This window comes from Podarcis cretensis, assembly GCF_951804945.1.
Source record: "Podarcis cretensis genome assembly, chromosome: 12".
NCBI classification, from domain to species: Eukaryota; Metazoa; Chordata; class Lepidosauria; order Squamata; family Lacertidae; genus Podarcis; species Podarcis cretensis.
The window spans coordinates 41,653,411-41,874,768 of record NC_137181.1 but is presented as its reverse complement, the minus strand read 5'-3'; the positions used below and the strand labels follow the sequence as shown (position 1 = coordinate 41,874,768).

The window sequence follows — 221,358 nt, the reverse complement described above, 5'->3', positions numbered from 1 at the left end:
GCGACGCAAGCTGAACGTCACGGTGCTCATTGAAGGAGCTCCATGTGACATGGAGATTGACACCGGGTCTGCCCTGTCCATCGTGTCATGGAGCACCATCAAAAGACTGGTACCCAGAGTGTCCAAAAGGCAACTCGACTCTCACCGCGTACACCTGAGAGACTACCAGGGAAACAACATTCCCGTGGTAGGCGTTGGCCGGTTCCGGATTGCCTTCAAGGATTTTTCGGGCCTGCTCCGGTTGGTGGTGGTCGAAGGTCAGCGGCCAAGCCTCCTAGGGCTAGACTGGTTTGATGCCCTCGGCCTGGAAGTCACCGGCATCAACTGCATCTCTAACGCAGAGACTGAGGGTCTGGTCAAAGACTTTGCCGAGGTTTTCAACGGCACCTTGGGGCAATATACAGGTACGCCCATCTCCTTTAGCCTTGATCCACAAGTCGCCCCCATCAAGCTAAAGCCACGCCGGGTTCCCTTTGCTCTCAAGGCTAAGGTGGACGAACAACTGGACAAACTGATCGCCCAAGGAGTTTTGGAGCCGGTTGACCACGCCAAGTGGGAAACCCCCATCGTCATGCCTGTCAAGCCAGATGGGTCAGTGAGAATCTGCGCTGACTACAAGTGCACGATCAACAAGGCACTTCAGCAGCACGCTTATCCGGTTCCTGTTGTCCAACACCTGCTGCATTCCCTGGGTGAGGGTAAGGTCTTCGCTAAGCTGGACCTTGCCCAAGCCTATCAACAACTGCCCGTCGATGATGCCACTGCTGAAGCCCAGACGATCGTCACCCACCGGGGGGCATTCCGTTGCCGCCGGTTGCAGTTCGGGGTGAGTGTGGCTCCTGGCATCTTCCAAAGCCTTATGGAGCGTCTCCTGCAAGGGCTTCCGGGCGTGGTACCATATTTTGATGACGTCTTGGTGTCTGCAGACTCACACCAGCAGCTGTTCGAGCGCCTCCGTGCCGTGCTGACCAGGTTCCAAGAGGCTGGGCTCAAGGTAAAGAGGGAAAAGTGCCAGATCGCCGTTCCACAGGTAGAGTTCCTGGGCTATCTTATCAATGCCTCCGGCCTTCACCCGACCACATCCAAGATCCGCGCTATCCAGCAGGCCCCCACCCCAAAGAACAAGACGGAGTTGCAGGCGTTCCTGGGGCTGCTGAACTTTTATAACATGTTCCTGCCCCACAAAGCCACAGTGGCTGAGCCTCTTCACCGACTCCTTAGCACAAAGACGCCTTGGGCCTGGGGTCATCGGGAGACGGCGGCCTTCAACGCGGTCAAGGCTCTCCTTTCATCAGACAGTGTGCTGGTACAGTACAGTGAATCCAGGCCGCTGGTCCTTGCCTGCGACGCCTCACCTTTTGGCATCGGTGCTGTCCTTAGTCACCGTTTTCCAGACGGAAGAGAAGCACCGCTCGCCTACTTTTCCAGGACGCTATCTCCGACGGAACGGAATTACAGCCAGCTCGACAAGGAGGCACTGGCACTTGTGGCTGGAGTGAAGAGGTTCCATGAATACCTCTATGGCAGGGCTTTTGACCTCATCACTGACCACAAGCCACTCCTGGGCCTCCTCGCCGGTGATCGTCCAACTCCACCGGTCCTCTCGCCACGCATGCTGCGATGGACTGTTTTCCTGGCTGCCTACCACTACCGGCTCATCCATCGCCCCGGGAAATCGATGGGCCATGCCGACGCCCTCAGCCGTTGCCCTCTTCCAGCATTTGTGGAAGACCCGGCTCCAGCTTCATCGCTCCTTCTGATTGAGGATCTTCCAGCAGCGCCTGTATCGGCTGCCACTGTGGCCTCCGCGTCTGCCCAGGATCGCACCATCAGCCGGGTGCTCAACTGGGTGTGGAGGGGGTGGCCACAAGGGCCTTTTGCATCGGAGTTCCAGCCCTTCGCAACCAGACAACATGAACTCTCAGCTCATCGCGGCTGTCTGCTGTGGGGAGACCGCGTCGTGATTCCCCAGGGACTCCGTCAGCGCGTCCTGGAGGCTCTGCACGTTGGCCACCCGGGAATTGTCAAAATGAAGGCGTTGGCTCGGTGTTACGTCTGGTGGCCTAATATGGACGATGCCATCACTGCCTGGGTGTCCGCCTGTCAAGCGTGCCAAGAGTCGAGGCCTGCACCACCGGCAGCTAAGGGACACACCTGGGAGACGCCAAAGACACCCTGGTCGAGGGTGCACATCGATCTGGCTGGCCCCTTTCACGGCCGGACCTTTATGGTAGTGGTGGACGCCTATTCCAAATGGCTGGAGGTCGCCCTGATGCCCTCCACCACTACCGAAGCTGTCATCCGGGTGCTGCGAGGCCATTTGCAACGCATGGGTGTCCTGATGTACTTGTCTCTGACAACGGACCGCAGTTCACGTCAGGCACGTTTGAGCGGTATCTTTTGGGACTGGGCATCCGCCATGCCCTAACGGCACCCTTTCATCCATCCAGCAACGGGCAAGCGGAAAGAATGGTGCGCTCGGCAAAAGAGGCACTGGCGCGCCTGGACCGGGGAGACTGGCATGAGCGGGTCGCCGAATACTTATTCGTGCAACACATCACCCCTCATGTGGCCACAGGGCGGAGTCCTGCTGAACTGCTTATGGACCGCCGCCTCAGGTCACCACTCGACCGGCTACACCCGGACTTTGCCGTGGCTGAACCCCCAGGCTGTGCCAACGCGCCACGGTCATTTGTCCCAGGAAACCAGGTCTTTGCCCGGAACTATGTGGGGGACATTCCTTGGGTGCCAGCCACAGTAGTGGGAGTCACTGGACCTCGCTCGTACCAGGTGGCACTCGAAGACGGACGCTTGTGGCGACGGCACATAGACCAGCTTAGGCGCAGGGCTGGGGACTTGGACACTACCGTGGTGCCCCCAACTGCGCTTGCGGCTCAAGAAGAGACACGTACAGATGGCGAGGCCCCACCTACACCTCCCTCGCAAACTGCCAGCGTGGAGCCGAACCAAGCCGCTTCAGAGGGTCTGCCAGACTTACCACAGACTCAGACCACTCCACTTGCGGAGGCTCCACCCACAGCAGCGGATCCAGGGGAGTGGGTTCCAACGCCACCTAGGGTCGCACCACAGCCTCAGCATGAACTGTGTGGCCCTCTGGACTTGGCTACCAGTCCCCGGCGGTCTGGCAGAGTTTCCAAGCACCCAACTTATTTAAAGGACTATGTTGTTGAACATGTATCACTGTTGGTCTAAGTATGGGAAATGTAACCGATATGCTTTTGTGCCTAATTGAACCATTACGCGTAGTGCTGTATATAAGGAAACCATTACGATTGTAACTAACGCCTTATCTCGGTAGGGAGGGGTGTTATGTAGTGAAGTTTCACCCTGGGCCAGCAGGGGGATACTGTATATAGTTTTCACTCAGGTCTGTAGATAGTTTTCACTCAGGTCCACGTCAGTTATTTTAGGCGGGAAACGCTGGGCTGTTGTTGCTACAATGTTGACAGCCGGCTGCCTATAAAAGCAGGCCGGCTGAGCTGTTTGCAGTCAGTTCTATTCCAGCTTACAAAATAAAGAGCTACTTGGAGAAATCGCTGTGTCGTCTGCTATGTCAACCCACAACTTAACACTAATTATCCACATGGAGTGGTACGGCATTTTATAAAAGATGCCATTTGTGTTGCAGCAAGCATGCATTCTGGAGTTTGATTCATCCCAGGGTGTCTGGCTTGTAACATGTAATCTTTCAGGTCTAAGAAGCATGCATTTAAGAAGTTATTTTAGGAAATCTGCACCAATATGTAAGGTATATATTATAATTCACATTTCATAAAATAAAATAAAAATAACCCCACTGAACTCTGCTCAAAGGCTTTGTGGTAGCGTATGCCCTGTCCTGTTCAGGACTCTAGCCAGCCTGGAACAATATAGCCTTGGAGTCCTCTTGGAGCCTCATCTAGGAGTTGGGATGGGGAGTTTTAAGAGAGAGCCCAAGGGAAAACAACACTTTCCCTCACCCTCATTCATGCCAGCCTTCGCCTGCTAAGTAGTAAAGCATTAGACAGCTTCTAGCCTGGAACCTGAGAATATATGCATTAGATATACTGGGGTAGGAAGAATAGCTGGCTGGGCAAGGGGCGGTCTGGTGAGCAGAGAAAGGTTAAGTTTCTCTGATAGCACGGTTGTGTTTTTTCTTGTTTTTTTTAAATCACAGTGCACATTCCCACCCTCATCTCTAATAATGATAATAATAATACGATGGGTAAAAATGCAAAGCACCCCTGGACGGTTAAGTCCAATCAAAGGTGACTATGAGGTTGCGGTGCTCATCTCGCTTTCAGGCTGAGGGAGCCAGTGTTTGTCCACAGACAGCTTTCTGGATCATGTGGCCAGCATGACTAAACCGCTTCTGGCGCAACAGAACACTGTGAGGGAAACCAGAGCGCACGGAAACACCATTTACCTTCCTGCCATGGCGGTACCTATTTATCTACTTGCACTGGTGTGCTTTAAAACTGCTAGGTTGGCAGGAGCTATGCCACCCATCTGACGGGTTAGCCCCAGCCACTCTGGGCGGCTCCCAACAAAATATTTAAAATACAGTCCAATAAAACAATAAAATCTAAACTTTTTTTGGTCCAGAATACCCACTGTAAACTGTTAGGAACTTGAGAAAGTCAATTTCCGCTCTCCCCTGCAGTCTATTTTCTCTCTGCTGTCCAACATTCATGCCTTAAGTGCTCCCAACCATGGACATAATTGATAGACTCATTGAGTCTTCCTGGTTTCTTGTACCAAGACTCTTGTTTTCTCTATATTTTCGATTGCCATCCATGTTATTTAAGTCTTCGGACCTTACAAGTGCTGGTAAGTTTGCTTTTGCTTTAATTTACAAACTTCTATATCTTGATACTTCTATGTCCCAGGGGAGTTTCCCAACTAGAAATAAACCACTTCCTTATTTTGGAGGTCACACTTAACCACTTGAGCTCACTATAGAGGGACTAGTGAAACTTCTGCATTTCATACCACACCACATTTATTTATTTAAGATGCTTCTTTTTCTTTTTCTTTTTCTTTTTTGGCTGGGATATTCCCAGAAGATATATCTCAGAAAATCTTTGAGACTAGGCACTATTTTCTCTAATATATTGAGGGTAGCAATGAGGAAGCGACAGGGCGGAAACAAAAATTTACAGAAGGACTAATTATGGGCTCCATCAAGGAACCTATTTCCAGTTTTAGGATTCAGCCCTGAAACTGATGAATAAAAAAGAATAGAGTTCTGTGGAGCTCTGCAGAGTAGCTGTCCCTGGCCAGTAAAGAAACACAGCTCACTCACTCCCCGTGCATCTAGAATTAAGGGCATTGCTACTAGGTCAATGGGCATAGGAATAAAGGTTCTTTTTCAGCCACAGTCAATACTGAATACCAAGGATCCTTAAACAGAAGAGAAAACAGAGCAGTAATCAACACTAGATCACTTCCAGTTGCCGAGGATAATCACTGCATGCCAGGGGTTTGCTTTCATGCTCTGGATTTCATCCATGGCTCTGATACCTCACATTATTTCCTAAAATTTTATATCCATATTGCAAGCACCTTTTATTTGAGCACCTGGATGTGCAGTCAGTTTGCATAAGAATGCAATTTTGCAATATCACAGTATTTCGATGTAAGTAGGGAAATAAGAGTACCCCTAAACATTTTTTTAAAAGAAAAAAAGCACTGCATATAGGTATTCAGAAGTCAACGAGAATTAAGTACAGTACACATTACAGTGGTACCTTGGGTTACATATGCTTCAGGTTACATACGCTTCAGGTGACAGACTCCGCTAACCCAGAAATAGTGCTTCAGGTTAAGAACTTTGCCTCAGGATAAGAACAGAAATCGGGCTCCGGCGGTGCGGCAGCAGGAGAAGGCCCCATTAGCTAAAGTGGTGCTTCAGGTTAAGAATAGTTTCAGGTTAAGAACGGATCTCTGGAACGAATTAAGTACTTAACCTGAGGTACCACTGTACTGATAGCATTACAGCTCTGGGGCGCAACTGGGGCGCAATTGCAACTTTGACGCTCTGCCCCATATATTAGAGCCAGCTGCTGGCTCCAGCAAACCTCACATACACTCAAGAGGTGCAGACCGAGGTGGAAGAGGAAAAACACTCTGGCCCTCCACAAAGCACAAAGTTAGGGATCACCAAAGTAATGTAATCTGATACAGCTATAATCAGATGCAGATGAAGAAGCCATTTGTGAGCTTTGCTCTATTACTCAGTGGAAAATATCCAACAGATCTGGATTATGGACTATTGGGCAAAGAGCTCTGGCATTTTGCAAAATGTAAAAAGCACACAGGAATGTGTGGCAACCTTGGGATATATTGTATGTTGATTGCCTTGAACAGGTTTTTTTGGGGTGGGGTGGGGAAGACTTTGGAAAATCTATTTCCACAAATGCGCGTCACTTTAGGATGGCACAGTTTCACCAGGTGGTCATATTATGGTAAACTAAAAAATGACAGGTTGGGAAACCTTTTTTTTTCCCTATAGAAGACCCCTGACCCACAGGGAAAAGAAGTCAATGGTGGGGCTGATCGCTGGCAGAACCAGAGCCAAAACTGGCGGAAAGCCTCCCTCTGTCTCTCCCCCCCACCTCTTGACAGGACATGCCGGTGACCCAGAAGGCAGTATCTTGACCTCATACTGCATCTCAGAAATCCAGCAGAGTCAAGAACAGGGGTCAGCAATTTTTTTTCAGCAGGTGGCCGGTCCACTGTCCCTCAGACCTTGTGGGGGGCCGGACTATATTTTTTTGTGGGGGAGGAAGAAATGAATTCCGATGCCCCACAAATAACCCAGAGATGCGTTTTCAATAAAAGCACATATTCTTACCATTGTTTTAAACCATGATTTATGTTTTAAGCGATATCACCATTGATATCCGTGATTAATTTATGAGCAGAGGGCGATGTATAGGTTACAAATTTATTGTAATGTATGACGGTCGTCCTTGTTTTTGTTTTGCTTCGGTTCCTGTTTGTCTTTTGTAAGTTTAGGCGATTTTAAATCTGGAGGTCTAAGTATAACATGTTGGTATGGGAAACTGTCGTGTAACGGGCCAATGGCCGTAATAAAGATCAATCCAATCCAATCCTACTCATGTAAAAACACGCTGATTCCCATGGGCCGGATTTAGAAGGTGATTGGGCTGGATCCGGCCCCTGGGCCTTAGTTTGCCTACCCATGGTCAAGAACAAAAGGAAGCACTTCTGCAATTCCCCCACATTGCAGCACAGAGGGTGGCACAGGAACGCCTGCTTTCTTTGCTCCTGTCCCTGCTGGATGATACAAACTCTAAGAGGGAAAAACAACAGCCCATCTGGCTGGGTTTCCCCAGGCACTCTGGGCAGCTCTCAACAGAATATTAAAAACACAATAAAACATTAAAAACTTCCCTAAACAAGGCTGCCTTCAGATGTCTTCTAAAAGTCAGATAGTTCTTTATTTCCTTGACAGCTAATGAGAGGGTGTTCCACAGGGTGGGCGCTGCTCCCGAGAAGGCCCTCTGCCTGGTTCCCTGTAACCTCACTTCTTGCAGGGAGGGAACTGATATTGTGGCAATATTAAAAATCTACCCAGACAGAAATTTTACCCCTAAAAAAGAGGGCGTGTCCTGGAAAAAGAGGACACATGGCAACCCCAAATGACAGTTCCTCTAAATGAAAACAAGACCAGATTCAAATAGGACACCTGTTTAAGGATCAAATGATTCACTAATAAATTATGCCTTGTTTGAATTACGTGAAGTTTGGGAGTACCTGCTCTTATTGCTAGTAATTCTAAATAATGTTTACAGATACCATGATGTCAGGGGCTCAGGAGCAGAGGCACAGGGAAGAGAGGAGATGGAGAGCGAAGGGGAAGAATCCGAGGGGAGCGTAGGAGAAGAGGACAGTGGACCGAGGGATTCCATGAGCCTATCCAGCGAATCGGAAGATTCACAGAAGGGGGCGCCAGTGGCCAGGGGTAGGGGGTTCCCAAGGGGAACGCCCCAGGAGCAAGGGGGCAGCAGGGACTCCCAGAGCAGTAGCTGGAAATCAGGACCAGCTTCCCCACCAGAGCAGAGTGGGGGGGAAGAGTCCCAAGGATCGGGGCCAGTGCATTCCCCACCAGGGAGAGAAGATAAGGCAGGGCTGACCACGCCTCCATCAGAAAGTCGGACAACGGAGGAGAGGTCAGATCCGGCCAGTGTCCCGGAAGAGGGAAGCAGTGACCGAAGTAGTGTAACGGTTAGGAGAAAGGTCACTGGGCTGGCGCGAGAGGCAAGTTCAAATGTACAAGAGCGCGGGACAGCAGAGAATGAGGATTGGGAACCGGGTCCTAAAGCCCGCCGGAGGGAGGGGGAGGAGCTAAGCGACTCAGCGTCGGAAGAGTCCAGAAAGGGCAATGCCCCAGCGGGCAGGAGGACCCAGAGGAGGAGAGAGCAGCGTAAAAGGTGGAGCAGGGCTAGGATCTTAAACTGGTGTCATAGGGGAGGAGACTCAGACGGGACTTCGCCGATCTAGGGTTTAAGACGTAGGGCTGCACGCTGTGGCTTTGAAATGGAAACTGAACTTCAATAAAGACTTTTGTACATTACTACAGCCTAGCGTTGGTCCTCTGTGAGCTGGGACCTAGAGGCAGCTCTGACACATGATGTTTTGTAATTTCCCGAGATTACTACAGAAATGTTTTGCAAAGCAAGTTAGATCAGTTCATTAATAACCACAAATGTGAATTCACCAGATAGGAAAATGGCAAAGATCACCGAGATAATTGCTTTGGAAACTACCTGAAGACTTGAAGTGTGCTATGCCAAAGAGACATAAACAGTACTCAAGCAATACAGTGGTACCTCGGGTTACATACGCTTCAGGTTACATACGCTTCAGGTTACACACTCTGCTAACCCAGAAATAGTACCTCGGGTTAAGAACTTTGCTTCAGGATGAGAAAAGAAATTGTGCTCCGGCGGCGCAGCAGCAGCAGCGGGAGGCCCTATTAGCTAAAGTGGTGCTTCAGGTTAAGAACAGTTTCAGGTTATGAATGGACCTCCGGAACGAATTAAGTACTTAACCCGAGGTAACACTGTACTAAACTGTAGCAGGTGTCCGCAACCCCCCTCCCCCCAAAAATCACATTTGGAAAATACCTAACACAGCGCCACCTGCTGATGCCTGTCTAGGTTGCATGTTACTGAAATAGGTGGCAGCACACAGCAGTGATAGGAACCATAAAACTGCAGAGTTGGAAGGGGCAATGAGGGTTGTCTAGCCAGCGGTCGGCAAGGTTTACCTTGCTTGGGCTGGTTCACTCCAGCGGAGATCCCTCTGCGGGCCGGGTTGTGCACACGCGTGAGAATGCGAGGCCACGATTTCCGGCATCTGAACAGACACGATTTCTGGTGTCTGCGTCTGTGCAGAAGCAATGTTCAGCATCTGAGCATGCACAGACACGATTTCCGGCACTGTGGAAGTGAGTCCCTGCACCACGCTGCACTGCTTTAGCACAGCGTGCAGGGACTTGCCGAGCGGACAGCTCAGTTCGGGGGCAGCTCATGGGGCGGTAAAACAATCCCCGTGGGCCACTTGTGGCCCATGGGCCTTAGGTTGCGTACCCCTGGTCTAGGCCAGTTGGTGTCTGCCCACTGTGGGACTCTGAGATTAAGAGTCTCATGCTCTACTGACTGAGTTCTCTCGCTGAAAGGCTTTTCCCAGAATCAAAATGAGCATCTACTAAAACAATTTTCTTAAAACTGTGAGCCAAACTATTTACCATCTCATAATGGCGCTGTGGGTTAAAGCCTCAGCGCCTAGGACTTGCCGATCGAAAGGTCGGCGGTTCGAATCCCTGCGGCGGGGTGCGCTCCCGCTGCTCGGTCCCAGCGCCTGCCAACCTAGCAGTTCGAAAGCACCTCCGGGTGCAAGTAGATAAATAGGGACCGCTTACCAGCGGGAAGGTAAACGGCGTTTCCGTGTGCGGCTCTGGCTCGCCAGAGCAGCGATGTCACGCTGGCCACGTGACCCGGAAGTGTCTCCGGACAGCGCTGGCCCCTGGCCTCTTAAGTGAGATGGGCGCACAACCCCAGAGTCTGTCAAGACTGGCCCGTACGGGCAGGGGTACCTTTACCTTTACCTTTTACCTCTGGTTGCAAACAGGATCCGTTCTGGAGGCCTGTTCGCAACATGAGCAGAACACAACCTGCGTCTGCACGTCTGTGCATGCGCGGGTTGCGATTCGCCGCTTCTGCGCATGCGCGTGACATCATTTTGCGCAGCTGCGCATGCGCAAGCGGCAAAACCCGGAAGTAACCCTTTCTGGTACTTCCGGGTCGCCGCGAGATACAACCTGAAAATGCTTAACCTGAAGCAAACGTAACATGAAGTATGACTGTACTTCATTTGCCAACTTGGTTAAAATATGCAAGGCTCACTGCATTATTTCAGTTGGTGGAGCATGAAACTCTTAATCTGAGGGCTGCGGGTGTGAGACCATACTGGGCAAAAGGAGCCTGCATTGCAGGGGGCTGACCTCGAAGACCCTCGTGGTCCCTCCCAGGTCTACAATTCCATTATTCTATTACAGAATAACATGCTTAAAGTGTCCAAACCGTGAGCGCGCAGCAGCCAAAGTTAAAACACCCATCCTATAAAAATAAAGTCTAATTGATTTCCAGAGGCGAGTAGTGGCCAAAATTGTGGAAACCTTTTGGGAAAAGTGTATTTCTGAGGTTTGATGGCTCATAACACCACCTTTTTTTGGAGCAATACCATAAATTTATATATCAATGGAAATTGAAATATACTCAGAGTCGCAAAGTGATTTCATGCTCTTTATTCAGCTCATGGTGGTGAGGAGGAATGAATGAATGTCCCCTCAAAGTATCTGCTTTATATACATTATTTACACAATGGGCTGCACATGATTGGCTAATTCCGGAATTCTACTGTAAGCCAATCAGGTTGTGGATTCAATTCAATCTGGAGCATGATTGGGTGGTTCCTGCCAACCAATCATACTGCTGCATTGTTCTAGGACCAATCAGACTGCTGCATTCTGAATCCTATTGTTCTAGGACCAATCAGACTGCTGCCTTTTGGATCCTATTGTTCTCAGTACATAACAGAAATATAATTTAATGAAGAATGTAATGCAACAAAGTTTGTTCAATTATCTGTATTCTATCAAAAATTATAGCCAAATCACCAGAAAAAGGAAGCACAACTTGCTTCGGTTGATATGCAGTAGCTTTCCTAGGCATGTTTACTCTGAAGTAAATCCCATTGAATTCAGTGGGGCTTACGACCAGGTAAGTATGTAAAAAGTTGCAGCAGTAAAGTCTAAAATGGAAGAAGAGAAATTCTTACCCAGAATTGGGGCCATTCTTTCATTTCAATAAACACAGGACATTAATTTCTTCATTCCTAAAACAAACTGAAATAAAATAAAAACAGTCTTAGTAAATTATTTAGCCATTTCAAGGTGTTAAGATGAAATACATTCGTTGCTTTATCTCTCTTTGTTTGTATTTGACATAGCTCCTCTCTAGGAATGAAGATAAAGAAATTAGGGGAAAAGACAATATAAATCAGTGGACAGCTAGAAGCAGAGAGCCTGGCAAACCTTCAGATCTCACATGCTTAACAAACTTGTATAGCATGTTCTCTGGTTTAACCTAGTGGCTATTTTTCCGAGTGCTGTCATAATCATTTTGGAAAATCCAACCAGTTAAAATGTCAGCGTAAAATCAAGCCGATGGCATGCCTCTGCGTGTCTACTCAGAAGTAAATCCCATTGGATTCAATGGAACTTACTCTCAAGTATTGGGATTGTAGCTTGAAGCATAAATCAGGCAAAATTTGTTGCCAGATACTGTATAACATATTTTACTCACTTAAATTTCTTTTGATTAGAAGAGGTGTCAGAAATGTTGCTTTAGACTAACATGCAAGATATCTTACCTTCATGCTAACAGTTGTGTGCTTTTGCAACCTTGAAGGCAATTCTTTTCTAGGCTCAAGTTCATGCCAAAATAATACCCCAATCTGAGCCTAAATGCCTGCAGAAGGCTGCTTTCCGTGTTAATATATTCCTAGCTAGAAGAGGAACCGTGGGAAAATCCTTCCCTCCCCAAGCCAACTGCTGGGTATGTGCATGCTTTTTTTTATTGTTTATCATTTATCAGTTATAAACATTTAGGTAAAAGATAAAGGACCACTGGATGGTTAAGTCCAGTCAAAGGTGACTACGGGGTTGCGGGGCTCATCTCGCTTTCAGACGGAGGGAGCCAGTGTTTGTCCACAGACAGCTTCCAGGTCATGTGGCCAGCATGACTAAACCACTTCTGGTGCAACGGAACACCGTGACAGAAACCAGAGCACACGGAAATGCCGTTTACCTTCCCGCTGCAGTGGTACCTATTTATCTACTCGCACTGGTGTGCTTTCAAACTGCTAGGTTGGCAGGAGCTGGGACAGAGCACTGGGAGATCACCCCGTTGCGGGGATTCGAACCGCCAACCTTCCTATTAGCAAGCCAAAGAGAGGCTTAGTGGTTCAGACCACAGTGCCACCCGTGGCCCATGCGGGGTGTATAAATGTACAATGTTTAAATGTATAAATATTTATTTCCTGCCTTTTCCACACAATGAACCCAAAGTAGCTTACAGCAGATCTAAAACACACACACTAAAAACATCAAATAGGGATCAAATTCGGCAGCTTAGAGGATACAGCTGAATAGAAACTACCAGCAAGCTAAAAGCCTGCAATAATAATAATAATAAAAACAAAGGATTATGCAGCTGGTAATGAACAAGGCCATAGCTTGACGAGATAGCATCTATTGGCCTGCAAAAAATAAAAATAAAAATCCAAGTTGAATCCCCAACACCTCCAGGTAGAGGACGGAAAATTCCACTCAGTGTCAGCAGTATTGAACTAGGTGGACTCAGTAGATGGCAGACTCCTGTGTTTCTGTGCCATCAAAAAGGAGGCAAAACCAACCTTTTTTTCCCTAAAAAGCACAAATCCCACCAACCAGCTATTTGAGAGAGGGAATGAGGGGTCGGATTCAGCCTTGCCTGCTCTCCTGCCAAACAGCTGAAATGTGTGTTGTTGTTTTTTTAAAAAAAATGTGTTTGGCACACTCAGCCCCAGCTGTTCAATGCATGCTGTGCTGGATGCAAGCCTGTTTTTTTCAGCCCTTAAGGTGCTGGAGGAGTCTTTGCTGGGGTTTCTCCCCTCCCTTACAGGCAGACAAGCATGGCTGCTCTTCCAGAGGTCATGTAAATTTGCCCTTCGCTGCTCCCCATCAACAGAAGCTGCCAGAGGAACATAAACAAGCTGAGAGGAAAGAGCACATTTGTTCTGCGTGGCGGTGGGGTTCCCCCAAGTATCCTGCACATAAAAATGTGTGACATGCGCTGACAGAATTAAAGCAAATAAGGGTTTCCATGTAAGGCTCACAGTCTAGAGTCTGCATGTGTACGCTGGTAGCTTTTGTGTATGGTGAACAGGTCCCTGCGACAGAGAAATCTGCCCAGTTTGGAAAATAACCCTCCAAATTACAGTGGTACCTCGGGTTAAGTACTTTATTCGTTCCGGAGGTCCGTTCTTAACCTGAAACTGTTCTTAACCTGAAGCACCACTTTAGCTAATGGGGCCTCCCGCTGCTGCCACGCTGCCGGAGCACGATTTCTGTTCTCATCCTGAAGCAAAGTTCTTAACCCGAGGTACTATTTCTGGGTTAGTGGAGTCTGCAACCTGAAGCATATGTAACCTGAGGTACCACTGTAGTGATGAGATATGGCTGTGTCTTCCACTCTTAGATGCCAGTTTTGGCAGATGTTTTTGTTTCATAGGTGAGGGAAGACTAATGTATTTCATCTATGGCACATCGCATTTCCTTCAAAATGCTTTTTTTTGGGGGGGGCACTGGACTAACAGGGACTGGGAATCTTATCCTAGATACTCTTGAACTGCAATTCCCAGCAGTCCAGATAGCATGGCTGTGGATTATGGGGGTGGTAATCTAATAACATTTGCAATGTCAGTGGTTTTGATGAATTTACATACAGGCTGCAGCCCCGGGCCTCAAAATCTAGAAAGGCCTCTCTGCCTCTTGTCATTTTTTTAAAAAAATTAAAAGTTTATTGGTTTTCAAAAAAACAAAACAGGCAGATTTTACTATCCACCTCTCAGACAGGTGCCATTGCCATTTTAAGAGAACAAGGGAGGTGTTTGTGATGAGTTCCAGCAGCTCTTTATCTAGAAAAAATAGCCATTATTATTATTCGTATTCGTATTCGTATTCGTATTCGTATTCCCTGCCCATCTGACTGAGTTGCCCCAGCTACTCTGGGCGGCTTTCAACAAAATGAAAACGCCAAACAAAAACATCAGTAGAACTTCCTAAACCTAAGTAAAAGAGTGAAAACTACATATCACAGAGTTAAAATGTAAAAGTCCTGAAAAGCATGGGTAAACCTTGACATTCTAAAGAACTTTTTGAAGGTACTTCTTGCTTCCACCTCACAAATTAACCAAGGGAGGATATTCCATAGGGTGGGTCCTACTGCAGCGAAGGCCCACTTCCTTCTCAGTCACCAAGTGATAATCCGTTGGCTGTAGAATGGTTGGTCCAACATCATCTGGATGGCACTGTGTTGGCTGCTCTTCAAATGGAGTCAAAATAGGGGGTACTGAGAAACTAGAGGAAGGTATTAGCATGATTAGAGGAAACCCCAAGGTTTGCAGAAGTGTGTGTGTGTGTGTGTGTGTGTGTGTGTGTGTGTGTGTGTGTATGTATACAGGTAAAAAAAGGGCAAAGGACTCCTGGACAGTTAAGTCCAGTCAAAGCCGAATATGGGGTTGTGGCACTCATCTTGCTTTCAGGCCAAGGGAGCCGGCGTTTGTCCACAGACAGCTTTCCAGGTCATATGGCCAGCGTGACTAAACCGTTTCTGGTGCAACAGAACACCGTGATGGAAACCAGAGCTCACGAAAATGCCGTTTACCTTCCCACCACAGCAGTACCTAGTTATCTACTTGCACTGGCGTGCTTTCGAACTGCTAGGTTGGCAGGAGCTAGGACAGAGCAAAGGGAGCTCACTCCATTGCGGGGATTCGAGCCACCGACTTTCTGATTGGCAAGTCCAAGAGGCGTACTTACTGTTTAGAAAAGTTTGTGAAGGCTTTAAAACTACTCAGAATCCAATGATAAAGTCAGCTACAAAGCAGTACAAATGTTCATATCACTGTCCATTATTATAGTGTGCGTTTGAGAACAAGTAAGGATTCTTTTATATCATTGTGAATCACAATAATATTTAACTTTGACTTTTTGTGAAAATAATAATGAGTAAGTGATCTGAAAGTGGTGGTATTAAACGAAAGCGACAAAAAGAACAGAAGGAAATACTCAAATGTCTAAAGCCAACCATGTCATATGGCTTTGTGCAGCAGGCAGATGCGGTCCTCAATAATCCTTCCGATACAGAACATTAGTGTTTACAAACAGAAGCAAAATCAAGTGGACTTCACTGAGCAGACTGAAGAGCGACCAGTTTGTACAGAACTCAACCTCCCAAGGATCAATGTGGTCAGTAGCTAACACCACGATGACAGAAAACTCTGGGGAATGTGGCAATGAAACGACAGGACCTACAGTCAAAGAATTAACACAAGACACTGGAGGAAATTGCCATATGATGGTTACACCAGAAGAAGCAGTTCAAGCACATAACTGTCTTAAAGAATTGGAAAACAAAGCAAATGATCTCAGTGAAAACCCTAGTGTCGTAGACACAAAAATACCAACTGTTCACACCACTAGTGATTTCAGAGACAATAATGATGTAGGTTTATGGACATCATATTATTATTATTATTTATTACGCCCAGCTTGCTGGGTTTTTCCAGCCACTCTGGGTGGCTTACATCATATATTATTAAAAAAATCAAACATTAAAAAAACAGAATATCTTATACAAACTATAAGGTAAAGGTAAAGGGACCGCTGACCATTAGGTCCAGTCGTGACCCACTCTGGGGTTGCGGCGCTCATCTCGCTTTATTGGCCAAGGGAGCCGGAGTACAGCTTCCAGGTCATGTGGCTAGCATGACTAAGCCACTTCTGGCGAACCAGAGCAGCACACGGAAATGCCGTTTACCTTCCCGCCGGAGTGGTACCTATTTATCTACTTGCACTTTGAAGTACTTTTGAACTGCTAGGTTAGCAGGAGCTGGGACCGAGCAACGGGAGCTCACCCCGTCGCGGGGATTCGAACCGCTGACCTTCTGATCAGCAAGTCCTAGGCTCTGTGGTTTAACCCACAGATAAACTACCGGCAATAACAATAACAACATTTTACAGTTATACCCAAATTTAAAATAAACGCCAACCCAAACTAAACATTTAACCCAATAGAAACAAAACAGAGGAACCAAAATTAAAACCATTTAAAACATTTTAGCCAGTTGCCCCAACCCAAGAGTTGTTCCAGCATTGTCCCTCCGGCCTCCCAAGTGCCTCTTTTAGCTGTTCAGGGGGAGTCTGGGCTCTGCCCCCTAAGACCAGATGGAAATGGCCTTGCAGCATGGAGCAGGTCTTTCTTCCAGCACTCATGGCACATTGAATAACAAGAAAATTATCATTCTGGATTGATAAAAATGCATTTGATTGGACTGTCAGCAATGGGATGGAACTTTTACCACTTTGAAGTGAACATAGAAAAACCAAGCCTACTCAAAGAATTTGTTCTATTGTGCTAAAGTAAATGGAGAAACTTACCCTTGAGAATGGCTAGTTTCTTCTCCTACAAAAGGAAAAAAAATCTACTGTTTTAATGTGCAAACTTTTCCCTAACCAAGCTACGTCAACTACAGCTCTAGCTTCTACTGGATTTGATGACTGGCACCACATTTACCTTGTTCAAACCCACAGAAACTCTAAAAATCACAAGAACTCTATGCTAACATACTTAACAAGAAAGCATGGTCAAGTACTCACACCCTGCAGACCAGGATTACTGGAGGCACGTATTTCGGCGACTAATTGCAGTGATTTCCCTTTGGGAAGAACATGGCTTGGCATTTAGGGGAGATGATGAAACATTTGCTTCACCCAACAATGGCAACTTCCTTGGATTGCTTGAATTAGTTCCCAGATTTGATCTCTTCCCATGTGCTCACATAAATCAGTATGGAGCTAAAAGCTCTGGTCAGCCATCATATTTATCCAAAACCATATGTGAAGAGGTTATTCAGTTGATAGCTAATACGGTTCGAGAAGCAATACTGAGCAACATCAAACAGGCACGTTATTTTAGTTGATCAGTTGATTCAACCCCTGATGTTTCCCATGTTGATCAACTTACTGTCATTGTTAGATCTGTTTCTCCTTGTGATGGATTAGCAGTTGAATTCAGGTTTTTTTGAACTGAAAAATCACATCGGTGAGCTGATACTGAACTACTTCAGTGAACTTGAAATAGATTTCAGAAAAAGTAGAAGACAATCAGATGACAATGCAGCCAATACAGCTGGAAAGTATAATGGTGTTCAACAAAAAATTATGGAAAGCAACAAGTTTGCAAAGTTTTTCCCGTGTGCTGAACATTTCCTAAATCTAGTTGGATGAACCACAGTTGACTTGTGCCTGGAAGAGAAACAGTATAGCCAAAACGCTTCTGATTCAATCAATCAATCTCTTTATTTTGGTCAATGACCAGTATTCACTTCTGATTTAAGTGCTCTCAATATTTCTGCAATTGTGTGTGTGATTTTTGAGGGGAGAGGGAATACCTCTGGAGCAGACTTATGGATGACCCATGGTATAATGGTAAATGCTAAGTTTGGAAGATAATTTGGGCAGCTTCCATAGGAGGAGAGTCAAAAAATCCAACAGAGGTGTGCTAATCCACTTTAGGTGGGTGGGTGGGTGTAGTTGAGCTTTAAATCGTGTTTTAATTGTGTTTTGGATTTCTTAAAAATCAACATGTCAAAGTTTTTATTGTTTTATGCTGAATGTTAATATTCTCTTCTTGGTCTCTTTCTTCTTTGCAAGCTGCCCAGAGAAATTATGTTCCGAGGCACCCACATAAATCAGATACATAGATATAGATAGGTGATAGATAGATGATAGATAGATAGATAGATAGATAGATGATAAATAGATAGATAGACAGATAGATAGATAGATGATAGATAGATATAGATCCCTTAATTTATTTGGATCAGCACAGCTCTAATGTTTATTGGAAATAAACTCCAGTGAATTTGGTGGTGATGTGTAAGTTCAAGTTGTAAAACACATAGAGCTTTTAAGTAGAAATGCCAACAATCTTGCAAAGAAGCATTACACTTTAATGCACTGGGGTGAAGTAAGAACCCTATCTAAGAAAAGGGGAGAAATATCCAGCCTCTGCTTCATTATTTTCCTCCTACTCTCACTTCCCTCTGCTAAGCTGTCACAAAGGACAGGAAAACTTGAAAGCCTTGTTGCCTCCTCAACCATTTGCCAGAGCAAGGAGAGCTGTCCTTCAGCAAAGGATGTAATCTCTCCTGCTCTGAAAAGACTCCTGCATGCCCCTGCCGCTACACCACTGGGTACGACTCACGTTCTGCTTCCCTCCAAGGCAGGCAGGCCTGAAGACACACTTACCGTGCAACCCTAGGCACGTTTACTCCAAAGAAACTTCCAGCTTGTTTGGTGGGGCTTTGTTGTTGTTGTTGTTTAGTCATTTAGTCATGTCCAACTATTCGTGACCCCATGGACCAGAGCACGCCAAGCACTCCTGTCTTCCACTGCCTCCCACAGTTTGGTCAAACTCATCCTGGTAGCTTCGAGAACACTATCCAACCATCTCGTCCTCTGTCGTCCCCTTCTCCTTGTGCCCTCCATCTTTCCCAACATCAGGGTCTTTTCCAGGGAGTCTTCTCTTCTCATGAGGTGGCCAAAGTACTGGAGCCTCAGCTTCAGGATCTGTCCTTCCAGTGAGCACTCAGGGCTGATTTCCTTCAGAATGGATCGGTTTGATCTTCTTGCAGTCCATGGGACTCTCAAGAGTCTCCTCCAGCACCATAATTCAAAAGCATCAATTCTTCGGCGATCAGCCTTCTTTATGGTCCAGCTCTCACTTCCATACATCACTACTGGGAAAACCATAGCTTTAACTATACGGACCTTTGTTGACAAGGTGATGTCTCTGCTTTTTAAGATGCTGTCTAGGTTTGGTGGGGCTTATTCCCGAGTAAATGTGCCCAGGACTGGCTTGCGAGAAACTGTGCTAAACAGATGCCTAGATAGGAAAACACTTCGCTGCGGTTGTTACTGTTTGGGCATTCATTCGTTCATTCTCGGAGAAGCAGCTCTTTCAGAAGACGGCTGTGGCTTGGCAAATTCTGTCACTGGGTGGTGCCAGCCAGCTTTATCATCTCAGACCATGAGAGCTCCAGCGTACTATCTAAGCCGCTTTGCTTTCCTATGGGACGGCATCCTCAATGACAGATTACCTCTATGCCTACAAAATAGGATGCAAACTGTAGAGAATCAGTGGGGCTACTTGTGGCACGGAGTGGGCTCAGCGGGGATGTTTTCATTGCACTGTCCACTCGATGAGCAAGCTCTCTAGCCTCCCTGGTTTTCTTTAAGCCTGTCTGCTTGACCAGAGATAATTAACCTGTGCGGTGGCTGCTGCCGCCGAACTAAACTGCCATCCCCATGGCAGTTCATGATAGCTCAAAGGCTGCTTATGGATGGAAGGAAGGAAGGAAGGGAGGAAGGATATTTGCAGGCAGCCCCCTCTAATGAAGTGGAGCATATTCTCAGCCGCCTGAGCGGAAAAGCCAAGCAGTGGACAGCGGCAGTCGGGATCTCGCCGGGAGATGGCGGAGGAACAAAAACAGCCGTTCTTATTCATCAGGGCAGGAGGAGTGCCAAGAACCGGGGCTGGAAACTATTTTGTAGGCAAGCCTGTCAACTTTGTTTTTGCATCTGTCTGTGATTTCCTGCTGTCTAGTCTGCAAATGGAGGCTGCAGAGGCTGTAGCTGTGTGCTTTGCAAAGGCCCAGATTCCCAGGTAGCGAGGCCGAGAAGGAGCCCTGCCTGAGACCTCAGAAAACTCGTAGCAGCTTTGAGGTCAAAGGACCAACAAGTCTGGACCAATGCTAGGCAGCTGTTTATATGGAGAGATGGAGAGACAGTACTTTCTAGTGTGAGGTGTGCAGGAGAATATTCTTCCATTTGGAGGGAGGGTGAGAGGGGGGTATGATTTGCATGAAGCTGGCTATTTTAGGCCTTAGGTGTTTCACTCACCAGCTGATTTCTGATGCGTGTTTGCTTTCCCAGAGTCTTCTCCATCGCCTGCAACCTGAACCTTTTCCCTGGAGACACCAAGGACGGAATCTGCGACTTCTAACATACAAAACATTTAACTCTAAACTGGTCCCCTCCCCAAAATCTTGTGTGTGAATGAGCAGGGCTCAGCAACCTTGTTTGGGGCACACAAGGTCCTTCTTCAGAGGGAGTGTAATCCCATAAGAGCAAGCCATCCCGTCTAGGGAACCAATTGCCTGCTAGCAGTGTCTCAGGCTCATCTGGACTGAGCTTCAGTTTATTGGCTCTCAGCCAGCATCTGGAGGTGGTTGGAGGGTGGGTGGCGACTAACAGATTGAGGTTGAATCCTGACAAGACAGAAGCACTGTTTTTTGGGGACAGGGGATGGGTAGGTGTGGAGGACTCCCTGGTCCTGAATGGGGTAACTGTGCCCCTGAAGGACCAGGTGCGCAGCCTGGGAGTCATTCTGGACTCACAGCTGTCCATGGAGTCACAGGTCAATTCTGTGTCCAGGGCAGCTGTCTACCAGCTCCATCTAGTATGCAGGCTGAGACCCTACCTGCCAGCAGACCACTCAACAGAGTGGTGCATGCTCCAGTTATCTCCCGCTTGGACTACTGCAATGCGCTCTACGTGGGGCTACCTTTGAAGGTGACCTGGAAACTACAACTAATCCAGAATGCAGCAGCTGGACTGGTGACTGGGAGTGGCCGCTGAGATCACATTGAAAGACCTACGTTGGCTCCCAGTACATTTCCGAGCACAATTCAAAGTGCTGACCTTTAAAACCCTAAGCGGCCTGGGCCCAGTATACCTGAAGGAGCGTCTCCACCCCCATCGTTCAGCCCGGACACTGAGGTCCAACGACGAGGGCCCTCTGGGGGTTCCCTCACTGTGAGAAGGGGGTTACAAAGGGCCTTCTCGGTAGTGGTGCCTGCCCTGTGGAACACCCTCCCATTAGATGTCAAGGAAATAAACAAATATCTGACTTTTAGAAGACATCTGAAGGCAGCCCTGTTTAGGGAAGTTTTTAATGTTTGATATTTTATTGTGTTTTTAATATTCTGTTGGGAGCTGCCCAGAGTGGTTTGGGAAGCCTAGCCAGATGGGCGGGGTATAAGGATGTTGTTGTTGTTGTTGTTGTTGTTGTTGTTGTTGTTGTTGGGGTATAAGTATGTTGTTGTTGTTGTTGTTGTTGTTGTTGTTGTTGTTGTTGTTGTTGTATAAGTATGTTGTTGTTGTTGTTGTTGTTGTTGTTGTTGTTGTTGTTGTTGTTACCTAGTCAATTAAGGAGGCAAGGCATGAGTCCTGCATATCTACTGCCACACCTGCAGGTGTAAAAGAGAAACAGTGCTATAAAAAGCAAGGACACTGCAGACAACTCATGTTCCCATGTGGTTGCATGCACTTGTGGTAAGCTTTCAAGACCGCGCCACAGAATAGCAGTCATCTCGTCCAGGGAATACTTAGAATTCAGGAGTCGATAAATTTTAAACCACTGTAAATCCAGAGGAAAACTGTAGGATAACAAAGCTAACACCTAGCATGTCATCCTGGGACTGGTGTTAACTGATTAATCAGCATTGATCAAATAAGCCGAGCCACTTGCCCGACGAAGCCTTGCTTTCATTTGAAGTGGTAGCCCAATTTCATGCCCTTCTACCTTTAAGGAGTTGCTCCACTTGATGACAGAGCCCAGGAAACAATCCCAAATTGCAAAGGCGTCCTTTAAATGTTTGCTCTCTCGGAAATGGTGGTTCTCTCGGACTGCGTTTGAGGAGACAAGAAATACCCGACTGCATGAAAGCTACCACTGATTTTTCAACAACAGGACAGCTCCTCAAAGGAGGGTAAAGGTAAAGGGAGCCCTGACCGTTAAGTCCAGTTGTGGATGACTCTGGGGTTGCGGCGCTCATCTCACTTTACTGGCCAAGGGAGCCGGCATTTGTCCGCAGACAGCTTCCGGGTCGTGTGGCCAGCATGACGAAGCCGCTTCTGGCGAACCAGAGGAGCGCACGGACACGCCGTTTAGCTTCCTGCCGGAACGGTACTTATTTATCTACTTGCACTGGTGTGCTTTCAAACTGCTAGGTTGGCAGGAGCAGGGGCCAAGCAACGGGAGCTCACCCTGTTGCGGGGATTTGAACCGCTGACCTTCTGATCGGCAAGTCCTAGGCTCAGTGGTTTAGACTACAGCGCCACCCGCGTCCCAAAGGAGGGTACTGAGGCACAAAAATAGAGAAGATTAGGACCTGTGACACCAGTAAAAAAACAGGCACCTAGGTAGGAACTGCTAGTGGCTTCACAGAATCATAGAATTGTAGAAGGGACCCAGAGGGTCATCTAATTCAACCCCCTACAATGCAGGAATCTCAACACATGGTCTCCAAGTCTTCAAGCGATTATGTGGCAAGCTATCGTCTCTCAGCTGCTGTCTCTGGAAATATGGAACTAATGCAAGGTGCTTCAAAAAAGCATCTCCCTCTCTTTCTCTTTCTTTCTAAAAGAAAAAAAAGGGGAAAACTAAGTATGATTAGCAGAGTAATGGCTATGGAAGGCAAGTATTTTGTATCTAATTCATTCCACCATTTAGGTCACATTAAAATCCCCCCAAATGTAATGTGTTCGCATTACTCAATAGGTAATGAATGTGTGCTCATAAAAAAAATATTAGCCATTATGTAATTAGGAGGAACAGAGGGCATTTCTGTCTTAGGGCAAAGGAAATAAAGAAAAGATCAGAGCCCAATTCTTCACGCTAACTAGCTAGGAGTCATTTGGGAAATGCTGTTGCATGGAGTTATTGGGACTAAGCAAAGGTGCCACTGGCGGTCAAGGAGCTGCTGAGGTTTTGAGCCATGTGGAAGGTCACTGGTAGAACGTCATAGAATTGTAGGTTTGGAACAGTCACCAAAGGTCATCTAGTCTAACCCCATGCCTTCCCTGGGTGGTCTTGAACCACCAACCTTCTGGTTAACAGCCAGATGCACTGACACAGTCTGCTCTGCACAGCTCTCCCATGCAAGTTTTGTTCATTTCAACTTTAAGGTCTTACATAAAAAGCTCTCAGGCTTTAAGCGATGCTTGAATACATGGAACTAGCACACATGACAGAAAAGATCAGAGATCGACCGACCCAAAAGTTTAAAAGTTTAAAAGTTTAAATGGGAGATTTATAGACAATATTCAAAAGAACAGTGTCCCCATATAAAAACTTTAGAATGCTTTGAAGAACTCTCGGAACTGAATAAGGTATAAAGAACACAAATAAGATTTAATAAAGATCATGTTTGTTGAGGAAACGAACCCATATCAAGGAAGTCAGAAGTTGATGGCTGGAATATTTTTGTGTATTCGCGATTTGTGTATTCTATTTTCATTTTGTTTGTAAGAGATGTACTGTGGTTTTCTTTTCTTTCTTTTTTTCTTCTCTCCCCCCCCTTTTCCTAAGTTTTCTTTTGTGTCTATGATGATTTTAAACTAATAAAGATTGAATTAAACAAACAAACAAGCAAACAAACAAGATCTCTCAGGCTTTTTGTCATACGGAGCTTCCCTAAATGAGAACAAAAACAACAGACAGATGGATTGACTAGCAGGAATCATGTTTGTTGAGGAAACGAACCCATATCAAGGAAGTCAAAAGTTGATGGCAGGAATATTTTTGTGTATTCGCAATTTGTGTATTCTATTTTCTTTTTGTTTGTAAGAGGGGAAGTAACAAACTAAAATATAAGAGGTTGATCAGGGCTTCCAGGGTCCATCTCAAATCTTTGAGGAAGAATCCTGGAGAAGCAAAACGTCAGTACAAAACAGCACACCTGTTGCTTTTATCGCCCTATTTCTGGCCTAATAATAATAATAATCTCCAATCACTAATTTAACTGGGACTGCCAAAGCACGAACATTGATCCTTGATAAGCATCACAAAACTGTGCACATTGCAGTGGTTATGATGATGATGATGATGATGAAGAAGAAGAAGAAGAAGAGTTTGAATTTGCTATCCCACTTTATCACTATCCGAAGGAATCTCAAAGCGGCTAACATTCTCCTTTCCCTTCCTCCCCCAGAACAAACACTCTCTGAGGTGAGTGAGGCTGAGAGACTTCAGAGAAGGGTGACTAGCGCAAGGTCTGCATGTGGAGGAGCGGAGACACGAAGCCGGTTCACCAGATTACGAGTCTACCTCTCTTAACCACGACACCACGCTGGCTCTCTTATGAAGAAAGAGCTAAGTTCATTTCCTGCACCACTGAAAGTAAAACCCATTTGTGCCACACAGAAGTCAGAAAAGCGGGGAGGGGCGGGGAAGGCAGATCAAATATTTTCAAGCTCTTCTGTGGAATATTGTGAACAACGGGAGATTGAGCGGGGGGAGGGGGGAAGGTGCATAAAAACGATGCAAGGCCTCTTGAAGCAAGACCCCTTCATTCCAGTCCTTTCTTTAGCCTTTCCCGCTTAATGCCGTGCACTAAAGATTGCCAAGTTGCCAGCAACGCTCAACTGGGTAATTTGAGAATCGCTCAAAAAGAATGAACAGAATGAAGATCCTGTCCAGCTCATTCTAGCGCTACTTTTCTTGAAAGTAGAAGCTCTTCAAAGCAGTGGAAGCCTCCCACATGTTTTAATTGATCCCAGGTGGTCTTGATTTCTTGCTTGTCGCTGTTAGGAGACTCCAACAGGTCGGGACACACCAAAAAGAGTTTGCATTTGATAACTGGCGTGTCCTGCTCATTGAGCTAAAGGGCAAAAGGGAGCAGCTCTCGCCAGTGCTGTTGACTTTGTGCTGTAGCTAAGGAATTTCAGCGGACCTTAGGCTGAATAAAGGCACAGCCCTTTCCCTCTTAGAAAGGAATTCAGGATTCACACATTTAAGAACCGACCGGGCAACATCAACTTGTTGCCTTATTTGCCAGGTTTGTATCCTGCCTCTCTCCTAAGGGCCTCAAGGTGGCATACGTAACAACAATCCTGCGATGTAGGTCAGGGTGCATGACTCGCAAGGTATTTGAATGCAGTCTCCTTCGTTCAATTCCAGCATTCCTTCTACTCCACCATAGTAGCTCCGCAATCCAGGAAGTTTGGCTTCTAGTACAGTGGTACCTCGGGTTAAGTACTTAATTCGTTCCGGAGGTCCGTTCTTAACCTGAAACTGTTCTTAACCTGAAGTACCACTTTAGCTAATGGGGCCTCCCGCTGCCGCCGCGCTGCCGGAACACGATTTCTGTTCTCATCCTGAAGCAAAGTTCTTAACCCGAGGTACGATTTCTGGGTTAGCGGAGTCTATTAGCTGAAGTGTATGTAACCTGAAGCATATGTAACCTGAGATACCACTGTACAGTGGTACCTCAGTTCTCAAACGTCTCCATCAACAAATGTTTTGGAATCCAAACGCTGAAAACCCGGAAGTATATACTTTGGTTTTCAAACGCGCCTCAGAAGTCGAACGGCTTCCGCTGCGTGTTTTTCAGTTTTCTCAATTGAATTTGCAGGCCGCCCTTTGCGCCTCGGTTTTGGAACTCGAACGGTCTCCCGGAATGGATTATGTTCAAGAACCGAAGTACCACTGTATTCTATTGCTCTCCTTGGTACTTTATCTAAAAAAGAGAGAACCTAGAACCTAAGATGGGAAACAGTAACAAATATTTGTGTGTGCCTGCTGGCTAAAGATGCAGTTTACAAGCATTTCTCCCTTCTCCTTGAAGTGAGGAGTGGCAAAAATATATCTTTGGTGGGAGAGGGGAAGACGGCTTGTAACAAATGCTGGAATTGTGCAGCCCCCCCTCCACAAAAAATACTTATCCCTAGACAGACATAATATTGATGGTTGAAACTGGTAATAAAGACACCCCCCAGCAATGCCTGACTCCACATGCTTCCCGGTTTATTATTCTGAGTGTTTTTTAACGTGAGGGGAATGGGGGAGATGTAAAAACGGCCCGAGGCTTCATGTCAACAGGATCTAAAGTGCTTGACATTCTGAGGCTGAAATGCCAATGCACAGATTAGCCAGAGCTCATTTTCTTACTGGGCTCCTGCGTCCCGTCCCCCCCCCCCCCACTGTGCAGACTTTTTTATCAGCGCAGCAGACGTTGGGGGCAGGGCTCTCATGTGTGGCCAATTCTATCCAATAACTATAAAGCAATTGGCGAGTGACCTGGTAGACCATGGGATGCTGTTTCTGAACCCGAGAGATTCCCATAAAAGTTGAGGGAGGCCACATCTGAACCACATTTCTAAAGGACTCTCCTCAGAGCCATAGCTAGGTGCTCTTGCGCCCCCTAGCCACAGACAAATTAGCTTTTCTTTCCACCTCACCTCCAGCCCGCCCACTCCACCCATTCAATTCCTCACACGCTTCAATTCCTCACACACTAATCAGTATTTTTTTTAATACACATATTTATGGACAATTTTTTTAGCCAATTTTGCGGGGGGGGGGGCACCTCACCACCCCCTAGCTACGGCCCTGACTCTCCTACCACTTAGCAGTCATGGCTTGCTGTTTAGTCGTTTAGTCGTGTTTGACTCTTCGTGACCCCATGGACCAGAGCACACCAGGCACTCCTGTCTTCCACTGCCTCCCGCAGTTTGGTCAAACTCATGCTGGTAGCTTCGAGAACACTGTCCAACCATCTCGTCCTCTGTCGTCCCCTTCTCCTTGTGCCCTCCATCTTTCCCACCATTAGGGTCTTTTCCAGGGAGTCTTCTCTTCTCATGAGGTGGCCAAAGCACTGGAGTCTCAGCTTCACGATCTGTCCTTCCAGTGAACACTCAGGTCTGATTTCCTTAAGAATGGATAGGTTTGATCTTCTTGCAGTCCATGGGACTCTCAAGAGTCTCCTCCAGCACCATAATTCAAAAGCATCAATTCTTTGGCGATCAGCCTTCTTTACGGTCCAGCTCTCACTTCCATACATCACTACTGGGAAAACCATAACTTTAACTATACAGTCATGGCTTAGCACCAAAGAATCCTGGGAGCTGTAGTTTGTGGAGGACGTTGACTCCCAAGGAGCTACAATTCCCTGCACCCTTAACAAACAACTCTTCCCAGGATTCCCTCTGACTTTCAAAGTGTTGTTAGAGTGCTTTAAATGTATGAGGGTGGATGTGACCAAAAAGATAACACTGTTAGGGCCATGGGGTTTACATTTACAGTCGTACCTTGGAAGTCGAACAGTTACTTCTGGGTTTGTGGCGTTCGGGAACCAAAACGTTTGAGAACTAAGCTGTTCAAAACCAAGGTATGACTAAGTTTACTCAGTAACTTGCCTGCATAAATAGTAATAATAATATAAGATAGCCAGATTTAATTTCAATGGGCATAGTCCCAGAACTTGTTTTTCAGTAACTGTTTACAGCGGCAGGGAAATGTATTCCATACAGACGGGAGAATTCAAACTCTGAGGGTGGCACTGTCAATGGGTCCAGACTTTTGTGTTGCTCCTTAGCTCCCCAATATTCTAGGAATGGATTCCAAAATTCTTTGCAAAGAAGACAGGTTATTTTTTTAAAAAAATTAAAATGTCTTTGAAAAAAATCCTCTTATAAATAGGGTTGCATTCTAGCACTGGCGTATCTGAGCTCAGCGCAATACTAGAATTAAGTGCCTCTGAGCACAGAGTTTATTTCTTCTTCAGTCAAATATAATGTGGGCATCTGGGATCATGGATTTGATTTTCCCAGGTCACAACTTAACTTGCTTCCCAACACCTGCCTTTTTAGAAATTAAGAAGAAAAATATATTTTTGACATATTGCTAGCAGATATTCTACAAACTCAATACAGTGGACGCTCGGGTTGTGAACGTGATCCGTGCGGGAGGCAAGTTCGTAACCCGCAGCGTTCACAATCCGCAGCGCCGGGTCTGTGCAGGCACAGGTTGTGATTTGGCGCTTCTGTGCATGCGCAAACTGCGACTTTAGTGCTTCTGTACATGCACGAGCTCCGAAATCCAGAAGTACGGTAACCCATTCTGGTACTTCCAGGTTTGGAGCGGTGCACAACCCGAAAACATGCAACTTGAAGGGTCTGTAACCTGAGGTATGACTGTAATAAGTAAGTCATAGAACATAGAGCAGCACCATCTAGTGGTTGGAGGTGTTGTATCTACGGTGGTACCGGTTTTCAAATGTTTTTTGGAAGCCAAATGTCCAATGCGGCTGTCAGCTATTGTTTCTGGGGCGCTTGCACCAATCAGAAGCTGTGCCTTGGTTTTCAAACATTTTGGAAGTCAAACAAACTTCTGGAACGGATTAAGTTTGGTGCTTTTGTTTTGGCAATTTATTTTGCGTTTTTGTTTTTGAGTTAATTTTTTGGTTTATTTGTTTTTGTGACTGTGTGGAACCCAGTTCAGCTACTGATTGATTGATTGATTGATTGATTGATTGATTGATGTTGTGATTGTGGAAATGGATAAAAGCCCCCCATCCAAACAATGACTATCATCAGTGCAGGTAGGAATTTCCCCCCTGATTTTTATCATCTACAATACTGTCTTATTTATTTTATAATACAGTCCATTGATCATTGCTTTCATTTTATGGTTCAGTGGTCTCGTTAGATAGTAAAATCCATGTTAAATTGCTGCTTTAGGGGTTGTTTTTAAAAGTCTGGAACGGATTAATCCGTTTTGAATTACTTTCTATGGGAAAGCGCGCCTTGATTTTGGAACGCTTTGGTTTTGGAACGGACTTTCGAAATGGATTAAGTTTGAGAACCAAGGTACCACTGTATAATCATTACTGTAGTCCTTTTCACCTCCGTTTCTAGGGAGAAACCTACAAACTTCCTCCATTAAATATTTTATAAAACCAGTGTTCACTGTGGTCTAGAAGTATCTCAACCAAGTGGGGGAGAGGTTAACATTTTATTTCCTATTTTGAGGCTGAAGTGTGGGAATGCCCCACTTCTCTACAGTGGTACCTCAGGTTACATACACTTCAGGTTACATACGCTTCAGGTTACAGACTCCACTAACCCAGAAATAGAGCTTCAGGTTAAGAACTTTGCTTCAGGATGAGAACAGAAATCGTGCTCTGGCGGCGCGGCGGCAGCAGGAGGCCGCATTAGCTAAAGTGGTGAGGCATCTAATCATAAGCCTGCATTTTTATTAAAGCTTATATGTTTAATCAGGGCTTGTATTTTAAGAAAAACTTAATGATTTTCAAATATTTTATGCCAGGAGACCAGTTGCCTAAAAAAACCTTGGCAAGATATTTTTACTCCTAGACAAGGGCCCCCCCTGATTTATAGCAGAAAACAATTCTCAAAGTCGTAAAAAGGGAATTACAGGCTGACAGCCAAGGTTACACTGACCCTACAAATTAAGGGTGGATAAATAGTAAAATGAGCCATATCTTCTTCCTAAGGTTAAGAAGGTCAAGAGCAGTGAAAAAGCATCTAGCTGGCAGAAACAGAACATTTTCTGGGAAGACTTTTCAAAAGCTGTTTGTTTCTTAAACTAAGATCCTTTTAAGATTTCTTTTCCTTTTAAAAGGTTGTTTATGTATTAAATATATTAGTTTAAATATAATTATGCAAAGGATTTAAGAAATGCTAGATTCTTATTTCATATAGTTGGAAGAGATCACAGGGGCCATCAGGCACCAGCCCCCCCTTGCCAGACAGAAGACGCCAATCGAGCGCTCTTGATATATGGTTGTCAGGCCTTTTGTTTAGAAACCTTCAAATGAAGGAGATCTCAATGTTGATGTGAACTCAATCTTTGACATATGCATAAGATAAAAATTCAAGATTAATTATCTGTTTTGGAAGGCAATAGGGCAAGGAGGGCAAGAGGTGAGCTGGTAATTAAGATTCCTTGTTGAGACACATGTAAGATATATTACTACTTATTTGTCATTTATAGATAGAAGAATATATAGCTTTTTGATTTCCATAAAAGGGCAAGAAGGAAATGGGTGTATCTTTTGTGATTGGCTCTAGCAAACAGCCAATAGGAATTTCAACCAGGCTGATTGGACAGAGGCAGCCACAGGAGGAGCAAGGGGGCTGGATTAAGGAAATATAAGTGCTGGCCAGAATGGCAAGAGGCCAGGCCAGAGCTTGGTAACCATATACCACTGTGCCTCATATTTATTTGTCTGACAAATAAATTACTATTTTAATTTCTCTATTGCTGCGTTGAATATTTCATTCCAGCTAAGCGTTAACCACAAGCAGGGTGCTACAGTGGTGCTTCAGGTTAAGAACAGTTTCAGGTTAAGTACGGACCTCCGGAACGAATTAAGTACTTAACCTGAGGTACCACTGTATTTTCTCCTGGCGGAGGGATTTCGGACTATAAGTGAACACAATTCCAGGGCTGTGATTTATTTGAAAGTGTTAATCTGGCCCCTGCCAGGCCTGCAAAGCCAGCAACCACGGGAGGATTAAAGCACACAGCAGAGCTGCCATGACAGATGGAAATGGATGAGACTCTGTGCTTTCTGCGCAGGCTGCCTGGAACTTTGTGCTAGATTTCTCTGCCTGTTATCCTGAGGGATGATAAGGCCGGGAAGCAGGAAACAACCGCAAAGCCAAAACAAAAATGAGCGCATAACACATTTGGGCAAGCCAGGGCTGCAGTGTGTCAAAGTTCCCCACGTGGGATCTCGCCTACACTGTCCCTCCCTTCCGAGATAGATTGTGATAATTTAGTCTACGGCCTAATGTGCGTCTGCCCACAGGAATAATGAAATTAAGGCAAAAGCGGGGGGAGTGTATTCCCCCAAGTTAGCTTCTTCACCATATTAAAAAGGTGCACAGATAATCATCGTTCTGCCCGGACACTGAGGTCCAGCACCGAGGGCCTTCTGGTGGTTCCCTCGCTGCGAGAAGCCAAGTTACAGGGAACCAGGCAGAGGGCCTTCTCGGTAGTGACACCCGCCCTGTGGAATGCTTTCCTACCAGATGTCAAAGAGAACAACAACTACCAGACTTTTAGAAGACATCTGAAGGCGGCCCTGTTTAGGGAAGCTTTTAATGTTTTACAGACCATTGTACAGTGGTACCTTGGGTTAAGTACTTATTTCGTTCCGGAGGTCTGTTCTTAACCTGAAACTGTTCTTAACCTGAAGCACCACTTTAGCTAATGGGGCCTCCTGCTGCTGCCACGCCACCAGAGCACGATTTCTGTTCTCATCCTGAAGCAAAGTTCTTAACCCGAGGTACTATTTCTAGGTTAGCGGAGTCTGTAACCTGAAGCGTATGTAACCTGAAGCGTATGTAACCCGAGGTACCACTGTATTTTGTTGGAAGCTGCCCAGAGTGGCTGGGGAAACCCAGCCAGATGGCCAGGATATAAATAAATTATTATTATTATTATTATTATTAGGATTATCCAGGGGTCGGTACCTTCAGACCCCCCCTAAAATATCTGCCCCACAAAGGTTGATGAGTATTGCCATTCAAAAGGTGTGTGAGCACCGCATCATGTGATCAATTTTGTGGGTTGGGGCTTACCACCCCCATATTTTATTCAAGTTGGCATCCCCCGGGGGGGGGGGCGGTATTTCCTTTCCAGATGCCTCATACCTGGCCTGCTTCAAAAGGCCACAAGGTCCTGGCCAACTGCTTTTGATTGGCAGCTGTGAACTTTATTCCAGTTTAAGATGCTTGTGATTTACAAGTGGATGGGCTGGATGAAGTTAGGCGACGACTCTGTTAGCAACGTTACTCATTTTAATTGATTGCTCTGTCAATGCAATTATGAGTTCATACCGTTACTAAATCACGAGTTCATTTATGTAATTTATATCACATTGCTGTGCTTTCCTGCCTGCAAGTTGCTTTATTTTATTTTATTTAAATTTAAATTTAAAAGCCAGTGCTTTTTTTGGGGGGGGTGCGGGTACGCAGGGGTATGCATACCCCTAAACATTTTGTGAAATCTTTGTACTTTTGTCCATTTACTGTATTTTTCCCTATTTGAACTATAAAATGGTGATTTTCTGGAGTCAAAACGAGAGTGCCCCTAAACAATTTTATTTTACAGTGGTACCTCGGGTTAAGTACTTAATTCGTTCCAGAGGTCCGTTCTTAACCTGAAACTATTCTTAACCTGAAGCTAATGGGGCCTCCCGCTGCCGCCGCGCCGGTAAAGCATGATTTCTGAAGCAAAGTTCTTAACCTGAAGCACTATTTCTGGGTTAGCGGAGTCTGTAACCTGAAGCGTATGTAACCTGAAGCGTATGTAACCTGAGGTACCACTGTATTTTATTTTATTTTTACAAAAAAAAGCACTGGGCAATGCCATTAATCTTTGTTCACCAAATAAACAGATTGATTCGTTTCGGTTACGGCCTTGAGTCTGTCGTTTTCACTGTTTATGCTTCTACACTCTGTTCCTCCTGGTTGCTGCTAAGAATAATCCAAACGCAGGTAGCATTACTGCAATGGGCAGGACTGCACAGCAGTCTTGCTCAAAGTTCTGAATTAATAGGATGCACCCGTAACAACGTTACGCAAATCAACCAGCCCGTGAAAAAAGGGAAGCCTGAGCATCTTATATTAAACATAGACTGCCTCATTTGCAAACCTTCAATATTGTAAAGCAAGGAAACCAATCATAAAGGTGATGAAAAGAAAATCGCATACTGATCACATAAGCAAACACATTACCACCAGCTCTGTTCCATCACCAAGCAGCTAAACTCAGACAGATGAGCTGTTGGTTCAGAAAATGGATTGTTTGTTAAAAAACCCATAATCTTTTACTGTTGTGAATACTGTAAAGATGGAATGCTAAACGTTACGCCAGCTAATGCGGTTCCATTTATAGAGTATTAGTACCACCGTGCTGGCATGGCTGATCTGCATATGAAACACGCTAAGGAAACTTACTGCAGAAGGCAGCTGAAAAGTGTTTTAAATCCACAAAGAGTGAGTCATCAGCAATTACTGACAAAGGGTTCCTCTATCACTACAAAGGCTGGTCCTTGCCACTCACGTATAATATCTATCACTTTGGACTCTAAATTTGGTAAAGTTTTTATTTCTTTATTGTGATTTTCTGATTACAGTGGTACCTCGGGTTAAGCATTTAATTCGTTCTGGAGGTCCGTTCTTAACCTGAAACTGTTCTTAACCTGAAGCACCACTTTAGCTAATGGGGCCTCCTGCTGCTGCCGCCGTGCGATTTCTGTTCTCATCCTGAAGCAAAGTTCTTAACCCAAGGTACTATTTCTGGGTTAGCGGAGTCTGTAACCTGAAGCGTATGTAACCTGAAGCGTATGTAACCCGAGGTACCACTGTACTGGCTATTAGAACACAAGCACAGAGGCTGGGTGCCTCAATGGCGCCCCTCAGGAGGTTTCACCCGGGTCAAAAAACCTGGCTAGTCCGCCCCCCCCCCCAGCTACGGCTCTGCTACAGGGCTGTCTTAAGCATATCTGGTGCTGTGGTGCAAAGCTCGCTCTGACATGTGCCCCTCCCCCCCCGTTTCCCAGAGTTGTCCACTTTTTTTAGGGAGGACAGTGCTGCCGGCGGGGCTGGAAGAGGCGGGCAGTGGCTGGAGGGCAGCTCCTCCGGTGGGGAAGAGTGGGAGGCTGGACACAGTGTCTTCTGGCTCAGCTGGCCGCTTCGTGCCGCGGTGGCCACGGCAGAAGGAGGCTCCGGGCGCGGTGCTGCTTCGGCGTGGCATGGCGGAGGCAGGAGAGGGTGGCGAGCTGATGCCGGGAGGCACTGCATCCAGCCTCTGCCTCTTCCCTGGCGCCCTCCAGAACTTGGCGCCCAGGAGCCCTGCGCCACTAGCCTCTATGGGTAAGATGCCCCTGCTCTGCTACTGTCTAATATAGCTCTGGGAAAGTTGCTTGTCTGCTTGCAATTCTTTTGAACACCTTTTAAAACAAACTGTGTGTCACGACACGTTAGAGTGTCGGCTGCAATGTGTAGGTGTGTTGCGCGAACGCCTGGAATGGGGTTAGTTTAACCTCCGGTTTGCAAGTAAAACTGGATTTCTGTGTCACAAATTGATGCATGTCTAAAAAGGGTGTCACCAACATGAAAAGTTTGGAAAGCTCTGTCTTAAGATATCATAACCATATTTTGTGGGATGGATCCAGAGATCAAGGAGCAGGATTTCACACATTTTGAATCAAGATGGTAGACCAAACTTTTCAAAACAGCACTGATTTTAAGCTCTGGTTTCAAAACTGCACTGGGTTGTTTTGTTCCTCTTCAAATTCTTGAATAACGGCAGGTACAAGTTGACTAGTACTGTACAAAATAAAAGATGCGCAAACATGCACAGATTCAACACTTTGGTTGCAATGCCAGGACACGTTTTACGTTTTGTTACAGAATCACAGGTTTCCACATGGAGAAGTCAAATGTGTCTTTCTCTTTGAAGAGGTCAAGTTTCTAGCAAGACCATCATGTAATGGCAACAGGTTCCTGAACCCTGCAAACCACTCCGACAAGTCCAAAGGGAGACAGCCATGTATCAAAGACACCCTTGCTCTGGAACATAAGGTGATCTAGAGACTGGGTTTTCTTGAACATATGTCAGTGACGACATGCAAGATCTTATCAGCAGGGGAATGCAATCAGATTCCCAGCGTCAGAGATGTGGATGTTATCAGCAATTAATGCTCAGCTTTTACAAGCATGCAAGACAGGAGACGATTTGCATTTCAAAGAAATTATTTGATGGTGTCAGCTCCACCAAGCTATGAATGAAAGTGGGATAGTTGGGCTGTCTGTTTTGCTAACTTTGGAAGAGAAGCAATGGATGAGGTGCTTATAGCAGAGATAGTTGTTATTCCCATTTCGCAGAGCAAATCTTGCCCCAAATAGCACTCTGTGATCAGGACAACAGGTGTCTCTCGTGACATCTTCTCCACTGCTAGCTCCTACTGCGCCAGGGAGTATTTTTTTTTTTTTTTAGTGTGGTTTCTAAGCTGTTTATTTATATTTATTGGCATGCTGCCTAAGGTTACCAATTGCTTAGGAGCAAAACAGATGCTGCCAGCTAATAATCTGGAAACCTCTTCTGTTCCACAGAGTGACTTGCGAGTACAGTTCATGCCCTAAAGTTTAACATTTGTAATTCTGACACATTACCTTGTCCAGGCAGTTAACTACCAATGGTTTATATACACTGCCATGTTCTCGGATGGCTTTATGCCTTTGATGAAGTTCGCTCCCGAAAGCTTAATGTGTAATAAACCAGGGAATTTTCCTTCCTATTTGAGACTGGTGCCGCCAACCTCCTTGGATTGCTTTATAGGTCATGAAGATGTGGTCTAAACTACTGAGCCTCCTGGGCTTGCCGATTGGAAGGTCGGCGGTTTGAATCCCCATGATGGTTGCTCTGTCCCAGCTCCTGCCAACCTAGCAGTTCGAAAGCATGCCAGCACAAGTAGATAAATAGATACTGCTGTAGCGGGAAGGTAAATGGCGTTTCCGTGCTCTCTGGTTTCCCTCATGGTGTCCCATTGCACTAGAAGTGGTTTAGTCATGCTGGCCACATGACCCGGAAAGCTGTCTGTGGACAAACACTGGCTCCCTCGGCCTGAAAGTGAGTTGAGCGCCACAACCCCATAGTCACCTTTGACTGGACTTAACCATCCAGGGGTCCTTTAGCTTTTTACCTTACCTTTACCCAAGGCCTTTCTGATTATCCAAGCAAAATAGAATTACTTCCCACTACAAAAGCAGAAGGGGGACCAATGCATAAGATTGAACTTAAAAGCCTGAGTTTTCCTCTTCCCTGCTCATCCCTTTTTCGTCTTGTGCCATGGCAGGTTTGCAGGCAGAGGCTGTCCTGACTGATCTTATGCAAGCCGTTCTGAAAGCCTTTGTAGTTTAATAGCAGGAAAGAAATGATTTTAATAAATAAAGGCACGGATAGTGAATGAACTGAGGACACCAAAAGGTCTTTGGCAAGGCACTGCCTTGGTGAGGAGAGCTGAGCTTGCAGTACTGTATATAAAGGAAAGCAGCTGCAGGGAGCCTGCTTTCACCCAGCCCTGTTTGAACGGACAGTCTGCTCCACCTGCCCACAATCCTATGACTTCAGAGCTGAAAGTTTACACACTCTGTCTGGCCTTCCTCACTGGCCAGGGGAGCAAGGGCCAGGAACAACAGCATGGCAAAGGGGAGACCAGGCTGCCCTCATTCACTGAATGGTGAAGGAACAGCTGCTGCAGTGGTTGCTTTCCTCTTCCATTCCCATTCCCATTCCTTTTTCCTTTTATGACCGTGTCTGCTCTATCACGAGTCTGCAGGGAGTAATTGTATTAGCTTTTTAACATCTGTACTGGGCTTAGAAGAGTTTAGAATCATAGAATAGAATCATAGAATCATAGAATCATAGAATCATAGAGTTGGAAGAGACCACAAGGGCCATCGAGTCCAACCCCCTGCCAAGCAGGAAACACCATCAGAGCACTCCTGACATATGGTTGTCAAGCCTCTGCTTAAAGACCTCCAAAGAAGGAGACTCCACCACACTCCTTGGCAGCAAATTCCACTGTCGAACAGCTCTTACTGTCAGGAAGTTCTTCCTAATGTTTAGGTGGAATCTTCTTTCTTGTAGTTTGGATCCATTGCTCTGTGTCCGCTTCTCTGGAGCAGCAGAAAACAACCTTTCTCCCTCCTCTATGTGACATCATTTAATATATTTGAACATGGCTATCATATCACCCCTTAACCTCCTCTTCTCCAGGCTAAACATGCCCAGCTCCCTTAGCCGTTCCTCATAAGGCATCGTTTCCAGGCCTTTGACCATTTTGGTTGCCCTCCTCTGGACACGTTCCAGTTTGTCCGTGTCCTTCTTGAACTGTGGTGCCCAGAACTGGACACAGTACTCCAGGTGAGGTCTGACCAGAGCAGAATACAGTGGCACTATTACTTCCCTTGATCTAGATGCTATACTCCTATTGATGCAGCCCAGAATTGCATTGGCTTTTTTAGCTGCTGCGTCACGCTGTTGGCTCATGTCAAGTTTGTGGTCAACCAAGACTCCTAGATCCTTTTCACATGTACTGCTCTCAAGCCAGGTGTCACCCATCTTGTATTTGTGCCTCTCATTTTTTTTTGCCCAAGTGCAATACTTTACATTTTTCCCTGTTAAAATTCATCTTGTTTGTTTTGGCCCAGTTCTCTAATCTGTCAAGGTCGTTTTGAAGTGTGATCCTGTCCTCTGGGGTGTTAGCCACCCCTCCCAGTTTGGTGTCATCTGCAAATTTGATCAGGATGCCCTTGAGTCCATCATCCACGTTGTTGATAAAGATGTTGAATAAGACCGGGCCCAAGACAGAACCCTGTGGCACCCCACTAGTCACTCTTCTCCAGGATGAAGAGGAACCATTGATGAGCACCCTTTGGGTTCGGTCAGTCAGCCAGTTACAAATCCACTGAGTGGTAGCATAGTCAAGACCGCATTTTACCAGCTTCTTTACAAGAATATCATGGGGCACCTTGTCAAATGCCTTGCTGAAATCAAGGTAGGCTACATCCACTGCGTTCCCTTCATCTACCAGGCTTGTAATTCTGTCAAAAAATGAGATCAGGTTAGTCTGACATGACTTATTTTTCAGAAATCCATGCTGACTATTGGTGATCACAGCATTCCTTTCTAGGTGCTCACAGACTGTTTGCTTAATGATCTGCTCCAGAATCTTCCCTGGTACTGATGTCAGACTGACTGGGCGGTAATTATTTGGGTCCTCTTTTTCCCCCTTTTTGATCAGCTTTTGTAAATGTTTATTTAGCAGCTTTTGTAAATGTTAATTACTACTACTAGCACTTTGTAAGCACAAGGGGTCTTGACTTTGTGTGCCTGTGTCTAAACTTGCCCCTAAATTTATTTATTGGTGTGTGGTTTTGTTTTTGTAAAGCTACCAAAGAATAAAATGAAATCAGGATTAAGGTGGTTTTTTTTTACCGAGACGATGGAGTGTGTGTATGTTGTGTACCGTTGGTGTGTTTGTGGCGGCACTCGTGCCTTTTTGGGATACGAAATGCTCTGTGGGGGGACGGAAAAAAATGGGGGGTTGAGGAGGGTCAGTTGAGGAAATGTCCCTATCTGAGGAATGTTGGAGGGTATGCATTTTTACTGTCAGGGAGGGGGAGAGGCGCTTGTGGCATTTTCTGCCACAGGTGTCAAAATAACTTGACACACCTTGGTTACTGCACACTTTGACTAAGGGGCGCGGCTGCCATTTGCTGCATCGCCTCAGGCAGCAAAATGCCTAGGGACGGCTCTGGGCTGAGCACTCGTTTCTCTGGACTTGTGCCTCAGACCCAACTGACCTTGGCGTTCACCTTCCAGGGTCTTGCTGTCAGAATCTTTCAACATTTGGCTCAACTTCCCCCATGCTATTTGAGGAGGAAACCGGAACGGAGGCAGAAAGATTGGCCATGGAAGAGGGAGGAGGAATTGTTAGAGGGCGGATACACACACACACACAAATATTTCTTTTAATGGCTAACGCACAATTTATTCTCCAGCACACACCCACAAATCGCAGCTTCGCGGAATCCAGCTTGCCGTTCAGAGATGCCAGTTTACACAAGACGGGAAGGCTGGCAGTGCCGTTATTTATTTTTGTGTTTTCTCCCTTGGCAACAGCCGTTCCTTTGCAATTCAAGACTTTCCGAGCGGGCCGCTTCCACAAGATACTGAGCACCTCCCGCGATTCCCCGAGCCGGATCGGACCCTTTGCCAGCTCAGCGGCTGCGCACAGACCAAACCCACTAATTTTGGGGTAATGATAATGATTAGGCTTGCACGGAGTGTTGACACATATTTATTAATTGCAAGGTGGGGCTGGTTAAGCCGTCTGCTAAGACAAACACTTGCGGAACAATGAGAGCACACAGTAGGCTGGCAACTAGCCAGCCGTGGATCAGCCGCAGCTGCAGAAGCAGTAAATTACTGTCCTGCCAAGGAGATGAAAATCCTACCTAGCGACCTGCTTATTTTTCCCTCCCTTGTTCTGGAAACTCTTTCTTCCTCCATCAAGAGCAGCCCTCCATCTCCAGTTGCAAGGGAAACGAATGCCGCTCCACACAGTAGGGCTTGGGGGCCTGCCAGGATTCCCAGTGATTTAGCTGTGAAATTCCTAGATTGCAAATGCCCCCCCAGCTGCTGCTGCTGCAGGCCAAGGTTAACAGTGCCTGACAGTACATTAAAGCGGATGATAATGCAAGCCAAAGGTTACTAGAAAGTAAAAAAAGAAGAAGAAGAAGAGGGGGGGGGGGATATGTTGCCTCGTTGGGAATTAATTGAATGATCAAAGATCAGCAATTGACAATCCATTTGGATGGTTACCAGTTTCCCTGGACGTTTGGGGAAGGGCAAAACAAGAGTGCAGCTCATTTGCATAAGGTACATCATTTAAAATACGTGCATATTTCATATTGCAATAAAAAAAATACTAATAAAATAAAATTTGTACAGTCGTACCTTGGTTTGCGAACAGCCTAGTTCTCAAACGTTTTGGCTCCTGAATGCCGCAAACCTGGAAGTGAGTGTTCTGGTTTGCGAACTATTTTTGGAAGCCGAATGTCCGAGGGGGCTTCCGATTGGCTTCAGGAGCTTCCTGCAGCCAATCAGAAGCTGCGCTTTGGTTTCCGAATGTTTTGGAAGTCGAACGGACTTCCGGAACTGATTCCGTTTGACTTCCAAGGTATGACTGTATCAGGGTACTCCCTTGGGGGGGGGGGGGACGACCCTGCAGGGCACTTTCCTGGCTTGCATCTACAGTGGTACCTCGGGTTACATACGCTTGAGGTTACATATGCTTCAGGTTACAGACTCTGCTAACCCAGAAATAGTACCTCAGGTTAAGAACTTTGCTTCAGGATGAGAACAGAAATTGTGCTCCGGCAGCGTGGCAGCAGCAGGAGGCCCCATTAGCTAAAGTGGTGCTTCAGGTTAAGAACAGTTTCAGGTTAAAAACGGACCTCCGGAACAAATTAAGTTCTTAAGGTACCACTGTATATAATTATTTTTACCCAGTACTAGGCTACTTTCTTTCCTACTTTTAAAACCATTGGCTTCAAAACAATGTTTCCAAAGAGGTCCAATGTACACTAAGAGTGATGTGCATGAACCAGGGCGCATTTTGTGCGTGGAAAACATTGCATTCAGAAAACATTCCTTGATTCAGAGAAGAAAACGTGCTGAACATTCTGAAGGCTCTGGAGAACAAGGAAAGATATTCTGGGTCAGTGTCTCGGAAAGACAGCCCCAGAGAGACGTTAACATTAATCTGGACAGCTCCTGATTGCAGTGGCGTAGCGTGGTGGGCGCAGGGGGGGCCGGCGGCACCGGGCGCAACATCTGGGGGGGGCGCGCTCGCACTCGAGTGCTAAAATCCACAGGTTAGGGGGCGCAGATTACTTGCCTTGCCCCGGGTTCTGTCAACCCACGCTACGCCACTGCCTGATTGTGTTAGAAAAATCTTGAGATAGCTGCTGGAAGGCTGCAATGCTCAAAGATAATGGTGCCCAATTAGCTAAGTACTGCAGACCCCTGGTTTTCAAAAGCCAAGCCACTGATCACCCACTTTTGAATATTTTGATATCTCTATGCATGGACGTAGCCAGGATTTTTGTTTGGGGGGGGCAGGCCTTTTGGTTTTTTTTGGGGGGGTAGAACCTCAGTTTGCTGTTGATTTTTATTGTTTGGGGGTGGGGTGGCAGCTGCCCCCCCCTGCTGCCCTTTGGCTATGCCCATGTCTCTGTGGTAGTTTTGTTAGGTGAACGGTGCCACGGACTCCTGGCTGGGCCACACACACCCTCTGGGTCCACAGACCACCAATTGGGAACCGCTGCTCTAAGACTTAATCCTCATTTAAACCAATGGAACTTACTTCTCAGTAGACATCCAAGGATGGTGCTGTTAAAGTGTTGATTATGTATATTTCACTCTTTCTGCGTGTGTGCGTGCACTTTAAATGATTAGATTCTGGTATAATGGTGGTTCTATGTATGTTTATCTACCAAGGCCCAATTCAGGCATTCAGGTTACGTACATACATAATTTTATTTCCACGGTTCAAATCATGCTCAAGGCAGCTTATGACATGAAAAATTATAACAACTGCAACATAACAAAAGTAAAGGTAAAGGGACCCCTGACCAATAGGGTCCAGTCACGGACGACTCTGAGGTTGCGGTGCTCATCTCGCTTTATTGGCCGAGGGAGCCGGCGTACAGCTTCAGGTCTTGTGGCCAGCATGACTAAGCCGCTTCTGGTGAACCAGAGCAGCGCAAGGAAACGCTGTTTACCTTCCCACTGGCGTGGTACCTACTGTATTTATCTACTTGCACTTCGTGCTTTCGAACTGCTAGGCTGGCAGGAGCAGGAACCGAGCAACGGGAGCTCACCTCCTCGCGGGGATTTGAACTACCGACCTTCTGACTGGCAAGCCCTAGGCTCAGTGGTTTAACCCACAGCACCACCCGCGTCCCATAACAAAAGTAGTCGTAAACAATAAATAAAACATCAAAAAATACAAATAAAACAACCAAGCTGAGCAATTGCCACATAAACCACAAGATATAAAATAAAGAAACAAAAAACCAACAGCAACAACAGCACCCCTGCCAACCCAAGAGTCTGTTCAGCAGCCTCAGCTTTTGTAGCTGGAGTCAGTCAGAGCCCTGCTCACCCAAGCCTGGGGGAAAAAGGCCTGCAAGGCAGGGAGCAGGCCTTCCAGGACTCACATCCAAGACAGTTGCAGTTCATTTGTACATGTGTGTGCGAGATTCAGAGATCCTTTTGTATCTATACTATTTACTCTGGTAGTCACTACTAAAATTCAAAGAGATTTGTAGGAGACTGCCAACTGTGGGGGTTTTTGTGTGTGTGTTTTTTTACCTCCACTGCCTGATTTAGTAAACAGCTGACATTCTAGAGCTGTAACTAAGTTAGCTGCTATTGATACCCTCTTTTAAAGAGAAGGGAATTGTTGCTCTGTTTAATAGGAAAGAAACTGATTTGTCAACAAAGGATTTGTTGGAGTGTGCAGGCCAGCAAGTTTGGAAAACTCAGCAGTGGCCAGACGATTGGAGAAGATCAGTCTACATCCCAATCCCAAAGAAGGGCAGTGCCAAAGAATGCTCCAACTATCGCACAATTGCACTAATTTCTCACGCTAGCAAGGTTATGCTTAAAATTCTACAAGGAAGGCTCAAGCAGTATGTGGACCGAGAACTCCCAGAAGTGCAAGCTGGATTTAGAAGAGGCAGAGGAACCAGAGACCAAATTGCAAACATGCGCTGGATTATGGAGAGAGAGTTCCAGAAAGTTCCAGAAAGACATTTACTTCTGCTTCATTGACTATGCAAAAGCCTTTGACTGTGTCGACCATGGCAAACTATGGCAAGTTCTTAAAGAAATGGGAGTGCCTGATCACCTCATCTATCTCCAGAGAAATCTCTATGTGGGACAAGAAGCTACAGTTAGAACTGGATATGGAACAACTGACTGGTTCAAAATTGGGAAAGGAGTACGACAAGGCTGCATTTTGTCTCCCTGCTTATTTAACTTATATGCAGAATTCATCATGCGAAAGGCTGGGCTGGATGAATCCCTAGCCGGAATTAAGATTGCCGGAAGAAATATCAACAACCTCAGATATGCAGATGACACAACCTTGATGGCAGAAAGTGAGGAGGAATTAAAGAACCTTTTATTGAGGGTGAAAGAGGAGAGTGCAAAATATGGTCTGAAGCTCAACATCAAAAAAACGAAGATCATGGCTACTGGTCCCATCACCTCCTGGCAAATAGAAGGGGAAGAAATGGAGGCAGTGAGAGATTTTACTTTCTTGGGCTCCATGATCACTGCAGATGGTGACAGCAGCCACGAAATTAAAAGACGCCTGCTTCTTGGGAGAAGGGCAATGACAGGCCTAGACAGCATCTTGAGAAGTAGAGACATCACCTTGCCAACAAAGGTCCGTATAGTTAAAGCTATGGTTTTCCCAGTAGTGATGTATGGAAGTGAGAGCTGGACCATAAAGAAGGCTGATCGCCGAAGAATTGATGCTTTTGAATTATGGTGCTGGAGGAGACTCTTGAGAGTCTCATGGACTGCAAGAAGATCAAACCTCTCCATTCTGAAGGAAATCAGCCCTGAGTGCTCACTGGAAGGACAGATTGTGAAGCTGAGGCTCCAGTACTTTGGTCACCTCATGAGAAGAGAAGACTCCCTGGAGAAGACCCTGATGTTGGGAAAGATGGAGGGCACAAGGAGAAGGGGGCGACAGAGGACGAGATGGTTGGATAGTGTTTTCGAGGTTACCAGCATGAGTCTGACCAAGCTGCGGGGGGCAGTGGAGGACAGGAGTGCCTGGCGTTCTCTGGGGTCATGAAGAGTCGGACACGACTAAACGACTAAACAACAACAACAACAGCAGGCAACCCCCTGCCCCTTTCAAATCAGAATGTAGTTAAGTAGAAATAGTAAGGGAATTGTCAGATGTGAAATCTTCCACAACAACTCTCTCTCTCTCTCTCTCTCTCTCTCTCTCTCTCTCTCTCTCTCTGTGTGTGTGTGTGAGAGAGAGAGAGAGAGAGAGAGAGAATAGGGTATCAAACATGGCTAGTGAGAGTTTGCAGTAAACATGCCAGTTTTTTTGTTTTTGTTTGCATGCTTAATGACAACACAACTAGATGATTCCAACTGCTAAGTGGTTGTTTTTAAAAGTTCTTACCTGTGATGCCATCCATCATCTAAGTGAGGATAACAGAGGGATTGTTCTTAGTCCAATGCCAAAAACTGTAGGAAGGGAAGGGGGGGGGGAGCAATCAGAGACAGCCTGGTCCAGCTCTTCCTAGGCAAGAAGGCATCTTCTTGCATCTACAGCTATGTGCAAATTAATTATTAGGATTGCAACTGCTATGGAGGGAAGTTTAAGGCTTCCTTTCCCTTCACTGGGCCTGAGGATAATCCCTCTTCTAAAGTTAGAATTTGCATTGCAAGGAAAAACCCCGCCCAATTGATGCGAACAGAGCTGCCTTTTCTTCTCCCTATCCTGCAAGGCAGCAAAGGTTTAGGATCAGAATTTGAGACTCATCGGTTTAGCCAGTCGTTCGAAGCTGTTTCCCAGGGTGTGGCTGCTGTAACATGCAGACAGGTGAGAACTTAGTGCAAGGTGGGGACCAAAGGTGAAGAAATTGCAGCAGAAGGAGCATGATGTGTCCCCCACCAGAAGCAACACCCCATTGATTCCTTAGGTATTGTGCTTGTAGGGAGAACCATATAGCTGGCCTATGGGAGAAGCCATTGCTTGGGGTAGATAGAGCACATGGCTTGCATGCAGAAAATCACAGATACAAACCTGGGCATAACCAGTTTAATGGATCAGGTAGCAGCTAAGAAGAAGGACCTTGGACTCAGACCCTTGACAGTGGCTGCCAGCAGTTACAGTAGACAGTTTCAGTGGTACCTTGGTTCTCAAACTTAATCCGTTCCGGAAGTCCGTTCCAATACCAAAGCGTTCCAAAACCAAGGTGCGCTTTCCCATAGAAAGTAATGCAAAATGGATTAATATGTTCCAGACTTTTAAAAACAACCCCTGAAACAGCAAATCAACATGGATTTTACTATCTAACGAGACCATTGATCCACAAACTGAAAGCAATAATTAATGTACTGTACTATAAAATAAATAAGACCGTATTGTAGATGATGAAAATTGAAAGAAAAAAAAATCTTACCTGCACTGATTATAGTCATTGTTTGGATGGGGGGCTTTTATCCATTTCCGCAGTCACGCAATCAATCAGTCAATAGCTGAACTGGGTTCCACACAGTCATAAAAACAAATTCACCGAAAAGGCCTCAAAAACAAAAATGCAAAATAAATAGCAAAAACAAAAGCGCCAAACTTAATCTGTTCCAGAAGTCTGTTTGACTTCTGAAATGTTTGAAAACCAAGGCACAGCTTCTGATCAGTGCAGGCGCCCCAGGAACAATAGCCGACAGCTGCATCGGATGTTCGGCTTCCGAAAAACGTTCAAAAACTGGAACACTTACTTCCGGATTTTTGGCGTTTGGGAACCAAGGTACCACTGCCTAGGCTGAAAAGGCATCTGACTTATTAAAAGGCAGTCCCATGCAGACTGGAACACTCAGTGTAGGAGTCTCCTGAAGCGGGGTAGCTGTTGAGGGGCTGGGAGGCGGGAACTACAGAGACAGCAATAAGGAATGGCAGATTAGCTTCAATACCAGTGGCAAAGAGGCAACGTTAGGATGTCTACCCAGAGGTTAATTAATCCTGCAGTGGAGCCGGAGGATATTTCAAAATGATTCCCATGCAGGTGGGTTATTCTGGCCCAGTGGGTAGATTTCCCAAAGCCAATGGAGGAAGATGGAGGGAAATGTTGCTAATATCTATTAGAGGTTTGTGAAAGGGGTCTTTCCCCGTGGGACCATTTCCATGTCTCGCAGAACTGATGATTTAGAGCTGCAAAGAATCCCCCTCCCCAGGGGATTTTGTGAACCACGCAGTGCTAATTAACTCTATTGTTATGTTTTGTTTTGAACATTAGGGTCCCTCTGGGATTATGGCACTTCTGTCTCCAGCAGGGGATTACATTTTGCACCACTGTATAAAATCCCCTCCGCATCATACCAGCAAAAGAGACTAACAACAGGGGAAAGCATATGGCTATAATTTGGTGATGAGGCTGGTGGGGAAAAAATATATTTCCCTCTGTCCAGCCCTTGTCTCTCTCGGGGTCCCTTTCTCTCCCTGCACCCTGCCAATTTGGTGATGATGTGGGAATGCAGTTAAAATACGCACGCAAGCATTTATTTTGTAGAAAGCACCAGGAACGCATTTTTATGCCTTTTCTGTTTCTCCATGTGTTTCTTAAGAAAGCAAGTCTGAAAGGGTAAGCACAGGAAGCAGCGGTCAAATTTCACATCCTATCTCTCACCTCTGCTCTGATTTGTTGTGGTCAAATGAGGAAACAAAGAGGCATTTGGCCTTGGGTCTTAAATCTCCTTCAGGGCGCATTATCTAAGATTAGGATTTCCTGCACTGAGCCTTGGGAACTGGGGTGCTTTAATAATGGAATAGCATTAGCAAAGGAAGGATCTTTGCAGTGTGCTTGGCACACAGACCCTACGGAAGGCTGCCATGGCAGATCTGTAATGTATGGACAACTTGAGCATGTGTTTGCATTGTAGTATAAAGACACTTGACACCAGAATTTAGGTTAATGGGCTGAAAAAGGCCACAACTTTATTGATTACAGAATGTGAGTGGTATTAGTTTATGCACTGGAACCAATGACTATATCTGACTCCTGCCCGTCCGCCGGCAGTCTAGTAAGGGTTAAACGCCAATAGGGGGAGCCCTGTTGCTGCACATCAACTAGGAATTCCCCCCAGGGTCACCAAAAGGGGTCGTGCTATGGCCCTGGCCCCTGTCTGGGCTTTGGACAGAGGACACGCCCCCCGGATTCCTTTAACGGAATACCTTTGAAATAGGAGGGGTAGGTGATGGCCGCCACCTCCCCTCCCCTCCAACTGAATACTCCAATGCCTAACCGCCAAACCTTACAAAGTTGTGACAATTTGCTACGAGGTAGGCCAAAAACCAAGTGGCTGGTGCCAATTTGCCAAGTGGAAAAAATTCCCACCAGGCCCCCTGGACAACCAAGGCGACCAACCAAAGTCCATAGCAAGGTCAAAGGATAAGGACCTAACATTAGGGAGGGAGGGCTCCTGTTTTCATTCATGAACCATGGCAGACACATACCCTCCAACATTTCTCCTATTTAATAATAATAATAATAATAATAATAATAATAATAATAATATTTATGCCTTGCCCATCTGATCGGGTTGCCCCAGCCACTCTGGGTGGCTTCCAACACATATAAAAAACATAACAAAACAATAAACATTTAAAAACTTCTATATGCAGGGCTGCCTTCAGATGTCTTCTAAAGGTTGTAGAATTACTTATTTCCTTGGCTTGGGGCGGGGGGGTTTGCATAATTCCATACCCTCCAATGTTTCTCTGATGAAAATCGGGAGTCCTAAGAAAATCAGGCCATTCTGGGATCAAATCAGAAACGGGGACAGCTTCTGTAAACCTGGGACTGTCCCTGGAAAATAGGGACACTTGGAGGGTCTGCAAACATGGGTGACAGAGGAAGCCAAAGAAATACAGTGGTACCTCGGGTTACATACGCTTCAGGTTACATACGCTTCAGGTTACAGACTCCGCAAACCCAGAAATAGTGCTTCAGGTTAAGAACTTTGCTTCAGGATGAGAACAGAAATCATGCTCTGGCGGCGCGGCAGCAGCAGGAGGCCCCATTAGCTAAAGTGGTGCTTCAGGTTAAGAACAGTTTCAGGTTAAGTACGGACCTCCAGAATGAATTAAGTACTTAACCTGAGGTACCACTGTATTGGAATTCTTTGAGCTTCCTCAGCAGGTGCACCCCATGCAAAACACATCCTATTCTCCACTCCCTGAGAGCCCCTGAGGCCACATCCCTGAGGCCACTAGAAAAGCCGTCTAGAGACGTCATAACTCATGTCCAAGTAATCATTTGGAAGAGTGATGCCATCGTTTGACTGCCACGCCTGTCTTCAATAAAGTGGAACAGAAGATTAGACATACTTAACTGGTTGGCTTTGTCAGGGATCCGGTGGGGATGTTTATCAAGGCGACAGCTCCAGATTTAGTGGTGGAAACTGGGGGTGGGGAGGGAATAAAAGCTGCCATCAAAAGCTCCCCCCCCCCGGCCTACGCTAGGGTTCTCAACCGCAGAAAAGCTGACGTGACTTTGTAGACAATACAAAGGTGCCGATGGTCTTTTCCACATACTGCACCAGTTGACAGTAATAATTATGTTCCATTGTGCTGCACACACTTTAAATACCCTTGAATGGCTATGAGTAGGAAGCTTTTCTGAGGCAGTGTATCCGGGTCTCAACCTGAACAGCTGATAGACCTATGCCAGTTCCCAGGCTGTCAGGAAAATAATGGATACGCTTCGCAAGGCACCTGGATCCTTACTAAGAATGCATGAATAGGAATGGAAGAGGAGCAAGGAGGATAAACACATATCCTCCAACATTCCTCAGAAAACAGGGACATACTACTGATGTAGAATAGACTGTTCCTATTTTTTTAGGGAGGAGGAGGAGGAGGAGTTTGGATTTGATATCCTGCTCGCTTTATCACTACCCGAAGGAGTCTCAAAGCGGCTAACATTCTCCTTTCCCTTCCTCCCCCACAACAAACACTCTGTGAGGTGAGTGGGGCTGAGAGACTTCAGAGAAGTGTGACTGGCCCAAGGTCACCCAGAAGCTGCATGTGGAGGAGCGGAGACGCAAACCCGGTTCACCAGATTACGAATCTTCCGCTCTTAACCACTACACCACACTGGCTCTTGCCACACTAGGGATCTAAATACATCCAATAATGGGCTTTGTCGCTTTCAGGAAGATGACCCAGGAACAGGAAGGCGTGGTGATTGTAATGGGAAGGGTTGGAGCATACAGAAGGGCTGGCAAAGTTAGCTGAGCCAAGAGATTCGCTGTACACAACAGAAGAGCAGTGGTTTCAAGGTCTGGATTCTATCTCAGCTTGGCTTACTGTCTTGCCAAATGCAAGGCGGTTCTTTTAAAATGAGATTCAGAAGCACTACAAAACACAAGGGAGTGAGAAGATTAAAGATTTTATTCTAAACAGCAAGCAATATATACACACCAAGCAAGCACTTCCATTTGCTACTTGGAAGCCCTCAAGAAGCGGCAAAGTGACTCCCCCAGGTAGCCTTTAGTTTGCACGGCCGATCAGTCTGTACACGAGCTTCTCAAAAAACTGTGCCCACAACCATCCGATTTATAGATAGCTAGATAGCTAGCCTGTGTGGCTTGCCTGACTGGCTATGTGCAGGTCATTCATTAGCCCCCCCCCCCAATGCCTCACTCTCTCGAAAGGATGTCCAACATCAAAGAAGGTACTCATCACTATCACTTCCACCTAACTGATTAGGACATTATAGGCTGTGCTCATGTCATCAAAAAACTTAAGAGACAAGGAGAAGGAACAGAGGCAGGAAGAGGGCAACCATGTCAGGTCACTAACTCCTCGATATACAATTTATCTTCCGGATAGATTGCCCATATACTTTGCTCCCAGAAAAGGAATGAGAAATCAGCAGCCCTCCCAGATGTTGTTGAATTCCAGCCCCAGATGGCAGAGCCAATGCTTGGGGGTGATGGGAGATTTAGTTCAGCAAGGAGTGCAACTTCCTTATCCCTATTCTAGAAAGTCTGGGGAGAGGTCAGGTCTATCAGTCCTAAGACTTGGCGCCAAAAACGGTGTAATTTTGTAGCACAACCGGAGGTAAGATTTTGCAGCGCTTGGGAGGAGCTAGTGTTATATATTATTATTATATATTTTGTATTCTCATTCTGTATATTTCTGTTGTGAACCACCCTCGGATCTTTGGATGAAGGGCAGTGTAAAACAACAACAACAATTTCAGTCTAGATTTTCTACAGAAAGTGTCTCAGCATCAAGATGGATTCAAAATTGCATCTCCACCCCTTTCAGGCAATTATCTGTCTGTCAATCAAACAATCAATCAATCAATCAATCAATCAATCATCTCCTCGCAGAAAACACATACAGATCTACCTTTTATTGAAATTAGTTCTGAAATATCACACACAAATTTTGGATAAATTCATCAACGGTCTTTCTTTGCATACTCGAAACTAAGATTTGCAAATTTGTTCATGAGTTCACTGTGCCAAATTCTGTGAAGCCGGCCTCTAAGGAATGGTGTATTTTCTAAAAGTACCCTATCCTTGCAGCACTTGGCAAACGAGGCAGTGAATGCAGTGGGGCTTATTTATGAGTCAGTGTGACTGGGATTGCACTGTTAGTTGTGTCCACTTTCCCCATCTCCCGTCTTTCAGCTGCTGAATCAAGTTTGGCTCAAATCGGAGTTTGCTGCAATGCAAACTCTGGGAAGAACAAGTGTTAGGTGGTGATAAGGCAAGCAAAGGAGGAATTGGAGCAGCAAATTGCTAAAGGCATAAAAACAAACAACTAACATTTAAGTACACAGGAAGCAGGGAAAAGAGCCAGGGAAGAGCTGGTAAGATCTTTAGAGGACAAAGGTGTGAAAAGACTAGTCCTGATGCAGCAGGTGCTGAGGGACCATATTGTGATGAGTCCTGTAAGACGAGATTCCTGGTTCTTTATCTGGTTCACTTCTGCCTGACCTGAGAGGCCAGAACCCAGATGGACTCCAGCTACAAAGGCGGCTGCTACTGGTGGTAGTGGAGCCTTGGTTTGGGCCTTACTGCCATGCTGCCGTTTGGATAGAAACCTCTGAATTTAAACTGGTTTGAAAGCTAATGTTTTGACACCGCTGCACTTTTTTTTGCTACAGATTTATTATTAATTATTATTATTATTATTATTATTATTCAGTTTTACACTATACATTTGAATTCAAACAGTAATCATAATCATCAACATTTAGGATTCCCTGAATACTCCCTTCCTGCCCTCCATGGTTTCCATTATCAAACTTCGTCAACTGCATCATCTAATTTCTCCATTATTCTTAAAATACAGATTTTTTGTGTGTGATGAGTTTGTGAAAAGGGTTTGATACCTACCAGTGAATACTTGTGATTGTTCTTATTTACAAAAACAATACTTTTAGGGACATTTTAAAACAGTAGCGTTGTTGGGTTTCTTTTGCTTGCCTGTGTAACTTTAGGTAAAGGTAAAGGTACCCCTGCCCGTACGGGCCAGTCTTGACAGACTCTGGGGTTGTGCGCCCATCTCACTTAAGAGGCCAGGGGCCAGCGCTGTCCGGAGACACTTCCGGGTCACGTGGCCAGCGTGACATCGCTGCTTTGGCGAGCCAGAGCCGCACACGGAAACGCCGTTTACCTTCCCGCTGGTAAGCGGTCCCTATTTATCTACTTGCACCCAGAGGTGCTTTCGAACTGCTAGGTTGGCAGGCGCTGGGACCGAGCAGCGGGAGTGCACCCCGCCGCAGGGATTCGAACCGCCGACCTTTCGATCGGCAAGCCCTAGGCGCTGAGGCTTTAACCCACAGCGCCACCTATCATATTTTGAAATATATATCATAGGTATTCATGATTCTCCATTGGACCTACATTTGTTGTGAGGGTCTTTGAGCATAATCGGGGGGGGGGGGGGGGGAGAAACAGCTTATACATAAACTGATGATGAATTTTGCAGGAGGGCAGGAAAATAGCAGAAACTCTAAGCTGGAATCTTTGTAAGAGTTTCTGCTATGGAAGACAAGGGATGAGGGAGACTCATTCTCTTGGGGGAAGGCTATGGTTTAGAGCAGGGTTTCCCAAACTGGGGTCTCCAGCTGTTTTTGGACTACAACCCCCACGGGGTCCCTGCCATGGGAGCATATTCACCCAGTGCTTTACCAGTTGCACTGGCTCCTGGTGGAGTATAAGGTCAGGTTCAAGGTGCTGGTTTGTGGCTTAGGGCCCTCGTATTTACGGGACTGCCTCTCCTGGTATGCCCCACAGAGGACCTTAAGGTCCATGAATAACCATAGTTTAGAGGTCCCGGGCTCTAAGGAAGTCAGACTATTCTCCACCAGGGCCAGGGCCTTTTTAGTGATGGCTCCGACCTGGTGGAATGCTCTGTCCCATGAGACTAGGGCCCTTCAGGATTCAACCTCTTTCCATCGGGCCTGTAAGGCAGAGCTATTTCACCTTGCCTTTAATTTGAATTCAGCCTGATCTTTTATTTCCCTTCTCTTCCCTCCCCCTCCCCTTTTATGAAGATTACCCACTCTGAGACCCCACAGCTAATTCTCCCCTGGCCTCCTCGCTGGCCCAAGTAGGACTAATTCAGCCAGCTAGCCCTGGTGACTATCTAATGCTAATTAGATGGATTTCCCCCAAATTGATTTCTGAACTTTGAATTTTATTGTTATTCATGTTTTTATACTGTATTTTATGCTGCTTCTAGAATTATGTGTTTTAAATTTGTTGTTAGCCGCCCTGAGCCCAGTTTTCTGAACCGGGAAGGGTGGGGTATAAATAAAAATCCATTTATTTATTTATATCATCCCTAGCTAGCAGGACCAGTGGCCATGGATGATGGGAATTGTAGTCCAATTTCAGCTGGAGACCCAAGTTTGAGAAACCCTGGTGTAGTGGAACCACTTTCATCCAGTGGGCTGGATAAAAAAAGAGGCCAGCCTTCCAGAGGCCACATCTGACAGGTGGATGGGACTGCTCATCTGTCAGTCACCTGATATGCTGTCAGCTGGCTTAAAGCAGCAGGGTTTGCATCCGGTGTACAAAGGGGCAGTGAGGACCCACATCTAAGTTGTGCACTAAAGCACAGCTGTGCTTGTATGAACTATTTCAGTTTTGCGTCAAATGTCATCCCCACTGTTTTTGACAAGGATCAGGTCACCTTGGGCGCTTCAGTTGCAACCGAGAGTTTCTGAGGCTGTGTACATACTATACATTGAAAGCACATGGCTCCCCCCCCAAAAGAACGCTGGGAATTGTAGTTTACCCCTCATGAAGCTGCAATTCCCAGCACCCTCAGCAAACTGCAGTTCCCAGAATTATTATTTTTTTGGGGGGGAGTCGTGTTTGTTAAAGTTCATTCAAAAGTATGGCACATATGCTGCCTGAGTGGAACAGATCCTACCTCAAAGCAGCGCAGGGGTTGATTTCTGGAAAGCTCAGAAATCAAGACGAGAAGAAATTTTTTTAAAGAATGGGAAATGTTTATTATGTATTTGCAAAAGTATTGCAAACAAGTTAATACCTTGGCAGGATTTTAAAAACACTTGTAATTTCAGAAATAGTACAGGAAATCTGAAGTAAAAATAAAATTTGGAGTAGAAGTGATATGCAGCTGAAAAGAAAATTTAAGGAACGGGGGGTGGAGTTACGGGGTTTGGAGAATCCCATTTTATGGATTCCATATTGTTTTTGTGTATATTTTTCTTTCTTTGTGGTTGTTATTGTATTAGTGTGTTAGTGTGTGTTAGTGTTAGTGTGTGTGTGTTTTACTATTTTAGTTGAAAATGTAATAAAAATATTTTTTTTAAAAAAAACAACAGCAGGGGGTTGTTGTATTTGATGCTGTTTAAATATTGCCAGGAGTTTTGAAGTGGATCTAATGCTTGCTGAAAGAAATGGGGCTTGCACCTGGGGCATTCTTGAAAGCCGCTGTTTTCATTGCAAGAGTGCTTGCCATGAAAAAGCAATAGCAAAATAAAATAAATTCTGCTATGCTTCTCCAGAGCCGGCTTTTGCCTGGTTCTGAATACAATGATCTCTTGCGAATCGGCTCCGCTTAATTCTAAAGGTGGCATCTCTGGCTGACCCAAAAATAATCAGCCAGATCTAATTCAAGTGCATGGGGCTTATCTGATGAGACAATATAGTGCTTACATAAAGAAAATGGCCACAAGAGGTCATAGCTATGATCTGGGTCTCTCGCAAGATAGGATACAAAAAGGGAATGCACTCTGGGACTGGCAAAAGCAGTCGGGTATTCTTTTTTTTTTTTTTTTGCATTAAAGTGCTTGTGGAAGAGTACTTGTGATTGTTGCCTGAAAAATAATGTGCTGTGAAGTGTATCTATTTCCGGCTAAAGTCGCTGCTGAATTAGAAAAAGTTTGCCCAGAAAAACACAATAGCTGCTTGGCAGAAGGCTGTAAAAGAGTGTGGTTTTAAAAGAGAGAGGGAGGGACGAAGAGAGACAAGAGGTCACTGTTGAATATATTATATGGACTAGACCAGGGGTCACCAACCTAAGGCCCATGGGCTGGAAGTGGCTCATGCAGGTCGCTTGACCGGCCCGAACTGAGCTGCGCGCTGCGCTAACCCGGCGCGGCACGGCAGGGATACTCGCTTCCGTGGTGCTGGAAATCGCATCTGCGCAGGTGCCGAAAATCACAGGGGGGCGTGCTCACACGTGTGTGTGATCCAGCCTATGGAGGGATCTCTACGGGACCAATCCGGCCCAGGCAAGATAAACCTTGCCAACCCCTGGACTAGACACTTCGCAATTGATGGCACACAGGATGCCTTGGTCATTTATTATCTTTTAATATCAGAAAACTGAGATCAGAGCTGGTTTGGTATAATGGGTCCAGCACTGGAAAGATGCAGGTTCAAATCCCCATGCAGTCATGAAGCGCACTGGGTGACCTTGGTCCAGTTTCTCTCTCTGCTGCAAATAAAACGTTTTAAGTGTGTTGTAATGTGCGTTATACAAATGTGACACTAGATGACGATGGTGAGCTATGGCAAATTCAATATATTTTTCAAAACTTTTTAAAAAAAGCATTTTCACAATGTTTTTTGATATGTGTCTAGATTTCACCCAGCTCTACAGCACATGTTTGTTGTTAGGTTAAAATGTGGGTCGGGGGCTGTGCTTTCTGGCCTGAGCTGCATTGATGTAAGGGTCGGAAATTCAGTAACAAATAAAAACCTGGTGCTAAGTTTACTTTGGCCACCTCATGAGAAGAGAAGACCCTGATGTTGGGAAAGATGGAGGGCACAAGGAGAAGGGGACGACAGAGGACAGGATGGTTGGACAGTGTTCTTGAAGCTACCAGCATGAGTTTGACCAAACTGCGGGAGGCAGTGGAAGGACAGAAGTGCCTGGCGTTCTCTGGTCCATGGGGTCACGAAGAGTTGGACACGACTAAACGACTAAACAACAACAAGTTTCAAATAATTACTCAGTAGAGAGATTGCTTTAATCTTGTATTATAGCACGTTTAATAAACGAAAGAAAGAAGGCAAAAAGGGCAAAAAGGGAAATGCCAGTTCTTGATAACAATACAATATACCCCAATACATCCATCTCACTTTAAACATTTAAGCCAGTAAGTACCATCTAAATGTCCTTATATGATATGTATTCCTGTGGTGTGGGGTAAGACAGCAAAAGTAGATTTTTATAAAAGAATGGAAATGGTCTATTGAATATTTACAGATAAACAGATAAAAACCACTGGCAGGATTACTGAAATAATCTGCAGTTTCTTAAGAGTATATATTTAAAGTAGATAATTAAATGAGCAAATTAAATGAATTTGGATATGCAGAAGATATTAAAAAATAAATTTAAGGAACTACAGAAAGAGGGGAAAGGAAGTTAAGCTTTGAAATGTTAAAATGATTGTAAAATTAATGAAATGTATAAACCTGTAAAGATAAAGATATATATATGTTTGTGTGTGTGTATATATATATATATATATATATATGGGACAACAGAAGTAGATATTAAAGTTTGCAATGTCGTAAATCGCCCTGAGATCTAGGGCAAGAAAGATCTGGAAGAACCACCTGGATAAAATTGCAGTAAACTGTAGGGAGATTCAGAGTTCTAAATAGGAAAATATTGGATGTGGAGTCCCCAGTCTACATGTGCATCTGCAGGTTCGATCCCCGTGTGGGAGAGCTGTGTATTCCTGCAGAAGGTTGGACCAGATGATCCTCAGGATCCAACTCTACAATTCTGTGCTTCTGTTATACCAGCAACAGTGACTGATTTATCCAGTACAAAATTAACTCGGAAAATAACTTCAGGCCCATCAGGCCTGAAGCTGAGTGAAGCAACATTGGGAACAAGGCAGGAGCCAAGCTCTACATCGAGGGTGGTCCAATGGATTGATTCGGTGTAGGGCAGTATTTTGTCCCTTTGGACAGGTTTATATTGAGACAGACTAAGGATCCAGTAATCAGGTATTGTCTACGCTGACTAGGAACAACGAACTTGTTGAGGGACTGTTCCTCGCAGCAGCCATTTTTTCAGGCTGCATATCAGATGGAAATACATGAAGCAAGGCTTATCCGAGAAAAGATTGGCCCCTCTCCTCTCCCCAGACTGTTTCCATTCAAGGTGATCTCTGTAACTTTAAAGATCTCGTGGCTAGCTTTGAGGTTTCCCCCCTCCCTCACAAAATTTTGCTTTCATGTTATATGTCTTTTAGATTTTAAGCCTGAGACTGACTGGGTGCTTCAGTGATCCGTGAAGCTGCTCCGGGAGTCTTTTTTATAATGCATTTTAAAAATGCTTCAAAACAAACCACTCTCCAGGGTGTCCTGGGAAGAGATCTTTGCCAGCCTTGCCACCTGATTTTTTTCCAGATAGAAATACTGTACCAACGTCTGGACTCAGGGCCTTATGTAAACTCACCCTTCCTACCATCTATGAAATCATCAGTTCCTGTGTGAGAATTCCAGCTTCACATTGAAGCAAGTTATTATAATCAAATGTATAATATATGTGTTCTCCCATGCAAGAACTTTGTTCCGATCTGGTGGCCATTCATTCTCTATTCAAATATACACAAGCAAGCTTCTTTGATACAGTGGTATCTCGGGTTACTTACGCTTCAGGTTACATATGCTTCAGGTTACATATGCTTCAGGTTACACACTCCGCTAACCCAGAAATAGTGCTTCAGGTGAAGAACTTTGTTCAGGATAAGAACAGAAATCGGGCTCCGGCAGCACGGCAGCAGCAGGAGGCCCCATTAGCTAAAGTGGTGCTTCAGGTTAAGAACAGTTTCAGGTTAAGAACGGACCTCTGGAACGAATTAAGTACTTAACCCGAGGTACCACTGTATTCTGATACCAAAGGTCGGTGATCAGTTTTTAGAGCTGGTGGATTTGCCAGAAGAGCTAGCCTCTTTCAACGTTTTCCTCCCCTGACTCGAACAAAAATTAAATCTTGCAGCAGAAGTATCTCATCTCCTTAGAGAGTTCAACGTAAATACAAATAACGTTACATTTCTGCGACTTACCAATCCCCTTGGGTCTTTGAACGGTACCTGCGCTGTGGAAATGTTATGCAGCTTGCAGTGTTCAGCTGCTGGAGCAATTGGACAGAAAAAAGGGAGAGCTAACCCAGAAATAGTGCTTCAGGTGAAGAACTTTGTTCAGGATAAGAACAGAAATCGGGCTCCGGCAGCACGGCAGCAGCAGGAGGCCCCATTAGCTAAAGTGGTGCTTCAGGTTAAGAACAGTTTCAGGTTAAGAACGGACCTCTGGAACGAATTAAGTACTTAACCCGAGGTACCACTGTATTCTGATACCAAAGGTCGGTGATCAGTTTTTAGAGCTGGTGGATTTGCCAGAAGAGCTAGCCTCTTTCAACGTTTTCTTCCCCTGACTCGAACAAAAATTAAATCTTGCAGCAGAAGTATCTCATCTCCTTAGAGAGTTCAGCGTAAATACAAATAACGTTACATTTCTGCGACTTACCAATCCCCTTGGGTCTTTGAACGGTACCTGCGCTGTGGAAATGTTATGCAGCTTGCAGTGTTCAGCTGCTGGAGCAATTGGACAGAAAAAAGGGAGAGCTAAATTCTGCTCAGTTTCCTTGTGCAAATCCAGAGTAATATGGCTGTAACCAATGGAATTATTCCAGATATGAAGCAGCATGACTGAGAGCCAAATTCAGCCCAAGATACCTAGCTAACCAAGCGTATCTTAGCTGTTGCAGGTAACGTGGATAAAGCTGAATCGCTGGAGTCAGCTGCGCCTGCAGCTATCCAGATCAATTTAAGGTAGATTACAACAGCAACTCTCAAAAAAAGAAAAGAGCTTTAGAGTATTGACCCAAAGATCTTCCAGTAGTTTCCCACCCTTCCTCCTCTCCTGCCAAAAAAGGAGGGAGGGGAGAGAAATAAAATTAAGGCTTGGTAAACAGTAGGGAATCTATGGAAGTGTATACTAGGGAGCTTATCCCAAAAGCTGCTTATGATACAGTGGTGCCCTGCAAGACGAATGCCTCGCAAGACGAAAAACCCGCTAGACGAAAGGGTTTTCCATTTTTCGAGGCACTTCACAAGACAAATTTCCCTATGGGTTTGCGAGTCTTGCGATTTTTTTCGCTCCCCCCTTTTTCTAAGCCGCTAATAGCCGCTTTGCCGCTAAGCCGCTAATAGCCGCTAATCCGCTAATAGGGTTGCTTCGCAAGATGAAAAAACCGCAAGATGAAGAGACTCGCGGAACGGATTCTTTTTGTCTTGCGAGGCACCACTGTATTGGTTCTGGTTTTAGCTTTGTGCTGAATGATAGAATACCTAGGATTTTACCAGTTCCCTGTGTAAAAGAAAAGATGAAGGGTTGGGACAGGGTTAAATGATGCTTCCCAACCCCACAAATAGTTCTGAGTCAATTTGGGCCTCCTAAAGCTGCTTTTGATTTTTTAAAAAACTGTTACAAGTTTCTGATTTCAGATCTCCTGTTTGCTAAATGTGCCTTCCTCTTAGCTAGTTTTTCCTGAGTTCGAGCATCTTCAAAGTCCATGACATCTTTGGTAAAGGCTGTTCTCCAATTGAAGCAATTGCAGGCCAGTTTTTCCCAGTTATCAGTGCTTATATTACCTTTTTTTAGTTTTGCCTTGAGAGCGTCTTTAAACCTCTTTTGTTGTCCACTGATATTTCGCTTTCCATTGCTAGGTTGGGAATAGAGTACAGTGGTACCTCGGTTTTTGAACGTAATCCATTCCAGAAGACAGTTCAACTTCCAAAACATTCGAAAACTGAAGCATATTTTTCCAGAAGCATTTACTTACGAGAAACTCAACACAGAAGTCATGTGGCCCGTTTGACTTCCAAAAAGCGTTCGGAAACCAAAGCAGTGACTTACAGGTTTTCAGCATTCAAAAACCGAAAAGTTCGACTTCCAGGATGTTCAAAAACCGAGGTACCACTGTAGTTGCTTTGGAAGATGATAATCCTTGGATATAATTAGGAAACAGTTTGCTAAGATCCTTGCAATAATTTTGCTGGCCGCAGCTAATAAAGAGATGCCTCAATAATTTCCACATTTTTCATACAACTCGTTCCTACAGAATGAGTTTCCAGAGATACAGAACGAGTTTCCAGAGGGGTAGCTGTGTTAGCCTGTTGCAGTGAAATCAGCAGTCCTGTGGCACCTTAAAAACTAACATGTTTATTGTGGCATAAACGTTTGCAGATCAGATTTCACATAATCAGATGCATGAAGTGTTGGCTGAGTTTGCAGGTATATATAAACATGATTTTTGGGTGGTGGGGATTATACACAGCGAGGTCAGAGAAAAATACAGAAAGTACACATAATTATGTAGTGAACAGTGGCAATTCACGAAACAGAACCAAAACACCCAAATCCTTGATTAAAAAAGAAAAGGGGAAAAAATGCATGTTGTGCAAATCAGTCCACCCATGTCTAGCTTCCTAAAATATACCTGTTGCTATTTATTCTTTGGTTTACTTGCATCTGTGCTGCAGTTTCCTTTATTTTCCTCATTGTGATAAAAGTACAGTGGTACCTCGGGTTACAAACACTTTGGGTTACAAACACAGCGGCGTAGCGTGGGTTGTCAGCACCCGGGGCAAGGCAAGTAATTTGCGCCCCCTAACCCGTGGATTTGCGCCCCCTAACCCTAACCCCCAGATGTTGCACCCGGTGCGGCTGGCCCCCCCTGCACCCCCCACGCTACGCCACTGTACAAACACTTCAGGTTACAGACTCCGCTAACCCGGAAGTAGCACCTCGGGTTAAGAACTTTACCTCAGGATGAGAACAGAAATCGTGCGGTGGCAGCGGGAGGCCCCATTAGCTAAAGTGGTACCTCAGGTTAAGAACAGTTTCAGGTTAAGAACGGACCTCCGGAACGAATTAAGTTCTTAACCAGAGGTACCACTGTAATTTGTCACAGATCAGCCTGTATCTTCCAAACTGTATTTGCCATAAACAGAGGTCAGCATCAAGATCTACCCCTCAAATACCCCAAAGGTCGAACACAGCCAATGTCCTCAAAAACATTTTGGTACCTGAGGTGAACCACAAAATGGTGCCCCCTCCCTGCCAGGGAAGATGGGGTGAGCGAAGATCTACATAAGAAACAAGGGGCTGATAAAGATCTCGTTTGGGATCTGCTGTCCCTATTGAATCAGCAGCCCAAGGCAGTCGGCTCATCTTGCCTCACAGGTGGACCAGCCCTGCCTCAACGCATTCAGCAGCCTATTTGTTTATTTGCAACACTTATTCCTCTGATCTTCCTCTGAGGAGCTCACAGGGACTCACTGAGGCTTCCCCAGGTGATTCGAACCAAGCAACTTACAGACACTCCTCCCTGGTGACAATTCAGACTCTAGATTTTCAGAAGCAATTTGTGCCTTTAGACATCTGACTGATGCCTTTATCTAGTGTGCACTTTCTGAAAAACAAAAACCTGAACACTGTAGTGAAAATGCTCCAAAACTGAGAGTAGGGGGAACAAAAACAGGGATGAACAAAGACATCACAAAAGCGTGTCACACCTTCAAGTTTTCCAGAGCTGCAGTCCAGACTGGACCTTTTGCACATAGAATTGGAAGGGACCCCAAGCAAGAAGAATTACCGACGAAAGAAGAATGGAGGATGAAGTTGATGGATTATACAGAATTAGATAAATTAACAGGAAGGATTCGAAACCTGCGGGATCAGAGATTCTTAGAAGACTGGAGTAAATATATGAAATATTTGAAAAGTAATTGTGATGAACAGATTACGCTAGTAGGACTGCAAGAAGTTTTGTAAGGTGGATTATTTGAAATATTGCAAGAAAGGCTATGAAGAGAATTATTAGTTAAGGATAATTAAATGTAATACAGAAACTAAGAAATGCAGAATAAGTGATAAAGCACGGAAAATCATCAGAGGTGTTGATGGAAGTCCCAAAATATTGTATAAGATGAGAAGTTATGTTGTATGACTGTTGGAACTGATATGTTAAAAAATTAATAAAAATGTATTTTTTAAAAAAATAATAATTCAAAGGGACCCCAAAGGTCATCTAGTCCAGCCCCCTGCAATGCAGGAATCTCAGCTAAAGCAACCATGACAGATGGCCATGCTGTTAGGCCATTGTGAGAACAGAATACTGGGCAAGATGGGCCTTTGGTCTGATCAAGCAGGGCTCTTCTTATGCCCCTATATGCTTTGCAAAAAGCTCCAATTCCCTCTAATGGTATAATCACCATATCTAAGGTTGTGCGCCTTAGATATTATAGCAGAACAAACAACAGACGCCCCACCCCCTTTAAAAGAAGGTAGGTGGGCCCAAGCTGGTGTGTGCAATGGATCACAAATGGAAAGAGCTACTCAAGACCAGCGGATAACATTTTGAGTGCAATCATTTGATAGAAAGAAAGGATACAATTTTATGTGCCCTCTTTCTTTCTTTCTTTCTTTCTTTCTTTCTTTCTTTCTTTCTTTCTTGTTGTCAAGTTACATTTTAGGACAAGGCAACTCACAACAGAAATGTCTTTAAAACCAACAACCCCCTCAATAATAATAATTTCCCATAGCACTGCAAATACCCCAAATGGTATTCAATGCTAATCCTACTCAGAGTAGCCCCATTGGCATTAAGAGACACGACTAACTTAGGTTCATTAACTTTAATGGGTGAACTCTGAATAGGGCTTAATTAAGTACCCCCTCCAATTTGTTTGATAGCATTAACTTACATTTTTACCCTCATTTACCCAAAATGGAAGATTAAGAATGAGATTGCTGGAGTTTTTTTCTTTTCTTGAGAAACTGAGAGCTAAAATGACTGGGATCACTGCAAATGGAAAATATCTGAGAGGCCAAATAAGAAGTTACTGGCAAGAGCTAACGCGCCAAAACGAGCTCCTCCTTTTTTCTGCAAACACAAAATCCCCATTAATGTAATTCTATTATTTCAGTCCCAAGGCGTCACATTTAAATTACAGAACTGCCTCATTATACAAAGGCTCAAGGGGAGATCCAAAACACTCTGACTGAAGTTCAGAAAATATGAATGACATTTACATAGGGCTACACAAGGCCGCTTGGTGGAAACAGTGTCTGCAATTCTGTGTGCTGTTCGGCTAGCCGAAATCCCGTTAAAGACAACGGCATTTAAAAACCCGCGTGCGGAACTGCAGCCCTCGTTAATTTGGGCAATCAGGAGATTTTAATGACTCAGGTGTTTAATAACTGACAACAAACTGTCTCGTTTTGTAATGACCTGTCTCATCCTCCTCTCTGTGTTGAGATAAGCTTGTGGATGAAATGATCAGTTTTTGCCGTGAGTGGAAAGGAAAATGGCTTGCTTTCTCTGATTCTAGGATTAAAGATAATGTGCACTCCAGAATCATGCTTAGCTCTGGCAAGACCAATATATATATATATATATATATATATATATATATATATATCTCGAGTTTATTGTCAGGAGATCTCCTGCTGGAAATATTTTGTCTGAAGCGAGAGCTGGCAGTGACTGACTTTTCACAGTGGGCACAATATGATGGCGAACATTGCTGAACTGTCAGAGCTTCTGTAACAAGACCAAATCCCTTCTGATAGGAAGACTCGAGAGCAATGAGCTTCCCATGACCTACTCATAATACCCCTTTGACCCTGCTGGTAGGTTACAAATCTAATACATGGTTTGAAAAACCACATTTGGGCCACATGCTGTTTTGGCTTCCCAGCAATACCTTTTGTCTTCTCCAGCGAAAAGTTGCCTCAGAAATCCGAAGCTAAAAAGTTCCACGGAGTTTTGCCTCCTTTCTCTTCGTCGCAACGAGGAAATGTGACTGGAAATGGAAGTTAACATGAGCTGTCCAAAGGGCCTTGTCATTATTTAGATTGGCAAATCGCTTGTGACAGATGCATAAATAATGCTGTCCTCTCTAGCTTCCCAGCCTGCTGTTAAATGCGTGGCAATATTGAGAGTCAAGCTGAATTTACATACGCAATGTTACACTGTGGCTGAGGTTCCTGTTTCTACATGGTTGGGTGTTTCTCGGTTTTGTTTAAAAAGGGTTGTATACCTAATGGTGCCAAGTCACCCTGGTCGAGCCAAGCAGGACTGGTCCCAGATCTTGTGGATGTCAGCAAAATAACAGGTTGGGAAGTGAAGCTACCGGGACAGAGCATTAGGGCTGTGCTGGCGCAGGACAGAGGTTTAATTTTTAATTTTTAGCCCAGTCAGTGTGCCAGTGCAATTGTGTTAGTGCAGCTCCCCAAACAGGTGAAGATATGGGAATGGTGTTAAAGGAATGGAGGAGCCTACACTATCCAGGAATAGGACTGCTCCTCATGCCGGTTGTGTGTTCAAATTACCAGGGGTTAGCAGGCAGAATGTGGGACGTGGGTGGCGCTGTGGGTTAAACCACAGAGCCTAGGACTTGCCGATCAGAAGGTCGGTGGTTCGAATCCCCACGATGGGGTGAGCTCCCATTGCTCAGTCCCTGCTCCTGCCAATCTAGCAGTTTGAAAGCACGTCAAAGTGCAAGTAGATAAATAGGTACCACTCTGGTGGGAAGGTAAATGGTGTTTCCGTGTGCTGCTCTGGTTCGCCAGAAGTGGCTTAGTCATGCTGGCCACGTGACCCAGAAGCTGTACGCCGGCTCCCTCGGCCAATAAAGTGAGATGAGCGCCGCAACCCCAGAGTCGGTCACGACTGGACCTAATGGTCGGGGGTCCCTTTACCTAGCAGGCGCAATGCTGTTTTTCTAGAAAAAGAGGTGCCAGAACTCATCATGAACGCCTCCCTTGTTTACTTGGAATGGCAATGGCAGGCACTTAAGAGGTGCTGGGACTGAGTTCGGCTGGAAAAAAAAGCCCCGTAGTGGGGGAATCCTTAATTTTTGTGTTCGCAGCCCTACTGTTTTTCAGAAGGTTGTGATTTGGCTAAGTTTTGCGGGAAGTCAGGGAACAAGAGTTGTGGATTTCATCAGGGGCTTTTGTACCTATCTCCCTGGTAACTCAAGGACTGATGCTGAGCCTAGTCAAATATGTGGTAATTAAAACACCCTGGCTATATCTTTGGGCAGCTCCTTCTGGCCACATCAAACAATATACAAGCTTTCTGTATAGGTTAAACAATCCTTAGGGCCTTAGCAGCAACAAAGATAACACCATGAGGGCTTTCCTGCCGGCTCATTGTCAGAGCAATGGTTCTTTAAAGTTCTTTAAATAGGTTCTTCTTTCCCAGTAGTGATGTATGGAAGTGAGAGCTGGACCATAAAGAAGGCTGATCGCCGAAGAATTGATGCTTTTGAATTATGGTGCTGGAGGAGACTCTTGAGAGTCCCATGGACTGCAAGAAGATCAAACCTCTCCATTCTGAAGGAAATCAGCCCTGAGTGCTCACTGGAAGGACAGATTGTGAAGCTGAGGCTCCAGTACTTTGGCCACCTCATGAGAAGAGAAGACTCCCTGGAGAAGACCCTGATGTTGGGAAAGATGGAGGGCACAAGGAGAAGGGGGCGACAGAGGACGAGATGGTTGGATAGTGTTTTCGAGGTTACCAGCATGAGTCTGACCAAGCTGCGGGGGGCAGTGGAGGACAGGAGTGCCTGGCGTTCTCTGGTCCATGGGGTCACGAAGAGTCGGACACGACTAAACGACTAAACAACAACAAAATAGGTTCTTCAAAGGTTTGCAATCTGGAAAAACGAAGGACGTATCTATTGTGATTCTGTCTCCCTCTCTTACTTTTTACAGTTAGTAAATGATGTTATTACACAGAGCAACCTGAACTGATGTAGGACTTGGTGACAACTGGAAGATTATTTGGTTCCGCTGTGGTGCACAGAAAGGCTTTCTCGACTCAGCCAAAATGTAGCAGCTTTAGCTCGGCAGAGCAAAGGGTATAATTGTTTGTTTGGATAATGTTGGGAATATTCTGTTAAAAAAGAAACCAATAAAAATTACACACACATACAAAGATGTAGCAGCTTTGAGTAACTGAACATGAGGCGTGTTGTTTTTTTGATAGATTCCCCTGCTTTTTAGTTGCTCTGGATTGTTTATTTGTAATTCTTTTCTTTATGGTAACATTTTTGGGGGGATGGAATTATTTGGTTGTGTTATGCGTCTGGGGATTTCTGGGGTGGGATGGGAAGGCAGGCATCCTGCTTCCTTGTGCTATGGCCGTGAAACAACTGGTGGTGGGATGCAAATTGGTCATGGAAGGAGAAGATGGGTTTAGCAGTTAAGGACTACCTCCCTTGCCCAGAGACACTTCAGTAACCATGCCAACAGCCTGCTGAGACTGAAGATACTGCTACCTGGATGCTCGGTTGGTCTCGAAAACACCAGCAACCCAAAACCTGATTTTAGATTAAGCATCTAACTTGTATGTATTATTGAGATCTAACAAGGGGTGTGTGTGTGTGTGTGTGTGTGTGTGTGTGTGAGAGAGAGAGAGAGAGAGAGAGAGAGAGAGAGAGAGAGAGAGAGAAATATTATGCTTAACCAGATTCTCAATATAGTATATTAGCCTGGTGTGGTGGAATTATTGTGTTCTTTCACTACCATCCAGGTGCTTTTTCTGGCCAGCTTCCAGTTCCAAGTCTATGTATCTGTTGTTACATGTGATATAGCAGGTGTGGGATCTAACGTATTTAAAAACACACACACATGCATGCACACATGCACACACACAGACACACATATATATATTTAGCCCACACTGTTACTTATGACTGTGTGGTTAAGAAAGGGAAGTGGAACACAGGAAGTGGGATTCTCTATGCATGAAAATAAGCATAGCAATGCCCAGCATGGTAATTTTAATTCACAAAGAGACTCAGAAAAGGGTGGTGTTTCTGGCAGAGAGGAAACTCACAACAATTACTTCAGCCACTGTAAAATAGGAACTAGGTTGGATTGGGGTTGACTGGAGTCCAGCTTGGTATGTTTTTACTGTAATTTTACTGGTGTTAGCCACCCTGAGCCTGGCTCTGGCCAGGGAGTAAAGGTAAAGGTAAAGGTACCCCTGCCCGTACGGGCCAGTCTTGACAGACTCTGGGGTTGTGCGCCCATCTCACTCAAGAGGCCAGGGGCCAGCGCTGTCCAGAAACACTTCCAGGTCACGTGGCCAGCGTGACAAAGCTGCATCTGGCGAGCCAGAGCCGCACACGGAAACACCGTTTACCTTCCCGCTGGTAAGCGGTCCCTATTTATCTATTTGCACCCGGAGGTGCTTTCGAACTGCTAGGTTGGCAGGCGCTGGGACCGAGCAGCGGGAGCGCACCCCGCCGCAGGGATTCGAACCGCCGACCTTTCGATCGGCAAGTCCTAGGCGCTGAGGCTTTAACCCACAGCGCCACCTGCGTCCCTAGCCAGGGAGGGCAGAGTATAAATAAAATTTATTATTATTATATTATTATTATTATTATTATTATTATCATCCACTAGTCCCATTGATGCAGACTCACCTTTCTTGCTTCAGCAAGGTTGTTGCATCGTGTGCCTTGGAGCATCATATGAACAGGTGGTTTTTGTTCTATAACTGTTCCAAAACCTGCCAAAGCACTTCCTAATTTATTGCTTTGATCCAATGCATTCTTTTGTGGTCATGATTTTCACCAAGTCCCCCTTTCGCCTGCATTCCTTGCAGTTCCCCTTCCTCCTATCTGCTCCAGATGGTGGGGAACCCTTTGGAGCTATGGTAAGTGGGAAGTGGTAATCAGGGGGTGGGGGGCTGCAGGAGAAAGTGGGGATTTGTGAAAACCACCACACCCCTTTTTGATTTACAGACCCTTCAATCAACAGAGGACTACCACTGGACCCAACTCTCTGTATATTGCAGTGATTAATTATTGGTATTTATGCCCTGGTGTCAGAGAAGTCCTGGGACTTCAGGAGGCTGATGCAACCAGAATGTGGCTGAAAACATGCAAACCTTAACAGCAAAGGACAGTGCAATAAGTATTGGCATGATCAAGGTTAAAGCACCGATGTCAGAAAATGAATAAAAGATTTCTTACAACTGAATTTCCATTGGTAGACAGGATAGTAGGCAGTCAAACTCTGTTCTCTTTTTTTTCTTTCTCTCTCTCATCTGCAGGCTGAAGAATTTTATGGCTTAAGGCCCTTCCTTTAATTGTCTCTCATTAACAACCCAGCTGGAATTAGCCAATTTCCCATCTTTGGCTCACAAACTCAGGCCTAGATCAGAAGCCAATTGATGGTTGGGAGGCTAATAAAGAGATTTTCATGCTGTTTTTGACATCTATGGTCCTGCCAGAATCTAATTGTCCACAGAACCACAATTGGTTCCAGTGATGAACAGCTATCCCGGTACTCAGTTCATATATATAATATGGATACAAATTATTGGACGGTGGGAGAAAGTTGCTGATAGTAGTAATATATGTCTAATAATTACAACAGGGAAATAAGTTTTCTTTCTGTTACCAGTTCAGTCTTCTCATTCTTTACTCCGCTTCAGTCATGGAAAACTCAAGCCAGAATATTTTACTTTTCTTGTTTGTTCTTATCATACTAGCTATAACTAATTAAAGTTTTCTAAGTGGCTTTTTTATACTTGTTAAATGTTTAGCTTTGACACTGACATAGTAATTATACAGTTTACAGTCACATTGAACTCATTGAGTCAAGAAATGCTTGTGGATTCTTCACAACAATAGTCAACAGGCTTACATGGGCTACAGGTCCAATTAAAACCTAATTACAATCCATTTCAAGCTGAAATCAACAAATTACAACAATTAATTGTAGTAATCAACTAGCAGTTTTTGCCTTGTTCTGTTCTCATTCTGACCTTAGGAGCTGAATTGTGTATTGCAAAAGCAGCAGCACATTTTTCATCTTTCCAGAGTATTGCTAACATATACAAAATGAAACCATTGAAAGTGGCGGAGAAGTAAAAACATTGATACTGCAGTCAGATATTTCGTTTATGCTGACACAAAGCTTCGTTAATTGTGTAAGAAGGCATATGGACTGATATTATGCTTCTAGATTGGGACTTTCATCAAAGCCAAGCAAAACACTGCAATAGCAACAGACTGCAGCCCTGACTATAGCAACTGGAATTAAATTCAGCCTCAAGCTATGTATATACACATATTTCAGGTGTATTGTAAATGTATCTGCAAGCAAGGTAAACTAAAAGAGTTCTAATATAATTTGAACTGCCAGCTGTTAAGGCACATTGATACTGGGATAAATTCTGCAACTAATCTTTGTCGATGTCATAATAATAATAATAATAATAATAATAATAATAATAATTTATTATTTATACCCCGCCCATCTGGTTTCCCCAGCCACTCTGGGCAGCTTCCAATAAAATATTAAAAATACAATAAAACATCAAACATTAAAAACTTCCCTAAACAGGGCTGCCTTCAGATGTCTTCTAAAAGTCAGATACTGTAGTTTATTTGCTTGACATCTGATGGGACGGTGTTCCACAGGGTGGGCGTCACTACCGAGAAGGCCCTCTGCAAACTTCTTATTCAAGCAAATTGTCCCCTGCAAATGTCTTATTCTAGCAATATTTTCACAAATATCTAGGCATTCATGATGGTCACATAGAGAAGTTACTGGAAAATGCAACTTTAAATAGTACTAAAGGAAATAGTCCTTTAGTAATATATGTATATTCAAGAACTTTCAAAAGCTGTTCTTATGTAGATAGTAGATACGCATTTCCTACAAGACAAAACCATATTTGTTGCCATCATCTTGTCCTTCAAATGAAGAAAGATTTCCCCTTTAACTTATTCAAAACAGTGTATTTATCTCTCATTAAAAAAAAAAAAACAATTTAGGCCCAAACGAGACAGCATGATAAAATACCGGCTGGCACTAAAAAATACAGTACACGCCTAGTTTCACATCCTTTTCCATAAAAATTATACTTTCATCATATTGTGACGCCACAGTCTTCTAAGGTACACAACATTCTTGTTACTCTACAATACATCATTGGTTGCAGATGGCGAAGAATGGGGAAACATGGAATGTCATGATGTGATGATTGTACTTAAATTCTGCTAAATATTATGGAAGGAGAGGGCAGAATTAGGCATATGGTGGCTGATTTCAGCAACATCTGCACATTTACCATCATCTCTAGCTTGGCCCTCTCTGAATGGTTTGAGAGACTAGAAAATGAGAAGCATCTTACTGCAAGCCTTTGCAAACAATTAGGAAAAGATAGAGTCAACACTGTTTCCAAATCCAGGCCCAAACAAATTGCATGTAGAAGTGCTAATTATAGTGGGCAGATGAGAAACCTCGTTGCAAAACTGCCACTGTTATTTGTTGCTGGCTGCAAACTTTCAGCAGTTAGTTAAATATGTTTCCAAATCATAAATCAATCAGTTTTGGCCACAACCAAGAAAAATAAAATAAAGAGGTTTAAAGAGAAAGAAATGGGAAACTTCATTTGTCCTTGGACACTACAGAACCGGTAAGGAGCCAAACGACACATTAATATGGCCCAATTTGTACATTATATTGTACATTATGTAGTTTTAGAGCGTTTGGTACTCCCAATCTCCAGCCCCAAAATCTCCCAGAGTAGCTTATATACAATCAATTAAAACAAAATAGCAGGTTTACAGTCTGAAAAACACAACACACAAGGGAAAAGGAATAGGGAGAAAAATGTGGGAATGTTCAGGGATACAGGAGAGGATATATTGTTTGATTATAGCCTTTCCAACTAGTGTTAATAAGTTCACAATTTAGCAGAGTAACAGTCCCCTTTTTAAACTTACAGCGGATGCGTTTGCTCAGGCTCACTAAAGCCTCTATAATAACTGTTCTGGTATTTTCCCCTTATTCCCTCATGAAAGATAAGACATGACACAGTCTTCTATAAAAGTATAAGAAGAGTTTACTCACATTCTGTTCACAATTGGGTCCCAGAAGGCAGGCTTAGTTTAGAAAAGTTACTTACACCTGGAAACTATCTCATATGGAGACAGTCCTTTGTCCTCTCTTGACTGGAAGCCAACAGAGCATCTTTGGCTAAGCAGATGTTGCTTCTTCGATGCATGTAGTCAAAGAGAGAAAGATGGCTGCCCTGCCCTGTGCTTTTGTCATTACCTGCACAGGTGAGGCCACGCCCACCTCTAGTCACATGCAGAGGAAGTCTGTCCCAGCTCAGAAGGAAACAGGAAGTTTACTTGCGGGCTGGACAAACATTCCTCCCCATGTGTAAACATGTTCACTCTAGGAATGTTGTACTTGACTGCTCTTGTGTTTCACATCCCACAAAAAATAACTCAGGCATCAATTCCTAAACAGTTGCTATTTCAGTGATCAGCTGGCACAGTTTAAGGTAAGGAGGTAATTGATGGCGCTGGTTTGTGAGTGGTGTGAATTAGTTGCTGCTGTGTTTTGAACACAGCAAGTCAAAGTCTTCTTGGCTCATGGTTTCCAGGTGGGGTCTACTAGGAGTCTTGGTATGGGCAGGGCCAGATTTAGGTTTGATGAGGCCCTACGCTACTGAAGGTAATGAGGCCCTTTATATGCCCAGCTGTCCTTTGTTAACAATAAATTGTCGCTGTTTTTTGTGTTGAATATATGCTATATTTTAGGGAACAGGCTAGCAGGTGGGGCCCATTACTTACATCATAGGAGCCTACACAACACAAAACAAAACACTGTTGCTGTATGTAGGTGTGCTGGTCACGGGGGCTAACCGAGAGGCGAGGTCCAAGTCCAGTCCAAGGTCGATGGTGCAGTATGGAGGCTGTCTGTCAAAGCTGTAGCTGGGTCCAAGGCGGGGAGTCGGGTGGGATCAGGAACTCTGGCAGAAGAGCAGGACAGGGTGCAGGCAGGAACAGGCTAGCAGCAACATTGCTCCCACAACCTGGGACTAGGGCTGGCTGGCTTTTATCTGCCCCGAGGCATAGGGCGGCCCCGGTCCACAGGTGACTCGCCTCTCGTGGCCTGGAGGCGAGCACTCCTCCTGCAGGAACTTAGTTCCCTCCACCTCTCTGCCGTAAGCCTCTGCAGCTCAGGAGAGGCTGGAGGGTTACCGGACCCAGAGGCTTCCCCTGACGGGGCTACGAGTGGAGCACCTGCAGGCAATGGGTCCTCCATCACTTCAGGGGCCAGAGCAGACTCAGCTGGTGCCTGCACCTGAGGATCCAGCACAGGTGAGGACCCTTCAGGCTCAGGCCCCAGCCCCGGCTCAGCTGTTCTAGAGGCGGGGACTCCTGTGCAGGCTGGGATTCCTTAGGTTCAGCCTCTGAGTCCAAATCCCAGGCCATCACAGTAGGGCAGCAGCAGGAGCAGGTGAGGAATCACAGAGTTGGAAGGGACCCTGAGGGTCATCTAATCCAACCCCTGCAATGCAGGAATCTTTTGCCCAATGTGGGGCCCAAACTCATGGCTTTTGGATTAAGAGTCTCGTGCTCTACCGACTAAGCTAGCACTGTGGGTACTTTTGAGCAGCATGAAACTGTTCACCCACATTAAACCATAGTTTGTTTTGAGCTAGGGTTTAATGTAATGTGCGTACCGGGCCATTATTCACATTCACACAGCAACATGACTGAACATGTAACTTCTATTTTTAAGTGAAAAGCAGTTATGTGGCTCCAATCCAATACGTACTCCATATTTGCTCCCAAACATGCCTCTTGCCATTACGGTTTGCAGGAAACTGGCTCCCCGGCTGACATAGCGAGCATGTTCTAAACTGAGGTCCTTCAAGTTATTTCTTCAAAGTAAAAATGGCCACTTTTATGCACACTTCTAAAAGGGTGAAACAGTAACATGTAGCTTGGCTTTGGAATGCATATGAATGACACCTTCATATACGTGACATTTTGCTATAAAAACCACCCCTGCTTAAAAATGCCGTTTGGCATTCAAGAGATTTTGTTTCTCTCTCAATTAAAAGCATTCATTTTCACACAAGTCTCATTCATATTTTTCTGGCTCTTAAAATTTAAGATGCAAGACCTGTGTTAATGACATTGTATGCTTGATTAGGGACACAGGTGGCGCTGTGGGTTAAACCACAAAGCCTAGGACTTGTTGATCAGAAGGTCGGCGGTTTGAATCCCTGTGTCGGGGTGAGCTCCCGTTGCTCGGTCCCTGCTCCTGCCAACCTAGCAGTTCGAAAGCACGTCAGAGTGCAAGTAGATAAATAGGTACCGCTCTGGCGGGAAGGATATCGGCATTTCCGTGTGCTGCTCTGGTTCACCAGAAGCGGCTTAGTCATGCTGGCCACATGACCCGGAAGCTGTACGCCGGCTCCCTCGGCCAGTAAAGTGAGATGAGCGCCGCAACCCCAGAGTCGGTCACGACTGGACCTAATGGTCAGGGGTCCCTTTACCTTTACCCTTTATGCTTGATTTAAATGACTCTCTTCTCCTTTGTATCCCACATAAGCAACATTCACACAGGCACAGAAAACTGCAAGGGAAGCTCAAAGGAGTGTTTAGGATCATGTGTGAAAAGGCCACTAAAGACATTAGGCTGCAAAGTGTGGCATTTGTACTCTCAGGTCCCAGTGCTTACCAAATTCTCTCTTTTCATACAACGGTACCTACACTGTATCCTCATTAATCTGCAAGAGCTAATTCTATTTATTTTGTAATGCTCAATGCAATTTGCCAGCAATTCTTTCTCCTTTGTAAATTGAGGGAAATGCATTTTCAGAAAAGGGTCCAACGTTACTCTGAAAAAGAAGCGGTGCTTTAAACAGGCAGCAAACCAAAAACCATGGATTGAATGATGTGTGAAAACACTGGCCTTTTCTTTAGCTCTAGAAACCGAAGGCGCACACTTGTTTACAGGCTAGCATTCCTCCGAGTCACCTCAGAGAGATTGTAAGTGGTTGGCAGCAACATCAAAGGCAAGGATTTTGGCATGAAGTGTTTCGGTACAGGACGTCCTTAGCTGTCTTTTAACTAAGATTACTAGACCCTTTCAGCAGAGTTTAAATGTGTGGTTTAGTTTACTGTTTATATGTAGTGGAATAATGTTTGAGAATTACTTCTAAGCATGTCTTATTTCCATCGCTTAATATTGTTCCCTCAGTGACTCTGCTCTAGGGCATAAAGGTTCCATATATTAATACACAGCTAAACATGTCAGCTCTACAAAGTTGATTACTATGAATTCACAAGCAGATTTGAAAAGCGCCCATTAATTTCCTCAAGAGATATACTCCCCCCCCCCTTCTGTTGATTTATTGCTTCAAGATGTTTCCTGCTTTTTATTGTATGGCTAAGTCAGGGTTCACTGGATCAAAATGGAATTTATATGAGAACATTTGTCACGTTGAATCAGCCGAAAGCTTTATATAGGGCTAATTCATATACGCGGTGATCGTGTGTGAGAAACTCTTTTCCCATAGCAGCCGTCTGTCTGAGGCAGTTTACCACCAGGACATGAGGGTGGTAGCTATCTGAGAAAGTCAATTTGGGCCTCTGCTTGAATCATAGAGTTGTGATGGACCACAAGCATCATCTAGTCCAACCCCCAGCAATCTCATGCTCTACCATACGAAAGGTGGCAATCACATACCATCGGCACTTGAAATGTTTAAAGCTAAACCCCTAACAGAGTTATTATATGGGGCTCAGATCTGGACAGGCACTCGCCTTGGAACTACAGAAGCTGTTCAATCTAAGTTCCTAAGGCAATTTTTTCCTGCTCCATCCCGTATTCCAAATGCTTCATTGCACTTGGAGGCTATTCTCCCCTCTGTTAAATTACAGATTTTGTGTAGGACACTTAATTATTGGCTTCGCCTAAATTCAAACCCCACTCGTCTACTACCCTTAGTATCGCAAGATTGTCATGAGAGCGCGCTTGGACTAAAATTGTCAACCAAAAGCTTTACTTTTCTGGTTTATCACTGCAACGGTTATGGGCTTCAGCAAATAATTTAATTAGACAGCACCTATAGGATATTGAGCAACAGAATAATTTGGCCACGCTAAGGAAATTTTGTCCATGGTATGATTATTTCCCACCTAGTCATTTTGACACTTTGGCACCCTATTTGCAAAATTTAACAATTCCAAAATACAGGCGCGCTTTCACTTTTGCAAGATTGAATATACTGCCTTCAGCTATGCTTGAGGGTCGATTTCAAAAAATTCCGCTGGGAGAACGGTTATGTCCATGTGGAGACGACAGTATTGAGTCAGTGGCTCTTTCTAAAGATTTGAGGAGTGAGGTTATTAGCCCTCTATTATTGTCCATGCCAGGTCACTCAACATTGCTACTGTGTCCTTTCTTCTAGCACATGGGTAGGCAAATTAAGGCCAGGGGGCAGAATCTGGCCCAATCGCCTACTAAATCCGGCCTGTGGATGGTCCGGGAATCAGTGTGTTTTTACATGAATAGAATGTGTCCTTTTATTCAAAATAGAGTGGTACCTCGGGTTAAGAACTTAATTCGTTCCGGAGGTCTCTTCTTAACCTGAAACTGTTCTTAACCTGAAGCACCACTTTAGCTAATGGGGCCTCCTGCTGCTGCTGCGCCACTGCTGCACGTTTTCTGTTCTCATCCTGAAGCAGTTCTTAACCTGAGGTAATATTTCTGGGTTAGCGGAGTCTGTAATCTGAAGCATATGTAACCTGAAGCGTATGTAACCCGGGGTACCACTGTACATCTATGGGTTATTTGTGGGGCATAGGAATTCGTTCACCCCCCCCAATATAGTCTGGCCCCCACAAGGTCTAAGGGATAGTGGACCAGCCCCCTGCTGAAAAAGTTTGCTGACCCCTGTTTAGCAGATCAAGATGATCAGGTGACAGCAAAAACTGCAAGGTTTTTAGCAGGAGCAGTAAGATCTTCTTATTTGATTATTGATGGAAACCTCCAAAATGTATTTTGTACAGTCAAGTTTTTACCTCTACCTTCAGTACATTTATTTTATTGCTATTGCTAGTGGCTGATGCAAATATTCTTCTGATCTGGATCTTAAAATTCTCATGCTCTTCCATCTGAGAAAGCCAGGCGTTTCAAGATGTCAGAATGATGGCATAATCATATAAATGTGAAATACACTGAGAAACAAGATCTAATTTGCCATAGACTTGTTATTCTAAAGCAGCAATGCAGCAGCAAGCAAAGGCTCTAGCAGCCAAGTCAGCTGCTTGTGGCTGGAAAGCCAAACAGGATGTGTGTGACTGTCGCCATGGAAACAAAGGGGCAGTCCATTCTGTACTGAGCACCAGATGTTAGCTCAGTGTGTGTGTCATATGACCTGTACAGGATGTACATGGGTGGAGTTTGGAGTTTCTCTCTGTTTGTTGAACAGAGCAGACATGTTTTCTCTGTACTGAAGTGAAAGACAGGAATAAAGACAATGTAGATACATTTCTGTCTGAGTCTGATTCCCCTCCCTGGGGATATGCTGGAGAGCAGGGAGGAGGAGAAGCAGTTTGGTGTGTTTTTCTCACAGCCTGAGGAAAATCGCCGGAACGGACCTCGTGTGTTTTTCCTACCGGGAGTCGCCGGAGGGAGGTCGAAAGAATTCAGCCGGTGCCTGGAGAGATAGGCACATACCTCTGACCGGCCCTGAATTCTGACATTGGTAGCAGAGGATGGTTGCTACGATCCATGGGAGTCTGCATCAAGGAGACTGTATTCATCCCTCTCCATGGAAGCCTGAGATGGATGCTGATTCTCTGCAGCTAGAAGCTGACCAGAAGAAGCTGAAAGCCAAGCTACGGAGCCCAGGTATGAGATTTTCGGGCTTAAAAGTGTGAATGCAGATTGATTAATTCTCTGCTTTATGGGAGCAACGTTTGGGAAAAACAGCTCCGAGAGAGAAGAGTCTGCATTCCAAACATTCCTGTGGTTTTTCCTGTCCAGGGAAAGGAATGTGGTTGCTTAGCAACGCAGGCCAGTTTCAAGATAAGGGCTGGAAGGCAGACTAGGCCTTACAAAGGAACTGTGAAAGGGGACTTTCCAAGCAGCCAGTGTTATTGCTGCCAGGTGCACAGAGTGTAAACAAGCCAGCTATTGGATTTTAGAGGCTTGTGTTTGAGAGTCAATGCAAGGACTCAAAATGGATGTCAAGAAGGGAAGCCTGCCTTCTCCACCCCTTTTGACCAGTGACAATTATGCATCTTGGTCTATTAAGATGAAGGCTTTGCTGCAGAATCAGAGACTGTTTAGGGTGATTGAGAACCCCATCCCTGCAGCACCAACGCCTGTTTGGGAGTCACAGGATATGAAGGCCAGAACTGCTATAATTCTGTGCTTGTCAGACTCTCAGCTTATTCATATACAAGATTTACCGCACGCGAAAGATGTTTGGGACACGCTGAGAAGGATACATCAGAGAGATGCAGGTTCTTCAGCGTTGCTGTATTTTGAAAAGCTGACTAACCTGAGGCTTGCGCCTGATGGAGATGTTCAAGCGCACCTGACGGAAATGAAATTTCTGCGTCAGCAGATGGTGGAACGCAATTTCCGTCTGCAGGAGGAAGTGTTTTGCTTCATGGTGATCAACAGCCTGAATCGGACTTACAAAACGGTTGCCAGTCAGCTGGGGTCCCTCCCAGCGCAAGATCTAACGTCGGACAGGGTCTTTGCCGTGGTCCTGAACGAACATGACAGACTTGCCGCCCTGGAAGTCAAGGACAGGGGGAGACAAGAACGGAGTTCAGACACCCCCACTGCTATAGCTACTGGAGGAGACGCCGTAGCTTTGAACGTTGTCCGATGCCACAATTGTGGACAGACTGGGCATCTTCAGCGGAACTGCAGGAAGCCACGTCAGAACAAAGGAGCCAAGGGAAGCTCCACGAAGTCTGAGGCGTCAGGCAGAAGTCATGCCAAGTCACAGGCGAAGCCTGCAAAGGCTTTGATGTCCCTAAAAGCCACACCACAAGTGGGGAATTCCTTCGTTTTAGACACGGGAGCGACGGTTCACATGACCCATCGCAGGGATTTGTTTTCGTCGTTTAAGAAGCAAAGCTTCGTTGTACAACAAGCCAACGGTCAAGAGCTGGAAGCCACCGGAATTGGGACTGTGTATCTTAAAAGTCAGAACTTGACTATAAACAATGTTTATTTGGTTCCAAAATTGAAGTACAATCTGCTCAGCGTTTCGCAGATTGCCAAGAAGGGACTAAAACTGTCCTATGATGATCAACACTGCGAGATCTACAAAGATGGAGAGCTGTATCTTTCTGCCAAAGAGAAAGATGGACTGTATTTGTTGACTTTTGATCAAAGTGATTACATGGAATGTAATTCTTGTGATTCTAACATGATTTCTTTTGCAGGTGTAGCTGAAAAGAACGCCAAGCAGGTCACCTCGAGGGTCGACAAGGCATTTCAGCGGGTGTATGCTGATGTGATTGGTCCTTTAGCACCATCTAGAGGCAATGCAAAGTATTACCTAATATGTGTTGATTCTTTTACAGGTTTTGTCTGGATTTATCTTTTGGAGAGACCGAAAGAAGCCTTAGAAAGGTTTAAAGAGTTTTGTGACAAGGTTAAAAATATGCATGATGCTGACATAGATTGTCTTTGCACAGATGAGAAGCCAATTTTTCTCTTACAGGATTTCCAGAGGTTCCTGAAGAAGAAAGGGATAAGACACAAAATTGCAGCTTCCGAAGAAGCTTGGAAGAGATGTGTCTGTGTTAGGGTGAACAAAGAATTGCAAAAGGGAATGCATGCGCAATTGCTTAGTTCACATCTGCCACATGAGTACTGGGCTGAGTCGCTAATGTCATATTGTTACACGTGGTTGAGAAAGGTTTCAAAAGACGTGGGATGTTCTCCTTTTGAGAAACTGTTCCACAGAAAACCTTCTGTTGCCCATTTCAAGGTTTTTGGGTCTCATGTGAGAACAGAAGCTCCAGGTGGAGTAAAGAATGCCAGAGGCATTTTTGTGGGTTATGAAAAGGGTCTCTACAGAGTAATTTTGTCTGAATCTGGTAAGGTGATTCTCACAAAACTTCTAGAGAGTGCTCCTGAACAGGAGAGAGTGATTGTTCACACATTTCCCACAGGTGATGATGATGATGATGATGATGATGATGATGAGTTTGATCTTATTGAGTTCAGTAGTACTGATGATGACAGCGATAGCTCAGACAGCTCAGTTGTCACAGTCATTGAGAAGAAATCTCACACAATGACTAGACCCTCAGAAGAGGAGGATGAACCACTGATTAAGCTTAGTACTGGTTCTCCAGAGAGTTCAGAGGCTGAACCAGAAAGCAAGGAAGAGCAGCACCTCTTACGTAGGTCTGAGAGAGCAACGAAGGGTGTACCACCAAAGAGGTATTCACAAGAGTTTGCTAACCTAGCTATTGCATGTGTTGCTGTTGTAAACGACCAAGGTCAAATTGAAGCTGTGTCTGAGTCAGAGACAAAGACACAACAGAGAGTTGTTAACCAAGGTAATGCAGAAGCACTCATTCCTTGGAAGTCACACAACCAGAGAGGTACATTGGTAAAACCAGTGGCGGGTAGTTCCAAGGGTGGAACTGAAACAACAGGGGAGTGTTATAAGTATAACAACTGTTTGTTTTCTTCTCTGGATGACGCTTTGCTCGCTGCACGCATTGATACTTTAGGGGGAGTATGTTATTCTAAAGCAGCAATGCAGCAGCAAGCAAAGGCTCTAGCAGCCAAGTCAGCTGCTTGTGGCTGGAAAGCCAAACAGGATGTGTGTGACTGTCGCCATGGAAACAAAGGGGCAGTCCATTCTGTACTGAGCACCGGATGTTAGCTCAGTGTGTGTGTCATATGACCTGTACAGGATGTACATGGGTGGAGTTTGGAGTTTCTCTCTGTTTGTTGAACAGAGCAGACATGTTTTCTCTGTACTGAAGTGAAAGACAGGAATAAAGACAATGTAGATACATTTCTGTCTGAGTCTGATTCCCCTCCCTGGGGATATGCTGGAGAGCAGGGAGGAGGAGAAGCAGTTTGGTGTGTTTTTCTCACAGCCTGAGGAAAATCGCCGGAACGGACCTCGTGTGTTTTTCCTACCGGGAGTCGCCGGAGGGAGGTCGAAAGAATTCAGCCGGTGCCTGGAGAGATAGGCACATACCTCTGACCGGCCCTGAATTCTGACAAGACTTACAGTGTGAAGAGGATTGAGAAGTGGTTTATTCTGAGGTTTAAACGAAATAATTGACTGACTTCATAAAGTCTCATACAAAACATATGGACAAACTTTATCATGTTAACCTGATTATGTTTGCCAAAGGCTAGCGACAAGTCTGCAGCAAATGTGACTGGAGGCATTGCAAGAGTGGAGGACTAGAAACTATGAGGCAATGCATTGCTTCCAATAATTGCTTCCCTTAGCATCCTGCCTCCTGGTGCTTGTTTGAACATTTTGCCTTGACACCATTTTTAAATGCAGACATAATCCTTATTGATTGTAATTTACCTTCACCTGAAGTACCAAACAGCAGAGCTGGTGAGCGAATGCAAGATTCTTGCCTGTGAACATGTTGTTTGTCTTCATTATAATTAGGAAAAGACTGTTTTTTTTTTTTTAAAAAAAAGCAAGCATAGCTAATGGGAATGAATGCAGATGGATCGTTTAGCCATCTTTTCCAGTGTTTTTTTCAGAGAGCACATTTAAGCCAAATGGCCATGAAATGACAAACAGACTGACATTAGTCCCCAAATATTTCCAATCATCTTTCTTGTACAAGGATTCCTGTAGCCCTACTTAGTAGATCTTGCTTAAATTTTCTAGAGCTACCTATCAAACTGAATGAAGAAGTCCCCCCCCCTTTGAATTTACATTTACCAATGTAATTTACCAAGAGACATATAAAATGCAATCAGTATTAGAACAAGATTAAAACATGATTTACATTTTAAGGAAGTAACAAGATAAATACTGCATGTATATACTTAAAATTCCTGCAAAAACTGTATTACTTAACAATATTTTATTCAAAGTTCCTTCTCTCATTCTTCCTCGTCCTGAATAAGACTAGAGTTAGTATGATACAAGATTCTGATATATTAGGCTCTTATTCTTGTCTCACTGAGCTTACTTTCACAGAGGTAGGTACAGGACTGCCTTAACATATGTATCAAGATTTACTGTACATCTACAGGACTGGTTTTTATTGTTTTAGAGTTTTTAGGAATGATTGTTTTATAGTTTGCAGAAATGGTTTTTGAATTTGTATTTTTTGGTACTTCATTTCACTTTTGTCTTGTATATTTATTTTAAATTAAGTAAAATTATAAGATTGTGAAATTATAAGAGGCAACAAACTTGCATCTGAAAAACAAATACAATTTAAATATCAATACTGGAGCTTATACTTTCCAAATCACAACACCCACTTAGCTGAGTATTTTCTTCCATACTGACATGTCTAAAATTAGCTTGAAGGTCAATTCTGAGTAGAAATAGCCTTGCCACAAGTACCCTTGCTGGAAGTGTTTAGTGCAGTAGACTTGTTTTTTGAACAGTACAACAAGGATTTAATAAGGACGAGTGTTGCTTTTAAAGTTTAAAACACAATCCATGGGGCAACGGGCGAGACGGCGTAGACAATGCACACTTAGTGCAGGTTTAGCATGCAGCGCACAGGAGTAAAAACCTCCTGCATCCAAGGATGGAGAAGACCAAACGTACACAGCTGCATATGTGGGTTGAACATAAATAGTGCTGTGCCCTGTGCTTGCATGGACAAAGATTTCCCAGCTATGTCTGAACTTGGGTTTCTTTCCTTTTATCCAGCTTGTAGGCAGCATGTCATTGACAACAGACAATATTTTGTTTGGTCCCGTTCCTTCTAGTGCTCTGGAATTAGAACTGCAACGTTTCCACTAAAGGGCTGAGCTGTCCCTCCACAGTTCCTGCAGATGCTTGGCAGTGCTCCTTTTTCATCTTCCTTCAAGTCTCCCTTGTTGCACATTTGTGATCACCCCTTTTTATATTTGCTTCTTCAGACTTTTTTTTCCCTGTTACTGTTCTTCATGGCATCATCTATACTAAAAGTTGTGATCACAGGACACCTGTTCTCACAAACATTTCCGCTGCAAAATAGGTTGAAGTTGAGGAATTTGCATTTTTTGAACCAGTAAAAAATTTAAGCATGGTAACACTGTGTGTTCATGGACCTACAAGGATTGCAATATGATTTCAGTGCTGAGGATGCAAGTCAGATATGGATTACAAGTCACTTGCTTCTTACACTTGGCTTACGTTGTGGGAAATATGCAGAAATGCCTATACAGTCGTAGCTTGGAAGTCAAACGGAATCCGTTCCGGAAGTCTGTTTGACTTCCAAGGCACAGCTTCCGATTGGCTGCAGGAGCATCCTGCAGTCAACTGGAAGCTGTGCCGGGTGTTCAGCTTCTGAAAATCATTCAAAAACCGGAACAATCACTTCTGGTTTTCGATTGTTCGGGAGCCAAAACGTTCCGAGTTTACAAGCGTTCGGCTTCTGAGGTTCCACTGTACTCAAACCACCACCTTAGAACCAGCCCGCTATGAGCAATCTTACCTTCTGGAGCACTGCACTGAATGAGTCTTCCCCCAAAAGTTATTTCTACTGGGAAAACCTTGTGCAAAATGAGCTTTTAAACTGGCTTGCTGTGAACTGTGTAAAGTTGAAAGCGCATGTTAAACGTGGATCATTTGCAAGTGACCTGTATACACACACACACACACACACACACACACACACACTTTAGATGAGCCTAGAGACAAGGTGAAACAGTGCCAAGTTAAAGAGCTGCGTTTTAGGAGAGCTGCTGATTCTATATAAGTGATAAGCATAAAATGACACAACAAATTACAGTATGCTCTTCGATGTGAGCATATTTTGTTTGATATAAGGTGAATGATATAACCTATATAGTGTTAAGATATTGCTACCTACAAAAAACGACTGATCATTTTTTTTAAGATCCAATGTAAGCTGCCATGTGTTGTAAACCTTGATAATGTTGTGACACATACTGTATGACAAGAGATTTGCTTTGTTGTGAAAAGTGGAACAGTATGAACAAATTTTATTACAACATATTTTACGCATCCCATTGCAGATCGAGAGATGTTTGCAAGTGCTAATCAAGTAGACGCCATCCCAGATAAAATCAGGGAGTATGTCAACAGCGATTGCCTTTTACATAGCTATTGGAATTGCTTCTTGTGAACTGGGTATTGTAGGGCAGTGGAGACACCTCGGATTTTAACCCTGCCAATGTCACCCTGGAGATGATGATCTTTAACAAAGGACATTAACACTGAATGTGTTAACAGTATCATTGTGCTTCCCTTTTCCCGTGGCAATTGATCCACAAATAGCATACTGGAGCTGGCCCTTAGGGGAAAAAGAACAACTCGGAACTAAAAGCAACTGTAGATTCTTTAGTTTTATGCAAGTTCAGAAACATGCGGAGCTGACCTGGGTCCACTGCACAAGGAGCATTACAAGAAGTGCATGTTATCAGCCACAGTGTTTTGTTTTTTTATTGAGTGCTTTAATAATACAAGTGTACATCAACTGATCCACAGTCAAAAGTGGCAGGTCCCTAAGAAATTTACAAGCACTTTTCTTTTAAGTAAATCAAAATACGTATCATCTGGTTCAACCCAGCAGCCTAGAGTTTGGGAAAAGAGCAGGCTGGTGTTAAAACACAGTCTTAGTAATGCACAGTGATTCTTAAGTTTTATGCTTTTTTTTTTAATACAAAACCGGTTCCCAGTAACATGCACCCACCATTAAAGACTTCCGTACAAAAAAATAACCCTAAACACTACATTTAAGTAGAAACAATATATAGTTCTGAGTTTTGTTTGCTTGTTTCCCCCCCCCAAAGACACAACAAAGAAAAAAAAAAATACATTAATACAAAGCTTTGTGACAAAGCTCTATACTATTACAGCTCCAACATTCCTTGCACTGTAACCCCAAATTCCCAATCTATATTTTAAAGATACAGTTTTCAAGTTGAACAGAAAAAAATAAAATAAAAGAATAAAAATAAAGGGGGAAAGGGCAATCAACTTTGTCACAAAATGCTTCCAAACATAATAAAAATAAGAAGGGGAGGGCTATTGATGCACTTGGTGAATGTGCTTGCACAGGTCCAGCATATTCCACAGCAGATTCCTATGTAGCGTATCTCTTGGTCCACTGTCTGGCCATTCTGTCATGCTCTGCTCTGTTTGTCATATATTGAGTAGCAATACTTCCAACCAGGGGGTCAGCTGCAAAGGGAGAAAACCAGTCAACCAATTGCCATGCTCTAAGTGAACTGTTCACTCTGGCCACAGTGCAAAAGCAACAGCACCCATGATGCCAGATCTGAATGTTAGAATAAAGGAATAACACTGACTGAGAAGGACTGTGCCCTATCATCTGTGCCACAGACAGAAACAAAACTGACCCCCCTGATTCTGAAGGCTGTCTAATTACAATACTCCATGTTACATGTAGTTTGCAACAAAGTTTTCTGAAGCAGGAACTATCATCTTCTACGTTACTTTGCAAAGTGCTATGCACACTTATGGTACACTGTCTACGATAGTAATAAGTATCTGATATGACCCAACCCTACTTGCATTTCTGATGGGCAGATAAATGAGACAGCCTTCATTTGGATGCAGGAGTGACTCGTGGTTTCATGGAGACCTCAGTGCCTCGCCTCTTTACTCTACCTGTCCTAATGCAAATCCAGTGTTTCCCCCCACCCCAAGGCTCCCTTACCCTTTTTGCCATTTTCGACAATGCAAAATTTGAAGGTGGAAATACCAGCAAGCTTCATGCATGCACCATTCACTCCCATGCAAAACTGTAAATGGGACCGGAGACAAGGTATCTCATTCTCATGGCATCACTTTTTTCAAATTAACAACAACATTAATAACAATAATTGATAATAATAATAATAATAATAATGCAGATGCTATCATTTTATAATTTCTTATTCCTCTATCACAATTATTGTTTTGCTGTTTTGTTTTACTTATTTCCTTGTTTTTATCCTGTATTTTATTCTGTGAACCGCCCTGATATCTTATGATGAAGGGCTGTATATAAAGCTAATAAAATAAATGAATAAACCAACACACAGCAATAAATCCACCGAGTTGCTAGCAAGAATCAGAAAGCAGTTAACTACAATTTGCTCCCTGATGGTGCTGACACAGTTTACAAGTCAAATCTCACGACGCTTGTTTAAAAGGGACAAGCACGTGCCTGCCTTGAGTGTTCAGAAATAAAAGGCTGGCGATGTAAAGCCAGAGAGGGAAGATCTTCTCCTCGACATCTTTTGCAGATTACCGCAAGAACGTCAGAAGTTTCAGGAGCAAATACCTCTTTTTCATTTCCTCGGCACGGCTTGCTTGAGAAGAACAGTGGTGCTTGCCAATGAAGCTGCAGCTGTGCGTCAAACTCAGTTTAATCACTGCGTATGGCTGGAGGTTAATTAGCTGCCATTCTTATTACTATTTGTTGTTCTGATGAAGATTTGCATAAATCCAAGCCTACTGGGTAACTGATACATGTCGTCCCCCTCCCCTTTGCGAGGGAAAACCTGCATGTTTTGTATTTATATTTTTGTGGAAGCACTCGCTGCTGCCTTTCCATTTGACCTGATCTGCTTCTGCCCATTAGATGAGCAGTGAACAAAGAGCACAAGGTTGCTTATCATTGCAGGTTTCTGCCTTTAAAGTGGGCTGGGGCAGGCTAAGATGAAGGGAAGGCAGAGGACACTGAAAATTGCTTCCAGCTGACAGAGAACAGAGAACGCTCTGTGTGTGTGTGTGTTTCTCTGAGATGTGCCTGGGGTATTCTCAAAGCAATTCCCCCACTGAAAGAAAAAAGGTAGTCAATTTGCTTCTCCATGTTCAAAATCAGATTACAAAGCATGACTAATCTGACAATTTGTTAAAATTGCACCAGACCTATACTGGGTCTAAAAGAAATGGGCCTAAAGCCAGAAAACAGCACTGCCAGAAAAAAATATTTTTTTAAAAAATAAATAAATTCCATCATGCCAATGTGAGTTCTCCCTTAAAAGTCCCTGTATGAATCTGTTTTGGTTTTAAAGAGGAAACACCATCCCACAAATGCACAATTGTTATAAACAAAGAAATGATCCAGGCAAGAAAGGAAAAATTCGAAGAAAGCATTTCGTATGAACTTGGCATTAAGTAGTCGGATAAACCCAGCTCACACCAGCCGTAGAGTATTAATTCCATCACTTCCTATGAGCAGTTTAAACATTAATTAAGGATTGAGAAACTGGGTTAGTTCACATTACATGGAGGCTGCATTTTTATCATTTTAATATTTTACTGTTTCAATATTTTAATGTTGTTTTTTAATCTTGTTTTTAAGTTGTATTCATTCAACTTGTTTTATTATTGCTTGTTAGCCGCCCTGAGCCCGGCCTTGGCTGGGGAAGGCGGGGTATTAATAATAATAATAATAATAATAATAATAATAATAATAATAATTACTACGGTGGAACCCCTGGCTTGGATGCTCACTCCTCCCTGCATGAGCTCTGTTTAGTTAGTAACTTTCTCATTTGCAGCAAACCACAACTTGACCTTTTACCCCAAAACAATAAACTATGGTTTGCGCTCACGCTGCTAAACCAGGATTGTAAACCAGGGTTGATTCTGGTGTGCTGAGGATCATCAATGCATCATTAAACTATGTTTTGCTGCAAATCAGAAATTAACTATTTAAGTAGAATGCACAAAGAGAGGAAGAAATTAAGGAGAGTGTGAGCTTGTTCCCTAGTGCCAAACCATGTTTGAGCCATGGTATTAAATTAAGAGAAAAACTCCAGGGTGGCTGAATCAGCAGAAAATCTTTTCAGTGCAAAAAGCAATTCAATTGATTTGTCGGTGATTTTCCCCCAACTCTAGATAGAAAAATCAATAGCTGCTATCTTTACCATCGAAACATTTGAAGTACTTATTATTGCAAATAAAAATATGTTACTGACTTAAATAGATTTCAGTATTGATAGCAAAACAGACAAACTACTCCATCTATTAATATTTTTGACAGCTGACACTGAATGAATAGGGATGCCACTCCCCGCCCCCCTGCACTTTAACAGAAGCCTGAAATGTAACAATTAAGCAGGAAAAGTTTTCCCCAGCATGCTCAATTTCTGCATGCCAGATTTCTGTTAAAATCACAGTAGCAGGGCTAGGCAAAAGGCTCAACTCTATGAATGCACTCAGCCTAAATTGCATTCATTACCTGCAACACAGGTACTTTTGGTTAACCATTTGCTAATCTAAATCACTGTAGTAGCTTTTCATGGATAACTGAAGATGTAAATCTGTTATATCGCCATCCAGCTATATACAATACAGCGCAGAAGTCTTACCAGGGTTGCAGTCTGTAAGAAGTGAGCAGATGGAAAGAAGGACTTTAGATATGGTTAATGCTGGACTCCAGTTGTCTTTTAAAATATCCAAGCAAATCACTCCTTGACTGTTAATATTACAATGATAAATTCTTGTCCGGAATGTGACCTGGGGAAAACCAAGAACAACTGAGTAGATATCAAATATATCCTACTATTTATAATAAATCAAATATATACTGCGATTCGTAATAAATACAACTTGCATCAAACTGTTTTTTTCGTTTTGTTTTAATGTTGTAACCCAGCCTGGGATCTTCGGGTGAAAGGCAGGGACTAAACAAACCAACAATTATCCATGCTAATAAGGATTTCCACTCCATCCCATCATATAAACAAAAAGCTATCTAATTTGTCCAAGTTCTGGCCCTTACATAGTCAAAACAGCACCATTCTCATACAAGAGGGAGGTATCAGCAGGCTTAGGGGGACCTAATGTTTGTAGAAGTAGAAGCAATTTTTAGAAGACCCCCCCCCCCCCGTTCTCTCTCTCTCCCTGTGTGTGTTTGTGTGTTGAGGGAGGAGTCAAAGCAGCCCAATACAGTGGTACCTCGGGTTAAGAACTTATTTCGTTCCGGAGGTCCGTACTTAACCTGAAACTGTTCTTAACCTGAAGCACCTCTTTAGCTAATGGGGCCTCCTCCTGCTGCTGCGCCGCCAGAGCACAATTTCTGTTCTCATCCTGATGCAAAGTTCTTAACCTGAAGCACTATTTCTGGGTTAGCAGAGTCTGTAACCTGAAGTGTATGTAACCCGAGGTACCACTGTATGTCCTGAGTGTGCTTAGCATGGACTGCTGACTGACTGTTGACAGGAAAAAGCATAAAAACAGGTGGGTGGAATGGAAGAGAGCATGGCTCTCTGCACTGTGGCTGGTCCCACACGGTATCACAGAGACCTGATTGGCTTGAACAAGTTGGGCCATTTTGTATCACTGGACCCAAGCATTGGAATTCTCTTTCAGCAGACATATATGCTGACTTTCATGTGTCTCCTGAAGACCTTTTGATGCTAACAGGCCTGTGCAGCTATTTAAAATTTATTGATTAGCCAGGTATCTTAATAATTATTTTGTATTGTTTTTATGGTGCTTCCATAGAATCACAGAATTGTAGGGACCCCGAGGGTCATCTAGTCCAACCCCTGCAATGCAGGAATCCTGCCCACAGCTATCCCTGGGTGGGCTCAAACCACCAGCCTTCTGGTTAACAGCCATTGTGCCAGTTGCATACATTATTGTACACCACCATGATGTTTCATGGGAGCTGGTTGAATATAAACATTTTATAAAGAAGGAAATATAATATAAATATTATAATCCTATATGTTTTTTTATTTCTGTATTGTTGCTTGCTTTCTATGTCAGTATATATATGTCTGGGTCTCGTGGTGTAGGCATGTGAGCGGGTCGTTGGTTGAGGATATGAGACTGAATTATGGGGGTAGTTGCAGAACAGGGGTTGTGTTAGAAGAGTGATGTTTGAGTATCTTATGTAAGAGCATGCTTGAGAGGAACTGAGTGGAATGCACTTTTAGATGTAGTTACATTAAGTTGCATTTATGGTTGCAAAGGGGGCTGGGAATTTAATTGGATTGCCTTGCTTAACTTTATGATGAATTGCACATATGGTGGGTTGGAAAGAGTGGTTTTATTTTTCATTCAATTGGTTGCTAATTATGTTGTTTCAAAATGTGGCATCTTTATTTTATTTTTTTATAGATGACTTTCATTTGTGATGTTTCATAAGATATTTTGAGGAGTTGTTAATTATGTTGTCCTGAAATGTGAAATGTTTATTGTATTTTTATAGTGAATGTTGTTTTAGGGGATGCCCTACTTACCTGTTAATTGTGGTGTGCTATAATGCGCATTTTTAAAAATTATTTTTTAGTATTTGATGTTTATTATGTCTTAACATATGCAGGAAATTGCTTTTATTCTGTCTGAATAAATATTTACATAATTTAATATAAATAATACAATGCAATATGAATAGTGCAAAATTGAATGTAGATTAAATTAAAACAGGTTGGGGGGGAGGGAGAGATAGTTTTAACTATCCTCAAAGGCATAGTTTTGTATATCCTAGAACCTTTAGGTTCTTGCATGACATGGTATAGGACAGACTTACACTTTTCCACAAATCCTCAGCTCGACAGTCTCTCTATAGAATCAAGAGATGACATTGTCAACTCAGACTTTGTGAACTCTAGTTGCATGAAACACCACGAGGTCTTCAAATGGGATTTGACATAGCAGGCTTTTAAAACAACAAAGAAGTAAAGTCTAATACATAACAACCCTAACATCGCAAATACTTTTGTTTTTTTTCATAAATGTTTATTAAGATTTTTTAAATACAAATGCAAAAATAATCAACAATATAGCATATATCATAACATATTTTCAAAACCTCTTTGGACTCCCTCACATCTCCCGCTCCCACTTACATCGTCTTAAGTTTTAACCAGCAAATTATCATCTTGTTTATATTCTTAGGTCCCATTCTTTTAAACATAATCTAATCGTTCTCCAAATGGTTTATATTTTCCTCGATCTACTTATCGTCCTAATTCCATCTAATTTAATGGTGGTCAATTATTTATGATCTAGCATCCTTCTTAACATTCAACCAAATTACAATGCTTTTTAAAATAAATCTTAAATTTCTTCCAGTCTTCTTCAACCTTCTCTTCTCCCAGGTCTCGGATTCTGCCAGTCATCTCGGCTAATTCCATATAGTCTATCAGCTGCATCTGCCACTCTTCCAGTGTGGGTAGATCTTGGGTTTTCCAGTGCTTAGCAATATGTATCCTTGCTGCTGTTGTTGCATACATAAAAAATGTTCGGTCCTTCCTTAACACCTTCTGGCCGACAATACCCAAAAGGAAGGCCTCTGGTTTCTTAGTGAAGGTATACTTAAATACCTTTTTCAGCTCATTATATATCATTTCCCAGAAAGCCTTCACTCTAGGGCAAGTCCACCAGAGGTGAAAGAATGTTCCTTCATTTTCTTTACATTTCCAACATTTATTATCAGACAAATGGTATATTTTGGCAAGTTTAACTGGGGTCATGTACCATCTATATATCATTTTCATTACATTTTCCTTCAAAGCATTACATGCAGTGAAGTTCAACCCAATGGTCCACAACCTTTCCCAGTCCTCAAACATAATGTTGTGCCCAATGTCCTGTGCCCACTTTATCATAGCCGATTTAACCATTTCATCTTGTGTGTTCCATTTTAACAGCAAGTTGTACATTCTTGAAAGTATCTTAGTCTTAGGTTCTAACAGTTCTGTTTCCAATTTCGATTTCTCCACCCGGAACCCTAAACATCGCAAATACTTTTGAAAGCCGTTGTTTTATTTCCCTCCACCCCAATTTTGGAAAAATGCCAGAATCTAACCAAATTTTAAAACTTTCCCCATCTTTGATCACTTGCACAAACCCACAGTTTTTTGACTTTATTTCTTGGAGAACTTCCTTAAACTATATACACAGTACAGTGAACTCTTATATATGTCTATTTGTAAGTAATTCCACTGTGTTCATTGGGTCTTGCTCCCAGGGATGCATAGGACTGCAGCCTTAATATTTTAAAAATAGTTATAATGAAGGAAAGAAAGGCAAACCATGAGCGATAACCAAGGTTTGTTCTTGAAATATTTGTCAATTCTGTCTAATGAGATTGGATTCTGGGTCTTTGACATCACCTGACAGACATCAGATCATAATGGTCATTTTTTCTTCGTATAATTTTAAAAGCAGCCATGCACCTTTATAAGTATTTTGTTCATTTTCTTTTATACATAATACAATTCTACATGTGTATCAAGATTGGTTCTGAAACTACTTACTTTTCAGTATAAATTATTAATTTTACTCATCCCTTACCTTCGGTGGTTTAAAGGGATAGTCTGGTGAGAAGGTAATATCAAGGAAAAAAACTCCTCCCTCATACACAGAACCTGGAGGCCCAAGTATAGTTGATCTCCATTCATAAATGTTGTCTCCCTTAGGTCCAGCACTGTAAAATAAAGTAAAGCATATTTAATAACTGAAAAATAACACTTGTGCAGCACATCAGTTATATTTTTCATAAGTATTGTTTACAAAGTGGATTAGAACTGAAAATAAATCACATTTTTGGACCTGTTTATAATTTACTGTGTATATGAGGTCATTTTCTGTACCCTAAAGTAGGTTTCCCCACCCCCAGAAACAGTTGTTAGACATTCTGTATTATTTTACATTGTCATTCACGTTATCAATTTCTGTTTCCTTTGTTTAAAAAAATAAAAAGACCAGTTAAGACATTCTCTATTAATGTACCTTGTCATTCACCTTATCACTAGGTGGCATTGTAATAACATTATTTTGGAGGATATAAAACTTGGGCACCATGACAAACAACATTGTTTCTGGACACCTAAGCCATTCCAGTAATAGATGACTTCTTTATTCCTTAATTATGACACTATGTATTGAAAGTAAGAACAAACACAAAGAAAAATGATTTCTCTCTCTCTCTCATACATATTATCATTATCAACTAAGATGTTCCTAATGTACACAGCACATAAGCACAGGTGGCAGGCATCATGACAAGCAACATTTTTAAATAGATATCTAGATCATTCTAGCAACAGAAGGCTACTGCAGCCCACAATTATTACATAATGCACTGAGAAGTGGAAACTAAGCTTAAGAAAGAATGCTCAGTCCAGTAAAATTATGAAAGATGTTGTCTGTAATAAACACAGCTGCATAAACCAAATCCATACACACCTTACAAACTCTTTTAAGAATTCTGATTATCACAACTTACATCTAAAACTCACGTTCTTGTAATAAAAGGTAAAGGAAACACAGAAGTTTAGAAAACAGCAAATTCTCTCTTTCACACACACAATTATGTGGTAATTTCAGTCTAAGTATCAAGTCTCTGTGGGACGCAGGTGGCGCTGTGGGTTAAAGCCTCAGCGCCTAGGGCTTGCCGATCGAAAGGTCGGCGGTTCGAATCCCTGCGGCGGGGTGCGCTCCCGCTGCTCGGTCCCAGCGCCTGCCAACCTAGCAGTTCGAAAGCACCTCCGGGTGCAAGTAGATAAATAGGGACCGCTTACCAGCGGGAAGGTAAACGGCGTTTCCGTGTGCGGTTCTGGCTCGCCAGAGCAGCGATGTCACGCTGGCCACGTGACCCGGAAGTGTCTCCGGACAGCGCTGGCCCCTGGCCTCTTAAGTGAGATGGGCGCACAACCCCAGAGTCTGTCAAGACTGGCCCGTACGGGCAGGGGTACCTTTACCTTTACCTTTATCAAGTCTCTCCCTTCCCCAAGTTTACACTCTGAGGGCAAAAATTTAAGAAACAGCATAACTTGTTGCTAATCCCCCCCCCACAACTATGCACATTATACTCATTACATACAGCCAAAATATGAAAACCACAGCCCTATGAATCGTAACACATTGCTTTTTTGAAAAAAACATATTTATTTTTATTTTATAATTATCAATAATGAGATTTTATCTGTAATAATGAAAAACATTCAAAATACAGGAAGTGCAGCAAGAAAACTGCTGGCACATTTGCAATGTAAAGCAAGTATGGTTTCAAATTGGAAGGGGAACCCCATGTTGAGATTCCAGCATTGCAGGGGGTTGGACTAGATGACCCTCAGGGTCCCTTTCTACTCATTTAAACCAATGAATACCCATGCTGGTTGTGGCTGATGGGATTTGGAGACTGATGGGAACTTGAAGTATCACAAGTTAAATTATACTGTGTTTCTGATGGATGCTTTCACTTCTGATACTACTCACAATAGACAATTCTAGCTGTAACTATATTTAACTATAATAATTCCTATAAAATATATGGTGACATTTGCAAGGACAGTGTTCTTATGAAAAACTTACATCTATCTACTTTAGGATTCACACAAACTTGGGTCTCCAGTTGTTTTTGGACTACAACTCCCATCATCACTAACTAGCAGGTTCAGTGGTTAGAGATGATGAGAATTGTAGTCCAAAAACAGCTGGAGACTCAAGTATGGGAAACCCTGGTCTACTTCCAAGCTTTTCAGACCAAGAACCTGCACTCAATCCCAAACTGCAATGTACAGTAATACCTCCGCGAACATCCGCCTTGTCTAGTGTCCATTCTGGTGAACGTCTGCAGCAAACCCGGTAGTACCGGAATGGGTTATTTCTGGGTTTGCTGCTCGTGCATGCGCAGAAGGCTAAATCGTGCTTTGCACATGCGCAGAAGCACAAACCACTCCACGTGTGTGCGTGCACAGACACGGCTCTTTGCCCAGTGTCCTTTTTGGCTAGAGGACGGGGCTCCGGAATGGCTCCTGGCTGCAAAATGAGGTGTGACTGTATTCATTTTTTAAAACCCCAGATACAAAGGAAGCAGATGTCCTATATTTTTAATATTTCAAACTGAAGAGAAATTTTGTAAAGTGTGCTTTTCATGCAGGGTGAAAATGCCCATAGAAAAATATTCCTTCTCTCCCCTTTGGGAGGGAGGGACATAAATTTAATGATATGCCACACAACCTCAGAGGAAGGGTGTCATTGGTGCAACACATGTCAAATCTGGGCAAGACCCAAGTATCCAGTTGAAGATCAATGGTTTAAACCAGGGATGCTAACTCTTTTCAGCCTAAGGGCCACATTGACCCACAGCCAACCCTGAGGAGGTCACATGATGAAGCAGGTGTGGCCAAAGTGCAAAGGTATGCACGTCTGAAGTTATCATTCATGATTATTACTAGTTATTAGGTTATCAGTTCATTAATTCATTAAGGAAGACCATCTCCACACCCTTCTTCCATTGCAAGCCAGAGGATCCTTTCCATTTACTACTTAATGAACTATGTGGGACGCGGGTGGCGCTGTGGTCAAAACCACTGAGCCTAGGGCTTGCCGATCAAAAGGCTGTCGGTTTGAATCCCCGCGATGGAGTGAGCTCCCGTTGTTCGGTCCCTGCTCCTGCAAGTAGATAAATAGGTACCGCTCTGGCAGGAAGGTAAACGGTGTTTCCGTGCGCTGCTCTGGTTTCGTCAGAAGCGGCTTAGTCATGCTGGCCACATGACCCAGAAAAACTGTCTGCGGACAAACACCATCTCCCTCAGCTAGTAAAGCAAGATGAGCGCCGCAACCCCAGAGTCATTCACGACTGGATTTGACTGTCAGGGGTCCTTTAGTGAATTATGAATAATTTGTGCACCCAACTCCCCCACTTTCCCTCCAATAATTTATGCTGGCTTCAGCATAGGGGATGCTTACTGGTAGTTCTCTCTTTTTTGAAGTTGCTACCCGCTTTTAAAAAATCGCTGGCTTGCTCTGCCCCACCCCATAACCATCCCTGATGCCTGCCAAAGAAATATGATCTCCCACTGCTCTCAATAAGTGCTTCGTGTAGCTTTGGCTGCTCTCAAGAATGATTGCAAGAGATTTTATCTCTTTGGCAGAGATAAAATGCAGAACCTGATGGACGCAGACGTTCTTTTTTTAAAAAAAAATTTTTTTATTCATTTTTCAAACATTTTTGTACAATCTACTCATACTTTATCACACAGTCATCAATTTTTGACTTCCCTCAATTTCTCTGCCAATCTTTCGTTAAAGTTTCTATTGTTAACGCATTTCTTAACTTACTATTGCCTTTAGCCATTCCTCTACCTTTCACTTACTTCTTTTTTACCATATTTCTTAATTTTTCACAGAGACTCTTCAAAACCAACAAGCGTTGTCTGTACATCACATATGCCTTTCAGATACTCTGTAAATCTCCCCCAGTCCTCAATAAACTTTTGGTCTTTCTGATAACGAATCTTCCCAATCAGTTTATCCAATTCTGCATATTCAGTCAGTTTCATTCTCCATTCTTCCACTGTTGGAATTTCTTCCTGCTTCCATCTTTGCGCCAGAAGTATTCTTGCTGCTGTTACTGCGTACTGGAAAAGTTTGCAGTCTTTTCTATTAATTTCATTACCTACCAATCCTAATAGGAAGGCCTCTGGTTTTTTAACAAATGTATATCTCAACATCTTTTTCAATTCATTATATATCATTTCCCAGAAGCCTTTCACCTTTTTACATTCTCACCACATATGATAGAAAGTTCCTTCTTTTTCTTTACATTTCCAACACTTGTTACATGTTTTATACATTTTAGCCAATTTTATTGGCGTTATGTACCATCTATAGACCATTTTCATTACATTTTCCTTCAATGCGGTGCTCGCTGTAAATTTTAACCTTTCATTCCATAATTTCATCTAGTCATCATATTGTATGTTATAACCGAAATCTCTGGCCCAATGTATCATTACCGATTTTACCTCTTCATCTTTTGTATGCCATTCCAGCAACATTTTATACATTTTAGACAAATTTTTATATTCATTGTTCAATACCTCAATTTGAAATTTTGTTCTTAAGGGCTGCGGAAGTGCTCTTAGCAAGGAAGTAGAAGGCAGCTCTCAATATGGAAGTGGTAGCTGCTGCTTCGAAAGGGGTTGCAAAGGATTTTAGGGTATTTATTCACCCAAACCCCCCCAACTGAACATGCCAACAAAAGTTTTGGGGGATGACTAAACATTTTCTGGGCAACTGGGTTATTTTCCAGTTCTGACTAATCAGAACCACTGCTTATGTGGTCAGGAAATCCAACGTTTCAAACACATAACTTTTTGAACAATCTTGGGACAGTACTGTCACTGCGGTGTTGGGCTATAATTTGGCCTCATAACTGAGCTCCTGATGAAGGAAAGGCAAAAGGCAGCCTCATTATCTAGTGTCCCCCGTCCCCCCGCTTCAGTCTTAATGCAGTAACGGCTGAAAGTCTCCCAGAGAACCTGGTTACAAAGCGGCCAAAAAATACTGAATTTTAAAAAAATTAAAAAAACACAGAACAAAGTTGACGGTTATTATTTTAAGTAAACAAAAAACAAGCCCTAATAACCTCCTAACAGAATGTGCTGATTTTAATTCCTCTTCTAAACAACCTATAGTCCTAATTACTAAAATTATCAGTAATTTTGCTATTGATTTTGTGGTCCCCGCTTGTACAGCTACCACCACTCTTTACTCTCTGCTGATATCCAAGGTACAAAGTTTTTGCTAATGAACATTGTAAAACTGTATTCTTTTTCTGGAAGGGGAGGGGAATATGCTTTAAAAAACAAACAGGAATCAGTAATCAGTAAGTGTAATCTACCTTGATGCCATATTTTTATTTAGTATGTAATTAGTAGCAGGATCTTCTGCTGCAATGTATACTACACTAACATTAACGGAGAATTGTCCCCCCTCTTTTAATTACTATAATTCAAGATTGATGAATAAAATATTTATGTCTAAATCATTATTTCACTTTGTTCCTAAGTAAAACCTTCTTCTATTTGAAAGATTTACAATATGCCTCTAGCTTTGTTGTCCACCACGATAAATGAATAATATCAGATATTATTGTCAGTCAAGACTAATGGTGGTTCTGTTGCGAACTGATGCTCACTATTATTCAGCAGAAAGAAATAAGATTCGATTTAGCCACAATATGGCAATATATTTTCAGGGCATTTCTTATGAAATAGTACCAGCTACAACTGTAATAATACTATTGCAATAATGTACTCAATAAGCAGAGTGTAAAAAATAACTATATCCAGAACAGATGAAGGCTTTTGGCTATGTTCCATGCCTTGCAATATAACCAAGGCATGCAATTATCACATGGCATCATGTCGTGTTCAATGCTCAACTATTCATTTTGTGTGCTGAAAGTTAATAAAACCCTCTTAACTGTTATTCCTTAGGCTCCCTTCAATAAAATATCCAAGTGCATGATTTCTTGCATACAACTGAATGATGACTACTGTTTAAAGCAGTGTATCAGTTCATTAGTCATGGTATCTGCATTAATTTTCTGTAATAGCTGATAACGTTTCACAGATTTCTAAATGGCATACTTTCCTTATAAAGTGGGATGCTGATCTTATTGTATTATGAAATCTTTTAAGGATTAGAAAACATAGTTTTTATTTTAAAGGGAAAACTGGTCTGTTTAAACAATTGAAACAGACACAGCATTGCCATTCATTCGCATCTGACAATGTCTATATCAGGAAACTAGCTGCCAAATGGAATTTAATTTACCCAGTTCTCAGTTTGAAATAACCTTTGAGTAATAAAGCACAGCTGAGACTGCTATAAGACATAAACTAGAGAATTAATAATGAAAGGGACTTCTGCCATCCATGGAAATACCAATCACAACTTGACTGGGAAGGTTTAATTGTTACTGAACCAAAAAGGTGGCTAACTACTCTTTATCAACCTAAAAAAAATGGATGTGCCACAGCCATAGCACACTTTCTAAGCATGCCTAAGAAGAAAGACCCTGTAAACAAGAAATAATGGAACACAGGAAGCTGCAGACTACCAGGCAGGGAATATTTTCCAGCACTACCTGGAGATACTGGGAACTGAACCTGGGACCTTTTTCGTGCAAAGGTGATGCTCTGCCATTGAACTATGGCCCCCTCCCCCCCAATTCATATATAAAATGTAAGAAGTGAAATGCACAGTCCTTCAACATCAGATGGTCAAGCTAGTATTTTTCCAAATTTTCCATGATATAATTACCGGGAAAACTACCTAGTGGTACTGTTGAGAGAAACTTAAAATGAAGTCACACAAATGAGAACAAAGAATTAGATAGGATAAGTCACATTTTTCAGACTGTCTTGTTGAAAACCCCACTTATCTAATTTTAAGGAAGCAGCAACATTTATTTATTTGTTCTTTTTTTAAAACAACAACGTTCTCCACCAAACATGTTTTGGGCAACTAAAGGTGAGGCTTGGAGTAGGCAATCCGAAGCAATGTTAGAAACTCAGATATGTAATGGCACCTTAAATCTAGGTTATGGTCGCCACAGCGGAATGTCTATTCACCAGGGGGTTAGATGATTTCAGTGCCCCTTTCAACGCTACAATTCTATGACCTCAACTACATTGCCTGACTGCAGCTTGCTCTTGCGACAATTCATTTGTCCCAGTATGCAAGAAGGAGAAGCACACACATTGGAAATGGAAATGGTATTAACTATGGACTAAGGCAGAGGCTTTTAAACTGTGGTTGCCAACCTGGTGCCCAGAAATCTCCACATAGTCACATCTGGACCTGCGCCAATAGCAAAAAGCACCTGGCAAATTTCAAACACTGATCCAAAGATACCAAATATAACATTCTGATTCAGGGATTGGGACCCTGTGGCCCTTTAGACTACAACTCCCAGAGTCCATGAGCACTGCCGACATTGGCTTGGGCTTGATGGGATTTATCCATAGGTTCCCTAGTTGTGTTCTATTTCTGTCTTTTTTCAATCCATGTTATCACTGAAAGAAGCAAAGTAACTGGCATAAAACATGCCTTTAAATATGCTTGCTGTTTTTCTTGCTTCTCAACTTTCCTCCTCAAAGCCTCAATGTTAAATGCAATTAAATGCTTCTACTATTTGCCAGTTCTGTCTGCTTCTCACAGCCCACTTATTGTCAGGCGCAGCAGGGAGCTGCTATTAATTGGCAGATGCTGAAACAAAGGCATGGTCCAAATAGGCTGAACTGTAGCACAAGATCTGTTGCTACTGCCTTGGGCTACACTCTTCCTCTGGCTTTGATTTGCTTGCTCCAGCCTGACCTTGCAAATCAGCATTCAAGGGCCCAGGGGCAGGGCATACTTCCAAACAGGTAATGTTGAGGTTGGAGTAAGGCAGGGGCATAGTCAAGGACAGCTGGGTCAAATTCAGGTAAAGCCAGTAAAGCAGGCCAGGTTGGACCAAACTACTCAAAGACTGCTCAGCCTGAAAAACCAAGCATGGGACAACAGTTATTGGTTCCTTGGGTCACCCATTCCAGAGGGGCTTCAGAGCAGCAGTAGCATCTCTAGGCATTATATGAGTGTGGCTAAATTGCAGAAGACTTCAGCCCAATTATTCCATCTGCACGACAGCTGCCCTGGTGGCAGAGTCCCATGTTCCAAACCCTCAGCGCCTTACACAGATATTGTGGAAAACCAGTTGCAGCTGCAGCCAAAGATCTTAGGACTGGAGAGATAGTTGGTAAGACAACTTTGGATGAAGGAAATGCTTAGTTCCACACTGCATTTCATTCCTTAATGCTCTGGTAAAGTATATTAAGATGGAGATTTTTTAAAAAGTGCCGATGCCTGGAAAACTGCTAAAGAGGCCAGGATTGAGAAGAGGAAACCTGGAAGTGTGTGTGTGTTTGTAGTGAAAAGATTATGGATTCCCACTTTATACTGGCAACCATGAACTGAAGAGCAACCCCCTCTCAAATTCTAAGTGTATGGCGGAGGTTTCAGTGGTTGAGTGGTGAGTGAAAAACTCTGAAAATGATCCAAGACTTTCTTTTCTTCCCATATTTGAAGACTCAGCCCCGGTATTGAACATATTGGGCTCCCACTGTCTTCCAAAGCAACTATTCTATTCCGAACTTAAAAATGGAAAGCGTAATGCTGGTGGTCAACAAAAGAGGTTTAAAGACTGTCTTAAGGCAAATCTAAAAAAATGTAGTATAGACACCGACAACTGGGAAACACTGGCCTGTGAGCGCTCCAGTTGAAGAACAGCCTTTAACAAAGGTGTCATGGACTTTGAAGACACTCGAACTCAGAACGCAAGGAAGAAACGTGCTAAGAGGAAGGCACGCTTGGCAAATCCACACCGTGATCAACTCCCACCCGGGAACCAATGTCCCCACTGTGGAGGGATGTGTGGCTCCAGAACTGGCCTCCACAGTCACTTACAGACTCTTTGGAAAAACTGTGTTTATGGAAGACAATCTTACTTGGCTACGAGTGATCGCCGAAGAAGAAGAAGAAGAAGAAGAAGAAGAAGAAGAAGAAGAAGAAGAATACTATTGTGGAAACAACTCCATCAGTAGCTCACTATCCCAATTCAATGTCCCAGCTTTGAAAGGTAAAACCCTAACTGAGGTGGGCCCAGGGTATCTTAGGGAAAAGGTACGCTGTTATTAATGTCCCCATAATTTCAACATCAGCTAAGGAGTTCCTTTGCATTTGGAGACCCCCATATGCTCACAAGAAGCAGGGTTTTTCTGAATGATTGACTCTGGGACACTTGTCTGAAAAGAGACCTGCTCTCAGTCACTGTAAACAATACTGAGCTACAGGGACCTACCTCTGTTTAAGACATCTTCCTCTGTTCTTGTGTAAAAGATTTTCAGTGTTTCAATAATTAATCACTGAATTCATTAAATGCATTTAATAATTTAGCAATACAAATCAATACTAGTACATTTGCACATGTTTCAAACAGTCCAGTCCTATGAGTATTTATGTGCACCACAGAATTCAATGGGTAAACATGCTTAAGATTGCACTGAAGCTTTCTGCATATTTTTAAGTTACTACAGAAGAATTCAAAATAAATAAGCTCCATTCAAAAAGCAGATAGCAATGATTAGCACCACACTTTTTCTTTTGCAATTAATAATGCTTCATTTTCTTCTTTAATGCTTTTTCACAATTATTAAGCCATTTATACACTCACAATCCCCAAGGGAGTGACAAGACACCAGGCTTCTCCAGAGAAAATTCCCATATGTGCAAGTCCTCTGCAGGAGAATAATTCTATCTGCTTCAACGCAGGAGAATTTAATTGCTCTCTTCTCTGTATGGACATCTGCCGAATATGCTGAAGCTCCAGTATTTTATATTTCATGTGATTTATACAGCCATTCAATGCTGATTGTGCTGGCGAATAAACCACAGACCTCAGTGAAAGCAAAGAATCATCTCAGCATTTGAAATGATATTATCTTTCAATAGACTGATTCAGATGGACACCAATTTTGAGAAAGGGCAAGCTAATCCTTCTAAGGCTGAACTGTCCCAGCTCTTATGTGTGCTGTTGCTGTCAACCTCAGTTAAATTAATCAGTTTCAGTAGCAAGACAAAGCTCCCTGCTGTAGATCCAGCTGGAAATGGCTGAACCATAAAGATAAGTCGGTTCATGTAAGCACTGATTAAAGACGTATCCTTCTAATATTTAGATTGCTCCTTACAAGCTGCAACACAGAATGGAGAGTGTATATATAGCATGAACAGGCAAGATTTTGTATCAGCAATGACTTGTCAGAAATTGCTATCTACAGCTACACGTCTCATAAAATAGATGATATAATCTATTATATATGATATCGTATTCACTGGGGATGTTGAAATAGCAACAAACTGTGGTGTGCCAGTTCCACACATTAATAAAGGTTGCAGTATACTGTCGTCTTGCAGGGTAACCCTGCTAAAAAATACCATGTGGCTGTTTTAATAGCGAAATACACATAAACAAATAAAGGATTCAGAATGCTGCCAAAGAAGCTGACAGGCTAGTTTTGAGAAAGCAGAAGCTTGTAGTTTCCCTCTCATCTGTCTGCCTCCAACCATCCTTTCACCCCCCCCCCACTAATTCCAACACTATCTGAGAACAAATAAAAAGAGGTACTAATGAAAAGAGGTGTTTACAACAGTAAATCGGGCATAATGGTACCAAGACCAGGGGTAATGAGAGTTCTTGTGGGACACGGTAACAAAAGGGGGGGGGGACAAAACACCCAATGCCAATTGCAGTCAAGCATTCAAGTCAACTCTACTTAGCAGAGAAGCTTCTGCTGAAAGAGCTACGCCTTTGCTCTTTGCAGTATCGGTAAATATTGAAAAAAGCATTACTAGCAAATGGAAGGTCACCTACAGTTTCAGAATTGCAGTCAATGCTACGTTCTGTTTCTTCCCTACATTCCTAAATATCCATACCCTATGAGGCAAATTCTCAGGTTTTTTTGGCAATCTCATTGACTGATAAAGTGTACAGTGGTGCCTCGCAAGACGAAATTAATCCGTTCCGCGAGTCTCTTCGTCTTGCGGTTTTTTCGTCTTGCGAAGCACGGCTATTAGCGGCTTAGCGGCTATTAGCGGCTTAGCAGCTTTAAGAAAAAGGAAACAAACTCGCAAGAACTCGCAAGACGTTTCGTCTTGCGAAGCAAGCCCATAGGGAAATTCGTCTTGCGGAACGACTCAAAAAAACGGAAAACTCTTTCGTCTTGCACGTTTTTCGTCTTGCGAGGCATTCGTCTTGCGAGGTACCACTGTATATTTAACTGAGGAGTGGCCCTCATTCCCTCAAAAAGACTGAGAAATAGGCCAAAACAGGGGGTGCACATACAAATAATAACAACCCACTAAGACATCCTGAGCAAGGAAACAAACATTCCGCACCAAGAAAAGATTGGGTCCATGGCCAATATAAATACGGTACCTTATGTGGTGTATACAGGTCCAGGCTGCAGGTGGGATGGGTACGCACCAGAGTTAATAGAATAAATCTTTGTAAACCATTGAAAATAAATTCAATTTTATCTTAAATGTAGCTACCTAGATTAAATATTTTCGGTTTCGTCAATGGGCTGGTTTCTACATCATGTGAAACCAAAGCATGTATTAATGTGACCATGTAAGCTCCCAGGGAAGAAATTGCAGCCACTTCACTCCTCTCTGGTTGTTTTGCTCCTGCGCTGTGCTGAGTTAAACCATGAGCTGGCTGGCTTTATCAACTAACCCCAGACTTGAGATTTAGCTCTCTCCAGTTCTCTCCATGAGCTGTAAACCAAGAACATTTTTTTCAAAGCTATGGCTTGACTTAGTATGCTTCGCAAACCAATGCATTTTAAGCTAGTAGCTTCTTGAAGGAAACGCCTGCTGGAAAGTTACTTATCCAAGACATCGCTCAATAAATACGTGTGAAAATGTAATCATTAAGATTAGCAAGCTATGTAACTGATTGCAAAAGTCTCCACAGAAGTGCATTTTACAATTTCCCTTAACTGATATGTATTTCCCCTAGAAATTACAATGACAATGCTACAGATGTTTATTTTAACCAGAGCTGTAATTTGTAGAAAAAATTGCCACCTTTTCAAATCAGTCAGTTGGCAGTTTCTTCCATAGGGATTATCATGGAATTAATCCAACAATCAGGTAAATTTAAATATAATATATTCACTGTTGATATCTGTCAGGGAACTGCCATCGGAGCCAGAGGGAGAGGGAGGGCTCCAGAGGGATTCCGGAGAGCGTACCGGGAGGGAGAGAAGCAGCCCATCTTCTGGGGAAGGAAATCAGCGTAACACTAGTGGAGAAGGGGGGCAGATGGGGGAATCGGCGAGGTGGCTCCATGACTCCTCAACGGAGACCAGCGGGGAGAGCACGGGTCCTCCGCTGCCCACACCCTCCCTGCGCAGAAGGCTTCCACGCAGGGAGAGTAGGCGGAGACTAGGCGTCAAAGAGCTTCTTTGCTGGAAGAAGTTCAAGAAACACCCACTGACGGATTCTGCCAGCGATTGAGACAGCCACGGGTGAGTGGTTGTCCGGACAGAAAGGGTTCACCCAGGTAACTCAGCCAAGCGTGGCGCCGATTTACGCACGAGCAACCCCTAGAACCATTACAATATCCAAATAAAAAAGGAAAGCATATGTCAAGGCAAAATATGCTGATTTCAGATCAACTCCATGTACATGGTTGGCCACCAATCTTTCTTTGCTTGTTTTTAATAATGTTCTCCAGTCCATTTTGGACTGCATATGAAATAACCATTATTGTGGCTATGTTCATTATTCACCAGAGATTACAAGAACCAGAACCAGGATGACAGCAGGGAGACTGGATTTCTGCTAAAACATGATTAGTGAACCCTGTGGTTCTCCAGGTGAATCCATTATTGGACTAAAACTCCCATTATCCATGGCCATTGGCCATGCTGGCCATATACCTGTGCAAAAGGATCAATAAATTGTGGATCAGTAATTTGTTAAGAAAAAGGAAACAGAGTAGGAATAAATGGATAGCTCCTCCAATGTTGGGATATGAAAGGGACCCCTCCTTCACTGGTTCAGATTTAACGGAGAGTTGAACTGGGTATCATCTGCATACTGGTGGACACCTAGCCCAAACCCCCTGATGATCTCTCCTAGCGGCTTCATATAGATGTTAAAAAGCATGGGGAAGAGGACGGAGCCTTGAGGCACCCCACAAGTAAGAGCCCAGAGGTTTGAACACTTATCCCCCAACACCAATTTCTGAACATGGCCCAGGAGGATGGAGAGCCATTGTATAACAGTTCCCCTAGCTCCCAACTCCTCTAGATGGTCCAGAAGGATGTCATGGTTGATGGCATCAAAGGCCACTGTGAGATCCAGCAGGACCAGGAAACAGCTTTCACCTCTGTCGCTAGCCTGTCAGAGATCATCAACCAGCACAACCAAGGCAGTTTCAGTCCCATGATGAGGTGTGAATCCTGATTGGAAGGAATCCAAATGGCCTACATCCTCCAGGCGTGTCTAGAGATGTTCAGCAACCACCTGCTCAAGTGGCTCAAGAATGGAAGATTTGAGATTGGGAGATAGTTGGTCATGATGGTTGGGTCCAAAGATAGTTTTTTAAGAAGCGGTTTTTAAGAAGTCTGGGAAGACTCCCTCACAGGGGCAAGCGTTCACCACCCCATGGAGCTGATCATCCAGCCCTGCCCGGCTCATTTTTATAAGTCAGGATGGGCAAGGATCAAGAAGACAGGTGGTCAGTTTCACTTGTCCAAGCAGCCTGTCCACACCTTTGGAGATAACAGATTGGAATTGATCCCACATAATTTGACTAGACAGGATTCCAGCACTCCGCTGCCCCAGCCCTGCTCCCACAGTGGAGTCTACCTTTTTCCGAATCTGAGCAACTTTGCAAAAAACTTCACAAGCTCATTGCAAGAGATCTTGGGGTTCTCACCTGGCCCCGATGACAACAGTGGTTCAGCTAGATTGTGAACCACCTGAAAGAGTCTCCCGCTGCTATTTTCTGCAGATGCAACAGAGGCGGAAAAGGAGGTCCTCTTTGCCGTTGCTATCGCCACTTGGTAGGCTTGACGTTGAGCTCTATCCAGTGTTTGGCCCAATTCAGAATGAGTTTTCCACCACCAGTGCTCTAGCTGTCTCAGCGATTGTTTCATTGCCCTCAGGTCTGAGGAAAACCATGGGGTTGACCCGGCTCCATGCGATCAGAGAGGGTGCATCGAAGCCAGGCAGTCGATAGCCAGGGAGGCCATCAACATGAGATAAAATGTCCTGTACCCCTCTCTAAAAAGGATTTGGATTCATTAAGTGGCAGGGGCAGAACATTCAGATCGGTCCCACCTGCATGCAGAGTGCGGGGAGGGGGTGGTTTAGAAAAACTCATGCCTCCAAGTTGGAGGCAGTGTGTTTCTGAGTATCAATTGCTGGAAACCACAGGAGGGGAAAGAATTACTGTACTGAGGTTCTATTTGCAGACTTCCCATAGGGGCTTCCCATAGGGGATCCATCAGTTTCCTCTTATGCTCTTATACTTTATGTCTGTTCTGTATGGAGTTACAAACCTACTGCTCAGAGAATAAATGTATGGAAAAATCTGCAACCCTGACTTAGTGGCCAGGATGGAAACATGAGACTTGATCCAGTATTTCTGTGCCACACCTAAAGAAAGTAAAAAAGAAGCAGTTTTTATAAATAAATATATTATTATTATTATTATTATTATTATTAATAAAACAGTGACAATATATCACTATTGTTATTGCATTAGGAAAGTAGGTCAATACCAAACACACAAGGTTTCTCTTCCCCTTCCCTCTTGAGTCATCTGAAACTAAATAAAATTAAAGATCAGCTCCAAACAAAAGTTTTGAACCAGTACAAGGCTTGATGTTTTGGCTACACATCATCTTCTGCTTTGGTACATGACCAAGCATTATCAAAGTGAAGCTTTTTTAGCAATTAAGTTTTATAAATATTATTTCATGGATTTCATTATTCCAAGATAGCACAGTATTTCTGCCAAGAAAGTAGTTTATTATTTTATCAACTTGAAAGGATTCTGTTTAATTGTTTTGACCATGAGTTTTGTTTTTAAAGTTCAGCAGTTCTTTCTAGAACATCAGTTCTGAAAGTTGGAAATGAGCCAGAGGCTGATAGGGGGAGGTGGCTTGCCGATCGGAAGGTTAGCGGTTCGAATCCCCGCAACAGGGTGGGCTCCCTTTGTTCGGTCCCAGCTCCTGCCCACCTAGCAGTTCAAAAGCACGTCAATGTGCAAGTAGATAAATAGGTTTCCATGCGCTGCTCTGGTTTTGCCAGAAGTGGCTTAGTCATACTGGCCACATGACCTGGAAGCTGTCTGCAGACAAACGCCAGTTCCCCTTAGCCTATAGAGCAAGCTGAGCATGCAACCCCAGAGTCGTCTGCGACTGGACCTAACGGTCAGGTGTACCTTTACCATTACAAAATAAGCACTTCCTTGAAATCTAAGCTGTCACTTTTTTTAGTGGTTTAGACTTCAATTTGCTATCTAGTTCCCTGGTAGTATACCCCAATGAACTCAATGGAAATTACTTTTGAGTACCAGATTTCACTGTAGAATACTATGCTTATATTTAAGGTGTAAAGTGCTGTATGATTTGTGTAGAATGCAGTATATAATCTAAATTAATAAATTAAGAAAATATAATCTATTTTGAGAAGCATAACAAGATGTGTAAAGGATCCTACAACTCATTAAGTATGCCACTTTTGAAATTAATTTTAATAATAAAATCATACTCATATAATTGTAGAGTTGGAAGAGGCCAGGAGGGTCATCTAGTCCAACCGCCTGCAATGCAAGAATCTTTCCCCCATCGTGGGGTTTGAACCCACAACCCTGAGATTAAGAGTCTCATGCTCTTCCAAATGAGGTACCCATTAATGCCCACAATTAAGATTTGAAGCACTATTAAAGTTTAACTTTAATTTTGTGAGTAAATGAAACATTCCACATTAAACCAAACTGGGAAGAAAATCTTTTCATACTTTCAAATATAGCTCTCTCTTTGTGTGTGAGGGTGAACATTTCTGTTATTACCAGTAGAATAATGCATAATATAAAAGATTATACCCTGGGGCATATTGTACCACTAGTAGATAAAAATGGCTGAACTCAGCTTTAGGGGAAAGAAGAGAGTGATAGATGAATCCCATTTTCTTTAAGGATAGAAAAGACCCGAAGGATTTAAATTATAGAGGTCTACTATTCTGTTAAACACAGGCTTGAATGTCTTGCCAAAAATTGCTGCCCTGCACTCTGAAACTTCACTAGAGAAATCTATTTATTCCAATCAAACAGCTCTTATTTATTTAAAAAAAGTGCATGACAGCTTCTTCACTGTGTCTTCTTGGAATGGCTGAATCCTCCACTTCAGTATCTCATGATGCAGCAAATACTGAGACTCAGAGGTGGTATTGATCTTAGACAATGAACTAGGACAGGTACGAACCAAGAAGAAATTGCTTCTCTGTCCCCCGTCCCAGTAAGGAAACTGATGTTAATGACCCATTGCCTTATCAATGGCTAAAGGTAACACGACTTTATGCAGCCAGAAAAATATACTGTAAACTTCCAGCTTGGGGTGGTAGTGGTACTGCAATACTGTAACATGTAATAGGAATGTTGTGCAAAACCTGTGTAACTTCACCATGAAACCTTTCCTTTTTATGATGGTTTATAAGTTTATAGTGCTACACTGTCAGCTGAGCCTGAAAGTAGCATTTGCAAGCTGTATGTGGAACTGTAATGTCTATTGGAACTTTGTTTTTATATATTTTACAACTTGCATGCTTCTGTGCACAACTGAAACTTCATAACCTTGCTGCTGTGTGGGTAAGGATGCATACTTGGGTGAGGAATGTGGAGTAGGAGGGGGGAAATATGCGCTTCCACAATATCACCCGGGTTCTGATAAACTATCCTGTGTATCTTCTCACTATATTTATATTTGCATTATTGAAGGCTTATCTCATCCTACAATCATAAAACCACTGATTAGATTGTGAATTATCAAAAGAGCTACTTCCTATTTCCCTGGGACAATGTAAAATCCCATTTACGAGCTTCACTGAAGTTTTTCTGATACAGTGTCCAAGTAAGGCTGCTTAGGATCACAGTCTGCATCTGCTTTTTATTGTTTTTATTTGTGTGTTTTTACCCCACACTGTTCTTGCTTTGTATTCTAACTACACTCAGTCGTACTGGAACTTTTATCTCAGCACAACATGATATCCTTCTGTTTAATAGAGAGATTGAAATGGCAATCAATCGTGCTGAATGTTTTTCTAATCTTGCTTATCGCTTTTAGCCTTTCACAATCTTTGTGTCTATTCTTACTGCTAAACCACATCACATTGATAAATCTCATGTAAGGCTTTAGAAAATATTTTTCTCCCTGCCTAATAAACCATTAAGATAGCATCTCCTGTTCATTAGGGAGGCAAGCATTCAGGGCTTCATATTGATGGATCTGCTTAACATTTAGTTATAGAAAATATCTGTGTCTCTTTCTTACTGGTGGCAATAATGGGTAGCTAGTCTGGAGATTCAGCTTTGGTACTAACTGTACCACCTAGGACCACACGGGAGAGGTTGCATGCTAAGCCATATTAATTCCTATGAATATGAGCTGCATTAATGCCTATGGTGGCATTATCACACTTTGTCTTCCTTACCTTTTATTCTAAATGAAAAGCATGTTCCAGGAAAACAAAGCAGATAGAATAGGTAATATTTCTGAAACCAAACGAGAATGGCTTCAGGAAGGATAACCTATTAGGAGTTCTTTGAAGTGTGTCAACAAGCATATAGATAGAGGTGACACTTGACACTGTCAAAAGCTTTTTCACAGTAAGTACGCAGACAACCTCACCAAAGACTCCTGAGTAAGCTCAGCACTCATGGTTATATAGATTCTGTGTGGACTATGTGTGTGTGGGGGGAATAAATCTAGATTCTGTGTGGACTATATAGAAAACAAATATTTAGTCAACATTGATTCTAGAATAAAATATTGTGTGTACACAGCCTGAGCCTCTTTTGTGAAAATCTCTCTCCAACAAATAAATGCAAAGATGGATGTGAGGGTACATACATGTCATAAATTTAAAACACATTTCTTCCCCAAAATAATGGGGACTGTAATTCCCACTCACAAAGCTCAAAAGAGGCAGAAAGGGTTGTTGCACAAGAGCAGGAATGAAATATACAAGCCTCTAACTCATTTCCAACTTTCCAAACTATCGCATCTTCTGCACTCTATAAAATAAATTGCCAAAAAAGAGAGAAACTACTTTCATATTATAGTGAATCAACCCCTCTCCCTTTTATGTTTGCATATTTCAGACAAGATTCTGGAGCTTTACAATGTTTTTGATCTCTTTAGAAGTAATCTTTTTTTTAAATTCATGTTACTTGCAAAGTCCCCATTCTAATAGGGAGAGCAGCTGCTTCCTTACAACGATGTGCATATTTCTTGCTTTTAGAAGAAAATTTTGTTTATTAATAGTAATCTATTTTTCATAGCATAACGATTTGTTAGATAATAGAATAAAAACACAGCTTTCATTTCATGTGTGCGCTGCATTCTTAAGAGAGAGATGCAGTTGAGAGAGAATATTCATGCCGAGGGCAGAACTGGAAAATTGCTTGATTTATCAGCTACAAAGAAGAAAAGAAAGGCAGAACCACCAGATCCAAGTTATTTGGTTGCCACCTTTAATGGTTCTAGGGGGTTGCTCATGCGTAAGTTGCCGCCACTCTTGGCTTGGTTGCCTGGTTGAACCCTTTCTGTCTGGACAGCCCTTCACTGCGTGGCTGTCTCAGTCACTGGCAGAATCCATCAGTGGGCGTTTCTTAAACTTCTTCCAGCAAAAAAGTTCTTTGACGCCAAGTCTCCTCCTATATGCATGCTGCACCACTTTCCTCCCATGGACACCTGGAAACTGAGTACAAGAAAGGCAGACTAACCAGATGCTTTGCTGAAGTTCACCTTGGGCCAGACATCAGTCTAACTGAACTCACTTGATTCTTATGAGAATACAATACAGATAAGCCCATATAAAGATAGGGACACAAACGTCAAATGTGACAAAATTGCATTTCTCTCTGCCCACCCTGACCCCAAAACCAGGCTGTGAAAATGATGTGGACGGCTGGGTCTGATCCATGAATCAAATATGGCTAACTTATGGCATAGCTACCTTCATAGTTGGAAATGTAAGTAGAAGTATCAGGGTTTTGACGTACACCATCACGGAAAAGCACAGTAGGGTATGTAAGCACCGTATGAAATATGAATGATAAATGAACAGTATCAGCAGTGGAAATAAATATTTTGAAAAATTATTTTAGTTAACTATCATAAGGTTTATGAATACACAGGCGAGGATTTATGCTTTTTATACAAGCATCGCTCCTCAATATTTCCTACAAGTATCTAACACCTAGGTATGCAAGTGGATGAAGGATGGGAAAATGTTAAAGAATTCATACTATCATCTCTTGTAAAGCAAGGGAACAATCCATCATGTGCTGCCCCTGAAGCATCATTCATTTCAATGAGGCTTTAGTAGGAAGGCTGTTACTCTGTTTTCAGAATTATCTTTTGTTGCTGTGTCACAGTAATTCTTATTCAGAGCCACTTCTTAGTAAAAAAAAAAGTGATATTTATTACATATAGAAGTGGCACCCTTGATATAGCCTTAGGGTACCTTTTTCTTATATTAACACTCTATACATGAATGAATCAAACAAAAACTTAGCCTAGATTACACTTCCAATGACACTATTAATTTATTACAACAATAATTTTGTGACACTGGCAAACTGATTTTAAGACTACATGCACAGGAACCTGTCATATAATTCAAAATAATTCACTATATTATTGCTCTTTTCACATTCTTTCCCAACATTTACAATATAGGTAGTATTGCTTGCCTCTCTTAATCTAGGATCATCAATCTCTTTACAGTACACTGATGCTGTACTTCCTATGACCAACAATCCATATTACTCTAATTTAGGATTATCATACAAATATTATAGCTATATGTATTAAATTTTATATCAACTCAGAGACTAAAGACCTGCTACTTTAATGAAAGACAAGTTAGTCTCTGCAAAACAGGAACTTATAAGCTTCATGCATTTAACTTTCCCCTCTTCAATAGATCTTTGCAGTATGCTCAGGAGGCCATAGGATTAAGACCACAGATCCTGTGGGTATATTAAAACTCTTCTGCAGCTGAATTTAGCTTAAGGTTGACTATAGGAGGAGACATTTTTAAAGACAAAACTAACGTGAGTGAAATGTCAAAGAAGAGTGTGATAAAAAGTATCAACATAGACAAAATAAATCTGTATGATGCAAAAAAATTTATTCATGCCACTGTTACCAGAATGTAGCATAGTACTAAGGGATACATACTTTACAATAGTTTCCAGACTACAATAAAATCCCACATAGACCCAAGGCAAATTATTTCCCCCCAGATAAACATTTATAAGACTTATTCTCTTCAGAGCAGGGCATACTATGGATCAGGTTTAAAAAGGCGTGGTATACTTCTGGTACTTGCTTGACTTTAAATAAAATAAATGAAAGCAGTTTAGTTTTAAGACCAGACAATTTTTAATGACATTTCTTTTTAAACTTCATGCTCCCATGTCCAGCTGGATGTGCAAAGGAAATAGCATCATTTCAGATACAAGAAACCATGGTTCCCCACTACAATGGGCTCAGAGAGTCCAGTCCCCCTTCTTCCCCACCCTCCTCTTTTGCTCATGTAATGACGAGATGCTGTTCATTCTGAGCTATCCACAGCTCCTGGTGATATCCATTGCTTGGGAGAACTGTGGGTTGTTCACTGGTATTCAATTTGCAGGTGGTGGTTCAGCAGGTGTGCAAAACTGATCCTCTAGAAGATTATTTGGTTCTATGTTACTTTTATGGAGTGAATTCCCTAGGTTGGTGAAACTGCTTTTGGGTCCAAGTTGTTTGGTTTGGGGGTTTTATTTTTGATGGTGAGGCCAGCCTTCTTTTTGTCCTTGGGTTTCTGCAGGGACTGATGTAGGGCAAGCTTAATGTACTTGTTGCTAGCTCTCTACTGTTATAACTGCTGCTGACTATAGCCTGGTGAATGTGTTCAAAGGCTGGTTATTATGCAACAATGACCGCTCAACTTACATTCCCCTTAACACATATAAATAAGAAAGCATTTTAAACAGAAAATACAACTGAAACATTACTGATATTCAGTCAGTTACATTAAAAATAAAGATTACAGGAACAAAAAAGAGTCTGGAAACATTTAATGAAATGTACAGCTCTAGCCCTTCCTTGTCCAAATCTGATACAAGTATAGAAGAACAAGGATTTACTAAACAGTTTGTGTGGATAAAGAAACTAAAACAGAATTCTGTATTTTTTTAATCACTTTTTTAAAAAGCAAGCTTCACATTAGCAAGCATTTTACATTTCCAGGCTGCAGTCCAAACAGCTCTGCGCACAATGTGAAAGCACTTCTGCGCACATATAAGAGTCACAAATTATTGTATCATATGCTGTTCTTTCCCTAAGCACTTGAGGGGGCTTGAAGAGCTGCAGCAGAAATTTAGTCCGAAAAAACCTTGAACTGTGCAAAATGGTTATACTATGAGATACATTAAATACATAAAAATATATGTTTTTGAATCCCAGTGTTCACACACAGTAGACTTATTGGGGGAATAATTATATCCACAATTTCCATAAAAGGAAAGCGGGGAGAAATCTTCACTTTCTTTAACACTAAGCTAAGCTAAATAGTTTCTTTGAACTACTCAGCTAAATACCTATGTCATCTACAGAAGTGAAACAAACCCTCTCTTGCCAAGCAAACAATGGCACATGCAAATTAACAGTTAAACTATTTTGATATTTTGGGGAACACTATACAATACTGTAATTGTGTGACTTTCTGGTTATTTTTTTCATATTGCTTTGGGCAACTTAATAATTGAGAACTTTAAGGAAACAAAATGCAATGCATTTTTTCAATAGTTGCCGGTCAAGTGTTAATTAGAACTAAATTAGAGGGCTCCTTTCACAACAAGTGCTTTCTTCTGTGGGCTTGCATAGTAATTTGTCCAACCACTCAAACTCCAGGCATAGGGTCCAGTGCAGATAGACAGCTAATCCTCCATACATCACACTTCCTTTGTAATTTGTGTGACCTCTAAATAGATAGTATTTCAGTAATTATAATTCTGTGACAACCATGTCATCTGCCTGGCAACTGTCAAATAGATATTAACTTTCATTTGATGCTGGAGGTCTCTCCCGCCGACAGAACACCAGGTCAAATGGCTCCCGTGATCGGAAAGTGGTCCTAGAAGCCTCCAAAGGCTTAGAAAAAGAGCTTTACAATAACAAATAAAAACATTCAATTCAGCTCGGACTTCTTCTTTCTACAGAATACGAACTCTTATGTGCAAAGGCAGCAAAGCAAGACCCTTTTTGTGACCTTCAGGCAATTCAGGTTTCACGGAATTGTTTCCGTAGAGCAGCCTATTGACCTGACAGACAATAAGCAACTTCCCTAGGATTAGGTGTCTTTTGAACCCTAGACATGCTTTAAAAGGAAGCCAGGGATAGGCCGAAAACAAACAAAAAACATCTCCCCTGGGAGAGCTTAGTCAAATAGGCATCAATTTAAATCTGTGTTTGGCTTTAAAATGGCACATTCACGCATATTGGCGAGCTTCACACATTACACTAAGGCCAACCATGGCTAACTGTGAATGAGCAAACATCATGGCTGCCTCACTACCCAAAGTGAAGCCATGATACTGCTTAGCAGAACACCCCAACTCACCCAGGCTCATGTTTTGCCTCCTCCAGACGAACCATACTCAATAAACCAAGAATACATCTTGGCTATAGCTCATAGGGAGGGAGGGAGGGAGGGAGGGAGACATAGTGGATACAGTTAAGCCAAACCATGGCTAAGCTCTGGATAGCATGGTGGCAGCAGGACCAGGGACAAATGAAGTGCCCACAATTCCCCCCTGTGAGTTTTAGCTTTGCATCATGTGCAAACCAGATCTAAATAGATTGAACCAATAGAGGCCAAAACTTTCACACACGCTCTGGGAAACAGTTTGCAAAATCACTCTCCCCAGGCATCTATACTAGCTCATTAGAGTGTCTGGGATCAATAGCTGTTATCATTAAAACAACAAGATGATTATGTTAGCACAGAAGTGGCTGGCCTTTTCTAACCCAAAAGGTGTTCTGAGCATTAGCTAATGCTTCAAGGACTGCATTGGAGTGGTGGTCATGGTCAAAGCGGCCAACACACACTCCTTGTATGTGCCATACATTCAAAGCACAAAGTTTTGTGGGCCACAGATTTGCCACTCCTGTGCTTTTAATAAAAAGTATTCTATTACCAATGTGTCACAATATGCCCAGTGTTTGTAGTAGGATCTGCAGCAAGAATTTTGATGCCACACTTGCACACCTGCATTTTACTTTTCCATATAAATCCTAAAGAATTTGATATTTAAATGAACAGATTTTTTAGTTTTATTTATTAATTTATCTATGGCACAGATATTCTGAAGCAGCCCTGTTTAGGAAAGTTTTTAATGTTTGATGTTTTATCGCATTTTTAATATTCTGTTGGGAGCTGCCCAGAGTGGCTGGGGAAACTCAGCCAGATGAACGGGGTATAAATATTAAATTATCCTCCACCTCCTCCTCCTCATCGCTACATAAACAAATGTTTTTCCAGTCTCACATTGGCTTATTGTACATCCAAATAATCTATAAAACAATTCAATCACTCTACAGGCTACAACCTGCTCCTTTTTCCTTTCTTCCTTTGTACACATTCTATCAATTTGTTCATAACCATCAGCTCAAAACATTTTATTAATCATTCTGAGACTGTTGGGATATTTCAATACTTCCACTTTCTGGCTCATATGATATTTGTAGCCATTATTAAAAAAGAGACTAGTGGTTTCAGTCTTCTATGTACGTCTTCACCAATAAAATTAAACAGTACTGTAAATCTTATTACACAACCAGATATTACACCACTGGCTTCTTTAACTGATAAACTATCTGAAGGTTTATCTACCTGAATCCACATTTAATCCAGAGTTGCTCCGTGCAGTCTTTCCCATTTCACTTTGTTTATTGTTCTTTTCTCCCTATTATGTGTGGTTTTCACATAATTTTTTTGCACCTGCTTTCATAATTTGCTCCTTAGCTGTTTCCTATCTACATGCCCATCTTGGCACCAGTAATTTCAACAGGTCACTCCCGATTTGGAAACACTTGTACCAACGTGGTTTCCACCCAGCATAGCTCAATGAGATTTCATGCCCATCTTGGATTAATTCTTGGCATCTCATTCCACTGCCAATTCATAAAATCTGATACCTGATTTCTCCTTTAAAATATGATGCCATATCGCAGATTACATATATGAGATTTCTTGGCACAGTTTGTTTTATATTTAGTCCCAAATTTTAAACAATTGAGAAGGGGATTAAATTTTATTTCAAGACCTCCTTCCTCTTTGGTGTTCACATCAGATTTGCAGTGGGGTCATCAATAAATAGCTTTGCAAGTTGATAGAGATCTTCCTCTTCCTTTTGCGATATCCATAGTTTCAACCATGTTAGCTGTGCAGTGCAGCCTCATGATGTATAGTTAGGTTAGGGACTGCTAAACCTCCTTTGTGCTTTGATGCTTGCACAGTCATAGTTTACTGACAATTCTAGGGCATTTATCTTGCCAAATAAAGTTCTCTAAGCTCTTCACCCAGCTTTTAAATTCTCTTGATTCTACAGAGAGGAATAAAGTGGTAAACAAAACAAAAATCTTGGCAAGATAACCATTTTTATGGCATTAATCCCTGCAGTCCATCAGTTTAACTTGCTCTAACTATAGCAGACTTCGCAGCCCTGCCGAAAACTTCACAACTTATTTTGCCAATTTTACTGACATCTTACACCAGTTTCACACCTTTCATACTTTACTGCTTTATTTGTTACCTTTGACTCACATTGTTGTGTGATCTGCTGTTTATCCTGTATGTCAAGATTAACTGCAATGACCACAGTTTTAATTACCCTTGTATCCAGAGACAGAGACCGTATTACATGAAATACTTGGGACAGAGATATTCTTGGATTTTTGAAAGATAACATATCTGTGTATAGTAAGATCTTAATTTGGCCATTTCTCATTCTTATTCCTTGTATCTCTGTGTGTCACTTCTAATTGCACAAGCTAAGGGCTCTATTGCTAAAGTAAATAATAATGTTGACACAGGCCCCCTATTGTCTTGCCCCTCTCCTTAGGTGTAATTCTCTTGTCAGTTGACAGTTTATTATAAATCTTTGCTAATTGAGTCATACAGATTGTTTTTACCCATCGTAGAATCATTGGGGAGATGTTAAAAAAGATGTTACGTCAAATAAATATGGACACACAACCTATCAAAGGCTTTCATCTTAATGGATTATTTTGCTTATTAATTTAATTTGGTTTCATTTCATATATAAGAAAAAAATCAAATTATGTTGTATAGAATTTACCTTCAATACTATTAAGTTCTTTCTTGACATGAAACTGATAGAAAGCAGGCATTCCTTTTGCCAGTCAACACATTTACTGTTCAAATTAATGCCAACCTAGTTTAAAATAAAAAAAATTAAGCCTGAAACAAATGATGAACCACAACGTTTGCACAGGAGACACCCACGGTGGGCTGTGATTTCCCTTTAAGTGCTGTCTTCAATGCCTGGCTGGCCCTGATCAATCAGTCTCTGTTCATGCAAAGAACTGGCTCTGGACATATCTGACTCCAGGGTTTTATGGGTTCTGGGCAAGATATGGGCAACAGTCAACCATTACCCTTTCCTTACACATTTTCTGCTTTCTGTGTGACTGAAGGGTGAGGCACTGGATGTTCCTTCCCCTTGCTAACATCCATGTATCTGCTGTGCCCAGCACAGAAACAAAAGAACAGCACTTAGCCAAGCCAGCCTGATGGCAACCTGAGATGGATTACCCAAGAAGCAGGCAATGAAACTGAAGCTATGCAGAATGATGGAAAGCTTACGCCTTGCTGCCCTAGTGATGCAATGCAGGCTCAGACAGAGACTGATGGAGCAACAGAATACCTGTTTGTGTGATGGACTTCTCATGGGAATTTAAGAGAGGTGTTATGGGCATGTGCAGAAAATGAGATGAGGAGGGGCAGCATCTGCCAGTCTGGGACCAGAGGGAAAACGGGAGTAAGCAAGAGTGGACAGTGGCAATATCAAGGAAGGAGCAGGCAGAAGCTACTATCACCACCAGCATCCAGTGGTAGTTTTGGGTTGCTCCATTCTGCTGCAGTTGCCTGGTAGTGTGTGGGGCCTGGTAGGTGCTGGGCTTGTCCATGGTTGAGAAGAGTCACATCAATCATATACATCAGGTTTATGAACAATCGATTGGTTCATAAACAAACCAAACTTCAATAAATGGATATATTTAGATTAAATACAGCCAAGAGATGCAAAATCTTTCTCTGGATCCAAACATTAAGATCATAATCCAGATAATTCATTTAGGCACATTCAGGGGTCTGTGCATTTTCAGGGGGAATAACAGCCCTTCCCAAAATCATATCACATATTCTTTGAGGTGGAAGCTAGGGGGCTGTGGCCTTTTAAAAGTGTTTGTATAAGGGAGGATTTTTTAAAGTTCTAACTATTTATTTGTACGTTTATCTTGAATTTTTATCTTGTGAACCATCCTCAGATGAAGAGCAGGGCATAAATTTTATAATAATAATAATAATAATAATAATAATATGCAAAGAATAAAAACACAAGTCAAAACCCACATTAGGCATGCTAAGATGATCTATACTTCCCTATTTAGCTTGTGGGCCAAATGATTCAGACTGGAAAATGTGGATATCTTAAAATTATTTATTAAATATTGACAAGTAATAAATGCCATAGAAAAGCATTCTAAAGATGAATGGACAATTCCCACCTTAAAAAAATAAATTGAGTTTTATCTGAAGGATGGTGAAAAATTACTTCCTGGAGCTGTGAATTTGTAAACTTTCCTTTGCTATAAAATCCCTTTTGTATAGTAAATGTGGCGTAAACATGTGTAATTTATTTGTAACCTTTCCAGAACAGAACCCTCATTTCTCATGAGAACAACTGCAATTGATGCTCAAAATGTGTTTCACATTGCTACATTTAAAACAAAACCCTAATATTCTTCAGTGCTTCTTATGAGAGTAAGGATGCCACACTGGGAAGTAATTTGTTTTCTTTATCTATCTTTTCCCATAACTTTTCTACTGTAATGTTCAACAAATATTTAAGTGCCAGCATGAAGTGGATTATTGTTAACATGTTGCAAGGAAATTGCACAGTGCTAAAGCTTGCAATAAAAATAAGCAGAACGCCCACTGTTAATACTCTGTAGTTAAGTGTATTAGCTGCTTTCAAAAGCATTAACTCCCACTCAAAAAGCAATGCTATTTTGTCCAATCTATTACACTCAGAAAGTAAAAAAGAAAAGAAAAAGAAAAAGCAGTTGGGGACTATCTGAAATCTTTATGTCCATGTGTAGCGTACTCAAAACAAAATTGTTTTAATAGAACTGAAAATTGAGTGTGTGCAGGATTTCTTACTTGCGTAACAAACAAAAAGCTTTTCCATACACTGACAAAATACCCTTTGAGAAATTACACATTTCTTTTAAGCTTCGAAGTGATGGAAAAAACATACATATCTGTTTCTTTCCTGCATTTGAAATGTGTTACCTACATCACACTCTGCACTACACTACAGCAGATGTTTCAGAAGGATGATGATCTGGGAAAGATGCCAAGGCATAGCCATACCAATAAGTTCAAAAGATGGCAGGATAAACTATTGTTTTTGTAAGGCAGGATTCCACCTGGAAGCTAAGGTGCAGGCTGTGATGAAGAGTGTGTGAAGAGGGACTGTTAATCTGTACCATGCACAATACCAGGATCATGTGCCTTAGAAATCTAACTATTGCCAAACATACAGGTATATTTGTGGTTTCATACACAATAAAAGCAAGGAAGCATAGCCTTGTACTTAGAACTTACACTTAAGGAAGGCCCCCCTGCTGGGGCAACTGTGCCCCGAAGTACCAGGTGCACAGCCTGGGAGTCACTGTGGACTCACAGCTGTCCATGGAGGCGCAGGTCAATTTTGTGTCCAGGGCAGCTGTCTACCAGCTCCACCTGGTACGCAGCCTGACACCCTACCTGCCCTCAGACTGTCTTGCCAGAGTGGTGCATGCTCTAGTTAACTCCTGCTTGGACTACAGCAACACGCACTAGGTGGGGCTACCTTTGAAGGTGACCCAGAAACTACAACTAATCCAGAATGTGGCAGCTAGTCTGGTGACAGGGAGTGGCCACCAAGACCACATAACACTTGTCCTGAAAGACCTACATTGACTCCCAGTTCGTTTTCGAGCACAATTCAAAGTGTTAGTGCAGACCTTTAAAGCCTTAAATGGCCACGGCCCAGTATACCTGAAGGAGCGTCTCCTCCCCCATTGTTCAACCCAGTCACTGAGGTCCAGCGCCAAGGGCCTTCTGGCAGTTCCCTCACTGCCAGAAGTGAAGTTACAGGGAACCAGGCAGAGGGCCTTCTCGGTAGTGGCGCCCGCCCTGTGGAATGCCCTCCCATCAGATGTCAAAGAAATAAACAACTATCTGATGTTTAGAAGACATATGAAGGCAGCCCTGTTTAGGGAAGTTTTTAATGACTGATGTTTCAATGTATTTTTAATCTTTTGTTGGAAGCCGCCGGGTGTGTGTGTGTGTGTTCAGAGTTCTGTTCACATTACTTTGGAGTCAAGTCATAATGTGAATCGGTTGTGCAGCAACCAAAAAAATTGCACTGAAAATACAGAAAGGAACATGAGATATTAGGTAACATCAAAAGATTTGGGATTCCCCAAATTTTATACTTGCATACTATAGATAAAATGAGATTTCATTGAACACAAGTGCAGCATCAAGGACCTGAGTCCATACACACAAGATCCAAATGCAACTTCTCCAGCTTCACTAATAAAAGTTCCAGCCTAAAAAGTGAACCTCTTTGTGATATTTTGTGCTTTTCTACAAACATTCATGCAGCTGCTGGCATTCGTCTAGATCAAGGTAACTGGTCTTTTAACAGTAGAGATGAAGAAAATCTGAGCTGAAATAAGAAATGTGAAAATCTCAAGAGATAGACAGAAACATGACCCAGGAGACTTGTTCTGCAAATAATGGTGTGAATGGTGAGAAACGTAAGGACTATATCAACAGTCATCTCTGTTTCAATTTGACATTAGCTTCCTAGGTTATAGTCTGGACACAAAGCTCAAAGTCTGAATACCTTTGCACCATCTGGAAGCACATCAGATTAGTCATTCTCTGGCAACAGAGAACTGCAATTATTCTGGTGTAATTTTAAGAAAGGCCCTGTTCATGTGTCTGCCAATAGGACACTTAGGATGGCAGACATGAGACACAGTGTTTTTTTGGATGGGAGTGGGGAGCTTATTTATGGTACTTCTTACTCTGTTGTATTTTAGGTGAGCCCTGGACACATTTCTATTTCAGATTGCACTTAATTAGGATTCCTTTTTGTTGCTCACTCTTCTTTTAATTGGCTGTAGGTTGAAAATTTAAATTTTCGAGGGCAGTGCTGGCTTTGGATGCAATTGGTTACAATGCAATTTTAATTTATAAAATTATATTTTGTTTTACAGCGTTCTGCTTGCCACCTTGGAAAAACATAATTAAGCCAGTGGAATAGTGCAGAATAGTCTTTGACTAACTGTATATCTCAGTGTATATTGGTCCAATTACTAATTGAAACATATGAAAAGAGGAACAGATTGGTATGACTGGTACATGATAAGGGTCTGGAATTGTGCAGAGCACAGAGATTTTGTACAAACCTGGAAACTGAACTAGAACTATGAGAATCTATGCTCTCTTTTTAAATAATGAATGCCAGTGAGCATGATTCACAACCTTTTCCATATATGCAGCACAGATGTACCCCTCCAGTCATAGGTGCTAGCTCCTGGGACCGAGGCACTTTCGGGCCCCCAACTTTTTTAGGGGGGGCAGGCCCCCTCAATATTCAGAGGACGTTTGGCTCCATCCCCTGGCTCTTCATGACATCACACTTGTGATGTCAGGATGTTGTGTCCAGCCCCCTCAATCATCTTGAGATGTTGGCGCCTCTGCCTCCAGCAATAGCATAGAAGTCAACTCTCAGCATACCACAAGAACACCTGAGAGATAGAGACCACTGACACCTCTCTGGTTAAGGGATAAGGTTCTGAAACAGAGCAGACTCCTAACAACCTCCCGTCAAAGAATGGGCACCTACAGGCTTGTAGTTCTTAGTTGAAGATTGGTAAAAATGCTCTTCCCAGTCACGGAAATATCTGTGGAATTCAGCACTGCAGCTGAAAAGGACCATATTTGGTGGTAGAGCACATGCCATGAATGCAAAAAGTCCCAGGTTTAGTGCCTGGCATCTCCAGATAAGGCTAGCATAGACCCCTGTCTGAATCCCTGAAGAACTGTTGGCATTCAGCATACACAACATTCAACTATGTGGACCAATGGCCTGAATCCAAGGTCGAAGGTTCGATCCCATATAGAACAGCTGCATATTCCAGCATTGCAGGGGGGTCGGACTAGATGATCCTCAAGGTCCAACTCTACAATTTTATGACTCTCTAAGACAGGTTATATTTCAGTGCTTCTAGTGCTATGGGATATTACAGCACTGTGGATTGGTTGTTGTCCTTTAGTTGCAGAGACCTTTTTGAAAATATGCTGGCATCACCACCAAAATACTCTAGGTTGAAATGCTCAGGGGACAGAGCTCCTCATTGCTCCTCCTTGTGCCTTCCCATTACATTCCTCTGGCCTAAATCTCTCTTTTCTTGTCATAACACTTTTTGGAAACACATGCAAAACCACCACCAACAACTGACCCCAGAAAGAGAGTTGATATTTTAAAAAAAATTAAAAGATGCTTTATAAAGAAATTGTGACAAGTTTAAGGTTTTATAAAACTGCTTATAATGCTAAACATCTAGAAAACGGCAAACTGAAAAGTTAATGATTCATAATACGGAGTCGTTCAGGCAAACACATTATGTATTCATGTTCCCAAGAGTTAATTAGAAAAAATATATAGTACCATAAAAATCCAGGAAGATGAGAATAGGTGCTAAGCCTTTAATCTAGCATCTTTACCACTAGTAGTATTTTAACATTAGACAGTCACAAGCAAATGTGATAGTATCCACATTTTGCCACTTAACATCAGTACTGCTGTAACTGTAACACAGAGCCATCAGTAAGATTCCATATTTCTTTCCAGAATATTAACATTAGCAGCCAAACCACTGAAAATGTGAAGAGTAGTCCAGATGAAAACTTATGTAAAGAGAAATACATTTTACATTCAAAAAAATAGGTTAAAAGTTCTTAAGGCTTTGCTAAATACTTTAAACTGCATGTAATTGGTGGTTTCTGGATCCAGAACGTAAACTGAATCGAATCCCCCTTGCTTCTATTTTCATTGCCCATTCATTTCTCTCTTTCCTGCCTCCATCCCCCGATTCACTGGTATTCTTCCTTTTCTTTCTTTCTTCTTCCCTAAATGACCACAGAAATTGTGGTTCCAGATAGGTAGATTTTGCTGTGGAATGGGGTCAGAGGAGAAACAAAGCCAATGCAGAGTAAGGGAGTATTTCCTGCATTGCATTTTCCTCACTCTGAATTACTGTGACAGGAAAAGAAGTTAGCTATACAGGGTATTTTTTTATTTGGAAGAACTAAAAGGATAGTCATTGTGGGCTGATACATTATTGAGATGTGTGGCAGAAGCACTCTTTGAACTGGACCGTAGAAATAGATCTCCATATCACTGTAGAACTGTGTGAATGCGTTGCACACCAGGACAAGTCCTCAAGGTAGGACACATTCTGCTGCCTAGCCTGTTGTGTTCTTGGATAAAAAGGTAAAGGTACCCCTGCCCGTACGGGCCAGTCGTGTCCGACTCTAGGGTTGTGCGCCCATCTCACTTAAGAGGCCGGGGGCCAGCGCTGTCCGGAGACACTTCTGGGTCACGGGGCCAGCGTGATGAAGCTGTTCTGGTGAGCCGGCACCAGCGCAGCACATGGAAATGCCGTTTACCTTCCCGCTATAAAGCGGTACCTATTTATCTACTTACATTTAAGAGTGCTTTTGAACTGTGAGGTGGGCAGGAGCTGGGACCGAAAGACGGGAGCTCACCCTGCCGCGGGGATTTGAACCGCTGACCATGCGATCGGCAAGCCCTAGGCGCTGAGGTTTTACCCACAGCGCCACCCACGTCCCAGGGTGTTCTTGGATAGTATGGCTATATTGCTGATTGAAGGGTATTCTTTAGGATTGTTGTGATTCCTTGTACAGTGGACACTTGGGTTGTGAACGTGATCCGTGCGGGATGCACGTTCGCAACCCGCAGCGTTCACAACCCACAGTGGTGCGTCTGCGCATGCGTGGGTTGCGATTTAGCGCTTCTGCTTCTGCGTATGCACAACTGCCAAAACCCGGAAGTAACCTGTTTTGGTACTTCCGGGTTTCGGCGGGCCGTAACCCGAAAAACGCAACCTGAAGCGTCTGTGACCCGTGGTACTGTACCATGAAAGAGTCTTAGTATCTTCCCTTTTCTGTTCTCTGGATGGTTTGTATTGTTTGGGGGAAGTTCTGCTAAATCCAAGCATGCATAGAAGGTTGGCTCCAGTGCTGAGAGCTTGCTCTTAATTGTCACCTCTTTGCTGTACAGGCAGTTTACAAAGCAAATAAATCCAAGGTGGAAGAGCCATAAATATTTTTGTAACGTCTGACAGATTCAATTGAATTTGTACAATTACTGTCACAAATGAGCCTTGAGTGAAATTACCTTATTAGAACACTGCAATTAAAGATCTCTTGGCTAATATTATTTCCTTTTTACAGTCAATGAAAACAACTCTGATGCCAGGGAAGAGTGATTACTGCAAATTTGTCTCGCTGCCTGGGAGACTGTCATAGCATGCTGTTCCTTTAAAAGAGGCTCAAGGCATCATTACATAAAACTAAATATTGTGAGATAGGAATTTACGATAAGTATATAGATAGGAAATGGAAAATGCCAATGATCCAAAATGCCAACTTTCTCTTGTAGCACAGGAAACTGGTTGCCAGAGAGGCCTCTGCGAAATTCATTTCTGGAGAAGAGTTTGAAACAAAGCCCCTGAGAAAGTATAAAGAAAACTACCTCGTAAATGGGGGTTAGGCTACTAAATTATATCTAAAAATATAAGCATTTTTTTCAAGGGGAAATTACAGCAAGCTGGGAGGGGGTTGTCAGTCATTGTGCTCATTTTCAAAAAGGTGATAAAAGTAGATCAATACAAGTGCAAAGCGTAAAACTACTGCCACTAGCATTAAACTGAGCATCTTTCTCCTCCCTCATGATACAAATGTGCTGCACTACACATTTTCATGGCTCTAATGGGGTGTTGCTTGTGCATCAGAGGCACTTCAGAAGTATTTCTGTATTCTTATATATTGATAATTTAGGAGAAAGTGAACTTTAAGTGTCTTGACATGATAAGCAGCAAAAACCTACAACATGGTAAGTGACATGGTATGTAAGGAAAGCGACAGGATGGTGACGTTGCCACTACCACAACTATTCCATAATTCTAGAATGTGCTTCTTAGAACAATGTTACTTATATTTGATCCCAGGAACATTAGCACAAAACAGCATGTTGAAGAACATGTAGAAGAAAATGGGACTTGCAGACCACAAAGTTTTGTGGATAACAAGCCGTGGCAAAACATTACACCAATTTTCCCTCTGAGAGGACAGCTGGTTTGGAGAATACAGGAATAACATCTTGAGTTCAAATATGCACTGGAAACAGGCAATTCAGTCTGCAATGGGGCAATCCAGTGGAACTTTCCAGGCCAAATGTCAATAATTTTGATGCCATGAAATAGAAAAGGTGTCAGAATTGGTACTCTAAAGGAGCCTGCTTTGCACTTTGTTTTTATATATCTTTGATAATTACTTGAATGAAGAAATTGCAAGTATGATGATATAAAGTTAGGAGGAATTACAGACACGGATGGAAATACATTCAAAATAGTCCTTGTGAAATGTTGTTCTAGGCTGCAGGCAACAGAATTATGATGTTAATACAGTGGTAAAAGGTAAAGGTAAAGGTACCCCTGCCCGTACGGGCCAGTCTTGACAGACTCTGGGGTTGTGCGCCCATCTCACTTAAGAGGCCAGGGGCCAGCGCTGTCCGGAGACACTTCCGGGTCACGTGGCCAGCATGACAAAGCTGCATCTGGCGAGCCAGAGTCGCACACGGAAACGCCGTTTACCTTCCCGCTGGTAAGCGGTCCCTATTTATCTACTTGCACCCGGAGGTGCTTTCGAACTGCTAGGTTGGCAGGCGCTGGGACCGAGCAGCGGGAGCGCACCCCGCCGCAGGGATTCGAACCGCCGACCTTTCAATCAGCAAGTCCTAGGCGCTGAGGCTTTAACCCACAGCGCCACCTGCGTCCCTTCCTAATACAGTGGTACCTCGGGTTAAGAACTTAATTTGTTCTTCACCTGAAACTGTTCTTAACTTGAAGCACCACTTTAGCTAATGGGGCCTCCTGCTGCTGCTATGCCGCCTGAGCACGATTTCTGTTCTCATCCTGAAGCAAAGTTCTTAACCCGAGGTAATATTTCTGGGTTAGCGGAGTCTGTAACCTGAAGCGTATATAACCTGAGGTACCACTTTATATACATTTGAAGGTGTATATATTGATAAGAAAAATAATGTGCACAAATGATGCACTTGAGAGACTGTTAAAGCTCTAGCACCAACGTGGGGCATGCCCCACAAGGGGTAATCTGATTTTTAAGGGGAGCAATTTGAGAATTGAGTTATTAACAGCTAACGGCCTTTAAGCTTCCACCACAGGAATAGGATTTCACTTTTTGAATAATAAGAATTATACGTCAAGAAGGGCGGGGATCAGGATTTTAGAGATGCTTAGGTGGGGATGGCCAAAAAAAGTTTGGGAACCACTGTTCTAGCATCACTGAAAACAACCAGGTATTTTAATGGATTGTAATTTAAACACAAATCTACAGTTGGATATGATTGTTTAAAACTACATAGGTTATCTGGGCTACAGTAAGAAGCACTTTATGCAAGAGTGAGAGAGCCTGTGTGGTACAGTGGTTAGACAGTGATAGATTTAGAACTGGGAAGACCTGGATTCAAATCTCCACTTAGTGGCATGAAGCTCACTGGAAGATGTTGAGCCATTAACAAACTCTCAGCGTAACCGATTTCAAGGGTTATAATGACGGCAAACATATGGAAAGCACCAGACTTCCTCTGAGCTCCCTGGAGAAAGGATGGAATATATATCTAAATAAGAATATTAACGATGAAGCTCCTGCAGCTCCTGCAGCAGCAAAACCATATTCTAGTTTTTGCTTGCTTTTTTTTTTTTAATCTGAAAGCAAACTGTGATCCAGATGAGTGGCTTTGGAAAACTAGCACATAACACCCCCCCCCCAAGGAACTAGCTATGTATAGCTTAGAGAAACAAAGACAGTGACAAGATTGAAGCATATCCTGCAACATTCTGCTTTAATAATCAAGGTCATGGAATATTTAAGAACCCCTTTCCTAGTCTCAGCAAATAATTGGCAGGGGAATCTTTGTAATCACTGTCAATCTCATCCTAAAAGCCACAAAGATGAAGTATAGATCCAAATGTCACACAGAGGTAATACAAGCTCTTTTCACAGAGCTAAATGTTAACTGTACGGAATTAAATTTTAACTTGCCTACATGAAATATAGAATTAATTGTAATTGTTAAAAGATTCAGGTTCAGTTTGCTAAATTGCAATTATTTCAAAACAGTCCATTTAAAAGTTTTAAATAGCCTTGCAAGATGTAAGGCATGTTAGCCTTTTCTTTCCATTTATCCTATGCAACTCAATGGTAAAACTCCAGCTGAACTCATATGGGTTGAAGCTAATGTCATATCTGCTTCACAACTGATGACACTTGTAGTTGTGTAATATATTATCTTCAGTAACTCATAGAAGCACACTCAGAGCTCAGCAGTGATAGTTGGGGGAAAAGGCAGATGGACATGGAATAGCATGAACTTAAGAAAAATTGTTGTTTTAAATTGTTTACATCTCTCCAGTAAATCCTTCATTCTATTCAAACTATAGTTGCCCCTCTTTCTTACCTGCCTTACTGTATTACAGTAGTTTTTTTGTCTGTGCAAACTGACACACAACACTCTTCCCACTGCTCTTTATACAACATTGCAGGACCTAGATGACCCTTGTGATCCCACTGAACTCTTAAAAGTCTATGATTATTTCAAGATGCGGCTTTTCTTCCTGACTTTAAGTACAACTGAAGAAGATAATGGGAAATCTAGTCTTTTTAAGAATGGCAAATGCAGCCACAGAGATACCTAATTTCAGACAGTGACCACAGTTAGTTCCGGGGCAGAAATCTTTCCTACTATGCAGCATTATCCCCAACAGGAGGCAAACAGCAGATCCAGGGGAGGGGACTCGGCTGGGGAAATGGTTCCTGTGCCCCAGCATAGCATCCTCAATCTGAATTAAGCTACATTTATTCCTCTACAAGCCTACATGAGAGCTGTTTTGTTATTTAACTGATTCCTTGCAAAAGAAAAGCTACTGACAACACACTAACTAGTTAACTGCTAGTGACTAACAACTCTGATAAAGGATATTAAAAGACACATTATCTCAGGAAAATGCCTTTATAGCAGGACTTTTCCTACCAAGTGGGTTGCAGGAGTACTTCAATATGGAAGCCGTGGGCCACACACAGGCTTTGGGAAGGAGGCACAAGGCTCTGGTAGGGTCCTAGAGCCTTCCCACTTCCTTCCCAAAGCTGGGTAAGTGCTAACTAAGCTTTGGGAAGGGGGTGTGCAGACTCTAGGAACCAGTGGCTTACTTATCTGGCTTTGTGAATGCAGTGTGAGGGCTGGGTAGGGGCATCAAATGTTGCTGACAGCTGCCAAAAAAAGTCTTGAGGGCTTCATGTGGCCCTTGGGCCACATGTTGGACCACCCTGCTTTATAGCAATCTGTAAAAGTTATACACCAACACTCCTGCAGTGAATTTTTTTACAGTTGGTTTAATTTACAATCAGATTACTTAATTGTAAATCATTTAAACCTTTTTCAACTGAATCTCAATCTGGATTTATACGTTTACATTACAAAATGTTTGCTTCTCATATACCTAGGATATGTTGCTGTCCCACAAAAAAATGGATCTTTATAAGATACTTCAAAGCATCTTTGATTTTAAGTATAAAACTTCTTTGTATAAACTAGTAATTCTTTTAAAGGAATTAACTTATCCTCATGTTTATCTCCATGTAGCACAGCATGATTCCACACCACCAACAGCATTTTAAATAGCCAGAGGGATGAGTAACTCCCTTAATCTTTATAGAGTTAAAGAAAAAAAATTCTTAAAGCTGTATTGTGAAAGAGTCTTTTTGAGCCATCTATTTTCTTGCATGCTGAAAAAGCTATTAAGAATGGTATATTGTACTAAAAACAAAACAAACAAACAAATAAATAATAATAAAAATGAATTCTTCAATTTGCTGTAGCAAAGACCTTACTCTAAAAGGTGTACAGTTTGATAGCACTTCTTGTGAGCTTCAAGGCACTGAAGATAAGCATCTGTACAACTCATCTATCCCCAAATGGGAGAATGGTGATTGTTCATTTCTGCGAAAACATTTCATTTTTGTGAGCACCTGCTGCTACAAGAAGCATTAACTGAAGCAGTATTACTACAGAATACCTCTAAAGGTGCAATTTGCATTAGGTTGAAATCTGATATTTGAATGCTTTCCAGGAGAAGATTTAATTGCAAGTAAACAAGGATGCTTCCTCTCCCCTTCAGTTTCTAGAAGGGTAGATATATTAATCTGTTGTGGCAAAAATAACGAAGCTTTTGCAGACCGTGGAAGTATTGATCATTATGAATATATATGCCACAAGACTATTGTCTACTAGCTCTCCCAGGTTAGGCAAAAAGGTGCAAATAGCTTGAAGAGGAAAACCAGCGCACACATGCATGAGAGGCAATATAAAATGGCTGCAATGGGGAAAATGGCCTTGCCTTATTGAAATGATTTTCAGGTATCTTCTGTCCCTGTTAAATGAGACAGAGGAGTCAGGAGTTTCCTGGGGATACAGTTCTGCCTCAAAAAGGGATGTTCAACACAATAGCAGTTTACCTGCTTTCTTAAACTGGGATTGTAAGTATGAAGAATCGTTGGAAAATAAAAGAGAAAGTTCCAAATTCAATGGGACAATTATGAGAATCTCTCAGAAAACTATTACTATAGGTAAAATGTCAAAATATAATTATTATCCTGCCACAGAACAAGTCCATTGATTTGGCCATTTATTCATGATAAATGGATGTCACTGAGCAGAAAGGTTAAAAAGAAAGGAGTTCAGAATAATGACACTGCATCCTATTTATTGCAACAGTGCCAAACACAGCATTAAATATCTATTTCTATATTTCAAGTCTAGACAGATGCTATAAGAGACCCATAAAACTATGTTACAATCTTTAATATGTTGCTACAATGGCTGCTTCCAAGAGAAATTCAGGTAAGAGCAGCTTTGGGTGCATTCATAATTTTCATAGTGGCATGCTATTGACAGTTGAGTTAACACTTACTTGCCCATTTAACTAGTTTTTGGCATCAGTAGAGCACTGTATGGCAGTTCACATCTGGATTTATTACCTTGCTTGCTCCTGAAACTTGCTTACAGTTCATTTACTGATCATATGGATAATGAGACCAAATATTTTAAGAATATCTGAGGACGGGAGACAGTCTCACTGCAAGGAACTGGGCTACACAATCTGGAAATCCCTTTCAGTTAAGCAATTTTATCACTATATATAAGAAAATATACGCATTTGGGGGGGAGTGTAAGGGGAGGGGCAGTACCTCTGGCATGCTTGGAAATTTTCCTCTCACCAACACAAAACCAAACCTTAAATTATGGAACTGCTAACCAACAGCATACAATCTATCACTGATGCAGCAGAGGTGGAGGACTAGGTCTGCAAATTTATACATACACTTATGTCGGAGTAAGTCCCATTGAACTTAATAAAAATTATTTTTCTGCATAGTAATAAAAACAATATTCTATTAAAATGCAAGCAAACATGCATGAATTTTATATTAAGAGAGTACAGTCGTACCTCGGAAGTCGACTTCCAAAACGTTAGGAAACCAAGGCACAGCTTCCGATTGGTTTCCGATTGTGCAGGCACACTGAAAACAATAGCAGAAGCCACATAGGATGTTCGGCTTCCCAAAAAATATTCGAAAACCAGAACACTCACTTCCAGTTTTTGATCTTTCGGGAGCCGGAACGTTCGACTCCCAAGGCGTTCGGGAGCCGAGGTACGACTGTACTTAGAATATGTGTATATTTGCCATACCCTCCTGCTCCAAAATTGTAATTAAGGTGTTAAACAGAGGAGGACTAGGAACCATTGGTGGAGTAATAATGAGGAAGTCTAGCAGAAAAAAGAAACCAAGACAAAACGCCTGTACATTACCTATAAACAATAGTGAATACTTGCAAATGCATTTACTTTCAAGAATATTTAAAATAATTGCATGTATTTAAAACACAAGGCAAGTTGTTTCCTGCCAAGCTCTTTTGGAAATTTTAAAAACCACAACTCTTTTTGTTAAAAAGAAGAAGAAGGTTATTGCCGGGATTCTTCTGAGATATTTAAAAAGATAAATGATATTTATTCTGCCACAGAAAATAATTTCAGAATTTCTATAAGGCTTTAGAGCCTTTTATAAACTATTATGGGGAGGGTTTTTTTCCTTTAAAAAAATCTATTTAAGAAGCAGCTACAACCATTCTAGCCTACAGAGTGATTCATTTTAATATTCAGAATTGTAGACCTTGGGGAAAGTGTAAAAGGAGGTTAGCCCAGATTATAACTTCAGATATTTACTGAAAGCAGTCATGTGAGCCAGTTTCAGTTGACATAAGGATGTAACTAGATGTTACACTAAGGCAAACATAGCATCGTTCTCTTTATTAGCTTCTCAGATTGCTCTGGCTGGCCAAGGAACAAACATCACCACAAATAGATCCCTGTCATATCAGAGAACAGTCTTTCACTCAAGCAGCTGGTTTATGTAAGCCACATGTATTCAGCTTGACCAAAGTTTTATTAAAACTTGAAAGTGATTTGTTTGGCCTGTGAGTTGATCTGCTGCTCCAAGCACAACTGTATTTTACAGCTGTGTGACTACATTAGCAGCAATTAAGTTTGCACTCTGATGCAGACTCACCATTGATTACAGGGACTTACTTCCAAGTAAATATGCCTATGATTGTACTGTAAATTTGTGAAACCTCTATGCGGTGCATATGAAATCAAATGCACATAAATAGTTATAAATACTTAAGAAAACTCCTGTCTAAAATGAGAGAAGCCATTTAAGATGCACCTTTTTCGGTTTCCATTTGTAGGAGGAGACCTGATCAGATACATGGATTAGTAGCCACTGTTGTTAAGAAGTGACTATTTAGTGAACTATTACAAGTTGTGATGTTGTGTAATTTAACAATTGTGTTATTTTATGGACTTTATGCATTCCTTTTATTCTGTTTGTTACACTGTCTTATAACTTATGCAGTGGGCTATATAAATCTAAATAAATGAAGCAGCTGAGGATTACCGTATTTTTCGCCCTCTAGGACACACTTTTCCCCCTCCAAAAATGAAGGGGAAATGTGTGTGCGTCCTATGGGGCGAATGCAGGCTTTCGCTGAAGTCTAGAGAGTGAGAGGGGTTGGTGCGCACCGACCCCTCTCGCTCTCCAGGCTTCAGGAAGCTCTCCGCAAGCTGTGGGAGAGCTGCCTGGACCCAGAAGCCTGGGGGGCGCTGAGCTCAGTGTCCTGCAGGCTTCGGGCTTCGCGCAGCTCTCCCATGGCTTGCGGAGAGCTGCCTGTTCTGGGGGCTGGGGTCGGGGGAAGCTCGGGCTTCCCCCGCCCCAGCCCCGTGCCTGGTGAAAAATAATAATTTCCCCCCCTTATTCCCCCCCCAAAAAAACTAGGTGCATCCTATGGGCCAGTGCGCCCTATGGGACGAAAAATACGGTATTCTGCTAAAAGTATTCCAGATTGCGTAATATGTATTTGGGATGAAGTGATACTGTAATAACCATACTACAAAATAGCTGGGTTGGTAGAAACATCACTTTTGTACTGCAAAATATATACTGCAAATAGTTACACGCATCTGGAATAAGGAAAAGTGGAGCTGACTACACCAACTGCCGTTGTTGCTATTGGCTAGTATGTACATTTTTATTTTGCATCTCAGCAGAGTAAGGAATATCTTGACAGAAAACATAAGCTGTTATATGAAATAACTTTTCGATGTATCAGTAGAGGAGCACTTTTGTTTATGCTGAATCAAAGCCAGAAAACCAAATGAGCCTTTAACAAATAGCATGACATCATTATCCGTGAAAGCATCTTGTTTACCAAATGAAACTGTTTGCAAAATATAATGCCTGTTGGAGCAATATAACCTTGTCTATAACAACTTAATGGTGGCTGAACATAGTAATGAAGTTCAACTATAATAAAATAAGCATACCCTTTGATATTCCCCTTTATGTGCTTCAAAATACTGTTGGTTGTGGCGTATCACACTTTAAGAAACGGAATTGGATTACAAGCATAATAATACAAACACACTTGAAAATCAGCTTATTTTACTAAAATCTGCTGACAGACCTTGCCTTGTATTAAAACCCACAGGTGACCAGGAATTGCATGTAGGCAAGTGAGTGGCCTAGCAGAGGAAATACGGAGCCTTCTGTCCCTCCTATGACCAGCACAGAAATGTCGCACTCTGCTACGCCTCTGCCAGCATCTGCAGGATCAGTATTTTATTTTTTTGAAGGTGGGCTTATTTACAAGGCTGTGCTAGACAGAAAAGACAAAACAGGCACAGAGTAATGTTCGTGCAATCACAAACAAATTGTTCTCAAATGAGAGGTAAGACTGAAAGAACTTCTTAGCAGGCTCGGGCAAGACTTTTATACACCACCTTGCTACCTTTTAACAGGCAGAGCTGTTCTAATAAGCAATTTAGTAATATTTCACCTACTAAAATATAACTGGAGCCGTGCATAAATGGTCACTCAGGATATAGGAGGTACATTCACCATAACAAAAAATAATTTGGATTTAAAGGTCCGATACAGAACATTTCTTAAACCAAACTGTAAAAAGGTAAAGGGATCCATGACCGTTAGGTCCAGTTGCGAACGACTCTGGGGTTGCAGTGCTCATCTCACTTTATTGGCCAAGGGAGCCGGCATACAGCTTCCGGGTCATGAGGCCAGCATGACTAAGCCGCTTCTGGTGAACCAGAGTAGCACACAGAAACACCGTTTACCTTCCTGCTGGAGCGGTATCTATTTATCTACTTGCACTTCAATGTGCTTTCAAACTGGTAAGTTGGCAGGAGCTGGGACTGAGCAATGGGAGCTCACCCCGTTGTGGGGATTCGAACCGCCGACCTTCTGATTGGCAAGCCCTAGGCTCTGTGGTTTAGACCACAGCGCCACCCGCGTCCCAAACCTTACTAGAATGTAAAAAAAATATTGGGGGGGGGGTAGTGGGTGGACTGAAGATCAAGGGCTGGAACTAGAAATCTGACTTCAACTATGAACACCCCTGTGTCTTGCAAGTTGGGTGCAGCATAGTGAGTAAGTGACTGAGTAATGAATAAAGATATATCCAGTCGAATATTACCTCTGACATGAACTCAGCATGTAGGCAAGCAATCATGTATTGTCTCAAATGCCCCATCTGCTGACCTACTTTCTAGGGTTCTTCTGGATTACGAACAAAATAACATATGTGAATAGTTCTGAGCAACCTAATGCACGATATAACTGAATGGAACTGCTCATAAAAGTGCTATTTTGCAACATGTGCTAGAACGTATCAGGAAGAAGTGAAACTAAATAAAAACAAGTTAAGTCTGCTTGTGTGACTTCTTGTGAAAGAATGACAACTGCTGCTGATTGTACCTGTGTGAGAAAGCCTGAACAAAGCTATTTCTTAATTGTTTTTATGTATTTACATCCTAGGGCCGCCAACACTGATTCAGTTGGACATGTGAGAAATTCTACTGGCACCTGAGATGTCTGGGATCTCCTGCTCTCACATTCCTTACATTGTGAAGTGGTTACCTCCCTCCAATTAAAAAAGGTACAGAGCTGAAGGATGTTCAGTTCTGTTCTCTCCTACTTCTTCTTTCAGTTCAGGTTTCAATGCTCAGATTGGTACCTGAGCAGCTGGGAAGCAACTGAGATGGTAGGAAGAAAAGAGGAGCCATCTGAAGACAGCAGGGGCTTTGGGAGACACAGCCAAATTGGAGAGAGACCGGAGTGCCAGAAGAAGAGAAAGGTGGCACACATGCACACACAAAAGCTGAATCCCATAAGGCACGTTCTCTTCAAGTTGCATATTTGTTTTTTTGTGCTGTCTCCATTGACTAAACCATAGACGTTATGGATCTGGTGGTCTGAAATGGTTGCATTGTGCAAAAAACAAGGATCAGAAGCATGGATCTATTTGGAGTTTCATAATTTTTATAAGCGATCCTCACAAAACCACTATCAAAATCCTATGTGCCCTCTGTGCCCACAGATGTGTTCTGTGATTTGATGGCAGTGGTGACCTATGTAAAAATGAGGAAAAATTCACGAGGACCATCATGGCTTTGAGTCCTGGAAGAGCTGCTCCCTGCCTTGCAGGCCTTCTTCAGCCTGGCCTGGGAGGATGGGGACCTGATTGACTCCAGCTACAAAAGCTGAGGATATTGAACAGACTCTTGGGCTGGTGTTATTGTTTAGGGTTTTTTGAGGGGTGGATGGGGTTGTTGCTGTTATTGATACTAAGTATGTGTGTGCTTTTTGCTGTTTTTAGTGTTTGTGACTACTTTTGTTATGTTTGTAATTATGTTTTATTATGTTGTAAACTGCCTTAAGCATGGGTTTAACTTGGGAAAGGCGGCATACAAATAAAATGATTGATTGATTGATTGACTGATTGATCTGTGTTTCCAAGCATTCTAGGACTACTGTGGTTCTAAACAAGGACATATTTCAATTCTACTGGATCTAACTTTTACCTGGGCTCCAGGTAAAGCAAATGGCTATCTCTTTGCTTTCCCCCTCTCCGTTGGGGTGAGGGGACAGTGGGGAGTGACCTAGGAGACAGGAGAGAAAAAAGCAACCTAAGGCGATGGAGCACTCTTTCAAAATTCAAAATGTGCCAACAGGCCCCCAAAGGTTGACAACTACTGCTATTGCATTCAAATAACTTTGCAGCCTTAGTACACTGGATTACTACTCAGTCATTTTGTTCTGTTTTATATTAGTGGAACCCAAAGTTATTTAAACTTGCCCAAGTTAAGACAACCATCCAATTGCAAGCAGGAAAACAGAATCCAGATCTTATCTTAGCATCATGTTCCTACTGTACTATACTTCCTGTCCCAAACATTCTGCATTTATTGCTATTCTCTGCTTGGGTGCACATGTGTAGGAAATAACCTTAAAGCCTATTGCATGCTGTAGTAAATAAGGACTCCTACTAAGGCAGCAACTGCAAAACACATGGGGAACGTCTGAACATACCCTGTTGCAAAGACCCATCTCATCTTTCTACTTGTTCCACTTCAAGTGTATATTCAGCAGAGTCAATTAACCTCCCACACTTTTCAGAGTCAGAAATACGAAGAGAAAATTGCATTTCTTAAAAGATTATAGTATTTAAGCAGTTGCAGTGGGGGGGGAGAGAAAAGAAAAACAGCCTTTGAAAAAACAAGGACAGATTAAAAAGAGGAACTAAAGATTTCAAATGCAGATGCACTGAAAAATACAGATAATAATATTTCACACAATAGAAGAGGAATTGATTATTTTCAAAAGGGGGAGGAAGTTCAAAGATCAGAAAAATAACTAGGAATATATTTATCAGTTCACGTGCTTGTAAAGACTTTGGTAATGCTACACAAATGTGACAAACACCTTCTGAAGAAAATTACTGCTGGACAGCACATTTCTTAACTTACTTATACACATTATGTATACAGTTCTTCATCTTTTAAAATATTATTTTGGCTGTACCACTAGCAACATACATGCAACTTGTATGTCCCAAAGGAGCTTACAATCTAAAGGAACAGTGAGAAAGGAAACAGGTAAAGTGGAGGGAGAGACAGAGAGACAATACACATTCAAACTTGGTTATGGCTGGAAATAAGAATTATGGTTCAGCAGAAAATATGGATTGTGGTGAGAAATGTGAAGAAAGAGAAAGTTGATACCACATGGGATTATCCAGGAAGGTAGTTGCAGTGGTATTAATTTTAAAAAAATATATTAGACATGTTAATAATATTTTCCTTAATTACATAGTAAATACTTTGAACCACCCTGTTGAAATAAAGCCTAAATACAAGTAATGCATTTTTTAAAAAACCTGGCTATCTTCATTTCCTACTCAGCTATTCAACTGTATACCTGGTTAGGTATCTTACTTTTTTCTTACTCTTTAAAGTGTCATGTATGTTGATGGTGCAATAAAACTGTTAAGTTTCTGTCACAAAGCTAAAAGTTTTATTTCAAGAGGCTTTTGCTCCTTGAATGTTGTTCTAATATTCTACTCTCTAATGTTGTATGCTTAATTTTTTGCATATTATATGCCCCCCCCCCCGGTAAGCTGCTTTGGAATACGTGGTGAAACGTGGGGTAGAACTTTTTAAAATATGTAAAATAAAAGTGACAAGCAATAATTTATTGCAGCATAAACAGGTGTTTTAGGAATGCACTATTTCTAGCAACCCTTTGCATTCTTTGTATGTATATTAATAGGCATCACACAGACAGGCGCATTTTGAGGGGAGTCTGGAAAAGCATCATTTATTTAGTCTTCTTAAGAGGAGCTTTAACAGATTTACAGCTCAACAACAAATGTTTGCTTTTATTACAGATCCTCACAATTTGGCTATATGCTTCGCTTTAAACTAAGCCTGAGCAGTGACTGAAACGTGTGCAAACAGTGCTCCAATATAGGCAGCTTCCATTGTATCCCACCTGAGTCAAAGAAACTGAACACCACACTCTAAAGCCCTTAATCCCACAATAGATTTCTGCTCCTTTATACAGGGTTCAGTGTGTGTTTAAGACTTGGATGCACACACACGTTCCGTACTGTATTCTATAAGAAATCAAGCCGTTAGTGTCATCGACCCAGTCCTGTGGAACACCTTGCCGATTGAAATTCAGCAGGTGTCAAACTCTCCTTGTTGGGCCGAATTGCCGCTATAAAGATGAATGTTTTGCCGAAAATGTTGTTTTTGTTTCAGACTTTGCAGATTGTGGACAGAATGGATTGTTTCAAGAGGTGGCAGCGAGATATTTCTAAATTTGTCTGGCAGGGCAAAAAGCCCAGAATAAAATTTAAAATATTAACCGATGCTAAAGAAAGAGGGGGGTTTGCCCTGCCAGACATGAAGCTTTACTATGAATCAGCAGCTTTCTGCTGGATTAAGGACTGGCTACTTCTTGAAAACACTGACATTCTAGACTTGGAAGGGTTTAATAATGCGTTTGGATGGCATGCATACTTGTGGTACGACAAGGTAAGAGTTCATAAAGTATTTAAGAACCATATTGTCAGGAGAGCAGTTTTTAATGTCTGGATAAGATATAAAGACTTGCTAGAAAATAAGACCCCAAGGTGGTTGTCACCTATGGAGGCTAAGGCTCTGAGAAAAAGCTCAATATGGAGGCCAAATGGCCGAAATATTGGGAGATATTAGAACAGGAAGGAAACACATGGAAATTGCAGAGCTTCGAGAAGCTAAAAGATAGAGTGCGAGATTGGCTACATTACTACCAAATTAGAGAGGCTTTTAACATGGACAAGAAACTAGGTTTCCAGGTGGAAAAATCAAAACTAGAAACGGAATTGTTAGAACCTAAAACTAAGACATTGTCAAGAATGTATAACTTGCTGTTAAAATGGAATACTCAGGATGAAATGGTTAAATCAGCTATGATTAAGTGGGCACAAGACATTGGTTATAATATTATGTTTGCTGACTGGGAACGGTTATGGACCACTGGTATGAAATTTACGGCATGTAATGCCTTGAAAGAAAATATTATGAAAATGATTTATAGGTGGTACATGACACCAGTCAAGCTTGCAAAGATATACCATTTGCCCGATAATAAATGTTGGAAATGTAAGGAAACTGAGGGAACATTCTTTCACCTCTGGTGGACGTGCCCAAGGGTAAAGGCATTCTGGGAAATGATCTATAATGAGTTGAAAAAGGTATTTAGGTATACCTTCTTGAAGAAACCAGAGGCCTTCCTTCTGGGCATTGTCGATCAGAAGGTGTTAAAGAAGGATAGAACCTTTTTTATGTACGCAACAACAGCAGCAAGAATACTCATCGCAAAGTATTGGAAGACACAAGATTTGCCCACTCTGGAAGAATGGCAGATGCAATTGATGGACTATATGGACCTAGCAGAAATGACTGGCAGAATCCGAGATACGGGAGAAGAACAAATAGAAGAAGAATGGAAGAAATTCAAAGATTATCTGCAAAAACATTGTAAACTATATGAATGTTAATATGATGCAGGATATTGAGACAATGTGGCATTAGTGACAAAGCTGAAGGAATGTGCAAAGATGTTTCATTAGTAACAAATAAGAGAATCACAGTTTAGTTAACCTAAGGAGGGAAGATAAAAAGATGAGTGGATAGCAGCAGGAATGGTTAACTTTAAAAGAAATTAAGACATATTAATTTGGTTAAAATAGGGGAAAAATCTGCTGAAACTAAATTGGAAATTTGAAAACAGAAAAGGGAGATGTGAGGAAGTCCGGAAAGAAAGCTGTATGAAACCAAGAATTGAACCTTTTAATTTTGTTTGATTTTTGTTTTGTTTTGTTTTGTATTGTTTGTTTGTATTGTTGTTGTGATGTTTTGCTTTTTGTGTTACTATAAAATTTGTTGAAACTTTAATAAAAAAATATTTTTTAAAAAAGAAATTCAGCAGGTGTCTTCTGTGCCAACTTTTAAATGCCTGATGAAAACTTTTCTATTCTGCCAGGCCTATGCAGCCAATTAAGCGTATATTCCCCCACAATGTTCCATTGATGTCTGTTTCTAATTTGTATTTGATTTTAATCTGTTTCTAAGCTTTTAGGATTTTATTCTCTGGCTTTATGCTTTTACATGGTTGCAAACACTGTGATGTTTTATAACACAGCGGTATACAAATATTTTTTTACTAAACAAACAAATAAAATATTTTGCCCCCTAAGTGTGTCAAGAGCACTCCCCAGCCAAAGGAATGGCAGATAGTTAACTCTTTATTGTCCAAGATAGCACTTACAGCCCTTTCTGCAGCTCTGGATATTTGTACACGTCTGTGCTCTAGGGCAGTGTTCCCCAACCTTGGGCCTCCAGCTGTTTTTGGACTACAACTCCCATCATCCCTCGCTAGCAAGACCAGTGGTCAAGGATGATGGGAACTGTAGTCCAAAAACAGCTGGAGGCCCAAGGTTGGGGAACACTGCTCTAAGGAGCAGATGCAGCAACAGGGGACCACTCCCCTTCTACCAGTTTTATGTACCTTCCTACAATAGACTGTGCACACACAGCTGAAGAATGAGCCTATGTGGAAATTTTCTCTGTTCAGCCCTTTTCAGCCTGTTTGTTCTGGGACAGTGGTGCAGAAGAGGGTGGGCAAGCACCTGTCCCCTCACTTGCCTGACTTGCCTCTTCCTCCTTTTCTTCCAACCCATCCTGTGCTCCACCTTCCATCTCTGATGTTTCCCGTGCCTCCAACTCTTGTCTCCTGGCTGGTACAGTTCCTGACAAATCACTGCCTGGCTCTCCTGAGTCTGACTCCAGCCCCTCTTCTCCTGGTGAACACCCATCACTGTCCTGCGAGTCCCTGACAAAGTGTGAAAATAAACCCACAATTTTTGCAGTTTTAATGTCATGTTAACTTTTCTTACAGCAAACCTGTTCTCTCACTCATATATACAGATACAGATGCAGATGCAGATGCAGATGCAGATGCAGATGCAGATGCAGATGCAGATACAGACAGCTACAGATACAGTCTCCCTCTCTCTCTCTCTCTCGCTACACGTGCTAAAAGCCAACAATGAAACAAGGCACAGAAAAAATAACCACTTTGGGTGGAGTCTGTTTTCTGAAGTAACAGTGAATTCTACTTTTTTAAAAAAAGCAGACAAAGTAACACTACTAAATGAATTTTTCAACTACAGTGGTACCTCGGGTTACATACGCTTCAGGTTATATACGCTTCAGGTTACAGATTCCACTAACCCAGAAATAGTACCTCGGGTTAAGAACTTTGCTTCAGGATGAGAACAGAAATCGTGCTCCTGCGGCGTGGCAGCAGCAGAAGGCCCCATTAGCTAAAGTGGTGCTTCAGGTTAAGAACGGACCTCCGGAACGAATTAAGTACTTAACCCGAGGTACCACTGTACGCTGGTTTTCCTCCTAATTAATGTATATGCTGAAATGCTAACTCTGGCCCGAAATATTGTACTTCAGTCGCAGCCCCTTTTCATAACATACAATGCCTGAGCTACTATTATGAGTGTCTCCTGAAGTATTTGCACCTTCTTCATAATCATTTATTTCTTACCGGCAGTCTTTTCTTAAACATTAATTGTGAAAAACGAATTGCTGCAAAGATTATGTAACTTAACTGAAAGTTAACCAAAGAACATTAAAACCTGACTGAATAACACTGAGCTATATTAATTCAGGGGCTTTCATAATTCCTAGCCCTCTCTCCCTTCACTCACACACACACACACACACACACACACACACACACACACCTTTCTGAAGTGTGGCAGCAACCACTGCAGCAGAACAGAGTGACTCAGTTGGTTGAATGGGCATCAAAGCCACAACAGAAGACTTCTGCCCTGTTGCCCTGGCAACAAAGATGTAGACTTGTTTCAACACAGAAATTAATAGAGCAGGGAGTAATAGTCCCAGTGCCAGGATGACAGAGACATGCTTCTTGGTCATGCAAGCCCTGAGGTTCAGAGGTCTTCAGAAGGCATGCACAGCACTAGGAATGCCAATGGGGTGGTTGCTGCAAAGAGGAAGTATGAACACGAATAGCAGCAGTTCCTGGCACCACCACTATGCAAATGTTGGGTTGGGTCAGGTGTTGTGGCATTTAAGTGTGCAAAGGAAAGCCCTGAGTCAAAGGGGAAGTGTCCACCTGCTTGTGTGCATTAGATGTAGCCACTTCACAAACATAGGTGAGGTGGGAATACTTTCAGTGACAAATCCACTGACTGGAACAACTTTCCAGTGATAAAAGAAACATTGTAAGTGAAAGTAGTTGTAGGTATCAAGTGACAAAATACTCAAGGTAATGGGTGCAGTAACATCTATGGTTTCAACAAGGTCACATTTTGGGGGGGGGACTGCAATAGGGGCTGTACTAAACTTTATTTTAGTGTTTTAATGTTGAATGCATTGCTAATACAGTGGTTAGGGATGCGGGTGGCGCTGTGGGTTAAACCACTGTGCCACTTGGGCTTGCCTATTGAATGGTCAGTGGTTCGAATCCCCGCAACGGGGTGAGCTCCCATTGTTCGGTCCCACCTCCTGCCAACCTAACAGTTCAAAAGCACACAAAAAGTGCAAGCAGATAAATAGGTACCGCTCCAGAGGGAAGGTAAACGGTGTTTCCGTGTGCTGCTCTTTCGCCAGAAGCGGCTTAGTCATGCTGGCTACATGACCCGGAAAAACTGTCTGCGGAAGCAGACAAATGCTGGCTCCCTCGGCCTTTAAAGCAAGATTAGCGCCACAACCCCAGAGTCGTTAGCGACTGGACGTAATTGTCAAAGGTCCCTTTACCTTTATCTAATACAGTGGTACCTTGGTTTTCAAACAGGATGCGTTCGACTCCTGGAACCATTCAAAAACCAAAGTGCGGCTTCCGGTTGGCTTCAGGAACATCCTGCAGCCAATTGGAAGCTGCGGAAGCTACAAATGATGTTCAGCTTCTGAAAATCGTTCAAAAACCGGAGCACTCACTTCTGGGTTTCAATTGTTTAGGAGCCAATTTGTTCGGGAGCCAAGGCGTTCAGCTTCCAAGGTACGACTGAATACTAGCTAGTACAACACTAAGTTATAAATGAAATTTGCAGGGCAGTCCTAAAGCAATGTATGCTCATAAGTAATTTAGTGGTGCTTGTTTAAGTATCCATAGGCTTGCAACCTCAAAAGTATAAATGATTTAACAGTGTAGTCCTATACATGTCTACTCAGAAATTAGCCCCAATGGTTCAGTGGGACTTACTCCCAGGTAAGCATCTCTAGGATTGAAACCTTAATTTTGTTTAAGCAAAAAGACAGCAGATGCAGGCTAGAATGAAGTCACAAAAAGAAGGCAGGCAATAGTTAAGAAGTATGGGACCTACCGGTATATATTTCTTGCATAGAGGTAGCAGCACCCTCTTGTACTAAATCTCACTTTTAAGTTTTATATGTATTACACATGTGTATATACTACTGGGACAGAGAATATCATTCTCAAATGCTATGAAACTGTTCCACATAAAAATCTTCATGCAACACATGTGTAGATGAAATTTTGTCCTAAAAGTAAGCAATTCATTTCAAGAGAGAAAATAATGCATAGCAGGTTTGATCAGTGTTTCTTCACATTTCCTCCCCTCCCCCACCCAAAAACAAAATTGAAAGTCATGGAGGGGGAAAAACATGTCCCCTCCATGGATCATGGCACTTCACTTGACACAAATTTTCAGGATAAATCATAATTTATGATTCACAGCACAAATCATTCATACTACCTCAAAACATCAGAGTGCAGCACAATTTCTATGGAATTATTTAACATTTTCTTTAAAAGTTTTCTGGTAATGTTTAGCTCATTACTTTAGGCATTAACTCCCAGAAAGATCACATACTATTGAGTTTAACTAGAAGGCTGATACTTTGAATGACCAGATAATGGTTTTAATTGCTTCATCATTGCAGATTCAGCCCAACAGCACTGAAATTAATTTAGAACAAATATTAGGTGATAATTAAAACACAGCTTCTGTGTGTCTATTATCTTTGAATAAGGCAGATGAGGCAACTGGAGGTCATCAGCTGTAATTTAATAATGATAGTATCTCTATTTAAACAGTATTTTATAGCACATCAGCAATGACTTTTTAGTGTTACGCCATAAAAAAAAAATCTGCTTCATCGCTAAAGCATTCTGCACTCATCCCAGAACATAACATTTTTGCTAGTTTAGTGAAAATAAAAATACAATGAATGCTATTTAAGCCATTTAGGAAATAAGAGAAAACCAAATGTTATGGTTTAATTTGTTTCATATTTGAATAATTAGTTTCTCCCTTTAATACAACACACATTTAAACAATAAACTTTGTTAAAAGATGGTACGTATGTGACTGAATGGTTTGAATTAAACCTTTCCATTTTCAGTAAGGATTACATTGGAAATATACCCACCATAAGGACATTCAAATAGTATGTCTACTGCATGGAGATTTCCTAAAGGAAAATAATGTGCAGAAGCCTACACATGAAGCCATACCATTTAGACTGGCCCACATTAGTATTTTTAGGGATAGGTTGAAAAAATGTACGCTTTGATTCAATCTCTCAAAGTGCCCATTCATATGGTTTTCTCTCCTGCTCCAATAGCACTCTTTTCAGTATCTCTAATGATATGTGTTCTAGTCATGTGAAGCAGATGGGGCGGGGTGTTAAGGAATTCACAAGTGCACATGTACTTTAGATATGAGATGTGCAGAAACATCACAAGTAATCCCTTAAATAAGCAACGTGTGTACATGTCATTTGTTTTTCATTTATGCAAATTCCAACAATAATAGTTGAACCTGCAAGGGGGGGGGAGGCATTATTCCCTGTGACATTGTCATCTAATACTTGCTTATCCAATCCATTATTATTAATTCTATGTCACAATAAATCATGGCTCCTTAGGATTCTCTCATCTGCCACCCTTCTCAACCCTCCCGCTACATGGATATTTGCCCAACAGAAACATACAGTACAGATAACAGTTAAAACTCTCTGTTCTCAAACCCAAAGAAAGATTGTTTGTCACAATAATTTATTTATTTTTAAAGGAACAAGTCTTTTTATTATTTGTATTATGTCATGTGCAAGTAACACGAAATGTTCTCATCTCACTTATCTACCTGGCTGGCTTTTATTTATTTCAACAACAACAACAACAACAACAACAACAACAACAACAATAATAATGTTATTATTTATATGCCGCCCATCTGACTGGGTTGCTGCTGCATCTAAGGTTGCAGATAAAGGCCCTGAGATCGACTGGTTGATCACGATTGATGTGTTGTACATGCATGTCATAGAAGAACTCATGGGTAATATGTGATGGATTAAATATGCTTAAACCATGGTTTAGCATTATGTGTGAACCAGGCCTATCTTTGTGCCTATCTTTTAATGCTCACTGAAGGTTTAAGTTATGAGACTGTATAGAAAATGTTGATAATGAGCTTCTACCTTGGAAGATTTGTCTACATACAGAGGTCATGGGTAGTTGCATTAATGCAGTTAGATTATTCTGTACAAGCACTAATCAAAACTTTATTATGCCATACTGCATCAACACTGTTTATAACATATTTTGTAGATAATTTATTTCAGGAAGGTTTTAGCTGTTCTAATTAGTCCTGCTTTCCATCTCTTTGCTTGTAAAACCAGGTGGTTTTAGCTACTTTACTGGCCTTGGAAGAAGAATAAAATGACAATGAAAGCATTTTGCTCATCTATAAAATATTTGAATAGTTTCTCTGGAACTCTAAAAACACAGCTTTATTAAAAGCTACTAGGGCCAGAAACATTTAATCCACTGAAAAGTGACATCACAAGTTCCTAAAAGTACAAAAGAATTCTAATTTTGATCCATTTCTTTATGTTTTATACAAATCAATGCATCACACAAGTGAAACTGGCTATATTTCTCTGCTACATTTTCAAATGGTGACAAATGTGTCTCAGCCAAGTATGCAAATAGTTTATGTTGGGATATAGAACTTTCAGCTACCTAGAATTAGCTTGGGGAATTTCTGGCCCATAGGCAGGTTGTGTGACAGGTCCATTCTTGCTATATGTGTGAGTGACAAATTGCCAAAGAAGGCAGCTGATACTGATGCTTGGTGAGCCCAGATGGATGCAAATGAAGAGAGATATTAGGAGGGGGAGGCCCAAGGGACAGGAAGAGGACAGGACAGCTATCACTGCTCCTCCTTTCCACTAGTGGGTTGGTCTTAACTAGAAGGAAGAGCAGGCTAATAATAATAATAATAATAATAATAATAATAATAATAATAATACCCTGCCCATCTGGCTAGGTTTCCCTAGCCACTCTGGGCTGCTTATAGCACATCTAAAAACATATTAAAAACATCAAGTTAAAATCTTCCCGATACAGGGCTGCCTTCAGATGTCCTCTGAAAGTTGCATAATTATTTATCTCCTTGACATCTGAAGGGAGGGCATTCCACAGGGAGGGCGCCACTACCGAGAAACCAACTTCCTGCATTTCATGCTGCATGGAAATTATCACTTCAGCTCTGTTCAAGAAGTTGGTATTATTTTAATATCAAGGAAAAATAGTAAATGTTTTAAGCTTGCACAAGTCAGTGATACCAGCTCTATCAGAGGCTTACATACTGGAGGCAGTTTCACCAGCTGCTTGGAATGAAAAGCTGTATTATCTAAGGTTGCAAACTTATGAATGCTTCCTTTTTTGAGTAAACAATTTATTTTATGTATTTGTTAGTTACATTTCTGAACTGCCCTTCCTCTCTAGGGAGCCCAGGGCAATGCACAAGAGGATCTAAAAAACCAATTTAAAGCATACCAGAAAAATAAAAATATCCAATACAACTATATAATATATGTAAAAACAAACCAATTTGGGGTTTAACGCTCACCAACCCTGTAGCCCTACTAATGCCACCATCATCCTCATAGCTCCCACAAGCTGACTTTTGTGAAGGGTTTTCAAACTGAAACTTGAGTGTCAGTTTATAAGGTCATCGTTTATAAACTACATATTACAAAAGATACAAGGACACATCCTGTACTGAAGAGAGTTTATTCCCTTAACATTATAGTAGTGTTTTCCTACTGCTTGATATAGAACAGATTAGTTCAGAGGTTCTCAACCTTCTTGACTCCACGGCTCCCTTGACCAACTACACTCTTTCTGCAGCACCCCTGTGGGGTTCAGGAGCACAATCATGTCACCCCTTGCCTGCAGAGCCAGCAGCCCCTCACCCCTTTTTGAACACCCTCCCTTGGGGGTGTTCCCTCAGCCTCCTCTTTTCTCCTTGGGAGTCCTCTGGGCATCATCAACTGTTGCCCCCTGGTCTCCGAGCTTCCCCTCTGCCCCAAAGAGAGGTGCCCCCCACTGCCCTATAGGGGCCTGAGAAGCACCCTCTGGCCAGCCCCAGAGGCATCATTCCCCTGGGGAGCTTGTAGCCAAGGCTGCTACAATAAACAGCTGGGCAAGCCTTTGGGGGGCAGAGATGTGAGAGGACATCAGAGGAAGGGAGAGAAGGAAAGAGGGACAGAGGCCAGTGTTGCCCACGGCACCCCTGACCATCATTCAAGCCACCACAGGGTGCCATGGCACACTGGTTGAAAACTACTGGATTAGTTGATTTAGTCAGATCAAGAAGTGCTTTCTCAAGTATAGGTGTGGAAAGCAGTAGGACAGACATTATCTCAAAACCAGTGTTAGAAACTCAGACATATAAGCTAATTGCCAAACCTAGGTTAAAGGTGCCACAACAGAATTTCTAAGCATCTTTCCCCCAATTACATCATCATCATCATCATCATCATTATTTCTATACCACTTTATATGTTAAAGGAAAAATATCAAAACAGTTTACAACATATTAAAATATCTAATAAAACCATCCAAAATAAGAGAAATTCAAAGTAAACAAAAAAAACCCCAAAGGAAAATAATTCAGATCTCTAAGTGACATTCTGCTTTCCCTGTATTTATTTATTCCCTACTTAATTTATATAGCTGCTCCATAGCAGAAGTACTCTGCTAGGAAGCCAGTGTGGTGTAGTGGTTAGAGTGTTAGACTAGGACCTCAGAGTCCAGGGTTCAAATCCCCCCTCAGTCATGAGGCCAGTCACAGCCTCTTCATCTACCTCACAGGGTCATTGTAGGGATTAATTCAGGAAGGGGGTACACCATGTACTCCTTGGAGAAAAAGGTGGGATGCTCTAACCACTACACCACACTGGCTCAGCAACATCTGGAGGGGCACAGGTTGCCCATTCTTATTCTATGGCTTGATCTCTATAGCTTTGCTATCAATCTCATTGACAACTTTGTGTATATTATTCTTTCTGGATAAACTGAGTATTAGTTGACTGGATAAGAAGCTATCATAGAACCAGGCCAACCATAGCAGAAAATGGATGAGTAACAAAAACTAACAAGATTTATCCACCATTGTGCAGAGAAAATAATCACAAAATGCTGTGACAGCTTTTTATTTTTAAAAGGCTGCTCAAGAAACAGAGCTTCGCAGACTGTGGCAAAACAAGTGTAAGCTGACAGTACAGAAAGCATGAAAAAGAGAATTAAAAGCATATTGCTAGACACATTAAGACAAGCAGTAAACAAATACAGAATTTAAATACACCAGAAGCACTAAACCAGTTAGAAAGGTGGTCAAAACTGTTGAGATGACAAAAGGAGTACGTAAAGGGATTTTTGAAGAATGGGGAGATTGCCAAAGAGCTAAGTAAATTGGTAAAAAGCCAACAAAATGACAACTTAGGTTCAGTTAAAGTTACCATAAAGTTATGTACACTGGGGCAAAAGATACTAACTACAAATATATCAATGAAATCTGACATCTCATTAACTAACCAGGAAAGAGATATTTGGTGCTGCAGTAGGGAACAGTGGTTTTTTCAAAATGGCAAGTTTCATATTAGCAATTATTAGGGGAAAAAGAAAATCAAGGGGTTGTAACCTGCAAAGTAGATTTAAGGGTTTGGGTCTGTTGAGCTTTTGGAGGAAACATTTAGAGAGGAAAACATAAAAAATGAAAATGGTGTTGAGGATACATCTTAAAAATGATACATGGTATTAAGGAAGTACCTATTTCTGAGGCATAGTTTCATTCTGAGTCACTCAATTAAAATGGATAGCAAATTCAAAACAGACAATAATAGAATACTTCTTCACACAATGCTTAATTATAGAATTTACTGGTACGGTAAGATGTAGTGATGGATACTGTCTGAGAAGGCGTTAATTACACAAAGTGATGGAACATTGGTCTATCAATCAATATTAGCCATGATGGTTATAACTGAACCTTAATAGTCAGAGGAACTATGCCAATAAATACCAGTTGCAACCACAGGAAAGACAAGAGAGAGGAAAAAAATGTCACACTTGAGGCTTCTTGAAAGGCAAGGGGTCAGACACTATGCGAAACAGGATGCTAGACAAGACGGAACTTTTGTCTGACCCAGCAAAGATATTATAACTTTCTTGCAATGTTGATTGTGTGTGTGTGTGTGTGAGAGAGAGAGAGAGAGAGAGAGAGAACAAAAAGCGAAGGAAAATTAGATTTATATGCATACCTCAAAACACTATTTTCCAAATATCATTATTTCATAATACTGAATTTGCATACAAAGAAAAGTGTTAACCCCTGTCTTACCCAGGCACTTTGCAAACTAGATAGTTTTGCCAAATCCTGCATATAATGGGCAGTATTGAAGTAAGCATTTCACAGAGTAGAACCACCAAAGTTAATAAATGAAATTTAGTTGCATTAATTTCAATGGGTCTTACTCAAACTTACTTGAATACCACCCATGATACCAAGATGGTTATCCGTTTCCTGTGTACTAACGACAAATTGTGCTCCTGTGTACGATTATATCAGTACCAGATGTGCTATATTATAAACATGGGCAAATGTGATATCCCACTCCCATAATACATAGACTTATGGTTGTATATTATATAAAGCAGATTCATGTTCTGGCTCACAGATATGTGAGTGACCTTGTGCCAGTAGCTCAACCTAACATATCCCACTTCTTGCAAAAACAAAAGGTGGGGAGGGAATCATTAAAAGCAAATTACCATATTTTTCACCCTATAGGATGCACTTTTCCCCCTCCAAAAATGAAGGGGAAATGTGTGTGCATCCTATGGGGCGAATGCAGGCTTTCGCTGAAGCCTGGAGAGCGAGAGGGGTCGGTGTGCACCAACCCCTCTCGCTCTCCAGGCTTCAGGAAGCTATCTGCAAGTCTTGCAAGCCCGGTGGGAGGTCCCGCGGGCTCGCAAGGCTTGCGGGCAGCAGCCTGCAGCCCAAAAGCTCGGGGGACAGCGGGGAGGCGCAGCGCCACCACCCCGCTATTCCTTGACCTGGTCTGGAGGCTGGGGGGGGAGAGAAGCAAGCTTGCTTCTCCCCCCCCCACCAGCCCCACAAACTCGGGGGACAGCGGAGTGCGCTGCCCCACAGAGGCTAGGGAGGCTGTCCCTGAAGGCAGAAGAGGGAGACGGAGCGCTCCGTCTCCCTCTTCTAGCTTGGGGATGGCTGCGCAAACCTGGGGGGGGGGATAAATTTTTTTTCCTTGATTTCCCCCCCCCCCAAAAAAACTAGGTGTGTCCTATGGGCCGGTGCATCCTATAGGGCGAAAAATACGGTAAATGAATGACTAGCGACAGAACTATAACTTTAAAAATAAGGTTCAAAAGGCAGCATAAAACATCTTCCTGTATTGTCTCATAGCATGCTTGCTGTTCTAGCACTACTGAAACAAGCAGAAGCTGTGAAGAGCTAGGTGGTTACATACAGGAGCACACCTGTGCTCGATCAGCATGCGTGCTCCCATTGACACATGTGTCGTTCTTGGAGCCAAAGAGGAGCAGGGGTGGAACGGGGGACTCCACATTGGCACGTGCAGGGTGGATAAAAATCAATGATTTTTTAATTTATTTAAATTGGATTTTAAAAATAAAATGCTTTTGGAGGAAAAAATCTTTCTAAAGATAGTTTTCTATTTAAGTTACATTATAGTCCAAAGGCTATTCATCAGAAAATAAGGATTTGTTTTAAATTTGCTAAATTTAAATTGCTAAAACTCAATCTAAGTTTTTGTTTGAAATTGTTTAAACACATCAATTAACAAACATGGATACATATGCTATAATGTTATTGTTTTAGCTAAATAAATTGTCTAAATTGTTATTAAGGAAATTCTCCTTCCAATAAAGTACAGCAGAAAAGTTGTCCAAATATAAAGTTAACTTATTAAACCTCACAATAATTTCATAATTATCGGTCTATGTATTTCTAATAGTATAACCAAATCAGTAAATTTTGATATATAACTATAAAAACTACTCTGAAAAATTATTATTCCAAAAATGAAACCTTTATCTGTTTGTAAATATTAAGATTATACCAGCAAGAATGAGTCTTCCTGTAATCACTGACTAGTGATTTAAATTGATTTGATTTAAATCAAATCCACCCTGGGTGTGTGTCCCAGCAGGTTGTACAGTGGCAGCCAGGAATGGAACCCCTGCATAAGTGGAGATTCCCCTCTAATGCCATTTCATCAGTTTTCAGTTTTTGTTTATTCTTTGAAAACAGGCCTCCAAATCTACACACCAGAGGCAATCGCACCTGGTCCTTCAGTGCAGACCCTGCTCAGCACAATATGACTTCCTTTCCTGACTCAGGTGACAAAAGGCGAAAGAAAGCCTGTTATACTGCACTGAGCCTAGGAGTAGGTTGTATGCTCAAATACCTTTCTGTTCTGAGCTTCAAATCTCAGCATAACATTGAAGACTCCCTTCTGGAAGATAGGAAGCAAATTGTCTCACACTATTGCTGAAGTTTGCAGAGGACTCTGGGAAAAAAGTGATGCGGTAGGATAGTAAGCTAAGAAGAGGCAATTAGCAGCAAATAAGAAACGCGGGTAGAGCTGTGGTTTCAACCACTGAGCCTCTCGGGCTTGCTGATCAGAAGGTCAGCGGTTCGAATCCCCGCGACAGGGTGAGGTCCTGTTGCTCAGTCCCAGCTCCTACCAACCTAGCAGTTCGAAAGCATGCCAAAAAGTGCAAGTACATAAATAGGTACCGCTCCGGCAAATGTCGTTTCCGTGCACTGCTCTGGTTTCACCAGAAGCGGCTTAATCATGCTGGCCACATGACCCAGAAAAACTGTCTGCGGACAAACGCCAGCTCCCTCGGCCTGTAAAGCAAGATGAGCGCCGCAACCCCAGAGTCATTTGCAACTAGACTTAACTGTCAGGGGTCCTTTACCTTTTTTTATAAAGAAACGCAACCCCTTCTCACATTTCACACATGGGTCGAACACTATAATCAGCACTAGATTGGGGCTCATGGAAATATATTGCTAAAAAATAGCTGCGGTATGGTGACACTGCATTTCCGTATACAGTGGACCCTCGAGTTATGTACCACTCTGGATATGTAACTTTCAGGTTGCGAACATGGCAAACCCGGAAGTGTAGGCTTCCGGGTTTCGCCACGCGTGCATGTGCAGAAACGCTCTATTGCACCATGTGCATGCGCAGAAGCAGCGCTTCCAGTTACATACTTTTCAGGTTAAGTACGGACCCCCAGAATGAATTTAATTTGTATCTGGAGAGTCCACTGTACAACCGTCAAAAATAACAAAAATCCACATGGCTTAAAGAACGGGGGAAATTGTTTACAATATACAGTTCAGCTCACACAAACTGATGCATAAAAAAGGAAAAGGGGTAAGTCCCATGGCAGCAACAGGCCGACAGAAGAAACTGAATTATCAGAGAAATACATAGCAGAATTCAGGCAGTTGCTTTTTCAGTTCAAAGATAAAATCATTTTACTATTATTAGTTTTTCAACAAAAGGACACATTTCCCCAGAAGCTTTTAAGAAGAGGGAAGCCTAGCACTACTGATGCTTTTAAAAAATGGGCACATCCTTCTCAGTGTAAAGGAATATGAACCACAGAACTTTCAGTTATAGTAATTAGATCAGCAACAGCTAATTTTTTTTTTTAAAAAAACTTATTATGTTGGCGGCTGTTAACGTAACATTTTCCCAACATGTATTCTGATGGGTGACAAAAATGGGAAAATCCTAACAGCAATTATTTTCACTAATGGAATACAACTGCATTGTTCAGAAAAATCCACAAAATGATTTTTGCCAAGATACTATTCATGTTGCCCACGTATTCTGTGAATTTGGACTATCTTAAAAAGACTGAAGTCATCATGCAAATTTCATTGTGGGTCCCTTAAGACAGAAAATGGAAGAAAGCAACACAAGGAGAGTAGGGTCAGGCCAGATATAAAACCTGACAGGGTTCCTGCATCTTTAGTAGATGTGCAGAAGATGGCAATTCAGCACATGTAGCTTGAATGACAGCAAACCAACCTTTGGCTAGCTAGCCCTGGCATGTAGGAGGGAAGGTTTCACAAGGAAAGTGAAGAAAAACTCTTTTGTATATTTGAATAAAAGGTCTCAAATTGATAACAGAGAAAGAAGCTCCAAGGCAAAGGACAAATTGGATCACTTTTGTTCTGAAGGGTAACAGGAATTTATGTTACATTATATGACGCAGGTGGCGCTGTAGTATAAACCACTGAAACTAGCTAGGGCTTGCCGCTCAGAAGGTCGGCAGTTCGAATCCCCACGACGGGGTGAGCTCTCGTTGTTCGGTCCCACCTCCTGCCAACCTAGCAGTTTGAAGGCACATCAAAATGCAAGTAAATAAATAGGTACTGCTCCAGCAGGAAGGTAAACAGCGTTTCGGTGCGCTGCTCTGGTTTCGCCAGAAGCGGCTTAGTCATGCTGGCCACATGACACGGAAAAACTGTCTGCGGACAAATGCCGGCTCCCTTGGCCTGTAAAGCGAGATGAGTGCCACAACCCAGAGTTGTTCGTGACTGGCCTTAACTGTCAGGGGTCCTTTACCTTTTTAAAAAATATATATTATTGTAATAACAACAAAGAAAAAGTTTCAAACACAGAAGCTTCTTGCATAGTAAAAAGTATTGATACAGAAGTAAGAATAGTCTAGCATTGAGGTAGTCAGCGTGGTACCTTCCAGATGTAGCTCTTAAGCAGAGATTGGATGGTCATCTGTTCCGTTATGTATGATCTAGTTGAGATTCTCGCCTTGCTGGCAGTTGGACTAAATGATCCTAGGGATCCCTTCCAACTCTATAATTCTATGATTTGTGTACTATATTCTGAATTCCAACATAAACAGAGAGAGGGAGTCTCCTGCACTTATATGGCAGAAAGAAATTCCACTTTCTTTCAGGTCCAAAAGGACCCATGTGTCGGCAACCGCACATCAATTGGGTGCATCTAAAATGGTTGCGCCCTGTATTTATGCTAGAGGTATAAGCAATTGACTTGATTATCTTGTACTGGATCACTATTTCCAGTCTGTAAAATTGTTTTGAAAATTCTAAACCATTTGCAAAAGCATAAGAAATGCTCAGAGATGATGCAGAACTTTTTTCTTTTTTCTTTTAAACTGAACAGAATTCCTGACATTTAACATCCACCAGATTGGAAAAGAAGACTAGGGATTTTTGTGTTGCTTGGTACCAATCCTTGAATATTTTTGAACAATGATATAAATACCTATGTAAAAAACCAGACATGTGGTGCTTTAAATATGAAGTGCATAGTCCCACTGTATCTTAAAAAACACATTAATAGCAAGCAGGCACAGCATATAGCTAAACTATGGTATAGAACATAGAACTGGTATGTCCAAACAGTCAATCGTGATCTACTGATTATTGATCGCTGGGTGTCCCCTGGTCAATTCCCACCCCCCAAAAAAGCTCAACAACTTTGGGTCATTCTCCCAGTTTTTTTATAGTGGGAGTAGATTGCAGCCTCTATATGCCTGCTATAGAAGAAGAAAAATATGGGCTTATTTCATAAACTGCAGTACTGCAGTGTATTTTCCTATTTAGATTAAACTCTGACTGGCAGTGTAACAAACAAGCACATTTAATCACTCTTCCCATAAAAACTTTTAAACAATGGGATTACCTTATACAATAAGATAATGTGTTTATACTTTACAATTGGGACAGAAAATCTATTGTTGTACATACATTCACAATCAACAAAGAGGACAACAAAATCAATGTTCCCATCACCTATTTCACAAAGCCTTTAATAAAAAGTAAACAAGTGAAACAAACATTCAATGCTTAAAGCTTGGAAAGCATCCATGACTCTTATAGTCCTGAAAAGATAATGAAGAATGTATTTACAGTAAGTCATGGAAGAGTATCATGAAGGAGATATTAATCTTTACATAGCATACTTATGTAATATTACATTAACCCTTATGTGCTACTTTCTAAATATCCTTGGGGTATAGTAGAATTGACAATTAATATGAAATGTAGTGTTAAAGCAATGGTTTATGTTTCTCAAACTAACACAAAACATTAAGAGAACAACATTCTCCATTTTTATAAAACAAGAATTCTATTGACCAAAACATTGTTATTTACACAGAATTATTCTATGGTTTCAATGGCGTCTAGTGTATGAAATACACTAAATAAATAAAATTAAATAAAGGTGAAATGCAGACTTTAAATTGTGATCTGTATTGTTCCAAACATTTAAAGTTATTCAACATACAACATTTACTTGAAACAGCTTACATTTTAATTATATTATCACATTATGCTTTTATTCTACTCTTCAGCTGAAAATGCTCCTAGAGTGCCTTACAAGTAAATAAAAAACAAGACAGACCTTGCATTCAGGCTTACAATCAAAACAGGAGTAAACAGAAAGTAAATGTTGATCTATTCATATGCCTGAGTGACTTCAAGTAGATTAGCAAGGATTTCTAAATCCCACTCTACATTACACAGGGAAATTGGAAAAAGCTTAGTCTTTCCACATAAAAACCAGTGAATTCAATTGAGTTCTGAGACTCAAAACAACTTTCTGAGCTCAGAATTCCACCAGGTCTGGCTGGTGGATTTTGGGAGTTCTAGCAAAAACCTCAAAGTAGATCATACAGCCTGAAGTTTCTGCACCATTGAACCAAGAGACACTAGACATATAGAAAAAAGGGTGGAGAGGAATAAGGAAAAAAGCAAACTCCAATACAAAATAATTATTTACACGGTGCTTTACAAAACAAGCTATACTATAGTACATTTACTAAGTAGAAGTACTGTATTCTAGAGCCAACCTTAACAGAATGGCCCCAATAATTATTGCTAGATAGAGAGGGACAAGGCAACGTTAAGGACAGATTGTGTTAGTTTCCATTCAATTGATTTTTAGTTTTAAGCAACTTTTTATTCTGCTAAAGAACCACCATTAGTTTTTTGTTGGAGTCATACCAAAAACACCTTGGAGAAATGTATTTCTAGTGATCAATATGAAATCTGCAGTAATGACAACGAAGCTGGGTGACCTTCAAACTAGCAATTCAAGCTAACTGGCTTTCCCCCTCAAATCTATACAGTAATTCTGAATACAAGTCAGATAGGACATTTGGACAAGTAGCTAAATCCTCTTTGTTTAATTACTTGCCTGTGTACTCAGGAGGGTTGCAAACAAGTCAAATCCACACAAATGGTATGAGGGAGGAAATTCAACTCAAAGTAGTAGGCCCTTAACACTATAAGTACTTGAGTTCACCAAGGCCATGTTCTTGGTTGTGTAGATAATAAACAAGACACGTTGTTCTGTTATGCACCCTCATTCAATGTACAGGCAATTGACAGCTGTGAGAACCTAACACTGCTGCTGCAAGTGTGACTTTAGCAAGATACTGTGTGAGATAGACCACACAGGAACCCCACAATAGCAGGCTGCTACTGTCTGCTTTTCTTTCAGTCCAAAGTCATTTCTTCATGGGTCTCTTGCTCTTCACTCTTCTTAATGACTCTTAAGGCTGGACTGCTTAGCTTCCAAGAACTACAGAGGCTACCACTATCAGCATCTAGTATTTTCCCTTGCCAGCTTGTAAAGCAAGTTCCTAGAGATGAAAAAAGATTCATCAGTGCATACTCAGCCAAAGGCACAAGCCTCCCCCAATTCACCTTCTAAGTGCCAGAGCCATCAATTTAGAGTTTAACATCTAGCGAGTTTATACTGAGAGTGAAAAAGTAAAAGCAAGTCATTATATGGCCGCACATATGGCCGCATGCAGAACACATTAAGCAGATCAGGCAACGCTGCCTTCCCAGAAAGCTCTCAGTGACCTATATACTATAACTTGGGACAAACTTATTTCCCCTTGCAGATTAAAGATGCCACAGGGTTGAGTAAAACTATCAGCTTAGTTTATGTCATAGAGAAGCCAAATGCATTACAAACTCAGCTGAAACAATGCTGAGTAAGATTTATTTTTTTTTTGGAAAATCAATGAATCAAAACTGAATCAGGAATCCTTTCTATACTAGGACCCTTCAGTGCTGCTTCCACAATCAACTGGAAGCATAAACTTGAGCACACAAGTGCAATAAGGGACTCTCTCTGTTGTTCCGCATGAACTCTCAAGTTCTGTCACACTGTGGCTGCTGACCAAATTCAAACAGTCCAATTTTAGACATAGGATCTAAGTATCTGGTATTTGACATAGAAGATGTAATAATAAAAATAATAATGTTACTATTTATACCCTGCCCATCTGGCTGGGTTTCCCCAGCCACTCTGGGCGGCTTATAGCACATTTTTTTTTTTTTTGTAAAACATTTTTTTGTAAAACAACTTTTCCCGATACAGGGTTGCCTTCAGGTGTCTTCTAAAAGTAAGATACAGTGGTACCTCACTTTAAGAACAGCCCTGTTTACAAACGATTCGGTTTACGAACTCCGCAAAACCGGAAGTAGTGTCCCAGTTTGCGAACTTTACCTCAGTCTAAGAATGGAAGCCAACTGGTGGAAGGGCACCGGCGGCGGGAGGCCTCATTAAGGAAAGCATGCCTTGGTTTAAGAATGGTTTTGGTTTAAGAACGGACTTCCGGAAAGGATTAAGTTCATAAACCAAGGTACCACTGTAGTTGTTTATTTCCTTGGCATCTGATGGGAGGGCATTCCACGGGGCAGGCCCTACTACCGAGAAGGCCCTCTGTCTGGTTACGGAAATGTAATGCATTTCGGCAGTGGTTCTTCACTTTTTTGTAACCAATTAAATAGTGAAATGAAGACAATGTAAATTCTTCTTTGACCAAGTTAGACTGCTGTTCAGGTGCCAAGAACAAAGCAACAATCTGAGTAACCAATTTAAATAAAAATTCCTATACTGTATGCCAAAATAAATAATTACCGTGGCTTTTAAAACAGAAATGGCAAGAGAGAATAAAATTGGCCTGAGTTAGACACCTCCCATAACTGGATGCATTTTGGGTGAAGGTGGGCTTGCCTAAACATTACATGCATAAAAGAGAAGATGCAAGTGGAAGCAGAGATGCATCATAAACAGGAAATGTCCCCCCCGGCCCTTGGACTCAAGCCACACCCCTCATTGACCTTGCTTCACACACACCTTGAGCATTTTCTGCTGGCTGTAACCCTGATCTTGCTTTCCTGGATCAGTGTGTGTGGTTGTGTGTAGAAACTAGTCTACTGTATAAAGGTGACGTTTAATTGCATTGCTCAGTCCACTTTGGCCTCTGGGTCCCAGAAGATTACTTTGAACAGAATGCAGCCTTTAGTCTGAAAAAGGTTTCCAAACTCTGATGTAGAGAAACTGGCGGCCTTATGAAAAAGGTCAAGAACCTTCCATTTCCATTTGTCTGTTACATAAACAAGTCAACGGGCTCCAATAAAATAGTAAATCCTCATGGGCTGGAATTTCCCCCCCCCAACTGTACACATTTCTGTATATTGGCAGCAGATGAACTCGCAAAAAAACTATGATCCAAATAAATTAAAGTTTGTAACCAGGAGGGGAACCACACATACAGCTGGAAATGTGTTATGTTTCTGCACGGCAGTTCTCACTGTGGAAGGAACCATCTACTGGTCTGCTTAAAAGCAACTGGCTGTGGAAGCTGATACAGTAGGAGAAGAAAGTGAAGTTCCAGCTGTGAACGCTGTTCTTTCCTGCACAAATGTATCACTTCTTTGGATCACAGCCAAGGGCTGCAATCATAAGATCTAAATTGAAAGAGACTACCTTTAAAGCACACTGGAATAAATCTAGTTTAAGAGATTTAGAAGAGTAAGAAAAAGAGGCTTACTGTCAAACAGGCAATATTATAATACCTAATATTATGATTGGCCAATGCAATCCCTTTCATGACACTGTTAGACAGTTTTATCCTAGATTAAATTTTTATTTCAAATGGGTTGAAGAAAGCTGGTGATCAATGGCTTGCAGATGTGGCAGGAATACAGAAAGAGCCAGGTGAAATTGCTATTCTGTGTCCTCTGAAGGGATTTATCTAATCTGGTGGTGTCCTGTTCATGCAAGTATTTGAGTACTCATTAAAATGACTGCTTGCAAAACACTGCAGTTTTTTAAAACAAAACAAAACTGTTTCATTGATATTTTAAACAGAAAGTCATGTGGTATTATATTTACTGTCCCAACCTCCCCCAATACATTTAATCGTATTTATGCACTGCTAATATGATTATGGCAGACACTAAAGTGTTCCTCATGAACATTCTTCCTTTGCTGTTTTGCAAGTGGTAATCTACTTTTGAAGTATTGTAGCCAAAGGTTAAATCACATGAAATTCACAAACTGAAAATGAACAGAACAAACAAGCTCGTGGTCATCAGACCTTCATTTTCTTGTCTAAGTGAAGTCTTTTCTGTGAAGTCTTATCCATATCTATCCCATTTCTTCTGATACACTAACATAAAATTAAATTGTGCAGAGTTATCCAGCAATGAAAGGAAAGGGACTACCATGAAACTAGGATGGGATAGGGAAAATAAAAATGCTTTCAGAAGTAAAAGGAACAGAGTTATATAAGCCCATGAGAGCGAATTAGAAAATTACAAAAGCACCCTAGGTGGTATCTGAGAACGCCACGCACAAAACTCATTTACTAGAGAACATTACCATTCAAAGTGATAAATGAATTGTTATAAAATATAAACATAGAAATAGAGCCCACATAAATGATCACAGAACATTGCCATTAATAGCAATAGTCAATGCTCTATGGAAAACACAACTCTAAAAGGAAAAAGGTATATATTTGCAAGGAATAAGGGCAAGGTTGCTCTTCACTTCCAGCACAACTCAGAAGAAATTCAAATTATGCATAAGAATGCAGCACCTTGACTTCATGCAGTACATCTATCTAACTATAAATACTGGCAGGAAATTGAGGCTCAGGAAAAACTTTCACATTATGTTGGTCCAATTAAAACAGCTGGTCATTGACAGGAGGCCCAACACAGACATGTGGATGAAGAGATGCAGGGCAAGAAATCCTATGCTGGCCTCCTACTGGTTTCAAAGGTCTCCCAAGTTAACTGTTGCCCTTGGCATAGCTAAGCAGGCCTGGGAAGTGAGAGGTGTGAGAGTGAGCTTGGAGAACTAGTTCTGCTCATACATATATTCTGCGTTACTCCAATTCTTCTACCTTCAAAGCAACATCACATTTTCCCTCTTGAGCAATGCCTACCTAGAGTGATAATAAAGCATATATCCATATCACCTTCCTCATACATCCACACCCCTTCTTGTATTATTCTGCTGGTAATCTTCTTAGCCAATATTTCATCATAATTATACTCACAGAAAGGTGGGTAAAGGAATTAGTATCATTAAAGCACACTTGGCCTTTACTTCAATTAAGCTAGGTCAAATTAAAATGAAATATAAGATGTTTTGGCGATTTGTATTTATTTTTTTACACCAGGGAATATTAGCAAAAGTAGGCTAATGTAGAGACTATAATAATGGGAGGAAGGAGAAACAAGAAGACTACTCGATTTTCCAGTTCATTTTTTTAAATATACACTCTGCTTAGTCCTCAATGTAGATTCTTGAAACCCTAGTAACAAGGCATCATAAGAAAGACACTACAACCCCATTTTTTCTGTATTGAGATATCTGGAAATATACCAGAAACATGTTCCCTACCTCCAACCCACTTCCTATTATTAAATACCTTATAAAACCTATTAGCTGCACCACTCCTCGAAAATCCTGTGTGTGGCTTTGATTCACTTTTGATATGAAAATTTGAAGACAGCCCATATAACTGGACATTAATAATAATAAGAATAAGAATAAATATTAATAATTAATAATAATAATTGAAATGTATATACCACCCTTCATCCGAAGATTACAGGGCTGTTCACAACATAAAAATACAAACTAATAACACAAAACACTTAATAAAATAAAAGCAAGCCAATACCCCCCCTCCCACAAATACATTTAAAAGGCCATAGAAGGTTTATTAGCATTAAATTATCTCAGAGCTATAGTTTAAATTGAGTGCTTAACCCCTGACTGTTAGGTCCAGTTGCGGATGACTCTGGGGTTGCAGCGCTCATCTCGCTTTACTGGCCGAGGGAGCCGGCGTTTGTCCGCAGGCAGCTTCCAGGTCATGTGGCCAGCATGACTAGGCCACGTCTGGAGAACCAGAGCAGTGCACGGAAATGCCATTTACCTTCCTGCTTGAACAGTACCTATTTATCTACTGGCACTTTGACGTGCTTTCGAACTGCTAGGTTGGCAGGAGCAGGGACCGAGCAAAGGGAGCTCACCCCATCGCAGGGATTCAAACTGCCAACTTTCTGATCGGCAAGCCCTAGGCTCTGTGGTTGAGACCACAGCGCCACCCATGTCCCTTACTTAACCCTAAAAGAAAGCTAAAAAAGATTTTGTACAACAAATCTGCAAATTACTGCAAATTATTAGCATGTTACACAACCAGCACTGTCTGATACAGTAATGCTATGATGCCTTCCATGCAGGCTTTATTAAAAAGGAAAGTAAAAAAGAGAGCAATTGGTTCAATTGATGTCTGATTCATGGTGCAAAATAACTTACTGTGAGATAGCAGTCCGACTTAGTAAGTCAGCTCTAAAGAAATACTTCAGTCTAGGACATGCATAATACAGTATCTCTCAAAGAAGGGCAATGATTCACTGAAGAATTCACTGTGTAGCCGGCTAAACCATGTGGCTGGTGCCAATTTGCCAAGTGGGAAAAGTCCTACCTGGTCTCCTCAACAGGCAACCAACTGTGGTCCGCAGCAAGACCAAGATGACGGGCGTATTAAAATAGGGCGGGAGATCTGATGCAGGGGGAGAAAAGGAGACTGGTCCCTGGCCACATGGAGGTTTAAATCTGGTAAGACACGCCCCACGGTCGACCCAATTGGTCGGCTGTGGGGTATGATGCAGCCGGGACTCCCAATGACACGGGAGGCATTGCCATGATCCCCACTGTACATGGGGGATGCTCGTGGCCAGCCAGCTACTCCGGCCCCCTGGGAAGGTAAGTGATTCCCCCCCCCTTAAGTGTGCAGTTCAGCCTTATCATGGATCTTAAGATCCTCCAACAAAAAATGCAAAGTAAATTACTGATACAAAGGGAATATCAATTGAGGTCCTTTGCCTCTTGCATGTCACAAAGGAAACCATAAAGGGTTAATAGAAAGGTTTCAAGTAAGAATGTGCATTTTTACCTCCCTTTGCTTTTCTTGGGTATTATGTAGCTGCAGAAGTGCAACATTTTAATTACAGAACTCTAACCTAGTTATCATTGAGAAAATATACATGTGCTTGGGCTGCCTACTACTGTGCTTCAGACTGCAGTAAAAGCTTGCATGATGGAATCCTCGAGGCCCCACCAAAGAAATTAGTGAAAAAGCTGCAGAAGTGAAACAATAGTTTTTATTTGTAATACTTTATACCATGCAAGCTCCGATTTGTAGTCTGAAGTGGTACAACATATACACAAGTATACCCCACATCAATAACGTAAGGCTCTGTTCTAAACATAATCACTGAAGCAATACTGTTAACCCTTTCTTCCGGTTTTGACTGACAATGCACTAGTTTGCAGGGATTGGATTAGATGATCCTCAGGGTCCTTTCAACTCTACAGTTCTATGATTCTATGAACAAGGTTTGGCTTTAAAAGTAAACCAAGGCTGCAATTATAATCTCACTTAACTAGGACTGAGCACCATTAAATTCACTGAGACTTTACTTCCAAGTAGATTTTCCTAGGATTGTGCAGTAAAATCAGTAATTTCTAATTGTGTACATTGCAGTTTCAAAGATGCAAAGGTGTAAAATACTGAACATATTCCTAATACACAGCACTTAATGACAAACCTGGAAATTTAATAATCACACACTTTAACAAGCATTGATTACCCCCCTCCCTAACATGTTACTTAGGGAGAATTCAGTGAGCCTTTATAAGTAGTGACAGCTATAGCAGTTAAATCCTACTGAATTGCTTTTGTCTGCAACTTTTAAAACCCCAGCCTGTACTTTCAGAATTATGTATGTTGCCAGTGGCAGCCTGTCATCCAGTATCCATTTTATGTGAAGTTTTCTTTTCACATTATAATGAGTTGTGTGTGTGCCAGGAATGTCAACTAAAACAATGAACATGCATTGTGTGAACACAGCTGAGCCAGTATCAATTCTTGTGGCAAGCAACCATGCTTTCCAGAAAAATAATTAACTAATACATTAAAGGATAAAATGACTTTTTGCTTTCAACTCAAATGTTATTATATGTGAACTAAATAGATAGCTAAGTCAGACATGGAAAGCATTTTTTTTTATACTCAGAAAACCTCACTATCGTTTACTTGCTGAGCCTACACTATTCAATATGAACACTGCACTGTAAGTTCTATGCTATTTATTCTAAATTCTACAATAATAGGAGCCACTCTCTCTGAACTGATACTATATATCAGATAGAATATGCACTTTTAGTGCTATATACTTAAAAGTACTATGCTACCTTAGAAGATGAATACACCACATATTTACATGGAACAAACAAAATGGGTAGAACTTTGATTGGGAATCCTACTTCCAAATTTCTGTTCACCTTCAAAAACCATAAACTGGGTAGAGGTTTTGGGTGAGTCATTATATTTCAGTAACCCAGCTCACAGGCTGCTACAGGGAGGTATTTAGAGAAAGGACCAATATGAAGGTTGCAAATGAATAGCTTCCAAAAGGTGTGATTACAAGAAATGTTCAGAAATTAAATCACCACAGTTAAGCTTTGAAGAAGAAAAATTCATCACATAGTTAAACAAGATGAAAACAGTTTATATTTCCAAGTTTTTAAGCACTTTTATTTTCTTGCAAAATTAGCACAGAGAACATGGTTTTCATATCACATTGTACCCGACAAATGGAGTGGTATCAATTTCATTGTTCCGCATGGAACAATGACAATAAAGATATCGTATCGTATGTAGTCACAGATGCTAGCTCCTTAGAAACCATAGTTAGGAGCCAGTTTCTGAAATATGTATTTGCCTCCTCTATGTTATGTATAGTAAATAATACGAACCAGGCTCATTTGTAACCATGGTGTGCAATTCTAGTTATAAAACCATGGTTCACATAGTGCTGTGGTTTGCCACATTCTTTTCTAAACTTGTGGCCCTACATGTGGGTTCTATGCCCTCCCTCGATCTCAGTCAACATGGCCAAACTGTCAGTTATTATGGAAGTTGTAGTCCAACATTTAGGAACCCAAGTTTTTGAACAGCTGATTTAGAATAATATGCCTCACATACACTTCGAAGTACTTCTATTACAGCATTTGAGCTGCTCAGAAACTGGAGGATATTTATGTGTGTACCCAGAAACATACTTAGTTATGAATCTAATACAGCAGTTTTAAAAAACGATTTCCCTAAAGTTAACATATGCAAGTTTAAAAAACATTAATATGTGCTAAAAGAAAGTTAAAAGTTTTTAAAACTACCAAGACTTTCTCTTCAATTATCAATAAAAAAAAGTCCATTGGAGCACCAAGTGGTACAGATCTGAGACTGTTGCAGTTTCAGCAAAAATTTGGTTGAATTTCATCATATGTATAAATAAAAAATGATTTATTATAATAATTTATAATCCACCTTTCACCTTGCAGCCTCATAGTGGAACTACAACTTCAAAACTAATTTATTAATACATCTAATAATCAAACATTCAATAAAACTTTCAGGACACCTTTAAAAGACAGCAGGAGTGACTGAAGTATATAGTCTTCCCAAAACACCTCGCCCCTTCCCAAAGAGCTAGACAATAAGGAGTATTATGTTATAGTCTTCCTTTTCACATACAATATAGTTATCTGAAAGTTTGATTACTACTAAGTTAGTATTCTGTCAGCTGTCAGCCACAGTGTAACATGATTATGGTACCATGCTGAGTTAATCAATGTGATAATGTCAGTTACTAAAACCTCTGCAAGTGAGGGCCTCCTGTAGACACCATCTTATCAGGAGGTTCATTCTGTACAAAGAATTGGGCATGTAGTGTTGGAATTCATTCCCATTAAATATTAGGCACTCTCTCTGTTGCCCTCCTGGCACCTACTGAAAGCCTTCCTCTTTGAACAAGTAGAGATCTTCCCCAGTATTCAGCTCTAATGGAAATAATTTTTAGATCTTTTATCATTTGTCTGTTTGCCACCCTAGGCTCATTTGGGAGGAAGGGTGGGATATAAATTGAATTACCACTATTGCACCTAACAGTAATAATATTAAGTGAAGATACATGATATCAGCAGTACACTATTTCTTGCAAAACACAAGATCTGCTTAAAACAGATAAACAAGCCTAGACACCCCCTACCCACCCCCTAAGGACACTGAGGCTACCACGCCTAACATTATTTGGGCTGCATTTCTATAACTACTTGGCTGGGAGCAAGCCCAACGGAAGACACTACTTATGAGTTGACATGCATAGGATTGTTAGTTATATATATATATTTAAATTAACAAATTTCATATACCACCCAATAACAAAAAGTTATCTGAATAAAAAACATTTAAAATAAAAAACTAAAATAACAAAAAACCATAAAATTTAAGATCAGCAACGTAGAACATCACCTTAAAGATATTTAAGACTGGAAAACCACGGGCGAAAAATGAGTATCTGGTGCCAAAAATATACTGCATGTGCCAGGCAAGCCTCTCTGGGAAGGGCATTCCAAATAGTGGTATAATGATAACGAAAGTTATAATGAAAGTATGTAATTATATATATAAAGTATATAATTAAAGTTGCCCCTCTAGTAACCATCCATTACATAGCCAGCCACAGCTAGAGAAGGGCTTCAGAAGATGGGGTCTGGATATTTGGGAAAAGTCCAGCCCCAAGTCATTTAGGACTTTAAAAGTTAATGGCAGCATTTTGATGGGGAGGGGGGAAATATCATTATCATCTATTCTCTGATGAAGTAAATTTCCTTCTTTCTTCTGGACCTGATGAAGTTCCCAGGCATTTTCAAAGGCAACCCCAGATATAAAGTGTGACAGCAAGGCAAGACATGTTTTATAAATGGCTGTAGTAGTTTCTCTTTGCTTGTTTATGTACATCAATGCCATGCATTATAAACACAGATCAAACAACGCTTGCTTTAAAAACAGGCTAGCATATAAAGTTTTAAAACAAGCAGCATCACTCATGTGGCATAATATCACAATAATCATATGAAATAATCAAAGTGGCCTTTCTTAAAGAAACAAGCAAGCCAGAAAGAAATCATACTGAAGCTGTTTTCATGATGGCATATACTGGAATAATATTTACAATCAAATTGTATTTTAGTTGGGTAAAGCCCAAACTTTCATTTAAAAGATATATACACTTCATTTCTAAGTAATAGCGTGCCAAGTTATGGAATTCTGAGGGAAGGATATCAATAAATATCAATTTAATTTTTAAAAAATCACTTATTAAGCATTTGTATGTTCTTAGTTTTATACAGTGATAAGGAACTGTAAGGATAGAATGGCATGGCTGAATCTATCCTAGTGGCTTGCAACCAGACCCTTAATGGTGCATGGAGATTTACAGTCGGGGGTGGGTGGGTGGGGTTGAAGTAGAAAGCATATGTAGGGAAAAGTTAAAAGTTCTGAATTAAGGTGACCTCTCAAGTGCCTCTGTCAGCTTACTTTGGAGGCCATCAGGGAAAGCACATTAAAAGGGATGTTCTACAACAAAATGCTTAAGAAAGGGAATTTGGGGAAGCTTAATATGGTCGATATCCCTGACGTTGCCTTTTCTGAGACAGCATTTACACTGCACAGTGCTCCTTTTCCTGGAAAGTTACAGTGCAAGGACATTTTCCCAAACCTTTACCATTCTGCATTTTAGTTCAAATGAAGAGGCAATCCAGCCCCCCTCCCTGCCCCATTTGTTTTCTCTGTTCCACAACTTGCTCTTCAACACCGATGATGCTCTTGTCTTTTAAGCCCTTTGCTATCAACAATGCATAGCCCCTCAGGACCTTCAGCTGCATACAAAATATATCAACAACATTATATTTGATGTTAATTAATTTCATGTCTTGCTATTAAAGGATATTTGTTTCTCCAATGAGTGATACAGTTAATTTGAGTTATTAATAAGATTCACTGATTTGGAATTTGTTTTTATTGACGTAATTTTACTGATTTCTGTTTCTCAACCCACAACCCCTTCATTTAACATTGAGGCAGTCTGTCTTTCCTGTATCTTCTCCACATTCTGGGTTCCATTGTCCCTCACCATGATTACAGCCCTCTGCCACACTTCTTTTGAATTCCATTTATTTGTTATTCAAGCCTTCTGCGAGCAATTGACTTTTCACTTCACACAGAAGCTAACACCACTCTTTTTGTCTGCAAATATTCTATTATTGATGACTTGACTCATGAGAATGTGCAGATTCATGATATCTAAGCAGTTCAGCCAATGGCTGGGGGATAGGGTGGAGATATCTCTGAAAAGGGTGGCAAAGGATTGTTTTCTCATTATAATTACATGTGCATGAATTATAATTAGTAAAGGTAAAGGGACCCCTGACCATTAAGTCTAGTCGCGGACGACTCTGGGGTTGCGGCGCTCATCTTGTTTTACTGGCCGAGGGAGCCGGCGTACAGCTTCCGGGTCATGTGGCCAGCATGACTAAGCCGCTGCTGGCGAACCAGAGCAGCACATGGAAACACCTATTTATCTACTTGCACTTTGATGTGCTTTCGAACTGCTAGGTTGGCAGGAGCAGGGACCAAGCAACGAGAGCTCATCCCGTCGCGGGGATTCGAACTGCCAACCTTCTGATTGGCAAGCCCTAGGCTCTGTTGTTTAACCCACAGCGCCATCCGCGTCCCTCTGAATTATAATTACATGTGTCTAAATGGTTACATATATACCATAAAAAGATCACATACACACAAACATATATATATTTCTTATATACATATTGCAAATAAAAAAAGGAGATGAAAGAAATATTCCTCTTTTAAGCTGTTGTTATTGTCAGCAGTGTTTCTATAAATCAAAGAGAATACAGTCTTTTAGTTTAAACAATCATGAACATTAGCTATACGAAACATACAATTTTAAAAAGAAGCTCTTCAAATTGTATTTTGTATCATCATATAAAAAAGTATTCAGCTGGAATAAATACTTGTTTTATCCTAACACTGTTGCTTTTATATTTAGATTGGATTTTCCCCAATGCGGCATCCCTTAAGAATGGGATAAATTATTGCTGATTTCCCATTTCCCACAACCCTGTGCCTCCTTACATGCTGTTCTGGACAATCCCCAACCCTCTGGAAGTATTTTTTTGAGTTTGTGGGGGGTTACAGTTAGAAGAGTGATTCTGTAGAAAAATTCTTCTTCTTTTATATTAGTGGCCACTAATAGTGGATCAAGAACTGTTCTGTTAATGGAACAGCATGAATGTCATTCAAAACAAACCCACCTTTTGTGCATTTTTACATATATATATATATATATATATATATATATAAGCATACACTGGTGGCCTTAAAACTATTTTATGATGAAATAATTAATTTATTTTAACACACAAGATAAAAGCTGACAAAAACTATTGCAGTAGGCTATCCTTTCTCCCAAGTCAATTCTCAGGGCAGTCTAATCTATCAGTCTTGCTACATAATCAGACTCAAAGAACTACAGATTTATTACATGCCAACATCAATTATACTGCCTTATAAAAAGTCCCAGAGGCAGCCATTTTAAGATTAGTAATGGGCACCTTTATAACATTTGACCACTTATAAAGTATATAGCTGGAAACAGGGATTCTATGTGGAAAATATTACAAAATGAATTTTTACAGGGTTTTTCTTTTTCTTTGCATTTGTTACTAGCAAGCAGTTCAGCAAGAAAGTAGCTAAACAATATTGCTAAACAGTTGAGCCACTGAAGACCTCTAGCTTATGTTAAAATGACAACAGATATCACCCATAGATATTCCCTATTTACCCAAGCACTCTAACCATTTATGTTAGTTCCTGGTGTCTATCTTGTGATTATTTTGTCAACTTTTGATTTGAATTTATTCTGCTTTATTGTATGGCTGTTTTAATAGCAAACTTCTTTGATAATTATTCATGGCAGCGAAAAGCAGTATAGAAATGTCCTAACAAATGGATAAATCCAGCATTTCAAGCATAACATTGCCTTTAAAATCTTGTAAGATTAAATGCCTGATCAATAGACATTTGGCATTCAGGTGACATTTATGAAATATAAATCTCGGAAAACAAACAAGCTATTTAGGCATGTGCTTAGCTCTTCCAGTGAAATCAATCAGCCTTAAAAAACTTAACTGTAATGTATACAAACACTTACACCATCATCAAACTCTGTACCCATGAAATATATAGAGATATAATCAACTTCCTCCTATAACAGAATACAGTGGTGCCCCGCAAGACGAACGCCTTGCAAGACGGAAAACCCGCTAGACGAAAGGGTTTTCCGTTTTGGAGGCGCTTCGCAAAACGAATTTCCCTATGGGCTTCTTTGCAAGACGAAAATGTCTTGTGAGTTCCTGCGGGTTTTTTCCCCTTTCCCCCCCTTTTTCTAAGCCCTAAGCCGCTTATCAGCTGATCCGCTAAAAGCCGCTAAGCCGCTAATAGCGCTAATCCGTTAAGCTGTCAATGGGCTTGCTTCACAAGACGAAAAAACCGCTATACGAAGAGCCTCACGGAACGGATTAATTTCGTCTTGTGAGGCACCACTGTATGTAACAAAATAACTGAAAACTGCCAGCCTAAGCTTTTTGGCTCCTAACCTCTGCGGGTTGCCTGTCAAAGGAGGACATGGCCAAAGCAAAAGTGGGTGTCACTGAAGTTGAAGTGGCCACACTGGACCTATTGTCTTTAGCACCTACACACACTGGCAGACATGCATAAACACATGCTGATTTCTCTCTCACACACTGGCACATTGCAGTGCTGGGCTTCCTGGAGAGGTTTAAGAGTTTCTGCTCTAGAGCAGAGACTGTGTTTTCTCCCTGTAGAAACACTGCACTGGGAGGGGAGGAACCTCACCTCCAAGTCCACCCTTCAATGGGGAGGAAGAATGGAGCTGGTGGACCATTTGAAATAGCTTGGTGGGTCTGTTTCAGCCCAACACAGGCTCACTACCTTGATTCAGACAGATCTCCTGCACACAAAAATGGGAATACTGCTTTTTTCAAAAATAAAATAAAATAAAATACCACCGTAACTATATTAAAATTGTTATTAGCTTCATGCATGGAAGCTAACTAAAACTGAAAGCTAACCTCCAGGGCTTTTTGCAAGTCTTTCCCTTTCAGAAGGAAAAGCACAAGGCTTTTCACACTGTTGGCCTAGTAAATTACTCACAGAAGCAGTACTTGTACTAAGAGCAGCTTGGTTTCATCAAATATTTCTTTAACTACACATTAATTAATTTTGCAAACCTTCTAAATGTCTGTAATTATAATTACTTGAATATTTGAAATAACATCCCAAGTTGACATTTCATCGCAGATTACACTTTCTGACTTCTGTGGTAACGATCCAAAAACCAAACTGAGGAAGATGGGGAATGCTACCACAAAGAAGTATTAATTGATCCACCCTGCTTTCATTAACAAGTGAAAACTAAAGAGTAGGCAACAACTTAAATTGCATAGCCACATAAAGCCTATTTGTTACAAAATATAACAAGCAGCAAAAAAATGCCTAATCAATAACCATAAGGTTGGACGTAGGTGGTGGTCACATGGCATTTAAAAAATATCCAATGATATTCTGTAGGTAAGATTCTATTCATTTGTGTACCGGAAACTTGATTTTGGTAGTACTTTAACCTCTCTTCAACCGTCAAGTAAATCTTCAATGCCTGCCCTTTCTGTAAGTATCTGAATCAACCCTTAATCATAATCCTTAACTGTAATTAAGCTTGAGTACACATATAACCTACACACATTTAACTTGCGCACATTCAATTTACTCACATGGCTGTATGAGATGGAATGGGGAGGGGTTTCTGAGGGAAATGACTTTGGTGATTCCTCCACCACTGAATCCAATGGGTTTTGGCTATGCACAATGTGCAATCCCTAGAATGTAACCCCCACGTAAATTATGGGCTTACTGTAACTGCATTTGCTCACATTTATCCCATGGCAACTTCTGTTGTCTTCTTGTTTGGCGAAATAGATCGCAAAATTTTGGAAACAGCTTCTGAATTTTGCTATATAATCAGTCAAGTACTGTATGTTCTGGTGAACTTAGCAGTTTTCCATTCTGCACACCAGCCATCTAATTGAACAAGTGTAGCTATAGGTTACGTTTTCAAAGGGAAAGAGTAGATAAGAGTAACTGAAGTCTTAACTACAGTGCATTCATGTAAGTATGTTTGAATCCATTTTGTAGGCTTTTAAAATGGTTTAGTACCAAAGTCTGTTGAACACAGGGATGGCAATATCAGTCTATTTCCAATCTTGGTCATTTTCGAGCATGTTCGTTCCTAAGTCTGTTCCACTCCAGTTCCACTGCATTTAAACACATATTTTTGAACAAACTGCCTCATGTAGAATGAATTTCTCTCATTTTATGTAAAAAAGAAACATTTATATATATATTCTAAGAACTGCTCTGGAAAATTTAGAGAAGCACAAAATCCGTAAGTACCGGTATGTTTCTGTGCATTTCTGAGGACACACCATACATAACTTTAGTCCAGAAGGTTTGTATTATATCAGTTTGTACTGGAATTTGTTCAGAATTCGTAAAGAAAAATTTTTCTAATGCATCCCTGGCTGAAGAGATATTCTTGTTTCTAAGTGACTGACAAATACTAATCATATTTCAAAGTATGGCATTTATCAAAAAAAGAAAGAGAAAAAGGAAGATAGTTTTCACACTGAGCTTCAGGAACTAGGAAGACCAGCTTTAAATACCTGCTCTAACCAGTCTTTTTGGAGAGAGAAAGGAGAAACCTGGGATTATTTAGTTCTGACTCTGTAAACTGTATTTGGCACTCTTTGTGTATCGCATTGTGCAACTGTTCAGCTCTGGTTTACCTGTAGTTCCCATGAACAGCTCAAAGGAAGCTGACATGACCATTTAGCTTCAACAGCACTCCTGGATCAGGTGCTGTCAGACTACTATTTGCCTTGTCAACAAACAGGTTGTGGTTTTTTTTGGTTTTTTTTTATAAAGAGTATTCCAAAGTCAGTAGACTGTAACTGGTGCAGTGTAGCACTGTGGATCATAACTAAAACACGTACTTGACAAACTGTTAAGGCAAATCTCCAAAGAAGAATTTCAGTTCTTCACAGTATTTCACATTTGCATAAAGCTCTAAGCAATCTGAAAGCAAATACCAGATGGCTTTCATTATACCTGTATAACATACCATGCACATGCACGCGCACGCACACACACGCACGCACGCACGCACACACACGCACAATAATTGCTTCCTTTACAGCATTTCAGTTCAAATGGCTACTAAAATTAAACATTACTGGTGCTCATTATGATAAGAAAAATGTAAGCATGCATTTAAGTACTCAGATGAATAACTCCACTATAACATTTCTATAGCAGAGTAGCTTCATATCACAGTAGTGCTGTGTTATTTGCTAATCATCTCTGCATGCTCTCTTTGAAACACTGGTCCAATTCCGAGAAACAAACTGTACATGGTTGATTATGGAACTTGCACTAGCAATTACAATTTGGCCTTTTTCCATGTTTGTTGGGGGATAGTGATGCCAAAGCTTTATTATACCACCTCAAAAACCAGTGAACTTACAAGTACATACAAAAGCATTAACGGCTGGGAAGTACAAACTTCTGTGTTTCTTGGCCAGGGGTTTAAAATAATATTTTTTTATCTCCTTATGTGAGGTCTATGCATTCCCAATACTGTTGGGAAAGCTATTTGAGCATTTAGTAAGTCTGAATGAGTGATGCCCTGCCATCGACTGCTTTTTCTTATATGGGAAGATTTCTTGAATCCTCCTAGCACACCACTTACCAGTCCTTGGTTGGAAGAGTATTTAATTCCTCACTGTAATGCTCAGAAACCTATTAGAGGTGATTTCATCAGCTACCTAATAGTATACCATTTTACTGGCTGAAATAAGACTTCCCTTAATTAGTGCTAGGAAACAAAGCTTTAATCATGTATTAGGTCAAATTGCAAAAGACTGTGTAACAGCTATTCAAAAAATATATTCCAATATTATATCTTCACAGAACGAGTATCTCTAGAAACCTCAATTTTGTGAAATCTGAAACCCCTAAAACTCCAAATCTAGAATAGAATATCTGCTCTATAAACTAGACATAGGGAACCTTTTTGGCTCTGCAGGCTAGATCCTGATTAGGATATATCCTTGTGGACCAAATTTGACAGGTAAGTACCCCCACCCACCTGTTAATCACCTGACATCAGGTGACTGTGCGTTTTTAAGTCCTGAAGGAAGGACCTAACCATTGGGTGCAGCCTAACCATTGGGCACATAAAGGAGCTCGCATAATTGGGAGACACTTTTCCTGATTGTGCCCTGGCAGCCACACCTATACCTGCTATACGTAACATCACAGGAGACCAGGTGGCAAGAGTCTGGGGAAAATTAACTCACAGGCCAAATTTGAACCCCTGGTAGGCCAAGTTTGACCTGTGGGCTAGAGGTTTCCCCATTCCTGCTATATACTGTTGTCTTTCTGGAAATCAACCTCTTACATGAGCAAAGTTTAGGGAAGTACTATTTTGTGCTGGTTTGCATCCAGGGCTCTTCTGCAAAGAAGGGCAGGATAAAAATGCAATTATAAATATATAATCTTTCAGGATCAACTCCTTATTTAAGAATTTTTCTAGGTTAGCATATCTTCACCAGAATTATTTGCTGGCATTTATTTATTTATTTCATAAAATTAATATACTGCTTGACTGTAAAAAAAATAAAATTCAAAGCAGTTTACAAAAGCATTCAAAGCAATTTACGAAACAATAAAAGCAAGAAAAATTCATAAACATACTTTTAAGCATACAAAAGTTAAAATACTAAAACAGATTAAAATTGATAAATGTTACTTATAAAGTAGCTTTGAATATAGTGATAAGTGAGAAATTTAAGTACATATAAGTTAGATCAATTGCTATATCCTGCAAAGTATCACTTGGTATAAAGCTATTCTGTACTGAATGATGCCATGCTTTCATGTAGTTGAATCATACATATTGGATTTTTGTGCTGAATTTTAGTTGGATTTTATCTTCCTGTTTTTTTTTTAACCCACCACATTTGGTTTAGCAAATAAAATACTGACTGCTTCATGCATGATGGATGTCCTACAAATACTACTTTCCTGTGTGAAGGTGAATGTACACAACTTCACATTTATCTGTTTTGTTACAAGCCAAATACATCTGTTAGACAGATGTGTACTGGTAAAATGTGTTCATGTGGAAACTCACATGATACAGAAATGATGTATCAATACAAGAAAATAATCAGCTATGAGAAGTTGCTCTGAGACTCAAAGTAACAGAAGTGGTAATTGTACATGTTATGTAGTTTTAATAGCAGTGTTCTATTGGTGAGAAGAGAGCACCGTGTAGATAGATACAAAGGCCAATTTTCAATGAGAACTGAAACTGTTGTCTGCCCACTCAATCCTCATTATTAACAAGTGTGTAACTTTTTTTTTTTTTTGCATCTCTTCTGAGAAATGTACATCAAATTAAGTGTGTGTAGTTTATATACACACATGCTCATATATACACACACACTTTAGAAGTGAGTCACTGTATATTTGACGGTCACACTGCGCAGATGCCTTCATCCTTTGTAAACAGGGAAGGAATTAAGTTAGAGAAAGATAAATCTTTTAATTTCTTTTATAAAATATATATCTTTAGGCTTGCAATAACAAAAGCAGCTGTGAAAATGTTTACACACACGTGTGTGTGTGTGTGTGTGTGTGTGTGTAATATCAATGTGTTTCTCAGTGCCTGTTGCAATTAACAAGACATTTCTGTGAATGAGATATGGCAGGAAAGCAAACCCCTTCTAAAAATAAAGAGACAGATGCTATTTTATTTTCCGAAAAACACCAATCAAGACAGAGAACTAATTATACTGGGGTGTCCCCCCCCCAAAGCTGTCTACATTATTTGATTTTGATGCTGAAGGGACTTCCATCAGTGTCTTGGGTTAAGAAAAGCTGGGCCATGAGGCAGCTTAGAAAAATAACCATCACCCTCAGCCAAGTAAAATGCCCTTTCCGATGTCACAGCTTATGCTCCTCTCTCCTCTTAGATGGAAATGATGCCGCATAGCAATGAATCAAACAAACATACTCATGGGACTCCTGTTGCAGCAAGACCCCTACAGACCCCCTCTCTCACCAAATGCTGTTGAGGTCACGCTGTATGCTATTCAATTAATCAGCTAATTAAAGAAAACTCTGTTTTTAGCACACACCAGGAACTGCCAATGTCAGACTAGCTACGTAAGACCAGCAAGACGAATTGAGATCCTATGAACCACACTAGAATCAGGATGCTTTTTAAAATCATCTATAGTCAACCTAATGAACTGAAACAGCAAGAATGCAGCTATTTAAGGTAAGACACACACACTTTAAATTAGAGATTACTTTTCAAGAGCAAGCATTCTGTATGTATCCTAAACAATAAACCCATCAAATTATGCAGCGCATGTGAGTGTTTCAAGACACACGTTACAAGCAGAATCTGGGCTGAACCCTATATATGGTGCTAGCATTTTACAACAAACTGGTGCAATTCAAGGAGGGTACAGGTTGTGTTTTCTGGAACTGCTATACGCTTTTGTTGCATGTCACAAGAAGAAATCCTTAAGACTTCTTGTTTACAGCAAGTATCATTCACAAAGGCAATGGAATTCACATACACAGTGTGTGTGGGGGGTGTCTTTCTGTTGGCCCCTCCATCAGCAGCAGCTTCCCTGGCTACATCAAAGCTACTTTAAATTCAGGGGAATTTTCAACTCAGCTTATGATGTGGTACTTGTGAGAGGACTACTTGGAAAGACTGCCTTGTATTTACATGCAAGAGTGGACAGACTATAATCTTTATGCTGTTTAAAATGAAATATGCCATTCTGGAACCTTTTCACAGCACACAGTCCAGAAGCCACACGCAGACCTGCAGAAACATTGCAAAATTTACGAATGTTAAAGTGAGGTTGGATTTAAAGAGAATATGGCATCAGTGATCTAGTTAAAAGGAGTATGTAAAAAATTTTAAAAAGAAAAGGGGGAAAAGATCAGAGTATTATTATGTCAAATTTAAACAAAATGGCATAAAGGTTTAAGTTATTAAGAACGGCTAAAATTTGATAATGAAAAGAGAAGGAAAATTGGAGACATAATTGGTTGAAATATATAATTATAAACGAGGTCTGAAAGAGGGTTAGAATTTGCTGAACTTGATTGTGTAAAGGGGAACACAAAAAAGGGAGATGTGAGGAAGTCAAGAAGGAAGGTTACATAGATAATAAGTTAAAAAAATGGATTTTTTTTGTTTATGATTATGTTTTTATTGTCTCTTTCTGTTTCTTTGTGATGTACTTTTTCTCTTTGTTATATCTCTTTTCTCTTTGTATGTCTGTTTTATTATATAAAATCTTAATAAATATCTTTTTTAAAAAAAAAAAAAAACAGAAGCCACACGCAGGTAGTTATGGCAAAAGTACACTACAGACTTGTTGTAATAATGAAATATTATGAGGTCTTTGTCTTGTACGCTATGACGGTCTCTCTCTGATTTTACCCTGGCAGCCAGATGGGGCTCTCTCAGTTCCAGGGATAGCCTGTTACTGTGAGAACACAGTAGGCTGGAATTTCACAAGACACAGAATTTCTGTTCTTACAAGATTCTGCAAAGCCTATGCATATGTGGACTTGCCTCTGTCGGGGCTGCATGAACAGTGTGTCCCAAGAACTCTCACTTGAATATAAGGTTACCCTAGATTATAAATTGTTTCTCTTTTACAGGCCATATCAACTGACTGAGAAGCATCTTTTCACCTCCTTTGGGGTATCATCTGTGAAACTACAATATAGCCCAGTAGACCCTTCCTGGTTAACCTGTCACAGTTTTGATGCTGGATGGAATAGGGAGGAGAAGGGAGAATATTCTATCTCATCTAAGCTTCAGGAAGAAGTGCTAGAATCCAGGGGTCAGCAAGGTTTATCTTGCCTGGGCAGGATTGGTCCCGCGGAGATCCCTCCATGGGCTGGATCATGTGTGTGTGAGAGTGCGTGTGCCCATGTTTTTTGGTGTCTGCACAGATGCGATTTTTGGTGCCACGGAAGCGTGTCCCTGCGCTGCACTCATTTAGCGCAGTGCACAAGCAGCAACTCAGTTTAGGGGTGGCTCGTGGGTCAGTCAGATGACCTACACGGGCTGCTTCTGGCCCATGGGCCTTAGGTTGCTGACCCCTGTGCTAGACCCACTGCACTCCATTTTAATCTGACTTGACTATAGAAATAGACAAAATTGTGGCCCTTTTATTATGAGACTGTTGCCAACTGCATGAGGCTCCACAACACATGTGTATCCATTATCTAGATCACACAGTTGGGGATAAATTTTCAATCACTGCTGGCAATGAATCCTCTACTAAGTAAAAACAATGGCCTCCTTGCATTTTTTCCCTTATGAAAAAATCATCTTCTTCTCTCTTTTAGGCTTTATTTACACAGAAGCAAACTAAGTAGCTACTTCTGCTCAAGAATAAGTGCCAGACAGAAGCACACAAAGTAGAAGAATCCATAGCTCACTTCATAAAAAAGTAACATCTAAGTTTTGAGTAGCACTGTTATCTATGCCAACTAATCCCTGCTGTGAGGACAAAACCAAAACTCTGTTTTTATTCCAAAAGCAAAGCTGAATACTTCAAGCAATAAATACCAGGAGATAAAAGCAAAGACCACATATTTATCAGTCATCTGGATCTCTAGAAGCAATCCCAAAATTATAAGAGGTCACCTAAATGGTGCTTGTGTGCAGAGCACAGGTTAAATTGGGAAGTTATGGATAGCTCATCCTCCAGCATGCACAAACAATCACATACTTTTTGCTCATTATTTATTATGGGTAAATCAGAGGAAATATAGGTTTCTGGATTGACCTTAGTTAATAGTATAAAAATAACCTGCTGTGTATGATGTATGGTTTTAGTTAAATTGATATACAATATGGTAACTGGCTTCCTGCCAAGCAACATGGAAGCATTTTTAAAGACAGCTTAATCCAATTCTGTATCTTTAAAACAAAAATAAACTCAGGAACTCATAAAAGCTGTTTGGGAAAAGAGCATATAAACAAGGTAAAAAGTAAACCGACAACTGAAGAAATTGAAAACAAAGATAATTTCATGTAGATAACTTAATTGTAATTAAGAAACATTTGGCATGTGTTTTGATATAATTCAAAGCTGTAGCCAATTAGATGCTTGAATAAGCCTGCAAAGCCACAAATGTATAATTAAAACAAATACACTGTAATGCACATAGAATGATACCCAAGAATAACAACAACCTTTGATTCACATTTCTGGCACAGCACTATTTTCAAGTTTGCAACTTTGTCAGTTAGCACTGTATAAAAGCAAATTATTTTCCAAAATCAGTCCCTCGCAAACAACTGTTCATAATTAGACAACATTATTAATAACATAATGCATAACCCAGATTACAGTATGCAAAGGTTGAAGGTTTTAATATCAAACATTTCAGAGTTTTTTAACGCTGTAGTAAAAAGTTATCTAAATGCTTAGCAGCACCACAGGAAACCAGGAAAGCAAGTATGTATATTTTTCTTCCTACGTGCCACTTCTTAAATCCTTGTAGACAAGCATAGGCTGAAACTCACTTATTTGTATATACAGAACTCCTTTTTATTTCATCACTTAGAAGAAAAGATTTCACTTATTAAAAGCATTACAATAAAGGTCACTCAGGGCCAACTTGTTTAAACCAACAGGGCTGCTGTGAATTCAGAAACTGAACAAAGGAGAATTCCCTTACGTTATTAACATGAAGGGCATGGCCATGCATCCCTTTTGATGAGGAATGGAAGCAACCAACCACTAACACACCAGAAGAGGCACTCAGTTTCAATGGCAGTACCTCAGTGTAATCTTCCCTCCAATTGTGCGGTGGAGGCATGGAAGGGGCACATGAATTAACAACAGCCCACTGCATGTTTCAAGAAATGCACAAAGTAGTTCAGATCTGTCATATTCAGAGCCTGCATATGATTATGCAGCTGGCTATTGTAGGCTTCTTCAGATTTCTTTAAGAAACTCCAAGCTAGCTCTATCAGAAATTTGTTAATTCAGCTGACTATACTTCAATTATATTGTTTTATACAGCTTTTTCTAAACATTTTTATCTATAGTTCCATTATTTTATTTGGCAAACCCTGCTGAGAAGTTCCTATTGTTTATTCATTGTATTTAGATTAGCAGAGTTCATGTTTGCTCAGGGGATTGTTTACGTCTTGTTTTTAATAATGAAAAAAATACAAAAGACTTCCGATGCTGCATCATATCAAAGCAGCTTTACAACTAAGTGGAAATGAAAACAATCCACTCGAGCTATCATCATCGCTCAGCCTTGATGAAATATTCAAAGTTAAAATACAGCTAAAAATCGTATTGCGTTCCTGGGAAGACAGAAATAACAACTCAAGAAATTGGAGTAATATAGTTACAGACTCTTTCACTGCAACAAAGTAAGCAAAATGAGAATGGATACAGAAACAGAATCTGTGAATCTAGTCAGTTTTGGCAACGGACCATCAACTAGTTCCACAAAATACTACCAACACGAGTAGTCTATTTGTGAAGCTAAGAGTAGGGAAATTATACAGATGATTAAAATTCTTCTTCCATGAACTAGAAGTCACATCATCTTAAGTGTATTGGTCATGATCCAATATAGGTATAGTCCTCCTGCCCGCAACATGCATCAAAAATTTTTTTGTCTGATCATCTAAACCAATTTTAATATGAGAAACTAGAGTCACAGGTTGTGAAATCTCAGCAGAAACCAGGCAACATTTTAATAATACATCATTTATACCAACACATTTTGCAAACCTTGAGGAATTACACACCCACACCCACACCCCGATGTCATGTTATGGCCTTACTTACACATGCTATTTTTTGTTTTGATTTCTTTTTAAAAAGAGCAATTGCTGGAAATAGAACAGGCCTTTCTAGCCTCTACATATTGGAAATTTTGTTTTTGAACGTACTCCGAAGCATCACTTCCTTGTAGGGACATGGGATTTGTGTTCTTCTATAAACTGCATCTGGGAACTGCAAATCCCATGCTCTCTAGCAAGAAGCACCACACCTGAGTTCAGAAATGCCATTTCCAATCTAAGACAATGAAGGCCTCTCTTCTAGAGCAAGCTCTCTACTGCCAGTTATAAACATACAAAGAAACACACTTCTTAAAGTATTGTACACCCCCCTGGCTCCCCCTCCCCTAAAGAGGAGAGCAACTATTTTGCGGTTTGTTTGTTTTGGCAAACTTGAAAAAGGCTTTTAAAAACCTGGTTCCACCTCCCTCCAGATTTCTTTGGAAAAGTTGGAACAAATAAGGATTTCATGGCAAGGCATGGAGAATTAATGCAATACTGTCTGTTGTCCAGAGTCTTCTCCAAATTTTTACTGCAGCCTTTATGTACAGCAACTTCCATTTTTATTCGTGGGCATTATTTTTGCATGTCGTGGTTATAAGAAGTTTAAACCAAGACAATTTTATGATATTTAGACTCTAGATTAGCCCTTTCCATCACTTACCACAAGCAAACTAAGTACATTCTCTTTAACTCTCAGGGCACAAAGACAGCTAACAAATCAAAGGTTGCATTACAAGCAGTGTTAGAAACTCAAAGCTGGGTGCCAAATGGTTCCTTAAACGAATGTTACAGTTGCGAAAATGGAATTTCTAGCGGCCATTTTTGGGTAACATGGCTCTAAAGTCTGATTTTTCAAATGGTAGACTCACTAGCTTTACATATGAAGCCCAGCTTGCATCTGTACCCAAGTTTGTTCCTGGCTCAATGCTTTTGGTTTGTCTGGGTAGACCAACTATGAGCCTGGTCAGGCATAACAGCTGGGTAGTGCAACAGCAGGATACCAGGAAAGAAGTGGCTGTGGTTTTTATTCTAAGTAAGGTAAAGGTAAAGGACCCCTGGACAGTTAAGTCCAGTCAAAGGCGACTGTGGGGTTGCGGTGCTCATCTTGCTTTCAGGCCAAGGGAGCCGGTGTTTGTCCACAGACAGCTTTCCGGGTCATGTGGCCAGCATGATTAAACTGCTTCTGGCACAATGGAGCACTGTGACAGAAACCAGAGCGCATGGAAACACCGTTTACCTTCCTGCCACAGCAATACCTATTTATCTACTTGCACTGGCATGCTTTCAAACTGCTAGGTTGGCAGGAGCTGGGACAGAGCAACGGGAGCTCACCCCATTGTGCGGATTCGAACCGCTGACCTTCTGATCAGCAAGCCCAAGAGGCTCAGTGGTTTAGACCACAGCGCCACCCCACATGGTGACACTTAGCCATGATTTGGCTTAGCATTATGTGCAAACTGAGCCAGTGTAGTCCACTCTCCCTTCTTATGTTTAATAACTATATTGAGACAATGGCAACAGCGGTTCACAGGGAAGGACTGAAGGTGGGTTTTTATTAATAAAAACTAGATTTACATGCAGATGTGCAACCCATACCTTTCACTGCTGTATTTGATGACAATATTAAATTAATCTGGCAATTTGTCTTACTGTCATGTAAATCAAACAAATTAGAGTACCCCCAAAACATGGGTTGTCTTATACATGGAGTCATGTTATACACGGAAAAATATGCTAAGTGGAATACTGGAGTTAGACATTTAGGTATTAGACTTTATAATATTGACATTCTGATGAAATACTGTTAAAATGTTTAAATAAGGGGATAATTAAAATTTATAATGGTTTAGAATTGCAGGACTTACATACAATAACTGTTTAGGAAATTCATTTGGAAAGGAAAATATGCCAACATTGGCTTAGAACCGATGCATCAATCCAAGCCTTTTTTAAAGTAGCTTAAGCGATGCAGAAGGCAGGGCAGGGCAGCCCTGTTGAGCAAGCTGTCATCCACTTATGTAGCTTTGCATACCACACTCTGTCTTTGTGAGACTGCCATCATAAAATATGGAGCATTATACTCATGGACAAGATCATAACCATGGCATATATGCAGTAAACCTGGCTATTCATATGCTACAAAAATTCTGTTAGTGATTGGAGCCAATCACATTCTCAGTTATTCCTTTACAGACCAGTTGGCAGCGACCAGCTGGTTGCGATGGCTGCAATCCCCACTTTCGGAAAGGATTGGCTGCACTTATCAGAAAAAAATATGCAAGGTAGCCACATCACTCTCATTTTACAGAAATCGCTTAAGGGGTACCGCTACATTTTGCCTAATAACTTTCTATGAAGGCTGGACACTTGCTTTGTTTTTATACCAAAAACTCAGAACCTGGGGCATCTGCTCAAGAGCAGCCCTGGAACCTTTTATGGATGCCATTGCATCTGCAGGTACTGGGGTGGCAACCCTGTTGTACAATATGTAGAAATGGAATAGCCTAGATGGACTGCGTGTTCAAAGGCCCACAGCTGGTTTTTTAAAAAATACAGCACGACTACAGAAATGATAAGTGCTGTAGTGGAGCAGCAGATATTTTCTGCTTTCACTGATAGTGAAGTTTTATTAGACAGACGTCCAGTTTTATTAGATACTGGAGACAGGTTTATCCATACAAATGAAAATAATTATACCAGTACCCTTCAAATTACTACTATACTCGCTCTGTTTCTGCTACTGTGTTTCTGAACAGTCCTTCTGCGTGTGGGGATGAGTATTATTTCCTCCTTCTGCAGTTGTGGCAGAGATCCAAGAGAGATCAGAAGGGACCAATACATACAGCTTGCGGTAGCAAGCCACTTTCTAATACTAGGGCATGCCGGTAACCCAGGTCCAAGTTTTTTCTTTCCCTTCATTTTCAAGAATGTGCATTCTCCTTAGCACAGGCATATGTATTAATGGGTGTGTAATCTGCAGTTCTCACATTCAGCTGTTGTTCACAGGAAATACTGAGCAAAGTAACAGCACAAACCATTCCCTCTATCCAACTGAGGCTTCTTACAAAACAATTTCCGTCTCCCAATTTATTCACCATGCTCTTTTAGCACCCACCTCATCTTGAAGTAGGGTCAGTAGTTGATAACTTATTCCACAATCTTTCTTTTAACCTGCCCCTGTAAGAGTTCAGGAGATCCTAAGATATACCAGATCAGAACATCACTGAAATGCTTTGTTCAATGTGTAGCGTTTCTACACTTCTGTTTTTCCTTAGGCCCTTATGATCTTTGTTTTTTTCCTTTAAGTAACAGCATCTGGTATCCTATGAACGCAAGAGTATCTCAACCCTGCTTTTAAAAGTAAGCTCCTTCTGTTACCAAAAAACAAACACTCTTTGAAGACCAAACCTAGGGCCTTCGAATTCACCTGACACATAACAAGTAATGAAACATACGAGTTTTCTACCCTGTCCTGATTATATACAGAACATTCACCTCACATAGGAAAATCCTTCCTATGAAAATAATTTCAAGCATCACTTCCAACCAGAAGCTTGCAGTGTTGGACTCTAAGATATGAAAGAGCTTCACTGCACTACCTGTTTAAAACAACCTCATTGTTCTGTACAGATTTCTTGCTGTTAAAAACCAAAAGTTTGTTAAAAGAAAAAGAAAAAAAGGAGGCTAACGCATAAAAGAATGAAACAACACAAAAAGCAGGCCAGGGGATTACAAGAGAGACTGATTAGTGGGGCTCACACTGTCATACAAATCCACAGTACTTTTCAATCAGAGTTGATAACAAGGAAAACAGGCAGACATTGCGACACATATTTTGCAATGTGCATGTTCTATGTGAATACTAGAGTCCAGCACCTATATCTTTAGAAGTTAGACAGAAGCAAGCAACAAATGCACAAGTTTAACTATAATATTGTGTGAAAAATGCACCATCTTCATGCAAATATTTTGATTTTCCTAGCACAGATGTGCTCTAAAGCATACTGTTTTGCCACAACAGCAATGCCAAGCATAAAAAAATGGTACAACTGCTTTCCTATAACAGAGACAAATTCACAAAGCAACAGCAAACTTTTCAAAATCAAATAATTCTTAAGTTACAACTTCCTCTGCAGCACACAGGGAGTTTAGTAATACTATCAATCCACTAACAGGCATCTCTCAGCAAGCCGAAGTAAAGACTGGCCAAACATTTTTGATATGCATATGCAAAGTCTTTGATGGGCATTAAGATCTTTCAGCCTGCAAAGAATCCCCAGAACAGCCTGAAATACTTTTTGATCATCTTTACAAGACTGTGCTTAGTCTTCCAGAAATATTTCAAGATTTAACAAACATAATTTTGTCAAGATATCAGAAAAGACAGCTCTTGTGTCTAACATATTTCAAATCTGAAATAAGAAGCAATCTGTGTTAGAGACTTCCTGAAATCAAATATCCATTAATCTCATTATAATATCTCTCAAGCAATAGCTAAAAAGCAACAGTGAACCAACTGACTATATAGCTGAATACATTATTTACTTCCATAGCTAGAAGTGCAATAATCAAGCACCTCTGTAAACAATGAAGTACAATCTTGGCCAAATTCCAAGACTGAACTTATGTCAAGTTGGCAAATATGTAACTTGAGAGAGATAATCACAGTAGCATGGCAACAGTCTTGCTGAAATATATCAGATCAGGATTTACAGGCTCAAATTATTTATTCAAAGGGGAAAATGCAAAAAGCCAAAACCTGCTTCTACAAAAAACAAAACTATTTGACAATCTATTTCATCATGCTTCCACAAGAGCATGATGCCAAAGAAAAAGGAAGAGCAAACCTAGAATTTGGCAGTTTTCTCTTTTGCTAAAAATACAACCATTCACCAACAAAATACATCAACAATTAACATAAAACTGCAAAACCAAGCCTTAAAAATAAACTTAGCTGAACCTGGCCTGTTTTAATATTTTCTAGCATTGCATTATGATCATAGTTTCTGAAGTAATTAATGAAAGTCTCCTAAAATATAGTAATTGCAAACCTTTATGCCAGAAACCTAACCAAGCAGACCAAAGTGAAACAAGACAAAATTTACCTCTGGTGAAATTTTCAAATATATTCCAAATAAATAAAATCCATTTCAAAACTTACCTACAGTTTGGAGGAGGGTCTAATGTAATTTCTGCAAGTTCTTTCTGAATTCTTAAGAGAAAAGAGATAGAAGTTAAAGGGAGAGAGTTACTTTTTCCTCCAATTTATTAACTGTTAAAAAATTAACACCGGTGTGTAAAAACTAAGTTTTTATGGTACAGGAAATATGCCACAAAAAATTAAGTTACACGTTGATCCTAATTGGCTGGGGGACACACACTTCAAATAACCCCCCCAAATATGTTTGCAGTTTTCATTTTTGAAAACAACCCAACAGAACCAAAGTTTCTGTTTAAAAATTTCCAAGGTTTAAAAATCAGTCCAGACAAAAGGCATAACAGCTTACCAAGAAGCCAATGCCAGCAGTTCAGTAGATTTTTCATCTCCCCCATTGCTCCACAACCCACATACCATCAACTATCCTGTGGGCTGGGGAGGAGAGGACTAAAAGGGAACAGCAGCCACATTGCTGCTGCCAAGGAGAGAATAAAGGCTGCACTTCAAAACTGCAGGCTTTCTTGCTTCAGCCAAAGCAGGGAGATGGAGGGGAGAAAGTCTTTCTGCCCCTTGTGTTCCCACTCCATGGAAGCAGGCAGCCCAGGCAGGCAGGCAGGAGTGAATGAGCAGCAGGCAGATGAGCTGGCTGCCCAGATAGGTGGAGTGGGTAGCAAAAGGAAGAAATAACTTCCTGTTACTGAGTGGCAAGCATAAGGAATTTGGGTGATTTTAGTAGGAGCTAGGGACGTGGGTGGAACTGTGGTGTAACCACTGTGCCACTTGGACTTGCCGATCGGAAGGTTGGCGGTTCGAGGCCCCGCAATGAGGTGAGTTCCTGTTGTTTGGTCCCTGCTCCTGCCAACCTAGCAGTTTGAAAGCACGCAGTGCAAGTAGATAAATAGGTACCGCTCCAGTGGGAAGGTAAACAGCGTTTTTGTGCGCTGCTCTGGCTTCGCCAGAAGCGGCTTAGTCATGCTGGCCACATGACCCAGAAAAACTGTCTGCGGAAGTGGACAAACGCCGGCTCCCTTGGCCTGTAAAGCGAGATGAGTGCTGCAACCCCAGAGTTATTTCAAATGGACTTAACTGTCAAGGGTCCCTTTACCTTTACCTTTTAGTAGGAGCTATGAGGGGACATGGTGGGTAGGCAGAGTTGGCATGCAAAATGGACATGGGCACAATCAGTGTGTGTGTATACAAACACAAGCAGAAATAAATGCAAGCACTGCCTCAACATGCTTTCCAGATTTATGTGCTACTTGCCTCGTTTCTTGCATTTCAATCCCCCCCCCACAAAAAATCTATACTGTATAACAAATTCCCTTTGCTCAAACATATGCTTTATCCAAGGAGGTGAATTCTGAGCACACATATACCTTGCAAAGCACAACAAATCCTATAAAGACAGCGTACAAGCACAAAAACCTGATTTCCCAAGATAAAGATAAAAAGAATTGTGTTACTCTGACAGGACATGCTTTAATTCCAAAAAGGCAAATGGACTACACATTTGGATTACCTTGAGCTAATCTTACATCATTACTCAGTATTTTTAGATGTTCAATGTGTATGACTAAGCCACCTAGAAAGAAAAATGGGTTCCTAGCTGAGAAATGCTATGCAAGTGGTAATGAATCAACATGTTTACAGAGCTAAAAGTTTACAGTCTGCCCATCTGCCATAACGTAAAGAATCTGATTTTCTAAAACTATGATAATTTAGATACTGCAACACAATCAAAGTAAAAGATCCATTTACACAAAATTGGTTGGATCAAGGCTAAAGTAGTTACACTTGCACTTCACTGGAATCAGCTAGCATATTCATTATAGCATAAACTTTTATAGACTACAGCCCACTTCATCCATTTTTTTGTGAATAGCCACTGTTAATAATTATCAATGCTGGCACATCTATTCATTTCATTTATTTCTAACCTCACTATTTAAAACCACCACCACCGTGTATGTGTAAAAGAAACACACACACAGAGAGAGATAATATTTCATGCATCTGACAAAGTGAACTGTACTCCACAAAACTTTATGCCGTAATACATTTGTTAGTCTTTAAGGTGCCAGAAGATGTTTTGCTTGTTTAACTGGCTCTCTTCTGGAAACCTACAATGTGAAGTAATGAGTAATTACTTAAGTCCTATTTATTTCAGCAGGAACTAAATGCAACTAATTGAATACGGATGCAACTCATTGAGCACATACAGTCGTACCTCCTTTTGCGTCTGCCCCGTTTACAGTCCATTTCATCCAACGTCTACGGCAAACCCGGAAGTACCAGAACGGGTTACTTCCAGGTTTGCTGCTCGCGCATGCACAGAAGCACTACATCGCACATGCGCAGAGAGGCGCTTTGTCGAGTGTCTCTTTCCCGTTCTGTATATTCACTGTGACTTAGTGGGGGGTGGGGGGTGGGTGGGGGGTGGAGCAATATAGCACTTATATCTGATAGGCATGGTTAACAAATCAAGGAGTAGAATCTGGCACACCCTTCCCCAGCTTCCACTTTCTGAAGTATCAATAAAAGCCTGAAAAATGGTTTAGATATCAGGAATTTGACATGTACCCTGGCAACACTTCCTGCTAAAATAGCACATTTAAATACTTAATTTTAACTGTTATGTAAATCAACTTCAATACGGCTTCATTCCAAGAAACCACACTTAGGATTCTAGCTCAAGTCCCACTGGTTGCAGAAACTAAACTTCATTAAGAAGTTTCATTGTATCTCCTTCTACACAATTGTCTCAAGGTGATGTACAACAAAAACAGCAAAAAGGAACAAAAAAATTAAACTGTTAAATACAAAAAAGAAACAGCCAATACAAAATAAATGCTCATGACAAGAGACCCATTTAATCAGCTGGGAAAGTCTGTTGGATCTCTTTTACAAAACAGGGCAGCCACACTAAAAGCTCTGCTCTGAGTTACTGTGGAGTGGGTTTCTGAGATCTTTTGGACTTTCAGGAGAAATTTTCCTGCAGACTGCAGCTGCTGTAAAATGAGTTCTTTGTGTTTTCTACTGCTTGTCCAATTGATGCTGGGAAACTGAAAATATTTGATCATCCAAATTAATATTCCTGTACAGTACATGGTATTTATCATAAGACAGGTTATCTGACCAAGTATATTTGGTTATTCAAAGTGATCAGTTTCGTGGCACAATGTGTACGCAGTCCCTGAACAAATATGCTCTTGGCAGTAAGTGTATGCGTGAGAGAATGTATTCTCAATTTACAAGGTGCCAGTCTGTACATTTTACCCATGGTCCCGAAAGAAAGGACTAACAACTGCTGTATGTGCATTTTCTGGTTTCACACAGGAAAGCATAAGCAATATATATTATCAGGATTCTTTAGCTACTCTTATTTCAAGATTTCAGAAGAGAAGAAGCACTCAGTACATTTTCAAAAATGTTTCAAAAACTCTTGGATCTGAATTTGCATTGGTTTTATGCTGCATCATCTGCAGTTTATTTTTATAGTGGTTTTATGTATTTTATAATGTTATTTTAATGGAAGTTTACAGAACCCATCCTTAACAATTATATTTGGGGGCAGGATATAAATCTATTAAATAAAAATAAAGTACCCTTTAAAACATGACTTTGGAGAAATATTAAAGCTTGCTGTTTTTTATAAATGGCAGGCTTTTTGCTGGCACTTTCGTATATGGCTGAGAAATGGAATTCTTCAAGAGACTGTTCTAGCTGAATACATTTAAACTAAATAATAGATAAGCAACCACGAATTCCACACATGGATATGTGTTAATGTGAAGAATGCATTCAAGGATTCAGTTATTTGACATTGTCCCAGTTCAACTTTTCTTTTTGTATGTGATTAATATAAGCACACAACACTGTACAGGTTTTGTTGGAAGTGACCCATGTTATTTTACTACAAATTAATAAAATTATATTCTCTTTTTTAAAAAAAGACCCACAAGTCTTGCATTCTGTATGTGTATGTGTGAAAAGTTGCACATAATTAACCCAGCAGAACAGGAAAACCTCTTTGGTATACAGTCATATGTCATGTTATGGCTGCTTCAGGTTACCTGTTTTCAGGTTGTGGACCGCGGGAAACCCGGAAGTACTGAAACAGGTTACTTCCGGGTTTTGCTGCTCGTGCATGTGCAGAAGCGCCAAATCGCGCCTGCGCATACGCGGTACTTCAGGGTGCGGATGCTGTGGGGTGCGGACGTGCCTCCACCACGGATTACACCTGCAACCCAAGGTTCCACTGTATAGCATGCCCTGATTCACGTCACATTAAACCATAGATAATGTTTAGCTATGGTTTAACATTAATGAGCAGTGTGCTAATGCTTAGAAGTCTCCCCTCTCTGGCAATCATAAACGACAAGCCATCCAAAGGTTTGTTCTTGGCTTGGGTTGCTGGGAGGGCAACAAACCATAAGCTTGGCTTCAGATGACAAGGCAAGGCTTGTAGGATATTGCTCCTGGAGCAGAAGAACAGCAAACAGAAACTTCTGAGCAACATGCATTAGCATGCTGCTTGTTCAGGTTGAACCATAGCTAAGCATGAACTATGGTTCAGTGTGATGTGCAAATGTGTCTATAAAACTTAAGTGTATGCCGCTGAAGTTATTTACTGGACTCTTATATTTCCATTTACAACTAGACCTCAATATATTCAACAGAATTTGAAACGTAATGAAACTCAAGAATTCTGCCTTTCAGATGTCATCCAAATAAGCACAGCTGCAGATACCAAGAAAAACAAAACTGTATTTTAAACAAAAACAGATCTTCCTCTCTGGCTAATACTCGATCTCACAAGGGGAAGGAAAAAAGGACTTTAAAAATCCTATCTCGTTCTAGTTCCACAGGGTATTTAACAATGGCATCTAGCTTGCTTTCAGGTTTTTTTCTTCCTCTCTTTAACATAACAGGACAACGCTGAACTAAAACTTAACCATTAATGGAGAAAAAAACACATTAGAACAGAGGGTATGTAGATATTTATAACCCTTGATCACTGCAAATTACTTTTATAAATACACTTCTGCATTCAATCATGAAGGTTCTAGCACATGCTAGTGCAGAGCTTTCCAAGCTTTTCATGTTGGTAACACACTTTTTAGACATGCACCATGTTACGACACAGTAATTCAGTTTTGCTAGCAAACTGGAGGTTGAATTAACCCCTTTCTAGTCCTGGGAGGAGCGTGGGGAGCGCTCACATGACACACTGCAGCTGAGAAACTAACGTGTCGCAACACAGTTTGGAAAGCTCTGCTCTAGTGTGACCAAGAAACAGACACCAGGATTGGCTATGTAGATGGGAATAAGAACATAGCCAAATACATGTCTTCAAACAGACTATTTTTAGGCATATTCATAAGATGTTTTATAGGTACCCTTAAAATGTGAAGTGTAGATGTGGCTTCAAATTTCCTGTTTAATGTATATTCCATGGCAAATCCAAGTTTCTATGAAATGGCCATACAGTAAACTTGTATAAAAGTAAGTAAATAGTTTGTAACTTAGGACATGGTTGAGAAGGGGCTGAATCTACTGCACACTCCAACTGGGGTGTAAAGGATAGCCTTTACACTGGGGGTCACCAAACCTTTTGGGATCATTGAGCACATTTCAAATTCTGAGAGAATGCTGGGGGCACCAATAAAAAATAGCTGCTATTGATGGGGAACATGGCATAACATAAAATTAGAGTGACTGCCACCCCCGACAACCCCACGCTTACCATGGGAAGTCAGCTATGTCCTGCTGATCCCGACTATGGTGATCACTCAATATTGAATTTACACAAACAACTCACCCCCTGATGCTGCGAATGAATAGCAACAGGGAGCATTCGTTAGCACCAGGAAAATAAACTCAGTCGCATTTCATAGAAGTAGCTTGAATGATACCTCTACTCGAACAGCATCTGAAGGTAGCTGTCATTAAATCCCATGCAGTGCCCTTGCAGAAACACCAATGGTGCTGAAACTTTTGACACTGGGTGTCCCAGCCCCTATCAGCAGAGATCCTGCAGAGGGCTGGGCTGCAAACCCCCAGGACTCTTTGAAAGGCCTTCTCTTCTCTCTAACCATCCTTCCATTCATCTCCCTTCATACTGGATGGATTTTCTACTAGTATTTATCAATCAAGGGTTTTACGCAACCAATTCATACTTGAGAGTAGAGCCATTGAAATCAATGGATTTAAATTAGCCATGGCCACTTATTTTAAAGAGTCTACTCGAAGTAGGACTTCGTTGGAGCCTCATAGTTTTATATTAAGAATTATATAATACAGTTATGGCTGCACATCATCTTTTTTTCATTTAAATTTTTGTATATTTTATGAACAAGCATGAGTATTAGCAGGGTGCTACAACAAAACATACTCAGAAAATGAGACAATAAAAATGTATCACAAACCTGAACACTACTTAAAATGCCTGCTGGGACAGAAAGTTTTAATCATGGGTCTGAGGTTCAGCAAGGAGAGTGCCTTCCTTATCTCAGCTGAGAAAGTGCTGCAGTTTGGGGCGCATTACACTGAATACATGTCTTCTAGTAGTTGCTGGCCATGTATCTGAGCCACAGGAGACCAACAAAGAGACTCCACCCAGGATCTCTGTGTTTGGGCTGGGATAGAAGGGATCAGCTTGTCAATTGGAAGGTTGGCGGTTCGAATCCCTGTGACGGAGTGAGCTCCTGTTGCTCTGTCCCAGCTCCTGCCAACCTAGCAGTTCGAAAGCACATCAAAGTGCAAGTAGATAAATAGGTACTGCTTCGGCAGGAAGGTAAATGGCATTTTGGTGCACTCTGGTTTCCATCACATGTTCCGTTGCACCAGAAGCAGTTTAGTCATGCTGGCCACAGGACCCAGAAAGCTGTCTGTGGACAAATGCCAACTCCCTCGGCCTGAAAGCGAGATGAGTGACGCACCCCACAGTTGCCTTTGGCTGGACTGTCCAGGGGCCTTTCACCTTTTTATAAGGGATCAAGTGATCCTTAAGAAACCCTAGACTCATATGGTTAAGATCTTTGTAAATCAATGATCTAGCTGCAGCATTTTGCAGCAGTTGGAGCTTCTGGACCAGGCACAAAGGGAAGCCCCATATAGAATATACTGCAATAATCAAGTTTTGAGGTTACCAGTATTTGTTTAAGAGCAGCAAGCACCACTCCATTAAGTTGAGATGTGTTCACAACACCCTGGACCCAGCCGGTCAGACATCCCACCTGGCTGACTGTCTTTCACCAGCCAGGATGAACAGAGGTAAATTAAGAAGCTGGTCACATCATTGCAAATGTCTTGTTCACATCATCAGGGCACATAAACTGAATTAATCCCATAAAATATATGAAGGTGCTGCAATGGACACCTTGACCAGACTTGCAAAAACTGCTGTGTAAGGGAGTTGTGAACTGTCCAATGCTTTATGCTACCTTTATCTGTGTTACACTGTTGCTTCCCCCCAACAAATATATTTTCTGGCTTACATATTGGTGTTTGAAAAGCTACCCTGGAGAAGGATTCCTCAGTCCTCAACAAGAGCAAAATAAACATGATTTAATAAATTATAGGCCTAATCCATACCAGTCAGTTTACAATGGTATAAACAAGCATTACCATGACAATACAGTAAGAAACACTATCAACAATAGGAATACACTATGAATGTCATTTGGCCCATTGTTTTAAACGTTGTTTCCTTTTAAGAAACAAGTCATTTGCTCTCCCTGCGATCATTTCTGGCTAGTTGTGGATCAAGCATTAAAAGCATACGTTGTTGCCCTAAAACAACCCGAAATTTAAGAGGACTGAGAATGAGCATTATTTAAAGGGCATATAAAACTATGAACTGAGAAATCCACAGGAATTTTAATGTGCATTTGCATATATTCTATTCAGTGGTTGCCATACACAGAGTTTTGAGGAATATTTTGCACACAACGAAGTGAACCAAGTAGTAGCTACTCATGCAGTGTTTCATGTGCATGAAAGAGTAGCTACACTGAGCAGAGGAAACGCCAACAATGTTTTAGACAAAACTGGTGTTGCCAGAATGCAGAATGACTCAATAACATGGAGCAATAGAAAAGCAAGCAGTAATGTCACAATGCAGCTGGTACACTTAACAATTAATTATATATTTAACCAGTCACACTGTTAGATGGCAAAGCAATCAATTGCCCTGAGTTTTTCATGTCTGTAGGACTATACTTTAGATAGGTTTTTGTTTTTTAAATCCATGACTGGTTTGAGTTCCCCAGAAATAGAATTTGAATTCTTCATTTCAGGCTTATGCTGCCATGTGCTTGCGGGGAAACTATTAATGCAGGCTCCATCTGTGCAGAGTCCAAGCACACCAATCGTTCTCATGAAGTGACTGATGCAACAGCCTAAGATCTCTTAAGTAGCTGTTCTCCAAATCTACCTTCTCTCTTGGGAACGAGAAAGCCAAAAGTACTAAGGAAGTCTGCCGTTTAACACTATGAAATGAAAATGCATTTTCAGTCCTACTGACATTTTACCTAACCAAGCAAGCAAAGGAAAACATCATATTTTACAGCAGTAAGTATTACTATAGCATTCTATCACACTGAACTGCTGAAATGTCCAAAATGTTTTTAGCTAATTAACCTTGACTTATGCCAACAAATCTGAAAACTAGTCAATCACATAAACGCAAGTGTGCTTATCTATGTATAAAGGTACAAAAGTGCCTCAATTTTAATAGCAATATAGGAATGTCAGTGCAGTTACATAAACTATTATTATAGCCATTTGGATTAAGAACCAGTGAGTCAACCAACCAGTGATCATACTAAGGCTAACACAAACATACAACCCTGTGCAGTAATAAAATAGTCAGCAGGTGAATAGATGCCTACTAATGATGTTAATTAACAGGAAAGGTAGAGAAAAAGTCCACAGAGAGCAAGTACCTTTTAGCACTAGTTGAAAGTTTAGCAGCTGTTTTGCTAGATATTTTGCCCTCCTTTTTCTTGGGCTGAACCTGTTCTCTTTCTTGATCTTGTTGAACACCTTCCCGCTGATCTCCATCAGAGCTGCCTCCACTAGTGCTTGGACTATCGTCAACTCTTTGCCCTTCAGTGGACATCTTAGATTCTAAATGGAAAACAAACAAGCAATATAAATAAAATCATAGCTTTGGTTATTACTCATCCAAACAAATTATGAAGCCATTGGGAGAGGGAAAGCATCCAGAGGTTTGGACTGTGATGTCACTATCATTCAGATGACATACAGCTGCATCACTTTTTTTCAACCTAAGAATCCAAGGGAGGCAACAGAATTTTTAGGAAATGTATCTGGGTAGCCGAAGCTGAAATTCATCTTGGGAAGACAAAAAATCTGTGGGTTAGGAAGTTTGGGGTACTCCAAGACCGGCTTTTCCCAACCTGGCAATCTCCAGGTATGTTGGACAACTCCCCTCCATCATGGGCAGGCAATGGAATTATCATTCAAAACCTATGGACGGTACCAGGTTAGCAAAGCTGCTGTAAACTTGTAATTGTCTGGTGAGACACAGGCAGCAAGTCCAGCTTGTATGCTGGCTGCAACCCTATAAGCGGGAGTCACACATTGGCCTAAGTTATCCACATACTAGTTATCTCCAAGCATACCTACGATGCACATGGGGTTGCCTCTTAAGATGATCCAGATGCTGGGAAGCAAGGACATGGTGGAAAGCAAGGAAATTTGAGAACCTAACACCAATTTTAAACCAACTGCACCAGCCACATTAAACTTCTGGTCATAATTTGAAGTGTTGGTCTTGATCTTTACATTTTGGGGCCAGGGTTTGTAAAGGATCATCTTGCCTTGCTCTTGTTCGTTTACTTTATAATGCTGCTTTTAAAAGTGAACAAAACTCTTCAATAATAATCTTGGGATTTTTGTTCCAATGTCACAATGTGAAAAATACTTCATTTATACGCATTCCACTTTTATCCTTATATGTCTTCACTTGTATTAGATAAAAAAACAAAAAAATTCAGATAGGATAAGCAACTATTGTGAAAAGAAGGGTAATGAAAGGAGAGCTAATGCTAAATATATAAATTAGAAGCCTGAAGTAACACTACAGAGTTATTGTTTTAGCAAGTAACTCATAATAATCACCTTATCTATTTTAGGGTTGACAACTTTTTCGTCCGTCACTTTCTGAAATATAGCAACCCTAATCTATTTCCTTAATCATATAGACTATTTTCCATTCTTTGGGATAACATGTACAGGGATTCTCTTTCCTCAAATAAGAGCAAAAAGATTTGACCTAACTTAATACCCAACACAAGCCAATACCTATGCTAATCTCCAGACTCTTTCCTCAACTTCTTCTATGGTGAAGACTCTTTTCAATTTGTTTTTGTTTTGTTTTTATTTTATTTTTAGGAGATAGCCCTCAGAATATCCTAAGTAATAAAAAGCATGATTCTGAGTGTGTTCGTGTAACATGCACCTGAAATTAGAAGGCAGCCTCACTTGATCAATAATCTTCAACCTAGTACAGTACTCTATATGTAAAACCTAGTGTTTTAATATCTCTCACATGTCTGCCTTAAACTCACAGCTGCAAACAGCAAGAAGCTGGCACCTAAAAGAAAGGCCTAAAAATGTAGAGATTTGGATTCACTTAAATTTGGATGGAAGCCCTACAGTACCTTTAAATAACACCAAGATTACAATCTTATGTACACTTTCTCCTACTGGACACAATGGTACTTCTGAATAAACATGCTTAGGATCAACCTGCATTAGTTACAACAATCTGGTACAGTATTTTTAAAAACTTCCTGGGCACAATCCAACTAAAGTTAAGCTATTTCAGATCATAGCATTTAAACATATTCTTAACGTTATTACTGAAACATAGTAAATACAGTATGTTTTAACTTTGGTTAGATCTGTAATCTACAAGGGACATTAATATAGCAATATATAAAAGCCAAGAATCTCAAACTGCACAGCAGGGTACAAGCTGGACTACTTTAAGACTGAGCAATACCAATTCTAATTTTATAGGAAGGCAGGGTAGAACAGTGGATAGATCAGTTTTTGACTGAGCTTTATTTTTATTTTGACTGGATTTATTTTTTATTTATTAACAGAACTTCTATTCTACCCATCAGTAAAATTTAACAGGGCAACTTACAAAAACTTCAGAATAAAGCATCATAAAGATAAAATATGATACAACCCAAGACAGCCTATTGGAAAGATACCATGATGGTATTAAAAGCTGCTAAGAGATGCAGATGAGTAAAAGAGCTGCATTCATCCTGTCTCTTCCCCAGCACAGATAATGTATCAGGATGGCCAAAGTGCTTTCAAAGCCAAAATTGGGTCTAAAACTCAACAAAATGGGTCCAAATAGTTAGTCTCTTCCAAGTGATAATGGAATTGCACCATCTCCCTGGCTCTTAAACTGTTTCCTTGGAAAAGAAATTTAGCAAGCTGGTAGTTATTACAACCAGCGTTCGAAACTCCCATTGTTCTAGGCATATTTTGCAACAGGATTTCATTAGCACAAGCAGTTTCTGAGCTCTGGGCACAGCACTGTGCCTAAAATTTCAGATTAAAACTGCAGAGTGAAAGAAACGGAGTTCATTCATTTTCTGCTTTGTATTCTTGTTATAAATAAGGTGCCTAGACATTCTGTTGTTGTGCCCATAACCTATGTTTAAGGTGCCATTTAGCTCCTAGCTTTCACATCTCAGTTTCTAACACCGATTACAACCTTCCAGGTCCAGGAATATTTTTTTTCTGCCTCACAACTGCCTCCTTAAGGGCAACTCAGTCTCATAAGGAGCGTTTTTCCAGCTCCTGGTTAGAGACAGTCATTCCATCACTGAGCCAAGAGAAGCAAAGGTCAAGCATGCAGGTGGCAGGCTGTACGTGTCTAATAATATTGTACATAACATTCTCATGCCTGAACAACTAAAATTCATCCAACAAGGACAAGACTTAGCTCTGGACACCCCTGTAAACCTGGGGGAGTTTGACTATTACAATTTGCCACACAGGGGTGATATATCCAATAACACTGTAGGGGAGGAAAAGTTTAAGTCTCACCTGTGGTTCTGATTTGAATGGGAGGTGGGGTGGGCACATTTGGTTTTTATTTTATCTTTAAACCCAATAGTCCAAGAGCAAGTGTCAAAAAATGCATGTCATGATACAAAAGCTTTTGCCATCTTGACGTCTTACAATGTTGTGGCATTTCCAAAATTGCCTGTCTTACGCACAACTGCAAGAGCTTTTAGTAAGGCAACCCCAAAACTCTTTCCTTGGACTAATAATGAGATCATGAGGTACATAGATGTAACAAGCTGTATTGGTTGGGGAATCATGTGAATAATGTGCAGACTATCCAATCTGACGGACTTTGTTGGATTTAAGCCCCTTTCTGGTCCCTCCAAAAACTAGTAGAGAGGACCGTTAATTACATCATAAGGTACACGCGAATGTGGAACCCTGTAGCAACAAGGATCTGAATAACTCTGCATACAGTAAAATAGTAATCTCCCAGTGCCAGCATCTGAAATGTACTTGGGAAATAACAGAGCAACTGCAATGTATTGACTCCAGCTCCCAGCACCTGAGGCTAAACCAGAAGGGTATGACTGCTTTATCAGAAAGTTCTTAAGAGTAAACAGGAACATGCCTCTTAACTTTTCCTCAAAGCAAAAGAGTTTACAAGAACAGTAAAGTGGGTCTTATTCCCAAAACCTGGTTAGAAACCAGGTGGAAGCAGATACAGAAAATCCTTTTCACCAATAAGAGTCTGAATCAACAGTACCACCAACTGCTCTTCCACTTTGGTTAAAACAGTGAAATTTGCAACCTTCATATAGAATCAGAAGGACATAGTTAATTTTTTTTAAAAAAATCAGTAATCTACAAGAGCTTCTTGCAACGTATATGGAAACGGTGCCTATCTAAGTGAATTGTAATGTTTCCTCTTGCAAGTATTACAGAATTTTACTACTCTATAGTTTTATCACTGTTAATTTTAATCCGATTTTAGGCAGATTCTGCCATTTTCTTTTCTTTAAGACTTATGTTTTAATTGGAAAGCCACCTTGGGAATCTTTTGTGAGACTGAAAGACAGGATAAAAATACCCTATATAAGATGAGGAAATTAACTTTTGGAACCAGGCCACTGTTTCTTCACAGCAAGCTATTGCCAGCCATGATGGATATGGGTCAAGCAAGAAAAATCTAGCATCATCTCCTCTCCCACAGCAAGACAGTACACTTCTTTCACTGCCCCTCTTACTCATGGTGAGAAACAACAATAAGCAATTTGTAAACATCCTGCAATATTTGCCACAAATACAAAATACTGCCCAGGGAGGCAGGGGGAGCAATTTAGATTACAGTATTTCTCTAAAAACACATACACTGCAGTCCCCGCTCCTTGTTGGATTATGATGTCTTTTGATTTTGCCACGATGTGGGCACCAATAGTACGGTACTTGGAAGTGAGTAAGTGAGTAATTTCTACTGAGCTGCCTCATGTGTACAAGCCCTTACTTGCAAGCAAAATTGGCTTAGGATTTAACACATTAAGCAACAATGACCAGATCAAGCAACATTATTATTTTTTTTTACAACCATTGATTAAAAAAGTAGCATAAGACTAGCATTTTTATGTCAAAAATGTTACAGGATTTGGGTTACAGGAATCAGTTGAATCCTTGTTTTATTTTATTTTTTAAAAAATAAAGGAAATATTTGGGCTACACTTAAGTCAATCAATTAAATTAAGAACATTTTGATCCACTGCAAAGGCACAGCAGATTAATGAGGCAGATTTTAAATATAATTTTTAACACAAGCTATCAGTGACAAATCAAATGACAAGAAACACTTTAAAAGAGTTATTCTCTTTGTGTGAGAAAGCAACAGCTTATTCTGTGTGCTTCAAATTATGGCTTTTCTTCCTTTACAACTATTTTCTCATATACAAATTTATTTCAGTCTGCTAAGACTGTATCAATCAAGTGATAGCCCTAGAAAATATTTTTAAAAAAAAATATGAGGAAAGGTTACAGAGTTGCCTTCCTATTTTAGCTATTCTTTCCTAAAATCTATTGATCTTTTACATAACACGTTTTGAAAGGAATGATGGCACAACATGCACATATTTCGGAATGACTTACCAGAAAAACATCAGTAACCCTTTTAGTGAATTCCAAGCACACGTTTGCTCTAACAATTGTACTATAAATATTACTGCTGTTGAAAAAGAACTATATTGTATTTCAGAAGTTCAGGTTACCATTCATCAGATAAATGCATAACAGCAGCAGTCCATAACATATCATTACTTTAACAAGTAATGCCAGTTTTTACAACAGAAAATAAATGTTTTAATCTGTCATGAGATGTCTCTCTCGCTCTCTCTCTTTCTCTCTCTCTCACACACACACTCTCTCTCACACACTTCCATGGTATATACTGCAAACATTTAAACTACACGTCAAGTTATATTTTATTTGAAGGAGCTTAGAGCTAAATATAACTGGGATAAAAACATATTTAGCCTGTGAAGTTTAACCTTTTGCATGTGGTCAAAAGAAAAGAAAATAAACAAAACAACAAACAATCTGAAAATCAACAGGGGAGAGTGACACTGTAGGAAAGTATTTTATTGCCGTTATTAATACCACACACAATCAAGTAGCCTCAAGGTTGTGTCATAGTGCAATAAACATAAATAATGGGGGGTGGAGACACTGCCTAAATCCCTTTTCTATTAAATTACTCCACATCCAGAGAAAGGCTTTTAAGCGTCTGGTAAGAGAAACACATAGGGATGCACAAGGGTCAGAGAGGTTAAAGTCTTTCCAAGACTACAAGATAATGAAGGAGAAACATGAGTATGAAAGTATCTGGGCTGTCTACGAACTTACATAAAAATGCACAGAACTGGGGCTTCAAGTCCTCTCCCTTTCTACCTTATTCCCCACTCAACTCAAGGAAGAATAAACAGAACCTTAGAAACTGGGATTCAAATGGCAAGGAAAGACACTGATGATGTCTTCTACAGCAGCCTTTAATTTCATATAAGCGAAGATGAATTGAACATTTCTGCTGGGTTCGTGAAAAGCAGCAGCAAGCATTACCTCACTTCATCTTCATTAGAAGCCAATCAGGGTGAAATGATCAAAACATTGGGGAGGGGAGAGTAGGAGAACAGGGGAATATGGTTTATAACCAACTAGGCCAAGGTTTGTAATGTATGGCGGGGGGCGAAGGGGGAGAAAGAGACTGAAGCAGCTGCTCTGGACTGATACAGACACACAGAATAGATACATACAAGTCACTTATTTTTCTATTTCCCCAGAGGGGGTGGGGAGCCACATGTCATAGACATAATTATGCAGTAATGGAAATGGCAAGAGGTTGAAATGGACACTTTTAAAATGTGACATCCTCTCCTTCTCAGGCACTTTCTTGGAAAGGCAGAAACAAGAGAAAACCAGGGTGGTTTGCTACATAAAATGTAGCAAAACGAAATAGGGGGAACACAGACAGTGGACGGTGGAAGGAAGGAGACGGTGTGGTTTTTTTCCAACCAAAAAGAGAGGCTTGAGGCAGGCCTGGGATACATATTGGAGACATTCCAGAAAAAGGAGTGGGTGGGAGGTATGAGATATTTCTTTGCTACAAAGAAGATGCTGCTAAGCATACAGAAGCCTACAGACTTGTTCTCGATACATGTTTTGAGTGAGGGGCAGGAAAAGGGGAAGTTGCTTGTCCACCTCCTCTTTTGGAGAACTTAAGACAGTAATAATGAAGGAGAGCAATTGGTGCTGTACTTCTCAATAAAGCATTTCTCTCGCTAACTGGAAGGAAAAAGATAATTTACTTTGTGCATATGGAATAGGGGCAATTAGGACAAAGAAGGTAAATGCTAATGGGACAGCGACACCAGCAATAGCAGAGCAACCTGGGAGAAACTGGATTCAAAAATAGGTCTGGTGGTTCCATTTATTTTAACAATGAAAATAGAAGGCTAAGCAACAAGAATAGGGAGAATGATGGGAACAATGCAAAAATCTCAAGGGGGTGGCCTTTTGTTTTAAGGAAGAGAAATATATCTGGCTGAGTCAGTAGTATGGTGCAATGAAGAAGTTACTGGGGTATTACTGGTGATGATGAAAAGCAGCACACCAAGAGCACAGAAGGACAGTAATGACTGAGTTATGACAGGACACTTGATGGCTGTGGTATATTATATGGAGGATTTTCTCAGGAAGTGGGAACAAACACTGAGTTCTACATGATGAATTTCCAATACAGAACCTCTTGGGTGTAAGAATCCACACATGTGGTTATTAGCCATTACAAATATGCAATGTTTCCTTCATTAGCATGACATGAGAGTTCCATGCGATAAAACAGTCTATCCATCACCTTAGATGACACAGACATGTGTGTGCGCGCACACACACACACACACACACACAGTCATATAATTTCCTATAAGTGATAATCATATAGAAAGTTGGTCACATCTGAGGCAGTCCTTGCCATAGTTATCCTAACGAGAGCTTTGGCTCAGAGTGATGGAATTATTGTAGAGAATATTTGTTATATTGGGAAGAGGTGTGTGTGTAGCTAAACTTGAGAGTGGTACCATTTCTTTTATAAAGTGGATCTTTCAGAGGACAAAACTTTAGTTGATGAGGTCAGGTTAGCGATGAGCACAATAAAGCACCCAAACAGAATTTCTGACGGCCTATATTTTGAGAAACTATGAGCAGCTAGGAGGACAAAGGACTTATTGAGAGGATTAAGAACTTTCGGAAGGACACTGTGCAGAGGGTTTGCCTACTGCCGAGTATCAGGGCCAGTGACTAAAAGGCTGTGGAAAGGGTCATATATTAGGGGACATGCTCTGTTTTAGAACTAGACACGACACAGCTATGATAAAAGCAGAACATGGAAACTATTGCTTGGGTGGATCAGGGATGCTGTAGCAAAAACTAGTTTAGAGGGGGTGTCTGCCACAGGAAGTTGAACAGGCAACAGCAGTATTTTTGTTGTGGTGAGGTAGGAGGTCCTAAAACAGGAGATGTGCTGCATGAGAAAAGGAAAGGAGTGTCTGCCATATAAGTGTATCTCCAAGGAACAGAAGCCATTTGGTTCAGGTGCCTCAGCATACAGTACTGAAGCACACAAAGCCACTATCGTGGGTCAGAATTAACACCTCAACCGAGCCCAGAAGGATCGGGGGTTCAAGACCCACCTTTCCCCCTTCCCAACTAAAAGGCGGTGAGAGGGCATTAACAGGATGGCCATGAGGGTTTTTAAGGAGAGGCCGGATGGTCATCTGTCATGGTTGCTTTAGCAGAGATTCCTGCATTGGACTAGAAGACCCTTGGGGTCCCTTCCAACTCTCCAATTCTACTGAAGGAGAGTGGGGGCAGCATGGCAAGCAGAGGAATGGATGGTGAAGAATTAAGCACAAGGGGGGGGGGTGAACAGGAGAAATATTTGCCCTAGAACTGGGCAAAAAAAGGAGGAAGGTGAGGTGGGGAGGACTCCTTAGCGCAAATACTTATTATGCCAGCATCGAAACATGGGCTAAACAGAAAGGATGGGGGGGGGTGGGGGGGTTTAACTGGAACCTTGGGAGAATCCTGGATGGAACCACCCCCACCCAATGAAACCACTGGGGGGGGCTGGTTTAAGGGGGGGGGGTGTCCTGCCTCCTGGGCAATAAAGCATCATGGTGGGCAACGCGGGGGGGGGGAAGGGAGGCGAGAGCAGGGTTTCGTAGTGAAGGGGGGCGGCAGCTGTGTTTGAGGAGGGGGGGCACTTTGAGGAGTGGGGCTGGGGAGCGTGTGGAGGAAGAGCAGCGCTTTTACCTGTGGGAGGAAGGGCAGGCGCGGGTCTCTGGCTCTCCAGCTTCGGCGTGTCAAATCCTCGTCGCGAGGAGGGGGCGCCCAGCAGGGTTGGGCTGGGCTGGGTTGGGGGGGGGTCGGGAGGTGAAGGGGGGGGGGAGTTCCTCTTCAGCGCCGGTCAGCGAGGCATGCGCGCCCGACACTCTTCTTCTTCTTCTTCTTCCTCCTCCTCCTGCTCCTTCCACCCTCCCTCGGCGGTGACTTCTCCAGCTGCTGCTGCTGCTGCTGCTGCTTCCTCCGCCGCCGCCGCCGCCGCCGCCTGAAGAAAAGTAAACCAGCCGCCGCGCGCCCGCGCGCTCCCGACTGGGCCAATTAAGCCCGGAGTTCGAAGCGAGGAGGGGGAAGAACAGGAGGCGCGCTTTGGGTTGCTGGCTTCGCAGAATGACGGAGCTGAGGCGAAGTCGCCGAGGAGCCGGGAGCGAGTGGAGAGGTGGGGGCGGGAGGGGAATGAGAGAGAGAGAGAGAGAGAGAATGCGCCTGCGCGCGAGGCCGCAGGGCGGGGGCAGGGGAAGCACGAGTTTTAAAGGGAAAGGGAGGCTGAGGGGGGGAGGAGGAGGAGGAGGAGGCAGGGTAAGCGCAGGAGAAAGGAAAAGGGAGCGAGGTGCTGAGTGGGCAGAGCCGCGGTGAGCGGCGGGGAAGGGGCGTGGCCAGGAGGCCGTCGCCGACTCCCCAGCGGCGGGCTGAGGGCGGTTGGGAAGCGTGGCGTGCGAGGGCGCCAGTTTAAGGGCGGAGGGGGAGAGGGGGCGCTTGGTTGCTCGACCTCCAAAGCCCACAGTCCTCTTCCAGGAGACGTCGGGCTCTTCCACTTTTCTCTCAGCCTCTCTCTCTCTCTTTCTCACACCGATGAAAATACTTAACAACAACAACCCCCTCCATCTGAACGAGTTGCCTCAGCCACTCTGGGTGGCCTGTGTTAGAAATAAAATTTGTTCCTTTCCCTGTATGAGGTTCACCAAGGAGCCCGTATAGAGACCACTAAGGTTTTCTATCGGTCGGAGAAGAACAGAGACCAACCAAGGATATCTTGGAGCAAAGCGACTATTTAGCGGTCTACACCTCCAACATATATATATGTGTATGTATATATATATATATATATATATATATATATATATATGTTATATATACAAACTTGGATATATATATATATATGTGTGTGTGTGTGTGTGTATGTAAAAGTTGGAGGTGATGTAGACACAGTACAGATACAGTCTGGCGTGCTTTGGTCTATGGGGTCACGAAGAGTCAGAAACGACTAAACAGCAACAAAGATACAGTACACACATATATATACATAAATAAAATATGAAACATTTTTTTAAAAGTTTCTGCCTTTGGGTGACTTATAAAGGTTTTATTGTTGCCTATCTCCTTGGCTCTGTGGCTGCGTAACTCCAAACATTTCTCCTCATGTGAAAATAGGGACGTCCCAACAATTCCAGCATTTCTCTGAGGAAAATTAAAGACATCCTGAGGAAAAGCAAGACATTCCAGAATTCCAGGACTGTCCCTGGGAAATAGGGACACTTGGAAGGGTCTACAGTGGTACCTCAGGTTAAGTACTTAATTCGCTCCCGAGGTCCGTTCTTAACCTGAAACTGTTCTTAACCTGAAGCACCACTTTAGCTAATGGGGCCTCCCACCGGAGAAGCACGATTTCTGTTCTCATCCTGAAGCAAAGTTCTTAACCCGAGGTTAGCGGAGTCTGTAACCTGAAGCGTATGTAACCTGAGGTACCACTGTACTGCCTGTATGTCCCTGAGGTGTGGAAGGGGGTCTGATCTGAGAGAGCTGCCATCTCTGACTAGCACAAGAAGGACCTGCTGGGTCCCACCTAGGCCAGACCCCCTGTTCTGTCATGGCGGCCACCTTGATGCCTCAGAAGACAGGGGCGGCTGGTTGTACAAGAAGCAAGGCCCATCAGGGTGAGGTGACTGCCTAATGGCTCCCTTGTTCCCATTGTTCTTGATGTAGATCAGTGGTTCCCAACCTTTTTATGGCCATGCCTAACCTAAGCATCTCTAAAATCCTGATGCCCCCCCCCCGACATACAATTCTTATTATTCAAAAAGTGAACTCCTATTCACATGGAGGAAGTCTAAAAGGCCATTAACTTGGTCTAAACAATCTTCCAAAGAACATGACATCCATGAATGAGAAACATAAAAGAACAAAAGGACAGTTGAAGTACTGAGGAAGAAATCACCAAGAAATTGTTAATAATAAAAAGAATATGAAAAATAGCAAATAAGGCTTTAAAACATAAAAGAAGGGAACTGAAATGCACAAATATAAAATAATTTTAACGGAAGCTTTTTCTGTAACACTTTGTGGTCATTTTAATTACTATACAGTTTAGGTACCTAACAAATTAAAAATACAATTTGAACTCACCTCAAGATAAGTAGAACCATAAGAAATGCAACAAAATAAAAAAAACTGTTAAGTCATTCTCGAATTGCCCCGCTTAAAAATCAAATTGCCCCCTTGTGGTGCGTATGCCCCACGTTGGGAACCACGGCTATAGATCTTCCCTGGCGGCTGTGGGGGAAGCCGTTTTCAGGTCTGCCTCAGGTGTCAAAATGTATCGGGCCAGCCCTTGGGGTGCTTTAGTGCTCTTTGGGTGAAACAGTGAGGGTCCTCTGTGCTGTGCTGCCAGGAAAGAGACAACCAAGTATAGGCAGCGGTGGCAATTTCTGCTCGCTCAGTAACTCTGCCCAGAGAGCAGAGAATCATTAGGCAGAGGAAGAGCAGCCTTTGCTCCTTGCAGCCATTTTTTTGCCCCTTCCTCCCCAGTATGCAGCCCAGAGATCAAGGGCAAGTGGGCAAGAAGTGGTGTGGAGATTTGGTTCAGTTTCGCTTGCAGTGCTGCCTTTAATGAGGGCACACAAGACAGAGAAGGAGGAAGAGGCTGATCCTTGTGGGAACAGTTGATGCCCCTGAATAATTGTCTTCACCCTCAGTGGCATAGCGTGGGGGGTGCAGGGGGGCCCGGCCGCACCGGGCGCAACATCTGGGGGGTAGGGTTAGGGGTAGGGGTAGGGGGCGCAAATCCAGGGTTAGGGGGCGCAAATTATTTGCCTTGCCCCGGGTGCTGACAACCCACGCTACGCCACTGTTCACCCTTACTTAGTAGCATGCCAAGGCTGGCTGGGCAAGTAACGGTGGCAAGCAATGGCAGTTGTTGCTTCTGATTTTTTGCCTGTGTAAATATACACAGAGAGAGGCTCTATCAGCTTGTCCAGACTCTCTGGTGCAAGCAGCGTGAGCAAGCAAAAGCTTTTGCTGCTGCAGGATCATCTACCTGTTCTGCTCTCTCACCCTCTCTTTCTTTGTGGGTGGCACAATAGGGAGGGTTGGGCCCCATATCTCCACCAGTGCACCACCCAGAGAGTACGCAAGTGAGAACACGAGAAGATGAGGTGGCTACACCTTGCACAAGCACAGATTGTGCTCACTTGCCTATCGCTTTCATTTTCTGGTACTGTAGTGTAAACCGTTTTGAGGTTTCCCTCCCACAATCAAGCCGTATAGAAATGTTGTTAAATAAATAATCAAAAATAGGGATTGTGCCACCCTAGAGAAAGAGAGTAAGGAAATGAGCAGAGGCCCCTCTCTCTGAGCGGTGCCTTTGTACCACCCTGCATTTTGCAGATTCTCCAAGTGTCTTTATTTTCTAGGGATAGTCCTGTATTTACAGAAGCTGTCCCGGTTTCTGATTTGATCCCAGAAAGTCCCGCTTTTCCTTAGGACGTCCCTATTTTCATTGGAGAAATGTTGGAGGGTATGGAGTTATGCAACCCCCTTCCCCGATCCAAGGAGATAAGTAACAATTAAATTTTTAAAAGATATCTGAAGGCAGTCTTGTATACAGAAGTTTTTAAATGTTTTATTATGTTTTTATATATGTTGGAAGCCACCCAGAGTGTCTGGGGCAACTCAGTCACATGGTCGGGGTATCAATAATAAAATCATCATTATGGAATAGGACACCCCTATTTTCATCGGAAAAATGTTGGAGGGTATGTTTTGAGTCAGAGTACGATAAGTGATGGTGTTGTGCCTGGCAGAGAGCAGAACCCCTACTCAGGCAGCAAAGCCCCCAACATCCCAAGTGGGCCTTCTTGAATATCAGTCTTGAAGGTAGCTGTGCCACAGTGCTGACCCCTGACCCCAATATTGGGAAAGCAGTTGAAAGAAAAGCAGTGAAGAATAATTGGGCAGAATGGAAAGTCAGTCCACCTACCTTGAGATGAACTCTTTCTATGCAGGCCATCTCTTCATATTTGCAAGAGGTAAGAACAAATTTGTTCCACACATGTGCAGCTGCATGGAAAATCAATGATGGAAAAGATGATTGTTAGTTACTTCCCTCCCTGATGACAAAATATAACATCTGAATTAGACTACAGAACTTTTGACTGAATAAATAAACAGTTGAATGACAGAATAAACTAGGCAGAGTCAGTTTTCAGAAGCCGCAACCAAAATTAAGCAGGTGGCTGAAAGCCCCAGATGCAAGACAAAGGCAACATGGACAAGAGGACAGACTGTTAGGTGTGGGCATTTGAGACTTGCTGGATGGCACTGGGCAAACCTCTTGTGTCTCAACTTCAGTTTGCCATCTGTTTGGATATATTTTTTTATAGCCTAGGCTGTTGTGCATGGAAGTTTGCAAAACATTAAGATTATATTGTTTGTTATTGTGTTGAATTCTATGGGTGTCATAATTATTTTAAATACATGCAAATTTTAATCTTGTCTGGAACTAGAATGGTCATTCTTCCTGATTCAGCTCTTTTTTCTCAGGGATTCCAGAAGATTTAACTAGCATGGGAGAGATGTCTTCCTTGACTGCACTAAAGTGCTTTAGAGGCTGCCATATCATGTGCTGCAGCTGGAAGCTTAATTTTGAACTGTTATTAATACAACAGTACAGTGATGTTTTCCTAGTCTATTTCTAACCAAAATAATACTCTGTTTTCAAAAACACTGTTGAACAGGCTATTATAAAGTCAGCACAGCATACTGAGGCAGAACCTTCAGAATTACAGTACATAATAGCGGGAATGGGGATGGGTTTGGTGGTGATCTTTGTTGGGAGACAAGTGTATTAGAAATTTATTTTTACTGTGATATGTTTGAAGTATACTTTTGATTTTTTTTTAACATCACTTTACTCAATAAGTGTCACTGCTAACAGCATAGCATTGGAGAACATTTTTTAGGACATGGCTATAAATATAAATAAACAGAAGAAGTACCTTCTATTAAAAAAAAAAAAAGATTCCTCACCAAAAGTAATTAGTATCTAATTTTCACTGGGAAGAAGAATCTTTAAGCAAAGCGTAGGGGATTTAAATAATGTAAAGGTGTACAGAAATGTTTGTTTGACTTCGTAATTTGTTCAGAAGCACTGAAATACGAGATTATACTTGTTCATAAAATTAGTCAAAAACATTAATTATCCAAAAATGCAAACGTGACAAGCGCTGTTCAACATCATAGTAATCTTTCTCAGTTTTCTTTTCAAGCATCTTCTGCTGCTCCTCCTCTCCTTTGCCAGAAAACAGTTTCACAATCAAGTATTATTTAAGTGGAACCACAGTAGGGAGGGAGAGTTACCCTTGAATAACAATGTGAAATCAGTAAGCTTCACTGTTTTCAAGTACTATACAAAGTACAGTAAGCAGCATCCTAAAGAATAAAGATAAAATATATTAAGGATGAAGTGGGTGGTATGAATAACATGTTTTGATGGCTTCACCAAAATTCTGGCGTATAAAATAAATCAGTATTTAGTGTCAAGAAATCAGTAAAATAGTGGGGCAAAAAGGAGAACCTTCTCCATACTTGGGACCCTTACCTTTTAAGTATAACTGGATAATTTGTCTTCAGACTATTAGCTATCCCTTAATCAAGTATAGGAACTAAAAGTTCTCCCCCCTCTGAGCAGAAGGAAGATGGAAATACAAAAATCCTCAGAGGAACGGATTGTCTTTAGCTATTTTTGCTTATATTTTTGTAACTTGAAGTATATGATCAAAACTCTTGATTAAAATACAGTACTTATATTTCTCTATCTTGTTGTAGAGAATGGTTGATTCCAATTGCGTATCATCCTATATGATGCTGTGTTTCAGAGGATGTCAGGCAGATTATGCGTGGTTGAGAGCTGAGGACAATGGTTTTGGAACAAAAGAAACCTGAGAAAAAAGGCAGATCTAATCTGTGAAGAAGAGACGCAGGTGGCGCTGTGGGTTAAAGCCTCAGCGCCTAGGACTTGCCGATCGAAAGGTCGGCGGTTCGAATCCCTGCGGCGGGGTGCGCTCCCGCTGCTCGGTCCCAGCGCCTGCCAACCTAGCAGTTCGAAAGCACCTCCGGGTGCAAGTAGATAAATAGGGACCGCTTACCAGCGGGAAGGTAAACGGCGTTTCCGTGTGCGGCTCTGGCTCGCCAGAGCAGCGATGTCACGCTGGCCACGTGACCCGGAAGTGTCTCCGGACAGCGCTGGCCCCTGGCCTCTTAAGTGAGATGGGCGCACAACCCCAGAGTCTGTCAAGACTGGCCCGTACGGGCAGGGGTACCTTTACCTTTAATCTGTGAAGAAGCATATAAAAAGACAAACTTCTAAAGGCCTAGATGTTTCTTGTCATCAAGTCTGAGAAAGTTGATTTATTTCCTTTACCACATTCTTCTTCCATACTTGCTGTTATGTTACAAGTTACCACACAATGCTGTTTGGGGACCCCTGTGTGGGATGTTAGGTGATATGCATGTGGGGACAGATTTAAGCTGGTTGGTAGAATGTGGTGTATTTTAAACCATGGGGCATAGTAATGAGTAGATGGCAGGAATTTGTGTTATTAATTGTATATGCCAGGTGTGGGCAGCCTTTGGTTTTCCGGACAATAGCTCCCTGGCTATTGGCCATGCTTACTGTGTTTGATGGGAGTTGTAGTTCAGCAACATCAGGAGGGCCAAAGGTGCCTCACACCTGGCCTATGGTGTATCAGAGAAGAAGACATCAAAATGGATTATACTGGTCAGGATGAAAAAATGGAAAAACCCTCTTGAATGAAACCCAAAGTGCATTGTGAACTTTGGAGAAAATGAACTTTTTATATTCTAATATCTCCTAATTCTTGCGCTTGGGATAGGATAAAAATAGTAAGTAAATTAAAGCACAAACAATGTAATTTGCTAATTACAAGTGAAGATACCAAAAGTAATCTGAATTGTTTCCCATACAAATCAACAAGTCGTAGTGGATCCGTAGAATAAGTCTGCTCCTTCTTTCTTAGAGCAAATGGGAGAGGCACCTGTTCACAGTTATTTTCAGCTTGCTCTCCCCTCCCCCAAATACTCATCTTTATATGCAAGGTTGGCAGGAGCTGGGACTGAACAATGGGAGCTCACCCCGTTGTGGGGATTTGAACCGCCGACCTTCCAATTGGCAAGCCCAAGACTCAGTTTACACCACAGCGCCACCCTAGCATCAGTAAAATGGATTTTGCAGCAGGAGATGTGAGATTGAATGAGTGGTTTGGTGAAAGTGGCTTTCACACCACATTTCTGCCTTGAACTCAGTTTCTGGCTTTGAGCAGATTGTATATCTATATCTAGTTCAGCATTCTGTTTCCAGCCAAATACTAGAGTGCTTACAAGTAGGGTATGAGAGCCATAGTATTTCCTTATTAAACCAGAAACTGGTTTTCAGGGGTATACTGCATCTGCACATGGAGGTTCTGTTTATCACAATTGATAAGAAAGATTTGTATAAGTGGTGCAGGCAGGCAGAAGGAGCTCTGGATAGGTCAGGGAGAAGTGAGTGAAGCTGTGATGGGATTAGCCTTAGAAGATTATCAAGATTTATGCAATCCTAATTCTTTTGGAGTCACTAGCTTGTACTTGTAATTATCTAACTGGTTAGATAATACATATTTGACTGACACCAACTACTCCTCCAGCCTGTAACCACTGAGCCCAAGTTTATTTTTTCTTTTGAGAAAACAAATACAACTCGCTTTTGAAAGTGTTTCAACTCTCTGAATCTTTCCACTTTGATTGTATTGTTTTGCTTGTCCAAATGCAGTGGAGATCAGCTAAATGGCTTGCTATGTTACGTTTCCCATGAGGTGAAGGATCACAAAACTATAAGTATCACAGCTGCTTCTGCTTACTGAGGCCAGTAATGAGCCAGAAATTGGCCAGGAATTGTAATGTTGTGGATTGGTCAGTGTACAGAGAGTAAGACAAACAGAAAAACGGGATACACATTTCCTCCCCTCTCTTCATACAGAGGGGAGGCTAATAGAAAGATGGCTATCTTCACCTTGGATCTAATCTAACTGAAGTAAACATAGAGATCCCCCATTTTCTTCAAGTAAGCTTTGATATACGTTCTAATTGCCACCGTAAAACGTTTTATATGTGCTGTGCATAATTTGACAACACGCTTCCCAAACAAACTGAGGGAACACGTCATTTAATTTTATTTACTTTTGCTTATAAGACTATGGCTGAATTACATTATCCAAGCATAAAGCTTGTAGGGCTGCTCTTTGTTTTAGATGTGGTCCATTTTAATTTCAGTAACAAGTGAGAGATAAGTGTTATATCATCCTTTTTGTTTTTCACACCTTTTCACTTCTGTATAAGTGGGAATTTCTGAAACAGATGCATCTACCTACTTGAGCTTTAAAATATTCAGAGAGCATTTAAGGTGCATGTTGGTATTAGCTATTGTTAGTGTTTTTGTTGGCCTTGTTATTCTTGAATCTGAGTTGCATCTGAGTACTAAAGGAACTGACATATATTTACTCAGTGCTAGTATCAATTTTGAGGGGGGGGGCCTCAGTAATATTGTAATCCTCACGAAAGAGAGCTTATCAGGAAATGGGGTGGACGGGCAGTTCTGGCCGCTCAGTACTCAGTCTGGTGCAGAAAAAAGTGCAAGATGAGGCAGTTGTAGTATCCGCCACTAATTCTACTGAGCCCTGATGTTATGTACTTTAGGAACAGGGCCCAGAAGCATTGAAGGGAATAAAGATGGTCGTGGCTGTAGTCACCTTGCCTAGTGCTTCTCGTAAGGAAAGATGAGCCCTACTGGATCAAGCCAATGACCCATTTAGTCCAGCAGCCTATTATCACAGTGGCCAACCAGATAGGGAGCCTGCAAATAGAACCTGAGTGAAACAGCATTCTGCCCACCTGCAATTCCCAGACACTGGAGAGAGACCTGTCAGAAGTGAACATGAAACAATGGTACCAAATCGTATGGGAAACAGCCTTACTAGAAAAGCTAGCCAATAGACTGAAAGTGACAGTGGGACAAATAGAGGAGGATACCTTTACCCCAGTATGGCTCACCTTTATCACGTATGCAGCCCAACAGGACAATAAGAACCCACCAACAGCATACAAACAATCTGGCTAACTTGACCCAACAACTCCCCACACCACGCAAACAAATCTCACTGCAGCCAACTAAACACAACCAACCATGCCCTAGGGTCCCCACCCAACCACTTTCACCATTGAGGAAACATAATGAACAAACAGAAAAAGAACCTACCCAAATGATGCTGACATAAAAACCCCCACATAAACACTAAGTATAAGAATATAACTTTACCACTTCCTCTCCTTTTTCTTCTTCCCCAACATTATTCTGCCCACAGACTGTCTCTGCAGAGTGGTGCATGCTCTAGTTATCTTTCGCTTGGACTACTGCAATGTGCTCTATGTGGGGCTACCTTTGAAGGTGACCCGGAAACTACAACTAATCCAGAATGCGGCAGCTAGGCTGGTGACTGGGAGCAGCCACCGAGACCACATAACACCCATCTTGAAAGACCTACATTGGCTCCCAGTACGTTTCCGAGCACAATTCAAAGTGTTGGTGCAGACCTTTAAAGCCCTAAACGGCCTTGGTCCAGTATACCTGAAGGAGCATCTCCACCCCCATTGTTCTGCCCGGACACTGAGGTCCAGTGCCGGGGACCTTCTGGTGGTTCCCTCGCTGCGAGAAGCCAAGTTCCAGGGAACCAAGTAGAGGGCCTTCTTGGTAGTGGCACCTGCCCTGTGGAACGCCCTCCCATCAGATGTCAAAGAGAAAAACAACTACCAGACTTTTAGAAGACATCTGAAGGCAGCCCTGTTTAGGGAAGCTTTTAATGTTTAATAGACTATTGTATTTTAATATTCTGTTGGAAGCCGCCCAGAGTGGCTAGCAAACCCAGCCAGATGGGCGGGGTATAAATAATAAATTATTATTATTATTGCAACAAACAAACAAACAAACAAACAAACAAACAAACAAACAAACACAGTTCTGTACCCTTCTGCAAAGAAGTGGGACACTGCCAAGGAAGGATTTTGCAGGATATGAAATATCCATATACTCTGTTTTCCAGTTGTAGTTCAGCAATAACAAGCGATTCAGTGACGACCTTGCCATTGTAGGTAGAAGATCTCAAAGCACAATAAGGGTACAGATTTTGCATGTCAAGAATCTCTAACTGAAGCCCCAACAAGGTTCTTTGATCTAGACTTTCCCAATCTTGGATTTGACATGTAGGCTTGTATGTGAAGAGCTCTCCAGTACAAACTAATTTATTAGCTCATCTGATAGTTCCGTGCTGTTATTCTGCCACAAAAATATACTCAAAACGCTATGTTACTGGACCCTGTGGTTGTACTGCAGTTTCATATTTCCTTAAAGGCCTTATTTGTGGAGCACACCTTAGCTTTGTAGAACACTTCAGCTGTGTGGCTGAACAAAAAAGCTCTTTGAAAGGAATACAACAAAAAAGAAAAGTGACAAATTAACTTCTCAATTTTTAAAAGATCAATTCTAGACCATTCTCAAACTATTTTAACAACTTTTTGAACTTTTCCTATTCCTGCTGCAGCTGATGCTGACATGCTTTCATTAAAAAAGGTAAACAGTAAACATTTTTAGGGCTTGACACTACTGACCATGATGACTATGTTCTTTTTAAAAAAATAATTATTATTGAAGACTTTCTTTGTTTACAAAAGTATGTGCATTGTTACTTTTCTCGGGTTGTAAAGTCTTCTTCATATGTTTACAAAAATATGTGCATTGTTACTTTTCTCGGGTTGTAAAGTCTTCTTCATATATTGGTTACATATGATGTGAAATAAACAAATTCCCAAACCCGACTAAACATCCATCCCACCCACCACACCAAAAAGAATTAAAAAGGTAAAAAAGAAATTTTAAAAACATTTTAAAAAGAACTCTGCGCTGTTTTGAGTTCTCCTGGGTGGCAACAGCAGCAGTGGCAGCCGTCCTTATGAGGCCTGTCAGGCCCCGCCCTGGGCCAGGTGGTGAGTGGCAGGGACAGGACCTGCAGGTACTCACAGCAGGGGCGTCCTCCTGGGCAGCTTGGTTTGTTTGTTTCTTTGCAAGGAGTCTGATGTTTGGGGAAATGTGTCCCTGCTGCTAAGACAAATGGGAAACTGCTTCTTCACTTTAGCCTAATCACCCATTCTTATCTAGGTACAGTGGTACCTCGGGATGCGAACGGGATCCGTTCCGGAGCCCCGTTTACATCCTGAATGGAACGTAAGATGCAATGGCGCATCTGCGCATGCGCGGGTCTCGTTTTGCCCCCTTCTACGCATGCGCATGACGTCATTTTGAGCGTCTGCACATGTGCAAGCAGCGAAACCCGGAAGTAACGCGCTCAACCTGAAGCACATTCAACCCGAGGTATGACTGTATATTCATTCAGCTGTGCATCTGATTATGCAGTTTTCTCTATATTATATTTTCGCTACACACAGCTAGAGGTGGACGGGGGCATAGCGCTGAAGATCAATGAAAACACTAGTGCAATGTGACAAGGGAGGAAGCATCAGCCTTGGAAATGAGGAAATGTTCCATCTTCTCCCACATTTAGAGTGAGGGCAATGGGACACTTTGTTTACTCTCAGTGAAAGTGACATATAGATTAGATTGGATTAGATTTAGTCAGTTTATGTATTGCTGTGCACAAAAGAAGTCCCGAAGCAATTTGCAAGGATAACATACAATATGCAATAAAAATCCATTAAAATGAAACAAATACTTAAACTGTTCATATAGGCAAATTTGACTAGCCACAGGCTACGATAACATCAAGATGTTTACTATATGATCCCTCATTGGCTGGGATCCTATAGTGAAGAAACTGTTTCAAAGCCACTGGGGTAGCATGAGACTCTTAATTTTAGGGTCATGGGTTTGAGCCCATTGTTGGGCAAAAATATTCCTGTATTGCAGGGGTTGGACTAGGTGGCCCTTGTGGTCCCTACAGTTCTATTATTCTAAGTAGGACAAAATTGCACCACTGCATCTGTACACCGGGAGACAAATAGATGCAAACATTTGCAGGAGTGGAAGGTTGGTTTTTGGAGTGTGAATATTTTTGCATCCTCTGAAACAGGAACATTTGTAGTAACAATCAAGCTTTGCAAAATGTTCAGCATATCACAGCTCCTTACACTTATCTTTGTCATTTTGCACATTCAGAAGGAACAACCATCAAACTCCCAGAGAACAAATCTGGCTGCTTTGCAACAAAGCAAAGATACAGATTTAAGAAAGACATGAATCATGATTTTACACTTTGCTTTATTTACTTGCACAGGCCCAAGACACACACAGTGGACATGTACCGTATGAAAGTACTTAAGCTGTCTCTGGCATTGGTTTTCAGAAGCAGGGAGAGAATGGTTTAAATCTGCTTCCTCTACAGATGTTGGCAAGACCTCACTTCACCAGAAGTTAAGAAAGTAAAGAAGAATGTAGCAAGTGACAAAAAGGCATAAATTAGTTTTCCATTTTCAGAGAGCAGATGATGGTGTGTTATAAATTTGATGTGTCTGTCACTTCATGGACACGTTTGCTTATTTATTTTATAATAAATTACTTCTGGCATCTGGAACAGAGTTCACATTTGCTTACTGCATTGAAAAGCTATGAACTTTACTGTTTCCAGTCATAAAAAAATATCTACAGAAACTAGGAAACTAATATTAAGGAGAAAGATGTCCCTTATGGGATCACCTGGGATTTCTGTTGTATGATTGATATTCTTGGCTCTTAGTCTGTCATCTCCTTTTAACTGATTTTCCTCTTCCCTGGGCACAATCCAGTAAAAGTTAGTCATGACTAAATGCCAATGAAATAAAAGATACTGAACTTAGTCAGAACAACTTAATCCTCTTTCTGTTGTTTTCTGTTGGATTCCATTGTGGGTAACTTGCTGGATTGTCATCTATTGCCTTTGCCCCATTCTTCCTTTGGTTCTTCATGTTAGGAAAAATGTGAGGATGGGGGTGGGAGGCAAAATACGTCATGCAGTATTTCAACATAAATAATAATAATTGTTAGTATGGAATGTTGGGAAATAACCAAGGGAGTGTTCCAGGCAGCTGCGACTGGGAGGTGGTCTACAAGCTATTATTTATACATCCATCCATCCATACATATATCCATACCCATTCATGTCCATTGTGTTACATAATTCCATCAGTAATCAAAGAAAAACTACACAACAGATTTCTTCCCTTCTGCCCTGATCACATGAAAAATGATTTTTTTGGTACTCTTTTGTATAGATTATTTTTATTAAGTCAGTTTTTCAGGCACAGAAACATTTTTAGATGGAAAAACAAGAAGGAAAGGAAACTGATCTTAATAAGGATCTGGCCCATGGAGCCAAAAAAAGCCCCCCTCCTCTATTTTAAGGGAAAGGAACTGAAAGTCACATAACTATCCTCTTAGTTGCAGCAGCCCTCTTTTGTATTTGATGTACCATTTAAAATGACAGTAACCAAATATTGTAAACATTTGTATTTAAAGTAACTGTCGTAAAGTTAACCACCTAGTTCAATTGCTCCCAGATGTTTTCCCCCATGGACAATTTGAAAATTGCTGAGGGTCTGGGTAGACCACTTAGTGATTGTTCTGACCGTTGTAACAATTACAATTCCTTAGAATTCAAAGTAACGAATAAAAGAAGTGATAAAACTGCAGTTAAAAATCAATATGAACATTCAGTGTGACGGATGTGCTGTTTTCTATCTTCAGCCACAAATACCCACAGCCACACAAACCTGGGTGTAGCCAAAGGGGGGCAGGGGGGCAACTGTGCCCCCAAAATCAAGTAAATTAATAAAAATACTTCAATAACTGACCAAGCGCATCACAGATAACTCAGTTCTGCCCCCCGCAACATAAAGCCTGCCCCCGGCTATGCCCATGCACCTGAATGAAGAGATAAAATGAGTTATTATAAGATTCAGTTCTGTCTCAGCAAAGGGACTTCATGTAGATTGACACCATAGATTTACAACACATCCATTGCACATTTAAAGCACATGGCTTTCCCAAAAGAATCCTAGGAATAGTAGTTTACCCCTCATAGAGCTAAAGTCTCAGCACCCTTAGCAAATTCCAGTTCCCAGGATTCTTTGGTGGAAGCTATTTAGTTTACATTTGCATTGAATGTGCTTTAAATGGTCTGTAGTGGAGAGTGAGAATGAGTCAGGCCAGAAAATAAGTATGACCTGGAATTATTATAATTAAGAAAGTCAACAAATATTGGCAGTTTTGCCAATCATATGCTAGAAAGGTATTTATTTTTAAAGCAAAATGGTTAGTGTTTTTTTAAAAAATTATGAATGTATAATCCACACTTTCATTTAAAATGTGGAATACATGTGGAATACAACATATAAGGACAAAATTCACAACGATATCCCTAAAAATATCATTAAAAACATCAAATTACAATGAACACTTTAAGTAGATCTGTTCAAAACAAGTTTCAAGTAGGTTTTACTAATTACACAATGCAAGCAGTGTACAGTGGTATCTTAGTTCTCGAATTTAATCCATTCTGGGAATCCAAGGTGCATTTGAAAACCAAGGTGTGGTTTCCATTTGGCTGCAGGAGCTTCCTGCACTCAAGTGGAAGCCGCGTCGGATGTTCAGCTTCTGAAAAACGTTCGCAAACAGGAACACGAGCTGATTTGTTTGATAACTAAGCGGTTTGAGAACCAAGGTACCACTGTACTGACATTTTTTAAAAAAGAATAAGCTTTACCTTAAAAAGAATCAGGAGGCAACAAGTGCATTTTCTCGAACAGCATGCATAAACGCTTCCTATAAACTGATTCTGTTTAACCTCCTGTTTTAGACATTTTCTCACAGCAATGTGAAGGGATTAAGGCCTAGGTTTCTTCTTTACATCTGCAGGAGTCACGAAACTGAACACTTATGTAGCACTTTCCAAAAGTGGCTTTGCCAGTTTTTCTCAAACTACAGTGGTACCTCGGGTTAAGTACCTAATTCATTCCGGAGGTCCGTACTTAACCTGAAACTGTTCTTAACCTGAAGCACCACTTTAGCTAATGGGGCCTCCTGCTGCTGCCATGCCGCCGGAGCACGATTTCTGTTCTCATCCTGAAGCAAAGTTCTTAACCTGAAGCACTATTTCTGGGTTAGGGAAGTCTGTAACCTGAAGCGTATGTAACCTGAAGCGTATGTAACCCGAGGTACCACTGTACAAAAGTGGGAAACAGAGGAAACAGACAACCACTCAAGTATTCATAGAAAACAAATTCTAAATAACCAGTATATGCATCTTGAAATGACAGTTCTGCACCAAATGGGGCCATTTGTCTATTGGTGGCTATTAATTCTGATTGCTAAATGGAACATTCGTATTCAGACGTAGTCTATCGTTAAGCACCAGGAAATAAAATAGGGAGGGATGTTGCCTTCATACCCGCTTGAACGCTTCCTACAGGTATCAGGCTGCTTTCTGTTATAAATAGGATGCTTAATTAGAAGGACCCTAAGCCTGATCCAGTAGGGTTCCTGTTGAGAAGCTCTTAATGTAAGGGAGCAGGATCTAAAATCTCAGCCAGGCTGAGACAAGGCTGAGTTCAAACTCAGGCAATGGAAGGGAAATTTGAGTAAACGGTCAATGGAGACTCAGTGGATCTGTTTCCTCTTAGCAGCTCTTGTTTTTGTCTTTGGAGAGTAGAGGTGGTGGGAAGATTCAGAGGCAGCCAGTAATCCAACTGTGAAGTGTGGGCAGGGAGCAAACAGTCCGTCTCTGTGGGAGAAACCTGCCAAGTTATTAGACCACAGGCTGTGAGTTGTTATATGTAAAAATTAAACAAGTTTGCAGTTGTCTATAATTGCATTTTGTGCACACAGTGGTACCTCGGGTTACATACGCTTCAGGTAACAGACTCCGCTAACCCAGAAATATTACCTCGGGTTAAGAACTTTGCTTCAGGATGAGAACAGAAATTGTGCTCCGGCGGCACGGCAGCAGCAGGAGGCCCCATTAGCTAAAGTGGTGCTTCAGGTTAAGAACAGTTTCAGGTTAAGAACGAATTAAGTACTTAACTTGAGGTACCACTGTATACGAGTTTCAAAAATCAACATGCTCTCTAATCCAGTTTCTGTTGGTGGACTTATATTCCTTTTCCTTTCTATATTGTATTAGTATTTGTGGCATCCAACAAGACAGCTGAGATAGTTAATTGAAGGATTAGATAGTTATGCCAACTGGGTTGAAGGCCTTCCTTAGGACCACATTGCAGTGGTACCTTAGGTTACAGATGCTTCAGGTTACAGACTCCGCTAACCCAGAAATAGTACCTTGGGTTAAGAACTTTGCTTCAGGATGAGAACAGAAATTGTGCTCCGGCAGCCCAGCAGCAGTGGGAAGCCCCATTAGCTAAAGTGGTTCAGGTTAAGAACAGTTTCAGGTTAAGAACGGACCTCTGGAACGAATTAAGTACTTAACCCGAAGTACCACTGTATATATATTCTGAGGGACGGTTCTACCATTCAGCCTGTAATGGAAGTGTCACTCCTATGAATACCTGAGTTCTGCTAACTAAGCAGTTCAGAAATGAAGGGCACTTTAATATTGTAGCATTCAAAACAAGCAACATTGATCATGGGATTGCAGTGCTCTGGAATGAAGGCAGCTCCTTTGAATAAAGCATGACTAGGGAGGAATCTGGGGTCTTCCAGATGTGGAGTTGAATTATAACTCCCATAATTTCTACTGGACATGCTGTCTGGGGGTGGTAGAAGTTCAGCAACATTTGGAGGACCACAGGTTTCCCACCCCTGCTTTTGGAATAAAGGCTGCCCCTTACATAGGTGATCTTGAACAACTTAAATTCCACAAGCTCTCTGTCCTAGAGTTTGATGTGTTCCCATCATTTTTGTTCAGGTACTTTATCTGCATATGGTTGAAGTGCTTACAAAATAGTTCCTTAGATTCTATAGAGCTTTTGTTCCTTGGCAGACTGGTATTTTGGATCTGTGTTTCCTATCAAAAAGACAGTAATTTATGGCAGAAGACTAAGAAGGATGCTAGATCATAAATAACTGCCTACCATTGAATTAGATTTGAATTTGAAGATAAGTGAGATTGAGGAAAATATAAAATTTATGGAGAATTATTAGATTAAATTAATTGAACGAGATTTAAGAATGTAAACAAGATGATAAATTGCTGGAAAAAGGTTATAATGATGTAAGTGGGAGCGGGAGACGTGAGGGAGTCCAAAGAAGTTTTGAAAAAACGTGTTATGATCCATGTTATATTGTTTATCATTTTTGCATTTTGTATTTATTTAAAAAATTTCAATAAATATTTATAAAAAAAAAGAAAAAAGACAGTAATTTACTATGTCTTGTACAGTCTTTTATCACCAGTACGGATTGGAACATGGCACAAAAATAACAGATGTAGCAGGCTGCGTACATTAGAGCTCAGTCATTTTAAAATGTGGCCGAGGTGTATTGTTTTTATGCCTGTGTTTTTGCTAAGACATCTGATGGGGGATAACTTAATTTATAGTAGTCCTATTAATTACATGTTTTGTTATTAGTATTCCCTGCAGTCTTGCTCAAAAACATGTGCCAATTTATCCCCTTCAGCTCTGAAGCATTTTCTTTTTAAGGAAGCAAAAAGATTCAAGGTCCAAGTTTTGAATATTTGTGGCTTTGCCATCATTTTGCATAACATATTATATTTAGATGGCTATGTTTCCTTCCCTAGATTTAAACATAACTCAGTATTAGTTTGCTCAAAATAATAAATATTTCTTTTCATAACATTTTTGCAAGAGTAAGAGCTTGGAAAGAGGTTAGAGAGAGATGTTAGAGAGTCTCTTAAACATGGCATAATTTTAGCTAGCAAAGATGGCATCAATCTGTAGTTTGAGGATATAGGATGTGCCATGGATTATCAAAGGATACCATCACTGTTCTCTATATGAGAGGGCCTCCTGCACATATCATTTCATCAAGAGGTCTGTTCTGCAAGATATTGGAATTGAGCCTTTAGTGTAGTGGCACCTTCCCTTTGGAGCTCCCTCTAGTTATTCTAGTTAGTCTAGGGATGCGGGTGGCGCTGTGGTCTAAGCCACTAAGCCTCTTGGGCTTGCCAATCAGAAGGTCGGTGGTTTGATTCCCTGTGACAGGGTGAGCTCCTGTTGTTCAGTC

The 221,358-nt window shown here is 41.7% G+C and overlaps 1 protein-coding gene across 2 annotated transcripts; it reads right to left on the bottom strand.

Annotated features, from left to right (window-relative positions):
• Positions 1-82,569: 82,569 nt before the first annotated feature.
• On the bottom strand, positions 82,570-203,256 carry LOC307199512 (ubiquitin-conjugating enzyme E2 E2). 2 transcript variants are annotated; one of them, XM_079947453.1, is made up of 6 exons: positions 202,761-203,252; positions 193,796-193,979; positions 184,851-184,901; positions 90,427-90,559; positions 86,487-86,634; positions 82,570-83,340 (listed from the first exon to the last, which is right to left on the bottom strand). In XM_079947453.1, exons 2-6 carry the CDS (start codon positions 193,969-193,971, stop codon positions 83,243-83,245), a joined length of 606 nt encoding a protein of 201 aa, XP_079803579.1. In that variant the 5' UTR covers positions 193,972-193,979; positions 202,761-203,252; the 3' UTR covers positions 82,570-83,242. The 2 variants fall into 2 exon arrangements, with proteins under 2 accessions (XP_079803579.1, XP_079803580.1); XM_079947454.1 differs by lacking the exon at positions 184,851-184,901 and having other exon boundaries at positions 202,761-203,256.
• Between the last annotated feature and the right edge of the window lie 18,102 nt (positions 203,257-221,358).

What these genes read in the sequence shown, in the direction of transcription:
- LOC307199512 (XM_079947453.1), bottom strand. Translation starts at nt 193,971, where the DNA reads ATGTCCACTGAAGGGCAAAGAGTTGACGATAGTCCAAGCACTAGTGGA. An exon ending in CTTTCAACTAGTGCTAAAAG is followed by an intron (nt 184,902 to 193,795) that starts GTACTTGCTCTC and finishes TTTTCTCTTAAG; the next exon opens with AATTCAGAAAGAACTTGCAG. An exon ending in ATCCCTTTAAACCACCGAAG is followed by an intron (nt 86,635 to 90,426) that starts GTAAGGGATGAG and finishes GGTTTTCCCCAG; the next exon opens with GTCACATTCCGGACAAGAAT.